At 52.1% G+C, this 253,622-nt stretch overlaps 7 protein-coding genes, 1 long non-coding RNA gene and 1 other non-coding gene across 20 annotated transcripts; 3 read left to right on the top strand and 6 right to left on the bottom strand.

The window, feature by feature from the left end:
- Positions 1-36,852: 36,852 nt before the first annotated feature.
- Positions 36,853-62,875, bottom strand: SLC5A5 (solute carrier family 5 member 5). Its single transcript, XM_055239312.2, has 15 exons — positions 61,511-62,875; positions 60,001-60,066; positions 59,661-59,712; positions 59,475-59,542; positions 58,111-58,265; positions 56,342-56,482; positions 56,112-56,241; positions 53,249-53,337; positions 52,119-52,231; positions 51,972-52,042; positions 49,811-49,897; positions 49,530-49,726; positions 45,098-45,222; positions 41,809-41,924; positions 36,853-39,050 (listed from the first exon to the last, which is right to left on the bottom strand). The coding sequence occupies exons 1-15, from the start codon at positions 61,865-61,867 to the stop codon at positions 38,886-38,888; spliced, it is 1,932 nt and encodes a 643-aa protein (XP_055095287.1). The 5' UTR covers positions 61,868-62,875; the 3' UTR covers positions 36,853-38,885.
- A 13,342-nt stretch (positions 62,876-76,217) lies between these two features.
- On the bottom strand, positions 76,218-79,758 carry RPL18A (ribosomal protein L18a). Its single transcript, XM_055239343.2, has 5 exons — positions 79,576-79,758; positions 78,058-78,237; positions 77,313-77,442; positions 76,507-76,616; positions 76,218-76,363 (listed from the first exon to the last, which is right to left on the bottom strand). The coding sequence occupies exons 1-5, from the start codon at positions 79,591-79,593 to the stop codon at positions 76,271-76,273; spliced, it is 531 nt and encodes a 176-aa protein (XP_055095318.1). The 5' UTR covers positions 79,594-79,758; the 3' UTR covers positions 76,218-76,270.
- Positions 76,816-76,948, bottom strand: LOC129461333 (small nucleolar RNA SNORA68). Its single transcript, XR_008650485.1, has one exon. It is a non-coding gene; the product is annotated as a small nucleolar RNA SNORA68 (small nucleolar RNA).
- Positions 79,759-90,065: 10,307 nt separating the features above from the next.
- On the top strand, positions 90,066-113,479 carry JAK3 (Janus kinase 3). 3 transcript variants are annotated; one of them, XM_055239273.2, is made up of 24 exons: positions 90,066-90,193; positions 93,618-93,814; positions 94,147-94,270; positions 94,557-94,668; positions 94,876-95,021; positions 95,438-95,732; positions 96,272-96,394; positions 96,488-96,645; positions 97,799-97,910; positions 98,768-98,954; positions 100,033-100,160; positions 100,360-100,491; positions 101,221-101,305; positions 102,447-102,574; positions 103,282-103,414; positions 103,494-103,645; positions 103,776-103,926; positions 105,539-105,678; positions 105,760-105,949; positions 106,667-106,791; positions 107,067-107,239; positions 107,844-107,961; positions 108,247-108,357; positions 111,347-113,479. In XM_055239273.2, the coding sequence occupies exons 1-24, from the start codon at positions 90,078-90,080 to the stop codon at positions 111,512-111,514; spliced, it is 3,504 nt and encodes a 1,167-aa protein (XP_055095248.2). In that variant the 5' UTR covers positions 90,066-90,077; the 3' UTR covers positions 111,515-113,479. The 3 variants fall into 3 exon arrangements, with proteins under 3 accessions (XP_055095248.2, XP_055095251.2, XP_063472244.1); XM_055239276.2 differs by lacking the exons at positions 103,282-103,414; positions 103,494-103,645 and having other exon boundaries at positions 90,077-90,193; XM_063616174.1 differs by lacking the exons at positions 107,067-107,239; positions 107,844-107,961; positions 108,247-108,357; positions 111,347-113,479 and having other exon boundaries at positions 90,077-90,193; positions 105,760-105,987; positions 106,667-106,792.
- Positions 113,480-116,855: 3,376 nt separating this feature from the next.
- Positions 116,856-122,626, top strand: INSL3 (insulin like 3). Of its 2 annotated transcripts, XM_055239344.1 has the most exons (3): positions 116,906-117,108; positions 117,938-118,032; positions 122,079-122,626. In XM_055239344.1, the coding sequence occupies exons 1-3, from the start codon at positions 116,919-116,921 to the stop codon at positions 122,265-122,267; spliced, it is 474 nt and encodes a 157-aa protein (XP_055095319.1). In that variant the 5' UTR covers positions 116,906-116,918; the 3' UTR covers positions 122,268-122,626. The 2 variants fall into 2 exon arrangements, with proteins under 2 accessions (XP_055095320.1, XP_055095319.1); XM_055239345.2 differs by lacking the exon at positions 117,938-118,032 and having other exon boundaries at positions 116,856-117,108.
- A 2,907-nt stretch (positions 122,627-125,533) lies between these two features.
- On the bottom strand, positions 125,534-142,305 carry B3GNT3 (UDP-GlcNAc:betaGal beta-1,3-N-acetylglucosaminyltransferase 3). The gene is made up of 3 exons (XM_055239322.1): positions 142,231-142,305; positions 130,722-131,338; positions 125,534-127,531 (listed from the first exon to the last, which is right to left on the bottom strand). Exons 2-3 carry the CDS (start codon positions 131,286-131,288, stop codon positions 126,980-126,982), a joined length of 1,119 nt encoding a protein of 372 aa, XP_055095297.1. The 5' UTR covers positions 131,289-131,338; positions 142,231-142,305; the 3' UTR covers positions 125,534-126,979.
- Positions 142,306-149,082: 6,777 nt separating this feature from the next.
- Positions 149,083-188,736, bottom strand: FCHO1 (FCH and mu domain containing endocytic adaptor 1). Of its 6 annotated transcripts, none has more exons than XM_055239286.2 (29): positions 188,647-188,736; positions 182,102-182,146; positions 181,781-181,870; positions 181,271-181,340; positions 174,369-174,460; positions 172,781-172,855; positions 170,415-170,556; positions 166,891-167,043; positions 166,576-166,680; positions 164,960-165,058; positions 164,774-164,870; positions 163,063-163,107; positions 162,868-162,952; positions 162,267-162,291; positions 161,834-161,891; positions 161,187-161,365; positions 161,077-161,101; positions 160,662-160,713; positions 159,116-159,207; positions 158,460-158,735; positions 155,924-156,036; positions 155,728-155,815; positions 155,447-155,555; positions 154,131-154,286; positions 153,058-153,190; positions 152,369-152,568; positions 150,995-151,050; positions 149,806-149,970; positions 149,083-149,369 (listed from the first exon to the last, which is right to left on the bottom strand). In XM_055239286.2, exons 4-29 carry the CDS (start codon positions 181,295-181,297, stop codon positions 149,347-149,349), a joined length of 2,670 nt encoding a protein of 889 aa, XP_055095261.1. In that variant the 5' UTR covers positions 181,298-181,340; positions 181,781-181,870; positions 182,102-182,146; positions 188,647-188,736; the 3' UTR covers positions 149,083-149,346. The 6 variants fall into 6 exon arrangements, with proteins under 6 accessions (XP_055095261.1, XP_055095262.1, XP_063472325.1 ...); XM_055239287.2 differs by lacking the exon at positions 188,647-188,736 and adding an exon at positions 184,925-185,022 and having other exon boundaries at positions 152,369-152,547; XM_063616255.1 differs by lacking the exon at positions 188,647-188,736 and adding an exon at positions 184,925-185,022 and having other exon boundaries at positions 158,460-158,618.
- Positions 185,073-205,341, top strand: LOC134732307 (uncharacterized). 2 transcript variants are annotated; one of them, XR_010115336.1, is made up of 5 exons: positions 185,073-185,150; positions 187,098-187,178; positions 190,801-190,943; positions 191,506-191,649; positions 204,805-205,341. It is a non-coding gene; the product is annotated as an uncharacterized lncRNA (long non-coding RNA). The 2 variants fall into 2 exon arrangements; XR_010115335.1 differs by having other exon boundaries at positions 185,086-185,150; positions 187,080-187,178.
- Positions 205,342-207,380: 2,039 nt separating this feature from the next.
- On the bottom strand, positions 207,381-222,433 carry MAP1S (microtubule associated protein 1S). Of its 3 annotated transcripts, none has more exons than XM_055239278.2 (7): positions 222,262-222,433; positions 220,858-220,959; positions 217,697-217,779; positions 216,717-216,857; positions 213,739-216,094; positions 208,466-208,701; positions 207,381-207,622 (listed from the first exon to the last, which is right to left on the bottom strand). In XM_055239278.2, exons 1-7 carry the CDS (start codon positions 222,377-222,379, stop codon positions 207,467-207,469), a joined length of 3,192 nt encoding a protein of 1,063 aa, XP_055095253.1. In that variant the 5' UTR covers positions 222,380-222,433; the 3' UTR covers positions 207,381-207,466. The 3 variants fall into 3 exon arrangements, with proteins under 3 accessions (XP_055095253.1, XP_055095252.1, XP_055095254.1); XM_055239277.2 differs by having other exon boundaries at positions 207,381-207,628; positions 208,472-208,701; positions 222,262-222,397; XM_055239279.2 differs by lacking the exon at positions 222,262-222,433 and adding an exon at positions 221,464-222,149.
- Between the last annotated feature and the right edge of the window lie 31,189 nt (positions 222,434-253,622).

Genomic DNA, 253,622 nt, shown 5'->3' with positions numbered 1-253,622 from the left:
AAGATTATTATCCTGGCTGGTCGCAGTGGCTCATGCCTGTGATCCCAACCCTTTGGAAGGCTAAGGTGGGAGGATCGCTTGAGGCCAGGTGTTTGAAAGCAGCCTGGGCAACATTATGAGACCCCATCTCTACAGAAAATGAAAACATTAGCTGGGCGTGGTGGCATGCTCATCCTTCCATTCAAGAGAATCACTTGAGCCCAGAAGTTGGAGGGTGCAGTGAGCTATGATAGCGCCACTGCACTCCAGCCAGCCTGGGTGAAGGAACCTGTCTCTTAAAAAATACTAATAAAGGCCAGGCATGGTGGCTCACGCCTGTAATCCTAGCACTTTGGGAGGCCGAGCCAGGCAGATCACCTGAGGTCAGGAGTTTGAGACCAGTCTGACCAACATGGCAAAACCCTGTTTCTGCTAAAAACACAAAAATTAGCTGGGCGTGGTGGCGCATGCCTGTAATGTCAGCTACTTGGGAGGCTGAGGCAGGAGAATCACTTGACCCCAGGAGGCAGAGATTGCAATGAGCCGAGATCGTGCCATTGCACTCCGGCCTGGGCTACAGAGTGCAACTCCATCTCAAAATAAATAAATAAATAATAATAATAAAGGCCAGGCGTGGTGGCTCATACCTGTAATCCCAGCACTTCAGGAGACTGAGGCGGGCAGATCACTTGAGGTCAGGAGTTCAAGACCAGCCTGGCTAACATGGTGAAACCCCATCTAAAAATTACCCAGGCGTGGTGGCATGCGCCTGTAATCCCAGCTACTTGGCAGGCTGAGGCAGGAGAATCGCTTGAACCTGGGAGGCGGAGGTTGCAGGGAGCTGAGATCACGCCACTGCACTGCAGCCCGGGTGACAGAGTAAGACTCTGTCTCAAAAGTAATAATAATAATAATAAAACAATGATCCTAATTGTGACTAAAAGATGTGCCTGGGGTTGAAATAGGGTTGTGGAGGCCCACAGCGTGGGTGATCAAAGAGGGCTTCTCAGAGGTGGTGGCATTTAAGGAGAGCTCTGAAGCTTGAGAAGGAAAGAGCTGAGTGAAAAAGAGAGGGAAAGTTGTTCTGGGCAGAGGGAACAGCATATGCAAAGGTGAGGAGGTGAATATAAAGTGAGGAAGAAAAAAGTAGCCCTGGACCACAGTCAGCTAGCAGTTGGCCTGGCAGTCACAGCTAATCTGTGGAGTTTTTTGATTGACCAAACCCAATTTCACGGAATGTCCACATCAGACAGGGACACTCAGACCAGTGACACTTGGCCATAGAAAAACAAAACCCTTCCGTAATCGAGTCTTAGCACAGGTGAATACAAGAGCATTGTCCAAACCACAAAAATGGCCAAACCTCCCCATCTCCTGGCCAAAGGGCGTGACTGCTAGTTTTCGCCAATTCCCAGCAGGTTCCCCTGCCTTCTAGGTAAAAAGATTATTAAAGGCCGGGCGCACTTTAGCTGTTTGCATGCAATCTAGGGCAGAATCCCACTCCCTTGAACTCTCCTCGAATCACCCCACAGTTGCCCTAGTTCCGTAACACGCTCCTTCTCACTTTGTCTTTCTGAGATAAACAGAGCCCCTTCTGGTGTTTCTTCCTTCAATGCATTAATCCATAAACCCAGCTGGGTTTCACTGCAGCTGTTTTTCTGGTGGTATTTGACATCAACAGGACTGGACGTCCTACTGAGATTGGGCTGAGACCCTCCCTGCCACCAATCAGTACCCTGGACTCAGCAAAAGTGCGCCCATCTGAGGTCAGGTGCGGTGGCTCACGCCTGTAATGCCAGCACTTTGGGAGGCCGAGGAAGGCAGATCACCTGAGGTCAGGAGTTGAAGACCAGCCTGGCCAACAGGGTGAAACCCCGTCTCTACCAAAAATAAAAAAAAGTAGCTGGGCATGGTGGTGTGTGCCTGTAATCCCAGCTACTCGGGAGGCTGAGGCAGGAGGATCGCTTGAACCCGGGAGGCAGAGGTTGCAGTGAGCTGAGACTGCGCCACTGAACTCCAGCCTGGGTGACAGAGCAAGACTCTGTCTCAAAAAAAAAAAAAAATGTGCACATCTGAGACCTTTGTGTCTCTATCTGCTTAAGGTGATTCTGCCTGTGGCTGGAAGGTAAGTTAATGCTGACTGGAGCTTCAGTTATGATCTCATTAGGGCCCTTCTGTGTAGGGTTAATTTCGTTTACTATTCTAGGAGTGAGTTTCTCCATGGCTTTTTGGTTTTCTGATCAGCCACTGTGTTCCTTGGTGAAATTGTTTTCTCTCTCAACACCTCCTCCTGTGGTCTGTCTCTTGTACAGGGCTGTATGAGTTTCTGGTGGCTACAGTAACAAATGACCACAAACTAGTGGTTTTGAAAACGACAGAAATTGGCTGAGCGCGGTGGCTCATGACTGTAATCCCAGCACTTTGGAAGGCCAAGGCAGGTGGATCTCCTGAGGTCAGGAGTTCGAGACCAGCCTGACCAACATGGTGAAACCCCGTCTGTACTAAAAATACAAAAATTAGCCGGTCATGGTGGTGTACGCCTGTAATCCCAGCTACTCAGGAGGCTGAGGCAGAAGAATCTCTTGAACCTGGGGGGCAGAGGTTGCAGCGAGCCAAGATAGTGCCACTGCACTGCAGCCTGGGAGATAGAGCAAGACTCTGTCTCCAAAAAAAAAAAAAAAAAAAAGGAGGCCGGGCGCAGTGGCTCACGCCTGTAATCCCAGCACTTTGGGAGGCCGAGGCGGGCGGATCACGAGGTCAGGAGATCGAGACCATCCTGGCTAACACGGTGAAACCCCGTCTCTACTAAAAATACAAAAAATTAGCCGGGCGAGGTGGCAGGCGCCTGTAGTCCCAGCTACGCGGGAGGCTGAGGCAGGAGAATGGCGTGAACCCCGGGGGGCGGAGCCTGCAGTGAGCCGAGATCGCGCCACTGCACTCCAGCCTGGGTGAAAGAGCGAGACTCCGTCTCAAAAAAAAAAAAAAAAAGGAAACAACGCAAATCAATTCTCTCATAGTCCTGGAGGCTTCAAGTCTAAAATCAAGGTCTCACTTTGTTGCCCAGGCAAAAGTGGAGTGGTGCAGTCTTGGCTCACTGCAGCCTCGACCTCCTGGGCTCAAGTGATCCTCCTGCCTCAGCCTCCCAAGTAGCTGGGACTACAGGCCTCACCACAAAGCCCAGCTAATTTTTGTATTTTTAGTAGAGACGGGGTTTCACCATGTTGGCCAGGATGGTCTTGATCTCTCGACCTCGTGATCCGCCCATCTCGGCCTCCCAAAGTGCTGGGATTACAGGTGTGAGCCACCGTACCCAGCCAATTTTTGTATGTTTTGTAGAGACAGGGTCTCACCGTGTTGCCCAGGCTGGTCTCGAATCCTGGGCTCAAGTGATCCTCCTGCCTCAACATCCCAAAGTGCTGGGATTGCATTGTGGGTCCGTCGGGGGAAATGTCGATAGAGGGAGGATGGGCCTAGACTCAGTAAGTCACCCTTGAGTCAGTGTTGATGGCCAAAGTATTCCAAAGATCTCCTTGGACCACTGTCCTCTGGGCAACTTTTCACCATTTCAAAATCTTAGAAGGAAGCTGTGCGCAGTGTTGTGTGCCTGTAGTCCCAGCTACTTGGGAGGCTGAGGCAGGAGAATCGCTTGAGCCCAGGAGGCAGAGGTTGCAGTGAACCATGATCACACTACAGCACTCCAACCTGGGTGACAGAGCCAGATCCTGTCTCAAAAAAACAAAACCAAAACCAAACATGTCTCTCTCCAATGGTAACTCCCACTGGGTACAATTTAGAATTTGAGTGGCCACTGTGAGACTTTTCCATTGGAGAGGAGACTTACAACAGAAAGACAAAATTCTCATGAGGCGATCATCTGTTGTGTTTTTTATTTATTTATTTATTTATTTATTTATTTATTTATTTATTTGAGACAGGGTCTCACTCTGCTGCTCAGGCTGGAGTGCAGTAGTGCAGTCATGGCTCACTGCAGCCTCGACCTCCCAGGCTCAAGCAATCCTCCTGCCTCAGCCTCCCGAGTAGCTGGGACTACAGGTGTGTACCACCATACCTGGCTACTTGAAATGTTTTTTAAAAAATTGTGATAGGGTCTCCCTCTGTTGCCCAGGCTGGTCTCGAAGTGCTGGGCTCAAGAGATCCTCCCACCTTGGCCTCCGAAAGTGCTGGGACTACAGGTGTGAGCCATCACGCCCGACTAATTTTTGTATTTTTAGTAGAGACAGGTTTTTGTCATGTTGGCCAGGCTAGTCTCGAACTTCTGACTTCAGGTGATCCGCCCGCCTTGGCCTCCCAAAGTGCTGGGATTACAGGCGTGAGCCACTGCACCTGGCCAATTAATTATCTTTTGAAGGTCCAATTTTTATGTTTGTCTGGAGCCCCCTTTATCTCTGTTCTTTAATTTTTCTTTCTTTTTTCTTCCTTCCGTTCCCTTTTTCTTTTCTTTTTTCTTTCTTTCTCTTTCCTTGCTTTCTTCCATCTTTCCCTCCTTTCCCTTTCTTTTCTTTCTGGTCTCTCTCTCTCCTTCCTGCCTTTTCTTTCTCTCTTTCAATAGGAACATGGCAACATATTGAGACCTATAGCAAGAACTGTCCTCTAACTCATTTTTTTCTGGCCTTCTCCCTCCCTTTTCTCCTCACTTGGGAAACTTGAAAGATGACAGGCCAGCCACAGTGGCTCATGCCTATAATCCTAGCACTTTGGGAGACCAAAGTGGGAAGATCACTTGAGGACAGGAGTTTTGAGACCTGCCTGGGCAAGATAGAGAGACCCCTGTCTCTACAAAAATAAAAAAAATCAACTGGCGTGGTGGCAAGCTCGTCTTCCCAGCTACTCAAGAGGATTGCTTGAGCCCAGGAGTTGGAGGCTGCAGTGAGCCACCATTGCACTGCCTGCACTCCAGCTTGAGCCACAGAATGAGAACCTCTCTCAAAAAAAAAAAAATCCTGTGACCAAAAGATGTGTCTGGTGTTGAAATGGGTTATAGAGGCCCACAGCCTGGGTGATCAAAGAGGGCTTCTCAGAGGAGGTGGCATTTAAGAGCACTCTGAAAATTGAGAAGGAAAGAGCTGAGTGAATACAGGGAGGGAAAGGCATTCTGAGCAGAAGGAACAGCATATGCAAAGGCGAGAAGGTGAATGTAAAGTGAAGAAGAAAAAATTGGCCCCAGGCTCTGGTCAACTGGGAGTTGGCCTGGTAGTCACAGCGAAGCCGAGGAGTTCTTTGGTTGAACATATACGATTTCACAGAATGACCACATCAAACAGGGCCACTCTTTCCAGGATGAAACCAGACAAAAATCAAAACCCTTCCGTAATTGAGTCTTAACCACAGATGAATATAAGAGCATTGTCCAAACCACAGACATGGCCAAACCTCCCCATCTCCTGGCCAAAGGAGTGACTGCAGTGAGATACAGTCACACCACTCCAGCCTGGGCGACAAAAGTGAGACCCTGTCTCCAATAAAAAAAAACAGAGAAAGAAAAGGAAAAATCACTGTTATTCTATGTGTGGAAAAATCATTGTCATTCTATGTCCAGAATAGGAGTGTCCACTTCATGGCTGGGCATGGTGGCTCATGCCTGTAATCCTGGCACTTTGGGAGGCCGAGGCAGGTGTATCATCTGAGGTCAAGAGTTCGAGACCAGCCTGACCAATATAGTGAAACTCTGTCTCTACTGAAAATACAAAACTCAGCTAGGTGTGGTGGTGCATACCTGCAGTCCCAGCTACTCGGGAGGCTGAGACAGGAGAATTGCTTGAACCTGGGAGGTGGAAGTTGCAGTGAGCCGAGATCACACCACTGCACTCTAGCCTGGGTGACAGAGTGAGACCCCATCTCAAAAAAAAAAAAAAGAAAAGGAGTATCCACTCCAGTTAACTATTCAAAAAGGACTAAAAGACACACGTTTATAGCAGTATTGTTCACGATCATCAAAAAAATTCCCTTAAAGGATGTGTGGATCAACAGACTGTGGTCAATTCATGAAATGGAATATTATGCAACCATAAAAAGGAATGAAACACTGATCCATCCTACAGCACAGATGAACCCTGAAAACACGATGCTGAGTGAAAGAAGCCAGGCACAAAGGCCCATAGAGTGTCTGATTCCTTTTATAAAAATGTCCAGGGTCATGTCCGGGCATGGTGGCTCACACCTATAATCCCAGCATTTTGGGAGGCCGAGGCAGGCAAATCACCTGAGGTCAGGAGTTCGAGGCCAGCCTGATCAACATGGTGAAACCCTGTCTCTACTAAAAATGCAAAAGTTAGCTGGGTATGGTGGTGGTGCCTGTAATCCCAGCTACTTGGGAGGCTGAGGGAGGAGAATCGCTTGAACCCAGGAGGCGGAGGTTGCAGTGAGCCAAGATTGTGCCATTGCACTCCAGCCTGGGTGATAGCATGAGACTCTGTCTCAAATAAGAAGAAGAAGGAGAAATGTCTAGGGTCAGGCATGGCGGTTCACACTTGTAATTCCAGCACTTTGGAAGACCAAGAAGGGAGGATTGCTTTGAGCCTAGAAGTTGGAGACCAGCCTGGGCAACACAAGAAGACCCCATTTCTACAAAAAAGCCAGGCATGGTGGCTCATGCCTGTAATCCCAGCACTTTGAGAGGCTAAAGCCAGAGGATCACTTGATCTCTGGAGTTCAGGACCAGCCTGGGCAACAGAGAGAGACCATGTTTCTATCCAAAAAAAGTTTTAAAAATTAGCCAGGGCTGGGCGCGGTGGCTCACGCCTGTAATCCCGGCACTTTGGGAGGCCGAGGCAGGCGGGTCAACAGGTCAGGAGATCGAGACCATCCTGGCTAACACGGTGAAACCCTGTCTCTACTAAAAATACAAAAAATTAGCCAGGCATGGTGGCGGGCGCCTGTAGTCCCAGCTACTGGGGAGGCTGAGGCAGGAGAATGGCGTGAACCCGGGAGGTGGAGCTTGCAGTGAGCCGAGATTGCGCCACTGCACTCCAGCCTGGGCGACAGAGCGAGACTCCATCTCAAAAAAAAAAAATTAGCCAGGCATGGTGGCATGCACCTGTAGTCTCAGCTACTCAGGAGGCTGAGGCAGAAGGATCACTTGAGCCCAGAAAGTTGAGGCTGCAGTGAGCATTGATCATGCCAATGCACTCCAGCCTGGGTGACAGAGTGAGACATTGTCTCCTAAAAAAAGGAATAAAAATAGAATAATTTCAAAAATAATAAATAAAGTGTTAAATGAATTGGGCAAAAAAGAAGGGCTTAAGATAAATAAAGCCAGCCCAGGCAACATGGCAAGACCCCATCTACACAAAAATTTAAAAAATTAGCCAAGTGTGGGGCTGGGCACTGTGGCTCACGCCTGTAATCCCAGCACTTTAGGAGGCTGGGGTGGGCGGATCACTTGAGGTCTGGCGTTTCAGACCAGCCTGACCAACCTGGTGAAACCCTGTCTCTACTAAAAATACAAAAATTAGCCCAGCATGGTGGTGGGAGCCTGTAATCCCAGCTGCTTGGGAGGCTGAGGCATGAGAATCGCTTGAAGCTGAGAGGCGGAGGTTGCAGTGAGCCGAGATCACGCTACTGCACTCCAGCCTGGGCGACAGAGTGAGACTCCATCTCAAAAAAAAAAAAAATAGCCAAGTGTGATGGCGCATAGTTGTGGTCCCAGCTACTCAGGAGTCTGAGGTGGGAGGATTGCTTGAGCCCAGGAGGTTGAGGCTGCAGTGAGCCATGATTGTGCCACTGCACTCCAGCGTGGGTGACAGAGCGAGACTCTGTGTAAAAAATAAAAAATCAGGCCGGGCACAGTGGCTCATGCCTGTAATCCCAGCACTTCGGGAGGCAGAGGCACCCTGAGGTCAGGAGTCTGAGACCAACCTGGCCAACACGGTGAAACCCCATCTCTACTAAAAATATGAAAAATTACCTGGGCGTGGCGGCACAAGCCTGTAATCCCAGGTACTCAGAAGGCTGAGTCAGAATTGCTTGAACCCGGGAGGCGGAGGTTGCAGTGAGCCAAGATCATGCCATTGCACTCCAGCCCAGGCAACAAGAGGGAAACTTCATCTCATAAATAAATAAATAAAAAACCAAAAAACAAAGATGAGGGAATTTGGAACATGGGGCCATGTGATGAAGAAGGCAGTGACAGGAGAGATGCGGCCACAAGCCAAGGAATTGCCAAGGATGGCTGAAGCCAGGAGAGAGGCCTGGGATGGATTCTCTCTCAGAGTCTCCAGAAGAACCAGCATTGCCCACACCTTGATTTTGGACTTCTGGCCTCTAGAACTGTGAGACAATACATTTCTGCAGTTTTTTGTTTTTCTGCTTTTTGTTGTTGTTGAGACAGTGTCTTGTTCTATCACCCAGGCGGGAGTGCAGTAGCACGATCTCAGCTCACTGCAACCTCCACCTCCTGGGCTCAAGCAATCCTCTCACTTCAGCTTCCCTAGTAGCTGGGACTACAGATGTGTACCACCATACCTGGCTAACTTTTTGTATTTTTTTAGACACAGGGTCTCGCCGTGTGGCCCAGGTTGGTCTTGAACTCCTTGGCTCAAGCAATCTTCCTGCCTCGGCCTCCCAAAGTGCTGGGATTACAGGTGTATGCCATCATGTCTGGCCTTTTCTGCTGTTTTAAGCCATCTAGTTTGTGGAGCTAGGTTACATCAGCCTCAGGAACCTCATGGCATAGATTTCCTTCTATAGGCCCATCCTAGAATGTACATTTCCTTCACATACTTAATCCCAACCTTCATCTTTCAAAATTGGATCTTAATCTTATGTCCACAAACTGCTTCTGCTGAAGTCATTACAACCCCATCAGTAAGCCCGGCCCATCAAGACTGGAAACAAATATTGGGATTATCCTTGTTGTAATAGTCAATGTGTTCTTAGGGATGCCTCAGCCGCTGCAGGAACTGTTTAACTGACTTTAGAAAATCCCTTCCCTGGCCGGGCGCGGTGGCTCACGCTTGTAATCCCAGCACTTTGGGAGGCCGAGGCGGGCGGATCACGAGGTCAGGAGATCGAGACCACGGTGAAACCCCCTCTCTACTAAAAATACAAAAAATTAGCCGGGCATGGTGGCGGGCGCCTGTAGTCCCAGCTACTCGGAGAGGCTGAGGCAGGAGAATGGCCTGAACCCGGGAAGCGGAGCTTGCAGTGAGCCGAGATTGCGCCACTGCACTCCAGCCTGGGCGACAGAGCGAGACTCCGTCTCAAGAAAAAAAAAAAAAAGAAAATCCCTTCCCTGGCCTGGCACAGTGGCTCATGCGTGTAATCCCAGAACTTTGAGAGGCCAAGGTGGGCAGATCACGAAGTCAGGAGATTGAGACCATCCTGCACAACATGGTAAAACCCCGTCTCCACTGAAAATACAAAAATTAACCGGGCGTGGTGGTGCATGCCTGTAGTCCTAGTTACTTGGGAGGCTGAGGTTGCAGTGAGCTGAGATTGTCACTGCATTCCAACCTGGCAACAGAGTGAGACTCTGTCTCAAAAAAAAAAAAAAAACAAACAGAGAGAAACCCCATTTCTTAAGGGATTACTGTGTGGCTCACTCATTTATTTATTTTTGAGTCAGAGTCATGTTCTGTCCCTCAGGCTGGAGTGCAATGGCGCGATCTCGGCTCACTGCAACCTCCACCTCCTGGGCTCAGGCAGTCCTCCTGCCTTAGCCTCCCGAGTAGCTGGGATGAAAGGCTAAATGTTTCTTTTTTGAGGTGGGGATGGGGTCACTCTGTGTTGCCCAGGCTGGTCTTGAACTCCTGGACTCAAGTGATCCTCCTGCTTCGGACTCCCAAAGCACTAGGATTACAGGCATGAGCCAGTGCACTTGGCCATGGGGGAAGCCTTTAAGATGGTTTGCAATGATTCCCACCCCCTGGCATTCTGACTTTTCTAGAATTCCCTCTCTTTGAATGTGAGCTGATTGCCTTTTTTTTTTTTTTTTGAGACAGGGTCTCATTCTGTCACCCAGGCTGGAGTGCAATGGTGATCTTGGCTTACTATAACCTCTGCCTCCTGGGTTCAAACAATTCTCCTGCCTCAGCCTCCCGAGTAGCTGGGATTACAGATGCCCGCCACCACACCTGACTAATTTTTGTATTTTTAGTGGAGATGGGATTTCACCCTGTTGGCCAGGCTGGTCTTGAACTCCTGGCTTCAAGGGATCCGCCTGCCTTGGCTTCCCTTTCTGCTAAAAATACAAGAAATTAGTGGTGCATGCCTGTTAATCCCAGCTACTCAGGAGGCTGAGGCAGAAGAATTGCTTCAACCCAGGAAGCAGAGGTTGCAGTGAGCTGAGATCGTGCTGCTGCACTCCAGGCTGGGTGACAGAGTGAGACTCCGTCTCAAAAAAAACAAAAAAAGAGTTTTTCTTCGGCAGGTGTGGTGGCTTATGGCCTGGAATCCAGTGCTTTCTGAGGCCAAGGCAGGAGGATCCCTTGAGGCTAGGAGTTCAAGACTAGCATTAACAACATAGTAAAGTCCCATCGCTACCAAAAAAAAAAAAAATCACTTTTTTTTTTTTTAAATGAGCTGGGTGTGCTGCATGTGCCTGTAGTCCCAGCTACTCAGGAGGCAGGGAGGGGAATGGTTTCAGAATGATTCAAGCAGATTACATTTATTGTGCACTTTATTATTATTATTATATATATGTTTTTTCAAGACAGAGTTTCGCTCTTGTTGACCAGGCTAGAGGGAAATTTGTGATCTCGGTTCACTGCAACCTCCACCTCCCAGGTTCAAGCGATTCTCCTGCCTCAGCCTCCCAAGTAGCCAGGAGTATAGGTGCCCGCCACCATGCCCAGCTCATTTTTGTATTTTTAGTGGAGACGGGGTTTCACCATGTTGGCCAGGCTGGTCTCGAACTCCTGACCTCGTGATCCGCCTGCCTCGGCCTCCCAAAGTGTTGGGATTACAGGCATGAGCCACTGCACCTGGCCTATTTCTGTTATTATTACATTGTAATAATACAACTGACCATAATGTAGAATCAGTGGGAGCCCTGAGCTTTATTTTCTGCAACTAGATAGTCCCATCTGGGAGTGATGGGAGACAGTAACAGATCATCAGGCATTAGATTTTCTCTCTCTCTCTCTTTTTTTTTTTGAGACAGTCTCACTCTGTTGCCCAGGCTGGAGTGCAGTGGTGGGATCTCAGCTCACTTCAACTTCCACCTTCCAGGTTCAAGTGATTCTTGGGCCTCAGCCTCCTGAGTAGCTGGGATTACAGGTGCGTGCCACCACATCTGGCCAATTTTTGTGGTGTTTTTGTAGAGATGGGGTTTTGCCTTGTTGGCCAGACTGGTCTCAAACTCCTGACGTCAAGTGATCTGCCTGCCTCTGCCTCCCAAAGTGCTGGGATTACAGGCGTGAGCCACTGCGCACGGCTGCTTCCTTCCTTTTTATGAGGAAACCTGGAGAGTCTTGAGTCTGTGACCCAACACTATGAGCCCTGTCCATGCTCTGACCCCAGGACTCCCCGCCTGGAGTCTCAGAGTTGGAGACAAACCTACAGGTCCAGCCTTCTGCAGCCTCTCCTCCTCTGCCCCAGCTGTGAGCTCTGACCTGGCCAGAGGGCATGAGGCCCTCGCAGGCATCTTGTCTCAAAAAAACAAATGTTTAGGCAAGGATTGAATTCAGCAAACAGCCTGTGCTTCCGTGCAGGATGGCTGGGTCAGGGTGGGCTGGGGCAGGAACCGGGCGTTAACGTGCAACCAAGCCCCTCAGAGACACAAAGCCTCTGTTTGCTTTCTGGACTTGACACTTCTCCCCAGTAAACTGCAATCTGTGGGCTCCCTGCAGCCTTTGTTCACCTTGGGTGTGTTTTCCCTTTGTTCTGATAGCTGCCAATCTGGTGCCTCTTTCCCTGTATCAAACATGACCTTCCCCACCAGCAACTGAGGCTGGGGTCTTTGCCCTGGCCACACCTCCGGCCAAGGGCACACTTTTTTGTTTTGTTTTGTTTTGTTTTGTTTTTAGGCAGCCTGTTGCCTCTGCTGGGGTGCAGTGGTGGGATCTCAGCTCACTGCAAGCTCGCACTCCCAGGTTCAAGCGATTCTCATGCCTCAGCCTCTGGAGTAGCTAGGATTACAGGTGTGCACTACCATGCCCAGGTAATTTCTGTATTTTTAGTAGAGACGGGGTTTCTGCATGTTGGCCAGACTGGTCTCGAACTCCTGACCTCAGGTGATCCACCCATCTCAGCCTCCCAAAGTGCTGAGATTACAGGTGTGAGTCACTGTGCCCAGCCGGTACTGTGATTTATGGTAAGATAAATATTTGGTCTTTGCCCCAGTTCCTGACACAGAGCTCCTGACACCTTTGTAATCTCCTGAGTGATGGGAACATCTGACACAGAGTTCCAAATTTCTTTGGGATTTACTGGGTGACAGGAGTGTCTTTTGTTCTAATGAGGTGACGCTTGGGAGGTTCCTGGGTCGGGGACCAAGAAGACCAAGCCATGATTACAAGCCTGGAGCTTTCAGCCTCACCCCCTTTCTCTGGAGAGGGAAGAGGGGCTGGAAATGGAGTTAATAATCGATCATGGCTCCATAATAAAGGTTCCATAAAAATCCCTCAACTACGGAGTTTGAAGAGCTTCCACATTGGTACACACTTCCACATACCAGGAGGGTGGTGGACCCCACTCCATGGAGGCAGAAGCTCCTGTCTCCCTCCAGACCCTGCTCTAGGTATCTCCTCATCTGGCTGTTCACCTGAATCTTTTATTATTATTATTATTATTATTATTATTATTATTATTATTTTGAGACAGAGTTTCGCTCTTGTTGCCCAGGCTGAAATACAGTGGTGCAATCTTGGCTCACTGCAACCTCCACCTCCCAGGTTCAAGCGATTCTCCTGCCTCAGCCTCCTGAGTAGCTGGGATTACAGGCATGTGCCACCACACCCAGCTAATTTTGTATTTTTGGTAGAGACGGGATTTCTCCATGTTGGTCAGGCTGGTCTTGAACTCCTGACTTCAGGTGATCCGCCCACTTCAGGCTCCCAAAGTGCTGGGATTACAGGTGTGAGTATTATTATTTTCTTTTTCTTTTTCTTTTTTTTTTTGAGATGGAGTTTCACTCTTGTTGCCCAGGCCAGAGTGCAATCGCGCAATCTCGGCTCACTGCAATCTCCACCTCCTGGGTTCAAGCGATTCTCCTGCCTCAGCCTCCCAGGTAGCTGGGATTACAGATGTGCGCCACCATGCCTGGATAATTTTTTGTATTTTTAGTAGAGACGGGGTTTCACTATGTTGGCCAGGCTGATCTCAAACTCCTGACCTCAGGTGATCACCTGCCTCAGCCTACCAAAGTGCTGAGATTAGAGGCATGAGCCACTGTGCCTAGCCACCTTTTTTTTTTTTTTTTTTTTTAGCAGGGTCTTGTTCTATCGCCCAGGCTGGAGTGCTGGGGTGATCTTGGCTCACTGCAACGTCCATCTCCCAGGCTCAAGCAATCCTCCCACCTCAGCCTCCTATGTAGCAGGGACCTCAGGTGTGTGCCTCCAACGGCTGGCTATTTTTTTTGTATTTTTTGTAGAGACAGGGTTTCACCATGTTGTGCAATCTGGTCTTGAACTCCTGAGCTTGACTGATTCTCCCACCTTGGCCTCCCAAAGTGCTGGGATTACAGGTGTGAGCCACTGCACCTGGCCACCCCCACTTTTTAAAAAGTAATACTTTTTACATTTTTTTTGAGATGACATTTCACTCTTGTTGCCCAGGCTGGAGTGCAGTGGTGCAATCTCAGCTCACTGCAACCTCCGCCTCCTGGGTTCAAGTGATTCTTCTGTGTCAGCCTCCTGAGTAGCTGGGATTACAGGCACATGCCACTACACCCAGCTAATTTTTGTATTTTTAGTAGAGATGGGTCTTGAACTCCTGAGCTCAGGTGATCTGCCCACCTTGGCCTCCCAAAGTGCTGGGATTACAGGCATGAGCCACTGTGGCCAGCCACCATTTTTTTAAAGATGGGGTCTTGCTCTGTTGCCCAGCCTGGAGTGCAATGATGTGATCTCGGCTCACAGCAACCTCCACCTCCTGGGCTCAAGCGATTCTCCCATTTCAGCCTCCTGAGTAAGTGGGACCACAGGTGCACACCACTATGCCGGGCTAATTTTTTGTATTTTTTGTAAAGATGGGGTTTCACCATGTTGCCCAGGCTGGTCTCAAACTCCTGAGCTCGAGTGATCCTCCCACCTTGGCCTCCCAAATCGCTGGGATTACAGGAGGGGACTCTGTGCCCAGCCTAAGGGAGTCTTGATTTACAACCAGTGCATTAGAAGTACAGGTGAAAACCAACTGTTTGCAGATGGCATCTGCAGTAGGGACCATCTTGTGGGACCAAGCCCTTAACCTATGGGATCTGATACTATCTTCAGGTAGATAGCTTCTGAACGGAAATGAATTTAAAAACACCCACCTAAAAAAATAAAAAGACAAAAAACCAATCAAACAAAAAACCCCACCCAGCTGGTGTCTGCTGGAGAATTACTTGATGTTTGGAAAAGTTCCCATACATCTGGTGTCAGAAATGTTGTGTTAAGGCTGGGCACAGTGGCTCACGCCTGTAATCCCAGCACTTTGGGAGTCTGAGGCTGGCGGATCACGTGAGGTCAGGAGTTTGAGACCAGCCTGGGCAACATGGTGAAACTCCATCTCTACTAAAAATACAAAAGTTAGCTGGATGTGGTGGCGCACACCTGTAGTCCCAGCTACACAGGAGGCCAAGGTAAGAGAATCATTTGAACCTGGGAGGCAGAAGGTTGCAGTGAGCAGAGATCACACCATTGCACTCCGGCGACAGAATGAGACTCCGTCTCAAAAAAGAAAAAAGAAAAGAAAAGAAAGAAATGTTGTGTCAAGTGATGTGTGAGCAGAAAAAAAATAATTTATGTTTTCTTCTTACTTTTGGTGCCAGCAGTGGGATTTGCACTTGATGCAGATCTTAAGTGTAATAATACACTATCTCAATGATATTGTGATATTGTTGGAAACTGAAGATCAGGCTAGGACTGAGTTGAATGCAGTGGGGATCCACATGACCAACCAAAGCTGGCTAATAGCTGTCCAAATGGTGAAATTCTTAGAATAGGCCAGGCGCCAGTGGCTCAAGCATGTAATCCCAGCACTTTGGGAGGCCGAGGTGGGTTGATCACCTGAGATCAGCAGTTCAAGACCAGCCTGGCCACCATGGTGAAATGCTGTCTCTACTAAAAATATAAAACTTAGCCGGGCACCATGGCAGGTGCCTGTAATCCCAGCTACTTGGGAGGCTGAGGCAAGAGAATTGCTTGAACCGGAGAGGCGGAGGTTGCAGTGAGCCAAGATTGCACCACGGCACTCCAGCCTGGGTGATAGAGTAAGACCTTGTCTTAAAAAAAAAAAAAAAAAAAAGAAATTCTTAGAATAATCTAGGCAGGAGCCACCCAGGATAGTCCACAAGTGACTAAAAATAAATTGCTGGCCAGGTGTGGTGGCTCGCGCCTATAATCCCAGCACTTTGGGAGGCCGAGGCAGGTGGATCACCTGAGCTCAGGAGTTCGAGATTAACCTGACCAACATGGAGAAATTCCATCTCTACTAAAAATACAAAATTAGCTGGGAGTAGTGGTGCATGCCTGTAATCCCAGTTATTCGAGAGGCTGAGGCAGGAGAATCGCTTGAACCCAGGGGGTGGAGTTTGCAGTGAGCCAAGATCACACCACTATATTCCAGCCTGGGTGACAGAGCAAGACTCCATCTCAAAAAAAAAAAAAAAAAAGAAAAGAAAGAAAGAAAAAAAAAAAGAAACAGGCATCGTTACCTACCCCCAGGACCAAACAAGAAACGCCAGTGTTTCAGGAGTCTCCAACAGGACTCGGTTCCAATACCTCTGCTCCCCGTGAATTCAGAGAACAGCACTGGGGCTGGAAGGGCCGTCAGTAGGTCCAAGGCCAGCACGCACAAGCCCCACTGCCCAGAGAAGAGGGAGATTCGGGTCCTCCAGTGGTCCCCAAGCCAGTTTGACAGATTGAGGAGGTCCAAGCAAGCTGGTAGCCTCTGTGTCCCCCAGCCTCAGGCCTCAGTGTCTGGCACTCCAGCTTCACAGGCGTTTGCAGTGGGGCATCCTCAGGGAATACAAAGTTTTGTGAAGACCTGGAGATCTTTTTTCAAAAGCACAATTACAGGTTTTCACACAGACTAGTCTTCATTCATACCTAAAACTCTCATTTCTGGTAGAAAATATGCACCAGTGAAAAACAGGGCATGGGGCTGGGTGTGGTGGCTCATGCCTATAATCCCAGCACTTTGGGAGGCTGAAGCAGGAGGATTGCTTCAGCCCAGGAGTTCAAGACCAGCCTGGGCAACTTAGTGAGTTGCTGTCTCTACAAAAGATAAAAAATTAGCTGGGCATGGTGGTGTGTGCCTGTAGTCCCAGCTATTCGGGAGGCTGAGGTGGGAGGATTGATTGAGCCTGAGAGTTGGAGGCTGCAGTGAATCAAGATCTCCCCACTGCACTCCACCCTGGGCAACACAGCAAGATTCTCTTTCTAAAGAAAAGTTTAAAAGTAAATAGTCTGGGCAGGGTGGCTCATGCCTGTAATCCCAGAACTTTGGGAGGCGGAAGTGGGCAGATCACTTGAGGCCAGGAGTTTGAGACCAGGGTTGCCAACATAACAAAACCCCATCTCTACTAAAAATACAAAAATAAGCCAGGCCTGTGGCGCACACCTGTAATCCCAGCTACTCGGGAGGCTGAGGCAGGAGAATCGCTTGAACCCAGGAGGTGGAGGCTGCAGTGAGCTGAGATCGCACCACTGCACTCCAGCCTGAGCAACAGAACGAGACTCCGTCTCAAAATAATAATAAATAAATAAATACATAAATACATAAATAAATATTTGGTCTTTTGACCCCAGTTCCTGACAGAGTGATGGGAGTGTCTGACATAGAGCTCCTAAATCCCCTAGAGTTTCCTGGGTGACAGGAGCATCTTTGGTTCTAAAAAGATGACTCTTGGTGGGTTCCTGGGTGGGGACCAACAAGATCAAGCTGTGATTAGAAGCTTGGAGCTTTCAGCCCCACCCCCTTTCTCTGGAGACCGGAGAAGGGCTAGGGACTGAGTTAATAATCAATCATGCCTTCATAATGAAGCCTCCATAAAACTCCCCAAAAGATGGGGTTTGAAGAGCTTCTGAGTTGATGAACACATCTGCAGGTTGCAAGCGTGGGGTATCCCACTCTATAGAGACCATTGTGTCTCAAGGCGGGCTGTTTTGTGGGATTGAGCCCTTAACCTGCGGCATCTGATGCTGCGTCCGAGTAGATAGCGTCGGAACCAAATTGCATCAGAGGAATCCCAGCTGGTGTCCACTGGAGAATTGCTTACTATGTAGAAAAAATAAAAACAACCCACACATCTGGTGTCAGAAGTGTGGTGTTGAGTGGGGTGTGTGTTTTGTTTGTTTCTCTTACATTGTGTTTTGAAATAAAACCAATACTCAGCCGCAAAGCAATCGCATTGGTCACACTTCTGCAATGATTGTGTTAATATTTTTCTTGATTTCGTCAAACATGAGAGCCGCGGGGGTCTGCAGATTTTCATAACAAGGCCTCCAGGACAAATTGGCTCTTGAAATTATTTTGTGATTAAAAGAAAAAAAGAAAAGCCAAATTTAAGAAAATAAATTAAAAGAAGATTTAATAAGATTTATATATATTCAAAAGAAGATTTAATAGGATTTATATGTATTCACCAGGAAACATGTTTTATGATTTGTTTTGGAAGGGCAAAAGCAATTTTCACAGTAATGTGAATTTTGTAATCTAATATTCTTTTTTTTTCTTTTTTTAGATTTTTGAGGCAGGGTCTCACTCCCATCACCCAGGCTGAAGTGCAGTAGCATGATCACAACTCACTGCAGCCTCAACTTCCCAGGCTCAGGTGATCCTCCCTCCTCAGCCTCCTGTGTAGCTGGGACCACAGGCATGCTTCACCGTACCAGGCTAATATTTGTATTTTTTGTAGAGATGCAGTTTCACCATGTTGCCCAGGCTAGTCTCAAACTCCTGGGCTCAGATGATCGTCCTGCCTCCCAGAGTGGTGGGATTACAGGCGTGAGGCACTGCACCTGGCTCATTTTTCTAAGGAAAAAAAAAAATCTTTCTCTCTAGATTTTTTTTTTTTTTCATGTTTGAGGGCTCTGCATTGCTGGGGCAACTGTGGATTTGACCAGCTCCTTGAACAATCCATTGCCAGGTCAGGACTTGGAGAAAGCAACGCAGATGACCCAGAGAGGGGCAGCGACTGGCTGCAGGCCACACAGCAATTTCATCAAGATTCCATCCTTAGGCCAGGAGTGGACTCACACCTATAATCCCAGCACTTTGGAAGGCCTAGGTGGGCAGATCACTTGAGATCAGGAGTTCAAGACCAGACTGGCCAACATGGTGAAACCCCGTCTCTACTAAAAATATGAAAATTAGCTGGGTGTGGTGGCAGGCGCCTATAATACCAGCTACTCGGGAGGCTGAGGCAGGAGAATCCCTTGAACCCAGGAGATGGAGGTTGCAGTGAGCCAAGATTACGCTACTGCACTCCAGTCTGGGTGACAGAGCAAGAGTCTGTCTCAAAAAAAAAAAAAAAAAAAGATTCCATCCTGGTGGGGTAGGTGGCATGAGGTGAGCTACCTCCTGAGAGCCACCAGTTTTGGGATGATCCTCAATCCCAGCCCCAGTCTCAGACCTGGCTCTGGGGAGAATAGGATGTAGGGGAGACCTTCCATCCTTGCCGTGCTATGCCCCAGGTGGGCCTGGAGCCAGCCTCACCTGAAGCTGACACAGCCCTGGGCCTCGGTAGGAGGCAAGTGGAGTCGTTCCAGTGGAAACTTACCTGCTTCCTGCCTGGTCTTGTCTTCTGCTCCACCTGGCTTCTTGACAACTCTCCCGCTGTACCAGAAAGAACAGGAATTCGGGGCCTCAGTATTGGCTTAAGCTACAGATACCAAGATCAGCAGGGGAGACACAGAGAAGCCTGTGGACCTGAAGGGGAGGGGCCCTACCTCCCAGCCATTTAGGAGAACATTCAACAGGGCTGCAGGACAGGGCTCAGAGGGCGAGGAGGAACAGGAGGCAAAGGCACTGCCTGGGGTGCTGGGGTAGGCAGCAGGGTTGCCCAGAGGAAGCGGAGATTCTGGGAGGAGGCCTCTGGAGCTGCTTGGTTGAAGTCACCCAGTTGACCTTATGCAGAAGTTCCAGGATTCCGGGCCGGGCGCGGTGGCTCACGCTTGTAATCCCAGCACTTTGGGAGGCCGAGGCGGGCGGATCACGAGGTCAGGAGATCGAGACCACGGTGAAACCCCGTCTCTACTAAAAAAATACAAAAAATTAGCCGGGCGCGGTGGCGGGCGCCTGTAGTCCCAGCTACTCGGAGGCTGAGGCAGGAGAATGGCGTGAACCCGGGAGGCGGAGCTTGCAGTGAGCCGAGATTGCGCCACTGCACTCCAGCCCGGGCGACAGAGCGAGACTCTGTCTCAAGAAAAAAAAAAAAAAAAAAAAGTTCCAGGATTCCTGTGGGAATCGGCTCAGCTGCAGGGTAGTGAGCTGCCAGGAAGAGGTCAGGGCTCTTGGTGCATGCAAAAATGCTAAATAAAACATTAGCAAATTGAGTTCAGCTGTGCTTTAAAAGACACTATACTAGGAGTATGCAGGGTCTTATTCCAAAGAGACAAGGAAAGTTCAGCTTTAGAAAGCTTCATTTATTCAACGAAAAGATAAAAGGAGAAAAATTCCATGTGATTATTTCACCATGGAAAAACTTTAGATAACATTCAGAAACCACTTTCCTTTTTTTTTTTTTTAAGTTCTTAGAATTTTTCTTAAAAGTTCTAATCACCATCGATGGTGATTAGAAAGGAATCACCTGCATCCTGTTAGATGGTAAAACAGAGCTGGGTGCAGTGGCTCATACATGTAATCCCAGCCCTTTGGGAGGCAGAGGCAGGCATATCACCTGAGGCCAGGAGTTTGAGACCAGCCTGGCTAACATGGTGAAACCCTGCCTCTACTAAAAACACAAAAATTAGTCAGGCGTGGTGGCATGTGCCTGTAATCCCAGCTACTCAGGAGGCTGAGGCAGGAGAATCACTTGAACCCGGGAGGCAGAGGTTGCAGTGAGCTGAGATCGTGCCATTGCACTCTAGCCTGGGTGACATAGCAAGACCGTCCCCCCACCCGCCCCCCACACACACAAAACAAAAAGATGGTAAAACAGGATGCACAACATATTTTAGGATGAGGCAGGAATGCCTCAAATCATGGCTAATATTTAGTGCTTATGTGGAGGTGCTGGCCAATGCAATAAGAAAAAGAATTAGGCCAGGCGCGGTGGCTCACGCCTGTAATCCCAGCACTTTGGGAGGCCAAGATGGGAGGATGACGAGGTCAGGAGATCGAGACCATCCTGGCTAACATGGTGAAACCCCATCTCTACTAATAATGCAAAAGAAATTAGCCGGGCGTGGTGGCGGGCGCCTGTAGTCCCAGCTACTCCAGAGGCTGAGGCAGGAGAATGGTGTGAACCCGGGAGGCGGAGTTTGCAGCGAGCTGAGATTGCGCCACTGCACTCCAGCCTGGGTGACAGAGCGAGACTCCATCTCCAAAAAAAAAAAAAAAAGGAAGGGCCGGGCGCGGTGGCTCACGCTTGTAATCCCAGCACTTTGGGAGGCCGAGGCGGGTGGATCACGAGGTCAGGAGATCGAGACCACAGTGAAACCCCGTCTCTACTAAAAATACAAAAAAAATTAGCCGGGCGTGGTGGCGGGCGCCTGTAGTCCCAGCTACTCGGAGAGGCTGAGGCAGGAGAATGGCGTGAACCCGGGAGGCGGAGCTTGCAGTGAGCCGAGATCGGGCCACTGCACTCCAGCCTGGGTGATAGAGCAAGACTCCGTCTCAAAAAAAAAAAAAAAAAAAAAGGAAAAGAATTGAGACCAGATGATATGACCATCTACAGAAAATAAAAAAGAGTAAATAAAATGAATAGAACTGAGGAAGATGCTAAAAGCAAGAACAATATAGATTAACCATGGGGGACTATTTATTTATTTATTTATTTATTTTTATTTTATTTTATTTATTTTTTTTTTTTGAGATGGAGTCTCGCTCTTTTACCCAGGCTGGAGTGCAGTGGCGCGATCTCGGCTCACCGCAGGCTCCACCCCCCGGGGTTCACGCCATTCTCCTGCCTCAACCTCCCGCGTAGCTGGGATTACAGGCGCCCGCCACCTCGCCCGGCTTTTTTTGCATTTTTAGTAGAGACGGGGTTTCACCGTGTTAGCCAGGATGGTCTTGATCTCCTGACCTTGTGATCCGCCCGCCTAGGCCTCCCAAAGTGCTGGGATTACAGGCGTGAGCCACTGCGCCCGACCTATTTATTTATTGAGACAGAGTCTCGCTCTGTCACCCAGGCTGGAGTGCAATAGCATGATCTCGGCTCACTGCAACTTCCACCTCCTGGGTTCCAGCGATCCTTCTGCCTCAGCCTCCCAAATAGCTGGGACTACAGACGAGTGCCGCCACACCTGGCTAACTTTTGTATTTTTAGTAGAGACAGGGTTTCACCTTATTGGTCAGGCTGGTCTTGAACTCCTGACCTCTTGATTCACCCGTCTTGGCCTCCCAGAGCGCTGGGATTTCAGGCGTGAGCCACTGCACCCAGCCAAATACAGGGGATTTTTAGGGCAGTGAAACTATTCAGTATGATAGGTTGTGATGTTGGATACACACCATTGTGTATTTGTCAAAACCAATAGAATACACAACCCAAGAGTGAACCCTAATGTAAAATGTAGACTTCAGTAATAATAATGTATTAGGCTGGGTGCGGTGGCTCACACCTGTAATCCCAGTACTTTGGGAGGCCGAGGCAGGTGGATCACCTGAGGTCAGGAGTTTGAGACCAGACTGACCAACATGGTGAAACCCCGTCTCTACTAAACACACAAAAAATTAGCAGGGCGTGGTGGCACACACCTGTAATCCTAGCTATTTGGGAGGCTAAGGCAGGAGAATTGCCTGAACTCAGGAGGCAGAGGTTGCAGTAAGCTGAGATCATGCCACTGCACTCCAGCCTGGGTGACAGAGCAAAACTCTGTGTCGAATAATAATAATAATAATAATAATAACGTATTAATATTTGTTCATCTATTGTAAAAAATATACCACTCTAATGAAAGATATTAATAATAGGGGAAATTGTGGGGTGAGGGAGAATAGAAGAGGTATATGAGAGCTCTCTGAAATTTCTGCTTAATTTTACTATAAACCTAAAACTGCTCTAAAAAATAAAGCCTATTAATTTTTTAAACATCAATGAAATAATTACTTCGAAAAAAGTGTATCCTACTGAGTCTTGGCTGGGCGCAGTGGCTCATGTCTATAATCCCAGCACTTTGGGAGCCTGAGGCAGGAGGATCACAAGGTCAGGAGTTCGAGACCAGCCTGGCCAACATAGTGAAACCCCATCTCTACTAAAGATTAAAAAAAAAATAGTGCAGGGTGTGGTGGCTCACGCCTGTAATCCCAGCACTTTGAGAGGCCGAGGTGGACAGATCACCTGAGGTCAGGAGTTCGAGACCAGCCTGACCAACATGGAGAAACCCCGTCTTTACTAAAAAAGCATACAAAATTAGCCAGGCATGGTGGCGTGCACCTGTAATCCTAGCTACTCGGGAGGCTGAGGCAGGAGAATCACTTGAACCAGGGAAGTGGAGGTTGCAGTGAGCTGAGATCGTGCCATTGCACTCCAGCCTGGAAAACAAGAATGAAACTCCATCTCAAAAAAAAAAATTAGCTGGGCATGGTGGTGTGCACCTGTAATCCCAGCTACTCAGGAGGATGAGGCAGGAGAATTGCTTGAACCTGGGAGGCCGAGGTTGCAGTGAGCCGAGATTGCACCATTGCACTCCAGCCTAGGCGACAGGGTGAGACTCTGTCTCAAAAAGAAAAAAAAAAGAGAAAAGAAAAAGTGTATCCCACTGAGTCTCTGCTCAATAAACATCAACACATTTTTTTTTTTTTTTGAGACAGAGTCTCACTCTTGTCGCCCAGGTTGGAGTGCAATGGTGCCATCTTGGCTCACTGCAACCTCCACCTCCTGGGTTCAAGCTTCTCCTGACTTAGCCTCCTGAGTAGCTGGGATTATAGGTGCTCGCCACCATGCCTGGCTAATTTTTGTACTTTTTTAGTAGAGACAGGGTTTCGCCATGTTGGCCAGGCGGGTCTGGAACTCCTGACCTCAGGTGACCTGCCTGCCTTGGCCTCCCAAAGTGCTGGGATTAGAGGCGTAAGCCACCACGCCCGGCCGGCACATTTTTTTTAAAGAGACAAGTTTCACTCTGTTACCCAGGCTAGAGTGCAGTGGCATGGTCATAGCTCCTTGCAGCCTAGAATTCCTGGGCTCAAGCAATCCTTCTGCCTCTGCCTCCTGAGTAGCTACAACTATAGGTACACATCACCCTGCCTGATTATTTTTTTTATTTTTAGAGATGGAGGTCTCACTATATTTTTCAAGCTGGTTTCAAATTCCTGGCCTCAAGCGATCCTCCTGCCTCAGCCTTTGAAAGCCCTGGGATTATAGGCGTGAGCCACCAAATCCAGCAGTAAACATCAATACTTTATTTATTTATTTATTTATTTTGCCGGGCATGGTGGCTCACGCCTGTAATCCCAGCACTTTGGGAGGCCAAGTGGGGGGTGGATCACGAGGTCAGGAGATCGAGACCATCCTGGCTAACACGGCAAAACTCCATCTCTACTAAAAATACAAAAAATTAGTTGGGCATAGTGGCGGGCGCCTGTAGTCCCAGCTACTCAGGAGGCTGAGGCAGGAGAATGGCCTGAACCTGGGAGGTGGAGCTTGCAGTGAGCCGAGATTGCATCATTGCACTTCAGCCGGGGCAGTAAGAGCGAAACTCCATCTCAGGGGAAAAAAAAAATTTAAATATAGGCTGAGCATGGTCGCTCACGCCTATAATCCTAGCACTTCCGGAGGCCGAGGCGGGCGGATCGCGAGGTCAGGAGTTTGAGACCAGCCTGGCCAACATGTCGAAAACTCATCTCTACTACAAAAATTAGCCCGGCATGGTGGCATGCGCCTGTAATCCCAGCTACTTGGGACGGTAAGGCAGGAGAATCGCTTGAACCCGGGAGGTGGAGGTTGCAGTGAGCCAAGATTGTGCCACTGCACTCCAGCCTGGTCAACAGAGCAAGACCCCGTCTCAAAAAAAATAAAAAAATAAAAAATACATATTATGGAAAAGAGAACCCTACATATCCTTTTTGATTCTTTTTTAGCACAGAATAATGATCCTCAAGCAAGGATGATTCTGCTCTCCTACTCTGCCCCAGGCCCTAGGGAACAATCGCCATGTCTGGAAACAATTTTCATTGTCACAACTGGAGTGGATGGTGGTGCTACCGGCACCTAGTGGGATAAGGCCAGAGATGTTGCTAAACATCCTACAGGCTGGGTGTGGTGGCTCAAGCCTGTAATCCCAGTACTTTGGGAGGCCAAGATGAGCGAATCACTTGAGGTCAGGAGTTCGAGACCAGCCTGGCCAACGTGGTGAAACCCCATCTCTACTGAAAATACAAAAATTAGCCAGGCATGGTGGCACATGCCTGTAATCCCAGCTACTGGGGAGGCTGAGGCAGGAGGATTGCTTGAACGTGGGAGGTGGAGGTTGTAGTGAGCCAAGATCACTCCACAGCACTCCAGCCTGGGTGACAGACCAAGACTCCATCTCTCTCTCTCTCTCTCTCTATATATATATATATATACGTATATACATACGTATATATATGTATATATGTATATGTATATATATACACGTATATATATATGAAGTTTTAGCCAATGTGACTAGGCATGAAATAGAAATTGAAAATTTCTGCATCCAAACTGGAAAAGAAGAAATAAAATGATCTCTGTTTGCAGATGACATGATCTTATACATAGAGTATCCCAGAAGTTACACACATGTCCACAGAAACCTGTTAAAATAAGCAAATTGAGCAAATTTGCAGGATACAAAATCAATTCAAAAAAATAAATTTTATTGGCTGGGCATGGTGGCTCACGCCTGTAATCCCAGCACTTTGGAAGGTTGAGGCAGGTGAATCACGAGGTCAAGAGTTCAAGAATATCCTGGCCAACGCGGGGAAACCCCATCTTTACTAAAAATACAAAAATTAGCTCGGCATGGTGGCACGCACCTGTAGTCCCAGCTACTCGGGAGGCTGAGGCAGGAGAATCGCTTGAAACCGGGAGGCGGAGGTTGCAGTGAGCCGAGATCACACCATTGCACTCTAGCCTGGGCCACAGAGTGAGACTCCATCTCAAAAAAAAAAAAAAAAAAATCAATTGTATTTCTACACCACTAACAACGAACAATCTGAAAAGGAAATTAGGCAAACAGGCCAGGCACAGTGGCTCACATCTGTAATCTCAACACTTTGGGAGGCCGAGATGGGAGGATCACTTGAGCCCAGGAGTTCAAGACCAGCCTGGGCAACATAGCAAGACCCCATCTCTACAAAAAATTTTAAGATTATCCAGGCATGCTGGTGCTTTCTGTAGTCACAGCTACTCAGGACACTGAGGTTGGAGGATTACTTGAGCCCTGGAGGTTGAGGCTGTAGTAAGCTATGATCATACCACTGCATCCCAGCCTCTGCGACAGAGACCCTGTCTCTACAACAACAATGAAAAAAGAAACCAATTCTAGTTTGTTGTTGGAGAAAGGAGAAAAACGAAAGCACAAAGAACCTCCACCACTATCACCACCAGCACAGCCCTGCAGAAGCCCAGAGGATAACCGGGTCGCCTCCAGCCTTCCCTGCTTCCCACCACTGGCTGCCTGCATTCTTGGACCTGGTCCCACCATCTGTTACAACATGGAGGATTACCACTAAGATCTAGGCATGCAGAGACATGCCTCACCCCAGGATGTGAAAAAGGCATATGAGGTCCGGTGTGGTGGCTCTCACCTATAATCCCAGCACTTTGGGAGGATGACACAGGAAGATCACTTGAGCCCAAGAGTTCGAGACCAGCCTGGGCAACATAGTGGGGCCCCATCTCTACAAAAAAATTTTAAAAATTAACCAGGTGTGATGGTGCATGCTTGTAGTCCCAGTTACTTGGAAGGCTGAGGTGGGAGGATCACTTAAACCCAGGGGTTCATGGCTGCAGTGAGTTCGGGCCACTGCACTCTAGCCTGAGAGACAGAGTGAGAATTTATCTTTAAAAAGTAAAAATAAAAATATGTAGTGTTAAGGTTAGGTGGGTTTTTTTTTTTGTATGTTTTTTGTTTTTTTGAGATGGAGTCTCACTCTATCATCCAGGCTGGAGTGCAGTGGTACGATCTCGGCTCACTGTAGTCTCCACCTCCCGGGTTCAAGTGATCTTCCCACTTTAGCCTCCCAAGTAGCTGAGATTATAGGTGCCCAGCTAATTTTTATATGTTTAGTAGAGATGGAGTTTCACCATGTTGGCCAGGCTGGTCTTGAATTTTTGGCCTCAAGTGATCCACCTATCTCGGCCTCCCAGAGTGCTAGAATTACAGGCATGAGCCACTGCACCCGGCCAAGGTTAGGTTTTAAAAAGTAAAAATGGTAAACTGTGTCGTGTTATTTGCTTTAGAAAAGAAAAAAAAAGGCCGGGCGCGGTGGCTCACGCTTGTAATCCCAGCAATTTGGGAGGCCAAGGCGGGTGGATCATGAGGTCAGGAGATCGAGACCACGGTGAAACCCTGTCTCCACTAAAAATACAACAACAAAAAAAAAATTAGCCGGGCGTGGTGGCGGGTGCCTGTAGTCCCAGCTACTCAGAGAGGCTGAGGCAGGAGAATGGCGTGAACCCGGAAGGCGGAGCTTGCAGTGAGCCGAAATTGCGCCACTGCACTCCAGCCTGGGCGACAGAGCAAGACGCCGTCTCAAAAAAAAAAGAAAAAAAAACCGAAGTGACACAACTGAGGCTCACTGCAAGATCACAGCTCACTGTAAGAAAAAAATTCCACCTATGGTAGTGTCCAAAAGAATAAAAAACTTAAACTTAGCCAAGGAGCTGAAAGACTTGTACACTGAAAACTGCAAACCATTGCTGAAATAAACTAAAGACAAAAATACTAGAAAGACATCCCATGTTCATGAATTAGAAGACTTAATATTGTTAAGATGGCTATAGTACCCAAAGTGATCCATTGATTCAAAGCACTCCTATCAAAATCTCAATTTTTTTTCAGAAAGAGAAAAATCCATTCTTAAATTCATCTCAAGGAACTTTGAGGTCAAAACTATATAGACAGACATATAGATCAATAAAAGACATGGAGAGCCCAGAAATAAACCCTTAATATACGGTGAGATTATTTTTGACAAGGATGCCAAGACCATTAAATGGGAAAGGACAAGTGTTTTTCAGCAAATTGTGCGGAAAACTGGATATCCACAGCAAAATGATGACGTTGGACCTGTATTAGTCCATTTTCACGCTACTAATAAAGACATACCTGAGACTGGGAAGAAAAAGAGGTTTAATTGGACTTGCAGTTCCACATGGCTGGGGAGGCCTCAGAATCATGGCAGGAGGCAAAAGGCCCTTCTTACATGGCAGTGGCAAGAGAAAATGAGGGAAACACAAAAGCAGAAACCCTTGATAAAACTATCAGATCTCGTGAGACTTACTACCACGAGAACAGCATGGGGGAACCACCCCCACGATTCGATTGTCTCCCACCAGGTCCCTCCCACAACACATGGGAATTATGGGAATACAATTCAAGATGAGATTTGGGTAGGAACACAGAGCAAAACCATATCGTTCTGCCCCTGGCCCCTGCCAAATCTCATACCCTCACATTTCAAAAGCAATCATGTCTTCCCAACAGTCCCTCAATGTCTTAACTCATTTCAGCATTAACTCAAAAGTCTACAGTCCAAAGTCTCATCTGAGACAAGCAAGTTCCCTTCCTTCCTTCCTTCCTCTCTCTTTCTTTTTCTTTCTTTTCTTCCCTCTGTTGCCCAGGCTGGAGTGTACTCGGCTCGCTGCAGACTCCCTGCCTCCGGCTCCCGTGATTCTCCTGCCTCAGCCTGCAGCCTGCCTGGGATTGCGGGCGCGCGCCACCACCCCTCCCTAGTTTTTCTCCTTTGGCTGGAGGCGCGGTTTCGCCATGTTGGCCAGGCTGGTTTCCAGCTCCTGACCTTGAGTGGTCTGCCCGCCTTGGCCTCCCGAGGTGCTGGGACTGCAGACGGGGTCTCGCTCACTCGGTGCTCGGTGCTGACCGGGCTGGAGTGCGGTGGCGTGGTCTTGGCTCGCTGCAGCCTCCGCCTCCCAGCCGCCTGCCTTGGCCTCCCAGGGTGCTGGGATTGCAACCTCTGCCCGGCCGCCGCCCCGTCAGGGAGGTGGGGAGCGTCTCTGCCTGGCCGCCCATCGTCTGGGATGTGAGGAGCGCCTCTGCCCGGCCGCCACCCCGTCTAGGAAGTGAGGAGCGTCTCTGCCTGGCCGCCCATCTTCTGGGATGTAGGGAGCGCCTCTGCCCGGCCGCCGCCCCGTCTGGGAGGTGAGGAGCGCCTCTGCCCGGCTGTCCCGTCTGGGAGGTGAGGAGCGCCTCTCCCCGGCCGCCCATCGTCTGGGAAGTGAGGAGCACCTCTGCCCGGCCGCCCCGTCTGGGAAGTGAGACGCGCCTCTGCCTGGCCGCCCCGCCTGGGAAGTGAGGAGCGCCTCTGCCTGGCCGCCACCCCGTCTAGGAAGTGAGGAGCGTCTCTGCCCGGCCGCCCCGTCTGGGAAATGGGGGGCGCCTCTGCCCGGCCACCCATCGTCTGGGAAGTGAGGAGCGCCTCTGCCCGGCTGCCCCGTCCGGGAAGTGAGGAGCACCTCTGCCCGGCCGCCACCCCGTCTAGGAAGTGAGGAGCGCCTCTGCCCGGCCGCCCCGTCTGGGATGTGGGGAGTGCCTCTGCCCGGCCGCCCCGTCTGGGAGGTCTACCACGGAGGCCAGATGCAATGTGGGGGCTGGACGTGGTGGCTCACGCCTGTAGTCCTAGCACTCTGGGAGGCCGAGGCGGGTTGATCACTTGAGGCTAGGAGTTCCACACCAGCCTGGCCAACATGGCGAAACGTATGAAAAATACAACAGACAAACCAACCAACCAACCCAGTGACAACAAAACAGGTCTACCCTGGAGTCATACTCTAATTTTTTCTATTTTCCTCCCTTTCTGATCCTTTATCCCACTTTCTTTTTCTTCCTCCTCCTTCTCCTTCTTCTTTGTCAAATAGAGGATTGAGTTATTATCATTGATCCATACAAAGTCCCTCTCTCATTTATTTTCTTTAATTCCCACCCCCCATTTCTATTCCCCATCTTCCCATGTGCAACCTTCCTAATATGTTTGATATGCATCTTTTTGTTTGTATGTATTTTTAGAAAGTGTTTATTGTTTTGTGTGCAAAAAAATAAATAAATAAAAAATGAGACAAGCAAGTTCCTTGTGCCTATGAGCCTGTAAAATCAAAAGCAAGTTAGTTATTTCCTAGATGGAAATGGGAGTACAGACATTGGGTAAATACAGCCGTTCCAAATGGGAGAAATTGGCCAAAACAAAGGGCTACAGGCCCCATGCAAGTCTGAAATCTGGCGGCGCAGTCAAATCCTAAAGCTCCAGAATTATCTCCTTTGACTTCATGTCTCACATCCAGGTCATGCTGATGCAAGAGGTGGGTTCCTATGGTCTTGGGCAGCTCCGTCCCTGTGACTTTGCAGGGTACAGCCTCCCTCCCAGCTGCTTTCACGGGCTGGTGTTGAGTGTCTGTGGCTTTTCCAGACATATTGTGCAAGCTGTCAGTGGATCTACCATTCTGGTGTCTGGAGGATGGTGACCCTCTTCTCACAGCTCCACTAGGCAGTACCCCAGTAGAGACTCTATGCAGGGGCTCTGACCCCACATTTCCCTTCTGCACTGCCCTAGCAGAGGGTCTCCGTGAGAGCCCCACCCTTACAGCAAACTTCTGCCTGGGCATCCAGGCATCTCCATACATCTTCAGAAATCTAGGCGGAGGTTCCCAAACTTGGATTCTTTTTTTTTTTTTTTTTTTTTTTGAGACGGAGTCTCGCTCTGTCACCTAGGCTGGAGTGCAGTGGCGCAATCTCGGCTCACTGCAAGCTCCGCCTCCCGGGTTCACGCCATTCTCCTGCCTCAGCCTCTCTGAGTAGCTGGGACTACAGGCGCCAGCCACCGCGCCCAGCTAATTTTTTTGTATTTTTAGTAGAGACGGGGTTTCACCGTGGTCTCGATCTCCTGACCTCGTGATCCACCCGCCTCGGCCTCCCAAAGTGCTGGGATTACAAGCGTGAGCCACCACGCCCAGCCAACCAAACATGGATTCTTGACTTCTATGCACCCACAGGCTCAATGCTATGTGGAAGCTGCCAAGGCTTGGGGCTTGCACCATCTGAAGCCATGGCCTGAGCTCTGCATTCGCCTTTTTCAGCCATGGCTGGAGGGGCCGGGACACAGGACACCAAGTCCCTAGACTGCACATAGCTTGGGGACCCTGGGCCCAGCCCACAAAACCACTTTTTCCTCCTAGGCCTCCAGCCCTGTGATGGGAGGGGCTGCCGTGAGGACCCCCCACATGCCCTGGAGACATTTTCCCCATTGTCGTGGGGATTAACATTCGATTCCTCATTACTTATGCAAATTTCTGCAGCTGGCTTGAATTTCTCCTTAGAAAATGGAATTTTCGGCTGGGCGTGGTGGCTCACGCCTGTAATCCCAGCACTTTGGGAGGCTGAGGCAGGCAGATCACCAGGTCAGGAGATCAAGACTATCCTGGCTAACGCAGTGAAACCCTGTCCCTACTAAAAAAAATACAAAAATTAGCCAGGCATGGTGGCGGGCGCCTGCAGTCCCAGCTACTAGGGAGGCTGAGGCAGGAGAATGGCGCAAACCTGGGAGGTGGAGCTTGCAGTGAGCCAAGATCGTGCCACTGCACTCCAGCCTGGGCGACAAGGCGAGACTCCATCTCTAAAAAAAAAAAAATGAAAACGGAATTTTCTTTTCTATCACATTGTCAGGCTGCAAATTTTTCAAACTTTTATGCTCTGTTTCCCTTTTAAAACTGAATGCTTTTAACAGCACCTAAGTCACCTCTTGAATGCTTTGCTGCTTAGAAACTTCTTCCACCAGATACCCTAAATCATTTCTCTCAAAGTTCAACGTTCCACATATCTCTAGGTCAGGGGCAAAATGCTGCCAGTCTCTTTGTCAAAACAGAACAACAGTCACCTTCGCTCCAGTTCCCAACATGTTCCTCATCTCCATCTGAGACCACCTCAGCCTGGACCTTATTGTCAATATCACTATCAGCATTTTGGGCAAAGCTATTCAACAAGTCTCTAGGAAGTTCCAAACTTTCCCACATTTTCTTGTCTTTTTCTAAGCCTTCCAAACTGTTCCAACCTCTGCCTGTTACCCAGTTACAAAGTCACTTCCACATTTTCAGGTATCTTTTCAGCAATGCCCCACTCCCAGTACCAATTTACTGTATTAGTCTGTTTTCACACTGCTGATAAAGACATACCTGAGACTGAGATAAAAAGAGGTTTAATTGGACTTGCAGTTCTACATGGCTGGGGAGGCCTCAGAATCATGGCAGGAGGTGAAAAGCACTTCTTACACGGTGGCGGCAAGAGAAAATGAGGAAGATGCAAAAGCGGAAACCCCTGATAAAACCATCAGATATCGGCTGGGCACGGTGGCTCATGCCTGTAATCCTAGCACTTTGGGAGGCTGAGGCAGGCGGATTGCCTGAGCTCAGGAGTTTGAGACCAGCCTGGGCAACACAGTGAAACCCTCTACTCTCTACTAAAATACAAAAAATTAGACAGGCATGGTGGCAGGCACCTGTAGTCCCAGCTACTCGGGAGGCTGAGGCAGGAGAATCGCTTGAACCCGAGAGGTGGAAGTTGCAGTGAGCTGAGATCATGTCACTGCACTCCAGCCTGGGCAAAAGAGAGAGACTCTGTCTCAAACAAAACAAAACAAAACAAAACAAACAAACAAACAAAAAAAAAAAATCAGATCTCGTGAAACTTATTCACTACCACAACTACTACAAGAACAGTATGGGAGGAAACCGCCCCCACGATTCAATTATCTCCCACTGGGTCCCTCCCACAACACGTGGGAATTATGGGAGTACAATTCAAGATGAGATTTGAGTGGGAACACAGAGCTAAACCATATCAGACCCTTACCTCATATACAAAAATTAACCCAAAATGAAACTGTAAATTTCCCCTTTTTTTTTGTGGCCAGGTGCAGTGGCTCATGACTGTAATCCCAGCAGTTTGGGAGGCTGAGGCAGGCAGATCACTTGAGGTCAGGAGTTCCAGACCAGCCTGATCAACATGGTGAAACCCTGTCTCTACTAAAAATACAAAAATTAGCCAGGCATGGTAGTGAGTGCCTATAATCCCAGCTACTCGGGAGGCTGAGGTACAAGAATCGCTTGAACCCAGGAAGTGGAGGCTACAGTGAGCTGGGATTGCACCACTGCACTCCAGCCTTTTTTTTTTTTTTTTTTTTTTTTTTTGAGACAGAGTCTTGCTCTGTTGCCCAGGTTGGAGTGCAGGGGTACAATTATGGCTCATTGCAGCCTTGATCTCTGGGGCTCAAGGGAGCCTCCCACCTCAGCCTCCCAAGTAGCTGGGACTACAGGTGCATGCCAACATGCCCATCTATTTTTTTTTTTTCTAGAGACAGGGTTTCTCCATGTTGCCCAGGCTAGCCTCGAACCCCTAGGCTCAAGTGATCCTCCTGCCTTGGCCTTCCTAAGTGCTGGGATTATAAGCATAAGTCACTGTGCCCGGCTTGCAGTTTCTTAAAAACTCAAACATATATCTACTGTCAGATCCAGCCATTTTACTTCTAGATACTTACCCCAAGAAAAATGGAAATGTTACCCAAAAAAGGGGGTTCATTTTGCCTAGTAACAAACTACTCTCCAAGAGAATGCAGGTTTTGATCAATAGGGGTTTTATGACTTGTCCCAACTAAGCAAAGAATCAGGAGTGGGCTTTGCTTTTTTTCCAAAGCAGTGTCCCCAAGAGGGAAAGCGACAGGAGGGTTTTCTGGGGCAATGGAGAGGGGAGAGGGTACATCATTGCACGCATAGAAAGTGTTGCAGTGGGCCGGGCGTGGTAGCTCAAGCCTCTAATCCCAGCACTTTGGGAGGCCGAGGCAGGCGGATCACGAGGTCAGGAGATCGAGACCATCCTGGCTAACACGGAGAAACCCCATCTCTACTAAAAAATACAAAAAATTAGCCGGGCCTGTTGGCGGGCGCCTGTAGTCCCAGCTACTTGGGAGGCTGAGCCAGGAGAATGGCGTGAACCCAGGAGGTGGAGGTTGCGGTGAGCCGAGATCGCGCCACTGCACTCCAGCCTGGGGGACAGAGAAAGACTGTCTCAAAAAAAAAAAAAAAAAAAAAGTGTTGCAGTGGCGCAGATGCAATGAGCCGTCACGCCAGCACGTAGGTCGCATTGTGAAGGCATTGAGCTGTAGTTCCTCCCAGCGTGGAAACTTTATTTGTTTGTTTGTTTGTTTATTTATTAAGACAGAGTCTCACTCTGTTGCCCAGGCTGGAGTGCAGTGGCACGATCTTGGCTCACTGCAACGTCTGCCTCCTGGGTTCAAGTGATTCTCCTGCCTCAGCCTCCTGCGTAGCTGGAATTATAGACATGAGTCACTACACCCGGCTAATTTTTGTATCTTTAGTACAGATGGGGTTTCCCCGTATTGGCCATGTTGGTCTTGAACTCCTGACCTCAAGTGATCCTCCCTCCTCTGCCTCCCAAAGCACTGGGATTTCAGGTGTGAGCCACCGCTCCTGGCTTGGGGTGGAAACTTTAGCACGGCAAAAATTAGAGTTCACTAGTTCATCTATAAGTTGCTGAGATCTGTCATAAACTGGTTCCAGCCAACCAGGTGACCGCATTCTACATGGGGTTTGGAAAAAAACAAGTTATGGGGCAGGGGGCTATAAAACAGGCTCATATGCTCAAGCTGGTTAAATTTCTGTAGTCCAGGCTGAGTGCGGTGGCTCACGCCTGTAACCCCAGCACTTTGTGAGGCCGAGGCTGGTGGATCACTTGAGGTCAGCAGTTTGAGACCAGCCTAGCCAACATGGCAAAACCTTGTCTCTACTAAAAATACAAAAACTAGCTGGGTGTGGTGGTACATGCCTGTAATCCCAGCTACTAGGGAGGCTGAGGCAGGAAAATCACTTGAGTCTGGGAGGCGGAGGCTGCAGTGAGCTGAGATCATGCCACTGCACTCCAGCCTGGGTGACAGAGCAAGACTCCCGCCTCAAAAAAGAAAGAAAGAAAGAAAAAAAAAAAATTAAAAAAAGAATTCCTGAATCCCTGGCCAGACGCAGTGGCTCACTGTAATCCCAGCACTTTGGGAGGCCAAGGTGGGCAGATGACTGGAGGTCAGGAGTTTGAGACCAGCCTGGTCGACATGGTGAAACTCTGTCTCTTCTAAAAATACAAAATTAGCTGGGCGCGGTGGCACAATTTATTACAAAATAGGCTTTGTGTGAGATAATATTGCCCAACTGTAGGCCAAGGCAAGTGTGGTTTTTTTTTTTTTTTTTTTTGAGATGGGGTCTCGCTGTCACCTAGGCTGGAGTGCAGTGGCGAGGTCTCAGCTCACTGCAACCTCTGCCCTCGTAGGCCCAAGCAATCCTCCCACCTCAGCCTCCCAAGTAGCTGGGACAACTGATGCATACCTCCATGCCTGGCTATATATTTTTTGTATTTTTGTATTTTTTGTAGAGCCAGTGTCTCACCATGTTGCCAAGGCTGGTGTCAAACTCCTGGGCTCAAGCAATCTGTGAGCCTCAGCCTCCCAAAGTGCTGGGATACAGGTGTGAGCCACTGTGCTGGGCCAAAGGTAAGTGTTCCTGGCACGTTTAAGGTAGGTTAGGCTGAGCTATCATGTTCTGTAGGTTAGGTGTGTTAAATACTTTTCCGGTGTGCGATATTTTCACCTCATGATGGGTTTACTTGGACATAACCACCTCGAGGAGCATCTGTATATATCCCCACAAATACTTTAAAAAAATAGTGACAGGATCTTGCTGTCACCCAGGCTGGAGTGCAGTGATGCGATCACAGCTTCGACCTCTTGGGCTCAAGCAATCCTCCTACCTCAGCCTAGCAAGTAGCTGGGACTACAGGCATGGGCCACCTCACCTGGCTAATTTTGAAATTTTTCAGCCAGGCACGGTGGCTCACGCCTGTAATCCCAGTACTTTGGGAGGCCGAGGCGGGCGGATTACGAGGTCAGGAGATCGAGACCATCCTGGCTAACACGGTGAGACCCCGTCTCTACTAAAAATACAAAAAATTAGCCGGGTGTGGTGGCAGGTGCCTGTAGTCCCAGCTACTCGGGAGGCTGAGGCAGGAGAATGGCGTGAACCCGGGAGGTGGAGCTTGCAGTGAGCCGAGATCGCACCGCTGCACTCCAGCCTGGGGGAACAGAGTGAGACTCCGTCTCAAAAAAAAAAAAAAAAGGAAATTTTTCTATAGAGATGGGGTCTCGCTATATTGCCCAGACTGTTCTCAAACTCCTGGTCTTGAGCAATCCTCCTACCTTGGTCTCCCAAAGTGTTGGGATTACAGGCGTGAGACACTGTGCCCGGCCTCCATACAAAGACTCGTATATGAATGTTCATAGCAACTTGATTTCTCATAGCCAAAAGCTGCAAACAACCCATACATCAACTGGTGTATAGATAACAAACTATGATCCTTTTGCACAATGGAATACTACTCCGCAGTACACAGAATGAATAACGCCGTGGATGGATCTCTACACTGCAGCCAGATCAGCTTCTTCTGCTCACTTGGGGGAACATTAGCCATATCTACCCCCGGGTGCCTCCTCCCATCTCAGATTTGGGCTCTGTTTTGAGTGAGGACTACATAGAGGTGGAAAATCTGCTTACCACGTTGCTCAGTCATTGATTTGATTTATATATATATATATATATATATATTTTTTTTTTTTTTTTTGAGACAGAGTCTTGCTCTGTTGCTCAGGCTGGAATGCAGTGGCGTGATCTCACTGCAACCTCTGCCTCCCAGGTTCAAGGGGTTCTCCTGCCTCAGCCTCCCGAGTACCTGGGACTACAGGCGCCGGCCACCACACCCAGCTAATTTTTGTATTTTTAGTAGAGATGGGGTTTCACCATGTTGGCCAGTCTGGTTTTGAACTCTTGACCTCGAGTGATCTGCCTGCCTCAGCCTCCTGAAGTGCTGGGATTACGGGCATGAGACACCACACCCGTCCAGTCATTGATTTTAAAGTTGTAATGGCCAGTTTTAAGTCCAAATCTAAAGGTGTCCAATCCCAACAGCAGGCACAGAGGACCAGGTCTCCAAGGGGTGGAGAGAAGTGGGATCAGAAGATGTGTATGAGGCCGGGCACGGTGGCTTACGCCCGTAATCCCAGCACTTTGGGAGGCTGAGGCAGGCAGATCACTTGAGGTCAAGAGTTCGAGATCAGCCTGACCAACATGGTGAAAACCCGTCTCTACTAAAAATACAAAAGTCAGCCGGGAATGGTGGCACATGCCTGTAATCCCAGCTCCTCGGGAGGCTGAGGAAGGAGAACCTGGGAGGCAGAGGTTTCAGTGAGCCGAGATCACGCCACTGCACTCCAGTCTGGGTGACAGAGTGAGACTCTGTCTTAAAAAAAAAAAAAAAAGTGTGTATGAGCTCTTGTGGCTGCTGTCACAAACCACTATAGGCCTGGTGGCATCAAACAACAGAAATTTATTCTCTGACAGTTCTGGCAGCCAGAAGTCTGACATCAAGGTGTCAGTAGGGCCATGTTCCCTCTAAAGGCTCTAAGAAACAATGCATCTCATGCCCCCTCTCCTGATTTCTGGTTGTTGCTGGCAATCCTTAGGTCCTCTGACTCGTAGACTCATTGATCCAACCTCTGCCTCTGTCTCCACATGGTATCTTCCCCATGTGTTTCTCTGCATCTCTTCTCTACTTCATATGAGGAACCAGTCACTGGATTCATCCATCTTCCTCCAGTAATACCTCTTTTAATTTAACCAGTTACACCTGCGAAGACCCTATTTCCAAGTAAGCTCATGTTCTGAGGCTCTGGGTGGACATAAGTTTTGGGGGGACACAACCCAATTCGAGAGCCTCTGTTGTCAGGTGAGGAGGGGACGCTAGCAGGCTCAGGGTGATGGGAGACATGGCAGGTGTGTGGGCCAAGGTTGGAGGCCATGTGGGGTCTGAATCACCCCCTCCCCAATGCCAGGAAGAAAATAAAGAAGAAAGAGGCAAGGCACGGTGGCTCACCCCTGTAATCCCAGCCCTTTGGGAGGCCAAGGCTGGGATCACCTGAGATCAGGAGTTCGAGACCAGTCTGGCCAACATGGCAAAACCCCATCTCTACAAAAATACAAAATTACAAAAATTACCCAGGCGTGGTGGCGCTCACTGTAATCCCAGGTACTCAGGTTGCTGAGGCAGGAGAATCACTTGAACCCACGAGGCGGAGGTTGCAGTGAGCTGAGATTGTGCCACTGCACCCAGCCTGGGTGACAGAGTGAGACTCTGTCTCAAAAACAGAAAAGAAAAGAAAGGACAAAGAAAGAAGAAAGAGTTGGTGTTCAACTCTTGGTAAATGCCTGGATTGCTATTGTGTCCTTGGCCAAGCCATTGCCCTCCTCTCTGTGCCTCAGTTTCTCTGCCTGTGAAATGAGGCACAGGAAGTTGGGCCTGAAGACCTCCAAAACGCTTGCTAAAGTTAAACACAGGCCAGGCACAGTGGCTCTGGCTGGGCGTGGTGGCTCACACCTGTACTCCCAGCACTTTGGGAGGCCAAAGCGGGTGGACCACCTGAGGTCAGGAGTTCGAGACCAGCCTGACTAATGTGATGAAACCCCGTCTCTACTAAAAATATAAAAATTAGGTGGGTGTGGTGGCGGGTGCCTACAATCCCAGCTACTTGGGAGGCTGAGGCAAGAGAATTGCTTAAATCCGGGAGGCAGAGGTTGCAGTGAGTCAAGATCACACCATTTTACTCCAGCCTGGGCGACAAGAGCTAAACTCTGTCTCAAAAATGATAAGGTTAAACACGTTTCAGGTAAGAGCTGGGGTCTTTCTCAGATCCTGATGTTAGATCTGGGAGTTTCCTATGTTGTCCAGAGGGGATTCCAACATCTTTCTATTATAGAATGAGAAAAATGGCAGGCCGGGCATGGTGTCTCATGCCTGTAATCCCAGCACTTTGGGAGGCTGAGATGGGTGGATCACTTGAGGTCAGGAGTTCGAGATCAGCCTGACCAACATGGCGAAACCCTGTCTCTACTAAAAATACAAAAAGTTAGCTGGGCATGGTGGTGGGCACCTATAATCCCAGCTACTCAAGAGGCTGAGGCAGGAGAATGGCTTGAGCCTGGGAGGCAGAGGTTGCAGTGAGCCGAGATCATACCACTGCACTCCAGCCTGGGCGACAGAGCACGACTCTGTCTCAACAAAAAAAAAAAAAAAAAAAGAGAGAGAGAAAAACCCAGTCTTATTTTGGGGGAGGCGTTGGAGCTGCAGTATCTAATACTAGGGACAGTTGAAGCAAGGGGCTGGATTTAAAAAATGACCTCCCGGAGGCAGGGCCTCCCCATAGGGTAGGGTCTTGTAGTCCTGAACTCATTTGCATACAAGGCAATCCAGCCAATCGGAGCCCAAGGCCATGGGCCCGTTGTCTGGGTTTGGCCCATTTTGAGGTTCCATCCCAGGGTGTCAGTCCCGCAGCTGGCCCTGTCCTCAGAGGTTTGTCTCCCGCTGGTCTCGACCACCATCATGTCCACCACAGGGGGTCCAGGAGCCAGCTCCCTCCAGCTCCTTCTGCCCCAAGAAAAACAGACGGTCCTCATTGGTGGGCAGGAAGCCAGGGGGCTTCTTGCTTCCAGCAGGGAGTTCTTCAGGACCCTGGAGAAAAGTGGGAAGAAGAGACCCCATCAGAGACCCTGTCCCCACCCTGTTCTGTGTCACCTCATCTCCCAGATGGGCCACTGATGACCTGGCGGGACAGGGCGTGCACAGGATTGCACACTATCCCCTTGCTCAGTGCACGGGCCGTTCCTGCCCCCTCTACCTCCAAAATGTCCATGTGCTTCTCTTCCCCACTCACATGTCACCTACAGCCCAGGCCATCCACACTTTCTTAGATGCCTGCTATAGTTCCTCCCTCCTCTCTCTGCTTCTCTGCCCATTCACCTTCAAGAAAATAAATATTTCTGGCTAGGCACGGTGGCTCACCCCTGTAATCCTAGCACTTTGGGAGGCCGAGGTGGGCAGATCACTTGAGTCCAGGAGTTTAAGACCAGCCTGGCCCACATGGTGAAACCCCATCTCTACCAAAAATAAAAAATTAACCAGACTTGGTGGTGCATGTCTATAATCCCAGCTACTCAGGAGGTTGAAAGATGGGAGAATTTCTCGGGCCATGGAGGTTGGTGCTGCAGTGAGCCATGGTCATGCCACTACACTCCAGCCTGGGCAACAGAGTGAGACCCTATCGCTTCTCGGCCTTTTGGCTAAGATCAAGTGCAGAGTGAGACCCTATCTCAAAAAAAGAAAAAGAAAAATAAAAGACAAAAAGAAAAAAAAAACACAAATAAAACAAAGACAACAACAAAAAAAATAAAATAATAAAGAACAAACAAAAGAAAAAGAGAGAGAAAGAAAAAAAGAAAAGAAGAGGAAGGAAACGTAAAGAGGAAAGAAAGAAAAGATAAATACTTCTCTAGGGCAGCTGGAGGGAGCTTTAAACACCTTCAGGCAAACCCCTCCCCTCCCAATCCCCTTCTCAGTCAAAGCTGTTCCTGTCTGTGGCTGGTTCCTCTTCTGCTAACTCAGGGTCAGTCAATGTCACCTCTCCCAAGAGGCCACCCCTGACTTCCCTGGCTAAAGTTGCTCCCCATCACAGCATCCGGTTTTATTATCCTTTGAATGTTTATCCTGCTGAGACCCTACATGTTTTTCTTTTTAGCTTGCTTGCTTGCTCTCTCGCTCTCTCTCTCTCTCTGTCTTTTCTTTCTTTCTGACAGTGTCTCACTCTTGTTGCCCAGGCTGGAGTGCAATGGCACAATCTCTGCTCACTGCAACCTCCGCCTCCCAGGTTCAATTGATTCTCCTGCCTCAGCCTTCCAAATCGCTGGAATTATAGGCACGCACCACCACACCCGGGTAATTTTTTGTATTTTTAGTAGAGATGGGGTTTCACCATGTTGGCCAGGGTGATCTCGAACTCCTGACCTCAGGTGATCCACCTGCCTCGGTCTCCCAAACTGCTGGGATTACAGGGGTGTGCCACCACGCCCGGCTCTTTCCTTCCTTTCCTTCCTTCTTTTCCCTCCCTCCCTCCCTTCCTGCTTTCCTTCCTTTTTGACAAAGTCTTGCTCTGTCACCCAGGCTGGAATGCAGTGGCGCGATCTCAGCTCACTACAACCTCTACCTCCCGGGTTCAAGTGTTCAATTCTCCTGCCTCATTCTCCCGAGTAGCTGGGATTACAGGCACATGCCACCATGCCCGGCTAATTTTTGTATTTTTAGTAGAGACGGGGTTTCGCCATATTCGACAGGCTGGTCTTGAACTCCTGGCCTCAAGCGATCTGCCCACCTCAACCTCCCAAAGTGCTGGGATTACAGGCGTGAGCTACCGTGCCCGGCCTGACAGCATCTGGTTGTATTATCTTTTGAATGCTTATCATATACTGAGACAGACCCTACATATTTCTCTTTTTAGTTTTCACCTGCCTCTGCTAGATGAGGGTGGGGTGGGGGTCTCAGGCCATAGCCCAGGGTAGGACTGGGTACACAGCAGGTGCTCAATAAATGAGAGAATGGAACAGGGATTCCAAAACAGGGGTAGGCATGGGATCAGGTCCCCCAGGGACAGCATTTTCCAAACTCTGGGAATTCACAAAGCAACCACGCGGTTTTAGCCAAAATCGGTTTACCATCTGTTGTGTTTCTTATGTAAGATTTTTTCCCCAAGTTGACTCACTTTTGAATTAAGTAATTTTATTTTAAGAAGAGACTTTACATCAATACCCTAACGGCACACCAGTTTCACCTGCCAAAGATTGGAAGTCACTGTGAAAACAGATAACGACAAAAAGGAATAGTATTCAACTTTGTTCAGTCCTTATGAAGGGAGATAATAAAAACTTGAAGATGAGGCCGGGCTCGGTGGCTCATGCCTGTCATCCCAGCACTTTGGGGTTCTGAGGTGGGTGGATCATCTGAGGTCAGGAGTTCGAGACCAGCCGGAGCAACATGGTGAAACCCCATCTCTACTAAAAACACAAAAATTAGCTGGGTGCGGTGGCATGCACCTGTAGTAGCAACTACTCAGGAGGCTGAGGCAGGAGAATCGCTTGAACTTGGGATGTGGAGGTTGCAGTGAGCCGAGGTTGCACCACTGCACTCCAGCCTGGGCAACAGAGAGAGACTCTGTCTCAAAAAACAAACAAACAAAAAGGAATAAGATTAAACTCTGCTCAGTCCTTGTGAAGGGAGATAAAAACTGTTGAGGATGAATCAGCTCCCAATAGAGTCTTTTGACTGGAGATAATGACAGATGGAGAAAGGTGCTGATGTACCATGTCCCTCCCCTGAGCTACGGTCATGCCCCAAAGCCACTTGGCTGCCTCTAGCTCTGGGAATCCAGCCTAAGACTGACCTTGACCAAGTTGTCATCCAGGATGGCCGCTTCTTCCTTGGGGGCCACTGATGCTGTCTGCCGTGCGAGGTCCCACCACAACAATCCCGGGGCCAGGGTGCTGCGCTTGGTGGGGCCTGAAGGGCGGGGAGAAATGGAGAAATCCAGGCATTTAGTGAAGGGGTCATGGGGGTTGGAGACCAGGCCCTGGGAAGGAGAAAGGAGATCCCTGGTCTATGAAGTCTGACAGCCTCCAGTCCCACTGAGGAACCCTGGCAAGCCTCTGAGCCTCAGTTTCCTCATCTACACAGTGAAGTTGTAATAAAACATCAGTGAGGCCAGGCATGGTGGCTCATAATCGTACTTTGGGAGTCTAAGGCAATAGGATTGCTTAGAGTTGCCCAGTAGTTGGAGACCAGCCCAGGCAACACAGCAAGACCCCATCTCTACAAAATATTAAAAAATTAGCCAGGCACGGTGGTGCGTGCCTCTAGTCTCAGCTACTTGGGAGGCTGAGGCAGGGGGATTGCTTGAGCCCAAGAGGTCGAGGCTGCAGTGAGCCGTCATTGTGCCACTGCACTCCAGCTTGGTGACAGAGTGAGACCCTGTTTCTAAAACAAAACAAAACAAAACAAAAACATCAATGGAGGTTGGGCACGGTGGCTCACGCCTGTAATCCCAGCACTTTGGAAGACCGAGGCAGGGGATTACTTGATGTCAGGAGGTCGAGACTAGCCTGGCCAACATGGCAAAACCCCATTTCTACTAAAAATACAAAAATTAGCCAGGCGTGGGGGTGGGCGCCTGTAATCCCAGCTACTCGGGAGGCTGAGGTAAGAGAATTGCTTGAACCCAGAAGTCAGAGGTTGCAGTGGGCCAATATCACACCATTGCACTCCAGCCTGGGAGACCAGAGTGAAACTCCATCTCAAAAAACAAAACAAAACAAAACAAAACAAAACAAAACAAAACAAAACAAAACACATTAATGGATGGCTGGGAGGGTCCAGCACACGGTTCCATTCACTGCTGCATCCCCAGTGCCTAAAATAGCGCCCAGCACAGAGGAGGACTCGATAAAGGCCTGATGAATGTGAAGTCTGAGACTCAAGAAGTGTAAGCAGGTACTGTCATCACTACTGATTTTCCCCTCTTCGTCTGCTTCTACTTTTCCGTGGAATTTAGAATTCCCTAACAAGTGCGGAGTCACCGGCAGCTTTAGAAGATATTTCAGCACCAGGGATAGCGCCACCCGCCCCATCCCATATCCTCTACTGAGGACTTAATCTTGTGGGGGAGAGGAGTTGCAGGCGATGCCTCCGTTTCTGCCTCTGCAAAATAGGGCAAGCTCTGAGAGGTGCAGGGTTGTCAAGAAAACGACATAGCTTTAAAGGGTGTAAATGTGAGCCGGGCACATTGGCACGCGCCTGTAGTCTCAGCTACTCGGGAGGATGAGGTGGGAGGATTGCTTTCAGCTTAGGAGTTCAAGGTTGCAGTAAGCCATGATCGTGCCACTGCACTCCAGTCTGGGTACCAGTGAGACCCGTCTCTTTTCTTTCTTTCTCTCTTTCTCTCTCTTTCTTTCTCCTTCCTCCCTTCCCTTCCTTCCTTCCTTTCCTTCCTTTCCTTCCTTCCTTCCTTCCTTCCTTCCTTCCTTCCTTCCTTCCTTCCTTTCCTTCCTTCCCTTCCTCCCTCCCTCCCTCCCTCCCTCCCTCCCTCCCTCCCTTCCTTCCTTCCTTCCTTCTTTTAGATGAAGTCTCACTCTCTCGCCCAGGCTGGAGTGCAGTGACACGATCTTGGCTCACTGCAACCTCCATCTCCCAGGATCAAGAGATTCCCTTACCTCAGCTTCCCAAGTAGCTGGGATTACAGGCCCCTGCCACCATGCCCAGCTAGTTTTTTTGTATTTTTAGTAGAGACGGGGTTTCACCATGTTGGCTGGGCTGGTCTCCAACTCCTGACCTCAGGTGATCCACCCGCCTCAGCCTCCCAAGGTGCTGGGATTACAGGCGTGAGCCACCGCACCCAGTCAACCCCGTCCCTTTAAAAGAAACTATAGCCGGGTGCGGTGGTTCACACCTGTAATCCCAGCACTTTGGGAGGCTAAGGCGGGTGGATCATGAGGTCAGGAGATCGAGACCATCCTGGCTAACACGGTGAAACCCTGACTCTACTAAAAATACAAAAAAAAATTAGCTGGGCGTGGTGGCGGGTGCCTGTAGTCTCAGCTACTCGGGAGGCTGAGGCAGGAAAATGGCGTGAACCCGGGAGTCGGGGCTTGCCGTGAGCTGAGATCACGCCACTGCACTCCAGCCTGGACAGAGCGAGACTCCGTCTCAAAAAAAAAAAAGAAAGAAACTATATGTATATATATATATATATACACACACACACACACATATGTATATATATATACACTTTCTTTTATATATATTCATAATTTTTAATATATATTCATAATTTCTTTTATGTATATATATACATAAAAGTGTGTATGTATGTATATATATACACACACACTTCTTTTTTCCTCACAAACTTTTTTTTCCTTTTAAAAAAATAGGTACAGCCCAGGTGCAGTGGTTCACACCTAAAATCCCAGAACTTTGGGAGGCCGAGGTGGGTGGATCACTTGAGCCCAGGAGTTCGAGACACATGGCGAAACTCTGTCTCTATTAAAAATGCAAAATTAAGGCCGGACGCGGTGGCTCACGCTTGTAATCCCAGCACTTTGGGAGGCCGAGGCGGGCGGATCACCAGGTCAGGAGATCGAGACCACGGTGAAACCCCGTCTCTACTAAAAATACAAAAACAAATTAGCCGGGCGTGGTGGCGGGCGCCTGTAGTCCCAGCTACTCGGAGAGGCTGAGGCAGGAGAATGGCGTGAACCCAGGAGGCGGAGCTTGCAGTGAGCCGAGATCGCACCACTGCACTCCAGCCTGGGTGACAGAGCGAGACTCCGTCTCAAAAAAAAAAAAAAAAAAAAAAAAAAAGCAAAATTAGCCAGGCATGGTGGCACACACTTCTAATCCCAGCTACTCGGGAGGCTGTGACATGAGAATCGCTTGAATCTGGGAGGTGGAGGTTGCGGTGAACTGAGATCACACCACTCCACTCCAGCCTGGGTGACAGAGTGAGTCTCAAAAATGATGATGATGATGATAATAATAATAATAAGGTGCAAATGTGAACAGCATACAGTGGCAGTTCGGCCAATGGGAGCGTCCTTTCTCCCCTCCCTGCTGGGTGGAGCCTTAAGGCAGAGAGATGAATGGGGTGACCTCTGAGGCTACATGCTCTGTTTACCTACCTGTCAGGCAGCTGACGAGGGCTCCGCACAGCACAGTGGTCAGCGTGCCCAGGGCACCGTAATAGAGATAGGAGATGGCATAGAAGCTGTCAGCTAAGGCGGGTCGGCTGGCGTCCATTCCTGAGCTGCAGGTTGGGAGAGACAGACTTGAACCTCCTCTTTTATCCCCTGCCTGCACTCAAAAGCTGTTCCCACCTCACTCCCTGCTTCCTTCCCCCAGCTGCCATGGCCTAGCACAGACCTCCATTACTGTCTGTCCAGATCTGTGCAGTAGCCAATGTTCCTTCCCTCCAGTTATCCCATCCCCACCCTAGACGTCCTCCACACACAGCCAGAGGGCACATTACTAAAATGTAACTCAGATCACCTGCTGCTGCCCATCACCCTCTGTGGCTCCCTGTCACCCTCAAAATCAAACCAAATTAAACTCTCAGAAGAAAATATAGGTGGGAATCTTCATGACTGCAATTGTTTCTTCGATATGACACCAAAAGCAAAAGCCACCAAAGAAAAAAATAAATCAATTGGACTTCATCAAAAATTAAAAACTGGCTGGGCGTGGTGGCTCATGCCTGTAATCCCAGCACTTTGGGAGGCCGAGGCAGGTGGATCACCAGGTCAGGAGATTGCGACCATCCTGGCTAACACGGTGAAACCCTGTCTCTACTAAAAATAAAAAAATAAAAAAAAATTAGCCAGGCCTGATGGCAGGTGCCTGTAGTCCCAGCTACTCGGGAGGCTGAGGCAGGAGAATGGCATGAACCCGGGAGGCGGAGCTTGCAGTGAGCTGAGATCACACCATTGCACTCCAGCCTGGGCAACGGAGTGAGACTCCGTCTCAAAAATAAAAAAAAAAATAAATAAATAAAAACTTCTGGCTAGGCATGGTGGCTCATGCCTGTAATCCTAGCACTTTGGGAGGCTGAGGCAGGCTGAGGTCAGGAGTTTGAAACCAGGCTGGCTAACATTGTGAAACCCCATCTCTACTAAAAATACAAAAATTAGCCTGGCATGGTGGTGTGCATCTGTAGTCACAGCTACTCAGAAGGCTGAGGTGGGAGAATCCCTTGAACCTGGGAGGTGCAGGTTGCAGTGAGCTGAAATCGCACCACTGCACTCCAGCCTGGGTGACAGAGTGAGACTCCATCCCCCCACCAAAAAAGAGAATTAAAAACTTCTGTGCATCAAAGGATTCTATCGAGAGAATGAAGACAACCTACAGAATGGGAGAAAATATCACATGCAAATTATACATCTGATCAGGGGCTTGTACCCAGAATATATAAAGATATAGAAATATGTAAATTATAACTCTCAACAATAAAAAGACAAATCACCCAATTTAAAAATGGGCGAAGCGTGTTTTGTTTTGTTTTGCTTTGTTTTTTTAATTTGAGACAGGGTCTTGCTCTGTTGCCCAGGATGGATTGCAGTGGTGGGATCATGCCTCACTGCAGCCTTGGCCCCCCAGGCTCAAGCGATCCTCTTTGCCTCAGCCTCCCAAGGAGCTGGGACTACAAGTGTGCACCACCATGCCCAGCTAATTTTTTCTTTTTTATTTTTATAGAGATGGGGTCTTTCTATGTTACTCAAGCTGGATGGGCAAAGGGTTTGAATAGACATTTCTCCAAAGAAGATGCACAAATGGCCAATGAAAAGATGCTCAATACATGAAAAGATGCTCAACATCATTATTCATCAGGGAAATGCAAATCAAAACCACAGTGAGGTATCACTTCACACCCACTAGGATGGAGAATAATGAGTATTGGCGAGGACGTGGAGAAGTTAGAATCCTCATATGTTGCTGGTGGGAATGTAAAATGATGTGGCCGCTGTGGAAAACAGTCTGGTAGTTCCTCAAAAAATTAAACATAGGCCAGGCGTGGTGGCTCAGGCCTGTAATCCTAACACTCTGGGAGGCCGAAGCAGGCGGATCATCTGAGGTCAGAGGTTTGAGACCACCCTGACCAACATGGTGAAACCGCTTCTTTACTAAAAATATAAAAATTAGCCAGGCGTGGTTGCATGCGCCTGTAGTCCCAGCTACTAGGGAGGCTGAAGCAGGAGAATCGCTTGAACTCAGGAGGCGGAGGTTGCAGTGAGCGGAGATCACACCACTGCACTCCAGACTGGGCGACAGAGCAAGACTCCATTTAAAAAAAAAAAAGTTAAAGAATTACCATATGATCCAGCAATTCCACTCATAGGTACATACTGAGAGAAATTAAAACATATGTCCATACCAAAACTTGTTCACAAATGTTTTTGGTTTTGTTTGTTTGTTTGTTTTTGGTGGAGTCTCACTCTGTTACCCAGACTGGAGTGCAGTGGCTCCACTGTACTCTGCTGTAATCCCAATACTTTGAAAGGCCAAGGTGTGTGGATCTCCTGAGGTCAGGAGTTCAAGACCAGCCTGATCAATATGGTTAAACCCCATCACTACTAAAAATACAAAAATTATCCAAGCGTGGTGGCATATGCCTGTGACCCCAGCTACTCAGGAGGCCGAGACAGGAGAATTGCTTGAACCTGGGAGGCAGAGGTTGCAGTGAGCTGAGATCACGCCACTGCACTCCAGCCTGGGCAACGAAGTGAAACCCCATCTCAAAAAATATATATGTATTATGCTAAGACACAAAAGATCACATATTTTATGATTCCATTTACATGAAATGCCCAGAACAGGCAAATTCATTGAAACAGAAAGTGGATTCGTGCTTGCTAGGAGCTGGGGAGAAGGGGGAAGTGGGAAGTGACTGCTGATGGGGACAGGGCTTCTTTCTGGGGTGATAAAAATGTTCTTATGGCCAGGAACAGTGCCTCGCACCTGTAACCCCAGCACTTTGGGAGGCAGAGGCAGGCAGATCACTTGAGCCCAGTACTTCGAGACCAGCCTGGGCAACATGGCAGAAACTCATCTCTATAAAAAATACAAAAAATTTAGCCCAGCATGGTGGTGCACGCCTATAGTCCCAGCTACTTGGGAGGCTGAGGCAGGAGGATCATCGGAGTCTGGAGGTCAAGGTGCAGTGAGCTGTGATTGTGCCATTGCACTCCAGCCTGGGTGTTAGAGGGAGACCTTGTCTCCGAAAAACCAGAAAAACAAAAAGCAAAAAAACCCACCCAAAAACCAAAAAAAAAAACACAACAGAAAATGTTCTTGGTTGGCTGGGTGCTCACACCTGTAATCCCAGCACTTTGCAAGGCTGAGGCAGGGAGATTGCTTGAGCTCAGGAATTCCAGACCAGCCTGGGCAACATAGCCAGACCCTGTCTCTACAAAAAATAAAAATAAAAACTAGCAGGACATGACGGTGTGTGCCTGTGGTCCCAGCAACTAGGGGGGAAGATTTGTCGAGCCCAGGAGGTTGAGGCAGCAGTGAGCTATGATCGTGCCACTGGACTCTGGCCTGGGCAACAGAGCAAGACCCTGTCTCAAAAAAAAAGAAAAGAAAATGTTTTTGGGTCCAGGCATGGTGGCTCACACCTGTAATCCCAGCATTTTGGGAGGCTGAGGTGGGCAGATCACCTGAGGTCATGAGTTCGAGACCAGCCTGGCCAACATGGTGAAACCCCGTCTCTACTAAAAATACAAAATTAGAAAAAAAAAAAAAAAAGGAAACGTTCTTGAGTTAGATAGTGGTGATGGTTGCACAAATATACTAAATGCCACTTTTATTTATTTATTTATTTATTTGGGATGGAGTTTCATTTTTGTTGCCCAGGCTGGAATACAGTGGTGCAATCTCAGCTCACTGCAACCTCCACCTCCTGGGTTCAAGCGATTCTCCTGCCTCAGCCTCCCAAGTAGCTGGGATTACAGGCGCCTGCCACCACGCTTGGCTAAGTATTGTATTTTTAGTAGAGACAGGGGTTTCCCCATGTTGATCAAGCTGGTCTTGAACTCCTGACCTCAGGTGATCCACCTGCCTCAGCCTCCCAAAGTGCTGGGATTACAGGTGTGAGCCACTGTGTCTGCCTGGCCTAAATGCCACTTTTAAATGGCTAGTTCATCTCAATAAAAAATAGAACCAAACCAAATTCTGGGTCTCCCTCAAGCTGGGAGGATCACTTGAGCCTGAGAGGTTGAAGCTGCAGTAAGCTGAGACTGCACCACTGCACTCCAGCCTGGACAACAGAGCGAGGCTCTGTCTCAGAAAAACAAAACAAAAAAAGTACTACCTTCCTCTGGCTGCACCATATCTCCCACCCATCTCTCCTCCCATTAAATGCACCCTAACCTCAGTGCAGTTGGACTGGGACTAACCTGATTGTGGCCTCAGGGCCTTTGCACCTACCGTTCCCTCCACCAGGAACGCATTTTACTAGTCAGGCTTTCTTATACCGAGTGCAGGGCAAGTAAGTTTCCCTTCATGATCACACCATCCCGGGCTCGGGTCCTCCCCCCACCACCCTCAAAGTCGGCTCACCTGGGGGCCCTGCTGGAGTCGTTAGCAGGGAGGAGAGCCGGGTCCAGGAGGCCAGAGGCGTTGACTGAGAGAGCCACGCAGCCGGCAGCTGACGACGGCAGGACCCTCATGGTCTGCTCGCTGGGTGGGTACAGCGTGGCGCCCAAGGCCACCCACAGCGACAGCGCCAAGCCCGCGCCCAGTCCCGAAAGGACGCCCTGGGGGCAGAGCCGGCTTCAGGGAAGAGGAGGGGCCTGTCCGGCCCCGCTCCCGCCCCGCCCCTCGCCCCCGCCCCCACTCACCGGAGTGTTGCAGGCCGGCAGGAACATTCCCAAGATGAAGGCTCCCAGCAGGGGGCCGCTGATGACTCCCATGACGGTGAAGGAGCCCTGGGACAGTAGGTGGAAGTGGGGCTGAGGGCGGAGCCCTCCCACCCCTCTGAGCCTCAGTTTACCCGCTGGGAAAGCGAGACCTCAGAAACTCCACTGTGGGTCTCAAGGACTCCTCTGTGTCTCAGTTTCCCTAAAGGGGAGAGGACCCCATCACTCGTTCCTGCCTATCTCCCTTGGGTTGGAGGCAAAGATACTGATTCTTTCTTGGGGGTGGCAGTCCCACCCTCAAGCCAGGGAGGCCCTTTCTTCTTCTTCTTTTTTTTTTAATTTGCTGCCCAGGTTGGAGTGCAGTGGCGCGATCTTGGCTCATTGCAACCTCCGTAGGGAGGCCCTTTCTGTCGCCACCCCCCACTTCCCAGTTCCCCAGCCCCAAGCCAGCCAGCTGCAAAAAAGTCCCCTGATGGCCTCTGGCATCAAATAGAACCTAGTTCTTAATCTCAGCGATTTGGGAATGCTGAGGCGGGTGGTTGCTTGAGGCCAGGAGTTCAAGACAAGCCTAGGTATGAAGCGAGACCCTGTCTCTAAAAAAAGTTTTAAAATTAGCCAGGCCAGGTGTGGTGGCTCACACCTGTAATCCCAACATTTTGGGAGGCAGAGGCGGGTGAATCACTTGAGGTCAGGAGTTCGAGACCAGACTGGCCAACATGATGAAATCGCATCTCTTTTTTTTTTTTTTTTTTTTTTTTTTTTCGAGACAGAGTCTTTCTCTGTCCCCCAGGCTGGAGTGCGGTGGCGCGATCTCGGCTCACCGCAACCTCCACCTCCTGGGTTCACGCCATTCTCCTGCCTCAGCCTCCCGAGTAGCTGGGACCACAGGCGCCCGCCAACACGCCCGGCTAATTTTTTTGTATTTTTTTTTTTAGTAGAGACGGGGTTTCACCGTGTTAGCCAGGATGGTCTCGATCTCCTGACCTCATGATCCACCCGCCTCGGCCTCCCAAAGTGCTGGGATTACAGGCTTGAGCCACCGTGCCCGGCCCGAAATCGCATCTCTAATAAAAATACAAAAATATAGCCGGGCGCGGTGGCTCACGCTTGTAATCCCAGCACTTTGGGAGGCCGAGGCGGGCGGATCACAAGGTCAGGAGATCGAGACCACGGTGAAACCCCGTCTCTACTAAAAATACAAAAAAAAATTAGCCGGGCGTGGTGGCGGGCGCCTGTAGTCCCAGCTACTCGGAGGCTGAGGCAGGAGAATGGCGTGAACCCGGGAGGCGGAGCTTGCAGTGAGCCGAGATTGCGCCACCGCACTCCAGCCTGGGCGACAGAGCGAGACTCCGTCTCAAAAAAAAAAAAAAAAAAAATACAAAAATATAAGCCAGACTTGGTGGCTCACGCCTGTAATCCCAGCACTTTGGGAGGCCAAGGCAGGTGGATCACGAGGTCAGGAGATTGAGACCATCCTGGCTAACACGGTAAAACCCCGTCTCTACTAAAAATACAAAAAATTAGTCAGGTGTGGTGGCAGGCGCCTGTAGTCCCAGCTACTCGGGAGTCTGAGGCAGGAGAATGGCGTGAACCCAGGAGGCAGAGCTTGCAGTGAGCCGAGATCACACCACTGCACTCCAGCCTGGGCAACAGAGCAAGACTCCATCTCAAGAAAAAAAGAATACAAAAATATTAGACAGGCATGGTGGTGTGCACCTGTAATCCCAGCTACTCCGGAGGCTGAGACAGAATTGCTTGAACCCAGAGGGTGGAGGTTGCAGTGAGCTGAGATCATGCCACTGCCCTCCAGCCTGGGCAACACAGCGATACTCCATCTCAAAAAATAAAAATAAAAAAGAAAAAAAAATTAGCCAGGCATGGTGGCACACACCTGTAACTCCAGCTACTTGGGAGGTTGAGGTGGAAGGATGGCTTGAACCCAGGAGTTGGAGGTTGCAGTGAGCTATGATCGGGCCTCTGCACTCCAACCTGGGACAATACAGTGAGACCCCATCTCAAAAAAAAAAAAAAAAAAGTAGTAAGTTCTGCCACTGACACATGTGACCTCTCTGAGCCTCAATTTAATGGCAAAGATGCCCCCACCTCTCAGGGAGACCAGGGCAGGGGGCAGGTGGGGTCTCACCTGGAGGACACCTCCTCCGAGCAGTGAGGACAGAGCTGCCACAGTGAGACAGGCCGATCCGTAGATGAGTGCTGTAGTGGACGGGGGTGGCACGGTCAATGGGGAGGGACTGCCCTGGCCTCCCACCCAGGTCTCCCTGAAACTCACAGAGCCCCTTGGAGATAATCACGAGTTTCCTGGGTGCCAGGCTCTGCAGCCGAGGTTTGATGAGGTCTTCTACAGTGACTGCAGCCATGGCATTGATGCTGGTGGATGCTGTGCTGTGTGAGGAAGGCAGTGGGGGGTCCTCAGGCCATATGGAGAGACCGTCCACACCATCTGGCCTGCCAGACCTCACCCAGCCTGAGGGCAGAGGTGGGGGTAACCCAGTCCTGCAAAGGTGAAGGAGATATCCACCCCTCCCCTCCCCAAAGACCTGAGACATCCCCACAGGAACAAGGACACCTGTGACCAAGGGCAGGCGGGACAGACAGGCAGGTTCTGGTTCCAGAGGGACTACAGTCACATGTGGGAGATTTGCAAAAGGGACAGTGAGGGCATGTGACCAGAAGTCCCGGAAGAGTGGAAACCACCTGAGTGTGTGGCCTTGGAGGGCAGAAGCAGGGGACTGCTTGGTCGTGGCTGTGCCCCAGGGTTTAGAACAACAGTACTTGGGCTGGGCATGCTGGCTTACGCCTGCAATCTCAGCACTTTGCGAGGCTGAAGCATGCAGATCACCTGAGGTCAGGAGTTCAAGACCAGCCTGGCCAACATGGCGAAACCCCATCTCTACTAAAAATACAAAAATTAGCCGGCCGTGGTGGCGTGCACCTGTAGTCCCAGCTACTTGGGAAGCTGAGGCAGGAGAATCGCTTGAACCCAGGAGGCGGAGGTTGCAGTGAGCCGAGATGGCACCATGGCACTACTGCACTCCAGCCTGGGTGACAGAGCAAGACTCCGTCTGGAAAAAAAAAAAAAAAAAAGAACAACAGTACCTGCCACATGGTAGATGTTCAATAAATATTTGTCTGGGGAGGAAGGAAGGAAAGAAGGAAGAAGAGAGGAGAGTCAGGCGTGGCCCTGGCAGGGGATAAGAAGGTAAACCCCTGCAGGTGGGGTCCCTGTGCCCAGGGCATGCTCTCTGCCAGCGCCTACCTGGGCTGTCTTCTAGGGATCAAGCAGGAAATGGGACTGATGGACAAGTCCAGAACATTCCATGCCCCAGGGGGATGGCAGGCCGGGATGAGGAGGCTCCCAGGGGCTGAAATAATGCTCCATGAACAAGCACGGGTGCTCACCTGAGGGTGCCACTGTAAGCACAGGCCAGGAAAAGACCGGGGACTCCAGGCAGATCTTCGAAGATGTCCAGCACCAGCAGAGGCATGTACTGGGGAGAACTGGGGGTCAGCCTCCCAGAAAGCGGCACCCCAAGGGCAGGTGCATCTATCTGTCCTGACCCTGCACGTCCCCAGCACCCAGGACAGACAGGGCTTAGAGTCGGTATTTAATATGCATTTAGTTTTTGTTTGTGGTTTTTGTTTTGTTTTGTTTTGAGAGAAGATCTTGCTCTGTTGCCCAGGCTGGAGTGCAGTGCCACGACTGTGGCTCCCTGCAGCCTAAAACTCCTGGGCTCAAGCGATCTTCTTGCCTCAGCCCCCCAGTAGCTGAGACCACAGGTGTGCGCCACCATGCCTGGCTAATTTTTTTAAATTTTTGTGTAAAGATAGGGGTCTGGCCAGGCATGGTGATTCATGCCTGTAATCTCAACACTTTGGGAGGCTGAGGCGGGTGGATCACTTGAGCTCAGGAGTTCAAGACCAGCCTGGCCAACATGGTGAAACCTCATTTCTACCCAAAATACAGAAATTAGCTGGTTGTGGTGGTTGGCACCTGTAGTCCCAGCTACTTGGGAGGCTGAGGCAGAGGAATCGCCTGAATCTGAGAGGCAGAGGTTGCAGTGAGAGGAGATCGCGCCATTACACTCCAGCCTGAACAACAGAGCCAAACTCTGTCTCAAAAAAAAAAAAAAAAAAAAAAGAAAAGAAAGAAAGGCCGGGCACAGTGGCTCACGCCTGTAATCCCAGCACTTTCAGAGGCTGAGGCAGGTGGATCACCTGAGGTCACGAGTTTGAGACCAGCCTGACCAACATGGCAAAACCCCACCTCTACAAAAAATACAAAAAAATTAGCTGGGCATGGTGGCGCATGCCTGTAATCCCAGCTACTCGGGGGCTGAGGCAAGAAAATGGCTTGATCCTGGGAGGCACGGGTTGCAGTGAGCCGAGGTTGCGCACTGCATTCCAGCCTGGGCAACAGAGTGAGACTCTGTCTCAAAAAAATAATAACAATAATAATAATTGTGTAAAGATGGGGTCTCCCTATGTTCCTCAGGCTGTAATGTTCATTTGTTGATCAACTGCATGAATCTGAGAATTGTCACTGAGCCCCACTGTGTGCTGAGCCCTGGGATCCCTGTGAAGCAGGGACCTGTGTCATCCCCATTTTACTGATGAAGACTGTGAGGCAGAGAGGTACAGTCCCTCCCTAAAGTTACACAGTCCAGCAGTCCCGGATCTGACCTCCAGGGAGGACTGCAGATGGGGTGGTCCTGCGTACCCTCTGCTAACTCTGAACCCCATGGTCAGAACTCTACTTGGGGTGTGACCTAGGCATGGGTCCTGGCACCGCCCCCCGCCCCGACTTGCCCATTGACTTCAGGTAGTTACTTCCCACCGAGCCTCAGTTTCCTCATCTATAAAGTGGGAGCTGTGATCGCCCTGCCTTTCTCAGAAGAAAGATTAGATGGGGAACTAACTGCTGGTGAAGGGAACAGCATGAGGCACAGAGTAGACACTTGGGACATGGGAGACCGGAGCTGGTCATTATTATCACCAACATGATTAGTTCCTGCTGGATTACAGTTTTTGTTTTTGTTTTTGTGGGCTTGTTTTGTTTTGTTTTTATTTTTGTTTGAGACAGAGTTTCTCTCTCGTCGCCCAGGCTGAAGTGCAATGGCACCATCTCGGCTCACCGCAACCTCCGCCTCCTGGGTTCAAGCGATTCTCCTGCCTCAGCCTCCCAAGTAGCTGGGATTACAGGCATGCGCCACCACATGCGGCTAATTTTGTATTTTTCAGTAGGGATGGGGTTTTTCCATGTTGGTCAGGATGGTCTCCAACTCCCGACCTCAGGTGATCCCTCCACCTCAGGCTCCCAAAGTGCTGAGATTACAGGCGTGAGCCACCGCGCCTGGCCCTGTTTTTGATTTTTGTTTTGTTTTGTTTTGTTTTGAGATGGAGTCTCTGTCACCCAGGCTGGAGTGCAATGGCGCGATCTCTGCTCACTGCAACCTCCACCTCCCGGGTTCAAGCTATTCTCCTGCCTCAGCCTCCCGGGTAGCTGGGATTATAGGCATGCATCACCAGGCCTCGCTAATTTTTGTATTTTTAGTGGAAAGGAGGTTTCATCATGTTGGCCAGGTTGGTTTCGAACTTCTAACTTCAAGTGATCTGCCTGTCTCGGCCTCCAAAAGTGCTGGGATTATAGGCGTGAGCCAGCATGCCCGGCCTGGGTCATGGTTTCATCTCCTCTTGAGCATCTCCCAGGGAATCTTTGGAACTCTCTGGAACTCTAGATCTGAAAATGGCCCTCGTCTGCTCACAACTACTGAGGGCAGTCCATTGCCTCCCAGACTCACCTTCCCCATTCCTTGCAGATCCTCCTCTGAGCTCTTTTTTTTTTTTTTTTTGAGACAGAGTCTCACTCTGTCATCCAAGCTGGAGTGTAGTGGCACGATCTCCCCTCATCGCAACCTCCGCCTCCCAGGTTCAATCAATTCTCCTGCCTCAGCCTCCCGAGTAGCCGGGACTACAGGTGCGTGCCACCACGCCTGGCTAATTTTTATATTTTTAGTAGAGACGGGGTTTCACCATGTTAGCCAGACTGGTCTCAAACTCCTGACCTCAGGTGATCCACCTACCTCAGCCTCCTAAAGTGCTAGGATTACGGGCATGAGCCGCCGCACCTGGCCTCCTCTCAGTTCTTTTCCTGCTTCTTGGCCTTTGCACAGGCCATTCCCTCTGCTAGGAATGCTCTTCGACCTCAATCCCACCAAGGTAGTGAGGGAGTGCAGAACCAACCAAGAGCCTGGGTGGGACTCACCTGGTCTGGGGCAGAGATGCGCCCCAGGAGGAGAGGGTCGCAGTCAGTGTAGAACACAAACATGACGATGCCACAGCAGGCAGCGCTGGACACGATCAGGAACAGGCCCACCTGGTTGATGAGCAGGGCCCTGGGGGAAGAGGCGGCCTCAGGCTCAGGGGACAGCCTCAGGCTGGTGGAGGGGGGCAGCATGTCCCAGAAACCCCCACCTTGCTCCCCCAAACACTCACAGCATGGCCTGCTTCTCTGTGCGGCAAGCCACGTAGCGCTGCACCTGCGCCTGGTTCACGCCATACATGGAGAGCCACACCAATGTGCCACCCACCACAAAAGTCCAGAATGTATAGCGGCTCCTCGGGTCAGGGTTAAAGCTGGGTGGGGACAGGGCAAGTTAGCCACTTGGAGATGGCACGTTGACTTCACCCTCCCAAGGGCCCCAGACAGCGTTTCTGGACCTTATAGGGGATATTTGGAGTGGGTTTTGTTGGCCGGGCGCAGTGGCTCATGCCTGTAATCCCAGCACTTTGGGGCCCAAGGCAGATGGATCACCTGAGGTCACAGTTGAAGGCCAGCCTGGCCAACATGGTGAAACCCCATCTCTATAAAAATACAAAAATTAGCTGGGAATAATGGCAGGTGCCTGTAATCCCAGCTACTTGGGAGGCTGAGGCAGGAGAATCACTTCAACCCAGGAGGCGGAGGTTGCAGTGAGCTGAGATCGTGCCATTGCACTCCAGCCTGGGTGACAGAGCGAGACTCCATCTCAAAAAAAAAAAAAAAAAAAAAGAATTAAATTAAAAATAAATAAAAAATAAATGGAGTGGGTTTGACGTATGCATAGGCATTTGCCAGATTGAAAATTCACATTTGTTTACTGAGTCATCTATCCATGCATTTAAAAACCATTCTTTCTTTGCCCAGCTGAGAGTTCAGAGTGGCTTTAGACCCCAGTCTGGTCTGAAGGGAGGAGCAGAGAGCAGCGAGGGCCTCCTGGAGCAGGAGGCATTGGCTGATTTCTACCATCCCAGGGCACAAAGGCAGCCCAGCCCCATCCTCTTTTTTTTTTTAAAGACGGAGTTTCGCTCTTGTTGCCCAGGCTGGAGTGCAATGGTGTGATCTCGGCTCACCGCAACCTCCGCCTCCTGGGTTCAAGCGATTCTCCTGCCTCAGCCTCCCCGAGTAGCTGGAATTACAGGCATGCGCCACCACGCCCTGCTAATTCTTTTTTTTTTTTGAGGGGGGAGGGGAGGACGGAGTCTCTGTCTCTAGGCTGGAGTGCAGTGGTGCCATCTCGGCTCACTGCAACCTCTGCCTCCCGGGTTCAAGCAATTCTCCTGCCTCAGCCTCCTGAGTAGCTGGGATTACAGGCGCCCGCCAGCACACCTGGCTAATTTTTGTATTTTTAGTAAAGACAGACTTTCACCAAGTTGGCCAGGATGGTCTCGATCTCTTGACCTCGTGATCCGCCCGCCTTGGCCTCCCAAAGTGCTGGGATTACAGGCGTGAGCCACCGCGCCCGGCCTAATTCTTATTCTTTAGTAGAGATGGGGTTTCTCGATGTCAGTCATGCTGGTCGAAAACTCCCGACCTCAGGTGATCCCCCCGCCTTGGCCTCCCAAAGTGCTGGAATTACAGGCATGAGCCACCGTGCCCAGCCTTTTTTTTTTTTTTTTTTTTGAGACAGGGTCTAGCTCTGTCATCCAGGCTGGAGTGCAGTAGTGTAATCTCAGCTTGCTGCAGCCTCCGCCTACCGGGCTCAAGCAATCCTCCAGCTTCAGCCTCTCGACTACCTGGGACCACAGGTGCACACCACCACACCCAGCTAATTTTTGTATTTTTGTAGAGATGGGTTTTCACCATGTTGCCCAGGCTGGTCTCGAACTCCTGAGCTCAAGTGATCCGCCCGCCTCGGCCTCCCAAAGTGCTGGGATTACAGGCGTGAGCCACCGCACCAGTCCCAGCCCCATCCTGCTGGAGTATCCTCTGCATTTTCACTCACTCCATCAGGTTGATCCGGGAGTGGTTCTGGGCCAGCGTGAGCACCTGGCGGGGCCCGCCCACAAGCATGACACTGCGTGCCAGGACAACCCAGAAGCCACTTAGCATCACCACGACCTGGAACACATCAGTCCAGACCACAGCCTTCATGCCACCCTGCAGCATGGGACAGAGAGAGGGAGAGGGGCGGTTAGATGGGGGACCTGGTCTTCAGTGGTGCCTGGGACTGATGCCCTTCTATGCCTCAGTTTCCTCCTCTCTAAAGTGGGATTAATAATAATACCTTCTTACTGTGTTGTTGTAAGAATTAAGTTAGTTATTTTATTTTTAAAGAAAAGGTTTCAGTCTGTTGCCCAGGCTGGAGTGCAGTGGTGTGATCACAGCTCACTGCAGCCTGGAACTCTTAGGCTCAAGTGATCCTCCTGCCTCAGCCTCTGGAGTAGCTGGAACTACAGCAGGTGCCACCATGCCCGACTAATTAAAAATTTTTTTTTTTGTAGAGATGCGGGGGCGGGGGGGTCTCGCTATGTTGCCTAGGCTGGCCTTGAACCCCTGGCCTCAAGTGATCCTCCCACCTTGGCCTCTCAAAGTGCTGGGATTACAGGTATGAGCCACTCTGCCCAGTAGAATTAAACAAGTTAATAAGTGAAAAAGATTTGGAACATGACTTGACATATACGAGTGTCAGTGAGTGATTGCTGCCATTACTATTATTATTACATTTTTTTGAGATGGAGTCTTGCTCTGTCGCCCAGGCTGGAGTGCAATGGTGCAATCTCCACGCACTGCAACCTCCACCTTCCGGGTTCAAGCGATTCTCTTGCCTCAGCCTCCCGAGAGGCTAGGATTACAGGCGCGTGCCACTGTGCCCAGATAATTTTTGTATTCTTCGTAGAGACGGGGTTTCACCATATTGGCCAGGCTGGTCTCGAACTCCTGACCTCAGGTGATCCGCCTGCCTCTGCCTCCCAAAGTGCTGGGATTACAGACGTGAGCCACCGCGCCCGGCCGCCATTACTATTATTATCACTATGATGATAATATCGCATCAAGGTCAGACCTGAGCCAGCCAAAGGTAGCCTTCCCTGGGACCTCAGCCAGCCCCAGGATGAAGCAGGAGCTCACTTCCTGCTGGACAGGAAGCCAGAAGAGGTGGAAACCTGGATCCAGCCATGCCTGAAGCTACCATACCTCTAGATTCTCAGCAATAAGATTTTCAGATCACTTTTCACTATAAAGATGAGGACTCTGGGTCCCAGCTGGGACAGAGCCTTCCTCGGGAGAAAGGGGCAAGCCCAGAGTCTCCCCACAAGAGACACAGTGGGCCCGATCCCCAGTATGGAGTGGGTTCCCAGGGCCACTCACCACAGCCGTGTAGAAGGTGCAGATAATTCCGGTGGACAGGAGCGACGCCCAGATGTCCAGCCCGGTCACTATGCAAAAAGAGGTCCCCCTGTTAGGCCCCTGGGCGTGGCGCAAACTTAGTCTGGGGTTCTCCTCTCCCTCCTTTTCTCTTCCCAGACACGCTTCCCTAATCTCCCAGAGTCACACCTTGGTTCAGGATGAGGGCCGGTGCGTAGATTACGATGCCGGTGTACAGCATCTGTAGACAGAGTGTGGGGCGGGTGAGCAGGGAGGGCGTCTGGGCGAGTTGGGGATGGGGAGAGGAGGGAGAAGGGTGGTCCCAGCATATGGGCGGGGCAGATAGGCCGGGTCTTGCAGAGTGCAGGCGGGGTCAGGCCGGCTGTGGTGTGGGAGGGGACTGGTGGGGGCGGGGTCAGAACGGGAGCATGGGGCGGGGTCTGGTCGGGGTCTTGCCTGGTGGGGGCGGGGCTAGTGAAGGCTGATGCTCGCGGGGCCCTGAGCTGAGGGCGGGGCCGAGGCCACTCACCGTGGCTACAATGTACTGCAAAGTCCCGCAGAGCCGCACTGCGCGGCTGAAGCGCATCTCCAGGTACTGCAAGGAGGGACTCGAGGTCACCTGGACAGTCCTTACCCGGGAGCCGAGGCCTCTGGGGTCCCTCGCCTGCTCTCTAGGTGGTCCCCTCCCTCCGGAAGCCAACCGGGCTCGCCAGATTCTTGCACGTGGAAGCCCCGCCGCACGCACACGTCCGTGCACAGGTGCCATCCCGTGCCTGTGCGTACCCCGTGGACCTGGAGGACTGGTCCATGCGTGTGCACGCGCCCTCCCACTTGCGCCTGATGGGCGCGGGCTCCTGGTCAGCCACCGCTCAGCTGACACCGACGTGGCCCGCAAGCGCACAGTGTAGACAGTGCCCGGGGCCAATGGTGTTGGCTGCCTAGGATATACCTGTCACGATTTTTTTTGGTGGGGGGAACGGAGTCTCGCTCTGTCGCCCAGGCTGGGGTGCAGTGGCACGACCTTGGCTCACTGCAACCTCTGCCTCCCAGGTTCAAGCAATTCTCCTGCCTCAGCCTCCTGAGTAGCTGGGATTACAGGCGCGAGAGACCATGCCCGGCTGATTTTTGTATTTTTAGTAGAGACGGGGTTTCACCATGTTAGCCAGGCTGGTCTTGAACTCCTGACATCGTGATCCACCCACCTCGGCCTCCCAAAGTACTGGGATTACAGGCGTGAGCAACCGCGCCCTGCCACAATATTTTTTTTTTCCTTTGAGACAAGAGTCTCGCTCTGTCGCCCAGGCTGGAGTGCAGTGACGTGATATCGGCTCACTGCAACCTCCCGGGTTCAAGCAATTCTCCTGTCTCAGCCTCCCAAGTAGCTGGGATTACAGGTGCCCACTACCACATCCGGCTAATTTTTGTATTTTTAGTAGAGACGGGGTTTCACCATGTTGGCCAGGCTAGTCTCTAACTCCTGACCTCAAATGGTCCGCCCGCCTCGGCCTCCCAAAGTGCTGGGATTACAGGAATGAGCCACCGCGCCCGGCCCCGGTCACGATTTTAATCGCTTTACCCTCTCCCCTGGAGGGAGGTCCTGTAATTCGTCCATTGGCCAGCTGGGAAACCCAAACAGAGAGGCACGCCCCTTGCCCAAGATAGAAGAAAGCAGTGAAACCGGGTTTCGAACCCCGGAGCCGTCAGCAGTCCCCTCTAGCGCGCACACGTGGGTCTGCACGCCTGGGCAGGTGGGGGGCAGGTGAGTACACACCTGTTCGAGCCGGGCCCCGCCCCGCAAGCGCTTCCACCTAAGAAGCAGGACGCCAGGCTCTCTCTTCCTCCTTCCTGCCCCTATCCGGGCGCCTGGGGCCTCTTCCTAGAACCCTCCCCACGTGTCTGCCTAGGGGCCCCCTCCGTTAAAGCACCGAGGTGCCGTCCGCGTCCTCCTGTGCAGCGGCTCAAAGCCCCAGGGCCTCCCCCACACGGGGTCCCAGCACTGCCAGTGGGGCGGGTCCTACCCCCGGGCCTCTGTCCGGTACCTCGTAGGTGCTGGTGAGGCCCAGGCGGTAGAAGACGGGCATGAAGAGCAGGGCGGTGAGGACCGAGTTCAGAAGCTGGCCCAGGCACATCCAGAGGAACTTGAGGCCATAGCGATAGGCCTCCGACGGCACGCCCAGCACCTGCACGGCCGACATGAAGCTGGCAGACAGCGACAGGCCCACGGGCAGGGCCGCCAGGCGCCGGCCCCCGGTGAAGAAGTCCTCAGCGCTGCGCTGCCCGCCCCGAGCCAGCCCGACCCACAGCCCGATGCCAGTGGACACCAGGAGCATGAGGGCAAAGACCCCGTAGTCCCAGGCTCCGAAGGTGGGCCGTTCCGCGGTCTCCATGGCCTCCATGAGGGCGGGTGCGGAGGCCCAGCGCGTCCTCGGACGCCCTGCGTGCTCAAGCGGGGGAAGCTGGCAGGGGCCGAGGAGGCAGGACGGGGCGGGCGGGTGGGAGGATGCTCCGCAGCCTGTCCCCGCTCCGTCTGGGATGGGAAGCGGCGAGAGGGGCCGGGGCTCCCTGGGTTAGGAATCTATGGGTTGTCGATGTCCGTGTCGGCCTCCCTGTCCCCGCTCTCTGTCTCTGTGTCTGCCCCTGCTGTCTGTCTGTCTTGCCACCTCGCCTCTCACTCTGGGTTCCGCTGTCCCATGTAGTCGGCTGTCTGTCCCTCTCCCTGGGTGCTGTGCTCAGCGCTGACAGCTGGAGGTCGCCTTGGGGCTTACGGGAGCAGCTCGTGATTGTGGGTTGCAGATTTATTGGGCTCCCAGGTCACCGCGACTCCGCCTCCAGACTTGGGGCGGGCAGGACCCGCACCCTTTCAGCCCTGGACTGGGACAGACAGGCCCGGACAGGCTACCTGGGTGGCTGCAGGGGGTGGTATCGGGGAGGCCTCCCAAATGCCCCTCCATCCCCATGCACCCACCCATCCCCATGCACTGTGATCGGCTGGTCACAGCTGTCACTGTCTGCTGTTGACAGGTGGGGAAATTGAGGCTCAGAGAGGGCATGTCACTTATCCAAGGCCGCACAGCCTGCTTCAGCACTCAAAGCCGCATTGTGCTTGAATACCTTGAGCTATGGGGAGCTCACTTTCATGCAGAACTGGGGTTCACTTTCAGGGTTTCAGGGGACCCATAAAGAAAACTTACCTGGCTTTACCACCCCCAAACTGGCATGTGGGCCTACCCCCTTTCTCTAGAGCCTTAGGGAGTGGGCATCACTGAACCCCGCTCTTGGGCTAAGCTGGGTGGGAGACATTCAGAGCTCAAGTCCTGAGTGGTACATACTTGGGGAAGACTTTGCTCTTCTCTGGGCCTTAGTTTCCCCATCTGTAACAAGGATAAAATAGACCCTGCCTCAGAGGAATAAATGGGACGTGGTAACAAAAGCCTGGTACATGATAAGTGCCTCATTCATTTATTCCTTTATTCATTTCTCCATTCATTCATTCATTGGTTCCTTTGCAGATATGCCCTGAGAGTTGGCCCTGTGCCAGGCATAAATGGATCACTGAGGTGGTGCAGGGGGCTTTTAAGGTTATGAACCCGAATAAGTGGAGACCATGACCACCAGGGAGGTAGGGTCTGGCTTGTCCCTATCATATAGATGAGGAAACCAAGGTTGGGCGTGGGAGAAAGTCTACTGCGAGGGGTCACGCTACCATGAGAACCAAGGAGCTGTCATCTCAGGGCCCTTCTCTGGGGGACCCAGAAGGACTTTGACTTCTGGAGGTTCTGGTCTCTGGGTTCAAGTCTCAGCTCAGCCTCCAACTTTCTGGGCGACCACGCATCTCAAACTTGCTTCCCTTCTCCATAAGCTGGTGGAATCTGAAATCCTGGGGGTTGAATGAAACAGCGTCAGAGGCCAGGCGTGATGGCTTATGCCTGTAATCCCAGCACTTTGGGAGGCTGAAGTGGGAGGATCATTTGAGTCCCAGAATTTGAGACTACCCTGAGCAACATAGTGAGACCCTGTCTGTACGAAAAATACAAAAATTAGTGAGGCGTGGTGGCACATGCCTGTAATCCCAGCTACTCAGGAGGCTGAAGTGGGAGGATCGCTTGAGCGTGGAAGGTCGAGGCTGCAACGAGCTGTGGTCGAGAACTGCAGGGCACTCCAGCCTGGGCTGGGCAGCACAGTAAGACCCCGTCTCCAAAAAAAAAAAAAAAAAAAAAAAAAAAAAAGGTGCTTTCGAGTGCTTCTCGCCAGCCTCTGCTGCCCCCTGGTGGCCCCCTCTGGCCTACCCTGCACTGGCCGCTCCTGCTGGGTCCAGCGTTTCTCCACCCGTCCCCATGTAACCCCCGGACAGTCCTCTCGCTCCCTCTCCGCTGTGCAGGCTGGGCCTGTCCCTCCCCATGGGGCTGTGATACTGCGGCGGCTACACAGGCACCTGTTGCCTGCTGGCGTGTACCTCCTTCCCTCGCCAGGAGAGTGGGTTGGGCACCAAGTTCTTTCTCCTTCCACCCTGGTCAGGCATCCTCCTGGAAACCCGGTTGGAAAAGGGGAGATCCGGGGGGGCGCGGTGTCTCACGCCTGTAATCCCAGCACTTTGGGGGGTCGAGGTGGATGGGTCTCTTGAGATCCATTCAAGACCAGTCTGGCCAACATGGTGAAACCCCATCTCTACTAAAAATACAAAAATTAGCTGGGCGTAGTGGCGGGCGCCTGTAATCCCAGCTACTTGGGAGGCTGAGGGGGAAAATCGCTTGAGCCCAGGAGGCGAAGGTTGCAGTGAGCCGAGATCGCGCCACTTCACTCCAGCCTGGGCGACAGAGAGAGATTCCGTCTCAAAAAACAAATAAATAAACAAATAAATAAATAAAAATCAAGGCCAGGCGCGGTGGCTCAAGCCTGTAATCCTAGCACTTTGCGGGGCCGAGGCGGGCAGATCATGAGGTCAGGAAATCGACACCATCCAGGCCAACATGGTGAAACCCTGAAAGCCAAGCCATCGCATCCCCTGTGACTTGCACATATATGCCCAGGTGGCCTGAAGTAACCAAAGTATCACAAAAGAATTGAAAATGCCCTGCCCTGCCTTAACTGATGACATTCCACCACAAAAGAAGTGAAAATAGCCTTAACTGATGACATTCCACCATTGTGATTTGTTTCTGCCCCACCCTCACTGATCAATGTACTTCGTGATCTCCTCCACCCTTAAGAAGGTTCTTTATAATTTTCCCCACCCTTAAGAAGGTTCTTTGTAATTCTCCCCACCCTTGAGAATGTACTTTGTGAGCTCCACCCGCTGCCCACAAAACATTGCTCCTAACTCCACCACCTATCCTCAAACCTATAAGAACTAATGATAATCCCACCACCCTTTGCTGACTGTCTTTTCGGACTCAGCCTGCCTGCACCCAGGTGAAATAAACAGCTTTGTTGCTCGCACAAAGCTGTTTCTCTTCACACGGTCGCGCATGAAATTTGGTGCCATGACTTGGATTGGGGGACCTCCCTTGGGAGATCCCCTGTCCTCCTGTTCTTTGCTCCATGAGAAAGATCCACCTACAACCTCAGGTCCTCAGACGGACCAGCCCAAGAAACTCTCACCAATTTCAAATCCGGTAAGCGGCCTCTTTTTACTCTTTTCTCCAACCTCCCTCACTATCCCTCAACCTCTTTCTCCTTTCAATCTTGGCGCCACACTTCAATCTCTCCCTTCTCTTAATTTCAATTCCTTTCATTTTCTGGTAGAGACAAAGGAGACACGTTTTATCCGTGGACCCAAAACTCCAGCGCCAGTCACAGACTGGGAAAGCAGCCTTCCCTTGGTGTTTAATCATTGCGGGGATGCCTCTCTGATTATTCAACCACATTTCAGAGGTGTCAGACCACACATGGACGCCTGCCTTGGTCCTTCACCCTTAGTGGCAAGTCCCGCTTTTCTGGGGGAAAGGCAAGTACCCCAACCCCTTCTCTCCATGTCTCTACCCCTTCTCCACCCTTCTGGGGGGCAAGAAACCCCCAACCCCTTCTCCTTCACCCTTAGTGGCAAGTCCCGCTTTTCTAGGGAAGGGGCAAGTACCCCGACCTCTTATCTCTGCACCCCAATCCCTTATTGCCACACCCCAACCTCTTATCTCTGCACCCCAACCCCTCATTTCCATGCCCCGACCCCTTTCCTGCTTTTCTGGAGGGTAAGAACCCCCGAACCCCTTCCCTCCATGTCTCTACTCTCTCTTTTTTCTGGGCTTGCCTCCTTCACTATGGGCAACCTTCCACCCTCCATTCCTCCTTCTCCCTTAGCCTGTGTTCTCAAGAACTTAAAACCTCTTCAACTCACACCTGACCTAAAACCTAAATGCCTTATTTTCTTCTGCAACACCGCTTGGCCCCAGTACAAACTTGACAATGGCTCTAAATGGCCAGAAAATGGCACTTTCGATTTCTCCATCCTACAGGACCTAAATCATTTTTGTCAAAAAATGGGCAAATGGTCTGAGGTGCTTTACGTCCAGGCATTTTTCACACTTCATTCCCTCCCTAGTCTCTGTTCTCAATGCGATTCCTCCCAAATCCTCCTTCTTTCCCTCCCGCCTGTCCCCTCAGTCCCAACCCCAAGCATCACTGAGTCTTTCCAGTCTTCCTTTTCTACAGACCCATCTGACCTTTCCCCTCCTCAATTTCCTCTTAGAGAGGTGGCTGGAGCTGAAGGCATAGTCAGGGTACATGTACCTTTTTCTTTATCAGACCTCTCTCAGATCAGTCAGCATTTAGGCTCTTTCTCATCAGACCCCACTAAATATATACAGGAATTCCAATATCTAACTCTGTCCTACAATTTAACCTGGAGTGACTTAAATGTCATCCTGACTTCTACCCTCTCCCCAGATGAACAGGAAAGAATTTTTTCTCTAGCCCAATCTCACGCTGATAACCACTGGCTTCACGAGCCAGACCTCCAGGAAGGCATTAGAGCAGTTCCCCAAGAGGATCCCCAATGGAACTACCAGGCAAATTCCCCAGGTATACCTAGTTGAGATTACATGATTTCCTGCCTAGTTGAAGGGCTTAAAAAGGCAGCTTACAAAGCTGTTAATTATGACAAGCTTAAAGAAACTACCCAAGGTAAAGATGAAAACCCAGTCCAGTTCATGGCTTGCTTAGCGGCAACCCTTAGATGCTATTCCGCCCTAGACCCAGAAGGGCCAGAAGGCTGCCTTATTCTTTTTTTTTTTTTTTTTTTGAGACGGAGTCTTGCTGTGTCGCCCAGGCTGGAGTGCAGTGGCGCAATCTCGGCTCACTGCAAGCTCCGCCTCCCGGGTTCACGCCATTCTCCTGCCTCAGCCTCTCCGAGTAGCTGGGACTACAGGCGCCCGCCACCACGCCCGGCTAATTTTTTTTGTATTTTTTAGTAGAGACAGGGTTTCACCGTGGTCTCGATCTCCTGACCTCGTGATCCACCCGCCTCGTCCTCCCAAAGTGCTGGGATTACAAGCGTGAGCCACCGCGCCCGGCCTAAGGCTGCCTTATTCTTAATATGCATTTTATCACCCAATCCACTCCTGACATTAGGAAAAAACTTCAAAAATTAGAATGTGGCCCTCAAACCCCACAACAGGAATTAATCAACCTCACCTTCAAGGTACACAATAATAGAGAGGAAGCAGCCAGATGGCAACGCATTTCTGAGTTATAATTACTTGCCTCTGCTGTGAGACAAAACCCAGCCACACCTCCAGCATACAAGAACTTCAAAATGCCTAAGCCGCACATGCCTAAGCCGCAGCAGTCAAGCGTTCCTACAAGACTTCCTCCATCAGGATCTTGCTTCAAGTGCCAGAAATCTGGCCACTGGGCCAAGGAATGCCCACAGCCTGGGATTCCCCTCAAGCCATGTCCCATCTTTGCAGGGACCCACTGGAAGGTAGACTGCCCAGCTCGCCTAGCAGCCACTCCTAGAGCCCCTAAAGCTCTGGCCCAAGGCTCTCTGACTGACTCCTTCTCAGATCTGCTTGGCTTAGCGACTGAAGATGGATGCTGCCTGATCGCCTCGGAAGCCCCTGGACCATCATGGACGCCGAGCTTCGGGTAACTCTCACAGTGGAGGGTAAGTCCATCCCGTTTAATCGATACGGGGGGCTACCCACTCCACGTTGCCTTCTTTTCAACGGCCTGTTTCCCTCGCCCCAATAACTGTTGTGGGTTTTGACGGCCAAGCTTCAAAGCCCCTGAAAACTCCCCCACTCTGGTGCCAACTTGGACAACACTCTTTTATGCACTCTTTTTTAGTAATCCCCACCTGCCCAGTTCCCTTATTAGGCCGAAATATTTTAACCAAATTATCTGCTTCCCTGACTATTCCTGGACTACAGCCACATCTCATTGCCGCCTTTCTCCCTAACCCAAAGCCTCCTTCGCGTCTTCCTCTCGTATTCCCCTACCTTAACCCACAAGTATGGGACATCTCTACTCAATTCATACAAAACCGTATCCAGGCCATCACCAATAATTCTAAATGACAAATGTTTCTTCTAACAGTCCCACAACATCACCCCTTACCACAAAATCTTCCTTCAGCTTAATCTCTCCCACTTTAGGTTCCCACACCGCCCCAATCCCACTCACAGCAGCCCTGAGAAACATCGCCCATTATCTCTCCATACCATCCCCCAAAATTTTCACCGCCCCAACACTTCAACACTATTTTGTTTTATTTTTCTTATTAATATAAGAAGGCAGGAATGTCAGGCCTCTGAGCCCAAGCCAAGCCATCGCATCCCCTGTGACTTGCACATATATGCCCAGGTGGCCTGAAGCAACTGAAGCATCACAAAAGAAGTGAAAATGCCCTGCCCTGCCTTAACTGATGACATTCCACCATTGTGATTTGTTTCTGCCCCACCCTCACTGATCAATGTACTTTGTAATCTCCACCACCCTTAAACAGGTTGTTTATAATTTCCCCCACTCTTAAGAAGGTTCTTTGTAATTCTCCCCATCCTTGAGAATGTACTCTGTGAGATCCACCCCCTGCCCACAAAACATTGCTCCTAACTCCACCACCTATCCTCAAACCTATAAGAACTAATGATAATCCCACGACCCTTTGCTGACTCTCTTTTTGGACTCAGCCCGCCTGCACCCAGGTGAAAATAAGCAGCCATGTTGCTCACAGAAAGCCTGTTTGGTGGTCTCTTCACACGGACTCGCATGAAACCCGTCTCTACTAAAAATGCAAAAATTAGCCGGGTGTGATGGCAGGCGCCTGTAGTCCCAGCTACTCGGGAGGCTGAGGCAGGAGAATCGCTTGAACCCGGGAGGCGGAGGTTGCAGTGAGCAGAGATCGTGCCACTGCACTCCAGCCTGGTGACAGAGCGAGACTGTACTTGCAAAGCCCTGCAGACCAATGTAAACATATGCAAATTGTGCAAATACATGTAAATGGACCCCTTCTCCCCAGGGAAGTTCTGGGAAGGCATAGCTTCTCTTCTTCCCACCGTGGGGGTCCAGGCTGCAGCCAGAGGCCTGGGCTGAGGCCGGTTCATTGAGTGCATACTGTGTGCAGGGCCCTCCACCAGGTGCTGGGGACACAGCATGATCCAGGTGGACCCACCCCAGGGTGGTGATGGCCCTGACCTCACCAGCAAATAAATACTCATTTCAGCCGGGCGCTGTGGCTCACACCTGTAATCCCAATACTTTGGGAGGCTGAGGTGGGAGGATCGCCAGAGCCTGGAAGGTCGAGGCTACAGTAAGCAGTGATCACACCACTGAATTCCAGCCTGGATACGGGGCAAGCGGAGACAGACAATCACGGGGTATCTTCTGGGCCTCCGGAAGGGGTGTGGATTTTGTTCTGAGGGTGCTGGGGAACTCTAGGAGAGTTTGGAGCAGGTGAGGAGTCTGATGAGATTTCTAGATTCTGAAAAATTGGTCATATCCAAGTGGTGGGAGTGGGGTGGCTGCCGAGTAGGGAGAGGAGGGTGGATTTGGAATGCACTTTGGAATTCCTAAGGAGGCCTGAAGTGAAGGCCCCTGTAGAGTGGGCAGAACCATCTCCTGCCCTAGGGGAGGGAATTGTGAGCCTGGAGGGGAAAAGCAGCAGAGTGGGGAGAATCAGGTCACACCTTCCTTGACTGTGATTCCAATCATAGGAGTGGGAAGCATGACCCCAAGATGTGAGTTAGGAAGGGCCCAAGGCCGCGGCAGACAATGTGAGCAGAATGTGCAGGAATGGGAGAGTGGCAACAGTGTCGGGGCACCGTCCCCTGCCCCTTGGTTCCCTGGGAGATGCAGCAGGGGTTGGGGTGAGAAGTTGTGAGCTGCTGTGACTGCAGCATGACCTGCTGGGTGGCCCTGGACATCAATTCCCCTTCTGTGAGCTAGGAGCAACAGTGGGATTTGAACCCACGCCGTGGGAAGCCAGAATCTGTCCTTGAACTTCAACTCTGCACTCAACAAGTGCAAAAAGGCCAGTTTAGGTGGCTCATGCCTATAATCTCATAACTTTGGGAGGCCAAGCCAGGAAGATGGCTGGAGGCTGGGAGTTGGTGACCAGCCTGAACAATATAGTGAGACCCCAACTATACAATTTTGTTTGTTTTTTGTATTTTTAGTAGAGAAGGGGTTTCACCATGTTGGCCAGGCTGGTCTCGAACTCCTGACCTCACGTGATCCACCTACCTCTGCTTCCCAAAGTGCTGGGATTACAGGTGTGAGCCACCGTGCCCAGCCAAAAGTTTTTAAAAATTAGCCGAGTTTGGTGGTGTGCACCTGTGGTCCCAGCTACTTAGGAGGCTGAAGCAGAAGGATTGCTTGAGCTGGGGAGGTTGAGGCTGCAGTGAACAGTGATTGCGCCACTGTACTTCAGCCTGGGCGACAGAAGGAGACCCTGTCTCTAAAAAAAATAAATAAATGCAAACTATTCTTCCTTGTTGCTGCTGCTGTCTGTAAGATTCCATAATTCGACCGGGCACGGTGGCTCACGCTTGTAATCCCAAAACTTTTGGAGACCCAGGCAGGTGGATCATCTGAGATCAGGAGTTCAAGCCCACCCTGGCCAACATGATGAAACCCCGTGTCTACCAAAAATACAAAAAACTAGCCAGGCATGGTGGCGGGCACATGTAATCCCAGCTACTGGGGATGCCAAAGTAGGAGAATGGCTTGAATCTGAGAGACAGAGGTTGCAGTAAGCCGAGATCGTGCCATTGCACTCCAACCTGGGCAGCAAGAGTGAAACTCCATCTCAAAAAAAAAAAAAAAAAAAAAAGATTCCATAATTCTAAGTCCTGAGACTCGACTGTGAGTCTCAGATTCTGTGATTCTCACATAGTCTCTCTTGGTTGCAGGAACTAGGGCTGGGGTCTCTTGGGGTCCCTACTCATCTGTCCTGCGTCGGCACTGCCCTTGTCCCCATTGGTTCTGACTCAGGAGCAGAGGTGCAGGGCGGGTCAGGGAGGGGAGGCTTTGAAAGTCGCTCCCCCAGGGATCACAGCCCTACCGAGGTGACACCTGGCACTTGACAAGCCCAGGAACGAGACCCAGGAGCGCCTCGGCACCTGAGGAGGTGGGAGGAGTTCCTGGATTCCTGCCCTTGTTTATCCTTGGGTTAACTGGGTGAGCCCGGATAGGACCTGTCCCGCTCCAGACCCCAGCAGACATCCAGGCTCTCCCTGGCCAGCCTCTGCCGCATCAGCCCCACTCACAGCCACGTGAAAGGACCTATTTCTGCCCAGCCCCACGGCTCCGCTCTGGTTGGTCTTGTACCTCCTCTCCTCAACAGCCAGGGGTGGTTCTTTTTTGTTTGCTTATTTTTTGTATTTGTTTTTCTGAGACAGGGGCTCGCTCTGTTGCCCAGGCTGGAGTGCGGTGGAGAGGTTACGGCTCACTGCAACCTCAACCTTCTGGGCTCAAGTGATCCTCCTGCCTCAGACTCCCAAGTAGCTGGGACTACGGGCACACCACCACCACGCCCAGCCTCTGCATGGGGTTGTGACTGTTCCTCTCCTTCCTGACAAAGAACCAGGGTCTGTCTATTCCTTCAAGCACCCACACCGGAATTAACACAGGCCCCTGCACAAAGTAGGGGCTCAAGGACGATTGAGTCTGCAACAAAGGGATGGTGTGTGGGGTGGGGGCAGGCGCGTGGAGTTTAGGTAGAGGATTGGATATGACAGATGGGTGGATGGGTAAATAGTGGATGTTTGGGTGTATAGATGGATGAATGGATGGATAAATGGATGTATGTATGGACTGGTGGGTGGTTGGATGGGTGAATGGATGGACGGATGGATGGGTGGGTGGGTTGATGGACGGGTGGGTGGGTAGATGGAATGGGTAGGTGGATGAGTTGATGGATGGGTGGATGAATGGATGGGGTGGGTGGATTGAGTGGACGAATGGATGGACAGGTAGCCGGTTGGATGGTGGAGGAACCTGTGACTGAATGGAAGGATGGGGATTGGCAGGGGGTGGGGGAATTCGGTGGTAGAGGGGCTTCTGGGCACATTTATGAGAGGCTGAGTAGATGGCAAGGTGGGTGAATAGGTGCAGGCTAGTGATCTGGGAGCACATTCATCCTCTGTCAATGGTTCCTCAATAATGGGATTGGCCGCCGGGCGCGGTGGCTCACGCTTGTAATCCCAGCACTTTGGGAGGCCGAGGCAGGCGGATCACGAGGTCAGGAGATCGAGACCGCGGTGAAACCCCGTCTCTACTAAAAATACAAAAAAAATTAGCCGGGCGTGGTGGCGGGCGCCTGTAGTCCCAGCTACTCGGAGAGGCTGAGGCAGGAGAATGGCGTGAACCCGGGAGGCGGAGCTTGCAGTGAGCCGAGATCGCACCACCGCACTCCAGCCTGGGCGACAGAGCAAGACTCCGTTTCAAAAAAAAAAATTAAAATAGGCCGGGTGCGGTGGCTCAAGCCTGTAATCCCAGCACTTTGGGAGGCCGAGGCCGGCGGATCACGAGGTCAGGAGATCGAGACCATCCTGGCTAACACAGTGAAACCTCGTCTCTACTAAAAATACAAAAAATTAGCCGGGTGTGTTGGCGGGCGCCTGTAGTCCCAGCTACTTGGGAGGCTGAGGCAGGAGAATGGCAGGAACCCAGGAGGTGGAGGTTGCGGTGAGTCGAGATTGCGCCACTGCACTCCAGCCTAGGGGACAGAGAAAGACTCCGTCTCAAAAAAAAAAAAAAAAAAAAGAATTAAAAAAAAAAATTAAAATAAATAAATAAAAAATAATGGGATTGGCCTCTATGTCTCAGCTGGTTGGGGCAGAGCTCTCCCAACTGGTTCCCAGGCTGCTGCCACGTGGGTGAAGCCCTGGAGGGGCTCCAAGGCACAGGGAGGTGACTGAGGTGGAGACGAGGGTATGCAGTGGGCTTTGGTGGGACCCTGAGCCTTCTGTGCCTTCCACTCTCCTGATATCTCATCCTCCAACTCACCTAGTATCACCTCGCCTGCCCCACAGCCTGGAGGGATCACCACCCTCACTTTATACAGGAAGAAATGGCTCAGAGTGGGCAGGGACTTCCAGGCAGTTATCATGGCCTGAGTCCACAGTGCCACGCCCTGCTTCAGGCCCAGCTCAAGGTAAGGTCACATCTAGCAGAGCAGCTCCATTACAGCCTAAGCAGGACTCATGTCTCCTCCCCATGTTCTAATCAAGAAGGTAGAAGGGTCAAGCCTCAGGGAGGGGGGCAGCACTGCACAGGGTCAAGTACCGGAGATCCTTCTCCCTTGCTGCTCCCGTGTGTTGCTTCTTCATGGTCCAAAATGACTGCTGGAGCACTGGCCATCATGCCCACATACCAGCCAGATGCGTTCTTTCTTGGAAATGGCACATCACTAGCATATTTTTGTTTTGTTTGGTCTCGCCCTGTTGCCAGGCTGGAGTACAGTGGCACGATTGTGGTTCACTGCAGCCCCAACCTCCAGGCTCAAGTGATTCTCACACCTCAGGCCCCCAAGTAGCTGGGACTACAGGTGTGCATAACACCCAGCTAATGTTACTTGGTAAAGACAGGGTCTCACTATGTCTATCAGTCTGGTCTCAAACTCCTGGCCTCAAGTGATCCTCCTACCTCAGCCTCCCAAAGTGCTGAGATGACAGCCATGAGCCACACCTGGCCATCGCTACGGAGGTTAGGAAATGTATTTTTTTTTTTTTTTGAGACGGAGTCTTTTTCTGTCCCCCAGGCTGGAGTGCAGTGGCGCGATCTCGGCTCACCACAACCTCCACCTCCTGGGTTCACGCCATTCTCCTGCCTCAGCCTCCCGAGTAGCTGGGACCACAGGTGCCCGCCAACACGCCCGGCTAATTTTTTGTATTTTTTAGTAGAGACGGGGTTTCACTGTGTTAGCCAGGATGGTCTCGATCTCCTGACCTCGTGATCCACCCGCCTCGGCCTCCCAAAGTGCTGGGATTACAGGCTTGAGCCACCGCGCCCGGGCCTGGGAAATGTATTTTCTTTTCTGGGTGGCACTTAAGTATGAAGATTCCCTTATGGAGAAAGGAGAGTTTGTACCAGAAACCACAAAAGATGAATGAAATTCAGGCAAAATTTTAAAATTTCCAGCTAGCACCGCCCCCCTCCAATATACTCTAAGGAACATCAAAAGATACTCCAGGCCAAGTGGGGTGGCTCACACCTGTAACCCCAGAACTTTGGGAGGCCAAGGCAGGTGGCATGAGGTCAGGAGTTTGAGACTAGCCCAGCCCACATGGTGAAACCCCGTCTGTACTAAAAATACAAAAAATTAGCCAGGCATGGCCGGGCACGGTGGCTCACGCTTGTAATCCCAGCACTTTGGGAGGCCGAGGCGGGCGGATCACGAGGTCAGGAGCTCGAGACCAGGGTGAAACCCTGTCTCTACTAAAAATACAAAAAAAATTAGCCGGGCGTGGTGGCGGGCGCCTGTAGTCCCAGCTACTCGGAGAGGCTGAGGCAGGAGAATGGCGTGAACCCGAGAGGCGGAGCTTGCAGTGAGCCGAGATTGCGCCACTGCACTCCAACCTGGGCGACAGAGTGAGACTCCGTCTCAAAAAAAAAAAAAAAAAAAAAAAATTAGCCAGGCATGGTGGCGGGCACCTGTAATTCTAGCTACTCTGGTGGCTGAGGCAGAAGAATCCCTTGAACCTGGGAGGCGGAGGTTGCAGTGAGCTGGGACTGTGCCACTGCACTCCAACGTGGGCAACAGAGGGAGTCTCCGTCCCAAAAAAAAAAAAAAGAGGTATCCTGGAAAAATGTATGACTTTTCCCAAGCTTTTGCCCCACATATGCAAAGGGCTTTCACAAAACAAAAAGGATACCATGGGAAAGTTGAGCCCCTCCTGGATATACTGGGTGACACACATGGCCCCTGCCCTCTCAGAACTAGTGGGGGATAGAAATCAAACATAGCTCAGTCCCGGGAACCTATGTGCAGTTTGTAACTCGAGTGAGGCCAGCCTGGGGGAATCCGTGGTATTCCAGGCAAGTGTGAAGGCCCTAGGGTGGCAAGGAGCCAGCTGTTGGGGACCCGTGGGGTTCTGTGGTCTACAGGCCTGTCCCCAGGCCTGGGTCTTACCCAGAATGCGTGTTTGTGTGCTGACCCTGCCCAGGCTCTGGGCGCCTCTCCAAGTTCCTGGGTGTTGCAACACCCCCCAGGTGAGGCTGGAAGAGGCCTGGTTTCCTGGAAACCACACGGCTCCTCCACAGGTGGAGGAAAGGCTGTGTCCTTGCCCTGAGTGTGATGGTGCCCCTGTAGTCCCAGCTACTTGGGAGGCTGAGGCAGGAGGACCACTTGAGCCCAGGAGGTCGAGGTTACAGTGAGCCATGATCTCTCCACTGCACTCCAGCCAGGGAGACAGAGCAAGACCCTCTTTCAAAAAGTTGTAACTACTACCTAGTCCCGGCTTCCTCCTGATCCTGGGCTCTCTGGGACAAAAGAGGGTCCCACAGGCTGCCCCCAGCACCTGCACAGCGTCACTTCCCACATCAATGTGGAACCCCATGTTGAGATCAAGACAGCAAGCCCCAGAAGGGCCGCTGGCCCAGAACAGAGCTGCCCAAGGTCATGCAACAAAGGATGGGAGGCTCCCAGAGCCTGAGCTCTTGGCTGTGTCTCAAGCTTCTCCAATGCCAGCTTAGCCTCCACCTGACAGAAGGACTCAGCCAGGGTGGGATTAGTGTCATGCCTGGAATTTTCCAAGCCTGAAGCAGTTTCCTGGAGACAAGTACCTGTGGTGAGTCCTTGACCTCCTTGGGCAAGATGAGGGCGTCACCTAAGAGGCCCCCAACCAGTGAAACAGCCCTCAAGCAGCAGAGTGCCCCTCAGGTGCCCTCTTGTGTCTACTCTGAGAACTTTGGGAACCAGAGACTTAGGGGAATCCCCAGGGAGTGAACCCCAACCCCACTATCTAGGGAGATTCTCCCTGGTCCAGACCCAGCAGGGGAGCCTGGGAGGCCTGTGTCTCACAAGGCAGTTGGGAGAGATTTAGGGGCCCAGGACAGACAGTACCCCTGCAGCTCATAGCCCAGGGCTGCCAGCAGGGCTAAGAACTGACCAAGCAAGAGGGAGCTCAGGGGTGGGGGCTCCTGGAGGGCCCACTCCAGGACAGGAGGATGTGAGGGTTGGTTTGTTTGCACTGAAGACCCCTCCTCCAGGACAGAGAAATGGCAGCTCAGCTGCACCCCAGGAGGTGACTGGGCTAGCCTCTCATAGCACCCCTTTGAGCTCTGCAGTGTGCAAAGAAAACACGCGGCGAGCACCGGGGCGTTCCTGAGTTTATTTGGGGCACACCCGGGTGAGGGCCCTGCACCTAGAAGAAGGTGTTGGGCCTCTTGGTGGTGAAGCGTGGCTTGTGCTGACGGCGCAGGACCCGGTGGGGCAGCGGGAACTTGATCTTGGAGTCCTGTGAGGAGGGGAGGTATGTTGAGGGGGTTGGAAGCCTCTTAACACCCCATCCTGTGGGGCCACCAAGGTGTAGCCGCCCCCCACTGGGCTCCTGCGTCAGAGCAGGCGTTTCTCTCCAGGGAAGTCCCCCAGGGCACTCACGTGGAACTGCTTGACAGCCGGCCGGCGGCACTTGCTGGCTGCGATCTCCTCCACCTTCATGATTTGAATGGAGTGGGCCCGGGCGCGGTGCCGGGCACCCATGTCTCGGTCTGTGGAAAGGAGTGGGGCCAGGGTGACGGTGTTGCCTGGGCTCTGGGCATTCAGCAAACCTCCTGAGTGCCTGCCCAATGACCTGACACATCCTGTTGGTCACAGCAACTGCCTGAGGGCTCGGGGCTCACGGGAAGGTGGTGGTGGGGGGAAGCGAGACAGCCCAAGGCCTGGGTCCCAGCAGGCACTAGCCACTAGAGTTGTGGAACCTCCAAATTCACTTTGAGGGGCACGGCCACAGCCCCCCAAAGGCGACGAGATCCGCTTGCTGTTTGCACCTCTGTTTAAACCACTGCTATAAGAAACAGTGATTCTTGGGTTTAGGTGCAATCAGGGAGGTGTGGGGGTCGCACAGACCCTGGCAGGTGAGCCAGGGAAAAGGTGCCAGCTCCCAACACCGGGCAGGGGTTCAATTCGGTTCTAAGTGGGTCCCAGAAAACAGTGGTGATGTGGATCCCAGTCTAAACAAGGTGCAGACCCAAAAAGGGAGTTTCCAGATGCGATGTGATTTACAACCAAGCCTGGCAGGGCTCTCGGAAAAGTGCCATCTGGGGCCTGGGGCATCCTCTCATCTTCCTGTGCCCTGCCACCAGCTCTGAGACTCTCCTGCGCTGGGAACCTCTGGCATTTGCCCTGCCTCAGTGTGAGGGAGTCAAGCAGGGTCTAAAAAGCTGGAGGCGGGACAGGCAGCTTACAGCACTGGGTGACAGCGCCTGCGGTGGTCAGGTCCCGGTATTCCCGGTACATGTTGTGGGTGCCGCTCCGGGAGTCATAGCGCAGCCAGATCCCAAAGTTCTTCACCCGCAGGGGGGACTTCTCAAACACCTGCCAAGGAGAAGCCACAGGGAGATGTGAGAGCAGCAAGCCGGATCTGCCCTAGCCCCATCTTCACTGAACCCTCGGCCTCTAAAGCACACCCCAGGCTCCAGGCCTACTCTATGGCCAGACTCTTGTGCCTCAGTTTCCCAGCCCCACCTACCTTCAGGCACCCTCTGGGAGCCTGAGGTAAGGGAACTTCCTATGGCAACAGCCTGAAGTCCAGGCTTCTGCCACGGACACCAACCCAGCCCCAGATTCAGTTCCTGAACTCATGTCTCCTGGGACCTGTCTGGGCCAACCTAGCTACCACCCACTGACCAGACAGCCATCGCCTCTCCTCACTTGACAGACAGGGCCCAGGGAAGACAGCACCAACCAAGGTGTCCCACCATGCCACCCACCTGCTCCCTGGCTTTCTAATCAGGGAAATGGCACATAAGCTCTGCTCCACTCCCGTGACCCAGGCAGAAACACAACCTGAGGCTCTGATTTCCGATGTGCTGGGATTACAGGCGTGAGCTACCACGCCCGGTCGATGTCTGATTAATTCTTGAGATGCACGATGTCCCCCATGAGGCGCAAATCCACTCCAGACCCCACGTAGCCCCGGCCTCTCCATACCTGACCACAGTAGACAATCTCCCCTGAAGACTTCTTCATTTTCTTTAACTGAGATACGAAGTACCAGAAGCGGGACTTGGCGACGACATGATTAGGTGCAAAGATTCGCATGCGGTAGAGGGGCGGTGTGTGGCATTTGGGGGTGGGCAGGCAGCGACCCACTACCTTGTACTCTCGTAGCTGAAAGGAAACGGGTGAGGTTAAGGCCAGCACCCAGAGGCAACTGTGGAGATCCACCTCACTCCCTTTCCTGCACCTAGTGACCACAGATTCGGGAAGCAGGAGACAGGGCCACCCTAGGTACTCCATGTGGATTCCTGGTGACTGTGGGTCACACTCCCGACCACAACTTTATCCACAGAATGAACCGAGGAGAGGGAGGTCTCCAGGGAGGATTAATTGAGTTGCCTGTCTCTCCTCTGCTAAGGGTTTCAGACCAGGAAAGCTGAGGCTTAGACCCACAGCCTCCTTTCTTCATGCTGCAGTCCCGAATTGCTTTGCAGTCCCCGTGAAAGCCACTCTGCACCTCAAAATATCCAGCCAACATCTTTTTTCACCCTGAGGCCTACAGACAGTGACCAGCATGAGATCTCACAGCCCATTCCAGACAGAACTAGGACAAGACCTCAGGTCTCTCCCCAGCCCTGGGATCCCTGCACTGTCGCCACGCGAGCTGCGGCTGCCTCCGTTTTCCCAACTGCAATCCAAACATTTGGCCCAGGGAAGGCTCCCGGTTTACAGATGCAGGGGTGAGAATCTTTGGTCAAGTCCAGGCTCTGTGATATGACACAAAGAAACCACCTCTGAAACTGACTCGCCACCTTTTCGCTAGTATCAATGAAAAACAGTCACAAATTATCGCAGTTCCTACTTTTACTGTGACTCAGTTCCTACTTTTACTGTGAACCTGACCCATTGGCCTCGGCACCACACGTTCAGAAAGGGAACGATGGGGCCCGCCCCTTTGACAGCAAGGAAACTGAGGCTGAAGATCTGGACATAATACACCCACTCCATGGGAGTCCAGATTCTCCTATCTCTGCGCCATAGCGCCGTTTGACTCTATCCAGTATGTGTCACAGCGTTAACCCTCGCGCTCCCCATTTCGGCTCATTGTTAGCAATTTCCATCTGCTTCTCACAGCCATTCCGGGAGAAAGAAAATACTATTGCTCCACCATCACGTGACACATTGCAGACAGGAAAACAGAAACTTGGCGGCTCGACGAGGTGCTGGGGTTCGGGCCTCCAAGCTGCGCGACTTATTCCTTCCCCTGGGAAGAAGACCCGGAGTCCTTGGGCCCCCGCGATCCCTGAGCTGGCCCAAGTCACGCATCGCTCTCTCCACGCGGCGCCCACGATGGCCGCCATGTTGGGTGCAACAAGAGAAGGCGGCGCGCGGCCAAGGGGAACCCAGACAAGAGCGCGCGGCACCAACCCGACCCACGCCACCTCTGCAGGCCCCCCATGGGGCCTGGGCCCCATTCCTTGGCCCCCTGCCGCGCCGCGCCCGCCTTACTGTGCCCGAGGCCTTCATAGCGTCCTCTCCACGCTCGCCGCCACCCGCAAAAGGAAGTATCCTCTTTCGCGCAGCCGTTCACCAGGCCTTCACTACCGGAAGACCCGCCCCCTCAATGCCGCACGCCCATTGGCTTCTCTGCTCCGCACTCAAAGCGACCCGCGTCTTCATTGGCTACCGATCCACCTGCTACTCAAAGCTCGGCCTCTCCTCAGCGAGACTTCGTTTCCCAGAAGGCAACGAGGCAAGCTCCACCTGTTCCACTACGACCGTAACGGAGCGTCGGCGCGCGCGGTACGTCGGGAGTTGTAGGCACTCCGACAGTCCCGGCTGCAACTGTGGGCGGCGGCGCGCGCCGCCTGCAGGATACCTAAGCATTGAACGGGACTTCGGGTGGCTGCGGTGTTTACGATGAGATCCCGATGCTTCACCCCGGGGCCTCATCCTCCGGGGAGGTGTGTTACGGAGATCTCCACCAGATACCTGAGGGTATCTGTAAAATGAGAATACAAATTATATATTTTTCTCCTAGCGATGTTGCAGCACGAATATTGAGTAAGCACTGGAATGCCGTTTTTGTTATTTGGGGTCCGATTTGTGTTTCGTAGTAGCTGGGATTCAAACTCTGTCTGCCTGCCTCCAGTTCATAAGAACCTGGGGGAGCGGGGGTTGGGGGAGAGCGCGCGGAGAGCCCGAGAATGGATCAAGATCCAGCCGCCCACTTTGAGGGGCTTGGACTTAGCAGTTTGCTCGGGCAGAAAGAAGCCCTCCTGGGGATGAGGACGAAGACCAGATATGAAAAAAGAAACAGCCGCAAACAACTCCCTGATGACAAAGCTATGAAGTAAAATTAAGAGGAAAGAGGCAGGAGGCTGAGGCATGAGAATCGTTTGAATCCAGGAGCCAGAGGTTGCAGTGAGCCGAGATCGCGCCACTGCACTCCAGCCTGGGCAACAGAGTGAGACTGTCTCAAAAAAAAAAAAAAAAAAAAAAAAAAAGGCCAGGCACGGTGGCTCACACCTGTAATCTCAGCACTTTGGGAGGCCGAGGTGGGTGGATCACGAGGTCAGGAGTTCAAGACCAGCCTGGCCAACATGGCGAAACCCCGTCTCTACTAAAAATACAAAAATTAGCGGGCGTGGTGGCGGGCGCCTGTAATCCCAGCTACTCGGGAGGCTGAGGCAGGAGACTCGCTGGAACCTGGGAGACGGAGGTTGCAGTGAGCCGAGATCATGCCATTGCACTCCAGCCTGGGAGACAGGGTGAGACTCCAACTCGAAAAAAAAAAAAAAAAAGAAAGAAAATAAAGGGCAGCAAGTATGCAATTTTTTATTTTCATTTTCTTATTTTGCATTTCTGGTTCTCTTAATCTGGTTTTGTGGATTCAAGTCACTACTGGGTGTGATTTTCTTTTCTTTTCTTTCTTTTCTTTTTTTTTTTTTCTTTGAGACGGAGTCTTACTCTGTTCCCCAGGCTGGAGTGCAGTGGCGCTATCTTGGCTCACTGCAACCTCTGCCTCCTGGGTTCAAGCAATTCTCCCGTCTCAGCCTCCAGAGTAGCTGGGATTACAGGCGCCTGCCACCATGCCCAGGTAATTTTTGTATTTTTAGTAAAGACGGGGTTTTCCCATGTTTGTTAGGCTGGTCTCGATCTCCTGACCTCGTGATCCGCCCGCCTCGGCCTTCCAAAGTGCTGGGATTACAGGCATGAGCCATTGCGCCCGGCCTTATTTTTTTGATACAGGATCTCACTCTGTTGCCCAGGCTGGAGTGCAGTGGCAAGATCTCCGTTCACTGCAGCCTCGAACTCCCAGGCTCAAGAGATTCTCCCACCTCAGACTTCCCGAGTAGTTAGGACGCGTGCCATGAAACCCAGCTAAGTTTTGTATTTTTTTTTCTTAAACTCCTGACCTCGTGATCCACCCACCTCAGCCTCCCAAAATGCTGGGATTACAGGCGTGAGCCACCGTGCCCGGCCAAGTTTTGTATTTTTTGTAGAGACAAGGTCTCTCTATGTTGCCCAGGCTGGTCTTGAACTCCTGGGCTCAATTGATCCGCCCACCTCAGCCTCCTGAAGTGTTGGGATTACAGGCGTGAGCCAAAGCACCTGGCCTTATGCAATCTTTTAAAATTACACACATTACCTTTATATGTGTTCTTCAGATATTCACTTGGATTGGAATACATGTCTGGGGTCCCTTGTTTTCAGCCTGAAGAATTTCTTTTGGGCGGGTGCAGTGGCTCTCGCCTGTAATCCCAGCACTTTGCGAGGCCCAGGTGGGTGGATCACCTGAGGTCAGGAGCTCGAGACCAGCCTGGCCAACATCGTGAAACCCTGCTTCTATTAAAAAATACAAAAATTAGCTGGGTATTGTGGCGGGTGCCTGTAGACCCAGCTACTTGAGAGGCTGAGGCATGAGAATCGCTTGAGCCTGGGAGTCGGAGGTTGCAGTGAGCCGAGATCGTGCCACTGTACTCCAGCCTGGGCAACAGAGTGAGACTCTGTCTCGAAAATATATATATATATTTTTAGTATTTCTTGTGAGGTGGGCAAATTAACTTTTGCACCAAAATCTTTAGCCCAACTGTAGCACAGGTGGTTAGTTACCCAGTCCCCTCCTGGTGGACACTTAGACTGTGAAAATTCGGAAAATTGATGGGTGTGATGGGGGACAGGGAGGCCAGGGGAGCAGGTCAGCCCTCCTGTGGCTGGGGTTTTCTGGGCAGGACGTCAGGTGAGAGGCGACTCTATCCCAACAGCGCTGCCGCCAGCGTCCACCAGGTGGCAGCAGAACCCCGTCCCATCTGCGGTGGCCCAGCTGAGGCCAAGCACGAGACCGTGGAATGATATACAACCAGGTTCAAATCTTTTTTTTTTTTGGAGACGGAGTTTCACTCTTGTTGCCCAGGCTGGAGTGCAATGGCGCGATCTCGGCTCACCGCAACCTCCGCCTCCCAGGTTCAAGCAATTCTCCTACCTCAGCCTCCCGAGTAGCTGGGATTACAGGCATGCACCACCACGCCCGGCTAATTTTGTATTTTTAGTAGAGACGGGGTTTCTCCATGTTGAGGCTGGTCTCGAACTCCTGACCTCAGGTGATCCGCCCACCTCGGCCTCCCAAAGTGCTGGGATTACAGGCATGAGCCACCGCGCCCGGCCAGGTTCAAATCTTACCGATGGTTCGCTGGCCGCGTCGCCGCTCCGGGCCTCAGTTTCCCCTTCCACAAAATGAGGCCAGTAATAGTCGCCAGCTCTTAGGGTTGTTGTGAGACTTAAATGGCGTATCATTGTTTGGACTGGGGAGGTTGAGGCCCTGTCCCTCTCTCTGTGCTGGAACTCACCGCTCTGGCCTCAGTTTCCCCAAAGTGCTGAGCGGCTACAAGCAGGTGGAAAGAGATCCTGGAAAGGGCAGAGCGCAGCCTGGAGCACAAATTGGATCCTGGGACAGCAGGAGAGGGGCAGGAAAAGGAATTTAGGGAGGACAGCAGAGGAGGAAGAAGAGGAGAGGGAGATCCCTGAGACCCAGCCCTGGCCTTGGGACCTCGTGCTTCTGCCTTCAAGGCCTGGGTTGGAGCGGAGGGAGGGGCATGCCAGGGTGGGGAAGGGCACGGGTTGTGATGTTTGTTTCAAAGCTTTATTATTTTTCTTTAGTTTTGTTTTTTGAGATGGAGTCTCACTCTGTTCCCCAGGCTGGAATGCAATGGCGTGATCTCAGCTCACCATAGCCTCTGCCTCCCAGGTTCAAGCGATTCTCCTGCCTCACCCTGCAGAGTAGCTGGGATTACAGGCACCCGTCATGATGCCTGGCTAATTTTTGTAGAGACAGGGTTTCTTTTTTCTTTTTTTTTCTTTTTTTTTTTTTTTTTTTGAGATGGAGTCTCACTCCATTGCCAAGGCTGGAATGCAGTGGCACAATCTCAGCTCACTGCAGCCTCCGCCTCCCAGGTTCAAGCCATTCTTTCCTGCCCCAGCCTCCTGAGTAGCTGGGATTACAGGCATCTGCCTCCACGCCCGGCTAATTTTTGTATATTTAGCAGAGACAGGGTTTTACCATGTTGGCCAGGCTGGTCTTGAACTCCTGACCTCAGGTGATCCACCTACCTGGGCCTCCTGAAGTGCTAAGATTACAGGCATGAGCCACTGCGCTCGGACTGTTTTTTTTTTTTTTTTTTTTAGACAGAGTTTTGCTCTTGTTGCCCAGGCTGGAGTGCAATGGTGCAATCTCGGCTTACTGCAGCATCCACCTCCTGGGTTCAAGCGATTCTCCTGCCTTAGCCTCCCGAGTAGCTGGGATTACAGGCACACACCACCACGTCCGGCTAATTTTGTTTTTTCAGTAGAGATGGGATTTCTCCATGTTGGTCAGGCTGGCCTCAAACTCCTGACCTCAGGTAATCCGCCCACCTGGGCCTCCCAAAGTGCTGGGATTACAGGCGTGAGCCACAGTGCCTGGCCTTTTTTTTTTTTTTTTTTTAAATATAGAGTCTCACTGTCACCCAGGCTGGAGTGCTGTGGCACGATCTTGGCTCACTGCAAACTCTGCCTCCCGGGTTCCAGCAATTTTCGTGTCTCAGCCTCCCGAGTCGTTGGGATTACAGACACCCATCACCACACCAGGCTAGTTTTTTTATTTTTAGTAGAGATTGGGTTTCCCTACGTTGGCCAGTCTGGTCTGGAACTCCTGACCTCAAGTGATCCACCTGCCTCAACCTCCCAAAGTGCTGGAATTACAGGAATGAGCCACTGTGCCCGGCCCAGGCCCTGGCCTTCCACCCCGTCCTCTTCTGCCTCCAATTGTCCCTGATCCCTGCTCCCATCTCTCCCAAGAGTCCCTCTCTGAGTTCATTTCATTCATTCATACATTCATTCATGGAGTACCTACTGTGTGGACACATGACACAGGGGACACAGTTGTGACTGGGACAAACAAAAACCCCAGACCTGGGAGAGTTGAAAGGGAAAAGGATGGGGGAAATGGAAAAAACAAGATACATAAGAAAAATCAGCCGGGCGTGGTGGCTCTCACTTGTCATCCCAGTGACTTGGAAGGCTGAAACGGGAAGATCATTTCAGGCCAGGAGTTCAAGACTAGCCTGGGCGACATAGTGAGATCCCTTCTCTAAAAAAAAAAAAAGTTTCGGCCAGGTCTGGCGAGATGGGTGGATCACCCGAGGTCAGGAGTTCAAGACTGGCCTGACCAACAAGGTGAAACCCCGTCTCTACTAAAAATACAAAAAATTAGCCAGGTGTGGTGGTGGGCGCCTGTAGTCCCAGCTACTCAGGAGTCTGAGACAGGAGAATTGCTGGAACCTGGGAGGTGGAGGTTGCAGTGAGCTTAGATTGAGCCACTGCACTTCAGCCTGGGCAACGGAGTGAGACTCTGTCTCAAAAAAAAAAAAAAAAAAAAAAAAAAAAAAAACAGAAAAGAAAAAAGAAATTTACAAACAACAGAAATTTATTTCTCACAGTTCTGGAGTCTGGGAATTCCAAGATCAAAGCACATTCAGTGTCTGCTGAGGGCCCACATTCTGGTTCATAGATGGTGGCTTCTCACTGTGCCCTCACATGATAGAAGGGTCGAGGCATCTCTTTGGGGCCTTTTTCTTTCTTTCTTTTTTGAGATGGTCTCACTCTGTTGCCTGTGCTGAAGTGCAGGGGCAAGATTTTGGTTCACTGGAGCCTCGACCTCCTGGGCTCAGGTGATCCTCCTGCCTCAGCCTTCCAAGTGCCTGGGACTACAGGTGTGCACCACCATGTCCAGCTAATTTTTGTGTTTTTTTTTTTTTGGTAGAGGTGGTGTTTCGCCATGTTGCCCAGGCTGGTCTCAAACAAAAGTTCTTTGTCAGAGACCAGCCTGCAATTCTCCCAGGGTGCTGGGATTACAGGCGTGAGCTACCATGCCCAGCCTAGGGGCCTCTTTTACAAGGGCATTAATTCCATTCATGAGAGCTCAACCCTCATGATCTAATCACCTCTTAAAAGGTTCCGCTTCTGAATACCATCGCCTTCGAGGTTAGGATTTCAATGTATTAATTTTGGGGAGACGCAAACTCTCAGACCATCACAGTATTTTATCTTTTTCAGTGCTGCTGCAAAGGAAATTTTTCAGAAATTTTTTATGTTCCAGTTGTTTGCTGCTAGTGTATAAAAATTCAATTGACTTTTGTATTGAATTCAACGGACTTTTTAAACCTGGTAACTTGCTGAATTTATGTATTTCAGTAGTTGTCTTATAGATTCCCTTGGGTTTTTGACATAAACAATCATATCATCAGCAAATAGCAACAATTTTATTTACTTTTTTATTACTTATTTTTTCTGTTTTGCTTGATACAGAACCTTGCTATGTTGCCTTTAAATTCCTGGGCTCCCATTTCAGCTTCTCCAGTAGCTGAGGCTACAAGCATGTATCACCATGCCCAGCCACACCTGACTTGTTTATTTTTCTCTCTCTTTTTTTTTTTCTCTGAGATGGAGTCTCGCTCTGTCGCCCAGGCTGGAGTGCAGTGGCGCGATCTCGGCTCACTGCAAGCTCCACCTCCCTGGTTCACACCATTCTCCCGCCTCAGCCTGCTTTTTCTTTTCTTGTTACAGTGGCTAACATCACCAGAACAATGTTGAATAGAGGTGGTGAGAATGGACATCCTTGTCTTGTTCCCAATCTCAGGAGGAAGTTATTCAGTCTTTTACCACTTTTGTTTTTGTTTTTGAGATGGAGTGTCGCTCTGTCGCCCAGGCTGGAGTACAGTGGCACAATCTTGGCTCCCTGCAACCTCTGCCTCCTGGACTCAAGCCATCCTCCCACTTCAGTCTTCCAAGTAGCTGAGACTACAGGTGCACACCACCATGCCTGGCTAATTTTTGTATGTTTTGTAGAGACGGAGCTCACCATGTCGCCCAGGGTAATCTCCAACTCGAGCTCAAATGATCCTCCCACGTTGACTTCCCAAAGTGCTCAGATTACAGGCATGAGCCACCGCGCCCGGCCCTGCCTCACTGTACTCTTAATTTTCATTTGGCAAGTGAAGCTGAGGAACTTTTTCTGGGTTTAAGAGCTATTTGTCCTTCATTTTCTGTGACTTCTGGATTCATATCCGCCTAAGTGGTTGGCATTTTCTTACTGCTTTCTAGATGTTCCTTATATAACGAGGATATTTTATCCATGAATTCAATTTTGTTTCCAGTTACACTTTGATTGTATTCTTTGATTGTATTTATGGACTTCTTGTCAGCAGAAAAATGTGGGTGTTTGCATCACTGACATGCCCCATTTTTCTTGGGCAAGTTCTGGGTTCTGTCCCCAGAACTTCCTTTTTTAAACAAATTATTTATTTTATTTTATTTTTTTGAGATGGAGTCTCGCTCTGTCGCCCAGGCTGGAGCGCAGTGGCGCGATCTCAGCTCACTGCAACCTCCGCCTCTCAGGTTCAAGTGATTCTGCCGCCTCAGCCTCCTGAGTAGCTGGGACTACAGGCGCCCGCCACCACACCCGGCTGAGTTTTGTATTTTTAGTAGAGATGCGGTTTCACCAGGTTAGCAAGGCCGGTCTCGAACTCCTAACATCAGGTGATCCGCCCACCTCGGCCTCCCAAAGTGCTGGGATTACAGGCGTGAGCCACTGCGCCTGGCCAGAACTTCCTTTTAGAGCTTTCACATGCCCTTCTCTGGGGCTGAAGGTACCGCTTTGGTCTTCACCCCAATCTCCTCTTACGTATTCTCAAAATATTGCAGAAACCATCACACTGGAGGTAGCAGAGACCCAGAAACTCACTGTACTTCCAGAAAGCAGAGGCTTCAGTCTCAGGCCAAGGATGAGAACATAAGGTTGCATTCCTGTCTGCTGAAGCCACCCAGGAAGTGAAAGAAAACACTACAGCTAAGCTTCTGCTTGGCACTTCCTGCCGCAGGTCAGCTGTGGCTCCACTAAGCTCCACTAAGCTGAGGACATAATCTATATCTCTATAGATATAGATATATCTATATCTCTTTCCCTTGACCCATGCGGCCCTACCCACGCCATCAAATGAGTCTCAGCCCCCCGTGTCCCTGACATCCTGCTCTTCCCAGGAACACTGTGAATTCGTGAAGCCTCCCGGCCTTTGCCTGGGCTGTTCTGCCTGCCAGAACTGCCCACACTCCCACACTCTCAGGTCACTCTCTGGCTAGTCCCACTTGTTGTTGGATTTCAGTATCAAAGCCACCTCCTCCAGGAAGCCCTCCCAGATCCAGTCATTTCTCTTAGCAGCCTGGACCCAGGGGCAGCTGATATAATTATTGGGCAATAGCTTGTTTATTGCCATCTCCCCTGCTGGACTGTCAGCTCCACTGGACATGGATTGGGTCTGCATTTTCCATGATTCCCTGCACACAGGCTGGGCCCAATAAGCATCTCTGGCTGATTGAACAGTTAAGATCAACAAAATACTTACCAAACCATTTTGTGTTAAGACTTGTGATGGTGATACAGAGATGAGAAGTCTTTTTTTTTTTTCTGTTTTTGAGACAGGGTCTCACTCCCATTGCCTAGGCTGAAGTGCAGTGGCATGACCACAGCTAACTGCAGCCTCAACTTCCTGGGCTCAGGTGATCCTCCCACCTCAGCCTCCCTAGTCTAGTAGCTGGGACTACAGGCACATGCCACCACACCCAGGTTATTATTTTTTGTTGTTGTTGTATTTTTCGTACAGACAGGGTTTCACCATGTTGCCCAGGCTGGTCTCGAAGCCATCCTCCTGCCTCAGCCTCCCAAAGTGCTGGGATTACAGGTGTGAGCCACTGCTCTCGGCCACAACTTCTTAATTCCCTTTTTTTTTTTTTTGAGACAGTTTCGCTCTGTCGCCCAGGCTAGAGTGCGGTGGCATGATCTCAGCTCACTACAACCTCCGCCCGCCTCCTGGGTTCCAGTGATTCTTCTGCCTCAGCCTCCCAAGTAGCTGGGATTACAGGTGCATGCCACCAGGCCCAGCTAATTTTTATATTTTTAGTAGAGATGGGGTTTCACCATGTTGGCCAGGCTGGTCTCGAACTCCTGGGCTCAAGCAATCTTCCCACCTGGGCCTTCCAAAGTGCTGGAATTACAGATGTGAGCCACTGCACCCGGTCACCACTTCGTCAGTCTATTCCTGAGGCTCTACTTCCAGGGCTGTGATCCTATTATCCTAAGAACACTGGCCCAAGTCTCTTTGCATTTGGATGCTGCCCCGGCCTTCTGCCTCTTCCATTTATAACAGCCCCTACTTCCAACACTCCTATGGCTCCAGATTACGCTCCGGGCAAAACCCACCCTTCTCCCAAAGACCCTGATCCCCCTGTCCCCCCACGATCTTGCCCCTGTTGACCGCCCTGCAGTCCCCTTCCCCCTCATCTCACCCTGCCCCTGGCCTCCTGACTGCTCTTCAAGCTGCTAAGATCACTGCCCTCTTAAGGTCTTTGCCCATCCTGTGCCCTCCTCCTGGAGTGCCCTTTCCCTGGCCAGCTCCCTGTCCTGCCTCGGGTCCAAGTTCCAGTCTGTGCCTGTCCTGACACCCTGGCTTTCTTTGTTGTCTGCAATGATTTGGCTCCTTCATTTCCTCATTGTCTCGGCGCCAGGTCACAAGTTCCAAGAGGCCAGGCCGGATCCACCTGGTTTTTTAGGGCTGGGGCCAGGGCACCCCAGGCAGAAGTGGGTCATTATCTCTCCCTGAGTCTTTTCTTTTTTTTTTTTTTTGAAACAAAGTCCCGCTCTGTTGCCAGGCTGGAGTGCAGTGGTGCCATCTCGTCTCACTGCAACCTCCGCCTCCTAGATTCAAGCAATCCTCCCACCTCAGCCTCCCGAGTAGCTGGGATTACAGGCATCACCAGGCCTGGCTAATTTTCCTATTTTTAGTAGAGACAGGGTTTCATCACGTTGGCCAGGCTGGTCTCAAACTCCTGACTTCAAGTGATCCACCCGCCTCAGCCTCCCAAAGTGCTGCGATTACGGGCCACCACGCCTGGCTAATTTTTGTATTTTTAGTAGAGACGGAGTTTCGCCATGTTGGCTAGGCTGGTCTCAAACTCCTGACCTCAAGTGATCGCCCGCCTCAGCCCCCCAAAGTGCTGGGATGACAGGCGTTAGCCACTGCGCCCAGTGTCTCCCTGAGTCTTAACGGAGAAATACCTCAAAGAAGAACTTGACCTTCCTCTGGGGCAACTTCCCTGCTTCCCTCCTGGGCAAATTCAGCCAGGTTTCCTTCCCTGGGTGCAAAATTAATTCCACTGGGTGCCCAACTCACACATGTTACAGATGGGTAAACTGAGGCAACAAGGGCCGGGCCAGAGCCCCACTTAACAAGTGGGTCTAGAGTCAGCTGAGCCCCTGGTGTGACCCAGACCCTTCTCTGTGCTATCATCAGTTCCTTTGGCTTAGGGATCTCCAGCAGCCTGTCTGAGCGGGGCGCCTGATGCAGAGGCTTCCGGAACTTTCTGCCCCTCCTTGCCCGCCTCCCCGCCCCCGTCTCCCACAGGGCCCTGACTTTCAGTAAATGACAGTGGCTCAGGAAACCAAGGGGCCCACACAGGAAGGAGCCGAGTGGGACTTTCCTCTCGCTGCCTCCCGGCTCTGCCCTCCCTTCGAAGGCCCAGGGTCCCTGCCCGTTAGGTAAGAGCTGGCGATGCCGCAGGGCTCTGCCCAGACACTGGGGGAGGACGGTGGTGGCTGGGGATGGCTGGGCTGGGGCAGGGTGCTGCCAGGGCAAAGGCGAGCTCGCCTTCCAGGCCTCGGAGGAAAGCTGCGACACAGACGTGAGCCCAGACACGCATCCTCCGATCGCCCGCTTCTCTGGGCTTCGGCTTTGACTAAGGCCCGGAGTTGCCTACCTTGCGGACCTGGAGGAGTCACTGCGCATGCGCGATGGGGGCTGCGGGGTTGGGGGGTGGGGAGGTGGGATTGGGGGCGGGAAGGAGGGATTGGGGGGCGGGGAGGAGGGATTGGGGGGCGGAGTTCCCAGCCCCGACCCTCCAAGCCTTCCCGGTCCAGACACAGGGTGCCCGACCATGCCAGGATGCAGAACGTTGGGGATTATAAACAGGGGATGCCGAGGCGGGAGGAGAGCTTGAGGCCAGGAGTTCAAGACCAGCCTGGGCAACATAGCCAGACCTCCATTTTCTACAAACATTTTTAAAAAACCAAAAAAAACCATGGCGTTTTCGGGGACCAAACATCACCTCTGACTTTTCTTTTTTTTTGTTCAATATTACAAAATAATAATATTTTGTTAAGTTTTTTTGTTGTTTTGGAGATGGGGGTCTTGCTATGTTGTTCGGGCAGGTCTCTAACCCCTGGCCTCAAGCTATCCTGCTGCCTCAGTCCCCTGAGTAGCTGGGATTGCAGTGGAGTGCCACTGCCACCGAAGCTTTATTTTAAACTCGATTGGGGCTGAGCACAATGGCTCATGCCTTTAATCCCAACACTTGGGGAGGCTAAGGCCAGCGGATCACTGGAGGTCAGGAGTTCGAGATCAGCCTGGTCAACATGGTGAAACCCTATCTCTACTAAAAACACAAAAATTAGCCAGGCTTGGTGGCGGGTGCCTGTAATTCCAGCTACTCGGGAGGCTGAGGCAGGAGAATCGCTTGAACCTGGGAGGTGAAGTTGGCAGTGAGCCGAGATCATGCCACTGCACTCCAGCCTGGGAGACAGAACGAGAATCTGTCCTCCCCCACCCCCCCGGGAAAAAAAAAAAAAAAAAAAAGGCTGGGCAATGTGGCTCATGTGTGTAATCCCAGCACTTCGGGAGGCCAAGGCGGGCGAATCACCTGAGGCCAGGAGTTTGAGACCAGCCTGGCTAACATGGTGAAACTCCGTCTCTACTAAAAATACAAAAATTAGCTGGGCGCTGTGATGTGCGCCTGTAATCCCAGCCACTCGGGAAGCTGAGGCATGAGAATCGCTTGAACCCAGGAGGCAGAGGCTACAGTGAGCCAAGATCGTGCGACTGCACTCCAGCCTGGGTGACAGTGCGAGACTCCGTCTCAAAAAAAAAAAAAAAAACAGGCCGGGCGCGGTGGCTCACGCTTGTAATCCCAGCACTTTGGGAGGCCGAGGCGGGCGGATCACGAGGTCAGGAGATCGAGACCACGGTGAAACCCCGTCTCTACTAAAAATACAAAAAATTAGCCGGGCGTGGTGGCGGGCGCCTGTAGTCCCAGCTACTCAGAGAGGCTGAGGCAGGAGAATGGCGTGAACCCGGGAGGCGGAGCTTGCAATGAGCCGAGATTGCGCCACTGCACTCCAGCCTGGGCGACAGAGCGAGACTCTGTCTCAAAAAAAAAAAAACAAAACAAACAAACAAAAAAACAAACTTGATTGGCTGATGTTGAGAGGACGAGAGATAGGACATGCTGTGTGATTTTATTTCTATAAAGGGCGAAGCTAGGCATCATCTCTCTGTAGGAGAGGTGGGGCTCCTCCAAGGTTCCTGGGACTAGGAATGTGCTCATTCTTGGTCTGGGCATCGGTGACATCAAAGTGTCCCTTTGGTAAGGTTCTTTCCCCCACAAGACTTCCCTTCCCACAGTAACCACCACGCCGCTGTGCCAATTGCCCTTCCTGTTTGGTTTAACAGGCGTTTGTTGATCACTTACCGGCACATCATCAAGAAATATACAAATTAATGCAGATTAATTGAGTTGACACTAGGCCTGGATTTGGCTCAGCAAACCACCTCAATGAGGATGCTGAGGAGTCAGCCCATTTCACAGCTGCGAAAGCTGAGTCCTAGGGGTCCTAGTCCTCTGATTGTCTTAAACCTCATTAGGCGGGGCGCAGTTTCTCACGCCCGTAATCCCAGCACTTTGGGAGTCCAAGGCGGGAGGATCACTCGAGGTCAGGAGTTCCAGACCAGCCTCACCAACATGGTGAAACCCCGTCTCTACCAAAAATACAAAAATTAGCCGGGCATGGTGGCGTGCCCCTGTAATCCCAGCTACTCGGGAGGCTGAGGCAGGAGAGTTACTTGAACCCAGGATGCAGAGTAAGCCGAGATTGTGCCACTGCACTCCAGCCTGGGCGACAGAGCTAGACTCTGTCTCAAAAAAAACAAAAACAAAAACAAAAAAACCCTCATTAATGTGGCCCCACCCCAGCCCCGGGGCATTATTTTGGATCATAGTTTTGTATTGTGTTTTTTTTCTAGAGATAAGGTCTTGCTCTGTCGCCCAGGCTGGAGTGCAGTGGTGTGATCATAGCTCAATGCAGCCTCAACCTGCAGAGCTGAAGGCATCCTCCCGCCTCAGCCTCCCAAGTAGCTGGGACTATGGGGGTGTGCCACCATGCCCTGCTAATTTTTTAGAGATGAAGTCTCAAAATCCTAGCCTCAAGTGATCCACCTGCCTCGGCCTGTCAAAGTGCTGGGATTACAATGCTTTTTTTTTTTCTTTTTGAGAGGAGGTCCCATTATATTGTCCAGTCTGGTTTCAAACTCCTGGTCTTGGCCAGGTGCGGTGGCTCACACATGTAATCCAGCATTTTGGGAGGCTGAGGCAGGCAGATCACTTGAGGCCAGGAGTTTGAGGCCAGCCTGGACAACACAGTGAAACCCCACCTCTACTAAAAATACAAAAAAATTAGCTGGGCGTGGTAGTGCCCACCTGTAATCCCAGCTACTGGGGTGGCTGAGGCACGAGAATCTCTTGAACTTGGGAGGCGGAGGTTGCAGTGAGCTGAGATTGTGCCACTGCACTCCAGCCTGGGTGACAGCGCGAGACTCTGTCTCAAAAAAGCAAAAAACATAAAACAAACTCCGGGTCTCAAGTTATCCTCCCTCCTTGGCCTCCGGAAGTGATGGGATTACAGGCACTCTAAAAAGTTTTGCACTTTTTAGAGGCAGGGTTTCGCCATACTGGCCAGGCTGGTCTCAAACTCCTGACCTCAAGTGATCCCCCCACCTCGGCCTCTCAAAATGCTGTGATTACAGGCATGAGCCACTGCTCCTGGCCTCCAGCACTCCTTTCCATGCCCTCCCTGCTCAGAAGTCCAATCCCCTCTGACCAGGACTGAGGGGCTTTTTCTCTTTGTGCCCCAGGCAAGTTGCACTCATGGCACCTCCAAGTGAAGAGACGCCCCTGATCCCTCAGCGTTCATGCAGCCTCTTGTCCACGGAGGCTGGTGCCCTGCATGTGCTGCTGCCCGCTCGGGGCCCCGGGCCCCCCCAGCGCCTATCTTTTTCCTTTGGGGACCACTTGGCTGAGGACCTGTGCGTGCAGGCTGCCAAGGCCAGCGGTGAGTGCATCCCTAGTGGATCGGGCCAGAGGGAAGGATAGGGCTGTGTGGGGCCAAGATTAGAAGCTGGAATAGTTGCCTGCAGAAGTCAGCATTGGAGCTGGGGCTTTGGCGGATGAGTAGGAGTTTGGTAATGGAGAAGGGTGTGCAGGGTGGGCTTCTGAGGCAGAGGGAATGGCTATGCAGACTGAGAAGTATGACGGCACATGAAGGGAACAGCTGGTCATCCCTTGAGGTATGGAAGAATCTGGATGGTTGGGTATGATGCTGGCACTCCTGAAGGGCACAGATGGGGTGACTCAGGAGGGAGCTGATGGGACTGTCCCCTGTAGGCATCCTGCCTGTGTACCACTCCCTCTTTGCTCTGGCCACGGAGGACCTGTCCTGCTGGTTCCCCCCAAGCCACATCTTCTCCGTGGACGATGCCAGCACCCAAGTCCTGCTCTACAGGATTCGGTAGGAAGTGCCCCCCCATCCCCCAGGGATTGTACAATTTTATCATCTCCTTGCATTTCGAGGTGCCCACACCCCTACCCCAGGGAGATATGATCACTACCCATTTCTCAGATGAGGAAACAGACCAGAGAGGGTGGGTCACTTGCCCAAGGTCACACAGCAAGTTAAAGGTACAAGCTGGGCTCTGTGAGGCCTCTGCGGAATCTGTCCCTCACCCCCACCATACTGTCACTCCTACTGAGGCTAGGTTGCACTTTCATCCCAGGGTTCTCTCCTCTCTTCACAGCTTTTACTTCCCCAATTGGTTTGGGCTGGAGAAGTGCCACCGCTTCGGGCTACGCAAGGATTTGGCCAGCGCTATCCTTGACCTGCCAGTCCTGGAGCACCTCTTTGCCCAGGTGGGGTTCTGCCTGGGGTTTGACCCAGGGGGTTGGGGGCCCGAGGGGCAACACCAGGGCTGGCTTGCAATCAGGTGGGGCCTCGTCTGACCCTCCCTGTGGCAGTCCAGGGCTGGGGGTCAGCCCAGGATTGGGGAGGTCTGCAGGTTAACATCAGGGCTTGAAGTTGGGTGGCCTCAGCTGATGCTCCCTGTGGCGGCCCCCCAGCACCGCAGTGACCTGGTGAGTGGGCGCCTTCCCGTGGGCCTGAGTCTCAAGGAGCAGGGTGAGTGTCTCAGCCTGGCCGTGCTGGACCTGGCCCGGATGGCGCGAGAGCAGGCCCAGCGGCCGGGAGAGCTGCTGAAGACTGTCAGGTGAGAGCCACCAGGCTGTGGGGATGGCCTCTGCTTAGGAGTGAGCAACGTGGGCTCCATCGGGGCTTTGCCGGGCTCCCACCATGGCGTTCTCCTGCAAGCTTCCAGGGTGTTCCTATGACCCAGGGCCTCCCATGAACCCAGCCCTCTCCACCCCCAGGCTCCAGCTGGACAGACACCTGACCTCCCCCAGCTAAAAGGCCTGTGGGGTCCCTGTCCGACCTGTGGGCGCCAATGGCCCTCCCCTACTCTGAGGTCCGGTCCTCATACCTGACCCTGAATGAGAGTCTGTGTGTGCCTCGTGCCCCAACTGGGGCCGCACCCCAGCCCCTGGGCTAAAGCCTGGGTTTGTGTGTGTCCCCGCGGGGACCCGTCCAGACGCTGAGGGCCGGCTCCCTCCCCTCCAACCCTTGCAGCTACAAGGCCTGCCTACCCCCAAGCCTGCGCGACCTGATCCAGGGCCTGAGCTTCGTGACGCGGAGGCGTATTCGGAGGACGGTGCGCAGGGCCCTGCGCCGCGTGGCCGCCTGCCAGGCAGACCGGCACTCGCTCATGGCCAAGTACATCATGGACCTGGAGCGGCTGGATCCAGCCGGGGCCGCCGAGACCTTCCACGTGGGCCTCCCTGGGCCCCTTGGTGGCCAAGACGGGCTGGGGCTGCTCCGCGTGGCTGGTGACGGCGGCATCGCCTGGACCCAGGGAGAACAGGAGGTGAGGGCGGCCCCCCGCTGGGCGGGGCCAATGTGGGGGCGGGGCTCGGGGAGGGGCCGGAGTGTGGTAGGGGTGTGGGGCGGAGCCAAAGCGAAAGAGTTGGGGAAGTGGGCGAGGCTTAATGAGGGGCGGGCCTTAGGAAGGGAGGAGACTACGGGAGTGGGAGGGGCAAGAGGGTTGGGCTGAGCGACCCGGGAATGAAAATGGGAGGGGCTGAGGAGTGGGTGGGTGGGCGCTGGAACGAGGCAAGACTAAAAGAGTGCGGCTCTGAGAGCTGGGAGGCTGCGAAGCGGGGCAGGGATCAAGGGGCGGGGTCCGGCCGAGAGAGGGAGACGGGAATTGGCAGAGGGGGTGGGAGATGTTTGGGGATGGGTAGGGGAGGTGTTGAGAGGGTTGGAGTTGATAGGAGGGGGCGCGGCTTGGAAGGGTTGAGTGGGAAAGGGGTAGGGAGTGGATGGTGTGGCTTGGGGGTGGGTTCATGGGCGTGGTTTGGCGGGGTCCAGCAGGGCCCCTACTTCGGTACTCCCCCTCTTTCCCAGGTCCTCCAGCCCTTCTGCGACTTTCCAGAAATCGTGGACATTAGCATCAAGCAGGCCCCGCGCGTTGGCCCGGCCGGGGAGCATCGCCTGGTCACTGTTACCAGGACAGACAACCAGATTTTGGTGGGTGCAGGATTCCCCTCCCCTCCAGCCTTACCCCGAGGGCAGGGCCGGCACCCTCGGGTTTCACTGGGCCCTGATGCTTGTCCCTCGCAGGAGGCCGAGTTCCCAGGGCTGCCCGAGGCTCTGTCTTTCGTGGCGCTCGTGGACGGCTACTTCCGGCTGACCACGGACTCCCAGCACTTCTTCTGCAAGGAGGTGGCACCGCCGAGGCTGCTGGAGGAAGTGGCCGAGCAGTGCCATGGCCCCATCACGTAAGGACCTGCCCCTCCCCTTCTCTATGCCTCAGTGTCCTCACCTTCCAGGAGCCCTGGACAGGGGTCTAGTTTTCAAACCACACCTGCCGCACAGTCAGCGCTCAGTGAAGCTGAAGTATTCCTTCTGCTGCACAGGGCGACCGCTACTCTCTCTCTCTCTCTGACCCCAGGGCCATTTCCTGGAGATGGACAAGTCGCCCACCTTCACCTACAGCCTCTTGTTTAATCTCCCAGGAAGGGCCAGGCATAGTGGTGCACACCTGCAATCCCAGCGCTTTGAGGGGCCAAGGCAGGAGGATTGTTTGAACTCAGGAGTTGGAGACCAGTCTAGGCAAGAAGAGAGGCCCCATCTCTACAAAAAAAGAAAAAAAAAAATAGCTGGGTTTGGTGGTTGACCTGTAGTCCCAGCGACTCCGGAGGCTGAGGCGGGAGGATCACTTGAGCCCAAGAGTTGGAGGCTGCAGTGAGCTGAGATTGCACTCCAGCCTGGGCAACCAAGCAAGACCCTGTCTCTATTAAAACAAACAAACAAACAAACAAACAATCTCCCAGGAACAGGCCAAGACTTATGGCTGATTTTTTTTTTTTTTTTTGAGACGGAGTCTTGCTGTAGCCCAGGCTGGAGTGCAGTGGCGCAATCTTGGCTCACTGCAGGCTCCGCCCCGCGGGGTTCATGCCATTCTCCTGCCTCAGCCTCCCGAGTAGCTGGGACTACAGGCACCCGCCACCTCGCCCGGCTAATTTTTTTTGTATTTTTAGTAGAGACGGGGTTTCACCATGTTAGCCAGGATGGTCTCGATCTCCTGACCTCGTGATCCGCCCGCCTCGGCCTCCCAAACTGCTGGGATTACAGGCGTGAGCCACCGCGCCTGGCCTGATTTTTTGGATTTTCAGTAGAGACGGGGTTTCACCATGTTAGTCAGGATGGTGTTGATCTCCTGACCTCGTGATCCACCTGCCTCGGCCTCCCAAAGTGCTGGGATTACCGGCGTGAGCCACCGCACCCGGCCCATGGCTGATTTTATAAATGGGGGGAGGGTGTCACCTGGCAAGGATCCCAGGGCTACAGAGGTACCTGAATTTGAGCCCAGGTCTCTCTGTCTTCTTCTGTCTCTGACTCCTCCCCATTCCCTCTCACCTTCCCCCACAGTCTGGACTTTGCCATCAACAAGCTTAAGACTGGGGGCTCACGTCCTGGTTCCTATGTTCTCCGCCGCAGCCCCCAGGATTTTGACAGCTTCCTCCTCACTGTCTGTGTCCAGGTCGGTCTACTGCTAGGGTGGGTAGTGGAGGGCTTCCTGGAGGAGGTGACATTTGAGTTGAGATTTAAAAGATCAGTCAGCATTTGGTTCCTGAAGAATAGGAGGGAAAAGACACCCCCAGTGAACAGAACAGCATATTCAAAGGTCTAGAGACTGGAATGAGTTCATGGTGCTTTAGGAGGAAGGACTGAGGCTGGGCACGGCGGCTCACGCCTGTAATCCCAGCCTTCGGGAGGCCAAGGCGGGCAGATCACTTGAGGTCAGGAGTTCGAGACCAGCCTGGCCCACATAGTGAAACCCCGTCTCTACTAAAAATACAAATATTAGCTGGGTGTAGTGGCGCAAGCCTGTAATCCCAGCTACTCGGGAGGCTGAGGCAGGAGAATCGCTGGAACCTGGGAGATAGAGATTACAATGAACAAAGATCGCGCCATTGCACTCCAGCCTGGGGCAACAGAGCGAGACTCTGTCTCAAAAAAAAAAAAAAAAAAAAAAAAGGCCGGGTGCGGTGGCTCACGCCTGTAATCCCAGCACTTTGGGAGGCCGAGGTGGGCAGATCATGAGATCAAGAGATCGAAGCCATCCTGGCCAAAATGGTGAAACCCTGTCTCTACTAAAAATATAAAACTTAGCTGGGCATGGTGGTGGGCACCTGTATCCCAGATACTTGGGAGGCTGAGGCAGGAGAATCGCTTGAACCCGGGAGGCGGAGGTTGCAGTGAGCCAAGATCATGCCATTGCACTCCAGCCTGGGTGACACAGCCAGACTCCGTCTCCAAAAAAAGAGAAAAAAAAGGAAGAAGGACTGAGAGGGAGAGTGTCGCTCATTCCCACTCAGGGGCCACTCTTCTTTGCAGACCCCCCTTGGTCCTGATTATAAGGGCTGCCTCATCCGGCGCAGCCCCACAGGAACCTTCCTTCTGGTTGGCCTCAGCCGACCCCACAGCAGTCTTCGAGAGCTCCTGGCAACCTGCTGGGATGGGGGGCTGCACGTAGATGGGGTGGCAGCGACCCTCACCTCCTGCTGTATCCCCAGACCCAAAGGTGAGCCCCTTCCTCCCCTGAAATGAGTGGCTGATCTGGGACCCTGGCTTTCTATGTCTGTGACAGCTCCTGTGTGGGTGGCAAGTGGCAGAAACTGCAGGTCAAGGTGGGTTAGGGAAGAAAAGGTGATTTGTTGGCTCAGGAAGTTAGAGATATATAACCTTTAGGTCTGGCTTGATCTAGGCACAGCTAGATGTGAGCCATGTCATCTGCACCTAGTCTCTCTCCAGCTCTCAGCTCTTCCTCTGGGTGAATTTCACTCCTGGACAAACCCCTCTGATGGGACAATTCTGAGATGTGAGTTCTTCTGAGTCTCCCAGAATCCCTAGTAGAACCGATCCCTGGTTGTCCACAGCGCCACTTGGCTCATTAAAGCCGCCTGCAGGGCTCCTTCCTTCCTTGTTGCTCATCCCAAATCCCTATGGGGGCTTTCTGGATCTCCTTTCAAATAAACCATGTGCCAGCCAGGCACAGTGGCTCACGTCTGTAATACCAGCACTTTGGGAGGCTGAGGCAGATGGATCACTTGAGGTCAGGAGTTCGAGACCAGCGTGGCCAACATGGTGAAACTCCATCTCTACTAAAAATACAAAAATTAGCCAGGTATGCTGGCACACTCCTGTAGTCCCAGCTACTCAGGAGGCTGAGGCAGGAGAATCACTTGAATCCGGGAGGCAGAGGTTGCAGTGAGCCGAGATCGCACCGCTGCACTCCAGCCTGGGTGACAGAGCGAGACTCTGTCTCAAAAAAAAAAAAAAAAAAAAAAAATTAGCCGGGCATGGTGGCACACACCTGTAGTCCCAGCTATCCGGGAGGCTGAGGCAGGAGAATCGCTTGAACCTGGGAGGTGGAGTTTGCAGTGAGCTGAGATCGCGCCACTGCCCCCCCAGCCTGGGTGACAGAGTGAGACTCCGTCTCAACAACAAAACAAAAACAACAACAAAAAACCATGTGCCCTGGAGTCTTCATCTCAGGGCCGGCTTCTAGAGGGTACCTCAAACCAAGGCATGAGTTAGCTAACCCTTGGGGACTTTTCACCTCTGATTTTTGGTTTTTCTCCCTCATCCTCTCCCCATAGAAAAGTCCAACCTGATCGTGGTGCAGAGAGGTCACAGCCCACCCACATCATCCTTGGTTCAGCCCCAATCCCAATGCCAGCTGAGTCAGATGACATTTCACAAGATCCCTGCTGACAGCCTGGAGTGGGTAAGAGGCCCTGGGAAATGAGGCGATACCTCAGTCTGGGGTCCAGAGACTCAGATTTGTGGCCTCAGGCATATGCTATAATTTTACCTTACCTTGGTTTTCCCATCTGTAAAATGGGGCCAGCAGCTATGTCTCGCTTGGGCTGGGATACTGCAGGAACCCCCTCACTGGCCTCTTCTGCTGTCCCCTCACCATTCAGCATGAGAACCTGGGCCATGGGTCCTTCACCAAGATTTACCGGGGCTGTCGCCATGAGGTGGTGGATGGGGAGGCCCGAAAGACAGAGGTGCTGCTGAAGGTGATGGATGCTAAGCACAAGAACTGCATGGAGGTGAGAGCGATGGGAACCAGACTTTTGGAGTCGGGGCTGGCTGGAGAGGGGGTTGTGGATGCAGAGAAATTTAAAAACACACAGGGACCTGGGCGTGGTGGCTCATGCCTGTAATCCCAGCACTTTGGGAGGCTGCGGCAAGAGGATGGTTTGAAGCCAGGAGTTCAAGAACAGCCTAGGCAACATAGCGAGACCTCGTCTTTACAAAAAAATTTTAGGCCGGGCGCGGTGGCTCATGCCTGTAATCCCAGCACTTTGGGAGGCTGAGGCGGGCAGATCATCTGAGGTCAGGAGTTCGAGACCAGCCTAACATGGAGAAACCCCATCTCTACTAAAAATACAAAATTAGCCAGGCATGGTGGTACATGCCTGTAATCCCAGCTACTCAGGAGGCTGAGGCAGGAGAATCACTTGAACCTGGGAAGCGGAGGTTGCAGTGAGCCAAGATCGTGCCACTGCACTCCAGCCTGGGTGACAGAGGGAAACTCTGTCTCAAAAAAAACCAAAAACCAAAAAACAAAAAAAACCCACAAAAAACATAGATGATAGTGGGAACTTCTGTCCCGTATCAGAAAATCATGCTAGTGCTGTGTGCACTAATGGCAGACTCCAGGGCCAAAGGTGACCTGTGGCCAGGTGTTCCCCTAAGGCAGGTTTGTGAGCACAAAATTTGGGATTATTGGAGTGGAAGAAACCCACGCATCTTCTCTCCCTTCCCACCTTCCCCAGTCATTCCTGGAAGCAGCGAGCTTGATGAGCCAAGTGTCGTACCGGCATCTCGTGCTGCTCCACGGCGTGTGCATGGCTGGAGACAGTGAGAGCCCCCCACCCACCCACCCCACCTCTGCCTCACCCACCCCACCCACCCGACCCACCCACCCACCCCACCTCTGCCTCACCCAAGTCCAGACTGTTCTTCCCACCTCTGTTCTGAGCCTCTATATGACAGCACCAGCAACACACTGGGCCACCCTGGATGGGAGCCGTGTTCATTACCCTTTATTTATGTCTCTCCATAATCACTCCTTGGAAAGTGGCTCCAGGTTCCCACCCATACCCAGCCCCAGAATGATCTGAAGTCAGACAAACCTGGCTTTCTAATCTCCGCAGCTTTGTACGGGTCACTTAACCTTTCTGAGCCTTGGTTTCATTGGTTGGGAGTCCAAGATGGGCCAGGAGCTGGGGACAGAGCCTAGAATGTGACAGGCAGGGTGTGAGGAGGTGGGAGGAGGGCAGCAAGGGGCACTGTGGATGGTCAGAGAGGCTGCTGGGCCAGCCTGGGGGTTGGGCAATGCTTGTGGGTAGACAGAGATGCATTCTAACCTGGAAAGATAAGGACAAGTGTGGATTAGGAAAGGAAGAGAGGTGTTCTAGGCAGAGGACACAGAACATGCAAAGGGTTAGAAGTGAGATACAGAGGCTGGGCATGGTGGCTCATGCCTGTAATTGAAAAGCCAAGGCGAGTGGATCACCTCAGATCAGGAGTTCAAGACCAGCCTGGCCAACATGGCAAGACTCCGTCTCTACTAAAAATACAAAATCAGCTGGGTGTGGTGGCATGCACCTGTAGTTCCAGCTACTTAGGAGGCTGAGGCAGGAGAATCGCTTGAACCTGGAAGGCAGAGGTTGCAGTAAGCCGAGATCGCACCAATGCACTCCAGCCTGGGCAACAGAGTAAGACTCTGTCTCCAAAAAAAAAAAAAAGAAAGAAAGAAAGAAAAAAAAGTGAGATACAGATACAGAGAGGGCTTAGCACCTTCCAGGCATTCCAGGCAAATCATTCAGAGATGGAGGTGGGAGGAGAGTGTGAGTACGGTATGAACAGAGGCAGCAGGGGAGGGAACAGACAGAGATGAGAGGGTTTGAGAGACCCTGAGAGCCAGGGTGTTGGCAGAACCTGCTCAACACAAGTGCAGTTCAGTCTCCCAACCCCGCCTCTCCCTGCTGCCAACCAGGCACCATGGTGCAGGAATTTGTACACCTGGGGGCGATAGACATGTATCTACGAAAACGTGGCCACCTGGTGCCAGCCAGCTGGAAGCTACAGGTGGTCAAACAGCTGGCCTACGCCCTCAACTATCTGGTGAGTGCTCCTCTACCTGCTCCACCCTCCATTCCCAGGGAAGGTTTTCTCTGGGTGGAAAAAGGAATTGGGAGTGGGCTCTGTAGTATGCATAGGAGTTTGGTAAGGGCTCGAGGGGAGGGCATTTTAGGTTGAGGTTGTGAGAACACTAGAAGAGAACAAGTCATTCTTGGATGTCAGGGGGTGTAGTGAATGACGAGGCTGGGCAGGGAGAAAGGCTTCCTAGAAGAAGGAACATTGGAGATAGGGCCTTGAAGGTTGAGTAGAAGTTCATCAAGAGAAGAAAGGAAGGAAGGAATGTCAGGCTGAGGGAACAGCCTAGGCAAAGGCCTGCAGGCTAGATAGTGTGTTGCATCCCCTGGGGCCTATCAGGCAGTTCTGTTGGCAGGAGACCAGGGTGCAAGTGTGGAAGGGAAGTCATTGGAAGCTTGAGCAAGGGTCTTGAATGCCAGGCTGAGGAGCTTTCACTTTGTGGCAAAGGCACTGGGGAGTCACAGGATGGGGTGGTGTTTGAGGAGGGGAGGGACATAGCCAGGTCAGTGTAGGGGGTGAACTAGAGGGGCAAGACAGGATGCCAGGAGTCAGGGAGGATGCTGGACCATGTCTGAGAAGTACCAAGTGGGTTTTGAAGGATGTATAGGAGTTTGCCAAACAGACTCTTCATTCATCAAACCCTCCGGGCATTTCCCTATGCCTGGCCCCCTTAGGAGGACAAAGGCCTGCCCCACGGCAATGTCTCTGCCCGGAAGGTGCTCCTGGCACGGGAGGGGGCTGATGGGAGCCCACCCTTCATCAAGCTGAGTGACCCTGGGGTCAGCCCCACTGTGTTAAGCCTGGAGAGTAAGTTCCTGGAGGTGGAGGAGGGAGGGGCTGAGCAGGGCAAGGAAGTGGATCCCTGATCCCACTTCCATTCCCTCAGTGCTCACCGACAGGATCCCCTGGGTGGCCCCCGAGTGTCTCCGGGAGGCCCAGACACTTAGCTTGGAAGCTGACAAGTGGGGCTTCGGCGCCACGGTCTGGGAAGTGTTTAGTGGCATCACCATGCCCATCAGCGCCCTGGATCCTGCTGAGGTCAGAGCCCCTCACCTGGCATCGGTCTCCGAGCCCCCACTTTGACAGAAGGGCAGACTGACATCCAGTCTGGGGAGATTGGGGTGGGTCTGGTGGGTTGGGGATTACCGACTTCTCCTCTCACCCTCAGAAACTCCAATTTTATGAGGACCGGCAGCAGCTGCCAGCCCCCAAGTGGACAGAGCTGGCCCTGCTGATTCAACAGTGCATGGCCTATGAGCCGGTCCAGAGGCCCTCCTTCCGAGCTGTCATTCGTGACCTCAATAGCCTCATCTCTTCAGGTGCCCACTGGGCCGGATTGGGTGGGAAGGGCTGTGATGTCATATTGGGCCCAGTGGAAGGAGCGTGGTTTGCAGCAGCCACGCCCTGTGTGTCTGGCAAGGTTGGAGGGGTTGGTGACTGTGACAGTCAGTGTGAGCTTCAACAGCTACTGTAACGAACAGTCCCCTCAGTTCAAGGTTCAACATGATGATATTTTATTTGTTTGTTTGTTTGTTTATTTATTTATTTATTTTTGAGACAGAGTCTTGCTCTGTTGCCTAGGCTGGAGTGCAGTGGCACAGTCTCGGCTCACCGCAACCTCTGCCTCCTTGAACCTCTAGTTCAAGAGATTCTCCTGCCTCAGCCTCCTGACTAGCTGGGATTACAGGTACGTGCCACCACGCTCAGCTAATTTTTGTATTTTTGGCAGATATGGGGTTTCACCATATTGGCCAGGCTGGTCTCGAACTCCTGACCTCAGGTGATCCGCCTGCCTCTACCTCCTAAAGTGCTGGGATTACAGGCGTGAGCCACTGTGCCTGGCCTATTTCATTCTTTTAAAAAAATGTTTGGCTGGGCACAGTGGCTCATGCCTATAGTTCCAGCTATAGGTAGGTGGATCGCTCCATCTCTACAAACAAACAAACAAACAAAATTAGCCAGGCATGGTGATGCATGCCTGTATGCATTTTTATTTTATTTTATTTTATATTTTTGAGACACTATCTCCTTCTGTCACCTAGGCTGGAGTGCAGTGGCATGATCATGGCTCACTGCAACCTCTGCCTCCCTGGTTCAAGCAATTCTCGTGCCTCAGACTCCCAAGTAGCTAGGATTACAAGGGTGTGCCACCAAACATGGCTAAATTTTTGTATTTTTTAGTAAAGACAGGGTTTTGTCATGTTGGCTGGGCTAGTCTCGAACTCCCAGTCTCAAAGACATCCATCCACCTCAGCCTCCCAGTGCTGGGATTACAGGCATGAGCCACCACGCCTGGCTGGATTTGTTTTTTTTTTTTTCTGTGTTGGGGTTTTGCTGTGTTCCCCAGGCTGGTCTTGAATTACTGGCTCAAGCAATCCTCCTGCCTTAGTCTCCCAAATAGCTGGGATTACAGGCACACACAACCATGCCCAGTGTGATATTTAGTCTTCATTCAGTGAGGGTGTCCAGGCCCACAGGAACCTCTCACTTAGTGGCTGCACTTACCTCAGGCATTGGGTCCCCGTTGGATCCTCTGCAGATAAAAGAGAGACTGTGGAGGGCCCCATATTAGGTTTCCGTGGGCCAGGACTGGAGGGGCACCCAGCATATCTTGTCCATCAGCCTGAGCTCAGTCATGTGGCCACATTTCATAGCAGTGGAACTGGGGAAATGAGTTCTCATTATGTCCTCCATCTTTGTAGCCATGTGGAGTTGCACAGGGTGTGCACTGCACAAGGAGGCTTCCTTTGCCTGGGATGGAGTGGGAGACACCTTTTTCCAGTCTCCACAAGGTACCCTTTGGCTTGCAATGGCCCTGCCATAATGCACAGAGAGGGTCAATATGCAGATGGAGGTTGCACAGCAAGTCAACTCAGGAGTGGGGCCCAGGATGAGAGGCGCTGCTTACCACTGCCCATGCCCCCACCCCAGACTATGAGCTCCTCTCAGACCCCACACCTGGTGCCCTGGCACCTCGTGATGGGCTGTGGAATGGTGCCCAGCTCTATGCCTGCCAAGACCCCACGATCTTCGAGGAGAGACACCTCAAGTACATCTCACAGCTGGGCAAGGTAAGGTGGGCAGGGCCAGGGTGGGTTGGAGAGGGCAGGGCAGCATCCAGGTGCCTGGACATCAGTCCCGCTATCCCCCAGGGCAACTTTGGCAGCGTGGAGCTGTGCCGCTATGACCCGCTAGGCGACAATACAGGTGCCCTGGTGGCTGTGAAACAGCTGCAGCACAGTGGCCCAGACCAGCAGAGGGACTTTCAGCGGGAGATTCAGATCCTCAAAGCACTGCACAGTGATTTCATTGTCAAGTATCGTGGTGTCAGCTACGGCCCGGGTGAGCCAGCTCCCGGATGAGTGAACCAAGACGTATGGGTACTTTTCAAAGTGCACATTCTTACCCTCCTGCCAGGCCACTTTAGGTAGGCTGGGAACGTGATTATTGATCCAGATTCACATGGGTTACATGTTTGAATCCTGACTCTACCCCTTACCAGTTGTGTAAACTTAACTTTTCTGAGCCTCAGTTTCTCCAGCTGAAAAATGGGTCATTGTGATATTTACTTTGTTGTTGTTGTTGTTTGTTTTTTTGAGACGGAGTCTCGCTCTGTCACTCAGGCTGGAGTGCAGTGGCTCGATCTCGGCTCACTGCAACCTCTGCCTCCCAAGTTCAAGTGATTCTCCTACCTCAGCCTCCCGAGTAGCTGGGATTACAGGAGCGTGCCACCACACCCGCCTAATTTTTGTGTTTTTAGTGGAGATGGGTTTTCACCATGTTGGCCAGGCTGGTCTTGAACTCCTGACCTCAAGTGAGGCTTCCAAAGTGCTGGGATTACAGGCGTGAGCCACTACGCCTGGCCGTGATATATAAACATATCAATGTATGTTGTAGAAAGTACTCAAGAGATATTAGCAATGTGTCATTGTCGCGGTTCCCATATTACAGTCAGCAAAACCGAGGTCGAGAGGGACACAAGGTCCCGCTATGAAAGGGGGGAAGAATGGGGGGAGGAGCAGGGCTGGGCCCTGCTGTGACAGTTCCTGCCTTCTCCAGGCCGCCAGAGCCTGCGGCTAGTCATGGAGTACCTGCCCAGCGGCTGCTTGCGCGACTTCCTGCAGCGGCACCGTGCGCGCCTCGATGCCAGCCGCCTCCTTCTCTACTCCTCGCAGATCTGCAAGGTGCGAGGGGGCGCCCCGGGACTTGTGGGGATTCAGCTGGCTCGGCCTGGGCAGGGGTCTGCTTGGAGGTCGCGGTGAAGGCTGAGGAGTGGAGTTTGGGGTCCAGGTCTCGGGGGTGGTGGGGTTGGCTTAGGGCTCAGGATTAGAACTTCAGTGGAGGATGGCTCGGGGGTAGGGCTAGAGTTGGGGTCTGGGTTGGGGTGCCAGGTCAGGCTTGGGGTGCCTGCCGGATTATCCTGGGATCCTCTCTGCACGCTCACACCGCCCGCCCGCAGGGCATGGAGTACCTGGGCTCCCGCCGCTGCGTGCACCGCGACCTGGCCGCTCGAAACATCCTTGTGGAGAGCGAGGCACACGTCAAGATCGCTGACTTCGGCCTAGCTAAGCTGCTCCCGCTTGACAAAGACTACTACGTGGTCCGCGAGCCGGGCCAGAGCCCCATTTTCTGGTGGGGAACCCGCGCCCAGGCTCCGCCCCTACTCCCCACGGCTCTGGCTCCGCCCCCAGCCATGCCCTCGCCCCCTCCCGCTGCTTTGCTCCCCAGCCTTAGCCCCGCCCTTCCTCCGCTGCAGCTTTGGCTCCTCCCACTCCCCAGAGCCCCGCCCCCTCAACAGCAATGGCTCCCTCGGTCTCCTGCTGCCCGGCTGTCAGCGGCCCCCAGCCTTAGCCCCGCCCTTCTCTAAGCTCTCGCCCCGCCCAAGCTTCAGAGCCCCACCTCTCCAACACCCTGGCTCCGCCCCTCAGGGCTGGCCCCATCTTAGTTCCGCCCTTTCCCCAGTTCTGGCCCCTCCCCCTCCCGCGGCCCCGGCCCCGCCCCATCTCCGCCCCTCTGTGCTGGCCCCGCCCCCTCCCCACAGCCTTAGCTCTTCCCAGGCATCTCCCAGGGCTGGAGAATCCACCTATCCCACAGCCAGGGAAACCAAGACCCTGGAGACGGGACCGACCTGTTCACAGTCCCCACCTACCCTGACCAGTTCCCCATTCCAAGGCTACCCTCTCTTCCTGTCCTTTCCCCACCCTCGCATCTCAAGACCTCCCTGTCCCCTCTCCAGGTATGCCCCCGAATCACTCTCGGACAACATCTTCTCTCGCCAGTCAGACGTCTGGAGCTTCGGGGTCGTCCTGTACGAGCTCTTCACCTACTGCGACAAAAGCTGCAGCCCCTCGGCCGTGAGTCGGCTCCCCTGGGCCCCCAGCCTCCTTCTCCCTCCACGCCCCTCGTGGCCAATCTCTATCCTGTCTGCGCCTGCGTCCCTCTTTAGCATGGGGTCACCTGGTCCCAGCATCATAGGCCCCAGTGGGGAGGACCCTTCCTCACCTTTCTGACCCCTTCACGGTGCAGGCAGCCCCTCCCCGCTCCATCACAGATGGCCCCTCCCCTCACCACGGGTGGCCCCCTCCCCCTCCACCCACGGAGGCCCCTCCCCCACCACCTGCGCTCCTCCCTGGCTCCAGGAGTTCCTGCGAATGATGGGATGTGAGCGGGATGTCCCCGCCCTCTGCCGCCTCCTGGAACTGCTGGAGGAGGGCCAGAGGCTGCCGGCGCCTCCTGCCTGCCCTGCTGAGGTGAGCGCCTCAGGGCTAGCCTCAGTTTCCCAATCTGTAGATTGGGCTGGGGTCTCGGGCAAGCCAGCTGGCGCCTGAGTCTCTGTACTGAGAATAAAGGCTAGAGTGTGAGGCTGTTGAGGATCCTGGCCCCCACTTGGCTACTCTCTCACTGTGTGGCAAGTCAGAGCACTTTCAGAGCCTCAGTTTACCCTTTTCCAAAATGAGAATAGTAATGCCTTATAGGGTGAGGGAAGATCAGACTCCTGAACACTTGTGCCTATGAGGGCTCAGCTCAAAGCCGAGCACACAGTCGATGCTCCATAAATGGTGGTGACGTTCATGGTTTTTTTTTTTTTTTTTTTTTTTTTTTAGAGATGGGGGCTCACTCTGTTGCCCAGGCTGGGCGCAATTATAGCTCACTGCAGCCTCCAACTCCTGAGCTCAAGTGATCCCCCTAGTTCAGCGTCTGTAGTGGCAGGGGCTACAGGTGTACACCACCACGCCTGGCTAATTTAAAAGTAATTTTTTAGAGATGGGAGCCTCACTATATTGCCCAGGCTGGTCTTGAACTCGTGGGCTCAAGCGATTCTCCTGCCTCAGCCTCCCGAAGTGCTAGGACTATAGGTGTATACCACCAAGCCTGGCTAATTTAAAAATAATTTTGGCCAGGTGCAGTGGCTCACACCTGTAATCCCAGCACTTTTGAAGGCTGAGGCCGTCAGATCACCTGAGGTCAGGAGTTCGAAACTAGCCTGGCCAACATGGTGACACCCTGTCTCTACTAAAAATACAAAAATTACCTGTGTGTGGCGGTGGGTGTCTGTGATCCCAGCTACTTGGGAGGCTGAGGCAGGAAAATTGCTTGAACCTGGGAGGGGAAGGTTGCAGTGAGCCAAGATCATGCCACTGCACTCCAGCCTGGGCGACAGAGTGAGACTCCATCTCAAAATAAATAAATAAAATAAAAATAATTTTTTTAAGAGACAGGGTCTCGCTATGTTGCCCAGGCTGGTCCTGAACTCCTGGGCTCAAGCGATCCTCCTGCCTTGGCCTCCCAACGTGCTGGGATTTACAGGCATGAGCCACTGTGCCTGGCTAATTAAAAAAAAAAATTTTTTTTAAGAGATGGGCTCTCTTTGTGTTGCCCAGGCTGGTCTTGAGCTCCTGGGGTCAAGTGATCCTCCTGCCTCGGCCTCCCAAAGTGCTGGGATTACAGACGTGAGCCACCACATCCCACCCTGTCATGGTTTATAATCATATAATCATAACCTTTGTGGAAGTGTCTGACATGCAGTTGGTCATTGATAAATTAATTCGCTCAAGCCAAAAACATTTATTGAGTGCCAACTATGTGCCAGGACTTGTTGGGTGCTGAAGACCCTGTCCTCCCAGTAACTAGCAAAAGCTGATAAGAACATTCTAGGCTGGGCACAATGGCTCATGCCTATAATCCCAACACTTTGGGAGGCTGAGGCAGAAGGATCACTGGAGCCCAGGAGTTCAAGACCAGCCTGGGCAACATAGTGAGACCCTGTCTCTACAAACAATAAAAGCATTAGCCAGTGTGGTGACATGCACCTGTGGTTTCAGCTACTAGGGAGGCTGAGGCAGGAGGACTGCTTGAGCCCAGGAGGTCAAGGCTGCAGTGAGCCATTATTGTGCCACTGCACTCCAGCCTGGACAACAGAGTGACACTCTGTCTCAAAACAAAACAAAACAAAACAAAATTGTGGTAGTGATAAGTGCCTTGAAAGAGATGAACAGAGGGAAATGGTGGGGTGGGGGTGGTCAAAGAGGGCCTCTTACGGGGCTGATGCTGGAAGGAGGAGGAGCCTATGCATGAGTAAAGCCAGGAGAAGAAATTTCCAGTGGAGGACACGGAAGGGACAAAGGCCTTGGGGAGGTAATGAGCTAGGTGCCTTTAAGCACCAGTGCGATGGAGGCAGGTGTGACTGCCTGGAATAAATGAGGGAGGGAGGGATGGAGATGAGCGAAGGAGGGCATCAGGGAGAGGTGGTTTTTTTTTTTTGAGACAGGGTTTCGCTCTTGTTGCCCAGGCTGGAGTGCAATGGCACAATTTCGGCTCACCGTAACTTCCACCTCCCAGGCTCAAGCAATTCTCCTGCCTTAGACTCCCGAGTAGCTGGGATTACAGGCTCATGCCATCACGCCCAGATAATTTTTTTTTTTTATAAGTTAAGATGGGGTTTCTCCATGTTGGTCAGGGTGGTCTCGAAAGGAGAAGGGTGTTCTAAAATCCATAGGGGCTGGGCGCAGTGGCTCACACCTGTAATCCCAGCACTTTGGGAGGCCGAGGCGGGTGGATTACATGAGGTCAGGAGTTCAAGACCAGCCTGACCAACATGGTGAAACCCCGTCTCTACTAAAAATACAAACTTAGCCAGGTGTGGTGGTATGTGCACGTAATCCCAGCTACTTGGGAGGCTGAGGCAGGAGAATCGCTCGAACCCAGGAGGCAGAAGTTGCAGTGAGCCGAGATTGCACCACTGCATTCCAGCCTGGGCAACAAGAGTGAAACTTTATCTCAAATAAATAAATAAATAAGATCCATAGGGAGCCATGGGAGGTTTTGGAGCAGAGATGGGATGGAATTTAATTTGTATTTTAAAACTGAATGGGGCCAGGTGCGGTGGCTCATGCCTATAATCCCAGCACTTTGGGAGGCCGAGACAGGTGGATCACCTGAGGTCAGGAATTTGAGACCAACCTGGCCAACATGGTGAAACCCCGTCTCCACTAAAAATACAAAATTAGCCAGGTGTGGTGGCACGTGCCTATAATCCCAGCTACTCGGGAGTCTAAGGCAGGATAATTGCTTGAACCCGGGAGGTGGAGGTTGCAGTGAGCCGAGATCATGCCATTGCACTCCAGCCTGGACAACAGAGCTAGACTCCATCTCAAAAAAACAAAAACGAATACACTGAATGGGAGTTGTGTCCTTCAGACTGCTCAGGCGCGACCCCATTATCTGTCCCCCACCCCTCAGGTTCACGAGCTCATGAAGCTGTGCTGGGCCCCTAGCCCACAGGACCGGCCATCATTCAGCGCCCTGGGCCCCCAGCTGGACATGCTGTGGAGCGGAAGCCAGGGGTGTGAGACTCACGCCTTCACTGCTCACCCAGAGGGCAAACCCCACTCCCTGTCCTTTTTATAGCTCCTGCCTGCAGACCTCTGGATTAGGTCTCTGTTGACTGGCTGTGTAACCTTAGGCAGGGAGCTGCCCCTCTCTGGGCCTCAGAGGCCTTATGAGGGTCCTCCACTTCAGGAACACCTCCATGACATTGCATTTGGGGGGCTCCCGTGGCTTGTAGAATAGCCTGTGGCTTTTGTAGTTTGTTAAGGTTCAAGACAGATGGGCAGATGTGTCAGTGGGGCTCTCTGAGTCCTGGCCCAAAGAAGCAAGGAACCAAATTTAAGACTCTTGCATCTTCCCATCTCCTCAAGCCCTGGCCCCCTAAGTTTCCTTTTCTCTCCCTCTCTTTGTATTTTTTTACTTTTATTTTTATTTTTGAGACAGACCCTCGCTCTGTTACCCAGGGTGGAGTGCAGTGGTGTGATCTCGGCTCAGTGCAACCTCTGCTTCCCAGGTTCAAGCGATTCTCCTGCCTCAGCCTCCCGAGTAGCGGGGATTACAGGTGTGCACCACCACACCCGGCTAATTTTTTTTATTTTTAGTAGAGATGAGGTTTCACCATGATGGCCAGGCTGATCTCGAACTCCTGACCTCAAGTGATCCTCCCGCCTCAGCCTCCCAAAGTGTTGGAATAATAGGCATGAGCCACTGCACCTGGGCTTTTATTTTTTTTAATTTATTATTATTATTTTTAAGAGACAGGATCTTGCTATGTTGCCCAGGCTGGTCTTGAACTCCTGGGCTACAGTGATCCTCCTGCCTCATCCTCCCAAATAGCTGGGATTACAGGCACCTAGTTTTGAGTTTCCTGTCTTATTTCCAGTGGAGACATTCATGTAGCTTTTTTTTTTTTTTTTTTTTTTGAGACGGAGTCTCGCTCTGTCACCCAGGCTGCAGTGCAGTGGCGCAATCTCAGCTCACTGCAAGCTCCGCCTCCCGAGTTCAAGCCATTCTCTAGCCTCAGCCTCCCGAGTAGCTGGGACTACAGGTGCCCGCCACCACACCCGGCTAAGTTTTTGTATTTTTAGTAGAGACGGGGTTTCACCGTGTTAGCCAGGATGGTTTCGATCTCCTGACCTTGTGATCCGCCCGTCTCAGCCTCCCAAAGTGCTGGGATTACAGGTGTGAGCCACCGCGCCTGGCCCTCATGTAGCTTTAAATGTATGATCTGACTTCTACTCCCCGATCTCTGTTTCTCTGGAGGAAGCCAAGGACAAGAGCAGTTGCTGTGGCTGGGACTCTGCCTTTTAGGGGAGCCTGTGTATCTCTTTGGGATCCTGAAAGGGGGCAGGAGAGGCTGGGGTCCCAGTCCACCCTAATGGTACCTGAGTGTCCTAGGGCTTCAGTTTTCCCACCTGTCCAATGGGACCCCTTCTGTCCTCACCCTACAAGGGGCACAAAGGGATGACACCAAACCAGGCAGGAACTTTTCCCGCAATCAAGGGAAGGAAAGGCATTGCTGGCAGAGGGAACAGCATGCCAAGCGTGAGAAGGCTCAGAGTAAGGAGGTTAAGAGCCCAAGTATTGGAGCCTATGGTTTTGCCCCTTCCACGCAGTGTGACAGTGGGCAAGTTCCTTTCCCTCTCTGGGTCTCAGTTCTGTCCTCTGCAAAATGGTCAGAGCTTACCTGTTCGCTGTGCAGCGTCAACTTTCTGACTGGTGAGAGGGATTCTCATGCAGGTTAAGCTTCTGCTGCTCCTCCTCACCTACCTGCAAAGCTTTTCTGCCATTTTTGCCTCCTTGGAAAGCTCTTATCCATCTCTCAAAACTCCAGCTACCACATCCTTGCAGCCTTCCCTCATATGCCCCCACCACTATTGCAGCCCTGTCCTTCCCTCTAGCCCCACTGTGACCCTGGGGCTGGGGAAGTGTCTGTGTCCAGCTGTCTCCCCTGACCTCAGGGTTCCTTGGGGGCTGGGCCGAGGCCTCCACACAGAGGGGGCTCTGGGAATGTTTGTTGACTCAATAAAGGAATTCAGTGGAAAAGATGGTTTGTGCTGGACTTGGGGCGATGGGGAGCCTCAGAGGGTGTGTGAGCTGGGAGGGATGCGGTTAGAGCTGTGGGCCAGAGACCTGTCAGGGAGCCACTGTGGGGGCCCCAGGGCAGGCTAGTGGAGGAGGACCACTGGGTGGGGCTTGGCTGGAGCCCTCGGACAGAGCCCCCTCACTCCCAGCCCCAGCTGTTGGCCTTGGCTGCAGCCTGGGGGAGCTGATTACAGGCTCTCTGTGGGTGGGGAAGGAACAGGCTGCTCTCCCGGTGGTCAGAGGACAAGGCCAGGTTGGGGGAGCGAGGCTGTGGGGAGGGCCCAAAATCACTGGGGCCAGATCACCTCCCCCGCACCGGCCCCCGTCATGTGCACCTCATAACTGCTAGAAATATGTGGAGAGTGGCCAGGCTCAGTGGCTCACGTCTGTAATCCCAGCACTTTGGGAGGCCAAGGCAGGAGGATCACTTGAGGTCAGGAGTATGAGACCAGCCTGGCCAACATGGTGAAACTGTCTCTACTAAAAATACAAAAATTAGCCTGGTGTGCTGGCACATGCCTGTAATCCCAGCTACTCAGGAGGCTGAGGCAGAAGAATTGCTTGAAACTGGGATGTGGAGGTTGCAGTGAGCTGAGATCATGCCATTGCACTCCAGCCTGGGCGACAGAACGACTCCGTTTCAAAAAAAAGAAAGATGCAGAGAGAGACAGACAGACAGAAGGAAACTGAGAGATGAAGGCCGAGAGAGACTCAGAGACAGAGAGAGAGAGATCTCTGTCCCTGCTCTCTTAGTCCCAGAGAGCCCCCTAATTTGGTAGAAATGAGGAGGGAGCTGCTCTGGGGTCAAGCAAGACCCGAGTTCCAGCCCAGGTTCTCTCCTGCCTCGGGTCAAGCATCCTTCCCTCTCTCAGCCTCAGATTCCCTCCTTTGTAAAACAAAGCTATAAGACCCCCTAGGCACGAAGCTGGGGCCAAGCATCTGCTGAACAAATAAATCCTGCTCTATTCTGGGTCCCCTAGCCCCTGCTCACTTAGAGGGGACCACCGTGTTGGGGAGACAGAGCTTCGGATGGGACACCCCCAGCCCTGCGTGTCAGGTGCCTTGAGAAGACCTGGGCTCTGCTCAGGTCTCCTGTGACCTTGGGCAAGTTTGGGGTCCTTTCTCTGTGCCTCAGTTTTCTTTTTTTCTTTTATGTTCTTTCTTTTTTTTTCTGGCAAGGGGACGGAGTCTCTGTCCCCCAGGCTGGTGTGCAGCGGCACCATCTCTGCTCACTGCAATCTCTGCCTCCTGGGTTCAAGCGATTCTCCTGGCTCAGCCTCCCGAGTAGCTGGGATTATAGGCATGCGCCACCACATCTGGCTAATTTTTTTTTTTTGAGACGGAGTCTCTCTTTGTCGCCCAGGCTGGAGTGCAGTGGAGCAATCTCGGCTCACTGCAAGCTCCGCCTCCTGGGTTCACGCCACTCTCCTGCCTCAGCCTCTCCGAGTAGCTGGGACTACAGGCACCCGCCACGATGCCTGGCTAATTTTTTGTATTTTTAGTAGAGACAGAGTTTCACCATATTGGGCAGGCTGGTCTCGAACTCTTGACCTCAATTGATCCACCTGCCCCATCTTCCCAGAGTGCTTGCATTACAGGCATGAGACACTGTGCCCAGCCTGTGTGCCTCAGTTTTCTTATTTGTACAGTAATAGAAACAACAAAATTCTGAACATTGCTGGTCTTGGAAGATGCCCGCTGTCTTCCTCCCTGCCCCCCAGAAAATGCAGCATTATTACTTTTCAGTTGATCTGTTTCATCTCTTTAAAATGGTTAAGACAATAGCGAAGACTTGGCCGTGTGTGGTGCCTCACACCTGTAATCTCAGCATTTTGGAAGGCTGAGTAGGGAGAACCACTTGAGTTCTAGATGAGCCTGGGCAACTTAGCAAGACCCCCGCCTCTACAATTAAAAAATTAAAAATGGACGGGCGCGGTGGTTCACGCCTGTAATCCCAGCACTTTGGGAGGCCGAGGCAGGTGGATCACTTGAGGTCAAGAGTTTGAGATTAGCCTGGCCAACATGGTGAAACCCTGTCTCTGTTAAAAATACAAAAATTAGCCGGGCGTGGTGATGGGCACCTGTAATCCCAGCTACTCAGGAGGCTGAGGCAGGAGAATCGCTTGAACCGAGGAGGCAAAGGTTGCAGTGAGTCGAGATTGCACCACTGCACTCCAGCCTGGGTGACAGAGTGAGACTCTGTCTAAAAAGATAAAAATAAAAATAAAAAAATTAAAAATTAGCCAGGCATTGTATTGCAGGCCTGTAGTCCCAGCTACTCAGGAGGCAGAGGCTGAAGGATCCCTTGAGCCCAGGGGAACGAGGTTACAGTGAGCTATGATCCTGCCATTACAGTCCAACCCAGAGAGATCCTATGTCAAAAATGAATAAATAGCCTGGTGTGGTCGCTCTCACCTGTAATCCCAGGACTTTGGGACGCTGAGGTGGGAAGATGACTTGAGTCCAGGAGTTTGAGACCAGCCTAGGCAACATGGCGAAACCCCATCTCTACAAAAAAATACAAAAAATTAGCCGGGTGTGGTGGCGTGGGCCTGTAGTCTCAGCTACTCAGGAGGCTGAGGTGGGAGAATTGCTTGAGTCAGGGACAGGGAGGTGGCAGTGAGCCCATATCGTGCCACTGCACTCCAGCCAGGGTGACAGAGCAAGACCTCATCTCAAAAATAAAAGATAAAAATAGGCGGCTGGGCGTGGTGGCTCACACCTGTAATCTCAGCTACTTGGGAGGCTGAGGTGGGAGAATCACTTGAACTCAGGAGGTGGAGGTTGCAGTGAGCCAAGATCACGTCACTGCACTCCAGCCTGGGCGACAGAGCAAGACTTTGTCTCAGTAATAATAATAAAAATAATAATAGTCCAGGCACAGCTCATGCGTGTAATCCCAGCACTTTGGGAGGCCGAGGCAGATGGATCGCTTGAGGTCAGGAGTTGGAGACCAGCCTGGTCAACGTGGCAAACCCCCATCTCTACTAAAAAAAAAAATGCAAAAAAAAAAAAATTAGCCAGGCATAGTGGTGCACACCTGTAATCCCTGCTACTCAGGAGGCTGAGGCAGGAGTATCGCTTGAACCCGGGTGTCAGAAGTTGCAGTGAGCCGAGATCAAGTCACTGCACTCCAACCTGGGCAACAGAGCGAGACTCCATCTCAAAAAAAAAAAAAAGAAAAAAAGAAAAAAGAAAGACTCCTTGCCCAGTGCTCCCTGTGGGAGAAGTACATCCAAGGCCCTGGCCCTGGAAGAAAGGCCCTGGCACTAACCCCACCCTTGACCTTCTTCCTGGGCGGTCCTGAAGAATGTTCTGTCCCTTCTCCAAGGTCCCCAGCTGGGGAGGCCCAGGCGCCTATAAAGGGGGTCCCCGCTTGGCCCAGGCGCCACCCACCGCCATGGACTCCCGTCTGCCTGCCTGGGTGCTGGTGCTGCTGGGCCCTGCCCTGGTGTTCGCGTTGGGCCCCGCGCCCACCCCAGAGATGCGTGAGAAGTTGTGCGGCCACCGCTTCGTGCGCGCGCTGGTGCGCGTGTGCGGGGGCCCCCGCTGGTCCATGGAGGCCAGGAGGCCTGCGGCTGGAGGCGACCGTGAGTGGGGACGGGCAGGGGCAGCGCTCTGGGAAGCCGAGGTGGGGCAGGTGCACGCAAGCGCAGATGCACATGTGCAGGGAGGTGGGCAGGCTTGCATGCGTGTGCCCAGGGCTCACCTGCCGGCTGCGTGCACACATCGTGGGTCCGCACTGGAGTGTGTGTGAGCACGCGTGTGAAAGTCCCCAGAGCCATTAGCCAGGCGCGGTGGCTCACGCCTGTAATCCCAGCACTTTGGGAGGCTGAGGCGGGCGGATCCCCAGAGGTCAGGAGTTCGAGACCAACCTGGCCAAAATGGTGATAGCCAATCTCTACTAAAAATAAAAATTAGCTGGGGGTAATGATGCACATCTGTAATCCCAGCTTCTTGGGAGGTTAAGGCAGGAGTATCGCTTGAACCCGGAAGGCAGAGGTTGCAGTGGGCCGAGATCATGCCATTGCACTCCAGCCTGGGCGACAGAGCAAAGCTCCGTCTCAAAAAAAAAAAAAAAGAAGTCCCCAGAGCATGAGTCCCCTGAGGGGCCAGAAACAGAGTGAGGCAGGAGAGGTAGGCTCTAGCAGGTACATGGTGAGATCCTGTCTTAAAATTTCAATATTTTGATCTTCATGAATTTTTGCCTTAATTTTGCTTTGTTTGTTTGTTTGTTTGTTTGTTTTTTTGAGACAGGGTCTCACTCTGACGCCCAGGCTGGAGTGCAGTGGTGCGATCTCGGCTCACTGCAGGCTCAGCCTCCTGGGCTCAAACCATCCTCCTGCCTCAGCCTCCGGAGTAGCTGGGATACAGGTGCTGCCACCACACCTAGCTAATTTCTTTTTTTCTTTTTCGTAGAGAGGGAGTCTCACTCTTTTTCCCAGGCTGGTCTCAAACTCCTGAGCTCAAGTAATCCTCCCATCTTGACCTTCCAAAGTGTTGGGATTAGGGACGTGAGTCACTGTGTCCAGCCTTAAAAGTATTTGAAAGTATTGCTTTTGAAAAGTATTGCTTTTTACAATTATTTTACTTTATTTTATTATTTTTATTTATTTATTTATTTATTTTGAGACATAGCCTTGCTCTGTCACCCAAGCCAGACTGCTGTGACGTGATCTCGTCTCACTGCAACCTCTGCCTCCCGGGTTCGAGCAATTTTCCTGCCTCAGCCTCCAGAGTAGCTGGGACTGTGGGCACGCACCACCACACCTGGCTAATTTTTGTATTTTGTTTGTTTGTTTGAGATGGAGTCTCGCTCTCTCACCCGGGCTGGAGTGCAGTGGCACGATCTCAGCTCACTGCAACCTCTGCCCCCTGAGTCCAAGCAATTCTCTTGCCTCAGCCTCCCAAGTAGCTGGGACTACAGGCCACTGCCCAGGCCACCCACTACCATACACAGCTGATTTTTTTTGTATTTTTAGTAGAGACAGGTGAACAGGTGAAACAACAGGTTTCACCATGTTGGCCAGGCTGGTCTTGTTTTGTTTTGTTTTGACATGGAGTCTCGCTCTGTCCCCCAGGCTGGAGTGCAGTGGTGTGATCTCGGCTCACTGCAAGCTCCCCCTCCTGGGTTCACGCCATTCTTCTGCCTCAGCCTCCCAAGTAGCTGGGACTACAGGCGCCCACCACCACGCCCAGCTAATTTTTTTGTATTTTTAGTAGAGACGGGGTTTCACCGTGTTAGCAAGGATGGTCTCAATCTCTTGATCTTGTTATCCACCCGCCTTGGCCTCCCAAAGTGCTGGGATTACAGGCGTGAGCCACCATGCCCGGGCCAGGCTGGTCTTGAACTCCTGATCTCAGGTGATCTGCCCGCCTTGACCTACCCAAGTGCTGGGATTACAGGCATGAGCCACTGCACCCGGCCTAATTTTTGTATTTTTAGTAGAGACAGGGTTTCACTATGATGGCCAGGCTGGTCTTGAACTCCTGACCCTAAGTGATCTGCCCCACCTTGGTCTCCCAAAGTGTTGGGATTACAAGTGTGAGCCACCGTGCCTGGACTTTTTACAAATACTTTAAATTTGATTTTAAAAGTATTGCATTAAAATACTTATCTTGCTCATGCCTGTAATCCCTCTACTCAGGAGGCTGAGGAGGGAGGATCACTTGAGGCCAGGAGTTTGAGACCAACCTGGGCAATATGAGACTCAGCCTGAGACAGAGACCCTTGTCTCATAAAAAGGAAAAATATTAGTATTACATATATATATATATATATACATTTTTTTTTTGTTTTTTTTTTTTTTGAGACAGGGTCTCACTCTGTCACCCATGCTGGAGTGCAGTAGCATGATCTCAGCTCACTGCAACCTCTGCCTCCCAGGCTCAAGCAATCTGCCCACCTCTGCCTCCTGAGTAGCTGGGACTCTAGGCACATGTCACTATGTTTGGCTAATTTTTATATTGTTAGTAGCGATGGGGGTTTCACCATGTTGCCTAGGCTGGTCTCAAATTCCTGAGCTCAGGCAGTCTGCCTGCCTTAGCCTCCAAAAGGCTTGGGATTTCAAGGCCCAGCCACCAAGTTTTCTTTTTTTAGATGGAGTTTCAATCTTGTTGCCCAGGCTGGAGTGCAATGGCGCGATCTCGGCTCACCACAAACTCTGCCTCCTGGGTTCAAACAATTCTTCTGCTTCAGCCTCCCCTACTAGTAGCAGGGATTACAGGCATGCGCCACCACGCCTGGCTAATTTTGTATTTTTAGTAGAGAAGGGGTTTCTCCATGTTGGTCAGGCTGGTCTTGAACTCCTGACCTCATGCCTGTAATCCCAACACTTTGGAAGGCTGAGGCAGGGGGGTCACTTGGACCCAGGAGTTCAAAAGCAGCCTGGCCAACATAGAGAGACCCCGTCTCTATTTTATTTAAAAAAGCTAATGCTGGCTGGGCGCGGTGGCTCACGCCTGTAATGCCAGCACTTTGGGAGGCCGAGGCAGGCGGATCTGAGGTCAAGAGATTGAGACCATCCTGGCCAACATGGTGAAACCCTGTCTCTACTAAAAATACAAAAATTAGCCGGGTGTCGTGGTGCACGCCTGTAGTCTCAGCTACTTGGGAGGCTGAGGCAGGAGAATCACTTGAACCCGGGAGGTGGAGGTTGCAGTGAGCCAAGATCATGACACTGCACTCCAGCTTGGCGACAGAGCGAGACTCCATCTCAAAAAAAAAAAAAGCTGATGCTGACATTTGGGGATGTATATGGTAGTGGGGGCTGTCCTGTATATTGTAGGGTGTTAGATAACACCTCTGTCTCCTGCCCCCTAATGCCATGAATAGCCTCACACCCCACCCAAGTTGTGACATCTAAAACTGTCCCCAGACAAGTATCCCCTGGAAACAAAATCACCCTGGTTTGAGAACCACTGGTGTCAATTGTAAACCGCAGATTGGGTAGAGGGTAAACGACCCTCTAAATTTTCATAAGTCTTTTTCTTTTTCTTTTGAGACAGTCTTGCTCTGTCACTCAGGCTGGAGTGCAGTGGCACGATCTCGGGTCACTGCAGCCTTGCCTTCCCAGGCTCAAGCGATCCTCCCACCTCAGCCTCCCAAGTAGATGGGACTACAGGCATGCAGAATCATGCCCAGCTAATTTTTGTATTTTCTGCAGAGATGAGGTTTTGCTGTATTGCCCAGGCTGGTCATGAACTCCTGGGCTCAAGCAACGCACCCACCTAGGCTTCCCAAAATGCTGGGGTGACAGGTGTGAGCCACGGTGCCTGGCCTCAAAAAAATATCCTGATGGCTTCGTGCCTCCCTGTCCGTACCCTAGTCCTGGCCCTGGTGCAGGTATATAAGACACGTTTGTGCAGATGTGTTAACATGTGTCCACATGTCTCTGTGTGCCACTCCACTTGCGGTGTTAGGGATCCAGGGGAGGCGGTCTGCAAGGGCGCGTCCACGTAGGGGTGTGTGTGTGTGTCTGTGGATCCACCACACATGAGTGGGTGACCAGGAAGTGGACCCACAGACGCATGTACACCCCTGCATGTCTCTGTGCCACGAGGAGTCTGTGGGTGGGTCTCTGACCTGCTCTGGGTGTCTCATGGACCCTTGGACCTGTTGGGGAAACTGACACCATCTGTAGCTCCAAGACCCCTGACACTCCCTGGGCAGGGCATGGGGCACTCAGGTGGCATATGGGGACCCACGCAGCTGGGGATGTGAGTGTGGACATGAGTTGAGTGAACTGAGAGGATTAACCGGTGCCTGGCATACAGTAGGTGCTTAATAAGTGCTCGCTTTTTTTTTTTTTTTCGAGATGGAGTTTCATTCTTGTCACCTAGGCTGGAGTGCAACGGCACGATCCCAGCTCCCTGCAGCCTCCACCTCCTGGGTTCAAGTGATTCTCTCACCTCAGCCTCCCCAGTAGCCGGGATTACAGGTGCCTGCCACCACGCCTGACTAATTTTTGTATTTTTTAGTAGAGACAGGTTTTCACCATGTTGGCCAGGCTGGTCTCAAACTCCTGACCTCAAGTGATCCGCCCACCTCGGCCTCCCAAAGTGCTGGGATTACAGGCGTAAGCCACTGAGGCTGGCCAGTGCTCACTTTTTTTTTTTTTTTTTTTGAAACAGAGTCTCACTCTGTTGCCCAGGCTGGAGTGCAGTGGCGCGATCTCAGCTCAGTGCAAGCTCCACCTGCTGGGTTCATGCCATTCTCCTGCCTCAGCCTCCCGAGTAGCTGGGACTACAGGCACCCGCCACCACGCTCGGCTACTTTTTTGTATTTATTTATTTTTTTTTTTAGTAGAGACGGGGTTTCACTGTGTTAGCCAGGATGGTCTCGAACTCCTGACCTTGTGATCTGCCCAGTTCGGCTTCCCAAAGTGCTGGGATTACAGGCATAAGTCGCTTCACCCGGCCAGTACTCACTTTTTATTTGCATGCATGATGAGTGTTTGGTGGGTCACTCAGTGGGATGTGTGTGGATTCGTGCACATGCAGCATGGGGTAGCATGTCCTCTGTCGTTTCTGTTCCAGCTGAGTTTCACTCTGTCCCCAGGTGAGTTGCTACAGTGGCTGGAGAGACGACATCTGCTCCATGGGCTGGTGGCCGACAGTAATCCCACGCTGGGACCTGGCCTGCAGCCCCTGCCCCAGACCTCTCACCATCACCGCCACCACCGTGCAGCTGCCACCAACCCTGCACGCTACTGCTGCCTCAGTGGCTGTACCCAACAAGACCTGCTGACCCTCTGTCCCTACTGATTCCTCCTTGGGTGCAGCCTCAGAGTGGCCTGAGGCCCAGAGGGTCTGGTCTGGTGAGCTCCTGAGGCCACACAGCACCATAAAGTCTCGCGTCTGCAGGCCTTTGATTACCTCCTGGGATGGGGTGCTCACTATCTACCCCAGACCAATGCCACCTGCAGCCTGTGGAGTCAACTGCAGAATAAATCACACCCTAGCCCTGGCTTGGAGGATCCCCGCTTTCAGAGATGCTGGACACTGACAGCCAAATGTCCTCACTCCAGAGGAGCCCCAGACGCTCCGCTCCCTGCATGTGTAACACCCCTTCTTGCTGTCTCTTAGTAAATAAACGACCCAAAGCAGCTTCCTGCATTTTCTCTAGAAAAAGGGACAAGCCTCAGTCAGTTCCTGTGTGGGCTTGTCCCCCAGCAGCCATGGACCCACTGGCACTTCCAGGAGCTTGATAACTAGAGAGGCATTGCAACGCAAAGTGGGGAAACTGAGGCCCAGGGAGAGGGCTGCTTGCCAAGGTCAGACAGGGAGGGAAGGGTTAAGTGCAGGACTTGAGCCGAGGTCTCTACCAAGGCCCATGGGAGTCCTTAGCATTGAGGACTTAGAATGGTAGATATTAGACACAAAACTAATGTCTGAAAATGATCAACACAAAACACATTGGTCTTTTTTTTTTTTTTTTTTTTTTTTTCTGAGACAGGGTCTCACTCTGTCACCCAGGCTGGAGTGCAGTGGCACAATCATAGCTCACTGCAGCCTCCAACTCCTGGGCTCAAGTGATCCTCCCACTTCAGCCTCCTAAGTAGCTGGAATTACAGGCGCCCGCCACCACACCCAGCTAATTTTTGCATTTTTAGTAGAGACAGGGTTTCACCATGTTGGCCAGGCTGGTCTTGAACTCCTGAACTCAGGTGATCCGCCCACCTCGGCCTCCCAAAGTGTTGAGATTACAGGCATGAGCCACCATGCCTGGCCCAGTCATCGGATTTAGGGTCCACCCTAATCCATGATAACCTCATCTCTGTCTACAAAGACCCTATTTCCAAATAAGCCCATATTCTGAGGTTCCAGGTGGACATGAATTCTTGCCAGACACTACTCAATCCAGTGGAGCAGGGGAGCTGGGACTCTCCCCTGATGGCAATAGGGAGCCACAGAGGGTGTGTGAGCAGGGGCAGAATGAGGTCAGATGTGCCTGTGTGCCTGTTAGAAAGCCCTGCAGCCCCATCTCATCCAGGCATGATTTGCAGGATGATGTCTCAGCCTCCCAGCTCCCTCTAGTCCCCAGAGCAGCCATTTTTAACCATCTTTTTTTTTTTTTTTTTTTTTTTGAGACTGAGTCTCGCTCTGTTGCCCAGGCTGGAGTGCAGTGGCATGATCTCGGCTCACTGCAACCTCTGCCTCCTGGGTTCAAGCGAATCTTTTGCCCTCAGCCTCCTGAGTAGCTGGGACTACAAGTGCACACCACCACGCCAGGCTAATTTTCATATTTTTAGTAGAGACGAGGTTTCACCATGTTGGCCAGAATGATCTCAATCTCCTGACCTCGTGATCCACCCACCTCGGCCTCCCAAAGTGCTGGGATTACAGGTGTGAGCCACCACGGCTGGCCTATTTTTTTTTTTTTTTTGAGATAGATTCTCACTCTGTCGCCCAGGCTAGAGTGCAGTGGCTCAATCTCAGCTCACTGCAACCTCTGTCTCCTGGGTTCAAGTGATTCTCCTGTCTCAGCCTCCCAGGTAGCTGAGATTATAGGCATGTGCCACCACACTCTGCTAATTTTTGTATTTTTAGTAGAGACGGGGTTTCGCCGTGTTGTCTAGGCTGGTCTTGGACTCCTGACTTCAGGTGATCCGCCCGCCTTCGCCTCCCAAACTACTGGGATTACAGGCATGAGCCACCATGCCCAGCCTCATTTTATTTCTGAAACAAGGTCTCCCTCTCACCCAGGCTGGAGTGCAGTGGCATGGTCCTGGCTCACTGCAACCTCAACCTCCCAGGCTCAAGTGATCCTCCCCCCTCAGCTTTCCGAGTAGCTGGGACCATAAATGGGCACTACCACATAGGGCTAATTTTTTTTTCTGTACAGACAGGGTCTCACTATGTTGCCCAGGCTGGTCTCGAACTCCTGGGCTCAGGTGATCCTCCCACCTCGGCCTCCCAAAGCCCTGTAATTATAGGCATGAGTCACTGTGTTTGGTCCTGTCACCCCATTTAAATTCTGCTCAGGCTGGTGCAGTGGCTTATGCCTGTAATCCCAAGACTTTGGGAGGCTGAGGAAGGTGGATCTCTTGAGGCCAGGAGTTCCAGACCAGACTGGACAACATGGTGAAACCCTGTCTGTACTACAAATACAAAAATTAGCCAGGCGTGGTGGCGCATGCCTGTAATCCCAGTAACTTGGGAGGCTGAGGCATGAGAATCGCTTGAACTCAGGAGGCGGAGGTTGCAGTGAGATGAGATCGCGCCACCACACTCCAGCCTGGGCAACAGAGCGAGACTTGGTCTCAAAAATAAATAAAATTAAAGTAAAATAAAAAAAGTATTCTGCTCAAAGCTCTTATTGCTCCCGGGAACTTCCCATTTGATCATTTTCAGGTTTGTTTCCTTGCCATAAGGTGGGTCTGTATCAGCTGACCCTTCCCACGGGAGGGAGGAGGAGTACAGGGCAAGGCGTGTAGCACACGGCAGGTGCACAATAAATACTTGAAGAGAGGAGGAAAGGATGAGCTAGAGAGAGCAGCAGATCTGAGGTTCCAACCAGGGAAGGCAAGCCTGGTAAGGAGAGGGAGACTGCTGGTGGCTGGGATGAGATTCAGAGGGGGCCTTGCTGGAAGCAGGAGGCCAAGGTGGGCCCAGCATCCAATCCAGCTAAGAGCATTTCACTCTGTACCTCCCACTCCTGAGTCTGCTGACAAGCTGGAAACAAGAATCTATCTTTGGCTGGCCAGGCACTGTGGCTCACGCCTGTAATCCCAGCATCTTTGGGAGGCCAGCGGGTGGATCACTTGAGGTCAGGAGTTTGAGACCATCCTGGGTAACATGGTGAAACCCCGTCTCTATCAAAAATACAAAAATTAGCTGGACATGGTGGCACATGCCTGTAACCTGTAATCCCAGCTACTTGGGAGGCTGAGGCAGGAGAATTGTTTGAATCTGGGAGGCGGAGGTTGCAATGAGCCGAGATCACGCCACTACACTCCAGCCTGGGCAACAGAACAAGAATCCATCTTAAAAAAAAAATCTGTCTTTGGGGCTATGTGGGGATATGAGCTGAAAGCAATAAGGAGCTATGAAGGGTATCTGAGCAGGGGGTGGGTGGGATGAGGTCAGATCTGCCTGATAGAAATTCCTGCAGTTTTTGCCTCACCTACGTCCTGTTTTATGTTTTTGTTTTCTTATTGCTGCCCAGATTGGAGTACAGTGGCGCAATCATTGTTCACTGCAGCCTCCAACTCCTGGGCTCAAGGGATCCTCTCACCTCAGCCTCCCGAGTATAGCTGGGACTACAGGCATGTGAGCACCACCACACCCGAGTAATTTTTTATTTTGTGCAGAGACAGGATCCAGAACTCCTGGGCTCAAGTGATCCTCCCACTTTGGTCTCCCAGTGTGCTAGAATTACAGCCCTGAGCCACAGCCCCATGCCCTGTTTTTACTAGTGTATATTTTCTACTGGAAAATGAGACTTTTAGGGATGAATGTGGACTTGTCTGTTGAGACTTGTAAATTTGCTTAAAAAAAAAAAGATCTCCAAGTCTTCACAAAACTTTTATTCCCCAAGGCTGCCCCATCGCAATGCCTGTGAAGCTTGAGCGACAGACACTGAGGCCTGAAGCTGGTGGCTGCAGGGGGTCACTGGCTCACTCGGTCCCCCCGTAATGTGTAAAACATACTGGGTGGGGGGGCCGCTGGAGGATCTGAATCTCTCCCTTCTCCAGGCGGTAGTGGGACATATGCCTGTTGGCCTTGGGCCCATTAAAGATCATTCCAGCCCCAGTGCTGTTCTCTGAATTCTTGGGGAACACAGGGATGGGGGCTCCCAATGAGGACCCCAGAAACTCTGAGCTCTCACAGCTTTCGAAGGACACTTGCCTCCCTCCTCTGCCCACACCTCCACCATTACAGCATTTGATCCCACAATTAAGGAGGGGGCGGTCCTATTCCACCACCTCTCTGGTATCCCCCCAACCTTCTGAGTTGTCTGAGACCCAAGAAAGGGTTAAGATCAGGCCCCCTCTCTCCTGGTCTGAAAGATATTTCTTATGTCAGCTCTATGTGGACACAGGAGTTTCTGGCTGGCCTGGAACTGCAGACGGAGCTTATCTGCCATTAAACCACTGCCTGGTGCACTGCTTAGCATCCTGTCTGTGAGTAGGTCAGAGCAGGGAAGTAGGACTTTGACCCAAACGGGATGGATGCATCCACAGTTGGAACTCTAGCAGAGGCACTTCTGCCATTAGCTGCCACAAAAAGAAGACACATATTTTCTGGAGTTCCTCCAGCCATCCAGGGAAGATGCTGGAACAGTACCAGGTGTGTTTTGAAGGATGTGTAGGAGTTCACCAGCCAGAATATTAACTCATCAAACCTTCCCTGGCACTCCCCTATGCTCAGACCACAAAAGTCTCAGCTTCCTAGGAGGAAGGTGTTGCCCCTTCCTATGGAAAGAGGAGCCCAGAGGCTGGGGACTCTGATGCTGACTCAGTAGATCCGTGTCTGATTGCCACAGGTGAGGTTGGGCTGGTTCAGTGCATCCCACATGAGCAGCATCTCATAAGGCAGGAAGCGGTGCACCAGCAGCAGGTGCCGGTAGAAGCAGGGGTCAAAGGAGGACAGGCGTTGCGATGGAACATGCATGCCAGCCGTGCGGATGCCCCTGTGGGAGGCAGGCTTCAGTCCCTCACGCTCCAGACACATACCCAGGAAGACATCATCAATGGGGAAGATGTCCAAGACATGGGCAGCACGGCGCAGGGCAGCGGCCGTGAAGCGGGACAGCAGGAAGCCACCACCTGCACAATAGGGTGGGTACCGCTCGTTCTGAGTCACCACCTTCGGCACATAGTACTTGCTCCACGAAGCCCGGATGGGGCCCACGTTTTGGATCAGTTGCCCCACGAAGAGGTGGCGGCCAGGGTCATGGTCCTGCAGGTAAGAGACCATGTTTTCTGTGTGTGCAAAGACGTCATCATCCCCGTTGAGCATGAAGCTGGCGTTGGCGCACCTCGTCTCCTGCCACTGTAAGAACAGCACCTGCAGGCAGGGTGGACAGGGCATGCTTGCTTGAGGGCTGGAGAAACTGGCCTTGGGTCTCTGTTAGCCACTCCAGCCCAGTGAGCCCAGGAAAGGAAGTGTCCACAATCCAGCCCGGGTTTGAGCCCCTGCTGGGTTACTTGGGAAACCCTCTCTGTGCCTTGGTTTCAACTCTCCAAACAGGCCTTATCATGTGCCTCTAGGAGTGTTGGGGAAACCATGGAGACCATGCTCCATGAAGCACCAAGAAATGCTGGAAAATTGTTACATTTACATTTATTGCTATTCCTTCCAACTCTGCCTGGCCAAGCCCTGTTGTTAAATAATCATTTGTATGAATTTTGTTTCTGAGACAGGGTCTTGCTCTATTGCCCAGGCTAGAGTGTAGTGGTACAATCACAGTTCATTGCAGCCTCAAATTCCTGGGCTCAAGTGATCCTCCCACCTCAGCCTCCCAAGTAACTGGTACTACAGACACATGACGCTACTTACTCCTGGCTAATAAATTTTTTTTTTAAGAGATGGGCTCTTGCTATGCTACCCAGGCTGGTCTCAGACTCCAGACCTCAAAGGATCCTCCCACCTCAGCCTCCCAAAATGCTGACTTTACAAGCATGAGCCACGACTCCTGGCCTTTGTGTGATTTTTATTTTATTTTTTATTTATTTTTTTTTGGAGATGGAGTTTTCACTTTTGTTGCCCAGGCTGGAGTGGAGTGGTGCAATCTTGGCTCATTGCAACCTCCGCCTTCCAGGTTCAAGCAATTCTTCTGTCTCAGCCTCCCAAGTAGCTGGGATTACAGGCATGCACCACCACAGCTGGCTAATTTTTTGTATTTAGTAGAGACAGGGTTTCACCATGTTGGTCAGGCTGGTCTTGAACTCCTGACCTCAGGTGATCCACGTGCCTCAGCCTCCCAAAGTGCTGGGATTACAGGTGTGAGCCACCGTGCCCGGCCTGTGTGATTAACATCCACCTCTCCCACCAAACACTGGGGTTCCCTCCTTGGGCCTGTGTCTCTCTCTTTCCTATTCATGCCATCTCCCTCAGCACCCAGCATAGTGCCAGTGCTTCACGGGTGCTAGGTTCATATTTGTCAAGTTAATGTTTATCACACACTTTAAAAGGCTTTTTTGTTTTTATTTTTGAGACAGAGTCTCACTCTGTCACCCAGGCTGGAGTGCAGTGGCATGATCTTGACTCACTGCAACCTCCGCCTCCAGGGTTCAAGCGATCCTGCTGCCTCAGCCTCCCAAGAAGCTGGTCTCGAACTCCTGGTCTCAAGTGATCCGCCCACCTCGGCCTCCCAAAGTGCTGGGATTATAGGCATGAGCCACTGTGCCTGGCCACTTTTGTGTTTTCATAACACAGCACATTAAGAGGCCATGGCCCCTATCTGCCTCAGCCTCAGTTTCCCCTATGGTAACCTACACAGGCTGGGTATCTGTTTGTTGCTGGGCGCTGTGCTTGGTGCTTACCCTACCTTGAATCCTGAATGCACCCTTAGGAGGCAGAAGTGGTCCTCAATCTTATTTACAGACGAGGGAACAGAGGCTCCCCAGAGAAAACTGCAGTGAGGTCATCCGCAGAGAAACGACTAACAGAGGCCTTGAACCCAGGCCTGTCTGTACCTCCTATGGGCAGGAACCTGCAGAGTTCCCTGTTCCTCCTTGAAAATGTTGTCTCTACTTGTCTTGCTCTACTCGAGGACCTAGGAGGGGTTCTTAGAGCCCCTCCATTTCCTCATCTGCAGATGGGCAGGATTTTCTCACCTCTCATGGCTTCTTTTTTTAAAAAATAGAGACGAGGCTGTGCGTGGTGGCTCATGCCTGTAATCCCAGCACTTTGGGAGGCCAAGGCAGGAGGATCACTTGAGGTCAGGAGTTTGAAACCAGCCTGGTCAACATGGTGAAACCCCATCTCTGCTAAAAGTACAAAAAAATTAGCTGGGCATAGTGGCGTGCGCCTGTATTCCCAGCTACTCAGGAGGCTGACGCAGGAGAATCACTTGAACCTGGGAGGTGGAGGTTGCAGCGAGCTGAGATTGTACCACTGCACTCCAGCCTGGGGGACAGAGCCAGATTCCATCTGAAAAAAAAATTAATTAAAAAAACATAAACATTAATTAATTAAATGTTTTTTTTAAAAAAAGATGAGGTCTCGCTATGTAGCTCAGGCTGGCCTCAAACTCTTGGGCTCAAGTGATCCTCCCTCCTCAGCTTCCCAAAGTGCTGGGATTACAGGCATGAGCCACCATGCCTAGCTACCTCTCATGGGTTCTTGTCCATGAAAAAGGTCTTAACTGAGCACCTGCTGTGCACCTGAATCTATTCTAGGCATTAGGGACACAGCAGTGAGTGAAATAGACATGGCCCCCAGCCTCATGGGGAGACAGAACCAGAACAAATAAACAAGGAGGTGTTGGCCGGGTGCAGTGGCTCACGCCTGTAATCCCAGCACTTTGGGAAGCCGAGGCGGGAAAATCACCTGAGGTCAGGAGTTCGAGATTACCCTGGCCAACATGGTGAAACCTCGTCTCTACTAAAAATACAAAAATTAGCTGGGTGTGGTGGTGAGTGCCTGTAATCCCAGCTACTTGGGAGGCTGAGGCAGTAGGATCGCTTGAAACCAGGAGGCAGAGGTTGCAGGGAGCCCAGATAGCACCACTGCACGCCAGCCTGGGCAACAGAGCAAGACTCCATTAAAAAAATAAATAAATAAACATAAAAATAAACAAGGAGATGTGTCCCCTGTCATTGCCAGGTTGAGTTGGACATCCAGCACTGGTCTGGGTGCCTTATAAACACCATCTCCTGTAAACCTCACACCAGCCCTCAGAAGTGGGTGGGACTCATTCACATCCCATTTTCCAGGCGAGAAAACTGAGGTACAGAGAGTTGAATGAACTTCTCCAAGGTCGAACACCAAGTAAGAGGCAGAGCTTGGATTCGAACCCGCATCATCAGGCTTGAGCTGTGTGCTAGTAACCTACCTCCTCTGCCCTTCCCCATAGCCTCCCCTAGAAGAAGACGATTTTGGGTCACCACGAGGCTGGTGAGGACAGCAGAAGGGCAGAATGGGCTGTGATGGACTGAGGAGTGTTTCTGGTCCCCTGGGTTCCTCAGGAGTGGGTGGTAATTTGGACAAGAAGGACAGGTGGCCCCGATCAGGTGACCCCAGTCCAGCGCACCTGCTTGAGCGTGAGGTTGAAGAAGGAGTCGTGGAAGTCCCATTGCAGGATGTCTCCGTGAGTCTGTGCCTCCAGCTCCAGCAGCCGGTTGACCTTGCGGGCCTCGTGCGGGTTGGAGGCTGTGCCCACCAGGAAAAGGAGGCGCAGCTGCAAACCCCGCACCTTGCGCTCGCGGCCCCACGTGCGCCGCAGCATCTCGCGGCGCACATAGTTGCTAGGGGAAGACTTGATCACCAGCAGCAGGAAGACTGGCTGCGCGCACTTAGACGGGGGCACGTCCTGCAGCAGGGGAAAGTCGCGGCAGTGTTTGTACAGGAGGAAGTTCCGAACGTGCTGCGGCTGCGTGGCGAAGCCCGGGTGGGCGACTATAGAGGTGTTGGCATGGCACCGGGCCGGGGCTGGGTGGGTGGGTGGAGTGGGCCAGGCCAGGGCCTCGGGGATCGCCGGTGGCTGCTCCCGGACCTTGCAGGTGGGTGGTGACACTTGCAGACTGAAGAAGAGGAGGGTGAAAGCGCTGATGGCCAGAATGAGGGTGGCATTGGGCCGCAGGTGCCGGAGATACCTCATCCTGGCCAGCCCGGGTCTGGGGTTGGCCTGAGGAGCCCCCTGGGCGGCTCCTGTGGAAAACAAAACTCACTGAACACTCACCATGAGCAAAGAGCTTTTCCTGTGGCCCCCAACACCTGGTTGCACCTGTACAGTTGCTCAGGTTGGCAAAATATTGAAATTCACCCCCCACTTAACTCCTCCACCTCTTGCAAGACTCATTTCAAAGCACTACAACCCCTATTGGCTCTGACAGGTGCCCTGGCCCTCCCTGCTGGGGATTCATTTTTTTAATTTTTTTTTTTTTTTTGAGACAGCGTCTCTCTCTCTCTCGTTCTGTTGCCCAGGCTGGAGTGCAGTGGTGTAATTTCAGCTTACTGCAGCCTCCACCTCATGGGTTCAAGCGATCCTCCTGCCTCAGCCTCCTGAGTAGCTGGGATTACAGGTGTGAGCCACAGTGCCTGGCTAATTTTTGTATTTTTAGTAGAGACGGGGTTTCACCATGTTGGCCAGGCTGGTCTTGAACTCCTGACCTCAAGTGATCCACCTGCCTCGGCCTCCCAAAGGGCTGAGATGACAGGCATGAGCCACCGTGCCCTGCCTTTCCGTGTGAAGTCTTAGTTTCCTTATTAGGACATGAGGGTGCCGAGGTTCCCTGCTCCACCTGCTCCAATACACACACACACACACACACACACACACACACACACACACACACTGGGGCCACTGCTCCCTGACTGCAAAAGGGCTTGATGCATATTAGCTGTGTGGTGACTGCCTCAGTGACTGTCAGTACACCATCCTGGTTACCTTGATTCCCCAGCTATTCCCCACTTACAGACAGGGACATTGAAGCTCAGCATGCAGCAGTATCAGAACCCAGGACTTTTTTTTTTGTTTTTTTTTGAGTTGGAGTTGCCCGGGCTGGAGTACAGTGGCGCAATCTCAACCTCTGCCTCCTGCATTTGAGTGATTCTCATGCCTCACCCTCCAGAGTAGCTGGGACTGCAGGCACGCGCCACCACACCCAGTTAATTTTCTTATTTTTAGGAGAGACAAGGTTTCACCATTTTGGCCAGGATGGTCTCGATCTCCTGACCTCATGATCTGCCTACCTTAGCCTTCCAAAGTGCTGGGATTACAGGCATGAGCCACCATGCCCAGCTGGAACCCTGAACTTTGATGGGTGCAGTATGCCCACCTCATACATCCCTCAACTCGGGGTCACTGGGAGACTCCCTTCCCAGACCTCAGGGCCTCCCAGAATCTATCACAGGGGACTGCGTCATGGATGGCACCAAACACCCCTCAAAGAGAACCTGGCCAACTCTCGGCCACCTGGGGCACAGACAGGTGAATATCCGTGAACGTGCATGAGTCCAGTCCTGTTAACTGTCACAGTGACTCATCAGCCCCAGAGTGTTAACTGAGCACCTACCGTATGCTAGATGCTGGTGATGCAGCCATGACCAAGCCAGCCCTGCCCTCAATATAATAATAAGTAGAGCAGCTTGGGCAGCATGGTGAAACCCCGTCTCTACAAAAAGCACAAAAATTAGGCTGGGTGCAGTGGCTCACACCCATAATCCCAACACTTTAAGAAGCCAAGGCAGGTGGATTACTTGAGGTCAGGAGTTCGAGACCAGCCTGGCCAACATGGGGAACCTCACTCTCTACAAAAAAAAAATACAAAAATTAGCCAGGCATGGTGATGGGCGCCTGTAGTCCCAACTACTCGAGGGGCTGAGGCAGGAAAATCACTTGAACCCAGGAGGTGGAGGCTGCAGTGAGCTATGATCACACCACTGCACTCCAGCCTGGATGACAGAGCAAGACTCTGTCTCAAAACAAAACAAAACAAAACAAAACAAAACAAAACAAAAAACTTAGCAGGCTGTGGTAGCATGTGCTTGTGGTCTCAGTTACTTGGGAGGCTGAGGTGGGAGGATCACCTGAGCCCAGGAGTTCAAGGCTGCAGTGAGCTATGATCACACCACTGCACTCCAGCCTGGGCAACAGAGCAAGACGCTGTCTCAAAAAAAAAATTGTAAATGATATTAACAATTAGTGACAGCCATACTAATTGCTACTGAGGCAGGTCCACAGGGGACCTGAGCAACATAGGATCAGGGAGGTCCTGAAGGATGATGGGAATTCACTTGGGCAGACTGCGGGGAAGGGCATTCCAGACAGAGTGGAGCACGTGCAAAGGCCCTGAGATGGATACAAATTTAGGGTGTTGGTGGCAGAGCGAGGAGGCTGATGTGGTTGGGACGGGGGAGAGAAAGGAGGTGATGATGGAATTATGGGACCCTACTGGGGTACAAGAATAGAATGAGCAGGCCAGGAAGAATGTCTTATGTTTCCTGTGAGAAGCAATGGGGAGCCATGGAGGGTCTATGAGCAGGGGAGGAATCAGATTGATTTATACCTTTAAGAAGTCCCCTGTGGGCTGGGCAAGGTCGCTCAGGCCTATAATCCCAGCACTCTGGGAGGCTGAGGTAGAAGGATCGCTCGAGCTTAGGAGTTCGAGATCAGCCCGGCCAAGATGGCAAAACCTCGTCTCTACTAAAAATACAAAAATTACCCGGGTGTGGTGGTGCGTGTCTGTAATCCCAGCTACTCAGGAGGCTGAGACAGCAGAATCGCTTGAATCTGGGAGGCGGAGGTTGCAGTGAGCCAAGATCGCACCATTGTACTCCAGCCTGGGCGATAGAACAAGACTGTCTCAAAAAAAAAATAAATAAATAAATAAGAAAAAGAAAAAAAAAAGAAAATAAGATGAAGAAAGTCATCAATGTTTCGATTACAGCCCAGATGTTAGGGGGTAGAAAAAGGACCAGAAGGAACAGAATGTGAGGAACCTCTGGGCAGTGGGAGGCTCAGTCTGGTATCCAGGTGAGAGCTGTTGGCCCACCATGGCCTATGAGCCAGGAAGGCCCAACAGGTATTGAGTGTGTGTGCTGTGTTTTAAGAGACAGGGTCTCACTATGTTGTCCAGGCTGGTCTTGAATTCCTGGACTCAAGCAATACTCTTGCCTTGGCTTCCCAAAGTGCTGGGATTACAGACATGAGCCACCTTGCCAGCTAATTTTTAAAATTTTTTTTTTTTTTTTTTTTTTTAGTGATAGGATCTCACTTGCTCTGTTGCCCAGGCTGGAGTGCAGTGGCAATTATAGCTCACTGCAGCCTCCAGCTCCTGGGCTCAAGTGATGCTCCTGCCTTAGCCTCCTGAGTAGCTGGGACCACAGGCACCATCACCACGCCTGGCGCCAACAGGCAATTGTCATATGTTCCCTGCACGTTACAGTGCCTCCCCTGCACTCCTGTTCAAGGTGGGTGAAGAAACCACCCCAAGCCAGACACGGTGCCACCAGTGTCCAGCAGTGACATCCAGGCTGACTCTTGGGGACCCTCACCTGGCCGCACGCTGCCAGACCAGCCGGTCCTGCCTGGAGCTGTTTGCACTTCACATGCCAGTGCGATTTTGCCATCCTCCAGAACCCACTTCCTCAAATGCACAGAAAAGCCATTTATTTCCTCTGCCAAGACCCAGAAGCCTCCGCCTGGGGTGTGGCTGCAGGATGTGGGTCCTCTCTGCTGCCATCTTTCCCACACAATCTCTGCCCTCACTCATCTGCTCCAGCTGCACCAGCCTCCTTAAACATGGCCGGGCGTGGTGGCTCACGTCTGTAATCCCAGCACTTTGGGAGGTCGAGGTAGGCGGATCACCTGAGGTCAGGAGTTCGAGACCAGCCTGCCCAACATGGTGAACTCCTGTCTCACTAAAAATACAAAAATTAGCCAGGCATGGTGGCACGCACCTGTAATCCCAGCTACTCAGGAGGCTGAGGCAGGAGAATCTCTTGAATCCAGGAGGTGGAGGTTGCAGTGAGCCGAGATCGTGCCACTGCATGCCAGCCTGGCCAATATAGCCAGACTCTGTCTCAAAAAAAAAAAAAATCCCTTAACACCCAGGCTCAGGCTGGATGCAGTAGCTCATGCCTATAATCCTTGCACTTTGGGAGGCTGAGGCTAGAGGATTGCTTGAGCCCAGGAGTTCAAAACCAGCCTGGGCAAAAAAGAGAGACCCTGTCTGTGCTAAAAATAAACAAAAATGTAAAAAAATTAGCTGAGTATGGTGGTGTATGCCTGTAGTTCCAGCTACTCGGGAGGCTGAGGTGGGAGGATCACTTGAGCCCTGGAAGTGGAGGCTACAGGGAGCTGTGATCGCACTTCCAGCCTGGCAACAAAGCGAGACCCTGTCTCAAAACAAACAAAAACCACCCAAGCTCAGCCCTGCCTCAGGTCCTTTGCACCTGCCACTGCCTCCACCTAGGACTCCCTTCCTTTCCAGCTCTTACCCTAGTCTTCATATTTAGGCTTCCCCTGAAATGTCACCTCCGAGAGGCTTAACCTCCTGGCTAAAACACCCAGCCCCAGCACTGCTGATGTCTGTTGCATTTACCACCATCAGACACGAGAAATCTCTTTGCTTCTCTCCTGTCCGTCTGCCCACCCAACCTGAAGCCCCAGGGCTGGGCATCTTATCTCCTGCAACTGTGCTCCCACAGGATGCTACCTAGTTTGTTGCAGAAGGGAAAAAAATACGATAACCATCACCTCCTACCTCACTGCAGCCTCACCCTCACTCCACGAGGCAGCAGCCACAGTCCCCTGCCGCACAGGTTCTGCCTCAGGAGACAAACAGATTTATAGCTTGGGAGACTAGTAAGCCTTGGGCACCCGTGATTCAATCAAGATAAGTCACCTGTAATCCCAGTGATTTAGGAGGCTGAGGCAAGAGGATCACTTGAGCTTAGGTGCTCAAGACCAGCCTGGGTAACACAGCAAGACCCTGTCTCTACAATAAATTTTTTTTTTTTGGAGACAGAGTCTTGCTAGTTCACCCAGGCTGGAGTGCAATGGCATGATCTCAGCTCACTGCAACCCCCGCTTCCCGGGTTCAAGCGATTATCCTGCCTCAGCCTCCCGAATAGCTGGGACTACAGGCACGTGCCACCACGCCTGGCTACTTTTGGTATTTTTAGTAGAGACGGGGTTTCACCATGTTGGGCAGGCTGGTCTCAAACTCCTGACCTCAAGTGATCCGCCCAGCTCGGCCTCCCAAAGTGCTGGGATTACAGGCGTGAGCCACCATGCCTGGCCAGAAAAAATTTTTTTTTAATTAGCCTGGTGTGGTGGTGGTGAGTGCCTATAGTCCCAGCTACTCAGGAGGCTGAGGTGGGAGGATCACTTGAGCCCAAGAGTTCAAGACCAGCCTGGGCCATATGGTGAGACTCCGTCTTTACAAAAAGTTTAAAAATTAGCCAGGTGTGATGGCTAATTAATTAGCCAGGTGTGGGCCAAGTAGTCCCAGCTACTTGGGAAGCTGAGGCAGGAGAATCGCTTGAGCCCAGGGGTTGGAGGCTGCAGTGAGCTATGATGGCACCACTGCACTCCAGCCCGGGCAACAAAGCAAGATCCTGTTTCAAAACAAAAAAACAAAAAACAGCTGGGTGTGGTGGCTTGTATCTGTAATCCCAGCTGTTTGAGAGGCTGAGATGGAAGGATCACTTGAGCCCAAGAGTTTGGGCAAGATGGCAAAACCCCATCTCTACAAAAAATACAAAAATTAGCCAGGCATGGTGGTGTGCGCCTGAAGTCCTGGCTACTTGGGAGGCTGAGGTGGGAGGATCACTTGAGCCCAGGAGGTCAAGGCTGCAGTGAGCCATGATCTCGCCACAGTACTCCAGCCTGGGGAACAGAGCAAGACCCTGTCTCAAAAAAAAAGTGCTGCCTGTTAGTGAAGTACTGAACATTAACAACCACTAACTACAGAGGAGGTGCCTAGTATTTGTAACATACAAAATAGTTGCAAAGCAATAATGAAAAGTTGCAAGTTGTGTCCAAATATACTTTCTGAATTTTTTTAAAGTTGCAAGTCACATACATGATACATGAATATTAATAGTATCATGAGGAATATAAATATATATATTTTTAGATAGAACCTCTGTCACCCAAGCTGGAGTGCAGTGGCGTGATCTCGGCTCACTGCAACCTCCACCTCCTGGGTTCAAGTGATTCTCCTGCCTCAGCCTCCTGGGTAGCAGGGATTACAGGCATGTACCAACACACCCGGCTAATTTTTGTATTTTTAGGAGAGACGGAGTTTCGCCGTGTTGGCCAGGCTGGTCACAAACTCCTGATCTCAGGTGATCCACCCGCCTCAACCTCCCAAAATTTTGGGATTATAGGCATGAGCCACCTCGCCTGGCCTAATAGTATCATGAGTAATATTAACAAGCCACAAACAGTCTTCAGATACCAAATATTCATGGTCACTGAATATTCATGCTCCAATGCACAGATGATACTAAGTATTAATGACTCATTAAAAATTAATGACCACTAAATATGCAGAAGGGTTTTCTGCTCAGCAGAATCGTAGGCATTGGCAGCTGCACCCTGGCCCCATGTCCTCTGCCACTCCCAGGGGGGCAGTCAAGGCTGGGCCTTTGCTCCAGGTGCGAGTGGTTCCAGGCACCTCTGTCGCCCTCAGCCCTGTTTTTTTGGTTTTATTTTGGAGACAGAGTCTCGCTCGCTGTGTTCCGCAGGCTGAAGTGTGGTGGTGTGATCTTGGCTCACTGCAACTTCCACCTCCTGATTTCAAGCGATCCTCCTGCCTCAGCCTCCCAAGTAGCTGAGATTACAAGTGTGCGCCACCACACCTGGCTAATTTTTGTATGTTTAGTAGAGACAGCATTTCACCGCATTGGCCAGGCTGGTCTCAAACTCCTGACCTCAAGTGATCTGCCTGCCTCAGCCTCCCAAAGTGCAGGGATTACAGGTGTCAGCCACTGCACCCAGCCACAATTAGATTGTTTTTTTGTTTTTTGAGACAGAGTCTCACTCTGTCGCCCAGGCTGGAGTGCAGTGGTGCTATCTTGGCTCACTGCAATCTCTGCCTCCAGGGTTCAAGCGATTCTCCTGTCTCAGCCTCCAGAGAAGCTGGGACTACAGGTGTGCGTTACCATGCCCAGCTAATTTTTCTAATTTTTGTACTTTTAGTAGAGATGGGGTTTCACCACGTCGCCCAGGCTGGTCTCAAACTCCTGACCTTAGGTGATCTGCCCGCCTTGGTCTCCCAAAGTGCTGGGAATACAGGTGTGAGCCACCACGCCCAGCCACAATGAGATTTAATAGCAGCTGCCACCACCCTTATCATCTGCATAGTTGTGACTGCTCTGAGCAAGTGCTGAGCACCTAGTGTATGCCACATCTGGGTCTAGGTTCCGAGGACACAGCCAAGATGATGGAGAGAAACACTCGTGTGCCTAGGACGCTGATACACTAACAAGGGACAGAGAAGTGGCAAACAGGACAATTTTCCAGAGGAGTGCAACCTCTGGGGGTGAAGAAACTCCAGGGTGCAGTTGGGGACACTAGCAGGAGAGGGTGTGAGCCCCTGGCCTGTGGAGGAACCCTAGGAGTTTCACTGAGCCTTGCAGAGAGGAGCCTAGTGTCCAGGTGGCGATCTGTGCAGAGAGGGTGCACCTCTGTCCAAGGTCACACAGCCGACTGAGGCCAGGGCGAGTTGGTGGGGTTTTTTTTTTTTTTTTTTTGAGACGGAGTCTTGCTCTGTCGCCCAGGCTGGAGTGCAGTGGCACAATCTCGGCTCACTGCAAGCTCCGCCTCCCGGGTTCATGCCATTCTCCTGCCTCAGCCTTTCCGAGTAGCTGGGACTACAGGCGCCCGCCACTATGCCCGGCTAATTTTTTTGTATTTTTAGTAGAGACGGAGTTTCACTATGGTCTCGATCTCCTGACCTCATGATCCGCCCGCCTCGGCCTCCCAGAGTGCTGGGATTACAAGCGTGAGCCACCGCGCCCGGCCGTTGGTGGGGTTTGAACCCTGATCTGCCGACCCCTGAGGGTGGTTCCTCACCAGTTCTTACCAGTTTGGGTTTCCCAGTAATGATGGGCTGGTCCCTTTTTACAAGGAGCAGGAGTTGCTTTTGCAAACAGAAGGGGAAGAAAAGAAGAAGAAATAGCCCAGTAAATCCTTTAGGTTCACAGTGGCCGGACGCTTCTTTAGTGAAACCATGTGTGCTAGTGAGTTCTATGTCAATATATACTCAATATTTGTACCGGGAAGTGCCTGGGTATAGAAAAAGGGGTGGGGTTGGGCAGGGTGACATGTGCACTTTAGACCTTGGTGTCCCAGGTTTCTAGGTCCCAAGGCTCTGTCATGGATGACTCATTGTATGTCATCCATGCCAGCCCTACCCCAGTGCAGGAACTGCCTGGGGCACCTGTGTGAGACTGGAAAGGGGCCCCTGAATAAACACCAGCCCTGGCCCAGTGGAGTCTCAAAGGGCATCTCTGGGCTCACTCCATAGATGGGGAAACTGAGGCTGGGAAGCCAGGCCATTCATCGCAGTTCAACCTCAGACCCTTCCCACAACCCAGGAGTGATGGGGGAACTGAGGTCTCCTGGGCCCCTCCTCTGGGGACTTCCTGGACCCCCACGCCCTCAGGCTGGTCAGGGCTCTTCTCCAAGCCTTGTACTTAGGGCTCAGAAATATTCATGATATTATTTTTGTGTGCAAAGATACATGTTATAAATGAGAACATAATGAGCTGCATAATTAGGACTAGAATCAATATGCCAGGTCCTGTGTGCAGCCTGGCCACCATCTGTCCATCTAAACTCCATATCTGTGCTGAGAAGTAGGGCTGCATTAGCTCTATTTTTATGGATAGGAAAATCGAGGCACAGAGAGGCCTAGAAATCCACCTAAGAAAGGTTGGGTGGCCGGGCGCGGTGGCTCACGCTTGTAATCCCAGCACTTTGGGAGGCCGAGGCGGGCAGATCACGAGGTCAGGAGATCGAGACCATGGTGAAACCCCGTCTCTACTAAAAAAATACAAAAAAATTAGCTGGGCATGGTGGCAGGCGCCTGTAGTCCCAGCTACTCGGAGAGGCTGAGGCAGGAGAATGGCGTGAACCCGGGAGGCGGAGCTTGCAGTGAGCTGAGATTGCGCCACTGCACTCCAGCCTGGGCGACAGAGAGAGACTCCGTCTCAAAAAAAAAAAAAAAGAAAGAAAGAAAGAAAGAAAGAAAGAAAGATTGGGTGGGAGCCTAGTTCCTGTCTTTAACTCCCAGCTGATGAGACTTCCTTTAGTTTGCCATGTTGGTAGTGAGCTCACCATCATGAGGAGCAATCAAGGCAAGCCAGATTCCCACCAGGAAGAGGGTCCACAATAGGCATCCTCCCTGGCTCATGGGGTTGGGGGAGTGAGCAAATCCCTGCTTGCTCTGGGCCTCAGAGGCTGGTGGCAGGAGGAAATGTCACTCAGTGAGCCCTTACTTCTCCTCCTGGGCTGACCTGGCTTGTCTGGATTCCTGAACTCTGGCCTGGAACAGAGAAGCATCAAGGCCCCCTTTTGGTTCCCCCACACCCAGAGCACCTGCCAGGAACTGCCACACCCTAGGGGTGAGGGTGAGGGAGGGTGTCCAGGCTGGACTGAGCAAACACCCAACTGCTCACCTAGGCCATGTGGAGGCCCAGCTGCCTGACCTGGGGGCCACACCTCTTCCTCCTGACACCAGCCCTGCCTGGTGTCACCTTGAGAACAGGCCAGTGGGAGGAAGTGATGGCCCCCAGGTCTGGCCCCAGACCTAGACAGCCAGGTGGCTTCCCCTGGGCCCTGAATCCCAGATCTGGACTGCAGGAGTCCCCCGCCCAAGTTGAGGGGGGACCTCAGTTTCCTCTTGAGAAGTGTCCATTTAAAAAAATCAGATCTGGGCATGGTGGCTTATGCCTGAAATCCCAGCACTTTCGGATGCCAAGGCAGGAGGATTGCTTGGGCCCAGGAGTTTGAGACCAGCCTGGACAACATAGTGAGACCCCGTCTCCACACACACACAAATTTTAAAATTAGCTGCACGTGGTGTGCACCTGTAGTCCCAGCTACTCGGGAGGCTGAGGTGGGAGGGTCACTTGAGCCCAGGAGGTTGAGGCTGCAGTGAGTACAGTGCAGCGAGCCACTGTACTCCAGCCTGGGTGACAAAGTGAGACCCCCACCTCTACAAATAAAACAAACAAACAAAAAGTTTAAATCTGACCCAGAGGAAAAGATGGTCAGGATTCTTGGAACAAGAATGAATCTGAACAGTGGCTACAGACATTATTATTATTAATATAATTATGATGACAGCTGACTGTCCCTGGGCACCCACTGAGTGGCCACAGCTCTTATCCACTCAACTCATCCTCGCCAAGGTCCCATGCCATGAGACCCCCCCCTTGACACACAGGGAAACTGAGGCTCAGAGACCTAACGCCACTCACGCAAGGGCCCCCAGTGGCCAGCAGTACACCTCATCACAAAAATTTCCTTTGACTGAACGTTTCGGGCATATTCATCCCAGCTGGGTCATTGTTCCACCTCACGGAGGAAAAACTGAGGCCGGTTCAGAGACCAAGAGCAATATGTCCATGCCACACAGCCAGGGCCCCTGGAATGCCTCCCAGCACCTGGCATTCCAGTCCCCAACCGGGGACTCCAGCGCTGGCTTGCCCAGATACTCCTAACCAAGGGGCCAACAATCTCAACAACACAGGTAACAGTAACAGCCAAGGCTGACTAAGCGGCATCCGCCTCGGGGGTCTGATCCTGCCCAATCTGGGAGGGGCGCCGGGGTCCCGGGTCGCCAGCTGTGGAGGAGGCCTCCTCCCTGACCCAGGTCCGAGCTGGCCTTGGGAACGCCGGAGACAGTTACGGATGGGTGAGGGCAACGGGGTTCTCGAGGCTCGGGGCTCCTGAATGTTCCCACATCTGCAGGGGATGCACGGTGGAGACCCGCAAGGGCTTCTCCAGAGCCCCAACTTCCCCACCCCCAAACCCCCACCACTGGGGTCCGCCAGATCCTCCGGGGCCTGCCGACACTCACCCCCAGACGACAGTCCCGCCTCTGCCCCTCTACCTGCTCCTCTCCGCTTGCGAGCCGAAGAAAGAGTTTTCACCTGAGCCAGAGCTCCCGCCCCTCTCCCGCTTCCTCCCTCCCACCGGGCCTCACGCCTTCCTGCCTCCCTCCGCCTTGGCCGCTTGCCAGTCCCCCTCTTCCCAGCGGGGCTGAGTTTCCCTGTGGCCCAGGCGAAGTTCTCCGCCAGCTCCTCCCTCCCCGGCCACGCCCTTTCCCCTCTCCGGTCCCGGCTGCCACCTCTGCCATCCCACTCTTGCCACCCTCGCCCCTCTCGGGGCTCACGACCCCACCCTGGGTCTGGCCCGCTGCTAGGGAATGAGCTCCTCGTGGCTGGAGATGAACAAGCAGCGCCTTGCGGGTTCCTGACACAGACCGGTCAGCGTGGGCCCAAGTGTGTTCCGTGAAGAAATGATTAGATAAGGCCGTGGGGATAAGGAGTGAGGGAGGCAGGTTAAACCTTGCTGCACCTCTGCTCTCTGCAGTGGGTTCAAAGATTCCTGAACCTGGGGCCGGCGCAGTGGCTCACTCCTGTACTTCGAGAGGCCGAGGGGGGCGGATCGCTTGAACCCAGGAGTTTGAGACCAGCCTGGGCAACATAGTGACATTCCATCTCTATATTTAAAATACTTCCAGGACCCGAAAACCTACGATGTGCCCCCAGACATCCAGATGCCACCTGCTGGCATTTGGAAAGGTTCTGGAAGTCAAAAATCAGGCAGATTTGTAGTCTTTTTCTTTTTTTCTTCTTTTGAGAGACAGGATCTCGCTTTGTCACCCAGGCTAGAGTACAGTGGTGTGATCTCGGCTCGCTACAATGTCGACCTCCCCAGTTCAAGCGACCTCCCCAGTTCAAGCGATCCTCCCACCTCAGCCTCCTGAGTAGCTGGGACTACAGGCACCCGCCAGCATGCCTGGCTAATTTTTGTCATTTTTCTAGATAACGGGGTTTTGATATGTTGTCCAGGCTGGTCTTAACTGTGGGCCTCAAGTGACCCGCCTGCCTCAGATCCCCAAGGTGTTGGATTATAGATGTGAGCCACTGCACCCGGCCTCAGATTTGTAGATTTTTAGGGTTGGGGTTGGCTAGGATTTGAACGCTGCCCTGTGCTGCCTCTGAATCTCTAGGAGATTCTAGCCTGGACCCAGTGTTGGGAGCTCTGGGGTTGGGGAAGTCCAGGTGTGTGAGCTGGGCTATGGTTTCAGGAAACCCCTCCTTCCTCCTTCATCCCTGTTTCTTCCCGAGGAGGAAGCCAAGGTGTATACGTGCCCTGGCTGTGCCTCAGTTTCCTCTCCTGTAAAATGTAAGAAATAGCTCCTGGGTCCTCTAGATGGGAGAGGTCTGGGGAGTGAACCCTCAGAGCAAATGCATGATTAAAACTGTATGGAGGGCAATTACCAGAAATCTCATAGTGTCAAATGTGGCACTACTGTCCTCGGTTCTGGGTGCACACACGTTCTTACTGTGATAAATCCTTGGATTTTGATTCAGAGTCCATGCTCACCCTATTGGGTCCCTGGGTTCCCCAAGTCATTGCCCCAGGAAGGGATTTGTCGGCCAGGAAGGGGCAGGAACCAAAAGCGGGCAGGGTGGCTCACCCCTATAATCTCAGCACTTTGGAAGGACGAGGTGGGCGGATCATGCCAGTAATTCCAGCACCTTCCAAAGGCCGAAGTGAGTGGATCACCTGAGGTCAGGACTTCGAGACCAGCCTGGCCAACATGACGAAACCCCGTCTCCACTAAAACATACAAAAATTAGCCAGGCATACTGGCGGGCGCCTGTAATCCCAGCTACTCGGGAGGCTGAGGCAGGAGAATCACTTGAAGCCAGGAGGTAGAGGTTGCAGTGAGCAGAGATCATGCCACTGCACTCCAGTCTGGGAGATAGAGTGAGACTCCGCCTCAAAAAATACCAAAAAACAAAAAAATTAGCCAGGCATGGTGGCGGGCGCCTGTAATCCCAGCTGCTCAGGAGGCTGAGGCAGGAGAATCGCTTGAACCTGGGAGGCGGAGGTTGCAGTGAGCCAAGATCGTACCACTGCACTCCAGCCTGGGCGACAGAGCGAGACTCCATCTCAAAAAAAAAAAAAAAAGTACCATCCTATGACAGGGTCCCCGCCCATCCCCTCCTCCACCAGGTACTGGCCCTCCAGAATTCAGGGTGCTGGGAGGATGTGAGCTCTAGCCCCGCCCCACTCACCTGGGGAAACTGAACCCTCCCACCCTTTTCCCATGTGTAAGACATACAGACACCCTGAGCCCCCAATCCTTTTAAACCGGGTGCTTCCGGGGTTCACTGGACGCAATAGAGTGAATTCTGGTGCTGGAGGGCCTGGGTTCAAATCCGGACTAGAATGACCCTATGATCCCACCATTGCCCTCTTAGGTATCTACCCAAAGGAGTTGAAAACAGGTGTTGAAACAAATGCTTGCATAGGGATGTTCATAGCAGCGTGATTCACAGTGTTCTTTTCAGCTGCTTGGGTGGAGATAACCCACCCAAGTGTCCAATGGATGAATGGATAAACAACATTCCATCAGTGAAATCTTGAGGGTTTTTTTTTTTTTTTTTTTTGAGACAGAGTCTCGCTCTGTTGCCCAGGCTGGAGTGCAGTGGCAGGATCTTGGCTCACTGCAAGCTCCACCTCCCAGGTTCAAGCAACTCTCTTGTCTCAACCTCCCGAGTAGCTGGGATTACAGGCACCTGCCACCACGCCTGGCTACTTTTTGTATTTTAAGTAGAGACGGGGGGTTTCACCATGTTGGCCAGGCTGGTCTTGAACCCCTGACCTCAAGCAATCCACCTGCCTCGGCCTCCCAAAGTGCTGGGGTTCCGGTTGTGAGCCACTGTGCCCTGCCTGGAGTCTTATTCAGCCATCAGAAAGACTGAAGTCCTGGCCAGGCACAGTAGCTCACGCCTGTAATCCCAGCACTTTGGGAGGCTGAGGCAGGCAGATCACTTGAGGTCAAGAGTTCTAGACCAGCCTGGCCAACATGGCAAAATCCCGTCTCTACTAAAAATACAAAAATTAGCTGGGTGTGGTGGTGCATGCTTGTAATCCCAGCTACTCGGGGAGCTGAGGCAGGAGAACTGCTCAAATCCAGGAGGCGGAGGTTGCAATGAGCCGAGATCATGCCACTGCACTCCAGCCTGGATGACAGAGCGAGACTGTCTCAAAAAAAAAAAAAAAAAAGAGATTGAAGTCCTGATAAGAGATTGAAGTCCTGATCCATGCTACAACAGGGATGAAATAAAAAACACGATGCTGAGTGAAAGAAGCCAGACACAAAGGGCAACGTGTTGTATGATTCCATTTATGTGAAATGCCCAGAACAGGCAAATCCACAGAGACAGGAAGCAAATTAGTGGTTGCCGGGGGCTGTGGGAAGGGAAATGGGGCATGACTGCTGAAGGCGACGGGGTTTCCTTTCGGAGGGGATGAAAATGTGCTCAAATTAGATAAAGGGTTTGGTTGCACAATATTATGAATATACTGAAACTCACTAAATTGTTCACCTTAAAGTAGGTCATTTTTTGTTTTGTGAATTTCAGCTCAAAAGAAAATCCAATTAGGCCACTTGTCAGCTGGGAGTGGCCTCTGACACGTGACCCAATTGATGGCGCTGTGCCAATGTATCACTCTGTGCCACAGCTGAGGTTTTAAGGCCACCTGGGTGGAAGAGACCAGGACATGTAAACTGCATAATGGCATCACACCTGCCCGGGGTTGGCAGGTTTAACGAGTTCTGCGCCCTCTCTCGGAATTCACTCTTCTGAGATAGGTCACGTCCACCTGCTCTGGAAGGCCGGGCAGTTAGGAGGCCACACCTGGGAAAAGTGCCTTCTGCGCTTTTTTGTTTGCTTGTTTTTTTTTTGTTGTTGTTTTTGTTTGTTTGAGACGGAGTCTTGCTCTGTCACCAAGGCTGGAGTGCAGTGGCACCATCTTGGCTCACTGAAACCTCCACCTGCCGAGTTCAAGCAATTCTCCTGCCTCAGCCTGCCGAGTAGCTGAGATTACAAACACCTGCCACCATGCCCAGCTAATTTCTGTTTTCTTAGTAGATATGGGGTTTCACCATGTTGGCCAGGCTGGTCTCGAACTCCTGGCCTCAAGTGATCCCCTGCCTGGGCCTCCCAAAGTGCTGGGATTACAGGCGTGAGCCAACACGCCCAGCCCTGTTTGTTTTTTTTTTTTTGAGATGGAGTCTCTGTCTTCCAGGCTGGAGTGCAGTGGCGTGTTCTCAGCTCACTGCAACCTCCTCCTCCTGGGCTCCAGTGATTCTCCTGCCTCAACCTCCCGAATAGCTGGGATTACAGGCGCCCACCACCACGCCTGGCTTATTTTTGTATTTTTAGTAGAGATGGAGTTTTACCATGTTGGCCAGGCTGGTCTCAAATTCCTGACCTCAAGTGATCCGCCTGCCTTGGCCTCCCAGAGTGCTGGAATTACAGGCATGAGTCACCATGCCCAGATGCCTTCTTCATTTTAAAAGGTGCCCAGCCTCATTTGTGTCCCGAGGAAGGCAAGCTAAAGCTACTAGGAGGTGCCACATATCCACCACTTATCAGACAGGCAAGAACCCACGCCCAGATTAGGCTACATTATGAGGAGGTGGTGGCAAACAGATTTTGATTTTGGCACCTCTATAAAGCTCAGCTCTCTCTGACACCCAGGGCCCTACTGGGCAGGTGTGGTCTCTCAATTTACAGCCTAGGTGCTAAGACCTGCAAGGGAGAAGACATGAAGGGCTGGGAAGTCCCTGGGCTGTTAGTAGCCAGACAGGGCAGGTGCTGCAGCCACCTCTGCCCCCATTTGATGCCCCAACTCCTATAATCATCCTTCCTTCCTACAGCTGACTTTTTTGTTGTTTTTGTTTCGTTTTGTTTTGAAACAGGGTCTCACTCTGTCGCCCAGACTGGAATGCAGTGGTGCAATCTGGGCTCATCACAACCTCTGCCTCCCAGGCTCAAGCGATTCACCTGCATCAGCCTCCCAAGTAGCAGGGATTACACATGCACACCACTACCACCTGGCTACTTTTTGTATTTTTAGTGGAGACAGGGTTTCACCATGTTGGCCAGGCTGGTCTTGAACTCCTGATCTCAAATGATCCACCTGCCTCGGCCTCCCAAAGTGCTGGGATTATAGGCATGAGCCACCCTACCCAGCCTATTTAAGAGACAGTGTCTCTCGGCCGGGCGCGGTGGCTCACGCTTGTAATCCCAGCACTTTGGGAGGCCGAGGCGGGCGAATCACAAGGTCAGGAGATCGAGACCACGGTGAAACTCCGTCTCTACTAAAAAAATACAAAAAATTAGCCGGGCGTGGTGGCGGGCGCCTGTAGTCCCAGCTACTCGGAGAGGCTGAGGCAGGAGAATGGCGTGAACCCGCGAGGCGGAGCTTACAGTGAGCCAAGATCGCGTCACTGCACTCCAGCCTGGGCGGCAGAGCGAGACTCCGTCTCAAAAAAAAAAAAAAAAAAAAAAGAGACAGTGTCTCACTCTGTGGCTGCCCAGAGCCTTGGAGAGCACCAGTGTGATCTTAGCTCACTGTAGCCTCAACCTCCTGGGTTCAATTGATCCTCCTGCCTCAGCCTCCCAAGTAGCTGGGACCATAGGCGTGTGCCACCATGCTTGGTCAATTTTCCTATTTTTGTAGAAACAGGGGGTCTTGCTATGTTGCCCAGGCTGGTCTTGAACTCCTGCTCTAAAGTGATCCTCCTGCCTCGGCCTCCCAAAGTGTTGGGATTACAGGCGTGAGCCACGGTGCCCGGCTCTCAGCCAATGTTAATTATGCACTTGCTTTGTGCCAAGAATGCTCCCTGAACCTCTCCCAACTACAGGATTCCTCCCATCTTACAGACAAGGAAACCGAGGCACAGCCAGAGGCACTCTCTCTTTGGAGGACAGGGTGGGAGGATCAGAGAGAGCGCATAGCAGGTCTCAGGCCAAATCCTGCCTCCTACTTCCCTCCTTTTGAGCTTTGTCCAGTCTGGGCTTGCTCCCTGGGATCTGTACAGCCTCAAGGTCAGGAACACGGGCCCTGGTTCCCTGAATGTCCATCAGGACCCAAGACTGTCCACTGGGCTCAGACCTGCTCCCTACTGCAGTCCGCTGTTACTGCTTCTGTCCTGCCCTCCCCAGCGGGCCACTCTTGCACACCTGCACCAAAGTCCACCCTCCTCCTGGGGCTCCCAAAGCTGCCTGGTACTCCTGGGGGTTTTGCCCTATAGTCGGCACTCTTCTAAGTGTGTGACCTCCCACAGATATCCAGTGAGGTGAGTTGCAGATGAGCTAACTGAGGCTCAAGTCCTGTGCTCAAAGTCACACAGCCAGTGGCGGCCAAGCAGGCTCCTCACTCAGGCTTCCTATCTCCACTTCCTGGCTTCCAAGAACTTTGTCCTGCTCACAGCTTTCTCCCTGCTACGTGGTATACAGTAGATACTCAATGTTCGTAGGTTGACTAATTGCTTCCTCATTGAACTAACAACCTTCCATCACTTTGCTTGGGATGCCCATTCTTATCTTGCAAACTCCTACTCATACCTCAAAACCCCACTTATAATGCCCCCTCCTTAGAAAGTCTTCCTGACTGCTTGGGAAGACTCCTGGCATCCCTTTCTGGGCTTCTGTAGTCCTCCTCCTCCCTGTAGCCCACCTCTGAGCCCATGGGGCTGGGGTGTCTGTGTCTGGTTCTTTCTCTCCCAGAATGGCCCTGTACAGGTTGAGCGCAGTGCAGGGAGGGAGGTGCATTAGGTCTCTCATATCCATCCACCTTCTCTTCCTCCCCTCTCTGGCAATGCAAAGGATACTTCCTGGACCAGGAAAAGGTTTCGTTTTTTATTTTATTAGAAAATAAAGTGTTTATTCAAAGAATGTTAAAAGGCCAGGACCTGTGTGGGGTTGGCATGAGGGGGAGGAGCGAATCTTGGGCTCAGCCAGGCTGGGCATGGGGCTCCTCTCCGTGGAGTCTGGGCCTCAGGGAGGCTGGGGTGGGAGGCCCCAGGGTCCGGCAGGAGGGCAGGGAGCGGTCAGCCAGCACCAGGGCGCAGTGTAGAGTTGGGGCGGCAGCATTTGCAGGTTCAGCAGCTCACCAGGTACATCCCTGTGGGGGCACAGCTGTGAGGGGGAGGGGTGGGGAGGAGGGGTACGGGAGGGGTTCCCCGGCTCTGATCCTGGGATGCTTCGGTCATCCTTGTCCTCTTCAAAACACCCCCGTAACTCATAGTCCCTGCTGCCACTGGGCCCCAGGAGCCCCTTGGTGGGGGCAGGAGAACAGGGTGGGGCTGGAGGAGGGAGTGGCAGGGGGGACTTCGGGCTCCCTGGCTGGGATCCTTTCAAGGACGTCCTCCAGGGGCCAGCCCCAGATACACAGGGCCCTGACTCCTTGCCCACCTGTGCCCCCATCTGGGGTCTCCTGGCCCCAACACCCACCTATCCTTCCCAAGGATCCCCATACCCCAATCCCTCCTCATACCCCGGGGCTTGCCCCCGTAAGGTCCCGGCTCCTGAGGTCACCCAGCAGCAGGGCTGGGGAGTACCTGTGGCAAACCTCCTCTTCACCAGCGACATGCGGTAACCGCTGCCCACCAGTTCCAAGTCCACGCCCGACAGAGTGGCCCCCTCGCTGGTGAACTGTGCGGCCACGGGGCTGGGTGTGCTGGGCCCTGAGAGCGGCTCCCAGCTGGCAGAGAGGCGGCCAGAGCCTGGGGAGACCTGCAGTCAGCTGCACCCTGGCACCAGCCCCCATCCCAGCTGTGAACCATCCTCTTTGGCCCACACCTGAAGCCCTTTGTTCTGTGGCCTTCATGTACCCCATCAGACCTCCCTTCAATCCCCTGCATCCATCTCTCCTGGCATCATTGGGCTTTGGCTGGCAAGGGAGTCCTGCCTCAGGGCCTTTGCACCTGCTGTGCCTGGCCATTTGTCCCTGGGACACCCTCTCCTCCAGTTTTTTTTTTTTTTTTTTTTAGAGACAGGGTCTGGCTCTGTTGCCCAGGCTGGAGTGTAGTGGAGCCTCCAACTCCTGGGCTCAAGTGATCCTCCCACCTGGGCCTCCCAAAGCACTGGGATTCCAGACCTATGCCACTGTGCTCGGCCCTCCTCCAGCTTTTTTTTTTTTTTTTTTTTTTTTTTTTGAGACAGAGTCTCACTCTGTCACCCTGGCTGCAGTGCAGTGACACGATCTCGGCTCACTACAACCTTCACCTACTGGGTTCAAGCGATTCTCCTGCCTCAGCCTCCCAAGTAGCTGGGATCACAGGTGCATGCCATCACACCCAGCTAATTTTTATATTTTTAGCAGAGACAGGGTTTCACCATGCTGGCCAGGCTGGTCTTGAACTCCTGACGTCAAGTGATCCACCCGCCTCAGCCTCCCAAAGTGCTGGGATTACAGGCATGAGCCACTGCACCTGGCCTTTTTTGTTTGTTTGTTTTTTAGAGACAGGGTCTGGCTCTATTGCCCAGGCTAGAGTGCAGTGGTACGATCATGGGTCACTGCAGCCTCCAACTGCTGGACTCAAGTGATCCTGCAGCCTGGGCATCCCAAAGCACTGGGATTACAGACCTATGCCACCCAGCCCAGGCCACTCCAGCTTTTTAAAGATTTCCTCAATGCCCATACTTGCCGGCCCTCAGTATGTCCCCAATTCTTCCCCAACATAAATAAGTGCCTCCCACCTGACCCCAGTCCCTCCCACCCAGCCCTCATGCACAACCACAGCTCACCCCCTGCCTCGGACACATCTGGAAGCCTCCAAGTGAGCCGCTTCTCCTCCAGGTTCCTGGCAGAGAAAGAATCTTAATCAGGGCTTCCCCAGAGAGGATGCTGAGAGCCCACGGTCCCACTTCAGCTGCCTCCTGGCTGTGTGACCCCAGCAAACCTTCTCCCCTACTTCACCTCATTTCCCCATCTGTGAAATGAGGGTGAGATATGGAACAGCTGTGGAGCCACACAGCCTTGTAGCATTTTTATGTGTGTGTGTTTTGTTTTTTTGAGATGGTGTCTCCCTCTGTCACCCAGGCTGGTGTGCATTGGTGTGATCTCTGCTCACTGCAGCCTATGCCTCCTGGGTTCAAGCGATTCTCCTCCCTCAGCCTCCTGAGTAGCTGGGGTTACAGGCGCCCACCACCATGCCTGGCTAATTTTTGTAATTTAGTAGAGACAGGGTTTCACCATATTGGCCAGGCTGGTCTTGAACTCCTGACCTCAGGTGATCCACCTGCCCTGGTCTTCCAAAGTGTTGGGATTACAGGCATAAGCCACCATGCCCGGCTTCCTTGTAGCACTTTTAGATGACGCATTCTGTCCTATAAGTCTGGCTTCTTCACAGCAGACTACCTTTTTCTTTTTTTAATTTAATTTTTGTTTTTTAAGAGACAGTTGTCACCCAGGGTAACTCCCTGAAGCCTCAACTCCTGGGCTCAAGCAATCCTTCTGTCTCAGCCTCCCGAGTAGCTGGGACTACAAGAGCACACTACCACGACTGACTACTTTTTAAAATATTTTTTTGTAAGGCTGGGCGCAGTGGCTCATGCCTATAATTGCAGTACTTTGGGAGGCCGAAGCGGGTGGATCACCTGAGGTGAGGAGTTCGAGACAAGCCTGACCAACATGGTGAAACCTCACGTCTACTAAAAAAGTACAAAAATCAGCTGGGTGTGGTAGCAGGCACCCGTAATCCCAGCTACTCGGGAGGCTGAGGCAGAGAAAATCACTTGAACCCAGGAGGCGGAGGTTGCAGTGAGCTGAGATCGTGCCACTGCACTCCACCCTGCATGACAGAGCGAGACTTCATCTCAAAATAAATTAAATAAATAAATAAAATATTTTTTGTAGAGATGATGTCTCACTATATTGCCCAGGCTGGTCTCAAACTCCTGGCCTTAAGTGATCCTCCCACCTCAGCCTCCCAAAGCGCTGCAATTACAGGCATGAGCCACCGCACCTGGCACTCATAATATCACCCTTAGTGCTAAGCAGGGTGGGCTCACAGTTAATGGTCAGGCCGAGGGTGCACCCTTTAATCGTTGCATCAAGGAGAAGGTCTGGGGTTATGGGGGAAACTGCTGAGTTTTCCTTGGCCTCCCGCACGCCCTCACCAGGTGGCAGCCGGCTGCAGGCGGACGTTGGTCACAGGCTCCCCCACAGGCAGTAGGATCTGGACGTTCGTGAGTGGTGTGGGCACAGCCGTGGCACCAGGCCGGTAGCCGTACTCCACTGAGACCTGGGTGAGGGTGGCCCCACACTGCCAGTGGGCACTGAGCTGCAGAGGCACAGACTGGGGACCCGGGCGGGAGAACTAGGAAGAATGAGAATGGGTGAAAGGACACAGCTTGGGCCATCCCATCTTGCCGCACCATGCGCTATTCAACCACCTTGACCCTGCCATGCACGCACCACCCCAAGGGGGCCCAATCACAGGGAGATTTGATGAATGAGAGGCTATATTACACCAGGTTTCCAGCAGGGGGCAGGAGAGTGCCTCATTCTAACAAAGTCTCCCAGGGAAGTTCAAGTGTAAGGTTCCCGGGCTGGGCTGCTTCTAGTTCATATAAAGATGCTATCTGCAACAGGGGATGCATGCTCTCCCACACTGCCTACTCCTCCACCGTTCATTCCCGACCCACACTGCCTACTCCCTCCAGCTCTTTGGCTCTCACAGATTGGATCTCTTGAGGTCAGGAATTTGAGACCAGCCTGGCCAACATGCAGGCGCCTCCATGTCTGCTGCTGGCTCACTGTGTCCCCAACTCCACCACCTCCTCCCGGCCCCATGCGGGTGGCGCACCTGGTATCGCAGCAGCACCACGTTGTAGTAGGAGGCGGTGGGGTTCTGCTCTGCCTGGCGCTGCAGGGCCTCGGTCAGCGTTGCCATGTTGAGCCAGAAGTCTTTGGTCTCAGGGTCACTCTGGGAGGGGTCACTGCAGAGACCCGGACTGATCACCCCAATCCTCGGGACATGCCCTCCCAGGGCTCCCAGCATTCAATCTACCCCTTCCTAAAGATGCAATTTCCTGGCCCACCCTGGGCCTAGCAAAGCCCTACCTGGGTGGTTGTGGTGGGGGCAGTAAAGGAGGGATGGAAAACAAGGATCAGAGACGGCAAGTTACTTGCCCCACGCCACACAGCAAATCCCAGGAGGTAGCTGGGTGTGGTGGCTCATGCTTGTAATCCCAGCACTTTGGGAGGCTGAGACGGGTGGATCACCTGAGGTCAGGAGTTTAAGACCAGCCTGACCAACATGGTGAAACCCCATCTCTACTAAAAATACAAAAATCAGCCAGGCATGGTGGCACATGCCTGTAATCCCAGCTACTCAGGAGGCTAAGGAAAGAGAATCACTTGAATCCGGAAGGCAGAGCTTGCAGTGAGCCAAGATCACGCCACTGCACTCCAGCCTGGGCAACAAGAGCAAAACTCCATCTCAAAAAAAATAATAATAATAATTAAAAAAAAAAAAACAACCAAGCCAGGTGTGGTGGCTCACGCCTGTAATCCTAGCACTTTGGGAGGCCAAGGCGGGCAGATTGCCTCAGCTCAGGAGTTCGAGACCAGCCTGGGCAACATGGTGAAACCCTGTCTCTACTAAAATACGAAAGAAATTAGCTGGGTGTAGTGGCACATGCCTGTAATCCCAGCTACTTGGGAGGCTGAGGCAGGAGAATTGCTTGAACCCGGGAGGCGGAGTTGCAGTGAGCCGAGATCACGTCATTGCACTTCAGCCCGGGTGACAGAGCAAGACTCCGTCTCTACAAAAAAAAGAAAAAAAAAAAAATTCCCAGGAAGCAGGGAATTCAGAGTCCAGAAGCCCCTGACCCCCAGCAGCCTCCGAGGCCCTCTCCCACTGCCCATCCATAGTACCTGAAGAGCAGATCGGCGTTGGGCTGGAAGTGCTCAATAGGGGTTGTGTGTACAAGCCGGAAGCTGAGGACAGGTGGGGGTGGGGTCCCGCTGAACACACGCACGATGCCAGCAGGGAAGGTCATGGTCAGCTCCCCAGTTACTCGAGCCAGGCAGCTGGGGAAGGATGAGGGGACTGGGTGTTGGCTTAGGGCTCTGCCTGGTGCCTTATCCTCCCCCTTTTCCTGGTTTCACTGGTGCCTGTGGCTCCCCAGACTCCTTGGATCTAGGATGGCCCTGATGATCCCTCATATCCTTTCCCCCAACCTCCTCTTTCGTTCCTGCCTGGACAGGAAGAATCCACCCTGGGCTGAAGGAGGCAGGAACATCTCCTTCCCTAGTTCTCTTTTCTTCTAGGCCACCAGGAAGCTCGAATTAAAATGTTCAGTTTTTTAGCTATCCTTTGCTTGGATTTTTGATCTGACACTCTCCTCTTCTTCATGGTTTGACTTTCAGATCTTTTCTGCTGACGGCCACCCCAATATATATCCCTGCCCTCTGCTTGTCCCTAACCCACTCCCTTACCCCCTTACTGGGCCTAACTTCTAGTATTACTCCATCTCAATGCCCACGGCAGCCTTGGAGTCTACAGCAATGCCTAGCCCTGCTTAAATGCTCTCCTATGGCTGGACACGGTGGCTCATGTCTATAATCCCAGCACCTTGGGAGGCTGAGGCAGGTGGATCACTTGAGGCCAGGAGTTCGAGACCAGCCTGGCCAACATGGTGAAACCCTGTCTCTACAAAAAACACAAAATCAGCAAAGTGTGGTGGCATGTGCCTGTAATCCCAGAATTACTCGGGAGGGTGAGGCAGGAGAATCTCTTGAACCCAGGAGGCAGAAGTGGCAGTGAGCTGAGATCATGCCACTACACTCCAGCCTGGGCAACGGAGTGAGACCCTGTCTCAAAACAAACAAACAAACAAACAAAATGTACAATAATTTAGTTGGGTGCAGTGGCGCGCACCTGTAGTTTCAGCTACTCGGGAGGCTGAGGCAGGAGAATTGCTTGAACTCGGGAGGTGGAGGTTGCAGTGAGCTGAGATTGCACCACTGCACTCCAGCCTGGGCAACAAGAGTGAAACCCCATCTCAAAAAAAAAAAAAAAAAAAGGCCCTCCTATGGCTCCACTGCCCTCAGGACAGGGGCCTGGTCACTTGGCTCAGTGTTCAAGGCCCCTTCACCATAAGACACCATGAAGCACATCTGAAAGCTGTCCCTTCTGGACCTCCCCAACACAGACTCCCCACGGGCCCTGTCTGCCCATCACCAGGTACCTGGGGCTGTGGCCGCGGAAGTAGGCGTGGACATACTCCGTGAAGGCTGTGGCTATGGGCAGGGCATCCTGGGAGCCCAGGACCACAGGGCTCGGACCCCGGGAGACTCCTGGGGATGGTGGGGAGGGGATGGGGAACAACAGATAGACAGCATGAATATAGGCGCCAGGCTCGAGACTCCCCCAGCCCAACCACACCTCTGCCAACAGAGAAGTCACCCACCCAGACCAGAGAAGGTGACACTGAGGCCCAAAGTCAGGCCCAGGACCGCCCTCACGTACCGTGTCCTGTCTGGGATAAGAAGCTAGGCCGTTCCAAGGCAGTGCTGGGGGCTGAAGAGCCCAGTGGGGAGGGGCTCAGGGAACGAGACTGAAAGGGAAAGTGACAATCTAGGCTGTGAGTGCCCCAGGACCAGTGCCCAAAAGCTGACGCCAGAGGCGACCCCCAGCCCAGCTCCTGCCATGCCCCCTCACCTACCAGGTCCCCGTTGCTACGTGTGAGAGGGCAGGACACCTTCCTAGAGCGAAGTCTCCTGGGTGGGGCTGCCAGGCCCTCCCTGGCTGTGGGGTCAGCAGGTGCAGGCATCAGGTCTGGGAGCGAGTACAAAGAGGCACTGCTGAGATGCTGCCCGGAACCTCTGGGGCCTCCCCAGGGGCACAAACTCGGCCAAAATCTTAGGAGGTGGGCTTTTCTGCCTGGGGTTGCAGAAAAGGTGCTAGACAGGACTGCGGATACTGTCCACACCCCCGACCCTCCCAGAATGGTGGTGCAATAAGGGGTGAGCTCCCCATCACTGGGGGTATGCAAGCAAGCACTGAAGGCTTAAGACGCAGGCATGCTGTAAGGGGGATTCAGCAGAGGATTTTTAGCCAACATTCAGCCATTCTGTGACCTCTACCCTTTCCGAGAACCTGACTGCAGCCACCCACCGACTGTGGTCTGTGTCTGAGTCTCATGCCTTTAACACCCAAGCTCCCCTCCCTCTCCTGCTTCCTCAGGGTCCTGGTTCTGTTCCATCTATGAACGTGCTCCCTTGCTTGCCTACCTCCCCTCCCACCTACCTCCCCTCTCACCTGTACCCCAGGCTGTGCTCCCCCCTCTACCTGACTTTCTCAGCCTCAGCACTGCGGGTATTTGGGGGCTGGACCATTCTCGGGGGTGGGGGCTGCCCTGTGCACTGTAGGGTGCTGAGCAGCAACCCAGGCCTCCACCCACTGAATGCCAGGAGCACCACTCCTGCCTGGTAGTGACAACCAAAAATGTCTCCAGACACTGACAATGTCCCCTGGGGGGCAGAATTTGCAGGGTTGGGTAAGAGCCTCTGCTCAGGCCGGGTGCGGTGGCTCACACCTGTAATCTCAACGCTTTGGGAGGCCGAGGCAGGCAGATCAACTGAGGTCAGGAGTTCGAGACCAGCCTGGCCAACATGGCGAAACCCCATCTCTGCTAAAAATACAAAAATTAGCCAGGTGTGGCAGTACGCACCTGTAGTCCCAGCTGCTTGGGAGGCTGAGGCAGAGAATTGTTTGAACCTGGGAGGCAGAGGTTGCAGTGAGCGAAGATCACACCACTGCACTCTAGCCTGGGCAACAAGAGCAAAACTCCCTCTCAAAAAAAAAAAAAAAAAAAAAGAGCTTCTTCTGCCCCTACTCTGTGGTCTCCACCCACTCAGCTCTCCCTTGAACGGGCTCCAGCCTGGCTCTTTCCTATGGAGGGTGCCAGGCGCCCTTGTTGACACTACTGGGGACCTCGGGTGGTCACAGCCCACAGTCCCTCTGACTCGGGGGCTTCCCATTCTCCTCAGGCAGCCCCCAGGAGCCCATCCCGCCACTCTCCCCCCATCTCCTGCTGTCCTCTTGTCTCCAACCCCTCTGGGCTCCCCAGCTCTGTCCTCTCCTCTGCTCTCCCTGGGCGACTGCTCCTCCTGTTTTGATGTCGTCTTCAGGGAGGGGGTGCTCTGACCTGACCTTCCCCACACTCAGGGTCCAGGGTGCACCTGACCCCTAAAGGCCCAGCCTCAACGTCCTCCACCCCTCCCTGACTCCACCCCTTCCCCACCCTCCTCCCTCCCTTGACTCCACCCCTTCCCCATCCCCCTCCCTTCCTTGACTCCGCCCCTTCCCCCATCCTCCTCCCTCCCTTGACTCCGCCCCTTCCCCATCCTCCTCCCTTCCTTGACTCCGCCCCTTCCCCATCCTCCTCCCTCCCTTGACTCCGCCCCTTCCCCATCCTCCTCCCTTCCTTGACGCCACCCCTTCCCCATCCTCCTCCCTCCCTTGACTCACTCCTTCCCCATCCTCCTCCTTCCCTTGACTCTGCTCATTCCCCATCCTCCTCCCTCCCTTGACTCCGCCCCTTCCCCATCCTTACTCCTCCGCCCTCTCCCCTGCAGCGACCTGTCCACCTGCTTCTCCCAATGCCACCCTTACCCCCATCGCCTACTTGCCTCCCTGGTTGCCTCCCCAGTCTCTGATTTCTGCCCTCACTTCCGAAGCTGCCAGAGGGAGCCTGTGACCCCTGAGTCAGGTCCCGCCCCTCCCCTGCTCATGGCCCTCAGCGTTACTCAGGGTAACATTCACAAGCCCTCCCTGGGCCCATCAGGCCCTTCCTGGTCCCTGCCTTCTCTTCTTCCTCCTTCCCTCATCACCCCGTTCCAGCAGGCAGACCTCCTTGCTGTTCTTCAGACAGGCCTAGCGCGCTCCTGCCCCAGGGCCTTTACAGGGACGTGCCCTCTGCCCAGCACGTCTTTCCCCTCATGTCCACGTGGTTCTCTCCTCACCTCCCTCAAATCTCAGCTCAGATGTCCCTTCCTCAGGGAGGGCCCCCACCTGGCACCCGCTACCGCCTGCCTTGCTAAATGTCCATCTCATTGTTGTCCCTGAAACGGCGGGAGGTTCTGCCTGCCTGGTCCTGGCTGTGTCTCCAGCAGCCTAATCAGGCCCTGCCCACAGCAGGCGCTCAATCCCCCGCCCAGGGTTCCAGCAACTCTCAGGCCTAGGCCCGCTGGACTCACCTCCTCCGGCCAAGGCCTCCAGCCCCCAGGGGCCTGGAGACGGGGCGAGGGGCTGCGGCGAGTCTGGCAGAGGCGGTGCCCGGATACCCCTGGCCTCTGGGGGTGGCGCCCTACAGCTGGGCGGGCTCTGCGGGGTGCCTGGGCGGGGGACCCAGGAATCTGGGGAGGGGCCAGGTGCCGCGTGGGACGGAGAGTCCAGGCCGGAATCCTCCACGTTTTCGGGCGACGAGGAGGAGAAAGGGGAGGGGCTGGAGGTGAAGCCCAGGCTGCTAGAGCCTTGGGGAGGGAAGCGGGCGGTCAGCTCCGACCCTCGCCCACTCAGAGTCCCTGCCCATCCTCCTGCAGGCCACGGCCACGTCGAGGGAAGGTCAGGGGGTCCCCCATTCAAACTCCTTGTGCACGCCCCCAAGGCTACACCTTCTGGTGACTTCCCTCTCCACAAATGTCGGGCCCATCCACCCAGTCACCGCCTACTGGCCAAGGCCCCACCCTATCTATGGCCCCTCCCACCCACACTCTGGCCCCGCCCACCCCTACACGGACTAGTCCTCCCTCCAGCCTGGCCTCCAGGGGACCTGATTGGCCTAACTTTGCAATGGCCCCACCCATCCTCCCTCCGGCCACACCCATGCCCTCCAATCCCTTATCCCCATCACCTGTAAAATCTTCGTGGTCAAAGGCTGACTCCAGGGGCGGCCCAAAGAGGTTCTTGGACATCTGCTCCTCTGACTGCAATCTCTCTGCACAGCTAGAGAGGGTGAAGCCAAGAGGGCTGCTTCTATTTTTCCCAAGCCTCATCCCACCCTGGGGCCTTTGCACATGCTGTTCCCAGTTTTTTTTTTAGACGGAGTCTTGCTCTGTCGGCCAGGCTGCAGTGCAGTGGCACCATCTCAGCTTGCTGCAACCTCCGCTTCCTGGGTTCAAGCGATTCTCCTGCCTCAGCCTCCAGAGTAGCTGGGATTACAGGCACCTGCCACCATGCCCGGCTAATTTTTGTATTTTTAGCAGAGATGGGGTTTTACCATGCTGGCCAGGCTGATCCCAAACTCCTGACCTCAAGTGATCTGGCTGCTTTGGCCTCCCAAAGTGCTAGGATTACAGGTGTGAGCCACTGTGCTCAGCCTGTTCCCAGTCTGGAGTTCCATTTCCCCAGCTCTCTTCATAGCCACTTCCTGGCTCCTCTTTGGGGCTTAGCTCCAAGTCACCCCCTCAGGGAGGTTCCCATCCCCACCTCAAGGGAAGTCACCTCCTCCTGTCTTCCCATCGTTGGCTTTAGTTTCTTCATAGCACTTAGAAGTATCAAATATGCTCTAACTTATTTGCTCTTTTTGTTTTGTTTTGAGACGTAGTTTCCTCTTGCTGCCCAGGCTGGAGTGCAATGGCGCAACAGTGGCTTACTGCAAGCTCCGCCTCCCACGTTCAAGCGATTCTCCTGCCTCAGCCTCTCGAATAGCTGGGATTACAGGCATGCGCCACCACGCCTGGCTAATGCTGTATTTTTAGTAGAGATGGGGTTTCTCTATGTTGGTCAGGCTGGTCTCGAACTCTCGACCTCAGGCGATCCGCCTGCCGTGGCCTCCCAAAGTGCTGGAATTACAGGCGTGAGCCGCCATGCCTGGCCCTATTTGCTATTCTTAAAATCTAAGTCATTAGAATGTGACTCTGAGAAGGGAGACCTGTCTCAGAACCCAGGCCCTAGAACAGCACAGGTACACAGCGGGCACTCAATAAATGTTCATCAAATGAATGACTAAATGGTCCCTCAAAAGCCAGCATGGGCCAGGCACAATGGCTCATGCCTGTAATCCCAGCACTTTGGGAAGCCGAGGTGGGCAGATCACTTGAGGTCAGGAGTTCAAGACCAGCCGGGCCAACATGGTGAAACCCCATCTCTACTAAAAATACAAAAGTTAGCTGGGTGTGGTGGTGGGTGCCTGTAATCCCAGCTACTTGGGAGGCTGAGGCATGAAAATCGCTTGAACTCAGGAGGTGGAGGTTGCAGTGAGCCGAGATCGCGCCACTGCACTCCAGCCTGGGTGACAGAGTGAGACTCTGTCTGAAAACAAAAACAAAAACAAAAACAAAAAAACCCCAGCATGACGTCAACTCCCAGCCAGGACAAGAGAATACCAGGCAGGGACATGGGGAGGCGGAGGGAGGAGGTGGGGACAGCCCCCACCTGCCCACTCATGTGGAACCCACCTGCTGGTTCTGGGGGCAGACCGAGGTCTCTGGGGTTTCCCAGCAGCGTCCCCTACAAGAGATGCACCTCCTTGAGCCTTTTTGTCACCCTGTCTGCAATGCTCCCCACTCCACAGACCAAGGGACCGAGGCTCGGGGGTGTCCACCCAGTTGTCCAAGGTGATCAGCAAATCAGGCAGACATGGATTCAAGCCTGAGCGAGCCTGTCTCCAGATACTGGCTCCTCCTGGCCCCAGCTACCCCTTTCAGCTCTCACTTAATTTCATAATGACCTCATTTTACAGAAAAGGAGACTGAAGGTCAGTGTGGTTAAGCAGCCTGCCCAAAGTTACAAAACAGAGCTATGATTCAAGCCCAAACCCATAGCCTCCCTTCCTTAGGATCCTCCCTACTCTGAAGACCAAAGGCTACTCACGTGAAGAATGGCGTTTCATGGTGCCCTGTGGACAAAGTGGGCAACATCACACACGAGTGCATCCAGCCAGCCTCTCCAGCAACACCCAGGGCACCCCTCCCACGCCTCACCCCTGGGCCAGGAGGAAGGATGAGGCTGCCCGCAGTGGCCCTGAGCTGTGCCGCAGCTGCCTCGGGGCTGCAGGCTGGAGCCCGGGCCGGGGCGGGCTTGATGTGCACGTAGAACTTGCGGGGCTCTTCATCGTCGAAGTCAGAGTCGCTGGACGAGAAACGGGAGGGCTCGGCCGTGCGTGGGCTGCAGTCAAGGTCCAAGCCAATCCCAACACAAGCTTTCCCCCAGTCAGCTCTCCAATCCAGCCTTGTCCCTCCCTGCTCAAACCCTTTGAGGTCCTGCCCAATCCCATCGCTCACCATGTGCCACCTTCAGTCCTGACACCATGTCCCACCAGCACTCCCATCCCCCAGCCAAGCCTTTGCACAAGCATGCCCAGACCTAACTGGCAAACTCCTATTCAGCTACAAAACCCCAACACTGGTGCCCCCTCCTCCAGGAAACCTTGCTGGCTCTCCTTTTCTCTCTCCCTCTTGCCCAGTGCTGACCTCATAGAGTGGGTGTTTTCATTTAGGTTGGCTTCATCCACAAGGGAGACTCTCTCCAGGATGTACACAGAGAGAATTGCTGAAGGTGGACTGGTTATTGTGGACTATTTTGTCCTTGCTGTGCCAACAACTGCCCCCAGGGGGTGCCAGAAGGATATTGTTCTGGGTCACATCAGGCCGGACAGTGAAACCTTCTTCATCCACCTCTGGACATGTCTAGGGGAGTCGGGGGGCAGCAGTGAGTCAGGCTCCCCACTATGGAACCTTCCATCTCACCCTGCCAACCGCCCCCCGCCCCGCCCCCAGGCCTTGACTCAGACCTCAAAACCAACCCTGATGGCAACAACTGTCTTCCCCGGGTGTGTGGGCAGGTTCCTGGGACAAACTGAGCTTCGGCAGGGACATTATTCACACCCACGTAGTCCACGGGACTTTGCAGCTGAGGTGGGATATGAACCCAGCCCCCAGGCTCCAGCCTGCCCCTCAATCTCGGCTCTTTAGTTTCCAGTAGGGATCCGGACTCTAGGAGCCAAGAGTGGGATCAAACTCCTTCCGCTTGTAGCCCAGCCTGACCCCTCCCACATCACTCACCCCTGAATCGGGCTCCAGGAAATCTCTGGGGATGGAGGAAGAGATGTTGGTGTCAGCTTCCGCAGCCCATCTGGTGCCCCCTGTCAGCCCCCAACACTGGACATGGAAGCTGGGGCAGCTCCCAGGCTCTGATATTGCCCTGACCTAGCCCTAGAGGTGGTGGGACCATGGGGCTTGCTTGGGGAGGGGGTTGAATCTGAAGTTAGCTGAGTAGAGAGTGTTCTCAAACAGCCTGGGAGGGAAGGAATCCTGGAACTCATTTGAAGGGCTGCCTTGTAAAGGCAGGGAAAGTCGGGGCTAGCCTGGCAAACAGAACAATCCTGGGCCAGCTTGGGCAGGGAAAATGCTAGGTTACTCTGGGACAGGCAGTTCCTGGCCTAACCTGGCAAAAGGAAGAATTCTGGACTAGCTTGGGCAGCTGTAATATTGAGCTAGCCTGGGGCAGAGGTACTCCTGGTCTAGCTCGGGTAGAGGGAATCCTGGTCCAGCCTGGAATATGGATACTCCTGGGCTATCCTAGGAGGGGACTTCTGGGATAGCCTGGGCAGGGGAAGGGATCTCGGGCTAGCCTGGGCCAGACTGGGCAGGGGTGCTTCCTCACACAGCTGCAGGTGGCTCTGGCTCCCGCTCCCGCCGGCTTAGTCCCGGAAGGCGAAAGGCCTTGGATCCCCGCAAACGTTTCATCGCTGAAGATAGATTGGGGGGCAGCTGAGCACTGTGAGCCTCCTTTCACATTCAGATCAGTCTCCCTCACCCCCACAGTCCAGCCTGGGCATCCAGGCCCAGACGTACTTGCCTTCCTGCAGGGCAGCCGCACTGTATGCCTCGAAGTCCAGAGGTCCTGAGATGGGAGACAGAAACTCAATTGAGGGGCTGGGCATGGTAGCCCATGCCTGTAATCCCAGCACTTTGGGAGGCCAAGGCGGGCAGATCACCTGAGGTCAGGAGTTGGAGACCAGCCTGGCCACCATGGTGAAACCCTGTCTCTGCTAAAATTACAAAAAAGTTAGCCGGACATGGTGGCAGGCGCCTGTAATCCCAGCTACTCAGGAGGCTGAGGCAGGAGAATCACTTGAACCCAGGAGGCGGAGGTTGCAGTGAGCCGAGACTGCACCGCTGCACTCCAGCCTGGGCAACACAGTAAGACTCTGCCTCAAAAAAATAAAAGAAAATTAGAAAAAAAAGAGAGAGAAAGAAACTAAATTGAGGGTGGGGAGACTGGGCTGGAAAGGGTAGTACACTTTTGGCCACAAAATGGCACCTGGATCTGAACTCAAGGTCCATCAGGTTCCCGGACAAGAACCAGCCCCACATCACCAGGAGTGGGATGGACCAAGGGGCTGGTCTGGTTCCAGCAGGGCAGTGGCACCGTAGGGGGTGACATGAGCTACTTCTAGATACTTCCAGCATTTGTGGCTGGAACTTGGGTTGGGTCGGGGGATGGACCATGCATCTGTGCAGTGGGCTGGGCTTTGAGTGACAGGATGAAAGAACAATGGGGAGCCATGGAAGGTGTGTGAGCAGGAGGACACAACAGATCTGGGGCCTGTGAAGGGCAAGAGTGGGGCCCCATGCAGGAAGGGGTGACCTGAGCCAGGGCCGAGCCAGAGAGACAGGAGGGAGAAAGAACAGATTTTGCTGGTTAACAAGACTTGACATAAGTGTATACCAGCATTTAGTGAGTGCCTACTGTGTGCCTGACACACCCTTTGCCCTTTACCTGCATGAAATCACTGAATGTTACAACATTATTAACATCCTCACTTTACAGATGAGGAAACTGAGGCTCAGAGAAGTCAAAGCACAGGTCCTAGGTCACACAGCAAGTGATGAAGTAAAGACTCAAGCCCAGGTCTCACTTTAAAACTTTTGCTCTTAACTCCTCCCCAGTCCTGCATCTGAGCATTCGCAAATTGTTCTTTTGCTCAACAACCCTCAATGGCTCCCCTAGGCCCTGGGGATGAAGTCTGAACAGCTGAGCCTGGCATTCAAGGCTCCTCTGGGATCTGGTTCAAAGAGATTTACACGTAAGATCAGGCTGGAGAGCTGGACTTGTCAGCAGCCCACTCTTCCCATGAAGAAACCAAGGCCTGGTCATGCGCAGTGGCTCATGCCTGTAATCCCAGCACTTTAGGAGGCTGAGGCAGGCGGATCACCTGAGGTCAAGAGTTCGAGACCAGCCTGGCCAACATGGTGAAACCTTGTCTCTATTAAAAATATAAAAAAAAAAAAAATTAGCTGGGCATGGTGGCACACGCCTGTAGTCCCAGCTACTCGGGGAGGCTGAGGCAGGAGAATCACTTGAACCCCGAGGCAGCAGTTGCAGTGAGCCGAGATTGCACCACTGCACTCCAGCCTGGGAGACATAGGGGGACTCCATCTCAAAAAAAAAAAAAAAAAAAAAAAAACCAAGGCCCAGGGAGGTTCAGTTTCCTGCCTCTGGAGTCCTGCTCATTAACTGCAGCTGTGGCCCCAGAGTTCAACCCCCAATGGCTGCCCTGACTCACCTGGCTTCTCCCGGCCTGTGCCCTTACTCTCTGCAAACTTCCTGAGTAGCATCTCCACGCTGACGTTCTCGATGTTCTGCTTAAATTCCTCATGCACCTGTGCCAGGTGGGCGGGGTGTGTAACTGGTCAAGGCCCCTTTGCCCAGCAGTGACCCCAGCCTCATTCCTCACACCTGCCCGACTCACCTGCCCAATCTGCACGTGCGTGTCCTCCACAGAGTGAGCATAGGAGCCCAGCAGTGCCTTCATGTGCCTCAGGTGTGTCTCCTCCATGGCTTGGAAGCGCTGAAGCAGGAGGGGAGAGGCAGGTGGAAAGAAGGTCAAGGCCAAGAAGGAGTGGCCATGTGACTCAGCCTGACCAATCAGAACACCCTAAGCCCTTGGCTCAGTGATTGATTTGGGGAAGGGCCAATGAGAGTCTGCCCTAGGACTTTTGTTGAATCTACAGGAAAAGATATTTCCATTCCTGAGCCAATGCACTGATGGAATGTAAGTGGGGGTTGCTGGTGCCCAGTTTGATGCACACATGTGCATGCATGCACACACATGCACACACACACACACACACACAAGGGCATGTCTGCCTGGGAGTGATGTCCCCAGAGAGGAAAACAGACTTAAGAAGCATAAATGGTGGTCAGATGTGGTGTATCATGCCTATAATCCCAGCACTTTGGGAGGCCAAGGCAGGTGGATCATCTGAGGTCAGAAGTTCAAGACCAGTCTGGGCAACATGGTGAAACCCTGTTTCTACTAAAAATACAAAAATTAGCTGGGCGTGGTGGCGCGTGCCTGTAATCCCAACTACTAGGGAGGCTGAAGCAGAAGAATCACTTGAGCCCAGGAGGCGGAGGTTGCGGTGAGCCTAGATCATGCCACTGCACTCCAGCCTGAGTGACAGAGACCCCATCTCAAAAAAAAAAGAAGCAGAAATGCATAATTTCCTGCCAGGACTATTTGAGCAAATGGATTCAGCTATGACTGAAACCTCCACAACTCAAAAATAAAACCTTTCAGTTCCCTGAGTTTGTCAGTTTTTAAAAATTTTATTTTATTTTTTTTTATTTTTTTGAGACGGAGTCTCACTCTGTCACCCAGGCTGGAGTGCAGCGGCGCAATCTCGGCTCACTGCAAGCTCCGCCTCCTGGGTTCTCGCCATTCTCCTGCCTCAGCCTCCCGAGCACCTGGGACTACAGGCGCCCACCACCACGCCTGGCTAATTTTTTTGTATTTTTAGTAGAGACAGGGTTTCACCATGTTAGCCAGGATGGTCTTGATCTCCTGACCTCGTGATCCACCCACCTCGGCCTCCCAAAGTGCTGGGATTACAGGTGTGAGTCACCGCGCCCGGCCTTTTTCTTTTTTTTGTATACACCTGTCGGTTTGAATGAAGGTTTCTATCACTTGTAACTTGAAAAAAGTTCTGATTCCTAATCCTGAGTTTCCAATCTGCTTTTATTTATTTTATTTTTTCAAGACAGGGTTCCACTCTATCTTGGCTCACTGCAACCTCTGCCTTCCAGTTCAAGTGATTCTCCCACCTCAGCTTCCTGAGTAGCTGGGATTACAGGCACCTGCCACTACACCCGGCTAATTTTTGTATTTTTAGTAGAGACAGGGTTTTGCCATGTTGGCCAGGCTGGTCTCAAACTCCTGAGCTCAGGTGATCCTCCCACCTCGGCCTCCCAAAGTGCTGGGATGACAGTTGTGAGCCACTGCACCCTTCCTGGGATTTCTGCGCTCCATAACCTCCAGGGCAAAGGCGTGTGTGGGTCTTAAAGGTACAGATGCCTGGTTCTTACCAGGGCTGAGTCCAGCATCTTCTGCTCAAAGTCAGCTCGGGCTGAGTTGTATTTTTCCACTGAGCGCCGCAGGCTCTCTGCCGCCTTCTTGGTTTTAGTCTCTGCCTACAAAGCACAGGGAGGAAACAGGGATGGGAGGGGGACACTCAGGGGGCTTCCCCCAGGTCCCATCACCTGGCAGGTGAACTCTGGGTACCTAGGGTGCGATCACCCCCAGGTTCCAGGACCGTCGCTCTGGGACGTGTTTCCACTCTCTGATCAGGCAGCCCCTCTGCCCTTCGGCAAATTCCTCAGAACCCCCCGCTGTGAGCCCACCTTGTCCATCTCCTTCTGGCTGGTACTCTCCCTCCGCAGCCGCTCCTGGTCCATGCAACGGTTCAGGTAGTTCTCGCGGGACTTGGGTAGGAGCTGGCTGACGCCCGAGAGTACCTGCACAGCATCCAAGGTGCCCACCACTTCCTCCTTGCACTGCGGGGTAGGAGGGGATTTCATGGGTAGACTGTGAAATTCCTGACCTCCCAAACACTCCATGTGATGTCAGCTCCACAGTCTTTTTCTGTGTGTGTGTGTGTGTGTGTGTGTGTGTGTGTGTGTGTGTGTGTGTTTTGTTTTGGTTTTTTTTAGACAGAGTTTCGCTCTTGTTGTCCAGGCTGGAGTGCAGTGGTACAATCTCGGCTCACTGCAATCTCTGCTTCCCGGGGTTCAAGCAATTCTCCTGCCTCAGCCTCCCAAGTAGCTGAGATTACAGGTGCCCACCATCACACCTGGATAATTTTTTGTATTTTTAGTAGAGATGCGGTTTCACCAAGTTGGCCAGGCTGGTCTCTAACTCCTGACCTCAGGTGATCTGCCCACCTTGGCCTCCCAAAGTGCTGGGATTACAGGCATGGGCCACCACGCCCGGCCTGTGTGTGTGTTTTTAACAGCAATGGGGTCTTGCTATGTTGCCCAGGCTGGTCTCGAACTCCTAGACTGAAGCAATCCACCTGCCTCAGCCTCCCAAAGTGTTGGGATTACAGATGTGAGCTACCATGTCCGGCCTGTACATTTTTCATTTCAAAACATTTTTAACTTTTAAAAAAAGTACTATTTACACATGGTTCATATTTCAGAAAGTTGTAAGGGGTAAGCCAGGAAAAAGCCTCCCATATATGGGCCCTCCAGCCTATAAGTCCCCAATTATTACTGTGATACTTCTCTAGAAATAATCCGCATATGGATAAAGATGTTTGTTCTAACCCATGTTTTATGACAAACAGTGGTAGACTGTGTTGCTTAATTCACCGTTTTGTGTGTGCGTGTATGTGTGTGTGTGTGTGTGTGTGTGTGTGTTTTTAGACGGAGTCTTGCTCTTTCACCCAGGCTGGAGTGCAGTGGCACAATCTCAGCTCCCTGCAACCTCCGCCTCCTGGGTTCAAGCAACTCTCCTGCCTCAGCCTCCCAAGTAGCTGGGATTACAAGCATGTGCCACCATGCCCGGCTAATTTTGTATTTTTAGTAGAGACAGGGTTTCACCATTTTGGCCAGGCTGGTCTTGAACTCCTGACTTCAAGTGATCTGCCCGCCTCGGCCTCCCAAAGTGCTGGGATTACAGACATAAGCCACTGTGCCCAGCCTTTTTTTTTTGTTTTTTAAGAGATGGAGTCTCACTATGTTGCCCAAACTGGTCTCTAACTCTTAGGCTCAAGCAATTCTCACACCTCAGCTCAGCCTCCCAAGTAGCTGGGACTACAGGCGTGCACACCACACCTGGCCTGCTTTTACCACTTAAAAATTCACTCCTGGCCAGGCACAATGACCCATGCCTGTAATCCCAACATTTTGGAAGGCTGAGGCAGATATGTTAGATGTTTGACCAGCCTGGGCAACACAGTAGGACCCCTTCTCTCTCTCTCTTTTTGTTGTTTTGTTGTTTTGTTTTGTTTTGTTTTTGAGACAGAGTCTCACTCTGTTGCCCAGGCTGGAGTGCTGTGTCACAATCTCAACTCACTGCAACCTCCACCTCCCAGGCTCAGGTCATTCTCCTGTCTCAGCCTCCTGAGTAGCTGGGATTACAGGTGTGTGTGCCACCATGTCTAGCTAATTTTGTATTTTTAGTATAGACAGGGTTTCACCATGTTGGCCAGGCTGGTCTGGAACTCCTGACTTCAAGTGATACGCCCGCCTCAACTTCCCAAAGTGCTGGGATTACAGGCATGAGCCATTGCTCCTGGCTAGCAAGATCCCTTCTATACAAAAAATTTAAAAATTAGCAAAGCCAGGCGCAGTGGCTCACACCTGTAATCCCAACACTTTGGAAGGCTGAAGTGGGCAGATCACCTGACGTCAGGAGTTCAAGACCAGCCTGGCCAACATGGTGAAACACTGTCTCTACTAAAAATACAAAAAATTAGCCAGGCGTGCACCAGCACGCCTGTAATCCCAATTACCTGGGAGGCTAAGGCAGGAGAATTGCTTGAACCCAGGAGATGGAGGTTGCAGTGAGCTGAGATCATGCACACTGCACTCCAGCCTGGGCAACAGAGCAAGTCTCCATCTCAAAAAAACAAAACAAAATAAAACAAAAACAAAGTATTACCAACTCCCTTTTTAAACAAGAGTTAAAAACATGCAGATTTTGGAACTCTGTAAAGGCAATGCATCTATGATTCTACAATTCTAAGCTTTGGATATTGTGGAATTCTAAGAGTCTAAGACGGTTCTTCCAAGATTCTAGGTTTATAAGAGTGTAAAAATAGTAAATATGAATATCTGTATCTTCCAATGCTTTAGAACAGCTGTTGGCAAATATTTTCTGTAAAGGGACAGATAGTAAATGTGTTTGGCTTGATAGAAACATTTGACTCTGTAGCTGCAGTGCCAAACAGCCACAGATGACAGGCACATCAATGGGCATGGCTGTGTGCCAATAAAACTTTATTTACTGGCACTGATATGTGACTGTCATACAATTTTCACATGTGGTGAAATTTTATTTTTCTTTAGATTTTTTTCTAACCCTTTAATAATGTAAAAACCAGTGATAACCCATCTCTCTCTCTCTCTCTCTTTATTTATTTATTTTTTTTTGAGACAGAGTCTTTCTCTGTTGCCTAGGCTGGAGTGCAGTGGCATGATCATGGCTCACTGCAGCCTCGACCTCCCATGCTCAAGTGATCCTCCCACCTCAGCCTCTTGAGTAGCCGGGACTACCGGCATGTGCCACCATGCCTGAGTAGTTTTGGGTGTGTGTGTGTGTTTTTTTTTTTTTGGTAAAGATGGGGTCTCCCTATGTTGCCCAGGCTGGTCTCAAACTCCTGGAGGATCCTGGGCTCCAGCCATCCTCCCGCTCAGCCTCCCAAAGTGCTGGGATTATAGGCATTAGTCACTACGCCAGGCCCAAACATTTTTTAAAAATTAGCCAGGCATGGTGGCGTGCACCCGTAGTCCCAGCTATTCTGTGGGGGCTGAGGCAGGAGGTTCGCTTGAGCCCAAGTGTTTGAGGCTGCAGGGAGCTCTGATCACGCCACTGCACGTGGGTGACAGAGTGAGACCCTGTCTCTTAAAAACAAACAAGCAAAAAAAAAAAACAAAAACCCTTCTTAGCTGTACAAACACTGGTGGGGGGTGGGCAGGATTCGGCCCGTGGGCCACAGTGTGCTAACTCCTGGTCTGGAATTTTGCAAGTTTGAAATTCAACAATGCTCAGGTCTGTAAGACCCTGGGCTTGACGTTGTGGAATTAATGGAATTCTCGGAAGTGGACACCCGCAGGTTATAAGGCCCCAGAAGATCTGGGGTCCTGTGAGCTGCTGGTGTTTCACACCCACCCAGCCGCTGGGCGGCGCCCACGACACACACCTTCTTGTGGGTCTTGAGCTGTTCCTCGCCGTAGCGTAGAACGTCCTTGATGAGATCCTGTAACTTCCGTGTCAGTTCCAGGTGGCACAGCGCCAGCTTGTCCGAGGAGACGCGGAAGACCTCCCAAAGAGGGGCGAAGGTCCTGAGGGCAGGCAAGGTCACACCCAGGGTTCCTCAGGCTCACCCCACCCCGGGACAGCGCTGGCACTGGCTCAGGTATGTGCTGTACGCTGAGCCCTGCTAAACATGAATGAATACTAATTCATTTAATCTCCATGGCAGCTGTAAGAGGCGGGCTTGTGACAGATGGGGAAACTGAGGCATAGGGCGCTCTATAGCTCTTCCCAAGGCCCCTCAACAAATCAACATTAGAGCTGGAATTTAAACCCAGGCCCTGGTAATCCCAGCACTTTGGGAGGCCAAGTCGAGCAGGTCACTTGAGGTCAGGAGTTCCAGACCAGCCTGAGCAACATGGTGAAACCCCCGTCTGTACTTAAAACACAAAAATTAGCTGGGTGTGGCAGAAGAATCGCTTGAACCGGGGAGGCGGAGCTTGCAGTGAGCCGAGATCGCACCACTGCACTCCAGCCTGGGTGATACAGCGAGACTCCATCTCAAAAAAAAAAAAAAAAAGGCTCACGCCTATAATCCCAGCACTTTGGGAGGCTGAGGCGAGCAGATCACAAGGTCAGGAGATTGAGAGCATCCTGGCTAACATGGTGAAATCCCGTCTCTACTAAAAATACAAAAAATTAGCTGGGCGTGGTGGCAGGCGCCTGTAGTCCCAGCTGCTCAGGAGGCTGAGGCAGGAGAATGGCGTGAACCCGGGAGGCGGAGCTTGCAGTGAGCCGAGATCGCGCCACTGCATTCCAGCCTGGGCGACAGAGTGAGACTCTGTCTCAAAACAAAACAAAACAAAACAAAACAAAAAAAGAGTGTCTAAGACACCACATGCCCCAATCAAGTCAATTTGGCCTGCCCCACTCAGCAGAAGCCCCGTCCAGCCTCCCCCCACCTTCTCCTCCTGCTGCCTCCACTTCTGCCCTCCCCACAGAACTTTTGCCTCACAGCAGCCACAAAGAAAATTGCAAATGCCATCAGGGGACCACATTATGTGTTGTGTTTTGTTTTTATTTTTGTTTTTTTTTTTGAGGCAGGGTCTGGCTCTGTCACCCAGACTGAAGTGTAGTGGTACAATCATGGCTCACTGCAGCCTCCATCTCCTGGGTTCAAGCCATCCTCCTGCCTCAGCCTCCTAAGTAGCTGGGACTGCAGGCACATGCCACCATGCCCGGCTAATTTTTGCATTTTTAGTAGAGACAGGGGTTTCTCCTTGTTGTCCAGGCTGATCTTGAACTTTTGGCCTCAAGTGATCCTCCCACCTCAGCTTCCCAAAATGCCGGGATTAAAGGCTTGAGCCACCGCACCCAGGCATAAGGTTCATGTAGAGTCATTTGTGTGTCAGGCCCCTGAGGCCTCGCCCTGCCATCTCCTCTCCTACTTCCTTTCCACGTTCCCCAAGCCCTGCAGCCACGCCAGCCTCCTCACTCTTCCTTAAACATGCCACACCTGTCAACTCAGGGCCTTTGCACTGGCTGAGCCACTTGCCCGGGTGTCTGTCCCTCAGACATCCCCATGGCCAGCCCCTTTCTATTAAGGTCTCAGCTCAGGGAGGTCGGGCCCACCCCAGAGAAAGTGCCAGATCTCTCACACTCCTATCTCATTCCCTTCCCAGCACTTTTTTTTTTTCGAAACGGAGTTTTTGCTCTTATTGCCCAGGCTGGAGTGCAGTGGTACGATCTCAGCTCACTGCAACCTCTGCCTCCCAGGTTCAAGCGATTCTCCTGACTCAGCCTCCTGAGTAGCTGGGATTACAGGCACCCACCACCACACTCAACTAATTTTGTATTTTTAGTAGAGACGGGCTTTCACCATGTTGCCCAGGCTGGTCTCGAACTCCTGACCTCCGGTGATCCACCCACTTCAGCCTCCCAAAGTGCTGGGAGTACAGGCATGAGCCACTGCACCTGGCCCCCTTCCCAGCACTTTTCGCCTCAGAAAAAAAAGTTTTTGTTTGTATTTAACATCTCTCTTGTCACGCAACCCAGATGTACATTGCATGAAGGTGGCTGGGGTTTTATCTGTCTGGGTTGCTGCTGGTGCTTGGCACACAGAAGGCACTCAATAAATATTTGTGGAATGAATGAATGAGCTAGTGTGTGAATGAATGATATACATCCCTCTATCCAATTAGCCCCATAATCGAGGTGGATGACACTCTATTCTACATGCCCCGAGTGTGAAGCGATGTCCACCAAGGAGGAGGCTCCCAATGTCCCCATGTTGGTGAGCCCTACTCCACTCACCCCATGGGGGTCCCGTTGCTGGCCAGCTTGGAGAGTTTTGCCATCGCCTTCGAGTAGGTCTCCTCGATGGTGGCCCTGGGGAGGAGAATGAGATAAAGATGGAGAAACTGCCCGGGCGCAGTGGTTCACGCCTGTAATCCCAGCACTCTGGGAGGCCGAGGCGGACGGATCACCTGAGGTCAGGAGTTCAAGACCAGCCTGGCCAACTTGGTGAAACCCTGTCTCTACTAAAAATACAAAAATTAGCCAGGCGTGGTGGTGCATGCCTGTAATTCCCAGCTACTCGGGAAGTTGAGGCAGGAAAATCGCTTGAACCTACGAGGTGGAGGATGCGGTGAGCTGAGATCGTGCCACTGCACTCCAGCCTGGGTGACAGAGCAAGACTCCATCTCAAAAAAAAAAAAAGATGAAGAAGCTTTCAGACACCATTGAGAGAGGCACTACTCCTCTGGGCCTCAGTTTCCCCATCTGAAACACCTTAGCAGTGGCTTTCCATGATGGGGCGAATGACACAACCCTCTGAGGGATGTTTTGAAAATTCATAGAAGATTTTTTCTTACGTAATGTATTTTATTAACAACAGTAGTAGGCCGGGCATGGTGACTTATGCCTGTAATCCCAGCACTTTGGGAGGCCAGGCAGGAGGATCACTGGAACCCAGGGGTTCAAGACCACCCTGGGCAATATAATGAGACTCCTTCTCTACAAAAAAGTTTTTTTTTTTTAAACTTAGATAGGTGTGGTGGTGCACACCTGTAGTCCCAGCTACTCAGGATTCTGAGGTGGGAGGATCGCTTGGGCCAGGTAGGTCGAGGCTGCAGTGAGGTATGATCAGATCACCCTGGGCAACAAAGTGAGACTCTGTCCTCTATCTCCAAAAAAAAAAGGCAGGGTGCATTGGCTTACGCCTGTAATTCCAGCACTTTTGGAGGCTGAGGCGGGCGGATCACCTGAAGTCAGGAGTTTGAGACCCGCCTGGCCAACATAGTGAAACCTCGTCTCTACTAAAAATATAAAAATTAGCCAGACGTGGTGGCAGGCACCTGTAGTCTCAGCTACTTGGGAGGCTGAGGCAGGAGAATCGCTGGAACCCGGGAGGCAGAGGTTACAGTGAGCCGAGACTGAGCCATTGCACTCCAGCCCGGGCAACAAAAGCGAAACTCTGTTCAAAAAAAAAAAAAAAGTCAGATGTGGTGGTACATGCCTATAGTCCCAGCTACTCGGGAGCTGAGGTAGGAGGATTCCTTGAACTCAGGAGTTCGAGGCTGCAGTGAGCTATGATTGGGTCACTGCACTCTAGCCTGGGCAACAAAGCGAGATCTTGTCTCCAAAAAAAAAATTCCCACCGTGAGTAGGTTATATCATCCTCTTTTGAGGAGGGGAGCTTTCGAAATCAGGTGATTGTTGTTTAAAAGGAGATATGGGCCTGACCGGGTTGAGAATCCGTCATTTCCAGGATTTTCGAGCCCCTCTGGTTCCTGGAATCCCCAGGGTTCTAGCCCCTGACCATGCAGGGAGTAGCCATGAGGTGGGCGTGACTACAGTATGGTGGGCGTGGCCTCTGGTGGATGGGGCTTGGGGACCTCACCTCTCCCGGATGAAGTCTGCCAGCTCCTTGGTGGAGATGGGCCCCTGCTTCACGCTGTGGTACAGGACCTCAAAGCCATGATTTTTCTCGCCCTGCAGGGGATGGGAGTAGAGACTGAGAAAGGATGGAGAGGACATCATAGTTGCTTAGCAACGGGGGCGTGGCCAAGGAGCAGAAGTCCATCCCCTTGGCTGTAGGGACTCATTCAGGCCTGAGCGAATCAGCTTGCTGCATTTCCCCTGGGCCATAGGGATTGTCTATGGACCTTAAATTTGTCCAATCAGAGAGAAGCCTGGGATTTTCTTTTTGTCCCGTAGTTGCTGGGGAGGAATCTCATTTGTTCCATGTCTTTGTCTCCTTCTGTCTTTGTGTCTCTGTCTTTCTCTCTGTTTTTCTCAGTCTCTCTGCCTGTTTCTGTCTCAGTCTCCTCCCCTTTTCTCTTTGTGTCTTTCCATAAATGAGGAATTATGTGGCTACAGGGGATACTGGAAGTCAAATGGAAACCGCGAACCTTAGAAAGAAGCTGACCCAGAGGGCTTTTGTATTTAAAAAAAAAAAAAAAAAAAAAAAAAAAAAAAGTGTGTTGAGCTGGGCGCGGTGGCTCACGCCTTAATCTCAGCACTTTGAGAAGCCAAGGTGGGTGGTTCACTTGAGGTCAGGAGTTCGAGACCAGCCTGGCCAACATGGCAAAACCCCGTCTCTACTAAAAATACAAAAATTAGCCGGGGGTGGTGGTGAGTGCCTGTAATCCCAGCTACTTGGGAGACTGAGGCAGGAGGATTGCTTGAGCCCAGGAGACAGAGGCTGCAGTGAGCTGAGATCCTGCCACTGCACTCCAGCCTGGGTATCAGAGCAAGACTGTCTCAAAATGAATGAATGAATGAATGAATGAATGTAATAAAAATAAAAATAAATTGGAGTAGGTCACGCCTGTAATCCTAACACCTTGGGAGGCTGAGTCAGGCGGATCATGAGGTCAGGAGTTTGAGATCAGCCTGGCCAACATGGTGAAACCCTGTCTCTACTAAAAATACAAAAATTAGCCAGGCATGGTGGCGCACCCCTGTGATCCCAGCTACTTGGGAGGCCGAGGCAGGAGAATTGCTTGAACGCGGGAGGCAGAGGTTGCAGTGAGCCGAGATCGCGCCATTGCACTCCAGCTCTCTCTGGGTGACAGAGTAAGACTCTGTCTCATGGCGGGGGTGGGGGGGTGGGGGGAAGTGTGTATATATATATATATATATATGCATGAAAAGAAGTCAAATTGTCTCTCTTTGCAACATGAACTTATGTATAGGAAGGCCTAAACACGCCACCACAAAACTCCTAGAACTGATAAACAAATTCAGTTAAGTTGCAAAATACAAATATCAACATATGAAAATCAGTAGCGTTTCTATACACCATTAATACAATAGCTGAAAAGAAATCAAGAAAGTGATCCCATTTACAATAGCTACAAAAAAAAGTGTGTTAAATCGAGTTGCTGGATCAAACCAACCCTGAAAGCCACATTCCCCCATAATCATTCGATCTTATACGCCAATACAGTCCCCGTTGCTTAAGTCACTGTAGTTGTGTTTTCTGTTCTTGTCAACGTGGAAATTCCCTCTATGAGAACCCAAAGTAGGGTCCAGGTTTGAGTTCTCTCCCAGGACCCAGCAAAGCCCAGCGCAGAATGAGAGATAGAAAGGGCATTTGAGTTTGTTGAATAAGTGAACAAATGATTCTGCTGTTACCTGCTAGTGCCAGTGGGAACTGAGCATTTCTACCCTGGTGCCTGAGAATGCCTTGCACAAAATCTCTTTACTCCAGTTTCTGGGGTTGTCATGGTCGGGGAGGCCAGGGCTGCACTGTGTGACCCCGGCAAGTCACTGCCCCTCGCTGAGCTTTTAGCAGCTCCTCATTAAGATGGGGCAGGGAGGTTAGAAGCAGTGGCTCACGCCTGTAATCCCAGCACTTTGGGAGGCTGAGGCAGGCAGATCACTTGAGGTCTTGAGTTTGAGACCAGCCTGGCCAACATGGTGAAACCCTGTCTTTACTAAAAATGCAAATTAGCCAAGCACGGTGGCAGGTGCCTGTAATCCCAGCTACTGAGGAGGCTGAGGCAGGAGAATCACTTGAACGCGGGAGGCAGAGGTTGCAATGAGCCAAAATCATGTCACTACACTACAGCCTGGGAGACATCTGCCTCTTACATGGGGATGATACAAGCAGCAAGATAATCCATGTCAATGCTCCCCAAAGCCCCAAAGGCCACTCTAGCTTTTGCTAATTCGTGACATTAGTTATTAATAGTTAGCATTTGTTTTAAATTTGCCTATGTTTCTTCCCCAAAGACATTTATGTAAAACGGCAACTTTTTCTGCCAATCTCAATGGAAAATTAGGACCCTTTGCCGCATGAAAGGAGTAGGAAAAAATGAGGCAACAACTATATCTTACTGCCAGCCAGATTCTGTCATCTGGGAAAGGCATCATGCCTGAACACTACTAAGCTGTCCATTAAAAATGGTAATCAGGCCGGACACGGTGGCTCACACCTGTAGTCCCAGCACTTTGAGAAGCCGAGGCAGGCAGATTATCTGAGGTCAGGAGTTCGAGACCAGACTGGCCAACATGGTGAAACCCCATCTCTACTAAAAATACAAAAATTAGCCAGACATGGTGGCAGGCGCCTGTAGTCCCAAGTACACAGGAGGCTGAAGCAGGAGAATCGCTTGAAGCAGGGAGGCAGAGGTTGCAGTGAGCCAGAGGTTGCAGTGAGCCGAGATCCTGCCACTGCACTCCAGCCTGGCTAACAGAGCTAGACTCTGTCTCAGAAAAAAAAAAGAGGTAATCAGCTGGGGTCTGAGGGAACTAGGGACATTTTAACACCAAATCAGGTCTTGTAATAACACTGGAAGAGAAGGCTTGTGGAGGGATCTGATGCCATTTAAGTCCCAACACACATCAGTGAAGCCATCCCTCTGGCAGCATTTGGCCGGTTTTCCATAAATGGTAGTTTCCTGTGCCCTCCTCCAACCTGCTGGGTTCACCCTCCCAGGTACCTGGAAGCTTGAATGTTACATATATTTTTCTATGTTTGAGACAGGGTCTCGCTCTGTCTCCCCAGCTGGAGTGCAGCGGCACAATCATGGCTCACTGCAGCCTCAAATTCCTGGGCTCAAGAGATCCTCCCACCCCAGCCTCCCAAGTAGCTGGGACCACAGGCATGTGACACCACGCCCGGCTAATTTTTTTTATTTTTAGTAGAGACAGGGCCTTACTATGTTGCCAAGGTTGGTCTCGAACTCCTGGACTCAAGCCATCCTCCCGTCTCAGCCTCCCAAAGTGCCGGGATTACAGGCGTGAGCCACCACATTTGGCCAGAAGCTTGAAGGTTAAAGCCAGAAGTCACTGCTAGATAACGTTTCCTGCTGCACCAATGGAGAAACTGAAGCCAAGACTGGGGCAGACCCAGGTCAGCCTCAAGCCCAAATCTCCCAATGGTCACACTTCATTCTAGAATCATCGATGGGTCCCTATCGCCCACCAGATGCTTAAGTCCAAGTCCATGGCCTGGAATTGCCGCTCCAGCCTCATCTCCTAGCTTCTTCCTAGTCTCATCCACAAAACCGCAAATAGCAAAGACAGGCAGTGCCTTTCCACCACCACATTTTGTCCAGGCTCTTCCTGCCATGAGCTCTCCAGCTTGCATCTCCTTCCACCCATCCACATCCTTCCACTTCCCAAGGATCATTGCCACCTGCTCCAGAAACTTCCCTAACCCTGCTCAACCCCCTCCCCACTTCACTGTTGCTCTCTCCAGCTCGCCAGGAATATATTTTCTCTTTTTTTTTTGAGACGGAGTCTCACTCTGTTGCCCAGGCTGGAGTGCAGTGATGCGATCTTGGCTCACTGCAAGCTCTGCCTCCCGGGTTCACACCATTCTCCTGCCTCAGCCTCCTGAATAGCTGGGACTACAGGTACCCGCCACCACGCCTGGCTAAGTTTTTGTATTTTTAATAGAGACGGGGTTTCACCGTGTTAGTCAGGATGGTCTCGATCTCCTGACCTTGTGATCCGCCTGCCTCGGCCTCCCAAAGTGCTGGGATTACAGGTGTGAGCCACTGCACCCGGCTTTTTTTTTTTGTTGTTTTTTTTTTTTGAGACAGGGTCTTGCTCTGTCATCCACGCTGGAGTCCAGTGGTATGATCTTGGCTCACTGAAACCTCTGCCTCCCAGGCTCAAGGGATCCTCCCACCTCAGCCTCCCAAGTAGCTGGGACCACAGGTGCGCGCCACCACACCCAGGTAATTTTTTGTATTTTTAGTAGAGACAGGGTCTTGCTATGTTGCCCAGGCTGGTCTCAAAGTCCTGGGCTCAGGCGATCCGCCATCTGAGCCTCTCAAAGTGTTTGGATTACAGATGTGAGCTACCATGCTCTGCCTATATTTTCTCTCTTCTTGTGTTTGGAATTGTACTTTCAAAGTTCAAGTGTCCAATCTCCTTATACGCACAGGGTCACTTTGGGTTGGTGACTTCGTCTCTCTGGCCTCAGTTTCCTTCCTTATGTGACACGTGGGGACAACAACAGCACCCAACTCCCAAGGGTCTTGCTGGGATGAGGCTGGCACAGTGCTGGCCCCAGGAGATCCTCGGGTGAGGCTGCACCAGGCACCACCGCCCAGGCCAGCATCTGGGTCTGACTCAGAGCCAACTGCTGGCCCGTTTCCCAGACCTGGCAAACCCCCAGCGGCGTCTGCCTCCCTTGGACTGGGCTGGCAGCCGAGGGTCCTAGGAGGGGCTATCTCAGGTCTGTCTCTCCCACCAGAACTTCTAGACTTCAGACTTGCCTCTGTGCCAGCCAAAGTGTGGTCTTTTTTTTTTTTTTTAAGACGGAGTCTCACTCCATTGCCTAGGCTGGAGTGCAGTGGCACGATCTCACTGCAACTTCCACCTCCCAGGTTCAAGCGATTCTCCTGCCTTAGCCTCTCGAGTAGCTGGGACTACAGGCTCACGCTACTATGCCCAGCTAATTTTTGTATTTTTACAAATACAAAATGTATTTGTAAAATACATTTGTCATGTTGGCCAAGCTGTTCTCCAACTCCTGACCTCAGGTGATCCACTTCCCTCGGCCTCCCAAAATGCTGGGATTACAGGCATGAGCCACTGCGCCCGGCCAAGAGTGTGGTCTTTGTAACAGCTTGTTTATGTCCCTCTCCTGCTCACACTTCCCCCATGGCTCCCTAGTACACTTCATGCTTCGGCCCTGCCCTGGCGCGAAGAGACTGGGGCATCCCTGTCTGGCTTAATCTCCCCTGATGAGAGCCTCCTTTGAGCCATCAGGGCCCCAGCATCACCCAGCAAAGAACCAGGCTTCTGTGGCGGCTTCAATACTAGCAACTGATGACAGATGTCACAGGAGGCCTGCCTGAGTCTGGGGGTGTGTGGGGTGTATGGGGTGGGAGTGGCGGTGCAGGAATTTCATCCCTTTTTCCCAGATGGGGAAACAGAGGTTCAGGCAGGCAAAGTCATTTGCTCAAGGGCTTCCAGCAGAGTCAATTCGAATCCTGAACTCAAAGCTCTTAACCATTCTCTACCAGGATATCTTTGGGTGGGGTGGGGAAGTCGGGGGCGGTTTCTATTTTCTCTTTGCTGATCTGAATTTTCTGCAGCGAGACTGCACGCCTCACGCAATTAAAAAGGATTTAAAATAAATGTAGGTGCCACTGTCGGGGTTCCAAAATGCAGGTGACTTTTGATCCTCAAACAGTCACCTCCATTACACAGCAGTACTAACAGGAGCTCAGAAAGGGGTAGCCCCTCACTGGGGTCACACAGCCTTTCAGGGGCAAATCGGGGAGTCTGACCTTTGGAGAGAGGGCAGAGGTCACACCTCTGCAGGTGGCAAGGGAGTGCGGCCCCTTTAAGAAAGCAAGTGCTTTCAAGAGGAGCCCCAGCTGGGGAGGGAGCAAGGGCAGGAGTGGGGCTTGTTGCCAGGGGCAACCAGTCGCCTAGCAACAGGCTTCCTCACTGCAAGCTCAGGGCTTGCAACTGGGGAAGGGGCTTTCAGACCTGGTCCTTCCCTGACTCCTGGGCCCTCCCCTGTTCACCCATCCTCTGTGGCACCCTGTTAGCCTGGCTCTGCAGGAGGAGTCCCTGTTCCCTGAACTTGCCACTCAATGTCACATCTCTGGTCTTTTGCCCAGGCTTTCTCACAGCAAACACGATTCTGTGTCCTGGTTCCCACTCTAGGACCCCCAAGGCTGGGTTCAGCCCTGGTCCTGCAGGGCTGAAGGTGTCTAAGCTGGCTCTGGGTCCCCCAGACTGGGGACTCCTCCCTTGGGGCTGGGGCTGGGATGGATTCTCTTGGAGGCCCCAGCATCTCCTAGAGCTGGCAGGGGATGAGGTCACAGTGGCAGGGAGAGAGGAAATGAATGAATGAAAACAACTCTGTCTCACTCAGCAGCCCTTGGGCTACAGTAGGTGATCTCCAGCCTGGACAGTGGAGGGGTGCACAGGCCATGAGAGGCCAGGTCAGGAAAACCCCCCAATTCTCCAGGATGGGAAGGGGGTGGAAATTCCCTGGCTGGAATGACCCTGGGTCCTGGAAGTTCAGTTCGGCCCTGGGTTTGAGCACTGACTCTGCACGTTTTCATGGGGCAACTTCAGGTTGCCCAGACGTTTCCACTCTGGGCCTTGGTCTCCCTATGACTTGCCCAAGGTTGTAAGGCCTGTGAGGTCTGGGGTGGGTGTGGATTCAAACCCAGCCTGACTCTTCTCACTTTAACTTCCATCCCTTGCAGACCCTCTACCTGTCCAAGGCTCTACCCACAACTCACCCAGTCCCCCCATCTCCATAAAAGTCCCCACAGCCCTGCCAGCATCCCCCGCCAAAATAAGAGTAGGTCTTACCCAAAAATGCTCCCCAAAATACGACATCCTGATGGTCTCTGTGGAGACCCCTGGAGGCCCCGTCCAGTGCCTGTGTGAAGAGAGAGGCAAGTTTGAGCTACAGAGTCATTGCCAGTGTGGGCTTAGTGGGGGGAAAGTCCCTCCCTGTAGAGGAAGCAGAGAAAGGATGAAGGAGGAACTGAAAGCTCCAATGCTAAGAGCATGCCAGGACCCCTGAGATAATTCAGCCCCAGTGCTGGTCCCAAGTAGCTCCAGTAGAGGGGAACAGAACAAGACACAGATGCCCCCAATTCCACAGAGTCAGAACTGGACTAGGTGGAGGGACAAGAGCTGAGGGAGTCTAGATTGGAGGAGGGGGCATGGAATGTGGGGTTTTTAGGTATGTACAAGAGTTCATAGCAGTGGGTAGGAGCAGTGCTGGATGACCCCTAACCTTGACAGGAAAGCTCTGATCCACTTCACAGATGGGAAAACTGAGCCCTCCCCTCCCCAAGAGGGGAAGCCACTTGCCAAGATCACACAGCTAGGAAGGGACAGTAGATTTGCACTCTGGACTGGCTGAGCCCAGACCTGAGCTCTCAGCTCCACTCCAGGCGGCTCCTGCAGGAAAAGGGTTTGAAGAGAAATAGATGTCGGGGCTGTGATCAGCCATATGGGGGTTGGGGTCCCTGAAGTGTCCCTGAGGGTCCCTTGGGGTCTTCTGAATTCCTCTAGGACAGTCCCCACCTTTTGCACCCTCCTGGGAGTCAGAGCTCACTCCTCACTGTGATGACCCAGCTAGCAGTGCTGCCCCCACGAGTCCCAACCCTGCCCTCAAAAGCCAGTGTTCACCTGGTGTCTGAGTCACTGTCCAGCTCCGTGCCTCAGTTTCCCCATCTGCAAAATAAGAAGGAATGCTTAGAAGAGATCTTGCCGGGGAGCCCCAGGTGTCCCTGCACAAGAGGCTGGGTCAGGCCGCCCGGCAGGGGATGGACAGGCAGTGTCCTTGGCATGTTCTAGAGGCCAGGCTTGTCACTGGAGCCTGCAGGCCTCATGCATAATTCATGACCCCACAGGCAGCTTGGTAGCATCTGGGAACCTGGGAGGCACAGTGGCAGGAGTGACAGGGACCTGTGACCACAGGATGGGGAAGCTCCCAGGGCCTCCCCGGGAAAGGACTGAGCAAGACGTTGGGCAAGGCTGCCCCTCTCTGCACCTCAGTTTACCTAATCTTGAAAGTTAGTTTAGGCTAGGAGTGGTGGCTCACGCCTGTAATCCCAGCACTTTGGGGGACTGAGGCGGGCAGATCACTTGAGGTCAGGAGTTTGAGACCAGCCTGGCCAAAGTGGTGAAACCCTGTCTCTACTAAAAATACAAAAATTAGCCAGGTGTGATGGCGGGCACCTGTAATCCCAGCTACTCGGGAGGCTGAGACAGGAGAATTGCTTGAACCCGGGAGGCGGAGGTTGCAGTGAGCTGAGATGGCGCCACTGCACTCCAGCCTGGGCAACAGAGTAAGACCCTGTCTCAAAAAAAAAGAAAGAAAGAAAGTTAGTTTAATTGGACCCATTATCATTGAGCCTCCAATCCCGGGACTTCTGTGAGTCACCCAAGACCTCCCACTTGCTCACCCAGACTAGAACAATGTCAGGGTACCTGAGGTGATTCAGCCCCGGGCCTGGCCCTGCAGGAGTCCCCAGTCTAGAGAGACACAGCTGGACACAGATATCCCCGTCCTGCATGGTCAGGGCTGGGCCAGATGAAGGGACAAGGTCCAAGAGAGCCTAGACTAAAGGAGGGCTCATGGGAGTTGGGGTTTTAAAGCATGAATAGGAGTTTACTGGGCAAGGAATTATTTGTTTCAACAAACATTCCCAACCCTGCACTGGTTAATGACAGGGCCCCTGAAAAACTTCAGTCCCCACTGCAGCCCCTTAGGAAACCTAGTTTGGTGGCAGGGGTAGGGTGGTGAGCATGCTACATTGACATCCCGAGGGGAAAAGCCCTAAATTTCTGTATCATTTCTTAGCTTCTGTCCATGACCAGGACCCTAAGCATCTCCAAATCTCTTAGAGCTGTGCTGACTGGCATAGGAACCACTAGCCCCATGTAGTGACTTAATTTTTTTTTTTTTTCGGAGACAGGGTCTCGCTCTGTTGCCCAGGCTGGAGTGCAGTGTTGCAATCATAGCTCACTGCAGCCTCGACCTCCCAGGCTCAAAGGAGCCTTGAATAGCAGCCTCCCGAGTAGCTGAGACTACAGGCTAACGCCTGAATAATTTTTGTATTAAGTTTTTTAAATTTTTAATTTTTTAATTTTTTTTGGAGACAGGGTCTTGCTCTGTCACCCAGGCTGGAGTGTGCAGTGGCACGATCACAGCTCATGGCAGCCTCGACTTCCCAGGCTCAAGTGATCCTCCCGTCTCAGCCACCTGAGTAGCTGGGACTACATGCCCAACTAATTAAAAATATTTTTTTTTTTTTTTTTTTTTTTTTTTTTAATAAAGACTAGGTCTCACTAGTGTGGCCCAGGCTAGTCTCGAACTCCTGAGCTCAAGCCATCCTCCTGCCTGGGACCCCCAAAGTGCTGGGATTACAGCCATGAGCCACAACCCCTGGCCTTAATTTTTGTATTAATTTTTGTATTAATGTTAAACCAAGTAAAATGAAATACAATTGGCTGGGCACAGTGACTCACGCCTGTAATCCCAGCACTTTGGGAGGCTGAGGTGGGTGGATCACTTGAGGTCAGAAGTTCGAGACCAGCCTAGCCAACATGGTGAAACCTCATCTCTACCAAAAACTACAAAAATCAGCAGGGCGTGGTGGCACACACCTGTAGTCCCAGCTACTTGGGAGGATGAGGCAGGAGAATCCCTTGAACAGGGAAGGCAGAGGTTGTAGTGAGCCGAGATTGCCCCACTGCACTCCAACCTGGTTGAAAGAGTGAAACTCTGTCTTAAAAAAAAAAAATAATTGACTAAATAAATACATAGATACATACAATTATATGTCCAGCTCCTCAGCTGTGCCAGCCTCTCTTCCAAGGCTCAGTAGCTACAAGGGGCTGGTGGCTGCTGTATTGGATGGCACAGATGAGAAAGTCCTACGGCCAACATTGTTCTAGAAGATCCCAGGAACCAAGGAGCCCAAGTTCCCCAGAAACCAAGAATCTCACTACTGTTTTTACAGTTTCAATTAGGTTGCCTCACCCCACCTCTGGCAGACAGATACACACGGAGCACCAGTATGTGTGCGACCCTGTACCCAACTATTCACACGTATCTGCTCATCCAGTCTTCATGCCATGTCCTCAGAGGCAACCCCAACTTTATGAGGGAAACCGAGGCACAGAGAGATCAGTCATTGGTCCCGGCTGACTGTGATTTTGCCCCTGGTCTGTCTGCCAATGACCTCCTGTTTGAAACCATCACGCATGGCTCTCTGGGTTTCCAAGCCCCCCCTGCTGCCCCCCTAACCCAAACCACCACTCACAGCTGGAGTAGGGGACAGGGGGCACGGCAATGGGTGGCCCTGTGCAGGCTTTGGCCAGCCCAGGAAGTGACACTTGCTACTTCTCCTGAAACCCAGGCTCCGGGCAGGGGGGCCTCCCCTCTGTTCCTGAGGGGGGCCAAGGAGAGATGATGGGTATCTACTGGCCAGGGCTCAAACTCACCGGACAGGGTAGCAAGTGGGATGGGGCCCCTGTCTGATGGGGCAGGCGCCAGGAGACAGCCACGAGGACACTTCCGTCAGCACCAAGTTGGAGGCTTGTGTGCATGGCGGGGGGGGGGGGGGGGGGACAGGAAGCTCACCCCGCCCCGCCTACCATCCAACCGCCACCTTTCCTCCCCCGCCCGATCAGCACCCGTGGGACCTCCCTGGAACCATGTAGGCCATGGGTGAGTAAACAACAGGCGCTTGAACCTGGAGCCCCCCAGCCTGAACCTGGAGCTGTTCTTACCAAATAAATATTAATCATGGCAATTGGGAAATAACTGAGCACCAACCCTGGCCCAGGCATCCGACATCTCGCCATTCCGAGGTGGGCCGATACCCGCTTCACAGACTGGGCAAACTGAGGCTCAGAGAGGGAAATGCGCTCAGAAAGGGGAAGACATGGCCAGGCGCGGTGGCTCACGCCTGTAATCCCAGCACTTTGGGAGGCCGAGGTGGGCGGATCACGAGGTCAAGAGATCGAGACTATCCTGGCCAACACAGTGAAACCCCGTCTCTACTAAAAATACAAAAATTAGCTGGGCGTGGTGGCCCATGCCTGTAGTCCCAGCTACTCGGGAGGCTGAGGCAGGAGAATCACTTGAATCCGGGAGGCAGAGGTTGCAGTAAGCCAGGCGTTGCAGTGAGCCGAGATCGCGCCACTGCACTCCAGCCTGGTGACAGAGCGAGACTCCATCTCAAAAAAAAAAAAAGAAAGAAAGAAAGGGGAAGACATTTTTGTATTCATGAGCCCTTTCCTTCACTACAAAAGAAATTTAAAATTATATTTTAGGTGGTAGCTGATGCCTGGAATCCCAGCACTTTGGGAGGCTGAGGCAGGTGGATCGCTTGAGCCCAGGAGTTCGAGAACAGCCTGGGCTACATAGTGAAACCCCATCTCTACTAAAAATACGAAAGTTAGCTGGGTGGGGTGGCATATGCCTGTAATCCCAGCTACTTGGGAGGCCGAGGTGGGAGAATCGCTTGAACCCGGGAGATGGAGGTTGCAGTGAGCGGAGATCGAGCCACAGCACTCCAGCCTGGGCGACAGAGAGAGAGACTGTCTCAAAAACAAAACTATATTTTACAACTACATTGACATAAAGACAAAAATATTAATATTATACACAAAAATGTTTCCTTCAACCCAAAAGTTCATTTTTTTTCCCTTCGGATTTTAAAAGAAGTGAAAACATCAACCTAGGGACCCCTAAAAGCACTGTGAGCCTGAGACATTGGGCATTTTGGATCTGATGGAGAAGTCAGCCCTGCTAGAACCCAAGTCTCCCAGCCTGTACAGCACCAGCACAAAGCCCAGAGATGGCCGGAGATTTGCCCAAGGTCACACAGCACATTGCCAGCTGACTCAGAGGTCCCCATCCTGCCTTCCCAGCACCAAGTCTTGCAAACCTGGCGCTGAGACATGTGAGCAGCCCCAGAACAGATAAAACAAAGCAGGAACCACATCAGCAACAAAGGCAAGACCCGAGCTCCCATCCTGGGAATCGAGTGGTGCCTGGCTGGGTGGCCGGAGCCGCTGACGTCTTGCCTGGTGACTTTGGGCCACTCCTGACCTTCCAGGATCTGGCTTCCAGGATCCTGGGAAACAGGATCTCACATTTCCCTCTCTCTTGGACCCCAGTGTATGTACAGTAAGGCCAGTAGCAAGGGTTTTCTCATCCTTCCCACGGACCAGTCACTTGGTTCAAGCAGGTACCATGCTGTTTCAATGACCCACTATGTCATGTCTCCCCTCTTGGCCTCGCCACCTGGGCTGCGATCATTTAGACAATCTGGCTTGATTCTCACCACCGCACCTCAAGGCAGTGTCTTATCTCAACTAGCACCACAATGGGGAAACTGAGGCACATGCACCAGGTCACACAGTGACTTGGGCCGCCAAGTGGGAATCTGAGCTGGGGATTCTCAGGAATTTTCTGTCCTCCCCATGGGTCCCCTCCCTCTTCCTCAGTTCATTTGGCAAACATCTATTGAATGCCTACTGTGTACCTAACTTTCCCAGGTGCTGGAGCCTCCTCCTGGTCAGCTGTAACCCGATTTAAAGAACACTAATACTGTCATTAATATTATAATAATCATGTCTGTATTTACAGAGCTTCCTCCTCCCACAGACTCCTCCAATCTTCCCAGAGGAATTCAGCCCATTTCACAGAAGAACAAACCAAGGCACCAAGGGAAAAACACACACACAGGTAGAGGCAAATTCAAACCTGGGGGTGTCAGACTCCCAGTCCCGTGCCCACCGCTGGGAGGGTGCTCCAAGGGACAGGGGATGAGTTGGCCTGGCAACTCCTACCCCCTCCTGCCCAGGACCTCGCCCGAGAACAGGTTCGCCCCTGGCGTGGGTGATGGTATGTGGGTCAGGGTGTGCCCTAGGTGGCCCCACTGGTGAGACCAGGGCGGCGATGCCCCGTCCCAGCCACTGCAGCTTGGTCCTATGTTTTACTCCCTGCCCCCATGCCCTCAGCCCCAATATCAAGAGTGTCATCATCAACCCATTTTGCAGTGCAGTAAACTGAGGCTGAGAGGATAGCAAGGCACTGTGGGAGGGTCTCCAAACCCAATGCTGTCTTGACCCCAAACCACCCACGTGTTAAGCAAAAGAGTGAATCACCATTGGACAAAATGTGGGCTGGGTGAGTTCAGAATCTGTAAAATGCAGGGTCTGAAGCTCCCAACCTCAATTTTCAAAAGAGGAAACCGAGGTTCAGAAAGGTGCTGTCACCTGCCCAAGGTCACCAGTGAAGCAGGTCCATTGGACACTGCCTCCTGGTCCCTAGTGCGGCTGGGGCAGGTGACTCGGGGTATAAAAGGCAGATGGAGGGGCCCCCCACCCCCCAAGCCTCCTCCGCACCCCACTCGCAGCCAGCCTCTGGCAAGATCCTAATTTACCTCGATTTATTTTAATCCCCAGGAACAGATGCTAGCTGTACACCCCGCCCCTCAGTAAAAGAGGGACCCCCCCCCCCAAGTCCAGGCTCCAGGCCCTTCAAGGCCTGGCCTGGATAAACCGTGCCAGGCAGGGGGCCCCACACTGACCTCCTCCCAAAATTCCAACCTTGGGGTCCCCACAGAAGATGCCAGTGAAACGCCCCCCACCCCATCCTTGAGGTCGGGGACTGGGATGAGGCAGGTTAGAGGAGGGGCCAGGTGACCCCCCAGCTCCTCCAGCCACCAGGCCTGGATAGGGGTTCACAGTGGAGGAAAAGGGAGGTGGGTCCCTCGTCTCGGTCCCCGGTGGTCTGCAGGCCGGAGCTGGGAAGAGGGAATTTGGGGGTGGTCCCCATCTCAGCCACCGCCCGGGGTTCCAGGCTGAAAGGGGAGCGGCGCCCTCATCTTTGCAGCCCCAGAACCCAGACCTAGGCTTAGAATAAAAGAATTTGGGGAGGGGTCTCGCGTCGTCGCCGCCCCCGTGCACGCTCGGTTCTAGGCCAGGAGACGGGGGATTTGGGGAGCGGTCCCCATTTCCGCCTGCGGACCCCCAGTTACCACTTGGGGGGGAAGCCGGGGCGCCCACCGCATAGCCCCCACCCCCTGCTCTCCATCCCTCGCGTCCCGCCGCGCCTTTGCCCTCCGCAGCCGCCGGGGCTGCAGGGCAAGGTGCGCGTGGGAGGCTGCGCGGGCCAGGGTGTCCCGGGGGTTCCAGGGGGCAACACTCACCTCCTGAGCTCGGGCCAAGCCCCGCGCTCGCCGCCACCTGCGGCTTGGTCGCTGACACCCGAGCCCGCCCCGCCCCTCCCTCCGCGGCTGCGGCGCGGCTGCCGGCGGGCTCCGCCCCCGGGGCGTGGCCCAGAAAGTCCCCACCCCCCCGCGACGGCGCCAGGAGGCAGGGCGGGCGCTGATCCCGCGCGGTCCCCCATTGGGCCATTTAGGCGGCCAGCTCCGCCAGCCCAGCGCGCTGATTGGTCCAGCCGAAGACCAGGATCCTCTTTATATTCCCCCCACTTACGCCACCCGCAGTCTATTTGCATAATTTAAAGAAACAGGCGCCACTCTTTCGCCCTGAGACTCAGTGGTAAGGGGTAAGGAGCGACCAACGTTTATTGAGCACCCAGGCAGGGCTCATTTGATGACCCCCCACAAGCCTGTAACCGGGACATTATTGGTCTTTATTTTACAAATGGGAAATCTGAGGCTCAGAGAGGGCAAGGTCTTGCTTGGAGGCCACACAGCAAGTCTACAGCCAGCCTAGGGCAGCCCCGCGATCCGGCCCCTTGCAGAGGAGGTCATCCCCTCATGGAGTTCGAACTCGATCGCTTGAGGTTAGGAGTTCAAGACCAGCCTGGCCAACATGGTGAAACCCTGTCTCTACTAAAAATACAAAAATTAGCTGGGCATGGTGGCAGGCGCCTGTAATCTCAGCTACTTGGGAGGCTGAGGCAGAAGAATCACTTGAACCCGAGAGGTGGAGGTTGCAGTGAGCCGAGATCACATCACTGCACTCCAGCCTGGGCGACAAGAGTGAGACTTCGTTTTAAAAAACAAACAAACAAACAAAAACAAAGGAAAAGAAATAAACTTACACAACACCCGCCAGTCCCCCATCCTACCCTCTGCTTAGGGACAGGGCACCTGGCTGATTTTCTTGCCCCTCCACCAGCCTCCCAGGCTCAGTCAGGGCAGCCCAGGAGCACAGACCAGAAGCTTGGGAGGCCCTAAGGATCTTCTCTTCCCTTCATCACCAGCATTTCATCCTGTGGATTCAGTGTCTCTGAAACAGTTCCAAATTGTCCATTTTCCTACACCCCACAGCGGTCCCGGCGAAGACCCAATTATCTTCAGCCTGGATGCTGTCTCGGTTTCCTATTTGTGTTTCTTGTTCCCTCCATCCCAGCCCTAGACAGTCTCTATTCTCCAAGACAACTATAGTTGTTCTTTCTTTTCTTTCTTTTTTTGTTTAGAGACAAGGTCTTGCTCAGTTGCCCAGGCTGGAGTGCAGTGGCGTGATCATAGCTCACTGCAGCCTCAAACTCCCAGGCTTAAGCGATCTGCCTGCCTCAGCCTTCCACAATGTTGGGACAACAGGCGTGAAGCACTGAAACTGGCCAGTTCCTTTTATTTCCAAAGAAACCTTTTATTTTAGAGCAGTTTTAGAATTATTGTGAAGAGAGTACAGAGAGTTAGTTCCTGTATACCCCACACCCAGCTTCTCCTATTATTTTTTTCTGTAATTTTTTTTTTTTAACAGAGACAGGGTGTCCCTATGTTGCCCAGGCTGGTATCAAACCCCTGGGGTAAAGCAATCCTCCCACCTCAGCCACCCAAAGTGCTGGGATTAACAGTCATGAGCCACTGTGCCTGGTCTATTATTATTATTGGTAGTAGTATTTGAGATGGAGTCTCGCTCTGTTACCCAGGCTGGAGTGCAGTGGCACAATCTTGGCTCACTGCAAGCTCTGCCTCCTGGGTTCACACCATTCTCCTGCCTCAGCCTCCCAAGTAGCTGGGACTATAGGCACCCACCACCACACCTGGCTAATTTTTTGTATTTTTAGTAGAGACGGGGTTTCGCTGTGTTAGCCAGGATGGTCTCGATCTCCTGACCTCGTGATCCGCCTGCCTCGGCCTCCCAAAGTGCTGGGATTACAGGTGTAAGCCACCGTGCCCGGCGTATTATTATTATTATTAATTTATTTATTTGGTGAGATGGGGTCTTGCTCTTGACACCTAGGCTGAAGTGCAGTAGTGCCATCTCAGCTCACTGCAACCTCTGCCTCCCGGGCTCAAGCAATCCTCCCACCTCAGTATCCCGAGTAGCTGGGATTACAGGCACGCACCACCACATCCAGCTAATTTTTGTATTTTTTTGTACAGACGGAGTTTCACCATGTTGTCCAAGCTGGTCTTGAACTCCTGAGCTCACTCCATCCTCCCTGCTCATCCTCCCAAAGTGCTGGGATTATAGGCGTGAGCCACTGTACCTGGCCTGCTTCCCCCATGATTAACACCTTCCATTGGTATGTCCATTTGTTACAATGTCTTTTTTCTTTTTCTTTTTTTTTTTTTTCTTTGAGACGGAGTCTCACTCTGTTGGCCAGGCTGGAGTGCAATGGTGCCATCTCAGCTCACTGCAACCTCCACCGCCCGGGTTCAAGCAATTCTCCTGCCTCAGCCTCCCGAGTAGCTGGGATTACAGGCACACACCACCACACCCAGCTAATTTTTGTATTTTTAGTAGAAATGGGGTTTCGTCATGTTGGCCAGGCTGGTCTCGAACTCCTAACCTCGGGTGATCTGCCTGCCTCGGCCTTCCAAGGTGCTGGGATTACAGGAGTGAGCCACTGCGCCCGGCCCGCCTCCCACATGATTATCACCTTCCACTGGTATGGCCATTGGTTGCAATGTGTTTTTTCTGTCCTAGAATCTTACGTGACATTTACTCCTTGTGTCTCCTTAGGCTGTTCTGGGGTGTGACGGTTTGTCAAACTGTCTTGTTTTTGGGGAGAGTTTTGAGGAATGGTGGTCAGGTGTTCTATAGAATGTCCTTCCACTGAGGTTTCTCTGATGTCTTTCTCACAGTTAAATGAGTGTGATGGATTTGGGGAAGGAAGAACACAGAAGTGAAGCACCCATCTCATCACACCATATCAAAGGCACAAACTGTCAACATGACTTACTCTGCTGGTGTTGACCTTGATTTCCTGGCCGAATGGCATCTGTCAGGTTTGGGGGCTTTTTTTGGTTTTTGTTTTGTTTGTTTGTTTTTTGTTTCTTTGTTTTCTTGAGACAGAGTCTCACTCTGTTGCCAGGCTGGAGTGCAGTGGCGCAATCTCGGCTCACTGCAACCTCCACTTCCCAGGTTCAAGCTATTCTTCTGCCTCAGCCTCCTTAGCAGCTGGGATTATAGGCGCCCGCGACCACGCCCAGCTAAGTTTTATATTTTTAGCAGAGACGGGGTTTTACCATATTGGCCAGGCTGGTCGTGAACTCATGACCTCAGGTTATCCCCCCGCCTCGGCCTCCCAATGTGCTGGGATCACAAGCATGAGCCACCGCGCCTGGCCAATGTGTACTTGTTACTGGGGTGACGTGTCTTGTAGGCCCTGTCTGCAGACAGAGCAGGGAGCTATATGTGTGTGTATATGTATATACACATCTAGACATATTTTGCTGTAACTATCTATGTTGGGTTGAACATGCGCTCAGCCTCCTCCCCTTGCTTGTCTGTGATCTTCTGCTTTATCTCTGAGAAACCTGGCTCCCACCATCAGCCCTCCAAAGTAGGAGGCAGGACTCAACTCCAGAGGTGGGGCTGCGACATTGGACCAAATTGAGGACTAGCTATTATAAAACAGACCCCCAGGGAAGGGGCTTTCCTTAAGACATGCCCACCGGTGTGCCATGTCAGTTTACCATTGCCATGACAACATGCAGAAGTTACCACCCTTTTCCATGGCAACAACCCTGATGACTCAGAAGTTGTCACCCTTTTCCTGGAAGTTTCTGCATAAACTGCCCCTTAATTTGCGTGTGTATATATATATATATATATATATATTCTTTTTTTTTTTTTTTTTTTTTTTTTTTGCAATGGTGTCTTGCTCTGTTGCCCAGGCTGGAGTGCAGTGGCATAATCTCAGCTCACTGCAACCTCTGGCTCCAGGGTTCAAGAGATTCTCCTGTCTCCGCCTCCCAAGTAGCTGGAATTACAGGCACACACCACCATGCCTAGCTAATTTTTGTATTTTTAGTAGACACGGGGTTTCACCATGTTGGCCAGGCTGGTCTCAAACTCCTGACCTTAGGTGATCCACCCACCTCTCAAAGCGCTAGGATTACAGGCTTGAGCCACCACGCCTGGCCTTCATTTGCATATAATTAAAAGTGGGTATACATATGAGTGCAGCTGTGCCTGTGAGCTACTATTCTGGGCGCACTGCCTATGCAGAGTGGTCTCGCTCAGCAAGGAACAGCACCTCTGATGCTGCTCTACACGGCCATTTCAGTAAATGCTGCTGTTTAGGGCCAGGCGCAGTGTAATCCCAGCACTTTGGGAGGCCGAGGTGGGTGGATCACCTGAGGTCAAGAGTTCGAGACCAGCCTGGCCAACATGGCGAAACCCTGTCTGTACTAAAAATACAGAAATTAGCCGGGCATGGTGGCTCATGCCTATAATCCCAGCTATTCGGGAGGCTGGGGCTGGAAGATCGCTTGAGCCACGGAGTTGGAGGCTGCAGTGAGCTATCACCAGGCCACTGCCCTCCAGCCTGGGCAACAGCGAGACTTTGTCTCAAAAAAAAAATAGACAAGACCTAGTGGTGGGCACCTGTAGTCTCAGCTACTTCAGAGGCTGAGGCATGAGATTCACTTGATACTGGGAGTTGGAGGTTGTAATGAGCCGAAATGGTGCCACTGCACTCCAGTCTGGGTGACAGAGTGAGACCCTGTCTCAAAAAAAAAAAAAAAAGAAAAGGCCGGGCGTGGTGGCTCACGCCTATAATCCCAGCACTTTGGGAGGCCAAGATGGGCGGATCACCTGAGGTCAGGAGCTCAAGACCATTCTGGCCAATACGATGAAGCCCCATCTCTAATAAGAACAAAAAAATTAGCTGGGTGTGGTGGCAGGCACCTGTAATCCCAGCTACTTTGAACGATGAGGCAGGAGAATTGCTTGAACCCAGGAGGCGGAGGTTGCAGTGAGTCAAGATCATGCCATTGCACTCCAAGAGCTAAACTCCATCTCAAAAAAAAAAGAAGAAGAAAACGTTGCTGTTTACCAGCCTGGGCAACATGGCCAAACCCCATCTCTACAAAAAAAAAAAAAAAAAAAAAAAATACAAAAATTAGGCCAGGTGCGGTGGCTCAAACCTGTAATCCTGGCACTTTGTGAGGCCCAGGTGGGAAGATCACGTGAGCTCAGGAGTTTGAGACCAGCCTGGGCAAAATGGTGAAACCCTGCCTGTGCCAAAAATACAAAAAATTAGCTGGGCTCCATGGCTTGTGCCTGTAGACCCAGCTACTTGGGAGGCTGAGGTGGGAGGATCCCTTGAGTCCAGGAGGCAGAGGGAGCAGTGAGCGGAGATCACGTCACTGCACTCCAGCCTGGGTGACAGAGCAAGACCCTATCTCAAAAAAAAAAAAAAAAATTAGGTGGGCATAGTGGCATGTGCCTGTGGTCCAAGCTTCTCAGGAGGTTGAGATGGGAGGACTCCTGGAGGCTTCAATGAGCCAAGATCATGGCATTGCACTCCAACATGGGCATGAGAGTGAGAACCTATCTAAAAAAAAAAGAAAAGAAAAGTTGCTATTTAACACAATTGACTTGCCCTCGAATTCCTTCCTGGGGGAAGCCAAGAACCCTCCCAGACTAAGCCCCAATTTTGAGGTTTGCCTGTCCTCATCACCTTCACGTGCTCAGCTGTTCCATTGAAGTGCACGTGTGTAGCGATTCCAGAATGTTTAACTGGGACCCACAGCAGGGTTTCAAACAGAAACTGATCACCTTCTTCTCCAGCTTGAAACACTCCCCAGACTCCCCAGCACTCTTGGTAAAAACTGCAAACCTGTCTCAGCAGCCCATCATGTTTATGGGGTCCAGCCCTCCCTACATTCCTGTCCTCACCTCTCTCTACCCACCTCAATGCAGGGGGCACAAAAACAGTTCCATCTCAGGGCCCATGTGACTGGTAACTTTCCTACCTTGAGCTCTTAGTTCCTGTTTGGTCCCCTCCTCCAGGAAGCCCTCCATCTAGGCTCCCAGGCTCCTTTCCCACCTTTAGCTCTTGTGCTCCCCTCCTCCAGGAAGCCCTCCTTCTGGCCTCCCAGGCTCCTGTCCCATCTTTAGCTCTTAGTTCCTATGTGGTCCCCTCCTCCAGGAAGTCCTCCTTCTGGCATCCCAGATTTCCTTCCCACCTTTAGCTCTTAGTTCCTATGTGGTCCCCTCCTTCAAGAAGCCCTCCAGCTAGCTTCCCAGGCTCCTAAAAACCCATCTGGCTTTCCTTCCAAGCCAGTGCTGATCCCCCAGGACTGGGATGTTATGTTAGGCATTGCCCCCTCCCCCTCCAGCCTGGGAGCTTCTTGGGGGCCCTGGTACCATCCACACCTGTCAGGTGAGGTCTGAACTGCATCCACACTCCCCCAGACACTCCACTCCCAAGCCTGGGCCAGGGGAAACCGAGCTCAGAGAAAGTAAGCTACTCTTGGAAGTCACACAGCAAACACATGTCAGAGGCAGGACTTGACATGGGTGTGCTGGTACCACAGCTCACACCTGCCCTGGGCCCAGATCCCAAAGGATGCTGTAGGGGGTGGGGAGGACAGGATGACATAGGTCAGGCCTGTCTGGGGTGCCTGGGGCCGAACAGGCCAGGGAAGAAAACTCAGGGGTCCAGTTGCCAAAACAGCCCAAGGCTCCCTGCTCTTCCTGGAGGTTCAGGCCAAATTTCTTATTTCTGAGATTGGGGAAGAGGAGAAGCTCAGAGAGGTTAAGTAACATTCCCAAGGTCACCTAGCAGTGCTGCCAAGCTGGGGCACAACCAACATTTCCCAAGAACCTGCTGTGTGGGTACAGGTACTGGGTCCTGTCCTGGGCAGCGGGCACCCAGAAACAACCAAGATGGAGAGGGTGCAGCTCTCATGGGCTCACAGTTGGGGGAATCAATATAAACATATTGACATATAAACATATAAACAAGTAAGAGTCTGCTAGGGTTGTGGACTAAAAGGAAATACAACAGGGAGACGTGCTGGTGGACAGGACGACATTTATTTATTTATTTACTTATTTATTTATTTATTTATTTTGAGATGAAGTCTCGCTTTTGTCCCCCAGCCTGGAGTGCAATGGCGCGATCTCGGCTCACTGCAACCTCCGTCTCCCGAGTTCAAGCGATTCTCCTGCCTCAGTCCCCTGAGTAGCTGGGATTACAAGCGCCCGCCACCATGCCCAGCTAGTTTTCGTATTTTTAGTAGAGACGGGGTTTCACCATGTTGACCAGGCTGGTCTCAAACTCCTGACCTCAGGTGATCCCAAAGTGCTGGGATTACAGGCGTGAGCCACTGCGCCCGGCCTTATTTGTTTATTTTGAGACAGTCTCACACTGTTGCCCAGGCCATCTCAGCTCACTGCAACCTTCGCCTCCCAGGTTCAAGCAATTCTCCTGCCTTATCTTCTCGAGTAGCTGGGATTACAGGCACCCACCACCACGCCCGAATTTTTTTTTTTTTTTTTTTGAGACGGAGTTTTGCTTTTGTCACCCAGGCTGGAGTGCAGTGACACAATCTCGGGTGACTGCGACCTCTGCCTCCCGGGTTCAAGTGATTCTCCTGCCTCAGGCTCTGGACTAGCTGGGATTACAGGTGTGTGCCACCATGCCCCGCTAACCATGTTGGTCAGGCTGGTCTCAAACTCCTGACCTCAGGTGAGCCACCCGCCTCACCCTCCCAAAGTGCTAGGATGACAGGAGTGAGACACTGCGTCCGGCCCTAATTTTTGTATTTTTAGTAGAGATGGGGTATGACTATGTTGGCCATGCTGTTCTCGAAGTCCCGACCTTTGGTGATCCGCCTGCCTCAGCTTCCCAAAGTGCTGGGATGACAGGCATGAGCCACCATGCCTGGCCAGGATACTTTTAAGAGAGGGAGTCAGGAAGGGTCCAGGCAGTGGACTAAGAGGTAGCAAGGAGGGCTACCTGGAGGAGGTACCATAGCAGGCAGGGCTCCACCACGCCCTGCCCCATCACTGCCTCTCTCTGGGAAGAGCTGACATCTTCCCAGAAATGAGCTCTGGCCACGCTCCACTAGGACCTGGCATCCCCACCCCCACCCCTCTCCCACTGGTGGGCCTCTCCCAAGTCCACTTTAAGCCCGCTTCCCCTGCGTCTCCCCTCCCCCAGGGCCCCATGGGATTTGGTCCCAGCTGCTCAGTGAGGCCTCCAGGCAGCTGCCTCCCACACTCTTCCCCCTTTGCGGGGGCTTCAATGTCACCCTTCTCTCGGTTCCTCCAGCAAACTAGGCCTTTGCCTCTGCTGGTCCCTCCTCCAGGAGCACCCTTCCCCTTCCCTAATAAGGCTCAGCCTTTTGCATCCTTGGGAAGCCTCCTTTAACCCCCAAGGCGGCAGCGCTAAAAGGCTTCCTCTGAGCCCTCGAGGTGTGCGTGCCACTTCCCCACACCTCACACCATGGGCTGCTGCTTCTTTGTGTTTCGCTCGCCCACTTGACACTGTTTGCCCAGTGGGAGGAACTTTCAACAGTTTTTGTTTTTATTTTGTTTTGAGACAGAATCTTGCTCTGTTGCCCAGGCTGGAGTGCAGTGGTGCGATCTCAGCCTACTGCAACCTCTGCCTCCAGGTTCAAGCAATTCTTCTGCCTCGGAGTAGCTGGGATTACAAGACGTGCACAAGCACACCTGGCTAATTTTTGTATTTTTAGTAGAGACAGGGTTTCTCCATGTTGGCCAGGCTGGTCTTGAACTCCTGACCTCAAGTGATGCGCCTGCCTCAGCCTCCCAAAGTACTGGGATTACAGGCTTGAGCCACTGCACCTGGCCTAAAAAGCTTTCTTGAGAGTCAACTGGCAAGGAAGCAGTAGGTGAAGTTCAAATCTGTCTCTTCAAGCTGGAGCTTGGGGGCAGGTTTCATAGGCAGAGGGTTACCATGGGGGAGATACAGAAATGCAATGAGGGTGATACGACTGCATCACGTGCAGGGGTGATGATGCGTTTTTGGTGCTCAAGTCCACACTGCAATAAACAAGGCACTGCCCTCCCCCTTTTATTTTTTGAGACAGGGTCTTGCTGTGTTGCCCAGGCTAGAGTGCAATGGCGAAATCACAGCTAACTGTAGCCTCAACCTCCGGGGGCTCAAGTGATCTTCCCACCCCAGCCTCCCAAGTAGCTGGGACTACAGGCGTATGCCACCACACCCAGCTAATTTTTGTATTTTTTTGTAGACGGGGTCTCACTATGTTGACCAGGCTAGTCTCCAACTCCTGGGCATGAGACACCACACCCAGCTTTCTCTTTTTAATTTGGTCCCCATTCCTTTTTTTTTTTTTTTTTCTTGAGATGGAGCCTCGCTCTGTCACCCAGGCTGGAGTGTGGCAGTGTGATCTCAGCTCACTGTAATCTCCGCTTCCTGGGTTCAAGCAATTCTCCCTGCCTCAGCCTCCCGAGTAGCTGGGATTACAGGTGCGCACCACCATGCCCCATTAGTTTCTTTTGTATTTTTAGTAGAGACGGGGTTTCACCATGTTGGCCAGGCTCAAACTCCTGACCTCAGGTGATCCGTCTGCCTGGGCCTCCCAAAGTGCTGGGATTACAGGTGTGAGCCATCACGCCTGGCATAGTCCCCATTCCTTGATCTGAGTACTTGGGTTCTACCTGTGGTTGACTTTTTCATTCCACTCAAGGGTTATGAATTGGGCATGCTTTGTTCATCTGTTAATGCTCCAGCGATATGTGACTTGCACCCTGGGGGTCCATTGCACTGAAAAACAACTCATCATTTTGTTACTAACAAAGCTGAACCAGATTGGACTGGTTCTATGTTTATACCACACCCATTTGCTGTAGTCTGTTCAGCCTACAACAAAGGAATTCAGTGGTCTGGACAGACTATATGGCTTACCATACCAACAAAGTTTACTCTTTGGCTTTTTTTTTTTTTTTTTCTTTTTTTTCAGAGTCTTGCTCTGTCGCCCAGGCTGGAATGCAGTGGCACGATCACCTCACTACAATGTCCTTCCTCCCACGTTTAAGTGATTCTCCTGCCTCAGCCTCCTCTCAGGTAGCTGGGATTACAGGCATGTGCCACCATGCCTGGCTAATTTTTGTATTTTTAGTGGAGATGGGGTTTCACCACATTGCCCAAGTTTGGGGTCTTGAACTCCTGACCTCAAGTGATCTGCCCACCTCAGCCTCCCAAAGTGCTGGGATTACAGGCATGAACCACCGTGCCCAGGCTTTTGCCTTTTGCCTTTTAACTAGAGATTTTTGTCCATTTACATTTGTTGAAATGACTGGAAAGTTCTATGTACTTTCCTCATCTTATTTTGGGCTATTTGTACCCCTTCCGTATGAGCCTTAGGTGGGAATATATCTTCTTCATTCTAATTTTACCCCCTCTATTATGTGGAAGTCATAGACTAATTCTGTTCTCCTAGTATTTACTGCAAAATCTTTAACATTTCTCCTATGCTCACCCAAGTAATATGTTAACCTCCCCACAAAGATTTTAAGACCCTCTTCCTCCACTCAGCTCTTCCTATTTGCCATTGTTGTTGAAGTTTAGTTTTTAATCCTATCGCATTGGACATTATAATTATTTTTAATGGTGGTTATTTTTTATGGATTCACCCACAAATTTTGTACTTTTCTGCTCGCCGATTCCTTCTGCATGTCAGCCTTCTACCTAGATCACTTTCTTTCTGCCTGAAAAACTTGCTCAGAATTTCCTTCAATGAGGGTCTGCAGGAGATAAATTCTCAGCTGCTGTCTTCATTTCATTCTCATCCTCCAAATTTATTTATTTATTTATTTTAGAGACAGGGTCTCACTTTGTTTCCCAGGCTGCTGTACAGTGGTGTGATCATAGCTCACTGCAGCCTCCTACTCCTGGGCTCAAGCTATCCTCCCATATCAGCCTCCCATGTAGCTGGGAATACAGGTATGTGCCACCACACTTGACTAATTTAAAAATTTATTTTTGTTTGGGTGCAGTGGCTCACGCCTGTAATCCCAGCACTTTGGGAGGCCGAGGCAGGCAGATCACCTGAGGCCAGGAGTTTGAGGCTAGCCTGACCAACATGGTGAAATCCCATCTATATTAAAAATACAAAATTAGCTGGGTGTGATGGTGCATGCCTGTAATCCCAGCTACTCGGGAGGCTGAGACAGGAGAATCGCTTGAACCCGCGAGGCAGAGGTTGCAGTGAGCTGAGATCATGCTGTTGCACTCCAGCCTGGACAAGAGTGAAACTCTGTCTCAAAAAAATAAATTAATTAAAAAAAAATATTTTCATTTTCATGGTGATGGGGGGGTCTTGCAATGTTGTCCAGGCTGGTGTTGAACTCCTAACCTCAAGCCATCCTCCTGCCTCAGCCTCCCAAAGTGTTGGGATTACAGGGATGAGCCACTGCGCCCAGCCTGGACTGCTTTGAACCATGTTGTCTACTTGAGGACTTTCAGACACCCAGATCATGTGGTTGGAGTTGCAAATTCATGTGAGGTTACGTATCCTCAGATAAGATTTCACTCCCTCTTCCTAACAGCAAAGTCTGAGATACCAAGTTTCCTTTCAGTTCTTGGGACATGTGTGTTAAGGAACTTATTTTGATTTCCAGTTCACTTTTATGTTGAGTGGGCACATTTTGAGGCCTTACCAGACTCAAACCCACCTTGTCTGACGCCTAAGCTATCCCCTCCTGGGGCTACAATGACATTTTGGCCTTATTATTCTTTTTTTTTTTTTGAGACGGAGTCTTGCTCTGTCACCCACACTGGAGTGCAGTGGCGCAATCTCGGCTCACTGCAAGCTCCGCCTCCCGGGTTCACGCCATTCTCCTGCCTCAGCCTCTCCGAGTAGCTGGGACTACAGGCGCCCGCCACCACGCCCGGCTAATTTTTTTGTATTTTTAGTAGAGACGGGGTTTCACTGTGGTCTCGATCTCCTGACCTCGTGATCTGCCCGCCTTGGCCTCCCAAAGTGCTGGGATTACAAGCATGAGCCACCGCGCCTGGCCGGCCTTATTATTCTTTATTTTCTGGTTACCTTGCTGATAAATTAATAAAGACTTAACTTGTTTTAACTCAGCATTTTTGGTTGTTTTTATTGGTTCCATGTTTGGGAAATTTATCCAGCTCCATCTTTCAGTTCCCCAATTTTCTCTTCAACTCTCTCAAATTTACTATTAAACTATTCAACTATAAAATTAAGAATTTAAAAAAGTCTTTTTTCTTTTCTTCTTTTTTTTTTTTGAGACAGAGTCTTGGTCTGTTGCTCAGGCTGAAGTGCCGTGTGCAGTGGTGCAATCATGGCTCACTGCAGCCTCGACCTCCTGGACTCAAGCAATCTGCCAGGCTCAGCCTCCCAAAGTGCTGGGATTACAGGCATGAGCCACAGCACCTGGCCCAGCTTCTTCGTTTCTCTATTTGCTCTTCATCTTGAGAATCTAGTCCACCATGTGGTCAGAAGCTGAAATTCATGGCACTTCTCATCCATGGGTTTAGGCCCCCTCCATGGAGATTGTAGAACTCCAAGAGGAATCAGGATGTGGAAATAGCTGGAAATGAAGTTCTTCTTTCATAAATAAAAGGAAAGAGAAAGGATGTGCCTGACAAGATATTAAGACACATAAAGCGGCCGGGCCCGGTGGCTCACACCTGTAATCCCAGCACTTTGGGAGGCTGAGGCGGGCGGATCACGAGGTCAGGAGTTTGAGACCAGCTTGGCCAATATGGTAAAATCCCGTCTCTACTAAAAATACAAAAATTAGCTGAGTGTGGTAGCACGTGCCTGTAGTCCCAGCTACTCAGGAGGCTGAGGCAAGAGAATCAGCTGAACCTGGGAGGCGGAGGTTGCAGTGAGCCGAGATTGTGCCATTGCACTCCAGCCTGGGCAACAGAGCAAGACTCTGTCTCAAAAAAAAAAAAAAAAAAGACACGCAAAGCTAGGCTGGGCACAGTGGCTCACGCCTGTAATCCCAGCACTTTGGGAGGCCAAGGTGGGCAGACCACTTGAGGTCAGGAGTTCGAGACCAGCCTGGTCAACATGGTGAAACTCTTGACTCTACTAAAAAAATACAAAAACTAGCTGGGTGTGGTGGTGCATGCCTGTAATCCTAGATACTTAGGAGGAGGCTGAGGCAGAAGTATCACTTGAACCTGGAAGGCGGAGGCTACAGTGAGGCGAGATCATACCACTGCACTGCACTCCAGCCTGGCGACAGAGCGAGACTCCATAAAAACAAAACAAAACAAAACGGAAAAACAACACACACAAAGCTACACCAAGGAAAAGGAAAACAACAAGGACTTGGCCAGAAAAGTTGGTGATGGATTAGAGCAGATTTGGAAACAGATGCAGACCCACAGGGGACCTTATTTAAGGAGGACAAGGCATTTCAAATCCATATACAGCAAAGGACAATCGAGGAGCCCTTGGGGTGAGTCAACTTCTATCCCTCTCTTCAATCCCAAGTAAATCTTAGGATAAAAGTTGAAATTATGAAAAAGAAAAAAACATAGGAGAATTTGTACTAACAGTGGGAAACACCTCTCAAAGCACAAAAGAGAGACATTTAAAACTGCAGTTTGGGCCGGGAGTGGTGGCTCACGCCTGTAATCCCAGCACTTTGGGAGGCCGAGGCAGGCAGATCACAAGGTCAGGAGTTTGAGACCATCCTGGCTAACACGGTGTCTACTAAAATTACACACAAAAAAAGTTAGCCGGGCATGGTGGTGGGCACCTGTAGTCCCAGCTACTTGGGAGGCTGAGGCAGGAGAATGGCGTGAACCCAGAAGGCAGAGCTTGCAGTGAGCCAAGATCACGCCACTGCACTCCAGCCTGGGCGACAGAGCGAGACTCTGTCTTAAAAAAAAAAAAAAATTGGGCCGGGCGCCGTGGCTCACTCTTGTAATCCCAGCACTTTGGGAGGCCGAGGTGGGAGGATCACTTGAGGCTAAAAGTTCGAGGCTGCAGTGACTGTGATCCCACCCACTGCACTCCAGCCTGGGCAAAAGAGACCGTCAAAAACATATATATATCTCTACAGCAAAACCATGCCTAAACAAAATGGAAAAGTACATTTGGAAAACATTTACCACATAAGTTTATTATCCCTAATTTAAAAGAGAAAATTGTGTAGGAATAAGAAAAAGACAAATACCCAATGAGAAAAATATCAAACCAGCTAATTAGAAAAAGGCCTGTAAGCCAGGCACAGTGGCTTATGCCTGTAAATCCCAGCACTTTGGGAGGCCAAGGTAGGAGGATCGCTTGAGCCCAGGTGTTCATGATCAGCCTGGGCAACATAGTGAGATCTCATCTCTACAAATAATAAAAGAAATTAGGCGGGTGTGGTGACGCACACCTGTGGTCCTAGTTCCTTGGGAGGCCGAGGTGGGAGGATCACTTGAGTCTGGGAGGTCGAGGCTGCAATGAGCCATGATCATGCCACTGCCCTCCAGCCTCAGCAACACAGTGAGGCCCCGTCTCAAAAGAAAAAAACAGGCTGAGCGCAGTGGCTCATGCCTGTAATCCTAGCACTCTGGGAGGCCAAGGCGGGTGGATCACCTGAGGTTAGGAGTTTGAGACCAGCCTGGCCAACGTGGCAAAACCCTGGCTCTACCAAAAATACAAAAAATTAGCCAGGCAGTCCCAGCTACTCAGGAGGCCGAGGTGGATCGCTTAAGCCCAGGAGGCAAAGGTTGCAGTGAGCCAACATTGCGCCACTGCAGTCCGGTCTAGGTGACTGAGCGAGACCCTGTCTCAAAAGAAAGAAGAAAAAAAGGCCTGGGCTGGGCACGGTGGCTCATGCCTGGAATCCCAGTACTTTGAGAGGCTGAAGTGGGCAGATCACTTGAGGCCAGGCGTTTGAGACCAGCTTGGTCAACATGGCAAAACCCCATTTCTACTAAAAATACAAAAATTAGCCGAGCATGGTGGAACATGCCTGTAATCCCAGCTACTCGGGAGGCTGAGGCACGAGAATTGCTTGAACCTGGGAGCCTGAGGTTGCTGTGAGCTGAGATCGCACCATTGCACTCCAGCCTGGGCAAGAGAGAGAAACTGTCTCAAAAAAAAAGCCCATAAATAGAAGGAAACCTCTCTGGTAATGGGACAATTGAAATAAGAACAAGTAGGCAGCAGGGGTCACTAGACAGTTTGGCCAAAACAAGAAACCCAGGGGAGTTGTCCTCATGTACAAATGGTGACCCTAGAAGAGGTCCATCTTTACCCTGGCAACAGAGAAAAGGCCATAACCTGAGTCCCAGCTGATGGGGGACTGGGCAGGGCTGGCTTTGCACTGCTGTGTCAACTCGCCTAGGCTGGGGCCTTTCTCCCAGGACTCCCATCCCTGTAAGTTTCTGCTGTGGAGGTGTGGAGGGTGGGTAGGTGGGAGTGGGAGGTGGCTGGCTGAGCTCAGCAATCTTGGCATCGATAGCAGGCATCGGACAGGAGGCAGCAGGCACAGGCAGGGCTCCTCTGCTCCACCTGCCTTTCCTGAGCACCTACCCTGTGACCATAAGACCCCGTGAAGGCGCCTGTCATCCCAGCATTTTGGGAGGCCAAGGCGGATGGATCATCTGAGCTCAGGAGTTCGAGACCAGCCTAGCCAACCTGGTGCAGCCCTGTCTCTACTAAAAATACAAAAATTAGCCGGGCATGGTGGCAGGCGCCTGTAATCCCCAGCTACTCAGGAGGCTGAGGCAGGGGAATCGCTTGAACTCGGAAGGCAGAGGTTGCAGTCAGCAGAGGTTGCAGTCAGCCAAGATTGCACCACTGTACTCCAGACTGGGTGACGAGAATGGAACTACATCTCAAGACAAACAAATAAACAGACCCCATGAAGATGGTCAGAGGTTCCCACTCAAACTCCTCATAACTAATCCTTTGTAAAGATCTGCATGCTGTTCATTGGCCTTACACAAGTCTTGAATCCCGAGTGTTACGAACTCAATACTTCTGTCTCCCCCAAATTTCTGTTTTGAAGCCCCACCCCCTCAATGGGATGCTATTAGGAGTTGGGGCCTTTGGGAGGTGATTAGGGTTAGATGAGGTCATGAGGGTGGGGTCCTTGTGATGGGATTAGAGCCCTTATGGGGAGGGACACAGCAGAGCTTGCTTCTTTCTCTCTCTGTCTCTCTCTCTCTCTACTAGGTGAAGACACAGCAAGAAGGCAGCTGTCTGCAAGCCAGGAAGACAGCCCTCACCTGAACCCAAGTTGGCCAGTAGCTTCACCTTGGACTCCCCAGCCTCCAGAACCATGAGAAAGAAATGTCAGAGCTGGGTGCAGTGGCTCATACCTGTCATCCAGCGTTTTGGGAGGTCAAGGTGGGAAGACTGCTTAAGCCTAGGAGTTCAAGACCAGCTTGGGAAACACAGCAAGACCCTGTCTACAAAAAAGTTGCCAGGCAGGCCGGGCGCGGTGGCTCATGCTTGTAATCCCAGCACTTTGGGAGGCCGAGGCGAGCGGATCACGAGGTCAGGAGATCGAGACCATGGTGAAACCCCGTCTCTACTAAAAATACAAAAAAAAAAAAATTAGCCGGGCGTGGTGGCGGGCGCCTGTAGTCCCAGCTACTCGGAGAGGCTGAGGCAGGAGAATGGCGTGAACCCGGGAGGTGGAGCTTGCAGTGAGCCGAGATTGTGCCACTGCACTCCAGCCTGGGTGACAGAGCGAGACTCCATCTCAAAAAAAAAAAGAAAAAAAAAAGTTGCCAGGCATGGTGGCCCAAAGTGCCTCGCTCTGTAGCCCAGGCTGGAGTGCAGTGGTGCGATCTCGGCTCACTGCAACCTCCAGCTCCCAGGTCCAAGTGATTCTCCTACCTCAGCCTCCCGAGTAGCTGGGATTACAGGCACGCACCACCACAATTGGCTAATTTTGGTATTTTTAGTAGAGATGGAGTTTCACCATGTTAGCCTGGCTGGTCTCGAACTCCTGACCTCAAGTGATCCGCCCACCTTGGCTTCCTAAAGTGCTGGGATTACAGGCGTGAGCCACTGCACCCGGCCAGTCTGTGGTATTTTATTATGACAGCCGGAGCTGAAGGAGACACTGATGACACCACCAGAGGAAGAAGTCCACAAAATCTCACAGAGCCACAAAAGTGATTCTGGCAGCCGTTTCCAGAGAGCAGGCAGTTTTGCTGACCCACTTAGGATGTGTGATGGATGCCATACTAGTTTCCTGTGGCTGCCATAACTAATAACCACAGACCAGGTACCTTCAAACAGGAATTTCTTCCCTCACTGTCTTGGGGATCCGAAGTCCAAAAATCAGGTCAGCAGAGCCATGCTCCCCACAGTGGCTTAGGGGAGGAAGCTTCCTTGCCTCTAGCAGTGGCTGGTGGCTCCTGGCATTCCCTGGCTTGTGGCCACATCACTCCAATTTCTGCCTCTGTCCTCACATGGCCTTGTGTTTATTTTGAGAGAGGATATTACTCTGTTACCCAAGCTGGAGGGCAGTGGTTCGATCTTGGCTCACTGCAACCTCCACCTCCCAGGCTCAAGCGATCTTCCCACCTCAGCCTCTGGAGTAGCTGGGACTATAGTGTACGCCACCATGCCCAGCTAATTTTTGAATTTTTAGTAGAGATGGGGTCTTGCTGTTTCCCAGGCTGGTCTTGAACTCCTGTGCTCAAGTGATCCGCCTGCCTCGGCCTCCCAAAATGCTGGGATTCCAGGCAAGAGCCACCGTGCCCAACCACCTTTTGTCTCTTAGAGGAACCCATGTCACTAGATGCAGAGCCTGTTTGGACAATCCAGGGTGATCTCTTGAGCTTCTTCGTTGAGCAAAGGCTGGGTGCCGTGGCTCATGCCTATTTTCAGCACTTTGGGAAGCTGAGGTGCATGGGTCGCTTGAGGTCAGGAGTTCAAAACCAGCCTGGCCAACATGGTGAAACCCCCTCTCTGCTAAAAATACAAAAATTAGCCGGGCGTGGTGGCGGGCACCTGTAATCCTAGCTACTAGAGAGGCTGAGGCACAAGAATCACTTGAATCTAGGAGGCGGGGGTTGCAGTGAGCCAAGATCGCCCCACTGCACTCCAGCCTGGGTGACAGAGCATGACTCCATCTCAAAAAATAATAAAACTGTATCTGCAAGGATCCTTTTTCAAAGTAACATTACATTCACAGGTGTCAGGGGTCAGGAGTTGAATGTGTTTTGGGGGCTGGCTGCCATTCAACCCAGTACAGACGACATTGTATCTAATAGTAAACCTAAGTGCCTGTATTTGTGCAGAGGGGTCAGAGTGCGCTAGTCAGAAGTGGATGTTCTGTAATCTCTGGGTTTCAGATTCCTCTGTAAGTCCTTCCTGCAGAGTAAGACTTTCTGGAACAGGCATCCATCTCCTCTAGGGACGGGACAGCAGGATAGCTTTTGTTTGATGGCTTTGGAGCAGAGACGGGTATTAAATCTCCCCCTGCCGCCAACTGGTTTGTGTGACAGGTAGTCAGGTAGCTACTTCGCACTTATAACTTGGGCCCCTCACAGTTGCTGGGTCGGGGTGGAGGCTGCAGTCAGGTGCTCCACCGGCCAGCGGTCATTAACTGTGAGAGGCACTTCCTTCCCCAAACCAGGCCCGGCGAAGCCTGCGTTTCTCCCATCTGCGACATAGAGGCCAGAGTGGGCCTGACCGCAGGGTCGCTGGGGATTTCATGGAAGCTGTCCCCACCCGCAGGACCAGGAGGTACATGCCAAGTCTCCCATCACAGAAAGAAGAGAGGCCACAGCCAAGTGTAGTCACGGTTTATTTCTGATGTGGCTGAATCTAGGGACAGGGCGGGATGGGCTGAGTGGGGGGCGTGTCGGCGACGGGGCTAGAACTCCACCTTGCAGGCCGGGAAGGCGTCATCCTGCATGGACACCATGCTGTTGCTGCCCAACACTGTGATGCCCAGCGCCTGGTGCCTGGCGTGCGTCTCTGCGTACCACGTATGCATGGCCACCGAGTCGAAGGTGGGGATCAGAGTCACCTGCAGGTGGGGGGGGTGTGTGGGGGAGGGTGGACCACCAGTGAGGGGGTGCCCCCTGCCCTTCTGGTCTGGGGCCCAAGTCGCCTTCCTTTCCTGGCATTTGAGACCCCTCCAGGCTTTTCCCTGATCTTGTGTGCTCCACCTTGAGGTATGCAGTGGGTGGTCAGCCCGCCTGTGAGGTCCCTGCTCCTCCCAACCAGCACCCAAAGAGCCTTCTCAGCACGCAGGAGATGGAGCTCCTCCTCTGCAAGGCCTTCCTTGGCCTGAGACCCCTCTCTACTCACTTGGATCTCCCCGAGCTCCTTGAACACACCAACCTCTTTCCTACCTCTGGGCCTTTGCCTGGGCTGTGCACCCTACAGGGACGTTCCTTTGAAGCCAGCCCAGCAGCTGTGGGAGGGCAGGGGCCGCGGTGTGAGGCGGTCCTCCCTCTGCCCACACGTGCCTCACCCTGCAGGGCTTGGTTTCAGTCTCTCAGCTTCATGCAGCCATGGGGGAGGGTTCTCAGCCGCACAGATACCACCCAGCCCACCTATTCCATCCCGACTAATTCTCACAGCGGAACAATGGCTAAGTGACAAGGTGTCTGGGGAAGGGATAGAACCATGAGGCTTCACGAGGCCCTGCATCCTCCCCCAGGCTTCCAGCACAGCCGATGACAACGGTGACACGACAGAATCAGAGTCCGAAGAGACCCCTAAGGGCTGAGCCATGTGAGACTCCCACATTCGCCCCCATTCCCGTGTGGCCTGGGGGACATAGCTTAGTCTCTGAGGGTTGAGGGTGGTTTTACCCACCTGTGCTAACTACGCTTACCACCAGACACCCTGGGGTGACACGCACCTGCAGGTCACGGTCCCAATGCTGCTTGCTGGCCAGTAGCGCGTCCAGGACGGCCCGCATGCCCTCCTCCTTGCGCTGGTCCTGGCCACTGATGACGTAGCAGAGTGCACGCACGCGCTGGAAGAACTCCTCATCCACCAGGTGGGCGCTGCTCCCGCTGGGCAGGTAGGCCAGGTCCAGGTAGACTGGGGACTTGGGTGGGGTGGCCGACGCCCCGGGCCGGCTGCTGGCTGACCCTGAGGGCGGGTGGATGGGGAGGCAGGGATGAGCTCCTGGGGCTGAGGAGGGGCGGAGGCTCCAAGTTCGACCTGCACCACTCAGAGCAGCTCCCTCCTCAGCAGGAGGCCTGAACTCAGAGGTTTCTGGGGAGCCCTGGTGCAGTCATGACTCCAGTGAATCTTATTTTAAGAAATGGGGTCTCGCCATGCTGCCCAGGCTCGCCACAAACTCCTGGGCTCAAGTGATCCTCCTGCCTCAGCCTTCCAAGTAGCTGGGACTACAGGTGCATGTCACCACGCCTTGACTCCAGTGACTCTTCACTCACTCTACAAACACCACCAGCCACCCCTTTGTGCCAAGAGCCTGACTCATCCCCAGCCAGTCCCTGGACATAGACACCCCCAGGGCTGGGGGGTGAGTGGGTGGCAATCAGGGAATGCTTCCTGGAAGAGGGTTTAAGAGTTTGAGCCCTGAAAGCAGCCAGTGCCTGGACCACTCTGCTGCTTCTGCAGCATTTGTCTGGTTCACTTGCTCAAGGGGTATTTAACAGAACCTCCTGGGCACCAGGCCCTGAAACAGGGCTGTGACCAAGACAGACAGAATCCCTGCCCCAAGGGTGATGGGGAGCCAGGGTGGGTGGACAGAGCCTTGAGAGGCGGGCCCAAGATCAGTGCAGAGTGCTGGATGGCGATGAGACAGAAGCTCTGCAGGCCTTGTCCAAACCCTGACCTTAGGGCCACAGGGGACAAGGCCACCAGCCCTGGGCAAGTGAATGATCAATGGAATGAAAGGATATGGCTGGGTCTCAGGCACAAGAAGCCTGCCAGACCCTGCATCTTACAATCACAGCTGCTGCCCAGCTCAGGGGGTAAGAGTACTACCCCGTCTGTACACCAACAAATGCATTCCCTCAACCGAAATGGACGCATTCCTAGAAACACAAAAATTACCAAGGCACAATCACAAAAAAATAGAAAATCAGCATATACTTGTAGCTAGCAAGGAGAATGAATCAGTAACTTACAACCTCCCAACAAAGAAAAGCCCTGGGGAAGCCACCAAATATTTAGAGAACTAACATCAGCCTTTCTCAAACTTTTCCAAGGAACTGAAGAGGAAGGAACACTTCGTAACTAATTTTATAAGACCAGAATTGTCTTAATACCAAAGCCAGGCACAGATATTTAATTCTACAAGAAAATGCCAGTTCAACAGACTTTATGAACAGTAATGTAAAAAATCAGGCCTGGTGCAGTGGCTCACGCCTGTAATCCCAGCACTTTGGGAGGCTGAGGCAGGCAGATCACTTGAGGTCAGGAGTTCAAGACCAGCCTAGCCAACATGGCGAAACCCTGTCTCTTACTAAAAATACAAAAACTAGCTGGGAGTGGTGGCAGGCACCTGTAATCCCAGCTACTCGGGAGGCAGAGGCAGGAGAACTGCTTGAACCCGGGAGGTGGAGGTTGCAGTGAGCTCAGACTGTGCCACTGCACTCCAGCCTGGGTGACAGAGTGACTCCATCTCAAAAAATAATAATAAATGAATTCAGCAAAGAAGCAAGATACAAAGCCCACAGGCAAAACACAGTTGAATTTCTATACGTGAACAATGAACAATGTGAAAAGGAAATTAAACAATCATGAAATAGAAGAATCAAGATAGAGGACTCTCACTTCTGGATTTCAAAACTTACTACAAAGCTACAGTAATCAAAACAGTGTGGCACTGGCATAAGGACGGACATATAGACCAATGGAATAGAATAGAGGTCCAGAAATAAATCATCACATGTACGGTCAAATGATCTTCAACAAGCGTTCCAAACATTCAATGGGGAAAGGACAGTCTTTTCAACAAATGGTGCCGGGAAAGCTAGACCTCCACATGCAAGAGAATGACATTGGATCTTTTTACCACATACAAAAATTACCTCCAAATGGACCTAAATATGAAACAGAAAACTTAAAACTCCGGGAAGAAAACATGGGGTAGAAGCTTCTCAGTGTTGGACTTGACCAGGCACGGTGGCTCACATCTATAATCTTAGTACTTTGGGAGGCCGAGGCAGACAGATTACTTGAGGTCAGGAGTTTGAAACAAGCCTGGCCAACATGGTAAAACCCCGTGTTTATTAAAAACACAAAAAAATTAGCCAGGTGTGGTGGTGGGTGCCTGTAATCGCAGCTACTCAGGAAGGCTGAGGCAGGAGAATCGCTTGAACCCAGGAGGCGGAGGTTGCAGTGAGCCAAGATAGTGCTCTCACACTCCAGCCTGGGCAACAGAGCGAGACTCATCTGAGGAAAAAAAAAAAAAAAAAAAGAAAAAGAGAAAAAAAAATGGATGTGGCAATCATTTATTGGGTCTGATATCAAAAGTGCAGACAATAAAAGAAAAAAATAGATAAAATGGACTTCATGAGAATTTAAAACTTTTGTGCATCAAAGGGCACTATCAAAAGAATAAAAAGGCAGCTCACAGAATGGGAGGAAATATTTGCAGGCCATATATCTGCTAAAGGACTAATGTCCAGAATGATTTAAAAAACTCCTAAAAGTCAGCAACGGAAAACAACTCAATTTAAACATGGGCAAAGGGGGCTAGGTGTGGTGGCTCATGCCTGTAATCCCAACACTTTGGGAGGCCAAGGCGAGAGGATTGCTTGAGGCTGGGAGTTCAAGATCAGCCTGGGCAACACCGTGAGACTCCGTCTCTATAAAACATTAACAAATTAGCCAGGCACGATGGCATGCACCTGTGTAGTCCCAGCTACTTGGGAGGCTGAGCTGGGAGGATCACCTGAGCCCAGGAAGTTGAGGCTATAATGAGCTGTGTTTGCATTACACTCCAGCATGGGTAACAGACCAAGACCCTGTCTCTAAAAAGCAAAATAAAATTTTAAAATGAGCAAAGTAATTGAATAGACATTTCTCCAAAGAAGACAGACAAATGGCCAATAGGCATATGAAAAGATGCTCAACATCACTAATCATTAGGGACATGGAAATCAAAACCACAATAAGACCCCACCTCACACCCATTAGACTGGCTAGCGTCAAGCAGCTGCTGTGGAAAAGAGTCTGGCAGTTCATCCAAAATTAAACATTGAGGCGAGTGTGGTGGCTTATGCCTATAATCCCAGCACTTTGGGAGGCCGAGGCCAAAGGATCATTTGAGCTCAGGAGTTTAAGACCAGCCAGGGCAACATAGTGAGACCCCAGTGCTGCTGAAAAATTTAAAAATTAGCTGGGCATAGGCTGGGCACAGTGGCTTATGCCTGTAATCCCAGTACTTTGGGAGGCAGAGGCAGGCAGATCACAAGGTCAGGAGTTCGAGACCAGCCTGACCAGCATGGTGAAACCCCGTCTCTACTAAAAATACAAAAATTAGATGGGCATGGTGGCACGTGCCTGTAATCTCAGCTACTTAGGAGGCTGAGGTAGGAAAATTGCTTGACCCCGGGAGGTGGAGGTTGCAGTGAGCTCAGATCGCACCACTGCACTCCAGCCTGGTAACAGAGCGAGCCACCATCTCAAAAAAAATTAGCTGGGCGATATGGTGTGTGTCTGTGGTCCCAGCTGTTTGAGAGGTTGAGGTGGGGGGGTTGCTTGAACCCGGGAGGTCGAGGCTGCAGTGAGCCATGTTTGCACCACTGCACTCCAGCCTGGATGACAGAGTGAGACTCTGTCTCAGAAAAAAAAAAAACAACGAAGAAAAAACAGCACAGCAGGCCAGAGACCCTCCCCCTGACAAGGCCTGCTTAAAATGTGAGCCTTTGGCTTGTCTCTGGGACTCTGGATTTTAGGAGGTGGGTTCCCACCATTCCCTGTCTGAGAGGGGCTCCCTGTGCCTGGACTGGACCACACACCTGATTTCTCCTTTTTGGGGAGTCTAGAGTGTGTGTGCCAGGCAGAGGATGCCTATGTAATGGCCCAATAGGAACTTGGACATGCTGTCTCTAATGAGCTTCCATGAGGGACACATTGTTACAACTTGCTACTAGAGAAATGAAGCCTGTGGTGTGCAGCCCCACTGGGAGAGGATTCTGGAAGCTTCTGCCTGGTCTCCTTTGAACTTCACCCTATGTGCCTTTCTCTTTGCTGATTTTGCTCTGCTATGAGTGCAACCATAGGCCGGGTCCTCCTAACCAATCAGTTACATAAAATACGCTATTTAAATTTTCAACTGTTTCATTTTACTTATTGTGGCTTCTAGAAACCCACAGTTGGCATACGTGCTCACCTGCCCAGGCACCTCAGAATGGCGAGTGCTTCAACACTGAGGTCAGTTTCCATTTCACAGGAGAATGAACCCCAGAGAGCGTGGGCACGGCTGAGATCACACAGTAATTACGAACAAGAGGACTTGGCTGGGTGTGGTGGCTCACGCCTGTAATCCCAGCACTTTGGGAGGCCAAGACAGGCAGATCACCTGAGGTCTGGAGTTCGAGACCAGCCTGGCCAACATGGTGAAACCTTGACTCTACTAAAAATGCAAAAATTGGCCAGGCGTGGTGGCAGGCACCTGTAATCCCACCTACTCGGGAGGCTGAGGCAGGAGAATTGTTTGAACCCGGGAGGCAGAGGTTGTAGTCAGCCAAGATCATGCCATTGCACTCTAGTCTGGGCAACAAGAATGAAGCTCTGTCTCAAAAAAAAAAAAAAAAGAACAGGAGGATTGGCAGGGCACCGTGGCTCACACCAGTCATCCCAGCACTTTGGGAGGCTGAGGTGGGCACATAGCTTGAGGCTAGGAATTTGAAATCAGCCTGGGCAACATAGTAAGACCCTATCTCTACCAAAAATTTTAAAATTAGGCAGGTGTGGTGGCCGTGCCAGTAGTCCTACCTACTGGAGTGGCTGAGGTGGGAGGGTGGCTTGAGCCCCATTGTTCGAGGCTGCAATGAGCTGTGATCGCACCACTGCACTCCAGCTGGGAGACAGAGTGAGACCATCTCTTTTAAAAAAACTGAAAAAGTAAAAACAGGAGGACGAGCTATGCTCTCTCCAGCCTAAGCAGCTGCTAACCCAGCCCAGCGCCCCAGCTCCAGTACTCACCCGACAGGCCTCGAGTGGCAGTCTTGGGGGTTGAGGACTTTCTGGACAGGGATGCCCGGCCTCCCTTCTCACTGGGCTCACTCCGGGCACTGAGTGGTCGGCTGGCACGGTCCCCACCAGCAAGCCCTTTGGTTTTGGCAGCAGCCACTGGAGTGGCTTTGGGGGCAGCAGCGCGTGAGTTGGGGCGGGCCAGGGGCTTCCGGGTGCGGCTGACATTCTCCGTCTGCCGTGCTGTCTTGGGGGGCAGCATCTCGGGGTCTACCATGCAGATGCTGGATGGGTCAGGCAGTGGCGGGGGGACCTTGAGGGGGTCAGGCAAAGGGTCGTGGCAAGGGACTTTGAAGCCCTCTGTGTCGTCGTCTGAGTCTGCCGCACCGGGGGCCAAGGGCACGGGATCCGAGTCAGACAGGGTGGGCAGAGACTCGCTGACCGATGTGGGTGGCGTCTCCTCGGCCCCCAGCCCACCTGCCCGCTCCTGTGACCGGGCACTGCTGTCATTCGAGCTGCCGGGGGACGCAGGTGCTGGTGCCATGGGCACCGCCTTGCGATGCTCAAATTCACAGGGTGACACCAGGCACAGGTCCACATCGTGTGGGGAGGCCGAGCGCCGCGCCCGGGGGCCACGCAGCGGGAGGCTCAGCCCAGCCTCACTGGTGGGGGCGGATGGCGGCAGCACCTGCTCAAAGGACACGGACAGGGACTCGTCCACCTCAGTCGAGTGCGGGGAGCCCACCTCCGCAGGCAGTGAGGGCGTGGTCACCGTGGGCGTGGTCACTGTGGGTGAGGCGTCTGGCCCGGCCTCCCCGCCCCGCAATGGGCTAAGCGACAGCCGCTCGCTGCCCTCTGCAGGGCTCCGACGGGACTCAGGGGAGGGAGTGCGTGGCCTTGGGATTGAGCTGGCGGCCAAAGGCAGCTCCAGCGCCTTCTCCTCCCCGGCTGGAATCGGACCCAGCTCCAGGCTGGGCGTGGCCACCAGCTGGGAGGCCGGGGAGCCGCAGGCCGCACTCGGGGGGCTGGCTTCTCCACATCGGAGGCTGGGCGGGCTGCGGGGTCCATTTGCCACGGGCGGGAAGCCAGAGTGGGATGTGCTGGGCGCTGTGCTGGGTGCTTTGCGGGGCTTGGGTGCCGCCTGGGCACTAGTCTTCTTGAGGTTGGTCACAGAAGAGGCCGCCCGGCGCACCTCCCGCGGCTGGGTCCGGGAGACACTCGGTTTGGGGTCTTTCTTCAACTCCCGGGGGGTCCTGGCTTCTTTCTCGGTCTTGCGCGGGGCCTCAGCCCGTGCTGGCTCCTTGCGGGCCACCCCAGGGCGCTCCTGGCCAGGTCTAGGGTGGGTGGCCAGCAGGCCCTCTCTCTTAGAGCTGTCCCGGGAGCCCACGCTCTCTCTGCTCTCAGCTCGTCGCGGCCCCTCCAGGTCCTGGGGCGTCACCACGGGCTCTCGCAGGAACCTCAAGTGCTGCAGGCGGACCAGGCCGTCCAGGAGGCAGGCGGGCGGGGTGCAGCCGGGGAACAGCACGCGCACCACCTTCTCGCCGGGGCCCGCAGGGTGCCACACCAGCAGGGCGCACACAGAGGCCAGCGTGCGCTCGGCGCCGGCAGAGGGCGGGTGCAGCACATACATGTCCAGCCGGCCTACGCCCATCTTCTCGAAGAGCACGGTGGGCTTGGCTGGCACGGGGCCGCGGCTGAGTGGCAGGGGCGTGATGCCCAGCTGTGCCAGGAGGCTCAGCGCCAGCTCCGCCTCGTCCTCGCCGTGTGCCAGCCGCGACGCGGCCTCGCAGGCGTTGAAGAACACGACCCCCAGGTTGGGGGAGATGAGCCTGCGCAGCCTGTCGTCCCAAGAGCCCCCACCAGCAGCCACCTCGGAGCGCTCCGCCAGTTTGCGCCGCAGCAGGCTGTTGAGGCCGGGGAGGCTGTCGGCGCCAGGGTGGGTCACCAGCACGGCATCCACGCGGTCCAGGTGCCGCACCAGCTTCCAGAAACTGGACTTGGGGTTTGAGCCACCGTTGACCAGCACAGTGAAGCCATTGACGGCGAAGAAGGCGGCATCCCCGAGGCCTCCAGGGAAGATGTAGCAGCAGGGCCGGCCCAGCCTGAGGAAGCCCCCGGAGGTCGGGGGCTCCAGCAGCTCGAAGGGGGACGGCGGCTCCAGAGACTCAGCCACGTACTCCAGGAATTCGCACAGGCCCTCGGAGTTGGGCAGCTGCGCCGGGGGGTTCAGCCGCAACTGGAGCCGGAGCGCCCCCTGAAGGCCGGGCACAGCGGGTGCCAGCTGGGCCCAGTCACCGAATGTGGGGCAGGTGATGGTGAGTACGGGCGGCTGCACAGGTGGGGGCGTGGTGGCCAGGATGTCCCGGATCTGTATGGAGGGGGAGAGGTAAGGGCCCACCTAGAGCCAGGCAACACCTAGCCCGGTGGGAAAACTGGGCAAGGACACCCTCATCCTTCCCTCCAGGCCTGCTCCTCAGGACCCTCCCACCAAAACCCAACCTTCTCCAGCGCCAGGAAGCTCTGTGATCTGGCCTCACCTCCTGTCTCTCCCTCCCCTTCAAATGCCTCCCTGCCCCAGGGCCTTTACACTCACCGTTCTCTCCTCCCAGGAGACTCTCCACGTCCCACCTCTATCTACTGAACCTTTTCTCACCACTTTTAAGTGCCCTACTACAATGTGAAAATGAGGTTTGCCATTTTGCCCATGTGTCCTACCCAGACTGCGGGCACCAGGAAGGACTCATTTGGCTCCATTTCACATCAGGACTTTGGGACATCTGCTGACCTACAAACCCAGCTCACACCACACCCTTTCGTGGGCAATAGGACTGACCCCGGACAGCCAGGAGGCACGTGTCACCACTGCCATCCTACAGAGGAGGGGGAGACCAGGACATGGAAAACAGCAGGTCACTGATGCCACACAGCCTGATGCACACAAGCCAGGATTCAGAGCTGGGGAAGCGGGGGATGGCAAAGGGGTGGCTTACCTCTCTGTCCTTCAGGACCTGGAGGAAGTGGTGAGGTGAGAAGCCCCCTGTCTGTAGCAGCAGCTCCCCTGTCTCCTCCAGGCAGGGCCCAGCAAACACAAGTAGCTTGTGAGAGGCAGGGTCCAACAGAAGGTTCCGGAGCTGAGGGAGGGGGTGAACACTAAAGGCCCCATTCTGTGCAGTGACATATCCAGCAGTCCTCTTTGGGGTAGCCTCGAGTCGATACATAAACCACCCCTCTCCTGTCCTCACCTCACGACCAGCCCAGTACTCAACTAGCTATGAGGGCAGTCTCCAGGTCTCCTGCTGGGCCCTGAAGCAACCCTAGCAAACTCCTATTCATCCTACAAAGCCCAACTCTGATGTCCCTTCCTCCTGAAGGCACTCCCTGCCCTTTCTGGGCTCTCTCTAGTACACCTCTCCCTCCAGCCCAGCCCCGATGCCACAGGGCTGGGGGTGTCTGTGTCTCGCTGTCTCCTAAAGACTGAGAGCCCCTCAAGGGAATGAAAGGGAAAAGTTGATCCAAGGAATCAACCTGTAAGAAGGTCTGTAGTGGGATGCCCCAGGGCTGTCTGGTTCATCTTCTGGACATATAATTGGTAGGGTACAGATAGCCACAAGTCGGTTAATATTAGTGAATCAATTCAGACAACTCCTGGGGCCTAGCTGGAGGAAACCCACAGGACGCAAACCTCAGGCTGCTCTGGCCTTCCCACCTCCAGACCCATGCTGTCCTGGGCCCTGAGCTGGGAGTGCTTACCCTCCCCTCCCTCCCAAACTCCAGGCTTTTCTGCTCCCACCCCAGAGGAGGGAAGAAGCGGAGGCTGGAGCCACAGGGAAGGCTTTGTGGGCGAAGAAGTGTGGTGCCGGGTGTCTTGAGAGGATTTGGGGCAGCATGAAGACAAGGACACGAGACAGGAAGACAGAGAAGGCACGGGTCCCAGCAGCCCGCCCCCTCCAGGACGTCAGCCATTCCCTACCTCATCACACAGGGACTTGTCTGATGGGTTCAGGAGGACCAGGGTCTCCAGGTTGTCTCCACGGTGGTGCAGGCTCCGCTGGCCTGTGGGGGAATCAGGCCGTCCTGGAGTCAAATCCTGCCCCCCCCGTGTGACTCTCAGGGAACACGAACCCCTCTGGGAACCCACCCAGGGATCATATGGAGATTAACAGGCACACGGCAGAGCAGCAGGGCAGGACCATGCAAGAAAGAGAAACTCAAACCACCCCGGCTGGCCTAAGAGAGGCAGTAACCAGAGGGCCCCATCGTGCGCAGGGCCTGGTTTGCAGCTGTCACCCCTGTGAGTGATGCCACCATTTTTTCTTTTTTTCAGATGGAGTTTCGCTGTTGCCAGGCTGGAGTGCAGTGGCGCAATCTCTGCTCACTGCAAGCTCCGCTCCTCCTCCTGGGTTCACGCCATTCTCCTGCCTCAGCCTCCCGAGTAGCTGGGACTACAGGCGCCCACCACCACACCCGGCTAATTTTTTGTATTTTTAGTAGAGACGGGGTTTCACTCTGTTAGCCAGGATAGTCTCCATCTCCTGACCTCGTGATCCGCCCGCCTCGGCCTCTAAAAGTGCTGGGATTACAGGTGTGAGCCACTGTGCCCGGCCTTTTTCTTTCTCTTTTTTTTTTTTTTGAAACGGAGTTTTGCTCTTGTTGCCCAGACTGGGGTGCAACAGTGCAACCTGGGCTCACTGCAACCTCCACCTCCTGGGTTCAAGCAATTCTCCTGCCTCAGCCTCCCAAGTAGCTGGGATTACAGGCACATGCCACCACGCCCCATTAATTTTTTGAATTTTTAGTAGAGATGGAGTTTTAACATGTGGGTCAGGCTGGTCTCAAACTCCTGACCTCAGGTGATCCGCCTGCCTTGGCCTCCCAAAGTGCTGGGATTACAGATGTGACCCACTGCACCCGTCCGGCCACATTTATTTTTCAGACAGAGAGCCAGAGCTCGAGGAGGGCCAATGAGGGCGAACGTGGACCAGGGTACATCCGGAGCAAAGGCCCTGAGGCAGGACTCAGCTAGGGATGGGGCAGCGTTAAGGGCAGGGGCTGAAGTGGGGCTGTTTTTAGGATCCTGACCCTGCTCTGTCCCCCAGGGCCCATATGTGTTTTAAACATCAGTACTGTGAGAGAGGGGTGGCAAGGAGCCAGAGCCAGGGGAGGGCCAGTGAGGGCCAACCCGGACCAGGGTACAGCACCAGCCAAGGCCCCTGAGGCAGGACTGAACTGTGAACAAGGCTGAGTCTGGAGAGGTAGAGACCCTCCAGTGTTGCCAGCCCTTATCACATTTAACTTTTCTTTCTTTCCTTCTTTTCCCTTTCTCTCTCTCTCTCTCTCGCCCCTATCACATTTAGCTTTCTCTTTCTTTCCTTTCTCTCTCTCTCCCTCCCTCTCTCTTCCCCTCCCTCCCTCCCTCTCTCTGTCTCTCTTTTTTGAGATGGAATCTTCCTCTATTGCTGAGGCTGAAGTATAGTGGCACGATCTCGGCTCACTGCAACCTCCGCCTCCCAAGTTCAAACAATTCTCCAACCTCAGTCTCCCAAGCAGCTGGGGTTATAGGCGCTTGCCACCACACCCAGCTAATTTTTGTATTTTTAGTAGAGACGGGGTTTCACCATACTGGTCAGGCTGGTCTCGAACTCCTGACCTCAGGTGATCCATCCACCTCAGCCTTCCAAAGTGCTAGGATTATAGGCATGAGCCACCATGCCAGGCCTAACTTTATTTTTTTGAGACAGGGTCTCGCTCTGTTGCCCAGGCTGCAGTGCAGTGGCACAATCTTAGCTCACTGCAGCCTCTGCCTCCTGGGTAAAAGCGATCCTCCCTCCTCGGGCTCCTGAGTAGCTGGAACTATAGGTGTGCACCACTAGGTCCAGCTCATTTTTGTATTTTCAGTAGAGACAGGGTTTCACCATGTTGCCCCAGCTGGTTTTGAACTCCTGACCTCAAACAATCCTCCCACCTGGACCTCCCAAAGTGTTGGGATTACAGGCGAGAGCCACCCCACCCAGCCTTAGCACGCCTTTTGCCACACAGGGATATTGCCCCATTCAGGTGGGGAAATCAAGGCATAAAGAACGGAAGTGGCCACGAAGTTCACACACAGCAGACAGGATTTCCAGCTCCACTTTCTGCCCCATGAAGTGTCAGGAAGCCACAAGGACCCACTGGGACAATGAGACTACAGACACTTCCTTCCTCTCCAGCAGCAGCCGGGAGGTGACTCAAGAGACCATCAGGAGCAAGGGGCGGCTGCAGGCAACACTCAAGCCTGCCCGCCTGCTGCCCTGCTCACTCTGGGTCTCCCCAGAAGGGAGCCTCGTGAGCTGGGCCCTTCTTGATCTCACTCCTTTTCAGTTCCCTACCGATTGTATACCCAGGCCTGCGGCTGTGAACCAAATTCAGTCCCTGCCTGCAAGGGGCCCACACTCCATCTTCCAGGGCCTGCTCAGTGCCCCCTCCACCTTCCAGATTTTTTTTTTTTTTTTTTGAGACAGAGTCCCTCCCACTCTGTCACTCAGGCAGGAGTGCAGTGGCGCAGTCTCAGCCCACTGTAACCTCTGCCTCCCGGGTTCATGTGATCGTCCCACCTCAGCCTCCCGAGTAGCTGGGATTACAGGCGCCTGCCACCACGCCGTTATTTTTGTATTTTTAGTAGAGACAGGGTTCCTCCATGTTGGCCAGGCTAGTCTCGAACTCCTGACCTCAAGTGATCCGCCTGCTGTAGCCTCCCAAAGTGCTGGGATCAGAGGCGTGAGCCACCGCGCTCAGTCCATTCTAGATGTTCTGTTCACTGCTGGGTCTTGGCTGGGGCCCTTCCCTTCCACTGGACACACCAGTCATAGCAGTTTCTCATCAAAAAAACCCCTCCTCAGAGATCTCCCTGCCTCTTCCCCCTTCAATGCCAGTTTCATCATCTGTCAATCAGGGACAAAAACACCAATTCCTGCACTGTAGGTTGCTGAGGACTGAGGGTGTTATCACTGGGTCAGGGCTTGCATTTGAAAGGTCTCAACTGTATTATTACTGTTGTTATTTATAGCTGCACCCCACCTCCCCATGCCTGGCACACGGCTGGCACTTGCCCAATGAACAAGAGGTAGGGAGCAGCCAGGGGGACTCCAGCCTCACCTTTCACAATGCTGGAGAAGGTGGCAGAGTGTCGGGACACAAAGACCTTGAGCTGTTCATCGAGGTTGCAGACGCCAGGATCGACATCCCAAGACCGGATGCCTGGTGGGAAGGAGGGATCAAGGCGGGAGTTCAGCCGGGCCCCCCAGCTCCCAGAATATTTCAATAATTAGCACCCCGTGAGTGGGGAGCGCCCCAGCCTCCTCCCTTCACTCACAGCTTGAAGACTCAGAAGTACCCAACACCTTCAGGTCTCACCGCAGCTGAGCCAGGGGACCCAGAGCATACCTCATCATTTTACAGACAAGACTCATCAGCAACAAAGCCTCCACCTCCTCCATCTCCACCTCCTCGCTGCTCCTATGCCCTGCCAGACCCGTTTCCACTAACCGCCCTTGCAACAGCTGTTCCCCCTGCCTGGAAGTCCATCCCCCTGCCTCCCCCACCTGTTCCTACTGGCCACGGGCCCTTCCCCCTCAGCACCTTCGTGTGCTAAGACTGACTGTCCTCTCAGTCCCTTAGAGCCTTCTGATCCTTCCTGACACCATGTGAGCTGGAAGCTTGTTCCATCTCCTCACTCGCTTTGGGCCCATCCCCAAACCAGACCTGTGCTGGCAGGGCTGAACCTGTCTATTATCCCGGCCATATCCCTGTGCCCACTGCCCAAAGGCCTGGCGCATAGCAGGTGCTCACTAAACACTCCTCAAGCACATGAACCGAGGTGCGTGTTCCTGTCCCATTTTACACGCAATGAAACGCGCAGGTCCAGATGCTCCGAGGGATGGGGGATGAACACCCATCTCCACCCACGGGCGCATCACGCCCACCAGTCCCACTGTGCCAAGTGGCTGCAGGTGAACCTGGCAGGTGCACCTATGACTCACCTCCCTAGGTGCCAAATCCCCAGGGCAGGCCGCACCCGCCCACACCCCAATTAGCAGCTCCTTGTGCGGCAACAGAAAGCGGGCCCCGGGGCTCCAGGCCCAGCCTCCCCCATATCTGCTTCTCCCTCCGGGAAATCTCTAAGCTGCTAAGACCTGCAGATCCAAAGCGACCCCAGGCCCTCCTCCCTGGGCGGGCCAGTTGGGCGGGAAGCGGAGCCGTGGTGCAACTGCAAGGGTCCCCAAGCCCAGGCCCGTGTCCCCTCCCCTATCTTCACCCGGAGTTGGGGCGGGGCAGCCTGCCCAGCCCAGGCCCCGATGCCACTTCCTCCGCGGGCACCCACAGGCACCCCGCCTTTGCCCGCGTCGTGCGCCTAACGGTGAAGGGGACCCAGCCCCAGGCCCGCGACCCCCGCCCCGGAGCCCGGGCCCCGCCGCCGCCGCCCCACCCCGCCGGCCCCGGGCCCAGACGCGCGAACGCGCCCGCCTCCCGGGCTCCCGCGCGCCCCCGGGCCAGCCCGACCTCGTTCGAGCTCCTCCAGGACGTAGGTGAGGAGCCCCGGGCTCCCGAACTCGCTGCCCACCACGAGGAGCAGCGAGCTCGGGGCCGCGGCAGCCCCAGGTCCAGCCACCGCCGCCATCTTCGGGCCGCCCCGACGTTCTCGGCGCCCGCCCCGCAGGCCCCGCCTCTTAAAGGGGCCGCACCGGAAGGGCTGAAGACCCCACCCGGAACCACCCCATCCCCGCCCCTTTTTGTCGACCACCTACAGGCCCTAGAGAGCAGGGGATGCGGGCACTAAAGGGGTTGGCGGACTCCTGGGTGTCCGCTTGGGAGCCGCCTCTCCCAAGTGACCATTCATTCATTCATTTTTTTTTTTCATTGAACAAGCTTTCATTGTGTGCCTGCTGCATGTAGGTCAGAACTCCTGCCCTCCAGGAACTCACATCACATGACAGTAGGCCGCATCAGAACCCGGTGCCTATGGATGCTCCCAGCTCTCTAGGTCAGGGGTTGAACAGAGAAAAGAAACCTATCTTGTAGGTAGGGCTTTAAGGGATGTGTAGGAGTTTGCCTTGTGTGGGTGGCGGGGCAAGAGCAGGTGAGGCAGAACTTTACAGCACGTGCAAAGTTTTAGAGGTAATAAAGTACATGTGTGTTTGGGACACAACCGGAGCACTCTGGGCCTGCCTGGAACAGAGCAACACTTATTCTGCACCTCCTGTGCGCCAGGCATTTTATTGCATTAGCTCATTACATACAAGCACAAAGCAATGAGGTAGGCACAGTTACTTTGGTCACTTCCAGAGGAAAGGAGAGGAAACTGAGATTTGGAGGGATGAAGTCACCAGGCCTGTAAATGGTAGAGCAGGTTTGAACCCAAGTGGGTCTTACTCTAGATCCAGCCTGTGTTGCGCACATGGGTACCTCTCTCTCCCCAGATAATCCTCTTTAGCTATTTTATTTTATTTTATTTATTTTATTGAGATGGAGTCTCATTCTGCCGCCCAGGCTGGAGTGCAATCGCACAATCTCAGCTCACTGCAACCTTTGCTTCCCGGGTTCAAGCGATTCCCTTGCCTCAGCCTCCCAAGTAGCAGGATTATAGGTGTCCGCCACCATGCCCTGCTAATTTTTGTATTTTGGTAGAGATGGGGTTTCTTTTTTTTTAGAGACGGAGTCTCGCTCTGTCGCCCAGGCTGAAGTGTAGTGGCGTGATCTCGGCTCACTGCAAGCTCCACGTCCCAGGTTCACGCCATTCTCCTGCCTCAGCCTCCCGAGTAGCTGGGACTACAGGCGCCCGCCACTGCGCCTGGCTAATTTTTTGTATTTTTAGTAGAGACGCGGTTTCACTGTGATCTCGATCTCCTGACCTCGTGATCTGCCCGCCTTGGCCTCCCAAAGTGCTGGGATTACAGGCCTGAGCCACCATGCCCGGCTGAGATGGGGTTTCACCATGTTGGCCAGGCTGGTCTTGAACTCCTGACCTCAAGTGATCCTCCTGCCTTGGCCTCCCAAAGTGCTGGGATTACAGGCATGAGCCGCTGTGCCTGGCCCCTTTAGCCCTTTGACCCATAGGGGCTACTACTTGACAAATCATCTTGCTTGGAACTTTTGGACAGTGGCCCATGCCCAGGAAAGATTGAACCTCCTTCCTCAGGAGTGAGCTCCCTGTCTCCAGGAGTATGCAAAGAAAAGCAGGACAGAAATAGGAAAGATCTGGGAAGGCGAATCAGCCTCCCGCTGCCGTTTATTATCTAGGTTGTTCAGCCCAACTTCCTCCCTGGCCAGTGTGTAACAGCCACTGGCCACGTGCCGTCTACCATTCTTGCACTCCACTTCCTCTCTCTCTTTTTGGTTCTGGCATCCTTCCTCTATCCTTGTCCCTCCCCCTTGGCTCCCTTCCCTGTGTCTCGCCTGCCTGTGATTTCTTCTGTTATTGCTGTGAGCAGTAATAGTAGTGGGAGTGTTTGTGTCAGGCACTATCTCCCCTATAAGGCTGGAAACTTTTGGAAGCCTGAGGCCTCTCTGGGGCCCTGGCCTTGTGCAACACAAGGCTTGGGCATCTGAGAAGGGATATGATAAAGTCTTTTGGACTGGGCTGAAAGGCCTATTTGTCCACCATTCATTCCTTCCTTTCTTCCTTGTGTATTTATGGATGGGTTCAGGATTTGAACCCAGGATCTTCTGAATGGAAGTCTATCCACTTCCTTCTGCCCACACTGTGAGTTATGATTGTTGGTACTAATTCTTTTTTTTTTTTTTTTTTTTGAGACAGATTCTCGCTCTGTCGCCCATGCCAGAATAATTCTCAGAGAGAGAGAGAGTCTTGTTCTGTCAAGCAGGCTATGTTGGAGCACAGTGGTGTACCTCGGCTCACTGCAAGCTCCGCCTCCCAAGTTCAAGGGATTCTCCTGCCTCAGCCTCCTGAGTAGCTGGGATTACCGTATCCACCACCATGCCTGGCTAATTTTTGTATTTTTAGTGGAGACATGGGGTTTCACCATGTTGGCCAGGATGGTCTCGAACTCCTGACCTCAAGTAATCTGCCCCACTTGGACTCCCAAAGTGCTGGGATTATAGGTATGGGCCACTGCACCAGCCTGTTGGTATTAATTCTATTATTAGTTGGTCTTACAGGGCCTGAAGAAATGTCTCCACTAGGGGGATCTGATTTGGGGGTGAAGGTCTCCCCCATTAGGTTTTTGGGAGATAACATCCTGAGTACCTGGAGCCGTGAGGTCTTCCTGTCCCAAAGCATCTCCCAAGCTTGAGGACTCTGGTGTGGGACATGTGGGGCTCATTTCCCTAGAAATTGAGAAGCCTCTGAGACCACTGCTCAAATCCCAGGCATGGGATTCAGGGCTCTGGTTTCTGGCCCAGCTCCATGACTGTTTCAAGGTCACCATCCCCAGAGGGGTCAGATGATGGCATTTATGGGGAAAATGGAACCCTGGGCCCTCAGGACTGCTGGATATTCTCATCTTCTCCCGGCAATTATTTTCTCATTTTAACAGTTTTGTTGAGGTTTAATATAGACATGGTCAGGCTGGGTGTAGTGGCTCACACCTGTAATCCCAATATTTTGGGAGGCTGAGGCAGGTGGATCACTTGAGGTCAGGAGTTTGAGAGTAGCCCGGCCAACATGGTGAAACTCCGTCTCTACTAAAAATACAAAAATTAGCCAGGTGTGGTTGTGGGCGCCTGTAATCCCAGCTATTCAGGAGGCTGAGGTGGGAGAATCACTTGAGTCTGCGCTGTGGAGATTACAGTGAGCTGAGATCACGCCACTGCACTCCAACCCAGCCTGCTTGACAGAATGAGTCTCTCTCTCTCTCTCTCTGCAGTGGTGTGATCTTGACTCACTACAACCTCTGCCTCCCAGGTTCAAGTGATTCTCCTGCCCCAGCCTCCCAAGTAGCTGGGATTACAAGCACCTGCCACCATGCCCAGGAAGTTTTGTATTTTTAGAACAGACGGGATTTCACCATGTTGGCCAGGCTGGCCTTGAACTCCCGATGTCAGGCCAGCCTTGGCCTCCCAAAGTGCTGGGATTACAGGCATGAGCCACCGTGCTCAGCCTTTTTTTTTTTTTTTTTGAGACGGAGTCTCACTCTGTCGCCCAGGTTGGAGTGCAGTGGCGCCATCTCGGCTCACTGCAAGCTCCGCCTCCCGGGTTCACGCCATTCTCCTGCCTCACCCTCCCGAGTAGCTGGGACTACAGGCGCCTGCCACCACGCCCAGCTAATTTTTTTGTATTTTTGGTAGAGACGGGGTTTCACTGCATTAGCCAGGATGGTCTCGATCTCCTGACCTCGTGATCCGCCCGCCTCGGCCTCTCAAAGTGCTGGGATTACAGGCGTGAGCCACCGCACCTGGCCTGGCCTTTTTTTTTTTTTTTTTTTTTTTAAGACAGGGTCTCATTCTATCACCCAGGCTGAGGTGCACTGGCTTGATCTCAGCTCACTGCAACCTTGACCTTCAGGGCTCAAGCGATCCTCCCACCTCAGCCTCCCAAGTAGCTGGGACTACAGGTGTGTGCCGCCATGCCTGGCTAATGTTTTGTATATTTTGTAGAGACGGCATCTCCTTGTTGCCCAGGCTGCTCTCAAACTCCTAGGCTTAAGAGATCCACCTTGACCTCCCAAAGTGCTGGGATTACAGGGTCAGGTTACCCAGGCTGGAGTGCAGTGGCACAATCTCAGCTCACTACAACCTCCGCCTCCAGGGCTCAAGCAGTCCTCCCACCTCAGCCTCCTGACTAGCTGGGACTACAGGTGCAGGCCACCTCTGCTGGCTAATTTTTGTATTTTTTGTAGAGATGGGATTTTGCCGTATTGCCCAGGCTGGTTTCAAACTCCTGAGCTCAGGTGATCCATCTCCCTCAGACTCCCAAAGTGCTGGGATTACAGGCATGAGCCACTGCACCCGGCCTCCATTTTAACCATTTTACAGTGTACAAATCAGTGACATTTAGTGCATTTACAACATCCTGCCACCCTCGCTAATATCTAGTTCCAGAATACTTTCGTCCTCTTAAAAAGAAACTCTGTCCTAGGGCGGGCATGGTGGCTCATGCCTGTAATCCCAGCACTTTGGGAGGCAGAAGCAGGCAGATCCATTGAGCCCAGGAATTCGAGACCAGGCTGGACAGCATAAGGAAAACCTATCTCTCTATTCGGAATTTTTTTTTTTTTGAGACGGAGTCTTGCTTTGTCACACAGGCTGCAGTGCAGTGGCACCATCTCAGCTCACTGTAACCTCTGCCTCCCAGGTTCAAGCAATTCTCCTGCCTCAGCCTCCTGAGTAACTGGGATTACAGACATGCACCACCATGCCTGGCTATTTTTTTTATTTTTAGTAGAAACAGGGTTTTGCCATGTTGGCCAGGCTGGTCTTGAACTCCTGACCTCAGGTGATCCACCCACCTCAGCCTCCCAAAGTGCTGGGATTACAGGTATGAGCCACTGCGCCTAGCCTATAATTTTTTAAATAAAAATTGAAAAAAAAAAAGAAAGAAAATAAACGCTATCCTCAACAGCAGTAACTCCTTATTATGCACTGCCCCCCCCCCGCCCCCACCGCCTCCAGTCCCTCACAACCACAAATCAGCTTTCTGTCCTAAGGATTTGCCCACTATAGGCATTTCAGGCAGTAAGTGGCCTTTTGCAGCTGGCTTCCTTCACACAGCATAATGTTTTCCAGCTTCACCCACGTTGTAGCCTGTGTCCGTACGTTATTCCTTTTTTATGGCTGAATCATATTCCTGTATATGGATGGGCCACATTTCTATTTTTGTTTTTTGGTTTTTTTTTTTGAGACGGAGTCTCGCTCTGTCGCCCAAGCTGGAGCTCAGTGGCGTGATCTCGGCTCACTGCAAGCTCCGCCTCCTGGGTTCACGCCATTCTCCTGCCTCAGCCTCCCAAGTAGCTGGGACTACAGGCGCCTGCCATCATGCCCAGCTATTTTTTTTTTTTTTTGTATTTTTAGTAGAGACGGGGTTTCACCGTGTTAGCTGGGATGGTCTCGATCTCCTGACCTTGTGATCTGCTCACCTCGGCCTCCCAAAGTGCTGGGATTAAACAGGCGTGAGCCATGGTGCCCGGCTGTTTTGTTTTTGTTTTTTGTTTTTTTTTTTTTGAGACAGAGTCTTACTCTGTCACCCAGGTTGGAGTGCAGTGGCATGATCTCGACTCACTGCAACCTCTGCCTCCTGGGTTCAAGTGATTCTCCTGCCTCAGCCTCCCAAGTAGCTGGGACTACAGTCACCCACCACCATGCCCAGCTAATTTTTTGTATTTTTAGTAGAGACGGGGTTTCACCGTGTTAGCCAGGATGGTCTCGATCTCCTGACTTTGTGATCTGCCCACCTCGGCCTCTGAAAGTGCTGGGATTACAGGCGTGAGCCACCGCGCCTGGCCTGGCCACATTGATTTATCCATTCATCTGTTAATAAACATTTGGCTTGTTTCCACCTTTTGGCTGTCATGATTATTGGCTCTTGTGATTCCACCTTTTGCCTATTTTTTGCTATGAACATTTGTGTACAAGTTTTCGTTTGAATACACATTTTCTTTTTTTTCTTTTTTTTGAGACAGAGTCTTGCTCTGTCACCCAGGCTGGAGTGCAATGGCACGCTCTCAGCTCACTATAACCTCTGCCTCCCAGGTTCAAGCAATTCTCCTGCCTCAGCTTCCCGAGTAGCTGCAACTACAGGCGCATGCCACCATACCCGGCTAATATTTTTGTATTTTTAGTAGAGATGAGGTTTTGCCATGTTGGTCAGGCTGGTCTCGAACTCCCAACCTCAGGTGATCCTCCCACCTCAGCCTCCCGAAGTGCTGGGATTACAGGCATGAGCCACCGTGCCCAGCCCTTCAACTTTTATTTTTTTTTTGTTGTTGTTTTTTGAGAGATAAGGACCTCCTATGTTTCCCAGGCTACTCTTGAACTCCTGGCCTCAAGTGATCCTCCCACCTTGGCCTCCCAAAGTATTGGGATTACAGGTATGAGCCATAGCACCCAGCCAGTGTTTAGCTTTTTGTAGAACTGCCAGACCCAGACTGTTTTCCACACAGCTGCACTATTTTATGCTCCCACCAGCATCATATGGGGGTTCTAATATGCCCACATCTTCACCAACACTTCGGTGGGGTTTTCCTATTAAAAAAAAAAAAAAAAAAATGGCGGGGCGCAGTGGCTCATGCCTGTAACCCCAACACTTTGGGAGGCCAAGGCGGGCCAATCACTTGAGGACAGGAGTTTGAGACTAGCCTGGCCAACATGGCGAAACCTCATCTCTACTAAAAATACAAAAATTAGCTGGGCGTGGTGGTGGGCACATGTAATCCTGGCTACTTGGGAGACTGAGGCAGGAGAATCACTTGAACCCAGGAGGCAGAGGTTGCAGTGAGTCGAGATCATGCCACTGCACTCCAACCTGGGTGACAGAGTAAGACTCTGTCTCAAAAAAAAAAAAACAAAAAACAAAAACAAAACGGCCGGGCACCATGGCTCACGCCTGTTAATCCCAGCACTTTGGGAGGCCGAGGTGAGCAGATCACAAGGTCAGGAGATCGAGACCATCCCAGCTAACATGGTGAAACCCCGTCTCTACTAAAAATACAAAAAAAAAAAAAAAAATAGCTGGGCATGATGGCGGGCGCCTGTAGTCCCAGCTACTTGGGAGGCTGAGGCAGGAGAATGGCGTGAACCCAGAGGCAGAGCTTGCAGTGAGCTGAGATGGCGCCACTGCACTCCAGCCTGGGCAACAGAGCGAGACTCCGTCTCAAAAAAACAAAAACAGAAAAAACAAAAAACATAACCACTGGGTACCAATTTTTCACTATCCATTCACTTATTGGTGGGCATTTGGGTTGTTTCCAGGTTGCAGGGATAAAGGGGTTAAGTTTTCCCTGACCCTCGGAAGGTTCACAGAAAAGTCATTGCCATGGGGCCGATTGATTACTAGGAAAAAAGCACTGAAGTTTATTTAACGTGTATATGCGGGAGCCTTCAGAATGAAGCCCCCGAGACACCGGGGAAGTTGTCCGTTTTTATGCTTTGGTTTAACAAAGTATGAGCAGCGATGTAGAAATAAGATTGGGGGCCGGGCGCGGTGGCTTATGCCTGTAATCCCAGCACTTTGGGAGGCCGAGGCGGGCGGATCACGAGGTCAGGAGATCGAGACCATCCTGGCTAACACGGTGAAACCCCGTCTCTACTAAAAATACAAAAAAAAAAAATTAGCCGGGCGAGGTGGCGGGAGCCTGTAGTCCCAGCTACGCGGGTGGCTGAGACAGGAGAATGGCGTGAACCCCGGGGGGCGGAGCCTGCAGTGAGCCAAGATCGCGCCACTGCACTCCAGTCTGGGTGAAATAGCAAGACTCCATCTCAAAAAAAAAAAAAAAAAAAAAGATTGGGCTGGTCGGGCACAGTGGCTCATGCCTGTAATCCCAGCACGTTGGAAGGCTGAGTCGGGAGGATCACCCTGTGGTCAGGAGTTCAAGACCAGCCTGGCCAACATGGTGAAACCATATCTGTACTAAAAATACAAAAATTAGCTGGGCATGGTGGTGGGTGCCTGTAATCCCAGCTACTTGGGGGGCTGACACAGGAGAATCACCTGAATTTGGGAGGAGGAGTTTGCAGTGAGCTGAGATCACGTCACTGCACTCCAGCCTGGGTGATGGGGCAAGATTCTGTCTCCAAAAAACAAAACACAAAACAAAACAAAAACAAACATTGGGCCAAAAGGTTCAATGTGCAGAGACAGAGTGGGGAAATCCTGCAAGGCCTGTCTGTCTAGATTCTTCTTGGCCTCTCTGAGCAGCATTCCTTCCTTCTGGGTATAGGGCAAGACCCTCTCTGGAATGGGGATCTTATGACGTACAGTCAAACAAGGTAGGTTAGATCATTTCTCTCTCTCTTTTTTTTTTTTTTTTTTTTTGTGACAGAGTCTCACTCTTGTCTCCCGGGCTGGAGTGCAGTGGTGTGATCTCAGCTCACTGCAACCTCTGCCTCCCGGATTCAAGTGATTCTCCTGCCTCAGCCTCCCAATTAGCTGGGATTACAGGTGCATGCCACTGTGCCCAGCTAATTTTTTTTGTACTTTTAGTAGAGACGGGGTTTCACCATGTAGGTCAGGCTGGTCTCGAACTCCTGACCTCAAATGATCCATTTGCCTCTGCCTCCCAAAGTGCTGGGATTACAGGCATAAGCCATGCGCCCAGCCAATTTCTTTATGGCCAGTTTTTACACAAAAGGGCAGATGGCAAGTTAGTCCTATTTTTAGGGCTTATGGCTGGCTTTGGGGAAAAGGGGTTCTGTTTTCTCTGTCCTATTTTGGTGAAAAGAATTCTAGTTTCTATGGTAACCCTGGTGTGGGGGAAGGGGCCTTGGAGACAGGAGAGAAGGTCAGAGAAAATCTCGTGTTTCTGAGACCTTCATTTTAGGGGTTTGTTTTCTGAGCCTCAACAAGGTGTTGACAATTGTGGATAAAGTTGTCGTTTTGATTGCCAGGCATGGGGGCTCACACCTGTAATCTCAGCACTTTGGGGGGCGAAGGCGGGGGATTGCTGGAGGCCAGGAGTTCGAGACCAGATTGGGCAACATAATGAGATCCTGTGTCTCAAAAAATCTTTAAAGAAAAAAGCTGTTTTAAGCCTTTTTATACATATCTTTTGGTGAATATACCCCCTGTCTCTCCAGTGAGTACCCTGGGTTGTAATGGCTGTATAACAAATATCTAGGCTGTTTCCTACCAACATTTCAGTTGTCAGATTTTTTTTTTTTTTTTTTTGAGACGGAGTCTTGCTCTGTCGCCCAGGCTGGAGGGCACTGGCGCCATCTCAGCTCACTGCAAGCTCCGCCTTCCAGGTTCACGCCATTCTACTGCCTCAGCCTCCCAAGTAGCTGAGACTACAGGTGCCCGCCACCACGCCCAGCTATTTTTCTTTTTTTTTTTTTTTTTTTTTTTGAGACGGAGTCTCGCTCTGTCGCCCAGGCTGGAGTGCAGTGGCGCAATCTCGGCTCACTGCAAGCTCCGCCTCCCGGGTTCACGCCATTCTCCTGCCTCAGCCTCTCCGAGTAGCTGGGACTACAGGCGCCCGCCACCACGTCCGGCTAATTTTTTGTATTTTTAGTAGAGACGGGGTTTCACCGTGGTCTCGATCTCCTGACCTCGTGATCCGCCCGCCTCAGCCTCCCAAAGTGCTGGGATTACAAGCGTGAGCCACCGCGCCCGGCTACTATTTTTCTTTTTTGCATTTTTAGTAGAGATGGGGTTTCACCATGTTAGCCAGGATGGTCTCGATCTCCTGACCTCGTGATCTGCCCGCTTTGGCCTCCCAAAGTGCTGGGATTACAGGCATGAGCCACCACGCCCGGCCTTTTTTTTTTTATCTTTTAGACAGGGTCTCACTTTGTCACCCAGGCTGGAGTGCAGTGGCATCATCTCAGGTCACTGCAGCCTCTTCCTCCAGGTTCAAGCAATCCTCTCACTTCAGCCTCTCAAGTAGCTGGAACTATAGGTGCACGCCACCACACCTGGCTAATTTTCGTATTTTTAGTAGAGATGGAGTTTCGTCATGTTGCCCAGGCTCGTCTTGAACTCTGAGCTCAAGCGATTCACCTGCCTCGGCCTCCTAGGATTACAGGTGTAAGCCACCACACCACGTCTAGATTTTTTTTTTTTTTTTTTTTTTTTTTGAGATGGAGTCTCACCCTGTTGCTCAGGCTGGAGTACAGTGGCATGATCTCAGCTCACTACAATCTCCACATCCCTGGTTCGAGCGATTCTCCCACCTCAGCCTCCCGAGTAGCTGGGATTACAGGCGCCCACCACCACGCCCAGTGAATTTTTGTATTATAAGTAGAGATGGGGTTTACCATGTTGGCCAGGCTGGTCTTGAACTCCTGACCTCATGTGATTGGCCCACCTCGGCCTCCCAAAGCACTGGGATTACAGGCGTGAGCCACCACATCTGGCCACGTATTTTTTTATTTTTATAAGAGGCAAGGCCTCACTCTTGCCCAGGCTGGAGTCCAGGAGCATGATCATGGCTCACTGCATCCGTGATCTCCTGGGCTCAAGTGATCCTCCTGCCTCTGCCTCCTGAATAGCTGGAACTACAGGTGCATGGCAACATGCCCAGCTAATTTGAAAAAAAATTTTTTTTTTTTTTGGTAGAGACAGGGTCTCACTATGTTGCCCAGGTTGGTCTGAAACTCCTGGGCTCAAGCAATCCTCCCACTTTGGCCTCCCAAAGCACTAGGATTACAGGTATGAGCCACTGTACCAAGCTCAGGTTGTTAGATTTTTAATAGTTACCTTTCTTGTCTCCTTGCCTTGTCCTTAGGCCAACCCTGTGTATCAGTATTCACTAAGCACTTGTGTTGACAACATTCCTCTTCTGGGTGTTAGTGCTAGTTGTGGGGTGATTCACCTGTTAGGGGGGCAGGGGGAGGACACAGCTGCTGGTCCTGGGAGCAATTCACTCCTGCTCTGGGATGCCAGGGAGCCTGACGTCCCTTTAGTCACAAGATTTGTGTGTTAGTTTATCTTCGCAACCACCTGGGGCATGGGCTTTGAGTAAACACGTGTAGTTGCCTGGAAAGTGAGGGTCAGAGACATCAAGGGACAGATTCAGTGACCTGTGCGTTGACTGGGATGTGAACCCAGGGGAACTGACTGTAGGCCCTGCAACAGATCCATTCATTCATTCATTCATTCATTCATTCATTCATTCAATAAACACTCCCTGACAACTTTCCTGTGCTGGGTGATGCTGGCAAACCCAAGCAGTCTCAGTCCTGGTGCCCAAGGAGACATCAGTCTGGAGGAAGATCAGCTGGACACAGAAGTCTCCCATCTCTGTGATGTCAGGGCTGGGATAGAGGGTGAAGCCAGGAGCTGGGAAAGTGGGGACTATGTCTGGGGAGACAGGGAACTTATCCTGAAAAACTAGACTTTGCAACTGGGGTTTTCAGGAGTGCGTGGGAGTTTGCCAGTCAGATGATGCATTCATTTACTCAACAATCCCCCTCCCAACTACCACCAGCCAAACCCTCTGTGCTACTCTCACTCCAGCCTGGCCTCAAGGATCCTCCAGGCTCAGGGAGACAGAACTAGATACAGACTCTCCAGGTGATCATGAATGGGCTGGAAGAAGGGGTGAGAGCAGGAGGTGCCCTGGGTAGAGGAACTGGGGGCTCTGAAGGGGACCACAGGGGGTCTTTTGGGAGGAGAGGGTCTGGTTGCAATTGATTCAGAGTGGAAGTTGATGGTGACTATATATTATATTATATTATATATTGTATATTATATATAATATATATAATATACAATACATATATTATAATATAATATATAATATTCAATATATATATAATATAATATATATTATATATATTATATAATATATATAATATATTGTATATTATATATAATATTATATATATTATATAATATATTGTATATTATATATAATATTATATATAATGTATAGTCACCATCAACTTCCACTCTGAGAGAATCAATTGCAACCACACCCTCTTACATATAATATATATTATAATATTATATATACAAATATAATTTTTTTTTGAGATGGAGTCTCACACTGTCACCCAGGCTAGAGTGCAGTGGCATGATCTCATCTCACTGCAACCTCTGCCTCCCGGGTTCAAGCAATTCTCCTGCCTCAGCCTCTCAAGTAGCTGGGATTACAGGCGCCCACCACCACACTCAGCTGATTTTTTGTATTTTTAGTAGAGATGGGGTTTTACTATGTTGGCCAGGCTGGTCTCAGACTTCTGACCTTGTGATCCACCTGCCTCGGCCTCCTAAAGTGCCGGGCCTACAGGCATGAGCCACCAGGCTCGGCCGAATACTTTTGCTTTGAAATATATGGCTTGGGCTGGGTGTGGTGGCTCACTCCTGTAATCCCAGCACTTCAGGAGGTTGAGGCAGGCAGATCACTTGAGGTCAGGAGTTTGAGGCCAGTCTGGCCACCATGCAAAACCCTGTCTGTATTGAAAATACAAAAATCAGCCAGGTGTGGTGGCGCACACCTGTAGTCCCAACTACTTGGGAGGCTGAGGCATGAGAATTGCTTGAACCCCAGAGGTGGCGGTTGCAGTGAGCTGAAATCACACCACTGCACTTCACTCTGGGCGAAAGAGTAAAATCATGCTCCCACCACCACCCTCAGGGTTGGCTATGGGGGGCAAATGGGGAAAGAGGTGGCCAACTGGACAGGCTGGAACTGGGATAAGACTGACTTAGGTCCCTGGGGCTGCGGGGAACTATGAAATGGTGCAGTGAGCCAACATTGAGCACATACTGTGGGCCGTCCTCAGGGATGACGTATATGTCCCTTCCCTCCTCCATTCCACACACATGTATTGAGCACTCACTGTGTGTTAGACCCTGTGCCAAGCCAGCAGCGGGTGTCCCAGCCCTGCCTTCAGGATTTTCTATCTCCTAACTGCTAGCTCAGTGCTCCTCAATCTTTGAGACCAGATTAATTCATTAAGCATTCCATTTGACATACGTTTCTTGAGTACCTACTATGTGAGGCAATGGAGAGACAAAGCTTAGTGAGACCCAGTCCTGGCTTCTAAGAAGCTTGTAGCTTGCTTGGGAGGCAAATAAGAAAACTAATGTGGTGAGAGCAGCTGACCTCCTCCACTCAGTTTTGGGAGTCAGGGAAGGCTTCCTGGAGGAGGGGACATCTCAGCAGAGACAGGGGGATAAAGCAGTTTATCCCGGAGAAGAGGGGAAAGGGTATTTCTGGCTGTGGGAGCAGCGTGTGGAAAGGCCTGCAGGGGAGATGTGTGGGAAAAATTCCAGGGAGGCTGTAGGCCAGAGGATGGGAGAAGTGATGGGAAGCTGAAATGGCCAATCAGCAAGCAAGAAAGGCCTTGTAGGCGGAGCTTTTGATGTGCGCCTTCTCATTGGTCGCCAGCCATGGTCCAAGCAGCTGCAGTCACAGGGGCGTGGTCAGGGGCTGTGCTGCATCCCAGCCACGTGGTCCAGATCCCGAGCTGGATGTGACCTACCGAAGTGGCGTGCAGTGTTACCCCGGTGGAGGTGACCAAGCTGGGTCCAGACCCAGTTTCCAATTCCCGCCCAGGTCTGGGCCCCCAAGCAGCACCATGTCTCGACATCCAGACCCGCACCAAGTCTAACGGTCACCAACGTCCCCGCACCTCCCTTTCTACTAATGACCCTATTGTAAAACGTGAGGTTGAGGAGTCAAGGGCACAGACACCAAACTTGGTGGGGTTCAAATCTCAGCTCTGTCTCTTCCCCAGAGGTGCCACCTCCCTGGGCCTTGGTTTCGCCATCAGTTGAACTGGTAGGGTCGCTGTGGGAATTAAAAGAGTTAAAACAGCCCGAGGGTGTAAGCCTGCGTATGCTAAGCGCTCACCTGGTGTTACTTAATTCTTGTAATTTATCATTTTATTCTGGAAATCTACTGGCAACAAGTAGCTCTCTGGAAGCTGGTGGCAATCTGCCTGAGGTCTTTCAAGGGATAGCGAATCAACCCGGGGCTGTTTCTAGATGCATTGAATTTAACCCAAATAAAGGTGACATCCTGTGTCTGAATGTAATTAAACATCGATTCATTTGGACTTTGCAGTTCTCTTTTTGCATTTTGGAGCCAAAGTGAACAGGCCTCTGGGTCTCAAGCTTTCTTTCTTTTCTTTCTTTCTTTCTCTTCCTTCTTTCTTTCTTTCTTTCTTTCTTTCTTTCTTTCTTTCTTTCTTTCTATCTTTCTTTCTTTCTTCTTTCTTCTTTCTTTCTTTCTTTCTTTTCTTTCTTTTCTTTCTTTCCTTTCTTTCTTTCTTTCTCTTTCTTTCTTTCTTTCTCTTTCTTTTTCTTTTTTTTTCTTTCTTTTTTTGGAAACAGAGTCTCGCTCTATCCCCTAGACTGGAGTGCAGTGGCGTCATCTCGGCTCACTGCAACCTCCACCTTCCAGGTTCTAGCGATTCTCCTGCCTCAGCCTCCAGAGTAGCTGGGATTACAGGCACATGTCACCACGCCCGGCTAATTTTTGTATTTTCAGTAGAGATGGAGTTTTGCCATGTTGGCCAGGCTGATCTCAAACTCCTAACCTCAGGTGAGCTGCCTACCTCAGCCTCCCAAAGTGCTGGGATTACAGGCGTGAGCCACCGAGCCCAGTAAAGCATTTTCATAGAGCCCCAGAGTGCTTTTCAGCTGTGGGCACTGAGGGTCCGAGATAGGCCTGCCTGACAGTCCCCTTATGGTGGTCCTATAGATATGAGAAGTCAAACCCCTGAGTTGGGGTCCAGCAATGTCTCCTACTACTTGGGTGGTTTGGGCAAATGCCTTGGCATCTCTGATCCATGGTTTTCTCATGGGTCAAAGGAAAGAGAGGCCCCACGGTGAGTGTTCTCTCCCCTCCCTACTTCAGCCTCTTAGGTTGGGTGTGAGTCCACGAGGTCTCCAGCTAGTCTAGAGTGGGGAAACAGGACTTGGAGGATCAGAGTGAGTCTGGGTGTAGCCCTGAGCTAGGGCGGGTCTAGGGACGTGGCTGGATCCAGTGGCGACAGCGGAGGTACTGGAGGCTGCAGAAGACAAGGTTCGTGCTGGCCCCTTTGCAAGCCAGACCCAACCAAAAATGCATTTCACATGCTCTTAGGATACTTATGTTGGACATAACACCACCTGGCCCTCAGCTCACTCCTTTGTGCCTCAGTTTCCTCATCTGTAAAACGGAAATGATGGTACCCACTTCCAGAGTTGGCATATAAGTGAGATACACAGAAAGAAGTGTTGAGACGGAGCCCTTGCTTTTTCCGACTTAAAAAATGTATACATATTTAAAGTAGAGGGCCGGGCGTGGTGGCTCATGCTTGTAATCCCAGCACTTTGGGAGGCCAAGGCAGGCAGATCACGAGGTCAGGAGTTCAAGACCAGCCTGGCCAAGAGACCAGCCTGGCCAACATGGTGAAACCCCATTTCTACCAAAAATACAAAAATTAGCTGGGCGCAGTGGCAGGCGCCTGTAATCTCAGCTACTCGGGAGGCTGACACAGGAGAATTGCTTGAACCCGGGAGGAGGAGGTTGCAGTGAGCTGAAGGTTGCGCCATTGCACTCCAGCCTGGGTGACAGAGCGAGACTCTGACTCAGAAAATAAATAAATAAATAAAATAAATAAAGTAGAGATGAGGTCTCACTATTGTTGCTCAGGCTAGTCTTGAACTCCTGAGCCCAAGCAATCTTTCCACCTCTCAAAGTGCTGGGATTACAAGTGTGAGCCACCACATCTGGCCTGACTTTTTTTGGTGGGGGACGGAGTCTTGCTCTGTCCCCCAGGCTGGAGAGCAGTGGCGTGATCTCGGCTCACTGCAACCTCCGTCTCCCAGGTTCAAGTGATTCTCCTGCCTCAGATTCCCTAGTAACTGGGACTACAGGTGTCACCACACCTGGCTAATTTTTGTAGTTTTAGTAGAGACGCGGTTTCACCATGTTGGCCATGTTGGTCTCGAACTCCTGACCTCAAGTGATCTCCCCACCTTGGCCTTCCAAAGTGCTGGGATTACAGGCGTGAGCTACCATGCCTGTGCCCGCACCCCACCCCCGCCACCTTAAAAAAGGTTTAAACTATAATTTTAGGAGATTTAGGGGAAGGAGAGCCAGTAGAGCTTAGAGATTAAGGGCCTCTGCTAGGCTTCCTAAATTCGAATTCAAGCTCTGCCACTCCCCTGATGTGTGACGTTGGGTGAGCGACTTAACGTTGTTGTTCTCAGTTTCCCCAAGTGCAAACTCTATTATGGGGATTAAATGAGTGCTTGTAGAGTTCTGTTCCGTGTCTGGCACACTGCAGGCACATGTTAAATAAGTTAACCTCCCTCAGAGGGTCACAGAGGGTCCCTGGTTCCCCGCTGCTCCCAGCCCTGGGATCGCCCAATGGCTTAGTGCTGACCCCCGCTGGCCACTCTGGGAACTTTGGGCTGAGGCCCCGTCTCTGAGTCCGGAACTCCGCCTCCATTGGGTCTGAACCTATTACGTTCCTTCGTCTCCCTTTATTTCCCGCTTCCGTCTCCTCCTCTTGACCAATCCAATCGCTTTGTTTATGATCCATCCAATCCCATCCAACCACTCCAGGCCCATCCAGTCATTTTGCGGCCTAGTGTTATTTCCACCCTACATCCCTGCAGGGCAGGGCCCGGAACTTTCAAAAGATCGATGTTGCCTTCATCCCATTTAATTCTCTGGGAAACCATTATTATTATTAATTATTATTATTATCTGTTGTCATTGTTGTTATTGTTGTTGTTTTTGAGACAGAATCTCACTCTGTTGCCCAGGCTGGAGTGCAGTGGCGCGATCTCGATTCACTGCAGCCCCAGGCTCCTGGGTTCAAGCGATTCTTCTGCCTCAGCCTCCCGAGTAGCTGGGATTACAGGCGCCCACCACCACGCCCAGCTAATTTTTAAACTTTTAGTAGAGACAGGGTTTCACCATGTTGGCCAGGCTGGTTTTGAACTCCTGACCTCAGGTGATCTGCCCGCCTTGGCCTCCCAAAGTGCTGGGATTACAGACATGAGCCACCGCGCCAGGCAGAAACCATTATTTTTTATCCTCATTTTATAGGCGATAAGCCAAGGTTGCCCTCATCGATTTCTCTGCCCCAGGCGGCCTGACAGCTACAATTAAGTTCAATAAGAGGTCCAATCTCAGAGCCTTTGCACACACCCTGCCCTCAGCCAGGAATGTCCTTCCTCCAATTCCCTGTGCTGAGCGAGATCCTCCTTTCTCGCTGGACCCTTGACCTTGGCAAAGAAGGAGCCGCAGGGAAAACAGGGCAAGAGAAGATAGAGACAGCACTGGCATAATTAAGTGGAGGGATGAGAAGGCTCAATCAATAGCTTTGGAATTAGCCGAGCTGTTGGCCGGAAGAAAATGAGGCCGGAAGAAAATGGGGCACCAGAGCTTAAAAATTAATTGGATCCGAGTGATCAATGGTGAACGTTGAAATGTTCCCTTTCATCATCATTATTATTATTATTATTATTTTATTATTATTATTTTGAGATGGGGTCTCACTCTGTTGCGCCCAGGCTGAAGTGCAGTGGCGTGATCTCGGCTCACTGCAGCCTCTGCCTCCGAGGTTCAAGTGATTCTCCTGCCTCAGCCTCCCAAGTAGCTGGGACTGACTACAGGCATGCGCTACCATGCCTGGCTAATTATTTTTGTATTTTTAGTAGAGACGGGGTTTCACCATGTTGACCAGACTGGTCTGGAACTCCTGACCTCAGGTGATCTGCCCACCTCGGCCTCCCAAAGTGCTGGGATTACAGGCGTGAGCCACCACACCCAGCAGAAACGTCCCCTTTCAGATCAGCGCGAGATGGGCATGGGTGTGGATCCAGGCTATGTTCATTGAATGAATGAACGATTACACAGACGTCTGCATTGCAGAAATGGCCTATTCTGAGAGTTAGTCCAGGCCCACTTCACATCCCAGCCTTGTCCCCCTCCCCCACCCTGCTGCCTGCTGCCCCAAACTCTCAGAAACTCAGTCTCCCCATCTGTAAATGAGCACTTGACTGTAATCCCAGCACTTCGGGAGGCGGAGGCGGGTGGATCACGAGGTCAGGAGATTGAGACCATCCTAGCCAACACAGTGAAACCCCATCTCTACTAAAATACAAAAAAAAAAAAAAAATTAACTGGGCATTGTAGTCCCAGCTACTTGGGAGGCTGAGGCAGAGGAATTGCTCGAACCCAGGAGGCAGAGGTTGCAGTGAGCCAAGATTGCGCCACTGCACTCCAGCCTAGTGAAAGAGTGAGACTCCATCTCAAATAATTAATAAATAAATAAATAAATAAATAAGCACTTGAGAGAAGAAGAGGAGCACCTATGGTAAGCCCAAGGACTCTGAATTCCATATTCCCTGCAGGTAGCATTCCTGCTGACCTGATAACAGGGACTGGCGTTGGGCATGGACAGAGTTGTAAAGGGTGGACCCCTGGGTGTGATGTCTTGGCTTTGATGGTCCTGGAAGAGCAGGGTGTCCCTTGACCTTGTATCTATGCTCTTGCCCCAAATGGCCACACCTCATTGCGTGTTGTCGACTGTCCCATTGGTGTCTCCAGCCTGCATCTCCCCAGAGCTCCAGACCTCAGTATCCAATGGCATTGGATATTTCCACTGAGTGCCTTGCAGGCATTTCACACTCACAAGGCCAAAACCTGGCTCTTAGAATAGTTACTCGCCCTGAGATCTGCCACTTCTCCATCCTGTTGGTGGCTCCACTATCACACAGTTGCCTGGGTCCTGATTCCTGGATACACTCTTTATTTTATTTTATTTTATTTTTTTATTTTGTTTTTTTTGAGATGGAATCTTGCTCTGTCGCCCAGGCTGGAGTGCAGTGGCGTGATCTCGGCTCACTGCAAGCTCCACCTCCCGGGCTCACGCCATTTTCCCACCTCAGCCTCGCAAGTAGCTGGGACTACAGGCACCCGCCACCATGCCCGGCTAATTGTTTGTATTTTTAATAGAGATGGGGTTTCACCATATTAGCCAGGATGGTCTCGATCTCCTGACCTCGTGATCCGCCTGCCTCAGCCTCCCAAAGTGCTGGGATTACAGGCGTGAGCCACCGTGCCCGGCCCTCTTTATTTTTTTAAGAGACAGGGTCAGCCGAGCGTGGTAGCCCACACCTGTAATCCTAGCACCTTGGGAGGCTGAGGCAGGCAGATCACTTGAGGTCAGGAGTTCAAAACCAGCCTGGCCAACACGGTGAAACCCCGTCTCTACTAAAAATACAAAAAATTATCAGGGCGTGGTGGCGAGTGCCTGTAATCCGAGCTACTCAGGAGGCTGAGGCACGAGAATCACTTGAACCCAGGAGGCGGATGTTGCAGTGAGCTGAGATTATGCCACTGCACTCCAGCCTGGGCAGCAGAGGGAGACTCTGTCTCAAACAAACAAAACAAAACAAACAAACTAAAAAAGAGACAGAGTCTCAGTCTGTCACCCAGACCCAGGCTGGAGTGCAGTAGTGCAGTCATAGTTCACTGCAGCCTCCATCTCCTTGGCTCAGGCAGTCCTCCTACTGCAGCCTCCTGAGTAGCTGGGACTACAGGCACACACCACTATGCCCAGCTCATTTAAAAATTTTTGTAGAGATGGGGTCTCACTGTGTTGCCCAGGCTGATCTCAAACTTCTGGTCTCCCTCAAGCAATCCTCCCACCTCAGCCTCCCAAAGTGCTGGGATTACAGACATAAGCCACTGCACCTGACCTGGACTCACTCTTGTCCCTTCTCTTTCCTTACCTTGCATGTCCAGTGCATCAGCAGGTCCTGCAGTCTCAGGCTCCAGAATGAAACTGAGCCTCACTGAGCTCCCAAGGGGCCTGCTGTATCCTGTGTGGATGCTGCCCTGGCTCCCTGCCACCTACACTCCTGCCCCCAGCCATCCCTGCTCCCCTAGGGAGCCCCAGATGGATTCTTAAAATCATAAAGCAGGCCAGGCGCGGTGGCTCACGCCTGTAATCCCAGCACTTTGAGAGGCCGAGGCGGGCGGATCACGAGGTCAGGAGATCGAGACCATTCTGGCTAACATGTGAAACCCCGTCTCTACTAAAAATACAAAAAAATTTAGGCAGGCGTGGTGGTGGGTGCCTATAGTCCCAGCTACTCAGGAGGCTGAGGCAGGAGAATGGTGTGAACCCGGGAGGCAGAGCTTGCAGTGAGCCGAGATCGCACCACTGCACTCCAGCCTGGGCGACAGAGCGAGACTCTGTCTCAAAAAAAAAAAATCATAAAGCAGATCACACCCCTCCTCTGCTCAAAGCCCTCCCGTGGCTCCCTATTACCCTCACAGTATAGCCCACACTCTTCCCTGTGATCAGGAGGCCTGGCATAGTCTGTATCCCTGCTGGCCTGCCCCCCTCCCCACCCCCGACTCCATCCCTCCCTCGCTCCCTCCACCACGTACTGACTCACTCATGTTTATGGACTGCCCACAGTGTTCTGATTCCTTTTTCTGCTCAAGGTGGTCACTCCCTGCCAGTGCAGTTGGGGGCATCAGAGAGAGGTCTGGGGGTGGGGAGACATGGGTGAGAACAGGACCTCAGTGGCCACTTAGGCTTGGACTGGAGTCTCAGCTCTGTCTTGCAGAGCTGAAACCCCATCTCCTCCTTCTCAGTCACTCTCTCTCCATCTCTCTGTCCATCTCAGAGTACATTCCAGAGCCTTCTCCATCCCCCGCCCTGAGGCCCTGAACAACCTTCCCCTGCAGTTCCCTTTCTCTCTCTTTTTCTTCTTCTTTTGAGACAGAGTCTCGCTCTTTTGCCCAGGCTGGAGTGCAGTGGCACAATCTTGGTTCACTGCAACTTCTGCCTCCCAGGCTCAAGTGATTCTCCTGCCTCAGCTTCCGGAGTACCTGGGACTACAGGTGTGCACTACCACCCCTGGTTAATTTTTGTAATTTTTTAGTGGAGACGGGGTTTCAACAGGTTGGGCAGGCTGGTCTCAAACTCCTGACCTCAGGTGATCTGCCCGCCTTGGCCTCCCAAAGTGCTGGGATTACAGGGGTGAGTCACCATGCCCGGTTCCCTTTCTCTCTTTTCCTCTCTCTCCCTCACTCATTCACACCAGCCTTCTTTGCTTCTCCAACACACCAGACACAGCCCCACCTCAGGGCCTTTGCACCTGTCCTGTGAATGCCTGTCCCTCATCTCTCCCCATGCCTGGCTCCACCTCTTTTACATCTTGGCTCTCGTGTTGCCTCCTCCAGGAAGCAGATTCCCCCGCCCCTTCCATCCCTCTCTATCACAGGGCCCTTCTCATCGCCTCATAATCGTCCTTGACTTCCTCTGCCTGCTTACTCATTCCCACTTCCCATGCTAGGGACCATGTCTCCTGGCAGAACCTGATGACAAGCTTAGTTCCCAGCATCCAGATGGCACCAGCAAACACTGGCTGAACAAACTGACGTCTCATCAATATCCGTCTACTCCATGGAGCTTTGCACAGTGCCAGGAACATCAAATGCACCCCGTAAGGACTGGGAATTTATCTCAAGACCAAGCAAGTTTGCCTTGGATTGGGACTGCTAGAAAAAGCTCTGCCCAGCCAGGTGCGGGTACCTTATGCCTGTAATCCCAGCACTTTGGGAAGCCAAGGTGGGAGAATTGCTGGAGTCCAGGAGTTCAAGAGCAGACTGGGAAACCTGGTGAAACCCCATCTCTACAAAAAGTACAAAAAATTAGCTGGGGCCGGGCGCGGTGGCTCATGCCTGTAATCCCAGCACTTTGGGAGGCCGAAGGGGGCAGATTGCCTGAGGTCAGGAGTTTGAGAACAGCCTGGCCAACATGGTGAAACCCTGTCACTACTAAAAATACAAAAAAATTAGCTGGGTGTGGTGGCGTGCGCCTGTAATCCCAGCTACTCGGGAGGCTGAGGCAGGGGAATTGCTTGAACCAGGGAGGTGGAGGTTGCAATGAGCCAAGATTGCGCCATTGCACTCCAGCCTGGGCGACAGAGGGAGACTCCATCTCAAAAAAAAAAAAAAACAAAAAAAACTTAGCTGGGCATGGTGGTGTGTACCTGTAGTCCTGGCTACTCAGGAGGCTAAGGTGGGAGGATCACCTGAGCCCGGGGAGTTTGAGGCTGCAGTGAGCCATGATCGTGCCACTGCACTCCAGCCTGGGTGACAGAGTGAAACACCATCTCACAAGAAGAAAAAAAAGCTCTTACCATTCATTCTCCATTCAAAAGCTGAGCTGGATAGATGCTGTGCAGTGAAACTCTTCTCATCTAAAGCCCAGATGTTTTCATCGCTGCTTTTGGCACAGGGGGTGGGCAGGTTTTGATAAGAGCAGGGTCCCTGGGGAGGCCCTGGAGCTCAGCAAGGCAGGAAGGATGTGTCTGCATTTGCTGGCAGTGGGAGCCTCGCTCTGCAGGTGGGGGGGTTGTACTTTTCAACAGCCTGTACATTATCTCCCATCACTTTTCTTTCAATTATTTTTATTTGTGGGTTTCCTAGGGTGGTGGAGAGAAAGCATGAAATTGGAAGCCAAGAGAAGAGAGATGGAAAGACACAGAGAGTCAGACAGGGTTTGCGAAGGGTCCAAATGCAGATGCACCTGGAGGGGAATGAAGTTAAGAGGGGGCCACATGGAAGTTGCAGTGAGCTGAGATCTTGTCACTGCACTTCAGTCTGGGTGACAAAGACTGTCTCAAAAATAAGTAAATAAATAAATAAGTAAATAAATAAATAAATAAATAAATAAATAAATAAAAGAGGGGGCCGGCCAGGTGTGGAGGCTCACGCCTATAATCTCAGCACTTTGGGAGGCTAAGGCAGGTGGATCACCTAAGGTCAGGAGTTCAAGACCAGCCTGGGCAACATGGTGAAACCCCGTCTCTACTAAATACAAAATTAGTCAGGTGTGTGGCTCATGCCTGTAATCCCAGCTACTTGGGAGGCTAAGGCAGGAAAATCGCTTGAACCTGGGAGGCGGAGGTTGCAGTGAGCTGAGATGATGCCACTGCACTCCAGCCTGGATGACAAGAGCAAAAGTGCGTCTAAAGGAATAAAAAATAAAAAAAAAAGAGGGGGCCACAGAGAAGAGAGGGCAAGAGAAGACAGAAGCAGCACGGCATAATTAATTGGAGGGAGGAGGAGACGGCTCAAATCAATACCTTTCGAATCAGCCGAGCTATGCTGTTGGTGGGAATGAAATGAGGCACCAGGGCTTAAAAATTAATTGGATCCAAGTGATCAATGATGAACATTGAAACGTTCTCTTTCAGAATTGGAACAAGGCAGGAATGCCTGTTAACATGGTGCTCGGCATTTTACTAAAGAAAACAAGAAATGAAAGTTCTGAGGAGTGGAAAGGAGGAATTAAGAGTGTCTTTAGGCCTGGTGCAGTGGCTCATGCCTGTAATCTCAGCACTTTGGGAGGCCAAGGCGGACAGATCACTTGAGGCCAGGAGTTCGAGACCAGCCTGGACAACGTGACGAAACCCCATCTTGACTAAAAATACAAAAAATAGCCAGGCGTGGTGGCTTGCCTGACCTGGACTCACTCTTGTCCCTTCTCTAATCACAGCTACTCGGGAGGCTAAGGCAGGGGAATTGCTTGAACCAGGGAGGTGGAGGTTGCAATGAGCCGAGATTGCGCCATTGTACTCCAGCCTGGGAGACAAAGACTCCATCTAAAAAAAAAAAATTGACTGGGCACGGTGGCTCATGCCTGTAATCCCAGCACTTTGGGAGGCCGAGGTGGGTGGATCACGAGGTCAGGAGACCGATACCATCCTGGCTAACATGGTGAAACCCCGTCTCTACTAAAAAATACAAAAAATTAGCCTGGTGTGGTGGTGGACACCTGTAGTCCCAGCTACTCGGGAGGCTGAGGCAGGAGAATGGCGTGAACCTGGGAGGTGGAGTTTGCAGTTAGCAGAGATGGCACCACTGCACTCCAGCCTGGGTGACAGAGCGAGACTCTGTCTCAAAAAAAAAAAAAAAAAAAAAATCGCTTGAACCGAGGAGGCAGAGGTTGCAGTGAGCCAAGATTGCACCACTGTACTCCAGCCTGGGTGACAGAGAGAGACCCTGCCTCAAAAAAAAAGAAAAAAAAAAGAGTGTCTTTATTTGCAGATAACATCCTCATATGCAATAAATCCCCAAAGAATGTGCACATCTAATTATTGGGTTTACAAAAAGTTGAGAAAGCTTGATAGATGCTAGTCACAGTGGCTCACGACTGTAATCCCAGCACTTTGGGAGATGAGGCAAGAGGATCTCTTGAGCCCAGGGGTTCAAGACCAGCCCGGGCAACATAGGGAGACCCAATATCTACAAAAAATAAAAAAATTAGTCAAGAAAGGTGATACACAACTGTAGTCCAAGCTACTGGGGTGGCTGAGGCAAGAGGATCACTTGAGCCAGGGAGGTTGGGGCTATAGTAAGCTATGATTGCACCACTGCACTCCAGAAAGGGTGACAGAGTCAGACCCTGTCCCCCAAATAAATAAATTGGCCACTTATCCACAGCACCAAATAATCAAAGCATCTAGAAATAAATCCCAAAGTTATAAGCTTTGCTGAAAGATAGATAAATGGAATGATTCATTGTATGTTCACTTTGAAAGATTCAATCACAAAAGATGCTCATTCTCCTGATTTGGTTTATAGATTCAATGCAATTCCAATCTAAGTCCCAACTGAGTTTCTCCATGCAACCCAAAAAGCTGAGAAGAAGGCAAAGAATGAGTCAGATGCTTGTGAAGCAGAGCAAGATGAGTGACTGGTGTTGGCAGATGTAAACGATTAGCACAAAGCTTCTACCAGGGATAGATCAGCCCCTGGGACAGAAGAGAGATCCCAGAACAGACTTTCAGGTGGGCAGACATCCAGCAGCACTGCTTGACTTCTGGTTGTTCTATGCTTGCTGTTAAATCCACACATGCATGAAAACTTGCTTTGTGAGTTTCATCACAGGGTATTGGGACAATAGATCATCCCCACGGACAAAATATGCAACTGGACTTTATCTTACTCCACACTCAGAAATCAGTTCCAAGAGAAGTCAAGACATGACTGCAAATGACAAAACTCAAAAAATGTAGAATACATATGAGAAGATCTTTATGATGCTGGGGCAGAAAATGATTTATCTCTTTTCTTTCCCCTTCCTTCCTTCCTTCCTCCCTACCTCCCTTCCTTCCTCCCTACCTCCCTTCCTTCCCTCCCTCCCTCCCTCCCTCCCTCCTTTTTCTTTGTTTCTTTCCTTTCTCTTTCTTTCTTTCTTTCTTTCTTTCTTTCTTTTTCTTTCTTTCTTTCTTTCTTTCCTTTCTTTCTTTCTTTCCTTTCTTTCTTTCTTTTTCTTTCCTTCTTTCTCTTTTTTCTTTCTTTCTCTCTTTCTCTCTCTTTCTCTTTCTTTCTCTCTTTCCCTTTCTCCCTCTCTCTCTTTCTTTCCCTCTCTCTTTTCCTTCCTTCCTTCCGTCTTTCCTTCCTTCCTTTTCTATTCTTTTCTTTTTCTCTTTCTCTCTTTCTTTCTTTCTTTCTTTTTTTTTTTTTTTTTTATTTGAGATGGAGTCTCACTCTGTCACCCAGGCTGGAGTGCAGTGGTATGATCTCTGCTCACTGCAAGCTCTGCCTCCCAGGTTCACGCCATTCTCCTGCCTCAGCCTCCCAAGTAGCTTGGACTACAGGTGCCTGCCACCATGCCCGGCTAATTTTTTTATATTTTTAGTAGAGACGGGGTTTCACCGCGTTAGCCAGGATGGTCTTGATCTCCTGACCTCGTAAGCCACCTGCCTTGGCCTGCCAAAGTGCTGGGATTACAAGCGTGAGCCACCGTGCCCGGCCTCTTTTTCTTTTTTTCTTTTTTTTTTTTACGGGGTCTCACTCTATCAGCCAGGCTGGAGTGCAGTGACACAATCACAGCTCACTACACACTGCAGTCTCGACCTCCCAGGCTACGGTGATCCTCCCACCTCAGCCTCTCAGGTAGCTGGGACTACAGGCGTGCACCACCTCTCCTGGTGAACTTTTGTGTTTTGTAGAGTCGGGGTATCCCTATGTCGCCTGGGCTGGACTTGAACTTTTGGGTTCATGTGATCCTCCCACCTTGGCCTCCCAAAGTTCTGGGATTATAGGTGTAAGCCAATGCTCCCGGCCGGGAAAGGATTTCTTAAACAAGCAAATATGCTATGAGTTAGACATGGTGTCCTACACTGCAAAAGACTGAGCAAGTTGAATAACTTAAATCCACAGATATGGGAAGCAGGTTAATGGTATCCTGGGGCTGGGCGTGGGGGAAAGGGAGTGATTGCTAATGGGGATGGGGTTTTCTTTCAGGGTGATGAAAATGTTCTGGAACTCGACAGAGGTGATGAATGCACAGCAACATAGCAACACAGTGAATCTGGGAAATGCCATTGAATTATCCAGTTCAAAATGATAAATTTTACTAGAGGCTGTGGTGGGAGGATTGCTTGAGACTAGGAGTTTGAGACCAGCCTGGACAACATAGCGAGACCCCCACCACTAAATGCATTAAAAATATATAAATAGGCCGGATGTGGTGGCTCACACCTGTAATCCCAGCACTTTGGGAGGCCAAGGCAATGAGATCACCTGAGGTCAGGAGTTCGAGGCCAGCCTGGCCAACATGGTGAAACGCTGTCTCTACTAAAAATACAAAAATTAGCCGGGCATGATAGAGAGCATACCTGTAATCCCAGCTACTCGGGAGGCTGAGGCAGGACAATCCCTTGAACCCGGGAGGCAGAGGTTACAGTGAGTCGAGATCACGCCACTGCACTCCAGCCTGGGTAACAGAGCAAGACTCCATCTCAAAATGTACCCTGTAACCATATATAAGATGTCAACATTAGTAGAAGCTGGGTGAAGGGTATACAGGATGGTCTGTAAAATGCAACTCTATACCTCAACAACTGTTCTGTATGTCTAAAATTTTTGTTTCCCAAATAAAAAGTTTAGGCTGAGTGAAGTGGCTCATGCCTATAATCCCAGCACTTTGGGAGGCTGAGGCAGGAGGATTGCTTGAGCCCAGTAGTCCCAGATCAGCCTGGGCAACATGGCAAAACTCCATCTCTACAAAAGATAAAAAGAAAATTAGCTGGGTGTGGTGGCATGTGACTGTAATCCCAGCTACCAGGGAGGTTGAGGTGGGAGGATGGCTTGAGCCCGGGAGGTGGAGACTGCAGTGAGCTGTGATCACGCCACTGCACCCAGCCTGGGTGACAGAGTGAGACCCTGCCTAAAACAAACAAACAAACAAACAAAAAAAAGAAAAATTAAGAGCTTCTGTTCAGAAAATGACACAGTAAATACAGTGAAGACAAGCTACAAAATTGGAGATTTTTACAACAAATGAAACTAACAAAGGATTTGTTTCTAATATGCATAAGAACTATACATCAATAGAAAAAGACAGTGAAATTTTAAGGAATGGATAAAAAGCCGAGCACAGTGGCTCACGCCTGTAATCCCAGCACTTTGGGAGGCCGAGGCGGGTGGATCACTTGAGGTCAGGAGTTGGAGACCAGCTTGGCCAACATGGTGAAACCCTGTCTCTACAAAAAATACAAAAATTAGCCGAGCATGATAGAGAGTGTACCTGTAATCCAAGCTGCTCGGGAGGCTGAGGCAGGACAATCCCTTGAACCTGCGAGGCAGAAGTTACAGTGAGCCAAGATCTCAACACTGTACTCCAGCCTGGGTGACAGAGCAAGACTCCATCTCAAAATGTACCCTGTAACAATATATAAGATGTCAACATTAGCAGAAGCACTCAAGCCTAGACGATAGAGCGAGACTCAGTCTCAAAAAAAAAAAGAGAAAGAAATGGATAAAAGACTTGAACAGGCATTTCACCATAAAAAGAAACCAGTAATCACATAAAAAGTTCAATGTCAAGAGCAATCAGAAAGCAAACCAAAACCCAAATGAGGCACTCCTTCCCTCCCTCCACATTGGCCCAGTGAAAAAACTTGGACAATTCAAAGTGTTGGCAAAAACTTGGAGCCAGGCACGGTACCTCATGCCTGGAATTCCAGCACTTTGGCAGGCTGAGGCAGGAGGATCGCTGGAGCTCAGGAGGTTGAGAACAGCTTGGGCAACACAGGGAGACCCCATCTAAAAAAAATAAAATGAGCCAGGCATGGTAGCACAGGCTTGTAGTCCCAGCTACTCAGGAAGCTGAGATGGGAGGATCGCTTGAGCCCAGGGGGTGGAGGGTGCAGTGAGCTGTGATTGCACCATTGCACTCCAGCCTGGGCCTCAGAGCGAGACTATCTCAAGAAAAAACAAAAACCAATAACAAAACAAAAACAAAACATAGAGGAACCAATGATTATACTATGTTGGTATGATGTAAATTGCCAGAGTCCCAATAAAAAACATGATGTTATCAGGTTAAGCTGAGCATATATGTATTTTCTTTTCTTTTCTCTCTTTCTTTCTTTCTTTCTTTCTCTTTCTTTCTTTCTTTCTTTCTTTCTTTCTTTCTTTCTTTCTTTCTTTCTTTCTTTCTTCTCTCCTTCTCTCTTTCTCTCCTTCTCTTTCTCTCTTTCTTTCTTCTTTTTTGAGACAGAGTCTTGCTCTGTCACCAGGCTAGAGTGCAGTGGCGTGATCTCGGCTCACTGCAACTTCCGCCTCCTGGATTCAAGCAATTCTCCTGCCTCAGCCTCCTGAGTAGCTGGGACTACAGGGGTGTGCCACCATGCCTGGCTAATTTTTTGTGTGTTTTTAGTAGACACAGGGTTTCACCATGTTGGCCAGGATGGTCTCGATCTCTTGACCTCATGATCTGCCCATCTCAGCCTCCCAAAATGCTGGGATTACAGGCATGAGCCACCGTTTCTGGCCACATATATGTATTTTCTGACCCAGCCATCTTTACGGCCAGCACACAAGTCTGAAGTCTGAGGATGGTCATAAAAACTTTTTTTTTTGTAATAAACCTAAGCTTGAAACAACCCAAAAGTCCATGACCTGGAGAACAGATGAATAGCCAATAGAAGATTCATACAAAGGAGACTGGGAGCGGTGGCTCACGCCTGTAATCCCAGCACTTTGGGAGGCTGAGGCAGGCGGATCACGAGGTCAGGAGATCGAGACCATCCTGGCTAACACAGTGAAACCCCGTCTCTACTAAAAAATACAAAAAATTAGCCAGGCGCGGTAGCGGGTGCCTGTAGTCCCAGTTACTCAGGAGGCTGAGGCAGGAGAATGGCATGAACCCAGGAGGTGGAGCTTGCAGTGAGCTGAGATAGCACCACTGCACTCTGGCCTGGGCGAAAGAGCGAGACTCCATCTCAAAAACAAGAAAAAAATAAAAGAAGATTCATACAAAGGAATACTATGCAGTAGTGAAAAATGCAAGCCTTACAGCCACATGCAGCGATATGCATGAATATCAGCAGAATCACATTGGGCAAACAAAACAGATTAGCAGTCCAGGTGCTGTGGCTCACACCTGTAATCCCAGCACTTTGGGAGGCTGAGGTGGGTGGATCACCTGAGGTCAGGAGTTTGAGACCAGCCTGGCCAACATGGTGAAACCCTGTCTCTACTAAAAATACAAAAATTATCACTGCAACCTCCATGGCCAGGCATGGTGGCTCATGCCTGTAATCCCAGCACTTTGGGAGGCTGAGATGGGCAGATCACCTGAGGTCAGGAGTTCGAGACCAGCCTGACCAACATGGAGAAACCCCGTCTCTACTAAAATTACAAAAAAATTAGCTGGGCATGGTGGCACATGCCTGCAATCCTAGCTACTCAGGAGGCTGAGGCAGGAGAATTGCTTGAATCTGGGAGGCGGAGGTTGCAGTGAGCTGAGATCATGCCATTGCACTCCAGCTTGGGCAACAAGAGCGAAACTCTGTCTCAAAAAAAAAAAAAAAATATCCAGGCAAGGTGGTGGGCACCTGTAATACCAGCTACTTGGGAGGCTAAGGTAGGAGAATCACTTGAACCTGGGAGGCAGAGGTTGCGGTGAGTGGAGATCGTGCCACTGCACACCAGCCTGGGTGACAGAGTACAGCTCTGTTTCAAAAAACAAACAAACAGATTAGTAAAGAATGTGAATAAGGTCAAATGAGGTGGCTCATGCCTGTGATCTCAGCATTTTGGGAGTCCAAGGCAGGCAGATTGTTTGAACCACAGAGTTCAAGACAAGCCTGGGCAACATAGTGAGACCCTCATCTCTAATTAGCCAGGCATGGTGGTGCATGCCTGTTGTTCCAGGTACTTACGAGGCTGAGATAAGAGGATTGCCTGAGCTCAGGAGCTCACACCACTGTACTACAGCCTGAGTACTACACAATGAGACCTTGTCTCAAAAAAATAGAAACATGCAAGAGGTAACCATGTATTGTTTGCTGAGGAGCATGTGGTAAACTATAAGGAAAAAGAAGAAAATGAAAAACAAAATTTGTGATAGTTCTTCCATCTGCAGGGAAGGATTATGAGATTGGGGAGAGGCACATGGGGGTCTTTTATTGTGATGGTATTTTTTTTTTTTTTTTGAGATGGAGTCTCGCTCTGTCACCCAGGCTGGAGTGCAGTGGCGTGATATCGGCTTACTGCAAGCTCCGCCTCCCGGATTCACACCATTCTCCTGCCTCGCCTCCTGAGTAGCTGGGACTACAGGCGCCTGCCACCATGCCTGGCTAATTTTTTGTAGTTTTAGTAGAGATGGGTTTTACCAGGTTAGCCAGGATTGTCTCAATCTCCTGACCTCGTGATCACCCCGCCTCGGCCTCCCAAAGTGCTGGGATTATAGGCGTGAGCCACCGCGCGCAGCCAATGGTAACGTTTTTTATCCAGGCCTGCTCCTTATAGTTTATCTACAGCTCATTGATGTTTAACAAAAATTTAAGACCGGGCATGGTGGCTCATGAGCCTGTAATCCCAACATTTTGGGAGGCTGAGACGGGAGGGTCACTTAAGCCCAGGAGTTTCAGACCGCCTGTGCAACATGGTGAAACTCTGTCTCTACAAAAAATACAAAAATTAGCCGTGCTGATTTTTAAAAAATTTAAAGCAGTGACAGATACAAACATGGTTACTATTAGGCATTAAGATTACAACTGGGGCCAGGCGCGGTGGCTCATTCGTGTAATCCCAGCATTTTGGGAGGCCAAGGTGGGTGGATCACTTGAGGTCAGGAGTTTGAGACCAGCCTGGCCAACATAGTGAAACCCAGTCTCTACAAAAAATACAAAAAAATTAGCTGGATGTGGTGGCGAGCGCCTGTAATCCCAGCTACTCAGGAGACTGAGGCAGGAGGATCACTTGGAGGTTGAGGTTGCAGTGACCTGAGATGGTGCCACTGCACTCCAGCCT

This window comes from Symphalangus syndactylus, chromosome 13 (genome assembly GCF_028878055.3).
Source record: "Symphalangus syndactylus isolate Jambi chromosome 13, NHGRI_mSymSyn1-v2.1_pri, whole genome shotgun sequence".
NCBI lineage: Eukaryota > Metazoa > Chordata > Mammalia > Primates > Hylobatidae > Symphalangus > Symphalangus syndactylus.
The sequence above is the reverse complement of the archived record's forward strand: the minus strand, read 5'-3'. Positions and strand labels throughout refer to the sequence as shown.

What these genes read in the sequence shown, in the direction of transcription:
- B3GNT3 (XM_055239322.1), bottom strand. Translation starts at nt 131,288, where the DNA reads ATGAGGTATCTCCGGCACCTGCGGCCCAATGCCACCCTCATTCTGGCC. An exon ending in TCAACCTCACGCTCAAGCAG is followed by an intron (nt 127,532 to 130,721) that starts GTGCGCTGGACT and finishes CCCTGCCTGCAG; the next exon opens with GTGCTGTTCTTACAGTGGCA.
- INSL3 (XM_055239344.1), top strand. Translation starts at nt 116,919, where the DNA reads ATGGACTCCCGTCTGCCTGCCTGGGTGCTGGTGCTGCTGGGCCCTGCC. An exon ending in GCCTGCGGCTGGAGGCGACC is followed by an intron (nt 117,109 to 117,937) that starts GTGAGTGGGGAC and finishes TCTTTTTCGTAG; the next exon opens with AGAGGGAGTCTCACTCTTTT. An exon ending in AAAGTGTTGGGATTAGGGAC is followed by an intron (nt 118,033 to 122,078) that starts GTGAGTCACTGT and finishes CTCTGTCCCCAG; the next exon opens with GTGAGTTGCTACAGTGGCTG.
- MAP1S (XM_055239278.2), bottom strand. Translation starts at nt 222,379, where the DNA reads ATGGCGGCGGTGGCTGGACCTGGGGCTGCCGCGGCCCCGAGCTCGCTG. An exon ending in CTTCTCCAGCATTGTGAAAG is followed by an intron (nt 217,780 to 220,857) that starts GTGAGGCTGGAG and finishes ATTCCCCCACAG; the next exon opens with GCCAGCGGAGCCTGCACCAC. An exon ending in ATTGGGACCGTGACCTGCAG is followed by an intron (nt 207,623 to 208,465) that starts GTGCGTGTCACC and finishes CCCCACCTGCAG; the next exon opens with GTGACTCTGATCCCCACCTT.
- FCHO1 (XM_055239286.2), bottom strand. Translation starts at nt 181,297, where the DNA reads ATGTCGTATTTTGGGGAGCATTTTTGG. An exon ending in GCAGACTTCATCCGGGAGAG is followed by an intron (nt 172,856 to 174,368) that starts GTGAGGTCCCCA and finishes TCTCCTCCCCAG; the next exon opens with GGCCACCATCGAGGAGACCT. An exon ending in TCCTGGAGCCCGATTCAGGG is followed by an intron (nt 161,892 to 162,266) that starts GTGAGTGATGTG and finishes CGACTCCCCTAG; the next exon opens with ACATGTCCAGAGGTGGATGA.
- SLC5A5 (XM_055239312.2), bottom strand. Translation starts at nt 61,867, where the DNA reads ATGGAGGCCATGGAGACCGCGGAACGGCCCACCTTCGGAGCCTGGGAC. An exon ending in TGCCGGCCTGCAACACTCCG is followed by an intron (nt 49,727 to 49,810) that starts GTGAGTGGGGGC and finishes CTCTGCCCCCAG; the next exon opens with GGCGTCCTTTCGGGACTGGG. An exon ending in CCTCGTCAGCTGCCTGACAG is followed by an intron (nt 41,925 to 45,097) that starts GTAGGTAAACAG and finishes CCCGCCCTTCAG; the next exon opens with GCCCCACCAAGCGCAGCACC.
- RPL18A (XM_055239343.2), bottom strand. An exon ending in AGGCGCTGTCACCCAGTGCT is followed by an intron (nt 76,617 to 77,312) that starts GTAAGCTGCCTG and finishes TCCTTTCCACAG; the next exon opens with ACCGAGACATGGGTGCCCGG. An exon ending in CGGCTGTCAAGCAGTTCCAC is followed by an intron (nt 76,364 to 76,506) that starts GTGAGTGCCCTG and finishes CCCTCCTCACAG; the next exon opens with GACTCCAAGATCAAGTTCCC.
- JAK3 (XM_055239273.2), top strand. Translation starts at nt 90,078, where the DNA reads ATGACAGTGGCTCAGGAAACCAAGGGGCCCACACAGGAAGGAGCCGAG. An exon ending in GTCCTGCTCTACAGGATTCG is followed by an intron (nt 94,271 to 94,556) that starts GTAGGAAGTGCC and finishes CTCTCTTCACAG; the next exon opens with CTTTTACTTCCCCAATTGGT. An exon ending in CCTACGCCCTCAACTATCTG is followed by an intron (nt 102,575 to 103,281) that starts GTGAGTGCTCCT and finishes TGGCCCCCTTAG; the next exon opens with GAGGACAAAGGCCTGCCCCA.